At 48.1% G+C, this 288,358-nt stretch overlaps 1 long non-coding RNA gene across 1 annotated transcript; it reads right to left on the bottom strand.

Annotated features, from left to right (window-relative positions):
- Nucleotides 1-84,930: 84,930 nt before the first annotated feature.
- LOC138522708 (uncharacterized) lies at nucleotides 84,931-287,266 on the bottom strand. The gene is made up of 4 exons (XR_011283328.1): nucleotides 287,115-287,266; nucleotides 214,568-214,684; nucleotides 145,613-145,797; nucleotides 84,931-85,147 (listed from the first exon to the last, which is right to left on the bottom strand). It is a non-coding gene; the product is annotated as an uncharacterized lncRNA (long non-coding RNA).
- Between the last annotated feature and the right edge of the window lie 1,092 nt (nucleotides 287,267-288,358).

Here is a 288,358-nt window from a genome sequence, read left to right as displayed (position 1 = left end):
TGAATGACCCCCCCCCCCAAGTATTACACTGGAGCACCACATGAAGGAAATGAATGAGCTCCCCAAATATTTCACTGGGCCACCACATGCAGGAAATGAAAGAGCTCCCCAAGTATTGCAATGGGGCACCACATGCAGGAAATGAATGTGCTCCCGCGTTTTTAACTGCGGCACCACATGCAGGAAACAAATGATCTCCGGGACACCATATGCAGGAAATGAATGAGCTCCCCAAGTATTGCACTGAGCCACCACATGCAGGTAATGAATGAGTTCTCCAAGTTTTTAACTAGGGCATCGCATGCAGGAAATGAATGAGCTCCCCAAGTATTGCATTGCGGCACCACATGCAGGAAATGAATGTGCTCCCCAAGTATTGCACTGGGGCACCACATGCAGGAACTGAATGCGCTCACCTGCAATTGCACTGGTGCACCATATGCAGGAAATGAATGAGGTTCCCAAGTATTGCACTGGGGCACCACATGCAGAAATTAATGAGCTCCCCGATTATTGCACTGGGGCACCATATGCAGGAAATGAATGAGCCCCCCAAGTATTGCACTGGGGCACCACATGCAGGAAATGAATGAGCTCCCCAAGTATTGCACTGGGGCACCACATGCAGGAAATGAATGAGCTCCCCAAGTATTGCACTGGGGCACCGCATGCAGGAAATGAATGAGCTCCCCGATTATTGCACTGGTGCACCATATGCAGGAAATGAATGAGGTTCCCAAGTATTGCACTGGGGCACCATATGCAGGAAATGAATGAGCTCTAGGACACCATATGCAGGAAATGAATAAGCCCCCCAAGTATTGCACTGGGGCACCATATGAAGGAAATGAATGTGCCCACCAAGTATTGCACTGGGGCACCACATGCAGGAAATGAATGAGCTCCCCAAGTATTGCACTGGGGCACCACAAGCAGGAAATGAATGAGCTCCCCGATTATTGCACTGGGGCAACATATGCAGGAAATGAATGAGCGCCCCCAAGTATTGCACTGGGGCACCACATGCAGGAAATGAATGAGCTCCCCAAGTATTGCACTGGGGCACCACATGCAGGAAATGAATGACCCCCTAAGTATTGCATTGGGGCACCACATGCAGGAAATTAATGATCTCTGGGACACAATATGCAGGAAATGAATGCCCCCCCCCAAGTATAGCACTGGGCACCACATGCAGGATGTGAATGAGCTCACCAAGTATTGCACTGGAGCACCATATGCAGGAAATGAATGAGCTCTGGGACACCATATGCAGGAAATGAATGAGCTCCCCAAGTATTGCACTGGGGAACCACATGCAGGAAATGAATGAGGTCACCCAGTATTGCACTGGGGCACCACATGCAGGAAATGAATGAGCTCCCCAAGGATTGCACTGGGGCACCACATGCAGGAAATGAATAAGCTCCCCAAGTATTGCACTGGGGCACCACATGCAGAAAATGAATGAGCTCCCCGATTATTGCACTGCGGTACCACATGCAGGAAATGAATGAGCTCCCCAAGTATTTCACTGGGGCACCACATGCAGGAAATTAATGAGCTTCCCAAGTATTGCACGGGGGCACCACATGCAGGAACTGAATGAGCTCACCTGTTATTGCACTGGTGCACCATATGCAGGAAATGAATGAGCTCCCCAAGTATTGCACTGATGCACCACATGCAGGAAATTAATGTGGTCCCCAAGTATTGCACTGGGGCACCACATGCAGGAAATGAATGAGCTCTGGGACACCATATGAAGGAAATGAATGAGTCCACCAAGTATTGCACTGGGGCACCACATGCAGGAAATGAATGAGCTCCCCAAGTATTGCACTGGGGCACCACATGCAGGAAATGAATGAGCTCCCCAATTATTGCACTGGGGCACCACAAGCAGGAAATGAATGAGCTCCCTGATTATTGCACTGGGGCACCATATGCAGGAAATGAATGCGCGCCCCCAAGTATTGCACTGGGGCACCACATGCAGGAACTGAATGCGCTCACCTGCAATTGCACTGGTGCACCATATGCAGGAAATGAATGAGGTTCCCAAGTATTGCACTGGGGCACCACATGCAGAAATTAATGAGCTCCCCGATTATTGCACTGGGGCACCATATGCAGGAAATGAATGAGCCCCCCAAGTATTGCACTGGGGCACCACATGCAGGAAATGAATGAGCTCCCCAAGTATTGCACTGGGGCACCACATGCAGGAAATGAATGAGCTCCCCAAGTATTGCACTGGGGCACCGCATGCAGGAAATGAATGAGCTCCCCGATTATTGCACTGGTGCACCATATGCAGGAAATGAATGAGGTTCCCAAGTATTGCACTGGGGCACCATATGCAGGAAATGAATGAGCTCTAGGACACCATATGCATGAAATGAATAAGCCCCCCAAGTATTGCACTGGGGCACCATATGAAGGAAATGAATGAGCCCACCAAGTATTGCACTGGGCACCACATGCAGGAAATGAATGAGCTCCCCAAGTATTGCACTGGGGCACCACATGCAGGAAATGAATGAGCTCCCCAAGTATTGCACTGGGGCACCACAAGCAGGAAATGAATGAGCTCCCCGATTATTGCACTGGGGCAACATATGCAGGAAATGAATGAGCACCCCAAGTATTGCACTGGGGCACCACATGCAGGAAATGAATGAGCTCCCCAAGTATTGCACTGGGGCACCACATGCAGGAAATGAATGACCCCCTAAGTATTGCATTGGGGCACCACATGCAGGAAATTAATGATCTCTGGGACACAATATGCAGGAAATGAATGCCCCCCCCAAGTATAGCACTGGGGCACCACATGCAGGATGTGAATGAGCTCACCAAGTATTGCACTGGAGCACCATATGCAGGAAATGAATGAGCTCTGGGACACCATATGCAGGAAATGAATGAGCTCCCCAAGTATTGCACTGGGGAACCACATGCAGGAAATGAATGAGGTCACCCAGTATTGCACTGGGGCACCACATGCAGGAAATGAATGAGCTCCCCAAGGATTGCACTGGGGCACCACATGCAGGAAATGAATAAGCTCCCCAAGTATTGCACTGGGGCACCACATGCAGAAAATGAATGAGCTCCCCGATTATTGCACTGGGGCACCACATGCAGGAAATGAATGAGCTCCCCAAGTATTGCACTGCGGTACCACATGCAGGAAATGAATGAGCTCCCCAAGTATTTCACTGGGGCACCACATGCAGGAAATTAATGAGCTTCCCAAGTATTGCACGGGGGCACCACATGCAGGAACTGAATGAGCTCACCTGTTATTGCACTGGAGCACCATATGCAGGAAATGAATGAGCTCCCCAAGTATTGCACTGATGCACCACATGCAGGAAATTAATGTGGTCCCCAAGTATTGCACTGGGGCACCACATGCAGGAAATGCATGAGCTCTGGGACACCATATGAAGGAAATGAATGAGTCCACCAAGTATTGCACTGGGGCACCACATGCAGGAAATGAATGAGCTCCCCAAGTATTGCACTGGGGCACCACATGCAGGAAATGAATGAGCTCCCCAAGTATTGCACTGGGGCACCACAAGCAGGAAATGAATGAGCTCCCTGATTATTGCACTGGGGCACCATATGCAGGAAATGAATGCGCACCCCCAAGTATTGCACTGGGGCACCACATGCAGGAAATGAATGAGCTCCCCAAGTATTGCACTGGGGCACCACATGCAGGAAATGAATGAGCTCCCCGATTATTGCACTGGGGCACCATATGCAGGAAATGAATGAGCCCCCCAAGTATTTCACTGGGGCAGCACATGCAGGAAATGAATGAGCTCCCCAAGTATTGCACTGGGGCACCACATGCAGAAAATGAATGAGCTCCCCGATTATTGCACTGGGGCACCACAAGCAGGAAATGAATGAGCTCCCTGATTATTGCACTGGGGCACCATATGCAGGAAATGAATGCGCGCCCCCAAGTATTGCACTGGGGCACCACATGCAGGAACTGAATGCGCTCACCTGCAATTGCACTGGTGGACCATATGCAGGAAATGAATGAGGTTCCCAAGTATTGCACTGGGGCACCACATGCAGAAATTAATGAGCTCCCCGATTATTGCACTGGGGCACCATATGCAGGAAATGAATGAGCCCCCCAAGTATTGCACTGGGGCACCACATGCAGGAAATGAATGAGCTCCCCAAGTATTGCACTGGGGCACCACATGCAGGAAATGAATGAGCTCCCCAAGTATTGCACTGGGGCACCGCATGCAGGAAATGAATGAGCTCCCCGATTATTGCACTGGTGCACCATATGCAGGAAATGAATGAGGTTCCCAAGTATTGCACTGGGGCACCATATGCAGGAAATGAATGAGCTCTAGGACACCATATGCAGGAAATGAATAAGCACCCCAAGTATTGCACTGGGGCACCATATGAAGGAAATGAATGAGCCCACCAAGTATTGCACTGGGGCACCACATGCAGGAAATGAATGAGCTCCCCAAGTATTGCACTGGGGCACCACATGCAGGAAATGAATGAGCTCCCCAAGTATTGCACTGGGGCACCACAAGCAGGAAATGAATGAGCTCCCCGATTATTGCACTGGGGCAACATATGCAGGAAATGAATGAGCGCCCCAAGTATTGCACTGGGGCACCACATGCAGGAAATGAATGAGCTCCCCAAGTATTGCACTGGGGCACCACATGCAGGAAATGAATGACCCCCTAAGTATTGCATTGGGGCACCACATGCAGGAAATTAATGATCTCTGGGACACAATATGCAGGAAATGAATGAGCTCCCCAAGTATTGCACTGATGCACCACATGCAGGAAATTAATGTGGTCCCCAAGTATTGCACTGGGGCACCACATGCAGGAAATGAATGAGCTCTGGGACACCATATGAAGGAAATGAATGAGTCCACCAAGTATTGCACTGGGGCACCACATGCAGGAAATGAATGAGCTCCCCAAGTATTGCACTGGGGCACCACATGCAGGAAATGAATGAGCTCCCCAAGTATTGCACTGGGGCACCACAAGCAGGAAATGAATGAGCTCCCTGATTATTGCACTGGGGCACCATATGCAGGAAATGAATGCGCGCCCCCAAGTATTGCACTGGGGCACCACATGCAGGAAATGAATGAGCTCCCCAAGTATTGCACTGGGGCACCACATGCAGGAAATGAATGAGCTCCCCGATTATTGCACTGGGGCACCATATGCAGGAAATGAATGAGCCCCCCAAGTATTTCACTGGGGCAGCACATGCAGGAAATGAATGAGCTCCCCAAGTATTGCACTGGGGCACCACATGCAGAAAATGAATGAGCTCCCCGATTATTGCACTGGGGCATCATATGCAGGAAATGAATGAGCTCCCCAAGTTTTTAACTGGGGCACCACATGCAGGAAATGAATGAGCCCCCCAAGTATTGCATTGGGGCACCACATGCAGGAAATGAATGATCTCTGGGACACAATATGCAGGAAATGAATGACCCCACCCCCAAGTATTGCACTGGAGCACCACATGAAGGAAATGAATGAGTTCCCCAAGTATTGCACTGGGGCACCACATGCAGGAAATGAATGAGCTCCCAAGTTTTTAACTGGGGCACCACATGCAGGAAATGAATGAGCTCCCCAAGTATTGCACTGCAGCACCACATGAAGGAAACAAATGATCTCTGGGACACCATATGCAGGAAATGAATGAGCTCCCCAAGTATTGCACTGGGGCACCACATGCAGGAAATGAATGAGCTCTCCAAGTTTTTAACTGGGGCACCACATGCAGGAAATGAATGAGCTCCCCAAGTATTGCACTACGGCACCATATGCAGGAAATGAATGAGTGCCCCCAAGTATTGCACTGGGGCACCACATGCAGGAAATGAATGAGCTCCCCAAGTATTGCACTTGGCACCACATGCAGGAAATGAATGAGCTCCCCGATTATTGCACTGGGGCACCATATGCAGGAAATTAATGAGCCCCCCAAGTATTGCACTGGGGCAGCACATGTAGGAAATGAATGAGCTCCCCAAGTATTGCACTGGGGCACCACATGCAGAAAATGAATGAGCTCCCCGATTATTGCAGTGGGGCATCATATGCAGGAAATGAATGAGCCCCCCCTCAAGTATTGCACTGGGGCACCACATGCAGGAAATGAATGAGCTCCCCAAATTTTTAACTGGGGCACCACATGCAGGAAATGAATGAGCCCCCCAAGTATTGCATTGGGGCACCACATGCAGGAAATGAATGATCTCTGGGACACAATATGCAGGAAATGAATGACCCCCCCCCCCAAGTATTGCACTGGAGCACCACATGAAGGAAATGAATGAGCTCCCCAAGTATTGAACTGGGGCACCATATGCAGGAAATGAACGAGCTCCCAAGTTTTTAACTGGGGCACCACATGCAGGAAATGAATGAGCTCCCCAAGTATTGCACTGCAGCACCACATGAAGGAAACAAATGATCTCTGGGACACCATATGCAGGAAATGAATGAGCTCCCCAAGTATTGCACTGGGGCACCACATGCAGGAAATTAATGAGCTCTCCAAGTTTTTAACTGGGGCACCACATGCAGGAAATGAATGAGCTCCCCAAGTATTGCACTACGGCACCACATGCACGAAATGAATGAGCCCCCCAAGTATTGCACTGGGGCACCACATGCAGGACAGGAAATGAATGATCGCCCCAAGTATTGCACTGGGGCACCACATGCAGGAAATGAATGAGCTCCCCAAGTATTGCACTGGGGCACCACATGCAGGAAATTAATGAGCTCCCCAAGTATTGCACTGGGGCACCACATGCAGGAAATGAATGAGCCCCCCAAGTATTGCACTGGGGTACCACATGCAGGAAATAAATGATCTCTGGGACACAATATGCAGGAAATGAATGACCCCCCCAAGTATTGCACTGGAGCACCATATGAAGGAAATGAATGAGCTCCCCAAATATTTCACTAGGCCACCACATGCAGGAAATGAATGAGCTCCCAAAGTATTGCACTGGGGCACCACATGCAGGAAATGAATGTGCTCCCAAGTTTCTAACTATGGCACCACATGCAGGAAATTAATGAGCTCCCCAAGTATTGCACCGCGGCACCACATGCAGGAAACAAATGATCTCCGGGACACCATATGCAGGAAATGAATGAGCTCTCCAAGTTTTTAACTGAGGCACTGCATGCAGGAAATGAATGAGCTCCCCAAGTATTGCACTGCGGCACCACATGCAGGAAATGAATGAGCTCCCCAAGTATTGCACTGGGGCACCACATGCAGGAAATGAATGAGCTCTCCAAGTTTTTAACTGAGGCACTGCATGCAGGAAATGAATGAGCTCCCCAAGTATTGCACTGGGGCACCACATGCAGGAAATGAATGAGCTCTCCAAGTTTTTAACTGAGGCACTGCATGCAGGAAATGAATGAGCTCCCCAAGTATTGCACTGCGGCACCACATGCAGGAAATGAATGAGCTCCCCAAGTATTGGACTGGGGCACCACATGCAGGAAATGAATGAGCTCCCCAAGTATTGCACTGGGGCACCACATGCAGGAACTGAATGATTCACCTGCAATTGCACTGGTGTACCATATGCAGGAAATGAATGAGCTCCCCAAGTATTGCACTGAGGCACCACATGCAGGAAATGAATGAGGTTCCCAAGTATTACACTGGGGCACCATGTGCAGGAAATGAATGAGCTCTAGGACACCATATGCAGGAAATGAATGAGCCCCCCAAGTATTGCACTGGGGCACCACATGCAGGAAATGAATGAGCTCCCCGATTATTGCACTGGGGCACCATATGCAGGAAATGAATGAGCCCCCCAAGTATTGCACTGGGGATGCACATGCAGGAAATGAATGAGCTCCCCAAGTATTGCACTGGGGCACCACATGCAGAAAATGAATGAGCTCCCCGATTATTGCACTGGGGCATCATATGCAGGAAATGAATGAGCTCCCCCCAAGTATTGCACTGGGGCACCACATGCAGGAAATGAATGAGCTCCCCAAGTTTTTAACTGGGGCACCACATGCAGGAAATGAATGCGCTCCCCAAGTATTGCACTGCGGTACCACATGCAGGAAATGAATGAGCTCCCCATGTATTTCACTGGGGCACCACATGCAGGAAATTAATGAGCTTCCCAAGTATTGCACGGGGGCAAAACATGCAGGAACTGAATGAGCTCACCTGTTATTGCACTGGTGCACCATATGCAGGAAATGAATGAGCTCCCCAAGTATTGCACTGATGCACCACATGCAGGAAATGAATGTGGTCCCCAAGTATTGCACTGGGGCACCACATGCAGGAAATGAATGAGCTCTAGGACACCATATGAAGGAAATGAATGAGCCCACCAAGTATTGCACTGGGGCACCACATGCAGGAAATGAATGAGCTCCCCAAGTATTGCACTGGGGCACCACATGCAGGAAATGAATGAGCTCCCCAAGTATTGCACTGGGGCACCATATGCAGGAAATGAATGAGCTCCCCGATTATTGCACTGGGGCACCATATGCAGGAAATGAATGAGCGCCCCCAAGTCTTGCACTGGGGCACCACATGCAGGAAATGAATGAGCTCCCCAAGTATTGCACTGCGGTACCACATGCAGGAAATGAATGAGCTCCCCAAGTATTTCACTGGGGCACCACATGCAGGAAATTAATGAGCTTCCCAAGTATTGCACGGGGGCACCACATGCAGGAACTGAATGAGCTCACCTGTTATTGCACTGATGCACCACATGCAGGAAATTAATGTGGTCCCCAAGTATTGCACTGGGGCACCACATGCAGGAAATGAATGAGCTCTGGGACACCATATGAAGGAAATGAATGAGTCCACCAAGTATTGCACTGGGGCACCACATGCAGGAAATGAATGAGCTCCCCAAGTATTGCACTGGGGCACCACATGCAGGAAATGAATGAGCTCCCCAAGTATTGCACTGGGGCACCACAAGCAGGAAATGAATGAGCTCCCTGATTACTGCACTGGGGCACCATATGCAGGAAATGAATGCGCGCCCCCAAGTATTGCACTGGGGCACCACATGCAGGAAATTAATGAGCTCCCCAAGTATTGCACTGGGGCACCACATGCAGGAAATGAATGAGCTCCCCGATTATTGCACTGGGGCACCATATGCAGGAAATGAATGAGCCCCCCAAGTATTTCACTGGGGCAGCACATGCAGGAAATGAATGAGCTCCCCAAGTATTGCACTGGGGCACCACATGCAGAAAATTAATGAGCTCCCCGATTATTGCACTGGGGCATCATATGCAGGAAATGAATGAGCTCCCCAAGTTTTTAACTGGGGCACCACATGCAGGAAATGAATGATCTCTGGGACACAATATGCAGGAAATGAATGACCCCACCCCCAAGTATTGCACTGGAGCACCACATGAAGGAAATGAATGAGCCCCCCAAGTATTGCACTGGGGCACCACATGCAGAAAATGAATGAGCTCCCCGATTATTGCACTGGGGCATCATATGCAGGAAATGAATGTGCCCCCCAAGTATTGCACTGGGGCAACATATGTAGGAAATGAGTGAGCCCCCCAAGTATTGCACTGGGGCACCGCATGCAGGAAATGTATTAGCTCACCCGATTATTGCACTGGGGCACCATATGCAGGAAATTAATGAACCCTCCAAGTATTGCACTGGGGCGCCACATGCAGGAAATGAATGAGCTCCCCGATTATTGCACTGGGGCATCATATGCAGAAAATGAATGAGCCCCCCAAGTATTGCACTGGGGCACCATATGCAGGAAATGAATGTGCCCCCCAAGTATTGCACTGGGGCACCATATGTAGGAAATGAGTGAGCCCCCCAAGTATTACACTGGGGCACCACATGCAGGTAATGAATGATCTCTGGGACACAATATTCAGGAAATGAATGACCCCCCCCCCCAAGTATTACACTGGAGCACCACATGAAGGAAATGAATGAGCTCCCCAAATATTTCACTGGGCCACCACATGCAGGAAATGAAAGAGCTCCCCAAGTATTGCACTGGGGCACCACATGCAGGAAATGAATGTGCTCCCACGTTTTTAACTGCGGCACCACATGCAGGAAACAAATGATCTCCGGGACACCATATGCAGGAAATGAATGAGCTCCCCAAGTATTGCACTGAGCCACCACATGCAGGTAATGAATGAGTTCTCCAAGTTTTTAACTAGGGCATCGCATGCAGGAAATGAATGAGCTCCCCAAGTATTGCATTGCGGCACCACATGCAGGAAATGAATGTGCTCCCCAAGTATTGCACTGGGGCACCACATGCAGGAACTGAATGCGCTCACCTGCAATTGCACTGGTGCACCATATGCAGGAAATGAATGAGGTTCCCAAGTATTGCACTGGGGCACCACATGCAGAAATTAATGAGCTCCCCGATTATTGCACTGGGGCACCATATGCAGGAAATGAATGAGCCCCCCAAGTATTGCACTGGGGCACCACATGCAGGAAATGAATGAGCTCCCCAAGTATTGCACTGGGGCACCACATGCAGGAAATGAATGAGCTCCCCAAGTATTGCACTGGGGCACCGCATGCAGGAAATGAATGAGCTCCCCGATTATTGCACTGGTGCACCATATGCAGGAAATGAATGAGGTTCCCAAGTATTGCACTGGGGCACCATATGCAGGAAATGAATGAGCTCTAGGACACCATATGCAGGAAATGAATAAGCCCCCCAAGTATTGCACTGGGGCACCATATGAAGGAAATGAATGTGCCCACCAAGTATTGCACTGGGGCACCACATGCAGGAAATGAATGAGCTCCCCAAGTATTGCACTGGGGCACCACAAGCAGGAAATGAATGAGCTCCCCGATTATTGCACTGGGGCAACATATGCAGGAAATGAATGAGCGCCCCCAAGTATTGCACTGGGGCACCACATGCAGGAAATGAATGAGCTCCCCAAGTATTGCACTGGGGCACCACATGCAGGAAATGAATGACCCCCTAAGTATTGCATTGGGGCACCACATGCAGGAAATTAATGATCTCTGGGACACAATATGCAGGAAATGAATGCCCCCCCCAAGTATAGCACTGGGCACCACATGCAGGATGTGAATGAGCTCACCAAGTATTGCACTGGAGCACCATATGCAGGAAATGAATGAGCTCTGGGACACCATATGCAGGAAATGAATGAGCTCCCCAAGTATTGCACTGGGGAACCACATGCAGGAAATGAATGAGGTCACCCAGTATTGCACTGGGGCACCACATGCAGGAAATGAATGAGCTCCCCAAGGATTGCACTGGGGCACCACATGCAGGAAATGAATAAGCTCCCCAAGTATTGCACTGGGGCACCACATGCAGAAAATGAATGAGCTCCCCGATTATTGCACTGCGGTACCACATGCAGGAAATGAATGAGCTCCCCAAGTATTTCACTGGGGCACCACATGCAGGAAATTAATGAGCTTCCCAAGTATTGCACGGGGGCACCACATGCAGGAACTGAATGAGCTCACCCGATTATTGCACTGGGGCACCATATGCAGGAAATTAATGAACCCTCCAAGTATTGCACTGGGGCGCCACATGCAGGAAATGAATGAGCTCCCCGATTATTGCACTGGGGCATCATATGCAGAAAATGAATGAGCCCCCCAAGTATTGCACTGGGGCACCATATGCAGGAAATGAATGTGCCCCCCAAGTATTGCACTGGGGCACCATATGTAGGAAATGAGTGAGCCCCCCAAGTATTACACTGGGGCACCACATGCAGGTAATGAATGATCTCTGGGACACAATATTCAGGAAATGAATGACCCCCCCCCCCAAGTATTACACTGGAGCACCACATGAAGGAAATGAATGAGCTCCCCAAATATTTCACTGGGCCACCACATGCAGGAAATGAAAGAGCTCCCCAAGTATTGCACTGGGGCACCACATGCAGGAAATGAATGTGCTCCCACGTTTTTAACTGCGGCACCACATGCAGGAAACAAATGATCTCCGGGACACCATATGCAGGAAATGAATGAACTCCCCAAGTATTGCACTGAGCCACCACATGCAGGTAATGAATGAGTTCTCCAAGTTTTTAACTAGGGCATCGCATGCAGGAAATGAATGAGCTCCCCAAGTATTGCATTGCGGCACCACATGCAGGAAATGAATGTGCTCCCCAAGTATTGCACTGGGGCACCACATGCAGGAACTGAATGCGCTCACCTGCAATTGCACTGGTGCACCATATGCAGGAAATGAATGAGGTTCCCAAGTATTGCACTGGGGCACCACATGCAGAAATTAATGAGCTCCCCGATTATTGCACTGGGGCACCATATGCAGGAAATGAATGAGCCCCCCAAGTATTGCACTGGGGCACCACATGCAGGAAATGAATGAGCTCCCCAAGTATTGCACTGGGGCACCACATGCAGGAAATGAATGAGCTCCCCAAGTATTGCACTGGGGCACCGCATGCAGGAAATGAATGAGCTCCCCGATTATTGCACTGGTGCACCATATGCAGGAAATGAATGAGGTTCCCAAGTATTGCACTGGGGCACCATATGCAGGAAATGAATGAGCTCTAGGACACCATATGCAGGAAATGAATAAGCCCCCCAAGTATTTCACTGGGGCACCATATGAAGGAAATGAATGTGCCCACCAAGTATTGCACTGGGGCACCACATGCAGGAAATGAATGAGCTCCCCAAGTATTGCACTGGGGCACCACAAGCAGGAAATGAATGAGCTCCCCGATTATTGCACTGGGGCAACATATGCAGGAAATGAATGAGCGCCCCCAAGTATTGCACTGGGGCACCACATGCAGGAAATGAATGAGCTCCCCAAGTATTGCACTGGGGCACCACATGCAGGAAATGAATGACCCCCTAAGTATTGCATTGGGGCACCACATGCAGGAAATTAATGATCTCTGGGACACAATATGCAGGAAATGAATGCCCCCCCCAAGTATAGCACTGGGCACCACATGCAGGATGTGAATGAGCTCACCAAGTATTGCACTGGAGCACCATATGCAGGAAATGAATGAGCTCTGGGACACCATATGCAGGAAATGAATGAGCTCCCCAAGTATTGCACTGGGGAACCACATGCAGGAAATGAATGAGCTCCCCAAGGATTGCACTGGGGCACCACATGCAGGAAATGAATAAGCTCCCCAAGTATTGCACTGGGGCACCACATGCAGAAAATGAATGAGCTCCCTGATTATTGCACTGCGGTACCACATGCAGGAAATGAATGAGCTCCCCAAGTATTTCACTGGGGCACCACATGCAGGAAATTAATGAGCTTCCCAAGTATTGCACGGGGGCACCACATGCAGGAACTGAATGAGCTCACCTGTTATTGCACTGGTGCACCATATGCAGGAAATGAATGAGCTCCCCAAGTATTGCACTGATGCACCACATGCAGGAAATTAATGTGGTCCCCAAGTATTGCACTGGGGCACCACATGCAGGAAATGAATGAGCTCTGGGACACCATATGAAGGAAATGAATGAGTCCACCAAGTATTGCACTGGGGCACCACATGCAGGAAATGAATGAGCTCCCCAAGTATTGCACTGGGGCACCACATGCAGGAAATGAATGAGCTCCCCAATTATTGCACTGGGGCACCACAAGCAGGAAATGAATGAGCTCCCTGATTATTGCACTGGGGCACCATATGCAGGAAATGAATGCGCGCCCCCAAGTATTGCACTGGGGCACCACATGCAGGAACTGAATGCGCTCACCTGCAATTGCACTGGTGCACCATATGCAGGAAATGAATGAGGTTCCCAAGTATTGCACTGGGGCACCACATGCAGAAATTAATGAGCTCCCCGATTATTGCACTGGGGCACCATATGCAGGAAATGAATGAGCCCCCCAAGTATTGCACTGGGGCACCACATGCAGGAAATGAATGAGCTCCCCAAGTATTGCACTGGGGCACCACATGCAGGAAATGAATGAGCTCCCCAAGTATTGCACTGGGGCACCGCATGCAGGAAATGAATGAGCTCCCCGATTATTGCACTGGTGCACCATATGCAGGAAATGAATGAGGTTCCCAAGTATTGCACTGGGGCACCATATGCAGGAAATGAATGAGCTCTAGGACACCATATGCAGGAAATGAATAAGCCCCCCAAGTATTGCACTGGGGCACCATATGAAGGAAATGAATGAGCCCACCAAGTATTGCACTGGGCACCACATGCAGGAAATGAATGAGCTCCCCAAGTATTGCACTGGGGCACCACATGCAGGAAATGAATGAGCTCCCCAAGTATTGCACTGGGGCACCACAAGCAGGAAATGAATGAGCTCCCCGATTATTGCACTGGGGCAACATATGCAGGAAATGAATGAGCGCCCCAAGTATTGCACTGGGGCACCACATGCAGGAAATGAATGAGCTCCCCAAGTATTGCACTGGGGCACCACATGCAGGAAATGAATGACCCCCTAAGTATTGCATTGGGGCACCACATGCAGGAAATTAATGATCTCTGGGACACAATATGCAGGAAATGAATGCCCCCCCCAAGTATAGCACTGGGGCACCACATGCAGGATTTGAATGAGCTCACCAAGTATTGCACTGGAGCACCATATGCAGGAAATGAATGAGCTCTGGGACACCATATGCAGGAAATGAATGAGCTCCCCAAGTATTGCACTGGGGAACCACATGCAGGAAATGAATGAGGTCACCCAGTATTGCACTGGGGCACCACATGCAGGAAATGAATGAGCTCCCCAAGGATTGCACTGGGGCACCACATGCAGGAAATGAATAAGCTCCCCAAGTATTGCACTGGGGCACCACATGCAGAAAATGAATGAGCTCCCCGATTATTGCACTGGGGCACCACATGCAGGAAATGAATGAGCTCCCCAAGTATTGCACTGCGGTACCACATGCAGGAAATGAATGAGCTCCCCAAGTATTTCACTGGGGCACCACATGCAGGAAATTAATGAGCTTCCCAAGTATTGCACGGGGGCACCACATGCAGGAACTGAATGAGCTCACCTGTTATTGCACTGGAGCACCATATGCAGGAAATGAATGAGCTCCCCAAGTATTGCACTGATGCACCACATGCAGGAAATTAATGTGGTCCCCAAGTATTGCACTGGGGCACCACATGCAGGAAATGCATGAGCTCTGGGACACCATATGAAGGAAATGAATGAGTCCACCAAGTATTGCACTGGGGCACCACATGCAGGAAATGAATGAGCTCCCCAAGTATTGCACTGGGGCACCACATGCAGGAAATGAATGAGCTCCCCAAGTATTGCACTGGGGCACCACAAGCAGGAAATGAATGAGCTCCCTGATTATTGCACTGGGGCACCATATGCAGGAAATGAATGCGCACCCCCAAGTATTGCACTGGGGCACCACATGCAGGAAATGAATGAGCTCCCCAAGTATTGCACTGGGGCACCACATGCAGGAAATGAATGAGCTCTCCGATTATTGCACTGGGGCACCATATGCAGGAAATGAATGAGCCCCCCAAGTATTTCACTGGGGCAGCACATGCAGGAAATGAATGAGCTCCCCAAGTATTGCACTGGGGCACCACATGCAGAAAATGAATGAGCTCCCCGATTATTGCACTGGGGCACCACAAGCAGGAAATGAATGAGCTCCCTGATTATTGCACTGGGGCACCATATGCAGGAAATGAATGCGCGCCCCCAAGTATTGCACTGGGGCACCACATGCAGGAACTGAATGCGCTCACCTGCAATTGCACTGGTGCACCATATGCAGGAAATGAATGAGGTTCCCAAGTATTGCACTGGGGCACCACATGCAGAAATTAATGAGCTCCCCGATTATTGCACTGGGGCACCATATGCAGGAAATGAATGAGCCCCCCAAGTATTGCACTGGGGCACCACATGCAGGAAATGAATGAGCTCCCCAAGTATTGCACTGGGGCACCACATGCAGGAAATGAATGAGCTCCCCAAGTATTGCACTGGGGCACCGCATGCAGGAAATGAATGAGCTCCCCGATTATTGCACTGGTGCACCATATGCAGGAAATGAATGAGGTTCCCAAGTATTGCACTGGGGCACCATATGCAGGAAATGAATGAGCTCTAGGACACCATATGCAGGAAATGAATAAGCACCCCAAGTATTGCACTGGGGCACCGTATGAAGGAAATGAATGAGCCCACCAAGTATTGCACTGGGGCACCACATGCAGGAAATGAATGAGCTCCCCAAGTATTGCACTGGGGCACCACATGCAGGAAATGAATGAGCTCCCCAAGTATTGCACTGGGGCACCACAAGCAGGAAATGAATGAGCTCCCCGATTATTGCACTGGGGCAACATATGCAGGAAATGAATGAGCGCCCCAAGTATTGCACTGGGGCACCACATGCAGGAAATGAATGAGCTCCCCAAGTATTGCACTGGGGCACCACATGCAGGAAATGAATGACCCCCTAAGTATTGCATTGGGGCACCACATGCAGGAAATTAATGATCTCTGGGACACAATATGCAGGAAATGAATGCCCCCCCCAAGTATAGCACTGGGGCACCACATGCAGGATGTGAATGAGCTCACCAAGTATTGCACTGGAGCACCATATGCAGGAAATGAATGAGCTCTGGGACACCATATGCAGGAAATGAATGAGCTCCCCAAGTATTGCACTGGGGAACCACATGCAGGAAATGAATGAGGTCACCCAGTATTGCACTGGGGCACCACATGCAGGAAATGAATGAGCTCCCCAAGGATTGCACTGGGGCACCACATGCAGGAAATGAATAAGCTCCCCAAGTATTGCACTGGGGCACCACATGCAGAAAATGAATGAGCTCCCCGATTATTGCACTGGGGCACCACATGCAGGAAATGAATGAGCTCCCCAAGTATTGCACTGCGGTACCACATGCAGGAAATGAATGAGCTCCCCAAGTATTTCACTGGGGCACCACATGCAGGAAATTAATGAGCTTCCCAAGTATTGCACGGGGGCACCACATGCAGGAACTGAATGAGCTCACCTGTTATTGCACTGGTGCACCATATGCAGGAAATGAATGAGCTCCCCAAGTATTGCACTGATGCACCACATGCAGGAAATTAATGTGGTCCCCAAGTATTGCACTGGGGCACCACATGCAGGAAATGAATGAGCTCTGGGACACCATATGAAGGAAATGAATGAGTCCACCAAGTATTGCACTGGGGCACCACATGCAGGAAATGAATGAGCTCCCCAAGTATTGCACTGGGGCACCACATGCAGGAAATGAATGAGCTCCCCAAGTATTGCACTGGGGCACCACAAGCAGGAAATGAATGAGCTCCCTGATTATTGCACTGGGGCACCATATGCAGGAAATGAATGCGCGCCCCCAAGTATTGCACTGGGGCACCACATGCAGGAAATGAATGCGCTCCCCAAGTATTGCACTGGGGCACCACATGCAGGAAATGAATGAGCTCCCCGATTATTGCACTGGGGCACCATATGCAGGAAATGAATGAGCCCCCCAAGTATTTCACTGGGGCAGCACATGCAGGAAATGAATGAGCTCCCCAAGTATTGCACTGGGGCACCACATGCAGAAAATGAATGAGCTCCCCGATTATTGCACTGGGGCATCATATGCAGGAAATGAATGAGCTCCCCAAGTTTTTAACTGGGGCACCACATGCAGGAAATGAATGAGCCCCCAAGTATTGCATTGGGGCACCACATGCAGGAAATGAATGATCTCTGGGACACAATATGCAGGAAATGAATGACCCCACCCCCAAGTATTGCACTGGAGCACCACATGAAGGAAATGAATGAGCTCCCCAAGTATTGCACTGGGGCACCACATGCAGGAAATGAATGAGCTCCCAAGTTTTTAACTGGGGCACCACATGCAGGAAATGAATGAGCTCCCCAAGTATTGCACTGCAGCACCACATGAAGGAAACAAATGATCTCTGGGACACCATATGCAGGAAATGAATGAGCTCCCCAAGTATTGCACTGGGGCACCACATGCAGGAAATGAATGAGCTCTCCAAGTTTTTAACTGGGGCACCACATGCAGGAAATGAATGAGCTCCCCAAGTATTGCACTACTGCACCATATGCAGGAAATGAATGAGTGCCCCCAAGTATTGCACTGGGGCACCACATGCAGGAAATGAATGAGCTCCCCAAGTATTGCACTTGGCACCACATGCAGGAAATGAATGAGCTCCCCGATTATTGCACTGGGGCACCATATGCAGGAAATTAATGAGCCCCCCAAGTATTGCACTGGGGCAGCACATGTAGGAAATGAATGAGCTCCCCAAGTATTGCACTGGGGCACCACATGCAGAAAATGAATGAGCTCCCCGATTATTGCAGTGGGGCATCATATGCAGGAAATGAATGAGCCCCCCCTCAAGTATTGCACTGGGGCACCACATGCAGGAAATGAATGAGCTCCCCAAATTTTTAACTGGGGCACCACATGCAGGAAATGAATGAGCCCCCCAAGTATTGCATTGGGGCACCACATGCAGGAAATGAATCATCTCTGGGACACAATATGCAGGAAATGAATGACCCCCCCCCAAGTATTGCACTGGAGCACCACATGAAGGAAATGAATGAGCTCCCCAAGTATTGAACTGGGGCACCATATGCAGGAAATGAACGAGCTCCCAATTTTTTAACTGGGGCACCACATGCAGGAAATGAATGAGCTCCCCAAGTATTGCACTGGGGCACCACATGCAGGAAATTAATGAGCTCTCCAAGTTTTTAACTGGGGCACCACATGCAGGAAATGAATGAGCTCCCCAAGTATTGCACTACGGCACCACATGCACGAAATGAATGAGCCCCCCAAGTATTGCACTGGGGCACCACATGCAGGACAGGAAATGAATGATCGCCCCAAGTATTGCACTGGGGCACCACATGCAGGAAATGAATGAGCTCCCCAAGTATTGCACTGGGGCACCACATGCAGGAAATTAATGAGCTCCCCAAGTATTGCACTGGGGCACCACATGCAGGAAATGAATGAGCCCCCCAAGTATTGCACTGGGGTACCACATGCAGGAAATAACTGATCTCTGGGACACAATATGCAGGAAATGAATGACCCCCCCAAGTATTGCACTGGAGCACCATATGAAGGAAATGAATGAGCTCCCCAAATATTTCACTAGGCCACCACATGCAGGAAATGAATGAGCTCCCAAAGTATTGCACTGGGGCACCACATGCAGGAAATGAATGTGCTCCCAAGTTTCTAACTATGGCACCACATGCAGGAAATTAATGAGCTCCCCAAGTATTGCACCGCGGCATCACATGCAGGAAACAAATGATCTCCGGGACACCATATGCAGGAAATGAATGAGCTCTCCAAGTTTTTAACTGAGGCACTGCATGCAGGAAATGAATGAGCTCCCCAAGTATTGCACTGCGGCACCACATGCAGGAAATGAATGAGCTCCCCAAGTATTGCACTGGGGCACCACATGCAGGAAATGAATGAGCTCTCCAAGTTTTTAACTGAGGCACTGCATGCAGGAAATGAATGAGCTCCCCGATTATTGCACTGGGGCATCATATGCAGGAAATGAATGAGCTCCCCAAGTTTTTAACTGGGGCACCACATGCAGGAAATGAATGATCTCTGGGACACAATATGCAGGAAATGAATGACCCCACCCCCAAGTATTGCACTGGAGCACCACATGAAGGAAATGAATGAGCCCCCCAAGTATTGCACTGGGGCACCACATGCAGAAAATGAATGAGCTCCCCGATTATTGCACTGGGGCATCATATGCAGGAAATGAATGTGCCCCCCAAGTATTGCACTGGGGCAACATATGTAGGAAATGAGTGAGCCCCCCAAGTATTGCACTGGGGCACCGCATGCAGGAAATGTATTAGCTCACCCGATTATTGCACTGGGGCACCATATGCAGGAAATTAATGAACCCTCCAAGTATTGCACTGGGGCGCCACATGCAGGAAATGAATGAGCTCCCCGATTATTGCACTGGGGCATCATATGCAGAAAATGAATGAGCCCCCCAAGTATTGCACTGGGGCACCATATGCAGGAAATGAATGTGCCCCCCAAGTATTGCACTGGGGCACCATATGTAGGAAATGAGTGAGCCCCCCAAGTATTACACTGGGGCACCACATGCAGGTAATGAATGATCTCTGGGACACAATATTCAGGAAATGAATGACCCCCCCCCCCAAGTATTACACTGGAGCACCACATGAAGGAAATGAATGAGCTCCCCAAATATTTCACTGGGCCACCACATGCAGGAAATGAAAGAGCTCCCCAAGTATTGCACTGGGGCACCACATGCAGGAAATGAATGTGCTCCCACGTTTTTAACTGCGGCACCACATGCAGGAAACAAATGATCTCCGGGACACCATATGCAGGAAATGAATGAGCTCCCCAAGTATTGCACTGAGCCACCACATGCAGGTAATGAATGAGTTCTCCAAGTTTTTAACTAGGGCATCGCATGCAGGAAATGAATGAGCTCCCCAAGTATTGCATTGCGGCACCACATGCAGGAAATGAATGTGCTCCCCAAGTATTGCACTGGGGCACCACATGCAGGAACTGAATGCGCTCACCTGCAATTGCACTGGTGCACCATATGCAGGAAATGAATGAGGTTCCCAAGTATTGCACTGGGGCACCACATGCAGAAATTAATGAGCTCCCCGATTATTGCACTGGGGCACCATATGCAGGAAATGAATGAGCCCCCCAAGTATTGCACTGGGGCACCACATGCAGGAAATGAATGAGCTCCCCAAGTATTGCACTGGGGCACCACATGCAGGAAATGAATGAGCTCCCCAAGTATTGCACTGGGGCACCGCATGCAGGAAATGAATGAGCTCCCCGATTATTGCACTGGTGCACCATATGCAGGAAATGAATGAGGTTCCCAAGTATTGCACTGGGGCACCATATGCAGGAAATGAATGAGCTCTAGGACACCATATGCAGGAAATGAATAAGCCCCCCAAGTATTGCACTGGGGCACCATATGAAGGAAATGAATGTGCCCACCAAGTATTGCACTGGGGCACCACATGCAGGAAATGAATGAGCTCCCCAAGTATTGCACTGGGGCACCACAAGCAGGAAATGAATGAGCTCCCCGATTATTGCACTGGGGCAACATATGCAGGAAATGAATGAGCGCCCCCAAGTATTGCACTGGGGCACCACATGCAGGAAATGAATGAGCTCCCCAAGTATTGCACTGGGGCACCACATGCAGGAAATGAATGACCCCCTAAGTATTGCATTGGGGCACCACATGCAGGAAATTAATGATCTCTGGGACACAATATGCAGGAAATGAATGCCCCCCCCAAGTATAGCACTGGGCACCACATGCAGGATGTGAATGAGCTCACCAAGTATTGCACTGGAGCACCATATGCAGGAAATGAATGAGCTCTGGGACACCATATGCAGGAAATGAATGAGCTCCCCAAGTATTGCACTGGGGAACCACATGCAGGAAATGAATGAGGTCACCCAGTATTGCACTGGGGCACCACATGCAGGAAATGAATGAGCTCCCCAAGGATTGCACTGGGGCACCACATGCAGGAAATGAATAAGCTCCCCAAGTATTGCACTGGGGCACCACATGCAGAAAATGAATGAGCTCCCCGATTATTGCACTGCGGTACCACATGCAGGAAATGAATGAGCTCCCCAAGTATTTCACTGGGGCACCACATGCAGGAAATTAATGAGCTTCCCAAGTATTGCACGGGGGCACCACATGCAGGAACTGAATGAGCTCACCCGATTATTGCACTGGGGCACCATATGCAGGAAATTAATGAACCCTCCAAGTATTGCACTGGGGCGCCACATGCAGGAAATGAATGAGCTCCCCGATTATTGCACTGGGGCATCATATGCAGAAAATGAATGAGCCCCCCAAGTATTGCACTGGGGCACCATATGCAGGAAATGAATGTGCCCCCCAAGTATTGCACTGGGGCACCATATGTAGGAAATGAGTGAGCCCCCCAAGTATTACACTGGGGCACCACATGCAGGTAATGAATGATCTCTGGGACACAATATTCAGGAAATGAATGACCCCCCCCCCAAGTATTACACTGGAGCACCACATGAAGGAAATGAATGAGCTCCCCAAATATTTCACTGGGCCACCACATGCAGGAAATGAAAGAGCTCCCCAAGTATTGCACTGGGGCACCACATGCAGGAAATGAATGTGCTCCCACGTTTTTAACTGCGGCACCACATGCAGGAAACAAATGATCTCCGGGACACCATATGCAGGAAATGAATGAACTCCCCAAGTATTGCACTGAGCCACCACATGCAGGTAATGAATGAGTTCTCCAAGTTTTTAACTAGGGCATCGCATGCAGGAAATGAATGAGCTCCCCAAGTATTGCATTGCGGCACCACATGCAGGAAATGAATGTGCTCCCCAAGTATTGCACTGGGGCACCACATGCAGGAACTGAATGCGCTCACCTGCAATTGCACTGGTGCACCATATGCAGGAAATGAATGAGGTTCCCAAGTATTGCACTGGGGCACCACATGCAGAAATTAATGAGCTCCCCGATTATTGCACTGGGGCACCATATGCAGGAAATGAATGAGCCCCCCAAGTATTGCACTGGGGCACCACATGCAGGAAATGAATGAGCTCCCCAAGTATTGCACTGGGGCACCACATGCAGGAAATGAATGAGCTCCCCAAGTATTGCACTGGGGCACCGCATGCAGGAAATGAATGAGCTCCCCGATTATTGCACTGGTGCACCATATGCAGGAAATGAATGAGGTTCCCAAGTATTGCACTGGGGCACCATATGCAGGAAATGAATGAGCTCTAGGACACCATATGCAGGAAATGAATAAGCCCCCCAAGTATTGCACTGGGGCACCATATGAAGGAAATGAATGTGCCCACCAAGTATTGCACTGGGGCACCACATGCAGGAAATGAATGAGCTCCCCAAGTATTGCACTGGGGCAACATATGCAGGAAATGAATGAGCGCCCCAAGTATTGCACTGGGGCACCACATGCAGGAAATGAATGAGCTCCCCAAGTATTGCACTGGGGCACCACATGCAGGAAATGAATGACCCCCTAAGTATTGCATTGGGGCACCACATGCAGGAAATTAATGATCTCTGGGACACAATATGCAGGAAATGAATGCCCCCCCCAAGTATAGCACTGGGCACCACATGCAGGATGTGAATGAGCTCACCAAGTATTGCACTGGAGCACCATATGCAGGAAATGAATGAGCTCTGGGACACCATATGCAGGAAATGAATGAGCTCCCCAAGTATTGCACTGGGGAACCACATGCAGGAAATGAATGAGGTCACCCAGTATTGCACTGGGGCACCACATGCAGGAAATGAATGAGCTCCCCAAGGATTGCACTGGGGCACCACATGCAGGAAATGAATAAGCTCCCCAAGTATTGCACTGGGGCACCACATGCAGAAAATGAATGAGCTCCCTGATTATTGCACTGCGGTACCACATGCAGGAAATGAATGAGCTCCCCAAGTATTTCACTGGGGCACCACATGCAGGAAATTAATGAGCTTCCCAAGTATTGCACGGGGGCACCACATGCAGGAACTGAATGAGCTCACCTGTTATTGCACTGGTGCACCATATGCAGGAAATGAATGAGCTCCCCAAGTATTGCACTGATGCACCACATGCAGGAAATTAATGTGGTCCCCAAGTATTGCACTGGGGCACCACATGCAGGAAATGAATGAGCTCTGGGACACCATATGAAGGAAATGAATGAGTCCACCAAGTATTTCACTGGGGCACCACATGCAGGAAATTAATGAGCTTCCCAAGTATTGCACGGGGGCACCACATGCAGGAACTGAATGAGCTCACCTGTTATTGCACTGGTGCACCATATGCAGGAAATGAATGAGCTCCCCAAGTATTGCACTGATGCACCACATGCAGGAAATTAATGTGGTCCCCAAGTATTGCACTGGGGCACCACATGCAGGAAATGAATGAGCTCCCCAAGTATTGCACTGGGGCACCACATGCAGGAAATGAATGAGCTCCCCAATTATTGCACTGGGGCACCACAAGCAGGAAATGAATGAGCTCCCTGATTATTGCACTGGGGCACCATATGCAGGAAATGAATGCGCGCCCCCAAGTATTGCACTGGGGCACCACATGCAGGAACTGAATGCGCTCACCTGCAATTGCACTGGTGCACCATATGCAGGAAATGAATGAGGTTCCCAAGTATTGCACTGGGGCACCACATGCAGAAATTAATGAGCTCCCCGATTATTGCACTGGGGCACCATATGCAGGAAATGAATGAGCCCCCCAAGTATTGCACTGGGGCACCACATGCAGGAAATGAATGAGCTCCCCAAGTATTTCACTGGGGCACCACATGCAGGAAATTAATGAGCTTCCCAAGTATTGCACGGGGGCACCACATGCAGGAACTGAATGAGCTCACCTGTTATTGCACTGGTGCACCATATGCAGGAAATGAATGAGCTCCCCAAGTATTGCACTGATGCACCACATGCAGGAAATTAATGTGGTCCCCAAGTATTGCACTGGGGCACCACATGCAGGAAATGAATGAGCTCCCCAAGTATTGCACTGGGGCACCACATGCAGGAAATGAATGAGCTCCCCAATTATTGCACTGGGGCACCACAAGCAGGAAATGAATGAGCTCCCTGATTATTGCACTGGGGCACCATATGCAGGAAATGAATGCGCGCCCCCAAGTATTGCACTGGGGCACCACATGCAGGAACTGAATGCGCTCACCTGCAATTGCACTGGTGCACCATATGCAGGAAATGAATGAGGTTCCCAAGTATTGCACTGGGGCACCACATGCAGAAATTAATGAGCTCCCCGATTATTGCACTGGGGCACCATATGCAGGAAATGAATGAGCCCCCCAAGTATTGCACTGGGGCACCACATGCAGGAAATGAATGAGCTCCCCAAGTATTGCACTGGGGCACCACATGCAGGAAATGAATGAGCTCCCCAAGTATTGCACTGGGGCACCGCATGCAGGAAATGAATGAGCTCCCCGATTATTGCACTGGTGCACCATATGCAGGAAATGAATGAGGTTCCCAAGTATTGCACTGGGGCACCATATGCAGGAAATGAATGAGCTCTAGGACACCATATGCAGGAAATGAATAAGCCCCCCAAGTATTGCACTGGGGCACCATATGAAGGAAATGAATGAGCCCACCAAGTATTGCACTGGGCACCACATGCAGGAAATGAATGAGCTCCCCAAGTATTGCACTGGGGCACCACATGCAGGAAATGAATGAGCTCCCCAAGTATTGCACTGGGGCACCACAAGCAGGAAATGAATGAGCTCCCCGATTATTGCACTGGGGCAACATATGCAGGAAATGAATGAGCGCCCCAAGTATTGCACTGGGGCACCACATGCAGGAAATGAATGAGCTCCCCAAGTATTGCACTGGGGCACCACATGCAGGAAATGAATGACCCCCTAAGTATTGCATTGGGGCACCACATGCAGGAAATTAATGATCTCTGGGACACAATATGCAGGAAATGAATGCCCCCCCCAAGTATAGCACTGGGGCACCACATGCAGGATTTGAATGAGCTCACCAAGTATTGCACTGGAGCACCATATGCAGGAAATGAATGAGCTCTGGGACACCATATGCAGGAAATGAATGAGCTCCCCAAGTATTGCACTGGGGAACCACATGCAGGAAATGAATGAGGTCACCCAGTATTGCACTGGGGCACCACATGCAGGAAATGAATGAGCTCCCCAAGGATTGCACTGGGGCACCACATGCAGGAAATGAATAAGCTCCCCAAGTATTGCACTGGGGCACCACATGCAGAAAATGAATGAGCTCCCCGATTATTGCACTGGGGCACCACATGCAGGAAATGAATGAGCTCCCCAAGTATTGCACTGCGGTACCACATGCAGGAAATGAATGAGCTCCCCAAGTATTTCACTGGGGCACCACATGCAGGAAATTAATGAGCTTCCCAAGTATTGCACGGGGGCACCACATGCAGGAACTGAATGAGCTCACCTGTTATTGCACTGGAGCACCATATGCAGGAAATGAATGAGCTCCCCAAGTATTGCACTGATGCACCACATGCAGGAAATTAATGTGGTCCCCAAGTATTGCACTGGGGCACCACATGCAGGAAATGCATGAGCTCTGGGACACCATATGAAGGAAATGAATGAGTCCACCAAGTATTGCACTGGGGCACCACATGCAGGAAATGAATGAGCTCCCCAAGTATTGCACTGGGGCACCACATGCAGGAAATGAATGAGCTCCCCAAGTATTGCACTGGGGCACCACAAGCAGGAAATGAATGAGCTCCCTGATTATTGCACTGGGGCACCATATGCAGGAAATGAATGCGCACCCCCAAGTATTGCACTGGGGCACCACATGCAGGAAATGAATGAGCTCCCCAAGTATTGCACTGGGGCACCACATGCAGGAAATGAATGAGCTCTCCGATTATTGCACTGGGGCACCATATGCAGGAAATGAATGAGCCCCCCAAGTATTTCACTGGGGCAGCACATGCAGGAAATGAATGAGCTCCCCAAGTATTGCACTGGGGCACCACATGCAGAAAATGAATGAGCTCCCCGATTATTGCACTGGGGCACCACAAGCAGGAAATGAATGAGCTCCCTGATTATTGCACTGGGGCACCATATGCAGGAAATGAATGCGCGCCCCCAAGTATTGCACTGGGGCACCACATGCAGGAACTGAATGCGCTCACCTGCAATTGCACTGGTGCACCATATGCAGGAAATGAATGAGGTTCCCAAGTATTGCACTGGGGCACCACATGCAGAAATTAATGAGCTCCCCGATTATTGCACTGGGGCACCATATGCAGGAAATGAATGAGCCCCCCAAGTATTGCACTGGGGCACCACATGCAGGAAATGAATGAGCTCCCCAAGTATTGCACTGGGGCACCACATGCAGGAAATGAATGAGCTCCCCAAGTATTGCACTGGGGCACCGCATGCAGGAAATGAATGAGCTCCCCGATTATTGCACTGGTGCACCATATGCAGGAAATGAATGAGGTTCCCAAGTATTGCACTGGGGCACCATATGCAGGAAATGAATGAGCTCTAGGACACCATATGCAGGAAATGAATAAGCACCCCAAGTATTGCACTGGGGCACCATATGAAGGAAATGAATGAGCCCACCAAGTATTGCACTGGGGCACCACATGCAGGAAATGAATGAGCTCCCCAAGTATTGCACTGGGGCACCACATGCAGGAAATGAATGAGCTCCCCAAGTATTGCACTGGGGCACCACAAGCAGGAAATGAATGAGCTCCCCGATTATTGCACTGGGGCAACATATGCAGGAAATGAATGAGCGCCCCAAGTATTGCACTGGGGCACCACATGCAGGAAATGAATGAGCTCCCCAAGTATTGCACTGGGGCACCACATGCAGGAAATGAATGACCCCCTAAGTATTGCATTGGGGCACCACATGCAGGAAATTAATGATCTCTGGGACACAATATGCAGGAAATGAATGCCCCCCCCAAGTATAGCACTGGGGCACCACATGCAGGATGTGAATGAGCTCACCAAGTATTGCACTGGAGCACCATATGCAGGAAATGAATGAGCTCTGGGACACCATATGCAGGAAATGAATGAGCTCCCCAAGTATTGCACTGGGGAACCACATGCAGGAAATGAATGAGGTCACCCAGTATTGCACTGGGGCACCACATGCAGGAAATGAATGAGCTCCCCAAGGATTGCACTGGGGCACCACATGCAGGAAATGAATAAGCTCCCCAAGTATTGCACTGGGGCACCACATGCAGAAAATGAATGAGCTCCCCGATTATTGCACTGGGGCACCACATGCAGGAAATGAATGAGCTCCCCAAGTATTGCACTGCGGTACCACATGCAGGAAATGAATGAGCTCCCCAAGTATTTCACTGGGGCACCACATGCAGGAAATTAATGAGCTTCCCAAGTATTGCACGGGGGCACCACATGCAGGAACTGAATGAGCTCACCTGTTATTGCACTGGTGCACCATATGCAGGAAATGAATGAGCTCCCCAAGTATTGCACTGATGCACCACATGCAGGAAATTAATGTGGTCCCCAAGTATTGCACTGGGGCACCACATGCAGGAAATGAATGAGCTCTGGGACACCATATGAAGGAAATGAATGAGTCCACCAAGTATTGCACTGGGGCACCACATGCAGGAAATGAATGAGCTCCCCAAGTATTGCACTGGGGCACCACATGCAGGAAATGAATGAGCTCCCCAAGTATTGCACTGGGGCACCACAAGCAGGAAATGAATGAGCTCCCTGATTATTGCACTGGGGCACCATATGCAGGAAATGAATGCGCGCCCCCAAGTATTGCACTGGGGCACCACATGCAGGAAATGAATGCGCTCCCCAAGTATTGCACTGGGGCACCACATGCAGGAAATGAATGAGCTCCCCGATTATTGCACTGGGGCACCATATGCAGGAAATGAATGAGCCCCCCAAGTATTTCACTGGGGCAGCACATGCAGGAAATGAATGAGCTCCCCAAGTATTGCACTGGGGCACCACATGCAGAAAATGAATGAGCTCCCCGATTATTGCACTGGGGCATCATATGCAGGAAATGAATGAGCTCCCCAAGTTTTTAACTGGGGCACCACATGCAGGAAATGAATGAGCCCCCAAGTATTGCATTGGGGCACCACATGCAGGAAATGAATGATCTCTGGGACACAATATGCAGGAAATGAATGACCCCACCCCCAAGTATTGCACTGGAGCACCACATGAAGGAAATGAATGAGCTCCCCAAGTATTGCACTGGGGCACCACATGCAGGAAATGAATGAGCTCCCAAGTTTTTAACTGGGGCACCACATGCAGGAAATGAATGAGCTCCCCAAGTATTGCACTGCAGCACCACATGAAGGAAACAAATGATCTCTGGGACACCATATGCAGGAAATGAATGAGCTCCCCAAGTATTGCACTGGGGCACCACATGCAGGAAATGAATGAGCTCTCCAAGTTTTTAACTGGGGCACCACATGCAGGAAATGAATGAGCTCCCCAAGTATTGCACTACTGCACCATATGCAGGAAATGAATGAGTGCCCCCAAGTATTGCACTGGGGCACCACATGCAGGAAATGAATGAGCTCCCCAAGTATTGCACTTGGCACCACATGCAGGAAATGAATGAGCTCCCCGATTATTGCACTGGGGCACCATATGCAGGAAATTAATGAGCCCCCCAAGTATTGCACTGGGGCAGCACATGTAGGAAATGAATGAGCTCCCCAAGTATTGCACTGGGGCACCACATGCAGAAAATGAATGAGCTCCCCGATTATTGCAGTGGGGCATCATATGCAGGAAATGAATGAGCCCCCCCTCAAGTATTGCACTGGGGCACCACATGCAGGAAATGAATGAGCTCCCCAAATTTTTAACTGGGGCACCACATGCAGGAAATGAATGAGCCCCCCAAGTATTGCATTGGGGCACCACATGCAGGAAATGAATCATCTCTGGGACACAATATGCAGGAAATGAATGACCCCCCCCCAAGTATTGCACTGGAGCACCACATGAAGGAAATGAATGAGCTCCCCAAGTATTGAACTGGGGCACCATATGCAGGAAATGAACGAGCTCCCAAGTTTTTAACTGGGGCACCACATGCAGGAAATGAATGAGCTCCCCAAGTATTGCACTGGGGCACCACATGCAGGAAATTAATGAGCTCTCCAAGTTTTTAACTGGGGCACCACATGCAGGAAATGAATGAGCTCCCCAAGTATTGCACTACGGCACCACATGCACGAAATGAATGAGCCCCCCAAGTATTGCACTGGGGCACCACATGCAGGACAGGAAATGAATGATCGCCCCAAGTATTGCACTGGGGCACCACATGCAGGAAATGAATGAGCTCCCCAAGTATTGCACTGGGGCACCACATGCAGGAAATTAATGAGCTCCCCAAGTATTGCACTGGGGCACCACATGCAGGAAATGAATGAGCCCCCCAAGTATTGCACTGGGGTACCACATGCAGGAAATAAATGATCTCTGGGACACAATATGCAGGAAATGAATGACCCCCCCAAGTATTGCACTGGAGCACCATATGAAGGAAATGAATGAGCTCCCCAAATATTTCACTAGGCCACCACATGCAGGAAATGAATGAGCTCCCAAAGTATTGCACTGGGGCACCACATGCAGGAAATGAATGTGCTCCCAAGTTTCTAACTATGGCACCACATGCAGGAAATTAATGAGCTCCCCAAGTATTGCACCGCGGCATCACATGCAGGAAACAAATGATCTCCGGGACACCATATGCAGGAAATGAATGAGCTCTCCAAGTTTTTAACTGAGGCACTGCATGCAGGAAATGAATGAGCTCCCCAAGTATTGCACTGCGGCACCACATGCAGGAAATGAATGAGCTCCCCAAGTATTGCACTGGGGCACCACATGCAGGAAATGAATGAGCTCTCCAAGTTTTTAACTGAGGCACTGCATGCAGGAAATGAATGAGCTCCCCGATTATTGCACTGGGGCATCATATGCAGGAAATGAATGAGCTCCCCAAGTTTTTAACTGGGGCACCACATGCAGGAAATGAATGATCTCTGGGACACAATATGCAGGAAATGAATGACCCCACCCCCAAGTATTGCACTGGAGCACCACATGAAGGAAATGAATGAGCCCCCCAAGTATTGCACTGGGGCACCACATGCAGAAAATGAATGAGCTCCCCGATTATTGCACTGGGGCATCATATGCAGGAAATGAATGTGCCCCCCAAGTATTGCACTGGGGCAACATATGTAGGAAATGAGTGAGCCCCCCAAGTATTGCACTGGGGCACCGCATGCAGGAAATGTATTAGCTCACCCGATTATTGCACTGGGGCACCATATGCAGGAAATTAATGAACCCTCCAAGTATTGCACTGGGGCGCCACATGCAGGAAATGAATGAGCTCCCCGATTATTGCACTGGGGCATCATATGCAGAAAATGAATGAGCCCTCCAAGTATTGCACTGGGGCACCACATGCAGGAAATGAATGAGCTCCCCAAGTATTGCACTGGGGCACCATATGCAGGAAATGAATGTGCCCCCCAAGTATTGCACTGGGGCACCATATGTAGGAAATGAGTGAGCCCCCCAAGTATTACACTGGGGCACCACATGCAGGTAATGAATGATCTCTGGGACACAATATTCAGGAAATGAATGACCCCCCCCCCAAGTATTACACTGGAGCACCACATGAAGGAAATGAATGAGCTCCCCAAATATTTCACTGGGCCACCACATGCAGGAAATGAAAGAGCTCCCCAAGTATTGCACTGGGGCACCACATGCAGGAAATGAATGTGCTCCCACGTTTTTAACTGCGGCACCACATGCAGGAAACAAATGATCTCCGGGACACCATATGCAGGAAATGAATGAGCTCCCCAAGTATTGCACTGAGCCACCACATGCAGGTAATGAATGAGTTCTCCAAGTTTTTAACTAGGGCATCGCATGCAGGAAATGAATGAGCTCCCCAAGTATTGCATTGCGGCACCACATGCAGGAAATGAATGTGCTCCCCAAGTATTGCACTGGGGCACCACATGCAGGAACTGAATGCGCTCACCTGCAATTGCACTGGTGCACCATATGCAGGAAATGAATGAGGTTCCCAAGTATTGCACTGGGGCACCACATGCAGAAATTAATGAGCTCCCCGATTATTGCACTGGGGCACCATATGCAGGAAATGAATGAGCCCCCCAAGTATTGCACTGGGGCACCACATGCAGGAAATGAATGAGCTCCCCAAGTATTGCACTGGGGCACCACATGCAGGAAATGAATGAGCTCCCCAAGTATTGCACTGGGGCACCGCATGCAGGAAATGAATGAGCTCCCCGATTATTGCACTGGTGCACCATATGCAGGAAATGAATGAGGTTCCCAAGTATTGCACTGGGGCACCATATGCAGGAAATGAATGAGCTCTAGGACACCATATGCAGGAAATGAATAAGCCCCCCAAGTATTGCACTGGGGCACCATATGAAGGAAATGAATGTGCCCACCAAGTATTGCACTGGGGCACCACATGCAGGAAATGAATGAGCTCCCCAAGTATTGCACTGGGGCACCACAAGCAGGAAATGAATGAGCTCCCCGATTATTGCACTGGGGCAACATATGCAGGAAATGAATGAGCGCCCCCAAGTATTGCACTGGGGCACCACATGCAGGAAATGAATGAGCTCCCCAAGTATTGCACTGGGGCACCACATGCAGGAAATGAATGACCCCCTAAGTATTGCATTGGGGCACCACATGCAGGAAATTAATGATCTCTGGGACACAATATGCAGGAAATGAATGCCCCCCCCAAGTATAGCACTGGGCACCACATGCAGGATGTGAATGAGCTCACCAAGTATTGCACTGGAGCACCATATGCAGGAAATGAATGAGCTCTGGGACACCATATGCAGGAAATGAATGAGCTCCCCAAGTATTGCACTGGGGAACCACATGCAGGAAATGAATGAGGTCACCCAGTATTGCACTGGGGCACCACATGCAGGAAATGAATGAGCTCCCCAAGGATTGCACTGGGGCACCACATGCAGGAAATGAATAAGCTCCCCAAGTATTGCACTGGGGCACCACATGCAGAAAATGAATGAGCTCCCCGATTATTGCACTGCGGTACCACATGCAGGAAATGAATGAGCTCCCCAAGTATTTCACTGGGGCACCACATGCAGGAAATTAATGAGCTTCCCAAGTATTGCACGGGGGCACCACATGCAGGAACTGAATGAGCTCACCCGATTATTGCACTGGGGCACCATATGCAGGAAATTAATGAACCCTCCAAGTATTGCACTGGGGCGCCACATGCAGGAAATGAATGAGCTCCCCGATTATTGCACTGGGGCATCATATGCAGAAAATGAATGAGCCCCCCAAGTATTGCACTGGGGCACCATATGCAGGAAATGAATGTGCCCCCCAAGTATTGCACTGGGGCACCATATGTAGGAAATGAGTGAGCCCCCCAAGTATTACACTGGGGCACCACATGCAGGTAATGAATGATCTCTGGGACACAATATTCAGGAAATGAATGACCCCCCCCCCAAGTATTACACTGGAGCACCACATGAAGGAAATGAATGAGCTCCCCAAATATTTCACTGGGCCACCACATGCAGGAAATGAAAGAGCTCCCCAAGTATTGCACTGGGGCACCACATGCAGGAAATGAATGTGCTCCCGCGTTTTTAACTGCGGCACCACATGCAGGAAACAAATGATCTCCGGGACACCATATGCAGGAAATGAATGAACTCCCCAAGTATTGCACTGAGCCACCACATGCAGGTAATGAATGAGTTCTCCAAGTTTTTAACTAGGGCATCGCATGCAGGAAATGAATGAGCTCCCCAAGTATTGCATTGCGGCACCACATGCAGGAAATGAATGTGCTCCCCAAGTATTGCACTGGGGCACCACATGCAGGAACTGAATGCGCTCACCTGCAATTGCACTGGTGCACCATATGCAGGAAATGAATGAGGTTCCCAAGTATTGCACTGGGGCACCACATGCAGAAATTAATGAGCTCCCCGATTATTGCACTGGGGCACCATATGCAGGAAATGAATGAGCCCCCCAAGTATTGCACTGGGGCACCACATGCAGGAAATGAATGAGCTCCCCAAGTATTGCACTGGGGCACCACATGCAGGAAATGAATGAGCTCCCCAAGTATTGCACTGGGGCACCGCATGCAGGAAATGAATGAGCTCCCCGATTATTGCACTGGTGCACCATATGCAGGAAATGAATGAGGTTCCCAAGTATTGCACTGGGGCACCATATGCAGGAAATGAATGAGCTCTAGGACACCATATGCAGGAAATGAATAAGCCCCCCAAGTATTGCACTGGGGCACCATATGAAGGAAATGAATGTGCCCACCAAGTATTGCACTGGGGCACCACATGCAGGAAATGAATGAGCTCCCCAAGTATTGCACTGGGGCACCACAAGCAGGAAATGAATGAGCTCCCCGATTATTGCACTGGGGCAACATATGCAGGAAATGAATGAGCGCCCCCAAGTATTGCACTGGGGCACCACATGCAGGAAATGAATGAGCTCCCCAAGTATTGCACTGGGGCACCACATGCAGGAAATGAATGACCCCCTAAGTATTGCATTGGGGCACCACATGCAGGAAATTAATGATCTCTGGGACACAATATGCAGGAAATGAATGCCCCCCCCAAGTATAGCACTGGGCACCACATGCAGGATGTGAATGAGCTCACCAAGTATTGCACTGGAGCACCATATGCAGGAAATGAATGAGCTCTGGGACACCATATGCAGGAAATGAATGAGCTCCCCAAGTATTGCACTGGGGAACCACATGCAGGAAATGAATGAGGTCACCCAGTATTGCACTGGGGCACCACATGCAGGAAATGAATGAGCTCCCCAAGGATTGCACTGGGGCACCACATGCAGGAAATGAATAAGCTCCCCAAGTATTGCACTGGGGCACCACATGCAGAAAATGAATGAGCTCCCCGATTATTGCACTGCGGTACCACATGCAGGAAATGAATGAGCTCCCCAAGTATTTCACTGGGGCACCACATGCAGGAAATTAATGAGCTTCCCAAGTATTGCACGGGGGCACCACATGCAGGAACTGAATGAGCTCACCTGTTATTGCACTGGTGCACCATATGCAGGAAATGAATGAGCTCCCCAAGTATTGCACTGATGCACCACATGCAGGAAATTAATGTGGTCCCCAAGTATTGCACTGGGGCACCACATGCAGGAAATGAATGAGCTCTGGGACACCATATGAAGGAAATGAATGAGTCCACCAAGTATTGCACTGGGGCACCACATGCAGGAAATGAATGAGCTCCCCAAGTATTGCACTGGGGCACCACATGCAGGAAATGAATGAGCTCCCCAATTATTGCACTGGGGCACCACAAGCAGGAAATGAATGAGCTCCCTGATTATTGCACTGGGGCACCATATGCAGGAAATGAATGCGCGCCCCCAAGTATTGCACTGGGGCACCACATGCAGGAACTGAATGCGCTCACCTGCAATTGCACTGGTGCACCATATGCAGGAAATGAATGAGGTTCCCAAGTATTGCACTGGGGCACCACATGCAGAAATTAATGAGCTCCCCGATTATTGCACTGGGGCACCATATGCAGGAAATGAATGAGCCCCCCAAGTATTGCACTGGGGCACCACATGCAGGAAATGAATGAGCTCCCCAAGTATTGCACTGGGGCACCACATGCAGGAAATGAATGAGCTCCCCAAGTATTGCACTGGGGCACCGCATGCAGGAAATGAATGAGCTCCCCGATTATTGCACTGGTGCACCATATGCAGGAAATGAATGAGGTTCCCAAGTATTGCACTGGGGCACCATATGCAGGAAATGAATGAGCTCTAGGACACCATATGCAGGAAATGAATAAGCCCCCCAAGTATTGCACTGGGGCACCATATGAAGGAAATGAATGAGCCCACCAAGTATTGCACTGGGCACCACATGCAGGAAATGAATGAGCTCCCCAAGTATTGCACTGGGGCACCACATGCAGGAAATGAATGAGCTCCCCAAGTATTGCACTGGGGCACCACAAGCAGGAAATGAATGAGCTCCCCGATTATTGCACTGGGGCAACATATGCAGGAAATGAATGAGCGCCCCAAGTATTGCACTGGGGCACCACATGCAGGAAATGAATGAGCTCCCCAAGTATTGCACTGGGGCACCACATGCAGGAAATGAATGACCCCCTAAGTATTGCATTGGGGCACCACATGCAGGAAATTAATGATCTCTGGGACACAATATGCAGGAAATGAATGCCCCCCCCAAGTATAGCACTGGGGCACCACATGCAGGATGTGAATGAGCTCACCAAGTATTGCACTGGAGCACCATATGCAGGAAATGAATGAGCTCTGGGACACCATATGCAGGAAATGAATGAGCTCCCCAAGTATTGCACTGGGGAACCACATGCAGGAAATGAATGAGGTCACCCAGTATTGCACTGGGGCACCACATGCAGGAAATGAATGAGCTCCCCAAGGATTGCACTGGGGCACCACATGCAGGAAATGAATAAGCTCCCCAAGTATTGCACTGGGGCACCACATGCAGAAAATGAATGAGCTCCCCGATTATTGCACTGGGGCACCACATGCAGGAAATGAATGAGCTCCCCAAGTATTGCACTGCGGTACCACATGCAGGAAATGAATGAGCTCCCCAAGTATTTCACTGGGGCACCACATGCAGGAAATTAATGAGCTCCCCAAGGATTGCACTGGGGCACCACATGCAGGAAATGAATAAGCTCCCCAAGTATTGCACTGGGGCACCACATGCAGAAAATGAATGAGCTCCCCGATTATTGCACTGCGGTACCACATGCAGGAAATGAATGAGCTCCCCAAGTATTTCACTGGGGCACCACATGCAGGAAATTAATGAGCTTCCCAAGTATTGCACGGGGGCACCACATGCAGGAACTGAATGAGCTCACCCGATTATTGCACTGGGGCACCATATGCAGGAAATTAATGAACCCTCCAAGTATTGCACTGGGGCGCCACATGCAGGAAATGAATGAGCTCCCCGATTATTGCACTGGGGCATCATATGCAGAAAATGAATGAGCCCCCCAAGTATTGCACTGGGGCACCATATGCAGGAAATGAATGTGCCCCCCAAGTATTGCACTGGGGCACCATATGTAGGAAATGAGTGAGCCCCCCAAGTATTACACTGGGGCACCACATGCAGGTAATGAATGATCTCTGGGACACAATATTCAGGAAATGAATGACCCCCCCCCCAAGTATTACACTGGAGCACCACATGAAGGAAATGAATGAGCTCCCCAAATATTTCACTGGGCCACCACATGCAGGAAATGAAAGAGCTCCCCAAGTATTGCACTGGGGCACCACATGCAGGAAATGAATGTGCTCCCGCGTTTTTAACTGCGGCACCACATGCAGGAAACAAATGATCTCCGGGACACCATATGCAGGAAATGAATGAACTCCCCAAGTATTGCACTGAGCCACCACATGCAGGTAATGAATGAGTTCTCCAAGTTTTTAACTAGGGCATCGCATGCAGGAAATGAATGAGCTCCCCAAGTATTGCATTGCGGCACCACATGCAGGAAATGAATGTGCTCCCCAAGTATTGCACTGGGGCACCACATGCAGGAACTGAATGCGCTCACCTGCAATTGCACTGGTGCACCATATGCAGGAAATGAATGAGGTTCCCAAGTATTGCACTGGGGCACCACATGCAGAAATTAATGAGCTCCCCGATTATTGCACTGGGGCACCATATGCAGGAAATGAATGAGCCCCCCAAGTATTGCACTGGGGCACCACATGCAGGAAATGAATGAGCTCCCCAAGTATTGCACTGGGGCACCACATGCAGGAAATGAATGAGCTCCCCAAGTATTGCACTGGGGCACCGCATGCAGGAAATGAATGAGCTCCCCGATTATTGCACTGGTGCACCATATGCAGGAAATGAATGAGGTTCCCAAGTATTGCACTGGGGCACCATATGCAGGAAATGAATGAGCTCTAGGACACCATATGCAGGAAATGAATAAGCCCCCCAAGTATTGCACTGGGGCACCATATGAAGGAAATGAATGTGCCCACCAAGTATTGCACTGGGGCACCACATGCAGGAAATGAATGAGCTCCCCAAGTATTGCACTGGGGCACCACAAGCAGGAAATGAATGAGCTCCCCGATTATTGCACTGGGGCAACATATGCAGGAAATGAATGAGCGCCCCCAAGTATTGCACTGGGGCACCACATGCAGGAAATGAATGAGCTCCCCAAGTATTGCACTGGGGCACCACATGCAGGAAATGAATGACCCCCTAAGTATTGCATTGGGGCACCACATGCAGGAAATTAATGATCTCTGGGACACAATATGCAGGAAATGAATGCCCCCCCCAAGTATAGCACTGGGCACCACATGCAGGATGTGAATGAGCTCACCAAGTATTGCACTGGAGCACCATATGCAGGAAATGAATGAGCTCTGGGACACCATATGCAGGAAATGAATGAGCTCCCCAAGTATTGCACTGGGGAACCACATGCAGGAAATGAATGAGGTCACCCAGTATTGCACTGGGGCACCACATGCAGGAAATGAATGAGCTCCCCAAGGATTGCACTGGGGCACCACATGCAGGAAATGAATAAGCTCCCCAAGTATTGCACTGGGGCACCACATGCAGAAAATGAATGAGCTCCCCGATTATTGCACTGCGGTACCACATGCAGGAAATGAATGAGCTCCCCAAGTATTTCACTGGGGCACCACATGCAGGAAATTAATGAGCTTCCCAAGTATTGCACGGGGGCACCACATGCAGGAACTGAATGAGCTCACCTGTTATTGCACTGGTGCACCATATGCAGGAAATGAATGAGCTCCCCAAGTATTGCACTGATGCACCACATGCAGGAAATTAATGTGGTCCCCAAGTATTGCACTGGGGCACCACATGCAGGAAATGAATGAGCTCTGGGACACCATATGAAGGAAATGAATGAGTCCACCAAGTATTGCACTGGGGCACCACATGCAGGAAATGAATGAGCTCCCCAAGTATTGCACTGGGGCACCACATGCAGGAAATGAATGAGCTCCCCAATTATTGCACTGGGGCACCACAAGCAGGAAATGAATGAGCTCCCTGATTATTGCACTGGGGCACCATATGCAGGAAATGAATGCGCGCCCCCAAGTATTGCACTGGGGCACCACATGCAGGAACTGAATGCGCTCACCTGCAATTGCACTGGTGCACCATATGCAGGAAATGAATGAGGTTCCCAAGTATTGCACTGGGGCACCACATGCAGAAATTAATGAGCTCCCCGATTATTGCACTGGGGCACCATATGCAGGAAATGAATGAGCCCCCCAAGTATTGCACTGGGGCACCACATGCAGGAAATGAATGAGCTCCCCAAGTATTGCACTGGGGCACCACATGCAGGAAATGAATGAGCTCCCCAAGTATTGCACTGGGGCACCGCATGCAGGAAATGAATGAGCTCCCCGATTATTGCACTGGTGCACCATATGCAGGAAATGAATGAGGTTCCCAAGTATTGCACTGGGGCACCATATGCAGGAAATGAATGAGCTCTAGGACACCATATGCAGGAAATGAATAAGCCCCCCAAGTATTGCACTGGGGCACCATATGAAGGAAATGAATGAGCCCACCAAGTATTGCACTGGGCACCACATGCAGGAAATGAATGAGCTCCCCAAGTATTGCACTGGGGCACCACATGCAGGAAATGAATGAGCTCCCCAAGTATTGCACTGGGGCACCACAAGCAGGAAATGAATGAGCTCCCCGATTATTGCACTGGGGCAACATATGCAGGAAATGAATGAGCGCCCCAAGTATTGCACTGGGGCACCACATGCAGGAAATGAATGAGCTCCCCAAGTATTGCACTGGGGCACCACATGCAGGAAATGAATGACCCCCTAAGTATTGCATTGGGGCACCACATGCAGGAAATTAATGATCTCTGGGACACAATATGCAGGAAATGAATGCCCCCCCCAAGTATAGCACTGGGGCACCACATGCAGGATGTGAATGAGCTCACCAAGTATTGCACTGGAGCACCATATGCAGGAAATGAATGAGCTCTGGGACACCATATGCAGGAAATGAATGAGCTCCCCAAGTATTGCACTGGGGAACCACATGCAGGAAATGAATGAGGTCACCCAGTATTGCACTGGGGCACCACATGCAGGAAATGAATGAGCTCCCCAAGGATTGCACTGGGGCACCACATGCAGGAAATGAATAAGCTCCCCAAGTATTGCACTGGGGCACCACATGCAGAAAATGAATGAGCTCCCCGATTATTGCACTGGGGCACCACATGCAGGAAATGAATGAGCTCCCCAAGTATTGCACTGCGGTACCACATGCAGGAAATGAATGAGCTCCCCAAGTATTTCACTGGGGCACCACATGCAGGAAATTAATGAGCTTCCCAAGTATTGCACGGGGGCACCACATGCAGGAACTGAATGAGCTCACCTGTTATTGCACTGGTGCACCATATGCAGGAAATGAATGAGCTCCCCAAGTATTGCACTGATGCACCACATGCAGGAAATTAATGTGGTCCCCAAGTATTGCACTGGGGCACCACATGCAGGAAATGAATGAGCTCTGGGACACCATATGAAGGAAATGAATGAGTCCACCAAGTATTGCACTGGGGCACCACATGCAGGAAATGAATGAGCTCCCCAAGTATTGCACTGGGGCACCACATGCAGGAAATGAATGAGCTCCCCAAGTATTGCACTGGGGCACCACAAGCAGGAAATGAATGAGCTCCCTGATTATTGCACTGGGGCACCATATGCAGGAAATGAATGCGCGCCCCCAAGTATTGCACTGGGGCACCACATGCAGGAAATGAATGAGCTCCCCAAGTATTGCACTGGGGCACCATATGCAGGAAATGAATGAGCCCCCCAAGTATTTCACTGGGGCAGCACATGCAGGAAATGAATGAGCTCCCCAAGTATTGCACTGGGGCACCACATGCAGAAAATGAATGAGCTCCCCGATTATTGCACTGGGGCATCATATGCAGGAAATGAATGAGCTCCCCAAGTTTTTAACTGGGGCACCACATGCAGGAAATGAATGAGCCCCCCAAGTATTGCATTGGGGCACCACATGCAGGAAATGAATGATCTCTGGGACACAATATGCAGGAAATGAATGACCCCACCCCCAAGTATTGCACTGGAGCACCACATGAAGGAAATGAATGAGCTCCCCAAGTATTGCACTGGGGCACCACATGCAGGAAATGAATGAGCTCCCAAGTTTTTAACTGGGGCACCACATGCAGGAAATGAATGAGCTCCCCAAGTATTGCACTGCAGCACCACATGAAGGAAACAAATGATCTCTGGGACACCATATGCAGGAAATGAATGAGCTCCCCAAGTATTGCACTGGGGCACCACATGCAGGAAATGAATGAGCTCTCCAAGTTTTTAACTGGGGCACCACATGCAGGAAATGAATGAGCTCCCCAAGTATTGCACTACGGCACCATATGCAGGAAATGAATGAGTGCCCCCAAGTATTGCACTGGGGCACCACATGCAGGAAATGAATGAGCTCCCCAAGTATTGCACTTGGCACCACATGCAGGAAATGAATGAGCTCCCCGATTATTGCACTGGGGCACCATATGCAGGAAATTAATGAGCCCCCCAAGTATTGCACTGGGGCAGCACATGTAGGAAATGAATGAGCTCCCCAAGTATTGCACTGGGGCACCACATGCAGAAAATGAATGAGCTCCCCGATTATTGCAGTGGGGCATCATATGCAGGAAATGAATGAGCCCCCCCTCAAGTATTGCACTGGGGCACCACATGCAGGAAATGAATGAGCTCCCCAAATTTTTAACTGGGGCACCACATGCAGGAAATGAATGAGCCCCCCAAGTATTGCATTGGGGCACCACATGCAGGAAATGAATCATCTCTGGGACACAATATGCAGGAAATGAATGACCCCCCCCCCAAGTATTGCACTGGAGCACCACATGAAGGAAATGAATGAGCTCCCCAAGTATTGAACTGGGGCACCATATGCAGGAAATGAACGAGCTCCCAAGTTTTTAACTGGGGCACCACATGCAGGAAATGAATGAGCTCCCCAAGTATTGCACTGGGGCACCACATGCAGGAAATTAATGAGCTCTCCAAGTTTTTAACTGGGGCACCACATGCAGGAAATGAATGAGCTCCCCAAGTATTGCACTACGGCACCACATGCACGAAATGAATGAGCCCCCCAAGTATTGCACTGGGGCACCACATGCAGGACAGGAAATGAATGATCGCCCCAAGTATTGCACTGGGGCACCACATGCAGGAAATGAATGAGCTCCCCAAGTATTGCACTGGGGCACCACATGCAGGAAATTAATGAGCTCCCCAAGTATTGCACTGGGGCACCACATGCAGGAAATGAATGAGCCCCCCAAGTATTGCACTGGGGTACCACATGCAGGAAATAAATGATCTCTGGGACACAATATGCAGGAAATGAATGACCCCCCCAAGTATTGCACTGGAGCACCATATGAAGGAAATGAATGAGCTCCCCAAATATTTCACTAGGCCACCACATGCAGGAAATGAATGAGCTCCCAAAGTATTGCACTGGGGCACCACATGCAGGAAATGAATGTGCTCCCAAGTTTCTAACTATGGCACCACATGCAGGAAATTAATGAGCTCCCCAAGTATTGCACCGCGGCACCACATGCAGGAAACAAATGATCTCCGGGACACCATATGCAGGAAATGAATGAGCTCTCCAAGTTTTTAACTGAGGCACTGCATGCAGGAAATGAATGAGCTCCCCAAGTATTGCACTGCGGCACCACATGCAGGAAATGAATGAGCTCCCCAAGTATTGCACTGGGGCACCACATGCAGGAAATGAATGAGCTCTCCAAGTTTTTAACTGAGGCACTGCATGCAGGAAATGAATGAGCTCCCCAAGTATTGCACTGGGGCACCACATGCAGGAAATGAATGAGCTCTCCAAGTTTTTAACTGAGGCACTGCATGCAGGAAATGAATGAGCTCCCCAAGTATTGCACTGCGGCACCACATGCAGGAAATGAATGAGCTCCCCAAGTATTGGACTGGGGCACCACATGCAGGAAATGAATGAGCTCCCCAAGTATTGCACTGGGGCACCACATGCAGGAACTGAATGATTCACCTGCAATTGCACTGGTGTACCATATGCAGGAAATGAATGAGCTCCCCAAGTATTGCACTGAGGCACCACATGCAGGAAATGAATGAGGTTCCCAAGTATTACACTGGGGCACCATGTGCAGGAAATGAATGAGCTCTAGGACACCATATGCAGGAAATGAATGAGCCCCCCAAGTATTGCACTGGGGCACCACATGCAGGAAATGAATGAGCTCCCCGATTATTGCACTGGGGCACCATATGCAGGAAATGAATGAGCCCCCCAAGTATTGCACTGGGGATGCACATGCAGGAAATGAATGAGCTCCCCAAGTATTGCACTGGGGCACCACATGCAGAAAATGAATGAGCTCCCCGATTATTGCACTGGGGCATCATATGCAGGAAATGAATGAGCTCCCCCCAAGTATTGCACTGGGGCACCACATGCAGGAAATGAATGAGCTCCCCAAGTTTTTAACTGGGGCACCACATGCAGGAAATGAATGCGCTCCCCAAGTATTGCACTGCGGTACCACATGCAGGAAATGAATGAGCTCCCCATGTATTTCACTGGGGCACCACATGCAGGAAATTAATGAGCTTCCCAAGTATTGCACGGGGGCAAAACATGCAGGAACTGAATGAGCTCACCTGTTATTGCACTGGTGCACCATATGCAGGAAATGAATGAGCTCCCCAAGTATTGCACTGATGCACCACATGCAGGAAATGAATGTGGTCCCCAAGTATTGCACTGGGGCACCACATGCAGGAAATGAATGAGCTCTAGGACACCATATGAAGGAAATGAATGAGCCCACCAAGTATTGCACTGGGGCACCACATGCAGGAAATGAATGAGCTCCCCAAGTATTGCACTGGGGCACCACATGCAGGAAATGAATGAGCTCCCCAAGTATTGCACTGGGGCACCATATGCAGGAAATGAATGAGCTCCCCGATTATTGCACTGGGGCACCATATGCAGGAAATGAATGAGCGCCCCCAAGTCTTGCACTGGGGCACCACATGCAGGAAATGAATGAGCTCCCCAAGTATTGCACTGGGGCACCACGTGCAGGAAATGAATGAACCCCTAAGTATTGCATTGGGGCACCACATGCAGGAAATTAATGATCTCTGGGACACAATATGCAGGAAATGAATGCCCCCCCCAAGTATTGCACTGGGGGACCACATGCAGGATATGAATGAGCTCACCAAGTATTGCACTGGAGCACCATATGCAGGAAATGAATGAGCTCTGGGACCCCATATGCAGGAAATGAATGAGCTCCCCGAGTATTGCACTGGGGAACCACATGCAGGAAATGAATGAGGTCACCCAGTATTGCACTGGGGCACCACATGCAGGAAATGAATGAGCTCCCCAAGGATTGCACTAGGGCACCACATGCAGGAAATAAATGAGCTCCCCGATTATTGCACTGGGGCACCATATGCAGGAAATGAATGAGCCCCCCAAGTATTGCACTGGGGCACCACATGCAGGAAATGAATAAGCTCCCCAAGTATTGCACTGGGGCACCACATGCAGAAAATGAATGAGCTCCCCGATTATTGCACTGGGGCATCATATGCAGGAAATGAATGTGCCCCCCAAGTATTGCACTGGGGCACCATATGTAGGAAATGAGTGAGCCCCCCAAGTATTGCACTGGGGCACCACATGCAGGAAATGTATTAGCTCACCCGATTATTGCACTGGGGCACCATATGCAGGAAATTAATGAACCCTCCAAGTATTGCACTGGGGCGCCACATGCAGGAAATGAATGAGCTCCCCGATTATTGCACTGGGGAATCATATGCAGAAAATGAATGAGCCCCCCAAGTATTGCACTGGGGCACCATATGCAGGAAATGAATGTGCCCCCCAAGTATTGCACTGGGGCACCATATGTAGGAAATGAATGAGCTCCCCAAGTATTACACTGGGGCACCACATGCAGGTAATGAATGATCTCTGGGACACAATATGCAGGAAATGAATGACCCCCCCCCCAAGTATTACACTGGAGCACCACATGAAGGAAATGAATGAGCTCCCCAAATATTTCACTGGGCCACCACATGCAGGAAATGAAAGAGCTCCCCAAGTATTGCACTGGGGCACCACATGCAGGAAATGAATGTGCTCCCAAGTTTTTAACTGCGGCACCACATGCAGGAAATGAAAGAGCTCCCCAAGTATTGCACTGGGGCACCACATGCAGGAAATGAATGTGCTCCCAAGTTTTTAACTGCGGCACCACATGCAGGAAATGAATGAGCTCCTCAAGTATTACACTGGGGCACCATATGCAGGAAACAAATGATCTCCGGGACACCATATGCAGGAAATGAATGAGCTCCCCAAGTATTGCACTGGGCCACCACATGCAGGTAATGAATGAGTTCTCCAAGTTTTTAACTAGGGCACCGCATGCAGGAAATGAATGAGCTCCCCAAGTATTGCATTGCGGCACCACATGCAGGAACTGAATGCGCTCACCTGCAATTGCACTGGTGCACCATATGCAGGAAATGAATGAGGTTCCCAAGTATTGCAATGGGGCACCACATGCAGAAATTAACGAGCTCCCCGATTATTGCACTGGGGCACCATATGCAGGAAATGAATGAGCCCCCCAAGTATTGCACTGGGGCACCACATGCAGGAAATGAATGAGCTCCCCAAGTATTGCACTGGGGCACCACATGCAGGAAATGAATGAGCTCCCCAAGTATTGCACTGGGGCACCGCATGCAGGAAATGAATGAGCTCCCCGATTATTGCACTGGTGCACCATATGCAGGAAATGAATGAGGTTCCCAAGTATTGCACTGGGGCACCATATGCAGGAAATGAATGAGCTCTAGGACACCATATGCAGGAAATGAATAAGCCCTCCAAGTATTGCACTGGGGCACCATATGAAGGAAATGAATAAGCCCACCAAGTATTGCACTGGGGTACCACAAGCAGGAAATGAATGAGCTCCCAAAGTATTGCACTGGGGCACCACATGCAGGATATGAATGAGCTCCCCAAGTATTGCACTGGGGCACCACAAGCAGGAAATGAATGAGCTCCCTGATTATTGCACTGGGGCAACATATGCAGGAAATGAATGAGCGCCCCCAAGTATTGCACTGGGGCACCACATGCAGGAAATGAATGAGCTCCCAAGTATTGCACTGGGGCACCACATGCAGGAAATTAATGACCCCCTAAGTATTGCATTGGGGCACCACATGCAGGAAATTAATGATCTCTGGGACACAATATGCAGGAAATGAATGCCCCCCCCCCAAGTATAGCACTGGGGCACCACATGCAGGATGTGAATGAGCTCACCAAGTATTGCACTGGAGCACCATATGCAGGAAATGAATGAGCTCTGGGACACCATATGCAGGAAATGAATGAGGTCACCCAGTATTGCACTGGGGCACCACATGCAGGAAATGAATGAGCTCCCCAAGGATTGCACTGGGGCACCACATGCAGGAAATGAATAAGCTCCCCAAGTATTGCACTGGGGCACCACATGCAGAAAATGAATGAGCTCCCCGATTATTGCACTGGGGCACCACATGCAGGAAATGAATGAGCTCCCCAAGTATTGCACTGCGGTACCACATGCAGGAAATGAATGAGCTCCCCAAGTATTTCACTGGGGCACCACATGCAGGAAATTAATGAGCTTCCCAAGTATTGCACGGGGGCACCACATGCAGGAACTGAATGAGCTCACCTGTTATTGCACTGGTGCACCATATGCAGGAAATGAATGAGCTCCCCAAGTATTGCACTGATGCACCACATGCAGGAAATTAATGTGGTCCCCAAGTATTGCACTGGGGCACCACATGCAGGAAATGAATGAGCTCTGGGACACCATATGAAGGAAATGAATGAGTCCACCAAGTATTGCACTGGGGCACCACATGCAGGAAATGAATGAGCTCCCCAAGTATTGCACTGGGGCACCACATGCAGGAAATGAATGAGCTCCCCAAGTATTGCACTGGGGCACCACAAGCAGGAAATGAATGAGCTCCCTGATTACTGCACTGGGGCACCATATGCAGGAAATGAATGCGCGCCCCCAAGTATTGCACTGGGGCACCACATGCAGGAAATTAATGAACTCCCCAAGTATTGCACTGGGGCACCACATGCAGGAAATGAATGAGCTCCCCGATTATTGCACTGGGGCACCATATGCAGGAAATGAATGAGCCCCCCAAGTATTTCACTGGGGCAGCACATGCAGGAAATGAATGAGCTCCCCAAGTATTGCACTGGGGCACCACATGCAGAAAATGAATGAGCTCCCCGATTATTGCACTGGGGCATCATATGCAGGAAATGAATGAGCTCCCCAAGTTTTTAACTGGGGCACCACATGCAGGAAATGAATGATCTCTGGGACACAATATGCAGGAAATGAATGTCCCCACCCCCAAGTATTGCACTGGAGCACCACATGAAGGAAATGAATGAGCCCCCCAAGTATTGCACTGGGGCACCACATGCAGAAAATGAATGAGCTCCCCGATTATTGCACTGGGGCATCATATGCAGGAAATGAATGTGCCCCCCAAGTATTGCACTGGGGCAACATATGTAGGAAATGAGTGAGCCCCCCAAGTATTGCACTGGGGCACCGCATGCAGGAAATGTATTAGCTCACCCGATTATTCCACTGGGGCACCATATGCAGGAAATTAATGAACCCTCCAAGTATTGCACTGGGGCGCCACATGCAGGAAATGAATGAGCTCCCCGATTATTGCACTGGGGCATCATATGCAGAAAATGAATGAGCCCCCCAAGTATTGCACTGGGGCACCATATGCAGGAAATGAATGTGCCCCCCAAGTATTGCACTGGGGCACCATATGTAGGAAATGAGTGAGCCCCCCAAGTATTACACTGGGGCACCACATGCAGGTAATGAATGATCTCTGGGACACAATATTCAGGAAATGAATGACCCCCCCCCCAAGTATTACACTGGAGCACCACATGAAGGAAATGAATGAGCTCCCCAAATATTTCACTGGGCCACCACATGCAGGAAATGAAAGAGCTCCCCAAGTATTGCACTGGGGCACCACATGCAGGAAATGAATGTGCTCCCACGTTTTTAACTGCGGCACCACATGCAGGAAACAAATGATCTCCGGGACACCATATGCAGGAAATGAATGAGCTCCCCAAGTATTGCACTGAGCCACCACATGCAGGTAATGAATGAGTTCTCCAAGTTTTTAACTAGGGCACCGCATGCAGGAAATGAATGAGCTCCCCAAGTATTGCATTGCGGCACCACATGCAGGAAATGAATGTGCTCCCCAAGTATTGCACTGGGGCACCACATGCAGGAACTGAATGCGCTCACCTGCAATTGCACTGGTGCACCATATGCAGGAAATGAATGAGGTTCCCAAGTATTGCACTGGGGCACCACATGCAGAAATTAATGAGCTCCCCGATTATTGCACTGGGGCACCATATGCAGGAAATGAATGAGCCCCCCAAGTATTGCACTGGGGCACCACATGCAGGAAATGAATGAGCTCCCCAAGTATTGCACTGGGGCACCACATGCAGGAAATGAATGAGCTCCCCAAGTATTGCACTGGGGCACCGCATGCAGGAAATGAATGAGCTCCCCGATTATTGCACTGGTGCACCATATGCAGGAAATGAATGAGGTTCCCAAGTATTGCACTGGGGCACCATATGCAGGAAATGAATGAGCTCTAGGACACCATATGCAGGAAATGAATAAGCCCCCCAAGTATTGCACTGGGGCACCATATGAAGGAAATGAATGAGCCCACCAAGTATTGCACTGGGCACCACATGCAGGAAATGAATGAGCTCCCCAAGTATTGCACTGGGGCACCACATGCAGGAAATGAATGACCTCCCCAAGTATTGCACTGGGGCACCACAAGCAGGAAATGAATGAGCTCCCCGATTATTGCACTGGGGCAACATATGCAGGAAATGAATGAGCGCCCCAAGTATTGCACTGGGGCACCACATGCAGGAAATGAATGAGCTCCCCAAGTATTGCACTGGGGCACCACATGCAGGAAATGAATGACCCCCTAAGTATTGCATTGGGGCACCACATGCAGGAAATTAATGATCTCTGGGACACAATATGCAGGAAATGAATGCCCCCCCCAAGTATAGCACTGGGGCACCACATGCAGGATGTGAATGAGCTCACCAAGTATTGCACTGGAGCACCATATGCAGGAAATGAATGAGCTCTGGGACACCATATGCAGGAAATGAATGAGCTCCCCAAGTATTGCACTGGGGAACCACATGCAGGAAATGAATGAGGTCACCCAGTATTGCACTGGGGCACCACATGCAGGAAATGAATGAGCTCCCCAAGGATTGCACTGGGGCACCACATGCAGGAAATGAATAAGCTCCCCAAGTATTGCACTGGGGCACCACATGCAGAAAATGAATGAGCTCCCCGATTATTGCACTGGGGCACCACATGCAGGAAATGAATGAGCTCCCCAAGTATTGCACTGCGGTACCACATGCAGGAAATGAATGAGCTCCCCAAGTATTTCACTGGGGCACCACATGCAGGAAATTAATGAGCTTCCCAAGTATTGCACGGGGGCACCACATGCAGGAACTGAATGAGCTCACCTGTTATTGCACTGGAGCACCATATGCAGGAAATGAATGAGCTCCCCAAGTATTGCACTGATGCACCACATGCAGGAAATTAATGTGGTCCCCAAGTATTGCACTGGGGCACCACATGCAGGAAATGCATGAGCTCTGGGACACCATATGAAGGAAATGAATGAGTCCACCAAGTATTGCACTGGGGCACCACATGCAGGAAATGAATGAGCTCCCCAAGTATTGCACTGGGGCACCACATGCAGGAAATGAATGAGCTCCCCAAGTATTGCACTGGGGCACCACAAGCAGGAAATGAATGAGCTCCCTGATTATTGCACTGGGGCACCATATGCAGGAAATGAATGCGCACCCCCAAGTATTGCACTGGGGCACCACATGCAGGAAATGAATGAGCTCCCCAAGTATTGCACTGGGGCACCACATGCAGGAAATGAATGAGCTCTCCGATTATTGCACTGGGGCACCATATGCAGGAAATGAATGAGCCCCCCAAGTATTTCACTGGGGCAGCACATGCAGGAAATGAATGAGCTCCCCAAGTATTGCACTGGGGCACCACATGCAGAAAATGAATGAGCTCCCCGATTATTGCACTGGGGCACCACAAGCAGGAAATGAATGAGCTCCCTGATTATTGCACTGGGGCACCATATGCAGGAAATGAATGCGCGCCCCCAAGTATTGCACTGGGGCACCACATGCAGGAACTGAATGCGCTCACCTGCAATTGCACTGGTGCACCATATGCAGGAAATGAATGAGGTTCCCAAGTATTGCACTGGGGCACCACATGCAGAAATTAATGAGCTCCCCGATTATTGCACTGGGGCACCATATGCAGGAAATGAATGAGCCCCCCAAGTATTGCACTGGGGCACCACATGCAGGAAATGAATGAGCTCCCCAAGTATTGCACTGGGGCACCACATGCAGGAAATGAATGAGCTCCCCAAGTATTGCACTGGGGCACCGCATGCAGGAAATGAATGAGCTCCCCGATTATTGCACTGGTGCACCATATGCAGGAAATGAATGAGGTTCCCAAGTATTGCACTGGGGCACCATATGCAGGAAATGAATGAGCTCTAGGACACCATATGCAGGAAATGAATAAGCACCCCAAGTATTGCACTGGGGCACCATATGAAGGAAATGAATGAGCCCACCAAGTATTGCACTGGGGCACCACATGCAGGAAATGAATGAGCTCCCCAAGTATTGCACTGGGGCACCACATGCAGGAAATGAATGAGCTCCCCAAGTATTGCACTGGGGCACCACAAGCAGGAAATGAATGAGCTCCCCGATTATTGCACTGGGGCAACATATGCAGGAAATGAATGAGCGCCCCAAGTATTGCACTGGGGCACCACATGCAGGAAATGAATGAGCTCCCCAAGTATTGCACTGGGGCACCACATGCAGGAAATGAATGACCCCCTAAGTATTGCATTGGGGCACCACATGCAGGAAATTAATGATCTCTGGGACACAATATGCAGGAAATGAATGCCCCCCCCAAGTATAGCACTGGGGCACCACATGCAGGATGTGAATGAGCTCACCAAGTATTGCACTGGAGCACCATATGCAGGAAATGAATGAGCTCTGGGACACCATATGCAGGAAATGAATGAGCTCCCCAAGTATTGCACTGGGGAACCACATGCAGGAAATGAATGAGGTCACCCAGTATTGCACTGGGGCACCACATGCAGGAAATGAATGAGCTCCCCAAGGATTGCACTGGGGCACCACATGCAGGAAATGAATAAGCTCCCCAAGTATTGCACTGGGGCACCACATGCAGAAAATGAATGAGCTCCCCGATTATTGCACTGGGGCACCACATGCAGGAAATGAATGAGCTCCCCAAGTATTGCACTGCGGTACCACATGCAGGAAATGAATGAGCTCCCCAAGTATTTCACTGGGGCACCACATGCAGGAAATTAATGAGCTTCCCAAGTATTGCACGGGGGCACCACATGCAGGAACTGAATGAGCTCACCTGTTATTGCACTGGTGCACCATATGCAGGAAATGAATGAGCTCCCCAAGTATTGCACTGATGCACCACATGCAGGAAATTAATGTGGTCCCCAAGTATTGCACTGGGGCACCACATGCAGGAAATGAATGAGCTCTGGGACACCATATGAAGGAAATGAATGAGTCCACCAAGTATTGCACTGGGGCACCACATGCAGGAAATGAATGAGCTCCCCAAGTATTGCACTGGGGCACCACATGCAGGAAATGAATGAGCTCCCCAAGTATTGCACTGGGGCACCACAAGCAGGAAATGAATGAGCTCCCTGATTATTGCACTGGGGCACCATATGCAGGAAATGAATGCGCGCCCCCAAGTATTGCACTGGGGCACCACATGCAGGAAATGAATGAGCTCCCCAAGTATTGCACTGGGGCACCACATGCAGGAAATGAATGAGCTCCCCGATTATTGCACTGGGGCACCATATGCAGGAAATGAATGAGCCCCCCAAGTATTTCACTGGGGCAGCACATGCAGGAAATGAATGAGCTCCCCAAGTATTGCACTGGGGCACCACATGCAGAAAATGAATGAGCTCCCCGATTATTGCACTGGGGCATCATATGCAGGAAATGAATGAGCTCCCCAAGTTTTTAACTGGGGCACCACATGCAGGAAATGAATGAGCCCCCCAAGTATTGCATTGGGGCACCACATGCAGGAAATGAATGATCTCTGGGACACAATATGCAGGAAATGAATGACCCCACCCCCAAGTATTGCACTGGAGCACCACATGAAGGAAATGAATGAGCTCCCCAAGTATTGCACTGGGGCACCACATGCAGGAAATGAATGAGCTCCCAAGTTTTTAACTGGGGCACCACATGCAGGAAATGAATGAGCTCCCCAAGTATTGCACTGCAGCACCACATGAAGGAAACAAATGATCTCTGGGACACCATATGCAGGAAATGAATGAGCTCCCCAAGTATTGCACTGGGGCACCACATGCAGGAAATGAATGAGCTCTCCAAGTTTTTAACTGGGGCACCACATGCAGGAAATGAATGAGCTCCCCAAGTATTGCACTACGGCACCATATGCAGGAAATGAATGAGTGCCCCCAAGTATTGCACTGGGGCACCACATGCAGGAAATGAATGAGCTCCCCAAGTATTGCACTTGGCACCACATGCAGGAAATGAATGAGCTCCCCGATTATTGCACTGGGGCACCATATGCAGGAAATTAATGAGCCCCCCAAGTATTGCACTGGGGCAGCACATGTAGGAAATGAATGAGCTCCCCAAGTATTGCACTGGGGCACCACATGCAGAAAATGAATGAGCTCCCCGATTATTGCAGTGGGGCATCATATGCAGGAAATGAATGAGCCCCCCCTCAAGTATTGCACTGGGGCACCACATGCAGGAAATGAATGAGCTCCCCAAATTTTTAACTGGGGCACCACATGCAGGAAATGAATGAGCCCCCCAAGTATTGCATTGGGGCACCACATGCAGGAAATGAATCATCTCTGGGACACAATATGCAGGAAATGAATGACCCCCCCCCCAAGTATTGCACTGGAGCACCACATGAAGGAAATGAATGAGCTCCCCAAGTATTGAACTGGGGCACCATATGCAGGAAATGAACGAGCTCCCAAGTTTTTAACTGGGGCACCACATGCAGGAAATGAATGAGCTCCCCAAGTATTGCACTGGGGCACCACATGCAGGAAATTAATGAGCTCTCCAAGTTTTTAACTGGGGCACCACATGCAGGAAATGAATGAGCTCCCCAAGTATTGCACTACGGCACCACATGCACGAAATGAATGAGCCCCCCAAGTATTGCACTGGGGCACCACATGCAGGACAGGAAATGAATGATCGCCCCAAGTATTGCACTGGGGCACCACATGCAGGAAATGAATGAGCTCCCCAAGTATTGCACTGGGGCACCACATGCAGGAAATTAATGAGCTCCCCAAGTATTGCACTGGGGCACCACATGCAGGAAATGAATGAGCCCCCCAAGTATTGCACTGGGGTACCACATGCAGGAAATAAATGATCTCTGGGACACAATATGCAGGAAATGAATGACCCCCCCAAGTATTGCACTGGAGCACCATATGAAGGAAATGAATGAGCTCCCCAAATATTTCACTAGGCCACCACATGCAGGAAATGAATGAGCTCCCAAAGTATTGCACTGGGGCACCACATGCAGGAAATGAATGTGCTCCCAAGTTTCTAACTATGGCACCACATGCAGGAAATTAATGAGCTCCCCAAGTATTGCACCGCGGCACCACATGCAGGAAACAAATGATCTCCGGGACACCATATGCAGGAAATGAATGAGCTCTCCAAGTTTTTAACTGAGGCACTGCATGCAGGAAATGAATGAGCTCCCCAAGTATTGCACTGCGGCACCACATGCAGGAAATGAATGAGCTCCCCAAGTATTGCACTGGGGCACCACATGCAGGAAATGAATGAGCTCTCCAAGTTTTTAACTGAGGCACTGCATGCAGGAAATGAATGAGCTCCCCAAGTATTGCACTGGGGCACCACATGCAGGAAATGAATGAGCTCTCCAAGTTTTTAACTGAGGCACTGCATGCAGGAAATGAATGAGCTCCCCAAGTATTGCACTGCGGCACCACATGCAGGAAATGAATGAGCTCCCCAAGTATTGGACTGGGGCACCACATGCAGGAAATGAATGAGCTCCCCAAGTATTGCACTGGGGCACCACATGCAGGAACTGAATGATTCACCTGCAATTGCACTGGTGTACCATATGCAGGAAATGAATGAGCTCCCCAAGTATTGCACTGAGGCACCACATGCAGGAAATGAATGAGGTTCCCAAGTATTACACTGGGGCACCATGTGCAGGAAATGAATGAGCTCTAGGACACCATATGCAGGAAATGAATGAGCCCCCCAAGTATTGCACTGGGGCACCACATGCAGGAAATGAATGAGCTCCCCGATTATTGCACTGGGGCACCATATGCAGGAAATGAATGAGCCCCCCAAGTATTGCACTGGGGATGCACATGCAGGAAATGAATGAGCTCCCCAAGTATTGCACTGGGGCACCACATGCAGAAAATGAATGAGCTCCCCGATTATTGCACTGGGGCATCATATGCAGGAAATGAATGAGCTCCCCCCAAGTATTGCACTGGGGCACCACATGCAGGAAATGAATGAGCTCCCCAAGTTTTTAACTGGGGCACCACATGCAGGAAATGAATGCGCTCCCCAAGTATTGCACTGCGGTACCACATGCAGGAAATGAATGAGCTCCCCATGTATTTCACTGGGGCACCACATGCAGGAAATTAATGAGCTTCCCAAGTATTGCACGGGGGCAAAACATGCAGGAACTGAATGAGCTCACCTGTTATTGCACTGGTGCACCATATGCAGGAAATGAATGAGCTCCCCAAGTATTGCACTGATGCACCACATGCAGGAAATGAATGTGGTCCCCAAGTATTGCACTGGGGCACCACATGCAGGAAATGAATGAGCTCTAGGACACCATATGAAGGAAATGAATGAGCCCACCAAGTATTGCACTGGGGCACCACATGCAGGAAATGAATGAGCTCCCCAAGTATTGCACTGGGGCACCACATGCAGGAAATGAATGAGCTCCCCAAGTATTGCACTGGGGCACCATATGCAGGAAATGAATGAGCTCCCCGATTATTGCACTGGGGCACCATATGCAGGAAATGAATGAGCGCCCCCAAGTCTTGCACTGGGGCACCACATGCAGGAAATGAATGAGCTCCCCAAGTATTGCACTGGGGCACCACGTGCAGGAAATGAATGAACCCCTAAGTATTGCATTGGGGCACCACATGCAGGAAATTAATGATCTCTGGGACACAATATGCAGGAAATGAATGCCCCCCCCAAGTATTGCACTGGGGGACCACATGCAGGATATGAATGAGCTCACCAAGTATTGCACTGGAGCACCATATGCAGGAAATGAATGAGCTCTGGGACCCCATATGCAGGAAATGAATGAGCTCCCCGAGTATTGCACTGGGGAACCACATGCAGGAAATGAATGAGGTCACCCAGTATTGCACTGGGGCACCACATGCAGGAAATGAATGAGCTCCCCAAGGATTGCACTAGGGCACCACATGCAGGAAATAAATGAGCTCCCCGATTATTGCACTGGGGCACCATATGCAGGAAATGAATGAGCCCCCCAAGTATTGCACTGGGGCACCACATGCAGGAAATGAATAAGCTCCCCAAGTATTGCACTGGGGCACCACATGCAGAAAATGAATGAGCTCCCCGATTATTGCACTGGGGCATCATATGCAGGAAATGAATGTGCCCCCCAAGTATTGCACTGGGGCACCATATGTAGGAAATGAGTGAGCCCCCCAAGTATTGCACTGGGGCACCACATGCAGGAAATGTATTAGCTCACCCGATTATTGCACTGGGGCACCATATGCAGGAAATTAATGAACCCTCCAAGTATTGCACTGGGGCGCCACATGCAGGAAATGAATGAGCTCCCCGATTATTGCACTGGGGCATCATATGCAGAAAATGAATGAGCCCCCCAAGTATTGCACTGGGGCACCATATGCAGGAAATGAATGTGCCCCCCAAGTATTGCACTGGGGCACCATATGTAGGAAATGAGTGAGCCCCCCAAGTATTACACTGGGGCACCACATGCAGGTAATGAATGATCTCTGGGACACAATATGCAGGAAATGAATGACCCCCCCCCAAGTATTACACTGGAGCACCACATGAAGGAAATGAATGAGCTCCCCAAATATTTCACTGGGCCACCACATGCAGGAAATGAAAGAGCTCCCCAAGTATTGCACTGGGGCACCACATGCAGGAAATGAATGTGCTCCCAAGTTTTTAACTGCGGCACCACATGCAGGAAATGAAAGAGCTCCCCAAGTATTGCACTGGGGCACCACATGCAGGAAATGAATGTGCTCCCAAGTTTTTAACTGCGGCACCACATGCAGGAAATGAATGAGCTCCTCAAGTATTACACTGGGGCACCATATGCAGGAAACAAATGATCTCCGGGACACCATATGCAGGAAATGAATGAGCTCCCCAAGTATTGCACTGGGCCACCACATGCAGGTAATGAATGAGTTCTCCAAGTTTTTAACTAGGGCACCGCATGCAGGAAATGAATGAGCTCCCCAAGTATTGCATTGCGGCACCACATGCAGGAACTGAATGCGCTCACCTGCAATTGCACTGGTGCACCATATGCAGGAAATGAATGAGGTTCCCAAGTATTGCAATGGGGCACCACATGCAGAAATTAACGAGCTCCCCGATTATTGCACTGGGGCACCATATGCAGGAAATGAATGAGCCCCCCAAGTATTGCACTGGGGCACCACATGCAGGAAATGAATGAGCTCCCCAAGTATTGCACTGGGGCACCACATGCAGGAAATGAATGAGCTCCCCAAGTATTGCACTGGGGCACCGCATGCAGGAAATGAATGAGCTCCCCGATTATTGCACTGGTGCACCATATGCAGGAAATGAATGAGGTTCCCAAGTATTGCACTGGGGCACCATATGCAGGAAATGAATGAGCTCTAGGACACCATATGCAGGAAATGAATAAGCCCTCCAAGTATTGCACTGGGGCACCATATGAAGGAAATGAATAAGCCCACCAAGTATTGCACTGGGGTACCACAAGCAGGAAATGAATGAGCTCCCAAAGTATTGCACTGGGGCACCACATGCAGGATATGAATGAGCTCCCCAAGTATTGCACTGGGGCACCACAAGCAGGAAATGAATGAGCTCCCTGATTATTGCACTGGGGCAACATATGCAGGAAATGAATGAGCGCCCCCAAGTATTGCACTGGGGCACCACATGCAGGAAATGAATGAGCTCCCAAGTATTGCACTGGGGCACCACATGCAGGAAATTAATGACCCCCTAAGTATTGCATTGGGGCACCACATGCAGGAAATTAATGATCTCTGGGACACAATATGCAGGAAATGAATGCCCCCCCCCAAGTATAGCACTGGGGCACCACATGCAGGATGTGAATGAGCTCACCAAGTATTGCACTGGAGCACCATATGCAGGAAATGAATGAGCTCTGGGACACCATATGCAGGAAATGAATGAGGTCACCCAGTATTGCACTGGGGCACCACATGCAGGAAATGAATGAGCTCCCCAAGGATTGCACTGGGGCACCACATGCAGGAAATGAATAAGCTCCCCAAGTATTGCACTGGGGCACCACATGCAGAAAATGAATGAGCTCCCCGATTATTGCACTGGGGCACCACATGCAGGAAATGAATGAGCTCCCCAAGTATTGCACTGCGGTACCACATGCAGGAAATGAATGAGCTCCCCAAGTATTTCACTGGGGCACCACATGCAGGAAATTAATGAGCTTCCCAAGTATTGCACGGGGGCACCACATGCAGGAACTGAATGAGCTCACCTGTTATTGCACTGGTGCACCATATGCAGGAAATGAATGAGCTCCCCAAGTATTGCACTGATGCACCACATGCAGGAAATTAATGTGGTCCCCAAGTATTGCACTGGGGCACCACATGCAGGAAATGAATGAGCTCTGGGACACCATATGAAGGAAATGAATGAGTCCACCAAGTATTGCACTGGGGCACCACATGCAGGAAATGAATGAGCTCCCCAAGTATTGCACTGGGGCACCACATGCAGGAAATGAATGAGCTCCCCAAGTATTGCACTGGGGCACCACAAGCAGGAAATGAATGAGCTCCCTGATTACTGCACTGGGGCACCATATGCAGGAAATGAATGCGCGCCCCCAAGTATTGCACTGGGGCACCACATGCAGGAAATTAATGAACTCCCCAAGTATTGCACTGGGGCACCACATGCAGGAAATGAATGAGCTCCCCGATTATTGCACTGGGGCACCATATGCAGGAAATGAATGAGCCCCCCAAGTATTTCACTGGGGCAGCACATGCAGGAAATGAATGAGCTCCCCAAGTATTGCACTGGGGCACCACATGCAGAAAATGAATGAGCTCCCCGATTATTGCACTGGGGCATCATATGCAGGAAATGAATGAGCTCCCCAAGTTTTTAACTGGGGCACCACATGCAGGAAATGAATGATCTCTGGGACACAATATGCAGGAAATGAATGTCCCCACCCCCAAGTATTGCACTGGAGCACCACATGAAGGAAATGAATGAGCCCCCCAAGTATTGCACTGGGGCACCACATGCAGAAAATGAATGAGCTCCCCGATTATTGCACTGGGGCATCATATGCAGGAAATGAATGTGCCCCCCAAGTATTGCACTGGGGCAACATATGTAGGAAATGAGTGAGCCCCCCAAGTATTGCACTGGGGCACCGCATGCAGGAAATGTATTAGCTCACCCGATTATTCCACTGGGGCACCATATGCAGGAAATTAATGAACCCTCCAAGTATTGCACTGGGGCGCCACATGCAGGAAATGAATGAGCTCCCCGATTATTGCACTGGGGCATCATATGCAGAAAATGAATGAGCCCCCCAAGTATTGCACTGGGGCACCATATGCAGGAAATGAATGTGCCCCCCAAGTATTGCACTGGGGCACCATATGTAGGAAATGAGTGAGCCCCCCAAGTATTACACTGGGGCACCACATGCAGGTAATGAATGATCTCTGGGACACAATATTCAGGAAATGAATGACCCCCCCCCAAGTATTACACTGGAGCACCACATGAAGGAAATGAATGAGCTCCCCAAATATTTCACTGGGCCACCACATGCAGGAAATGAAAGAGCTCCCCAAGTATTGCACTGGGGCACCACATGCAGGAAATGAATGTGCTCCCACGTTTTTAACTGCGGCACCACATGCAGGAAACAAATGATCTCCGGGACACCATATGCAGGAAATGAATGAGCTCCCCAAGTATTGCACTGAGCCACCACATGCAGGTAATGAATGAGTTCTCCAAGTTTTTAACTAGGGCACCGCATGCAGGAAATGAATGAGCTCCCCAAGTATTGCATTGCGGCACCACATGCAGGAAATGAATGTGCTCCCCAAGTATTGCACTGGGGCACCACATGCAGGAACTGAATGCGCTCACCTGCAATTGCACTGGTGCACCATATGCAGGAAATGAATGAGGTTCCCAAGTATTGCACTGGGGCACCACATGCAGAAATTAATGAGCTCCCCGATTATTGCACTGGGGCACCATATGCAGGAAATGAATGAGCCCCCCAAGTATTGCACTGGGGCACCACATGCAGGAAATGAATGAGCTCCCCAAGTATTGCACTGGGGCACCACATGCAGGAAATGAATGAGCTCCCCAAGTATTGCACTGGGGCACCGCATGCAGGAAATGAATGAGCTCCCCGATTATTGCACTGGTGCACCATATGCAGGAAATGAATGAGGTTCCCAAGTATTGCACTGGGGCACCATATGCAGGAAATGAATGAGCTCTAGGACACCATATGCAGGAAATGAATAAGCCCCCCAAGTATTGCACTGGGGCACCATATGAAGGAAATGAATGTGCCCACCAAGTATTGCACTGGGGCACCACATGCAGGAAATGAAAGAGCTCCCCAAGTATTGCACTGGGGCACCACAAGCAGGAAATGAATGAGCTCCCCGATTATTGCACTGGGGCAACATATGCAGGAAATGAATGAGCGCCCCCAAGTATTGCACTGGGGCACCACATGCAGGAAATGAATGAGCTCCCCAAGTATTGCACTGGGGCACCACATGCAGGAAATGAATGACCCCCTAAGTATTGCATTGGGGCACCACATGCAGGAAATTAATGATCTCTGGGACACAATATGCAGGAAATGAATGCCCCCCCCAAGTATAGCACTGGGCACCACATGCAGGATGTGAATGAGCTCACCAAGTATTGCACTGGAGCACCATATGCAGGAAATGAATGAGCTCTGGGACACCATATGCAGGAAATGAATGAGCTCCCCAAGTATTGCACTGGGGAACCACATGCAGGAAATGAATGAGGTCACCCAGTATTGCACTGGGGCACCACATGCAGGAAATGAATGAGCTCCCCAAGGATTGCACTGGGGCACCACATGCAGGAAATGAATAAGCTCCCCAAGTATTGCACTGGGGCACCACATGCAGAAAATGAATGAGCTCCCCGATTATTGCACTGCGGTACCACATGCAGGAAATGAATGAGCTCCCCAAGTATTTCACTGGGGCACCACATGCAGGAAATTAATGAGCTTCCCAAGTATTGCACGGGGGCACCACATGCAGGAACTGAATGAGCTCACCTGTTATTGCACTGGTGCACCATATGCAGGAAATGAATGAGCTCCCCAAGTATTGCACTGATGCACCACATGCAGGAAATTAATGTCGTCCCCAAGTATTGCACTGGGGCACCACATGCAGGAAATGAATGAGCTCTGGGACATCATATGAAGGAAATGAATGAGTTCACCAAGTATTGCACTGGGGCACCACATGCAGGAAATGAATGAGCTCCCCAAGTATTGCACTGGGGCACCACATGCAGGAAATGAATGAGCTCCCCAAGTATTGCACTGGGGCACCACAAGCAGGAAATGAATGAGCTCCCTGATTATTGCACTGGGGCACCATATGCAGGAAATGAATGCGCGCCCCCAAGTATTGCACTGGGGCACCACATGCAGGAACTGAATGCGCTCACCTGCAATTGCACTGGTGCACCATATGCAGGAAATGAATGAGGTTCCCAAGTATTGCACTGGGGCACCACATGCAGAAATTAATGAGCTCCCCGATTATTGCACTGGGGCACCATATGCAGGAAATGAATGAGCCCCCCAAGTATTGCACTGGGGCACCACATGCAGGAAATGAATGAGCTCCCCAAGTATTGCACTGGGGCACCACATGCAGGAAATGAATGAGCTCCCCAAGTATTGCACTGGGGCACCGCATGCAGGAAATGAATGAGCTCCCCGATTATTGCACTGGTGCACCATATGCAGGAAATGAATGAGGTTCCCAAGTATTGCACTGGGGCACCATATGCAGGAAATGAATGAGCTCTAGGACACCATATGCAGGAAATGAATAAGCACCCCAAGTATTGCACTGGGGCACCATATGAAGGAAATGAATGAGCCCACCAAGTATTGCACTGGGGCACCACATGCAGGAAATGAATGAGCTCCCCAAGTATTGCACTGGGGCACCACATGCAGGAAATGAATGAGCTCCCCAAGTATTGCACTGGGGCACCACAAGCAGGAAATGAATGAGCTCCCCGATTATTGCACTGGGGCAACATATGCAGGAAATGAATGAGCGCCCCAAGTATTGCACTGGGGCACCACATGCAGGAAATGAATGAGCTCCCCAAGTATTGCACTGGGGCACCACATGCAGGAAATGAATGACCCCCTAAGTATTGCATTGGGGCACCACATGCAGGAAATTAATGATCTCTGGGACACAATATGCAGGAAATGAATGCCCCCCCCCAAGTATAGCACTGGGGCACCACATGCAGGATGTGAATGAGCTCACCAAGTATTGCACTGGAGCACCATATGCAGGAAATGAATGAGCTCTGGGACACCATATGCAGGAAATGAATGAGCTCCCCAAGTATTGCACTGGGGAACCACATGCAGGAAATGAATGAGGTCACCCAGTATTGCACTGGGGCACCACATGCAGGAAATGAATGAGCTCCCCAAGGATTGCACTGGGGCACCACATGCAGGAAATGAATAAGCTCCCCAAGTATTGCACTGGGGCACCACATGCAGAAAATGAATGAGCTCCCCGATTATTGCACTGGGGCACCACATGCAGGAAATGAATGAGCTCCCCAAGTATTGCACTGCGGTACCACATGCAGGAAATGAATGAGCTCCCCAAGTATTTCACTGGGGCACCACATGCAGGAAATTAATGAGCTTCCCAAGTATTGCACGGGGGCACCACATGCAGGAACTGAATGAGCTCACCTGTTATTGCACTGGTGCACCATATGCAGGAAATGAATGAGCTCCCCAAGTATTGCACTGATGCACCACATGCAGGAAATTAATGTGGTCCCCAAGTATTGCACTGGGGCACCACATGCAGGAAATGAATGAGCTCTGGGACACCATATGAAGGAAATGAATGAGTCCACCAAGTATTGCACTGGGGCACCACATGCAGGAAATGAATGAGCTCCCCAAGTATTGCACTGGGGCACCACATGCAGGAAATGAATGAGCTCCCCAAGTATTGCACTGGGGCACCACAAGCAGGAAATGAATGAGCTCCCTGATTATTGCACTGGGGCATCATATGCAGGAAATGAATGCGCGCCCCCAAGTATTGCACTGGGGCACCACATGCAGGAAATGAATGAGCTCCCCAAGTATTGCACTGGGGCACCACATGCAGGAAATTAATGAGCTCCCCGATTATTGCACTGGGGCACCATATGCAGGAAATGAATGAGCCCCCCAAGTATTTCACTGGGGCAGCACATGCAGGAAATGAATGAGCTCCCCAAGTATTGCACTGGGGCACCACATGCAGAAAATGAATGAGCTCCCCGATTATTGCACTGGGGCATCATATGCAGGAAATGAATGAGCTCCCCAAGTTTTTAACTGGGGCACCACATGCAGGAAATGAATGAGCCCCCCAAGTATTGCATTGGGGAACCACATGCAGGAAATGAATGATCTCTGGGACACAATATGCAGGAAATGAATGACCCCACCCCCAAGTATTGCACTGGAGCACCACATGAAGGAAATGAATGAGCTCCCCAAGTATTGCACTGGGGCACCACATGCAGGAAATGAATGAGCTCCCAAGTTTTTAACTGGGGCACCACATGCAGGAAATGAATGAGCTCCCCAAGTATTGCACTGCAGCACCACATGAAGGAAACAAATGATCTCTGGGACACCATATGCAGGAAATGAATGAGCTCCCCAAGTATTGCACTGGGGCACCACATGCAGGAAATGAATGAGCTCTCCAAGTTTTTAACTGGGGCACCACATGCAGGAAATGAATGAGCTCCCCAAGTATTGCACTACGGCACCATATGCAGGAAATGAATGAGTGCCCCCAAGTATTGCACTGGGGCACCACATGCAGGAAATGAATGAGCTCCCCAAGTATTGCACTTGGCACCACATGCAGGAAATGAATGAGCTCCCCGATTATTGCACTGGGGCACCATATGCAGGAAATTAATGAGCCCCCCAAGTATTGCACTGGGGCAGCACATGTAGGAAATGAATGAGCTCCCCAAGTATTGCACTGGGGCACCACATGCAGAAAATGAATGAGCTCCCCGATTATTGCAGTGGGGCATCATATGCAGGAAATGAATGAGCCCCCCCTCAAGTATTGCACTGGGGCACCACATGCAGGAAATGAATGAGCTCCCCAAATTTTTAACTGGGGCACCACATGCAGGAAATGAATGAGCCCCCCAAGTATTGCATTGGGGCACCACATGCAGGAAATGAATGATCTCTGGGACACAATATGCAGGAAATGAATGACCCCCCCCCCAAGTATTGCACTGGAGCACCACATGAAGGAAATGAATGAGCTCCCCAAGTATTGAACTGGGGCACCATATGCAGGAAATGAACGAGCTCCCAAGTTTTTAACTGGGGCACCACATGCAGGAAATGAATGAGCTCCCCAAGTATTGCACTGCAGCACCACATGAAGGAAACAAATGATCTCTGGGACACCATATGCAGGAAATGAATGAGCTCCCCAAGTATTGCACTGGGGCACCACATGCAGGAAATTAATGAGCTCTCCAAGTTTTTAACTGGGGCACCACATGCAGGAAATGAATGAGCTCCCCAAGTATTGCACTACGGCACCACATGCACGAAATGAATGAGCCCCCCAAGTATTGCACTGGGGCACCACATGCAGGACAGGAAATGAATGATCGCCCCAAGTATTGCACTGGGGCACCACATGCAGGAAATGAATGAGCTCCCCAAGTATTGCACTGGGGCACCACATGCAGGAAATTAATGAGCTCCCCAAGTATTGCACTGGGGCACCACATGCAGGAAATGAATGAGCCCCCCAAGTATTGCACTGGGGTACCACATGCAGGAAATAAATGATCTCTGGGACACAATATGCAGGAAATGAATGACCCTCCCCAAATATCGCACAGGAGCACCACATGAAGGAAATGAATGAGCTCCCCAAGTATTGCCCTGGGGCACCACATGCAGGAAATGAATTAGCTCCCAAGTTTTTAACTGGGGCACCACATGCAGGAAATGAATGAGCTCCCCAAGTATTGCACTGGGACACCATATGCAGGAAATGAATGAGCTCCCCAAGAATTGCACTGCGGCACCACATGCAGGAAATGAATGAGCTCCCCAAGTATTTCACTGGGGCACCACATGCAGGAAATGAATTTGCTTCCCAAGTAGTGCACTGGGGCACCACATGCAGGAACTGAATGAGCTCACCTGTTATTGCACTGGTGCACCATATGCAGGAAATGAATGACCTCCCCAAGTATTGCACTGATGCACCACATGCAGGAAATGAATGAGCTCTGGGACACCATATGAAGGAAATGAATGAGCTCTGGGACACCATATGAAGGAAATGAATGAGCCCACCAAGTATTGCACTGGGGCACCACATGCAGGAAATGAATGAGCTCTGGGACACCATATGAAGGAAATGAATGAGCCCACCAAGTATTGCACTGGGGCCCCACATGCAGGAAATGAATGAGCCCACCAAGAATTGCACTGGGGCACCACATGCAGGAAATTAATGAGCTCCCCAAGTATTGCACTGGGGCACCACAAGCAGGAAATGAATAAGCTCCCCGATTATTGCGCTGAGGCTCCGTATGCAGGAAATGAATGAGCCCCCCAAGTATTGCACTGGGGCACCACATGCAGGAAATGAATGAGCTCCCCAATTATTGCACTGGGGCACCACATGCAGGAAATGAATGAGCTCCCCGATTATTGCACTGGGGCACCATATGCAGGAAATGAATGAGCCCCCCAAGTATTGCACTGGGGATGCACATGCAGGAAATGAATGAGCTCCCCAAGTATTGCACTGGGGCACCACATGCAGAAAATGAATGAGCTCCCCGATTATTGCACTGGGGCATCATATGCAGGAAATGAATGAGCTCCCCCCAAGTATTGCACTGGGGCACCACATGCAGGAAATGAATGAGCTCCCCAAGTTTTTAACTGGGGCACCACATGCAGGAAATGAATGCGCTCCCCAAGTATTGCACTGCGGTACCACATGCAGGAAATGAATGAGCTCCCCATGTATTTCACTGGGGCACCACATGCAGGAAATTAATGAGCTTCCCAAGTATTGCACGGGGGCAAAACATGCAGGAACTGAATGAGCTCACCTGTTATTGCACTGGTGCACCATATGCAGGAAATGAATGAGCTCCCCAAGTATTGCACTGATGCACCACATGCAGGAAATGAATGTGGTCCCCAAGTATTGCACTGGGGCACCACATGCAGGAAATGAATGAGCTCTAGGACACCATATGAAGGAAATGAATGAGCCCACCAAGTATTGCACTGGGGCACCACATGCAGGAAATGAATGAGCTCCCCAAGTATTGCACTGGGGCACCACATGCAGGAAATGAATGAGCTCCCCAAGTATTGCACTGGGGCACCATATGCAGGAAATGAATGAGCTCCCCGATTATTGCACTGGGGCACCATATGCAGGAAATGAATGAGCGCCCCCAAGTCTTGCACTGGGGCACCACATGCAGGAAATGAATGAGCTCCCCAAGTATTGCACTGGGGCACCACGTGCAGGAAATGAATGAACCCCTAAGTATTGCATTGGGGCACCACATGCAGGAAATTAATGATCTCTGGGACACAATATGCAGGAAATGAATGCCCCCCCCAAGTATTGCACTGGGGGACCACATGCAGGATATGAATGAGCTCACCAAGTATTGCACTGGAGCACCATATGCAGGAAATGAATGAGCTCTGGGACCCCATATGCAGGAAATGAATGAGCTCCCCGAGTATTGCACTGGGGAACCACATGCAGGAAATGAATGAGGTCACCCAGTATTGCACTGGGGCACCACATGCAGGAAATGAATGAGCTCCCCAAGAATTGCACTAGGGCACCACATGCAGGAAATAAATGAGCTCCCCGATTATTGCACTGGGGCACCATATGCAGGAAATGAATGAGCCCCCCAAGTATTGCACTGGGGCACCACATGCAGGAAATGAATAAGCTCCCCAAGTATTGCACTGGGGCACCACATGCAGAAAATGAATGAGCTCCCCGATTATTGCACTGGGGCATCATATGCAGGAAATGAATGTGCCCCCCAAGTATTGCACTGGGGCACCATATGTAGGAAATGAGTGAGCCCCCCAAGTATTGCACTGGGGCACCACATGCAGGAAATGTATTAGCTCACCCGATTATTGCACTGGGGCACCATATGCAGGAAATTAATGAACCCTCCAAGTATTGCACTGGGGCGCCACATGCAGGAAATGAATGAGCTCCCCGATTATTGCACTGGGGCATCATATGCAGAAAATGAATGAGCTCCCAAGTATTGCACTGGGGCACCATATGCAGGAAATGAATGTGCCCCCCAAGTATTGCACTGGGGCACCATATGTAGGAAATGAGTGAGCCCCCCAAGTATTACACTGGGCACCACATGCAGGTAATGAATGATCTCTGGGACACAATATGCAGGAAATGAATGACCCCCCCCCCAAGTATTACACTGGAGCACCACATGAAGGAAATGAATGAGCTCCCCAAATATTTCACTGGGCCACCACATGCAGGAAATGAAAGAGCTCCCCAAGTATTGCACTGGGGCACCACATGCAGGAAATGAATGTGCTCCCAAGTTTTTAACTGCGGCACCACATGCAGGAAATGAAAGAGCTCCCCAAGTATTGCACTGGGGCACCACATGCAGGAAATGAATGTGCTCCCAAGTTTTTAACTGCGGCACCACATGCAGGAAATGAATGAGCTCCTCAAGTATTACACTGGGGCACCATAAGCAGGAAACAAATGATCTCCGGGACACCATATGCAGGAAATGAATGAGCTCCCCAAGTATTGCACTGGGCCACCACATGCAGGTAATGAATGAGTTCTCCAAGTTTTTAACTAGGGCACCGCATGCAGGAAATGAATGAGCTCCCCAAGTATTGCATTGCGGCACCACATGCAGGAACTGAATGCGCTCACCTGCAATTGCACTGGTGCACCATATGCAGGAAATGAATGAGGTTCCCAAGTATTGCAATGGGGCACCACATGCAGAAATTAACGAGCTCCCCGATTATTGCACTGGGGCACCATATGCAGGAAATGAATGAGCCCCCCAAGTATTGCACTGGGGCACCACATGCAGGAAATGAATGAGCTCCCCAAGTATTGCACTGGGGCACCACATGCAGGAAATGAATGAGCTCCCCAAGTATTGCACTGGGGCACCGCATGCAGGAAATGAATGAGCTCCCCGATTATTGCACTGGTGCACCATATGCAGGAAATGAATGAGGTTCCCAAGTATTGCACTGGGGCACCATATGCAGGAAATGAATGAGCTCTAGGACACCATATGCAGGAAATGAATAAGCCCTCCAAGTATTGCACTGGGGCACCATATGAAGGAAATGAATAAGCCCACCAAGTATTGCACTGGGGTACCACAAGCAGGAAATGAATGAGCTCCCAAAGTATTGCACTGGGGCACCACATGCAGGATATGAATGAGCTCCCCAAGTATTGCACTGGGGCACCACAAGCAGGAAATGAATGAGCTCCCTGATTATTGCACTGGGGCAACATATGCAGGAAATGAATGAGCGCCCCCAAGTATTGCACTGGGGCACCACATGCAGGAAATGAATGAGCTCCCAAGTATTGCACTGGGGCACCACATGCAGGAAATTAATGACCCCCTAAGTATTGCATTGGGGCACCACATGCAGGAAATTAATGATCTCTGGGACACAATATGCAGGAAATGAATGCCCCCCCCCCAAGTATAGCACTGGGGCACCACATGCAGGATGTGAATGAGCTCACCAAGTATTGCACTGGAGCACCATATGCAGGAAATGAATGAGCTCTGGGACACCATATGCAGGAAATGAATGAGGTCACCCAGTATTGCACTGGGGCACCACATGCAGGAAATGAATGAGCTCCCCAAGGATTGCACTGGGGCACCACATGCAGGAAATGAATAAGCTCCCCAAGTATTGCACTGGGGCACCACATGCAGAAAATGAATGAGCTCCCCGATTATTGCACTGGGGCACCACATGCAGGAAATGAATGAGCTCCCCAAGTATTGCACTGCGGTACCACATGCAGGAAATGAATGAGCTCCCCAAGTATTTCACTGGGGCACCACATGCAGGAAATTAATGAGCTTCCCAAGTATTGCACGGGGGCACCACATGCAGGAACTGAATGAGCTCACCTGTTATTGCACTGGTGCACCATATGCAGGAAATGAATGAGCTCCCCAAGTATTGCACTGATGCACCACATGCAGGAAATTAATGTGGTCCCCAAGTATTGCACTGGGGCACCACATGCAGGAAATGAATGAGCTCTGGGACACCATATGAAGGAAATGAATGAGTCCACCAAGTATTGCACTGGGGCACCACATGCAGGAAATGAATGAGCTCCCCAAGTATTGCACTGGGGCACCACATGCAGGAAATGAATGAGCTCCCCAAGTATTGCACTGGGGCACCACAAGCAGGAAATGAATGAGCTCCCTGATTACTGCACTGGGGCACCATATGCAGGAAATGAATGCGCGCCCCCAAGTATTGCACTGGGGCACCACATGCAGGAAATTAATGAACTCCCCAAGTATTGCACTGGGGCACCACATGCAGGAAATGAATGAGCTCCCCGATTATTGCACTGGGGCACCATATGCAGGAAATGAATGAGCCCCCCAAGTATTTCACTGGGGCAGCACATGCAGGAAATGAATGAGCTCCCCAAGTATTGCACTGGGGCACCACATGCAGAAAATGAATGAGCTCCCCGATTATTGCACTGGGGCATCATATGCAGGAAATGAATGAGCTCCCCAAGTTTTTAACTGGGGCACCACATGCAGGAAATGAATGATCTCTGGGACACAATATGCAGGAAATGAATGACCCCACCCCCAAGTATTGCACTGGAGCACCACATGAAGGAAATGAATGAGCCCCCCAAGTATTGCACTGGGGCACCACATGCAGAAAATGAATGAGCTCCCCGATTATTGCACTGGGGCATCATATGCAGGAAATGAATGTGCCCCCCAAGTATTGCACTGGGGCAACATATGTAGGAAATGAGTGAGCCCCCCAAGTATTGCACTGGGGCACCGCATGCAGGAAATGTATTAGCTCACCCGATTATTCCACTGGGGCACCATATGCAGGAAATTAATGAACCCTCCAAGTATTGCACTGGGGCGCCACATGCAGGAAATGAATGAGCTCCCCGATTATTGCACTGGGGCATCATATGCAGAAAATGAATGAGCCCCCCAAGTATTGCACTGGGGCACCATATGCAGGAAATGAATGTGCCCCCCAAGTATTGCACTGGGGCACCATATGTAGGAAATGAGTGAGCCCCCCAAGTATTACACTGGGGCACCACATGCAGGTAATGAATGATCTCTGGGACACAATATTCAGGAAATGAATGACCCCCCCCCAAGTATTACACTGGAGCACCACATGAAGGAAATGAATGAGCTCCCCAAATATTTCACTGGGCCACCACATGCAGGAAATGAAAGAGCTCCCCAAGTATTGCACTGGGGCACCACATGCAGGAAATGAATGTGCTCCCACGTTTTTAACTGCGGCACCACATGCAGGAAACAAATGATCTCCGGGACACCATATGCAGGAAATGAATGAGCTCCCCAAGTATTGCACTGAGCCACCACATGCAGGTAATGAATGAGTTCTCCAAGTTTTTAACTAGGGCACCGCATGCAGGAAATGAATGAGCTCCCCAAGTATTGCATTGCGGCACCACATGCAGGAAATGAATGTGCTCCCCAAGTATTGCACTGGGGCACCACATGCAGGAACTGAATGCGCTCACCTGCAATTGCACTGGTGCACCATATGCAGGAAATGAATGAGGTTCCCAAGTATTGCACTGGGGCACCACATGCAGAAATTAATGAGCTCCCCGATTATTGCACTGGGGCACCATATGCAGGAAATGAATGAGCCCCCCAAGTATTGCACTGGGGCACCACATGCAGGAAATGAATGAGCTCCCCAAGTATTGCACTGGGGCACCACATGCAGGAAATGAATGAGCTCCCCAAGTATTGCACTGGGGCACCGCATGCAGGAAATGAATGAGCTCCCCGATTATTGCACTGGTGCACCATATGCAGGAAATGAATGAGGTTCCCAAGTATTGCACTGGGGCACCATATGCAGGAAATGAATGAGCTCTAGGACACCATATGCAGGAAATGAATAAGCCCCCCAAGTATTGCACTGGGGCACCATATGAAGGAAATGAATGTGCCCACCAAGTATTGCACTGGGGCACCACATGCAGGAAATGAAAGAGCTCCCCAAGTATTGCACTGGGGCACCACAAGCAGGAAATGAATGAGCTCCCCGATTATTGCACTGGGGCAACATATGCAGGAAATGAATGAGCGCCCCCAAGTATTGCACTGGGGCACCACATGCAGGAAATGAATGAGCTCCCCAAGTATTGCACTGGGGCACCACATGCAGGAAATGAATGACCCCCTAAGTATTGCATTGGGGCACCACATGCAGGAAATTAATGATCTCTGGGACACAATATGCAGGAAATGAATGCCCCCCCCAAGTATAGCACTGGGCACCACATGCAGGATGTGAATGAGCTCACCAAGTATTGCACTGGAGCACCATATGCAGGAAATGAATGAGCTCTGGGACACCATATGCAGGAAATGAATGAGCTCCCCAAGTATTGCACTGGGGAACCACATGCAGGAAATGAATGAGGTCACCCAGTATTGCACTGGGGCACCACATGCAGGAAATGAATGAGCTCCCCAAGGATTGCACTGGGGCACCACATGCAGGAAATGAATAAGCTCCCCAAGTATTGCACTGGGGCACCACATGCAGAAAATGAATGAGCTCCCCGATTATTGCACTGCGGTACCACATGCAGGAAATGAATGAGCTCCCCAAGTATTTCACTGGGGCACCACATGCAGGAAATTAATGAGCTTCCCAAGTATTGCACGGGGGCACCACATGCAGGAACTGAATGAGCTCACCTGTTATTGCACTGGTGCACCATATGCAGGAAATGAATGAGCTCCCCAAGTATTGCACTGATGCACCACATGCAGGAAATTAATGTCGTCCCCAAGTATTGCACTGGGGCACCACATGCAGGAAATGAATGAGCTCTGGGACACCATATGAAGGAAATGAATGAGTTCACCAAGTATTGCACTGGGGCACCACATGCAGGAAATGAATGAGCTCCCCAAGTATTGCACTGGGGCACCACATGCAGGAAATGAATGAGCTCCCCAAGTATTGCACTGGGGCACCACAAGCAGGAAATGAATGAGCTCCCTGATTATTGCACTGGGGCACCATATGCAGGAAATGAATGCGCGCCCCCAAGTATTGCACTGGGGCACCACATGCAGGAACTGAATGCGCTCACCTGCAATTGCACTGGTGCACCATATGCAGGAAATGAATGAGGTTCCCAAGTATTGCACTGGGGCACCACATGCAGAAATTAATGAGCTCCCCGATTATTGCACTGGGGCACCATATGCAGGAAATGAATGAGCCCCCCAAGTATTGCACTGGGGCACCACATGCAGGAAATGAATGAGCTCCCCAAGTATTGCACTGGGGCACCACATGCAGGAAATGAATGAGCTCCCCAAGTATTGCACTGGGGCACCGCATGCAGGAAATGAATGAGCTCCCCGATTATTGCACTGGTGCACCATATGCAGGAAATGAATGAGGTTCCCAAGTATTGCACTGAGGCACCATATGCAGGAAATGAATGAGCTCTAGGACACCATATGCAGGAAATGAATAAGCCCCCCAAGTATTGCACTGGGGCACCATATGAAGGAAATGAATGAGCCCACCAAGTATTGCACTGGGCACCACATGCAGGAAATGAATGAGCTCCCCAAGTATTGCACTGGGGCACCACATGCAGGAAATGAATGAGCTCCCCAAGTATTGCACTGGGGCACCACAAGCAGGAAATGAATGAGCTCCCCGATTATTGCACTGGGGCAACATATGCAGGAAATGAATGAGCGCCCCAAGTATTGCACTGGGGCACCACATGCAGGAAATGAATGAGCTCCCCAAGTATTGCACTGGGGCACCACATGCAGGAAATGAATGACCCCCTAAGTATTGCATTGGGGCACCACATGCAGGAAATTAATGATCTCTGGGACACAATATGCAGGAAATGAATGCCCCCCCCATGTATAGCACTGGGGCACCACATGCAGGATGTGAATGAGCTCACCAAGTATTGCACTGGAGCACCATATGCAGGAAATGAATGAGCTCTGGGACACCATATGCAGGAAATGAATGAGCTCCCCAAGTATTGCACTGGGGAACCACATGCAGGAAATGAATGAGGTCACCCAGTATTGCACTGGGGCACCACATGCAGGAAATGAATGAGCTCCCCAAGGATTGCACTGGGGCACCACATGCAGGAAATGAATAAGCTCCCCAAGTATTGCACTGGGGCACCACATGCAGAAAATGAATGAGCTCCCCGATTATTGCACTGGGGCACTACATGCAGGAAATGAATGAGCTCCCCAAGTATTGCACTGCGGTACCACATGCAGGAAATGAATGAGCTCCCCAAGTATTTCACTGGGGCACCACATTCAGGAAATTAATGAGCTTCCCAAGTATTGCACGGGGGCACCACATGCAGGAACTGAATGAGCTCACCTGTTATTGCACTGGAGCACCATATGCAGGAAATGAATGAGCTCCCCAAGTATTGCACTGATGCACCACATGCAGGAAATTAATGTGGTCCCCAAGTATTGCACTGGGGCACCACATGCAGGAAATGCATGAGCTCTGGGACACCATATGAAGGAAATGAATGAGTCCACCAAGTATTGCACTGGGGCACCACATGCAGGAAATGAATGAGCTCCCCAAGTATTGCACTGGGGCACCACATGCAGGAAATGAATGAGCTCCCCAAGTATTGCACTGGGGCACCACAAGCAGGAAATGAATGAGCTCCCTGATTATTGCACTGGGGCACCATATGCAGGAAATGAATGCGCACCCCCAAGTATTGCACTGGGGCACCACATGCAGGAAATGAATGAGCTCCCCAAGTATTGCACTGGGGCACCACATGCAGGAAATGAATGAGCTCCCCGATTATTGCACTGGGGCACCATATGCAGGAAATGAATGAGCCCCCCAAGTATTTCACTGGGGCAGCACATGCAGGAAATGAATGAGCTCCCCAAGTATTGCACTGGGGCACCACATGCAGAAAATGAATGAGCTCCCCGATTATTGCACTGGGGCACCACAAGCAGGAAATGAATGAGCTCCCTGATTATTGCACTGGGGCACCATATGCAGGAAATGAATGCGCGCCCCCAAGTATTGCACTGGGGCACCACATGCAGGAACTGAATGCGCTCACCTGCAATTGCACTGGTGCACCATATGCAGGAAATGAATGAGGTTCCCAAGTATTGCACTGGGGCACCACATGCAGAAATTAATGAGCTCCCCGATTATTGCACTGGGGCACCATATGCAGGAAATGAATGAGCCCCCCAAGTATTGCACTGGGGCACCACATGCAGGAAATGAATGAGCTCCCCAAGTATTGCACTGGGGCACCACATGCAGGAAATGAATGAGCTCCCCAAGTATTGCACTGGGGCACCGCATGCAGGAAATGAATGAGCTCCCCGATTATTGCACTGGTGCACCATATGCAGGAAATGAATGAGGTTCCCAAGTATTGCACTGGGGCACCATATGCAGGAAATGAATGAGCTCTAGGACACCATATGCAGGAAATGAATAAGCACCCCAAGTATTGCACTGGGGCACCATATGAAGGAAATGAATGAGCCCACCAAGTATTGCACTGGGGCACCACATGCAGGAAATGAATGAGCTCCCCAAGTATTGCACTGGGGCACCACATGCAGGAAATGAATGAGCTCCCCAAGTATTGCACTGGGGCACCACAAGCAGGAAATGAATGAGCTCCCCGATTATTGCACTGGGGCAACATATGCAGGAAATGAATGAGCGCCCCAAGTATTGCACTGGGGCACCACATGCAGGAAATGAATGAGCTCCCCAAGTATTGCACTGGGGCACCACATGCAGGAAATGAATGACCCCCTAAGTATTGCATTGGGGCACCACATGCAGGAAATTAATGATCTCTGGGACACAATATGCAGGAAATGAATGCCCCCCCCCCCAAGTATAGCACTGGGGCACCACATGCAGGATGTGAATGAGCTCACCAAGTATTGCACTGGAGCACCATATGCAGGAAATGAATGAGCTCTGGGACACCATATGCAGGAAATGAATGAGCTCCCCAAGTATTGCACTGGGGAACCACATGCAGGAAATGAATGAGGTCACCCAGTATTGCACTGGGGCACCACATGCAGGAAATGAATGAGCTCCCCAAGGATTGCACTGGGGCACCACATGCAGGAAATGAATAAGCTCCCCAAGTATTGCACTGGGGCACCACATGCAGAAAATGAATGAGCTCCCCGATTATTGCACTGGGGCACCACATGCAGGAAATGAATGAGCTCCCCAAGTATTGCACTGCGGTACCACATGCAGGAAATGAATGAGCTCCCCAAGTATTTCACTGGGGCACCACATGCAGGAAATTAATGAGCTTCCCAAGTATTGCACGGGGGCACCACATGCAGGAACTGAATGAGCTCACCTGTTATTGCACTGGTGCACCATATGCAGGAAATGAATGAGCTCCCCAAGTATTGCACTGATGCACCACATGCAGGAAATTAATGTGGTCCCCAAGTATTGCACTGGGGCACCACATGCAGGAAATGAATGAGCTCTGGGACACCATATGAAGGAAATGAATGAGTCCACCAAGTATTGCACTGGGGCACCACATGCAGGAAATGAATGAGCTCCCCAAGTATTGCACTGGGGCACCACATGCAGGAAATGAATGAGCTCCCCAAGTATTGCACTGGGGCACCACAAGCAGGAAATGAATGAGCTCCCTGATTATTGCACTGGGGCACCATATGCAGGAAATGAATGCGCGCCCCCAAGTATTGCACTGGGGCACCACATGCAGGAAATGAATGAGCTCCCCAAGTATTGCACTGGGGCACCACATGCAGGAAATGAATGAGCTCCCCGATTATTGCACTGGGGCACCATATGCAGGAAATGAATGAGCCCCCCAAGTATTTCACTGGGGCAGCACATGCAGGAAATGAATGAGCTCCCCAAGTATTGCACTGGGGCACCACATGCAGAAAATGAATGAGCTCCCCGATTATTGCACTGGGGCATCATATGCAGGAAATGAATGAGCTCCCCAAGTTTTTAACTGGGGCACCACATGCAGGAAATGAATGAGCCCCCCAAGTATTGCATTGGGGAACCACATGCAGGAAATGAATGATCTCTGGGACACAATATGCAGGAAATGAATGACCCCACCCCCAAGTATTGCACTGGAGCACCACATGAAGGAAATGAATGAGCTCCCCAAGTATTGCACTGGGGCACCACATGCAGGAAATGAATGAGCTCCCAAGTTTTTAACTGGGGCACCACATGCAGGAAATGAATGAGCTCCCCAAGTATTGCACTGCAGCACCACATGAAGGAAACAAATGATCTCTGGGACACCATATGCAGGAAATGAATGAGCTCCCCAAGTATTGCACTGGGGCACCACATGCAGGAAATGAATGAGCTCTCCAAGTTTTTAACTGGGGCACCACATGCAGGAAATGAATGAGCTCCCCAAGTATTGCACTACGGCACCATATGCAGGAAATGAATGAGTGCCCCCAAGTATTGCACTGGGGCACCACATGCAGGAAATGAATGAGCTCCCCAAGTATTGCACTTGGCACCACATGCAGGAAATGAATGAGCTCCCCGATTATTGCACTGGGGCACCATATGCAGGAAATTAATGAGCCCCCCAAGTATTGCACTGGGGCAGCACATGTAGGAAATGAATGAGCTCCCCAAGTATTGCACTGGGGCACCACATGCAGAAAATGAATGAGCTCCCCGATTATTGCAGTGGGGCATCATATGCAGGAAATGAATGAGCCCCCCCTCAAGTATTGCACTGGGGCACCACATGCAGGAAATGAATGAGCTCCCCAAATTTTTAACTGGGGCACCACATGCAGGAAATGAATGAGCCCCCCAAGTATTGCATTGGGGCACCACATGCAGGAAATGAATGATCTCTGGGACACAATATGCAGGAAATGAATGACCCCCCCCAAGTATTGCACTGGAGCACCACATGAAGGAAATGAATGAGCTCCCCAAGTATTGAACTGGGGCACCATATGCAGGAAATGAACGAGCTCCCAAGTTTTTAACTGGGGCACCACATGCAGGAAATGAATGAGCTCCCCAAGTATTGCACTGCAGCACCACATGAAGGAAACAAATGATCTCTGGGACACCATATGCAGGAAATGAATGAGCTCCCCAAGTATTGCACTGGGGCACCACATGCAGGAAATTAATGAGCTCTCCAAGTTTTTAACTGGGGCACCACATGCAGGAAATGAATGAGCTCCCCAAGTATTGCACTACGGCACCACATGCACGAAATGAATGAGCCCCCCAAGTATTGCACTGGGGCACCACATGCAGGACAGGAAATGAATGATCGCCCCAAGTATTGCACTGGGGCACCACATGCAGGAAATGAATGAGCTCCCCAAGTATTGCACTGGGGAACCACATGCAGGAAATTAATGAGCTCCCCAAGTATTGCACTGGGGCACCACATGCAGGAAATGAATGAGCCCCCCAAGTATTGCACTGGGGTACCACATGCAGGAAATAAATGATCTCTGGGACACAATATGCAGGAAATGAATGACCCTCCCCAAATATCGCACAGGAGCACCACATGAAGGAAATGAATGAGCTCCCCAAGTATTGCCCTGGGGCACCACATGCAGGAAATGAATGAGCTCCCAAGTTTTTAACTGGGGCACCACATGCAGGAAATGAATGAGCTCCCCAAGTATTGCACTGGGACACCATATGCAGGAAATGAATGAGCTCCCCAAGTATTGCACTGCGGCACCACATGCAGGAAATGAATGAGCTCCCCAAGTATTTCACTGGGGCACCACATGCAGGAAATGAATTTGCTTCCCAAGTAGTGCACTGGGGCACCACATGCAGGAACTGAATGAGCTCTGGGACACCATATGAAGGAAATGAATGAGCTCTGGGACACCATATGAAGGAAATGAATGAGCCCACCAAGTATTGCACTGGGGCACCACATGCAGGAAATGAATGAGCTCTGGGACACCATATGAAGGAAATGAATGAGCTCTGGGACACCATATGAAGGAAATGAATGAGCCCACCAAGTATTGCACTGGGGCACCACATGCAGGAAATGAATGAGCTCTGGGACACCATATGAAGGAAATGAATGAGCCCACCAAGTATTGCACTGGGGCCCCACATGCAGGAAATGAATGACCTCCCCAAGTATTGCACTGATGCACCACATGCAGGAAATGAATGAGCTCTGGGACACCATATGAAGGAAATGAATGAGCTCTGGGACACCATATGAAGGAAATGAATGAGCCCACCAAGTATTGCACTGGGGCACCACATGCAGGAAATGAATGAGCTCTGGGACACCATATGAAGGAAATGAATGAGCCCACCAAGTATTGCACTGGGGCCCCACATGCAGGAAATGAATGAGCCCACCAAGTATTGCACTGGGGCACCACATGCAGGAAATTAATGAGCTCCCCAAGTATTGCACTGGGGCACCACAAGCAGGAAATGAATAAGCTCCCCGATTATTGCGCTGAGGCTCCGTATGAAGGAAATGAATGAGCCCCCCAAGTATTGCACTGGGGCACCACATGCAGGAAATGAATGAGCTCCCCAATTATTGCACTGGGGCACCACATGCAGGAAATGAATGACCCCCCCAAGTATTGCACTGGGGCACCACATGCAGGAAATTAATGTGCTTGCTGAGAAATGTTGCCTCCCCAACATTTCAGGTTCCGGGCATTAACACAGGTCTCATTGCATGGATTCCGAGACTCTGTTCCGGGCATTAACACAGGTCTCATTGCATGGATTCTGAGACTCTGTTCCGGGCATTAACACAGATCTCATTGCATGGATTCTGAGACTCGGTTATTACTGGTGGACGATCATATGGTAGTGAAAGACCCCAGCAGGTGCCCACTATGAGCCTCTGACTTTCTGAGATGCTGCTCCATCATAAATCCTTTAGAATTGTTTTGCCTGCTTTCCCCCTCCCACTTCCTGGTCCTCCTCTGCCTTCCCGCCTCCCTGCCCGCCCACCCCCCCCTCTGATTGGCTGACTAGCAGCCTCCCTCTGGCCTACTCGGCGGCTGCTCCCCCCTCTCGCTTCTTGGTTCATCCGAGCGTGGGAGAGCAGTCGCCGGTAGCCTGAGGGATCAGATGGCTTAGGGAAGCCCTGCCTGGCCCTGCGGGCCCCGTGAGTGTAATTTTGCCAAAAAGTGTTTATTTTGTCTCGCGCTCTGAGCGCGTTGTTGTGCCTGCTTTCCCCCCTCCCACTTCCTGGTCCTCCTCTGCCTTCCCGCCTCCCTGCCCGTCCACACCCCCCTTCCCCTTCCTATTCCCCTCCTCCCTCTGCCTATATTCACCCCCCTTTCTGGGCAGCCCTCTGCCCGGCAGCCACCCTCGGCTAAGAGCCCCTTAGGCAAAGGGCGGCTCCTACGGTTGCGGCTCCCTGTGTGTCTGCAGGTGTCCGCAGGGGACGCCAGGCGCCTGTACTTCTATCTCCTCCTTCTCCCGGCCCACCCCTTCTATTCCTGGTCACTTCATTCACATGGTGTCTTCACCTCACTGTGCCCCACAGTTGCGGTAACTAGACTTTTTCTCCCCTCGCAAGATTCTCAAACTTAGGTGACCTCTGTACCTAATACGCACTCCCTGCTCTGGAATGTTGTAAACTAGGGTTTTTTTCTCCCCTCGCAGGATTCTCAAACTTAGGTGACCTCTGTACCTAATACGCACTCACTGCTCTGGAATATTGTTAACTAGGGTTTTTCTCCCCTCGCAGGATTCTGAAACTTAGGTGAGCTCTGTACCTAATACGCACTCACCGTTCTGAAATGTGGTAAACTTGGGCTTGCCACTCACTTCCTGCCTGTGTGCTCTGTGTGCTCTCGTATCGTCTGTCTCCCCACCCCCACTCCCTCCTACTCCATGGTGCTCTCTATCTCGCCTATCTTCTCTAACTGCTTCTCTATTGACTATCCTGCTCTCCTCACTAAATCTGGTAGGAAAAAGTTTAAAAAGGACATCCTGGTCTCCAACCCAGGCCTCCCTATCGCTGACACCTACACTAGTGCCTGCTCCAAGGAAACTCTCACTGACATCCTCTTTTTCGTACCTTCGCCTGTCCTATGGACCCTTCATATGGTCTCTGTGCTGCCTCCTTTCTCCTCTTCTCCCATTAATGGTGGCACCCGCTGGGATGTCCTCTCGGCCTCCTTCCACTCCTCTAAGGCCATCATTAATGTCTACACTAATGGGACCATCTTGGTCCAAGGCCCTCATCTCTTTGATAGACGCTTCCCACGCCTCATCAACTTCCTTTCCTCTCCTGCTGTCCCTCCTCCTCTGTCCTCGGCTACCTTGCCTTTACCCTCCCTCCCTGCCCCCTCTCATGCTACTTCTTCACCTCCCTCTTCTACACCTTCGCAGGGCGTACCTCTGATCTGTACCCCTCCCCGGAAGTCCTTCAAGGATGGCAACCTTCTCCACATTGCCACTCTTAACTCTCGCTCTGCAATCAAGCATTCTTCTGATATCTGTCACCTTCTTGAGGAAATGGACCTTGACGTCCTCGGTCTCACTGAGACATGGTTCACGGCCAGCTCTGTCACCAGCCTTGACACACTCCTACCTGACGTTTACAAGATCCTCTCCGTGCCCAGGCCCAACCGTGCAGGTGGGGGTGTGGCCCTTATCTTCCCTGAGTGGATTCCTACCTCTGTCACTCCTACGCAGACCTACTCCTCTTTTGAATGCCTTGTCTGCCGTCTCTCTCTCTCTCTCTCCTAGCCATTCCCTTACCATGGCTACTGTCTATAGGCCACCTGGTCAAATCTCCTCCTTCCTCTCTGAGTGGGCTGACCTCTCCTCCTCACTCCTGTCCTCAACCACTCAACTCCTCTTTCTTGGTGACTTCAACATCCACTTGGATGCCCCCTGTCCCCCCACAGGACTTTTTTGTGACCTCTGCAACTCTCTCTCACTCTCTATTCTCCCGTCTGGGCCTACTCATTCTGCAGGGCACACTCTTGATGCTCTGATCTCTTCTGACCTTCCCCTCTCCGTCCCTCTCTCCACTCCTCTCTCCTGGAGTGATCACTTTCTCCTATCCTCCCACCTCACCCTCCCTACCCCACAGGCAAAGCCACCCTCACCACTGCCACCCACCTTCTCGGTCATCCGACCCATGAAGCGCGTGTCAGTTGAGGCTTTCGCAGCCACCTTCTCACCTCCCCTCCCCCTTCGGCTGACTCCCACCCTGACACAGCCCTCTCCATGCTCCACTCTGCTATATCTGATACTCTTGATATCCTTGCCCCTGTCATGAGAATCCGCCTGAAGCCCAAAGCCAAATGTAACTCCTGGTATGACTTGGATCTCGTCACCCTAAAACGCAAGTGCAGGGTGGCAGAGAGGAAATGGTGTGCTTCATGTTCATCCTCTGACAAACTGGCCTGCCGCCTGCTCCAAAGGCAATACCGTCTCTCCGTTCTCACCAAGAAGAGAGCCCTTATCCAAGCCCGCATCTCTGCGGCATCTAACAACTCGGCCGAACTCTTTAAAATCTGCAAGGAGCTTGCCAACTCTGCTGCAGTCTCTACCTCTCCTGTCCCCTCCCAGGCCCTCTGCACTGCACTCGCCTCTCACTTCATCTCTAAAACTCAGGACATCCTATCCTCACTCTCCTCCTACCACCTCCCTCCCTCTCTGCCCGGCTCTTCCTCTGGCCCTTCTGCAGCCACCCCTCCTCCCTCCTTATCTGCCTTTCCCCTTTTTTCTGCTGAGGAGGTTTCCAGAAAAGTCCGATCTTTGAAAGTCTCGTCTAAACAGGTTCACCCCTGTTCCTCCAAAACTATCAAGGACCACATTGACTCCCTGGCTCCTGCCCTGGCTGACTTTTGCAACCACTCCTTCGCCTCTGGAGTCTTCCCATCCCCCCTTAAGAACTCCCTTGTGCACCCTCTTCTTAAGAAACCCTCTTCTGACCCCTCCTGCCCTGCTAACTATCGCCCAATCTCCATCACTCCCTTCCTGGGCAAGCTCCTGGAGAAACTGGCCATCTCCCAGCTTAACCTCCATGCTGAATCTGTTGGCAGTCTTCATGACCATCAATCTGGCTTCAGAGCTGCCAGAAGCACGGAAACTGCTCTCCTGAACATCCGTGAGGACCTGCTCTTGAACCTCGACTCCAACACTCTGTGTGTTCTCATTCTGCTCGAACTCTCTTCTGCCTTTGACACTGTCAACCATGCCATCCTGCTCAACCGTCTCTGTGATAACCTGGGTATCACTGGTCAGGCTCTGGCGTGGCTGACCTCTTTCCTCTCCAATAGACCCTCCCAGGACCAACTCGGGTCCTTCCTCTCTGACATCTTTTTCTCCACCTGTGGTGTCCCCCAGGGATCTAATCTCTCCCCCTGGCTGTTCGACCAGTATCTGGCACTCCTTGCCCACCGCATCGCCGCTCTCTGCCCCAACTTTCAGTGCTATGCGGACGATACCCAGCTCATTTTCAGGCTACCCTTGGCCTCCTCCTCTCCCTCCCTCATCTCTGACTGTCTGTCTGCTATCCAGGAATGGTGTGCCGCCAATGACCTCTGCCTTAATGCCAGTAAGACTGAGATTCTGCTCATCAGCACACCCACTCCCTCCTTCCCTGCAGCTCTCTGGCCGGCCTCTCTTGGCCCTCTTCCTGCTCCCACATGCAAGGCAAAAAACCTTGGGGTTATCTTTGACTCCACACTCTCCTTCTCTCCTCATATATCTGACGTCTCTAAGAAGTCACACTACCAGCTGCAGCTCCTCAGAGGTATTCTTCCCTTCCTCTCCTTCCCCCAGAAGCTCGCTGTCTCCCGAGCCCTGGTTCTCTCAAAGCTGGACTACTGTAACAGCCTCTATCTTAATCTGCCTGCCTCCACACTCCGCCCTCTGCAACACAACCAGAACAGAACTGCGAGACTTGTCCTTGGCCTCAAGCCCAGGGACTGTATCTCTCCAGGACTGAAATCTCTACACTGGCTCCCAGTGGCTGTGAGGATATAGTTCAAAACCCTCTGCATTGTCCACAAGGCCTTCTGGGGCCTGGGGCCTAAATACCTTCAACTCTCTCTTCCTAAATATCTTCCTTCCCGAGCCCTTCGCTCATCCGTCTCCAACTCCCTCAGGGTCAGCCGCTTCTCGAAGCAACGAGCTGGGGGTAAGTCTCTCTCCGCGGCAGGGCCTCCCTCGGGAACAGCCTTCCTGCCCCCCTGAAACTTGAGGAGAACCATCTCCGGTTCCGGAAGCACCTCAAGACCTTCCTCTTTGCTTCTGCTTTCTCTCTCTCTCTCCCCTGCTAATTCTTTGCTGAAACTGCACTGAATTGCAACTGGGCCACTCTCACCGACCTCGGTCCTGGGCCCAGCCACTCTCCCCTTGCACTGCCTCCCTGGCAACCCCTGCACTGCGAGACTGTCTCTGTATCCCTACAGCCCCCCCCTTCCCAGCACTTGTCTGCACTTACCTTGCACTTGCCACCAGCTGGCCCTTTTATTTATTATTCTACTTACCTTGTACTGCACTTCCCCCCTCCCCTTCCCCATGCACCTCTCCCTTACCCCTACCCCTGCACTTGCGCGATCTGAATGTCACCTGGCCTAGTAGGATCGTTGTCTGTCTTCCCCTTGTTCCCCCCTCCCTGCCTCGTCGCGCCTTGAAACACTTGTGTATAGGCGCGTTACAAATGCCATATCATATCATATCATATCAGAATATGGGAATGCTGGCGGCCATGTTACACAATGCGTCTGCAGAGGGCCTTAACAATTGTTGCAAGCCCTAATGTTTTTCTCCAAACCTTTTGCATCACTGCTCAGTGTATCCCAGAGCCAAGACTGCACCAGCCCAAAGTCAACGTGTTTCCTTTAGTTTTTTTACCTGTATTTGTGATGTAACCATATAGTAATGGCATTGCACCCTGGGTGGGGGGCTATAATAGGTGTTATCGTCATCCTGTTATGCGCCCACAGCGTTGCCACAGGCCCTTAACTTGGGTGCGGGGTGACAACAGGCATAGCCCCCCCCACTCCCTCTGTATAATAACACATCATAGGAAGTCGGGCTTCCCACAGCTATTGTCGGCATTAAAATGAATCACACCAGTGAGAGTGCAGGGAGGTCTTTATTGTGTAATGTTCCAGGGAGTTGACGTCAAGATGCAGTCTTATTCCTTTAACGAGAGCATGCGGGAGTCAATTAGCCAATGGCAGCGTGAGAGTAATCCTGCATTCCTTTGAAAGCACCAATCAGGGAGTGGGGGAGGGTCCATCTTAATTTAGAGGCCAGTACTTGGCACTGTGAAGCAGGAAAGCCGGAATCTCTGTGGTTAGAGAGAAGGAACAAAGGATAATTTTAGAACATTCTAGATGCTAAGAATAGAATCAGCATAGTTCTGGGTGAATAGAGAATGGGAAACAGGGGTTCAGTTTAGTGTGGGATGAGGATTTCACAGTTCAAAAGGTAGGATGGAGACGTGGCCACAGCCCGCAAATTACAAACCATGACGTGTTACACACAGCTGGAGGAAAAAGGCTGCTTCTGACCCCCCTCAGCCGCTACATGCACCGCTGCACACATTACATTTTCATGCCGGCGCCGATGCTGGGATCTGCATGCAATTCTGCCTGCATACACCAGGGGGCACCCGTAGGCATGCATGGTAATGCAGTCGCGCATGCTCCAACATGGCCGGTGGCAAGGACTGCAAGTGTAAGCTGTCCCCTGCGGGCTATTTATGCATTAAGGACTGTGTTTGTCAGACAATTCAGTGAGCATGACAACATAGGATAAACTATTGGCAAACATTCACCAATTCGCAAGAACCATCAAAAACCGGTCAGGACTGGGATGTTGCCTGTGAGACGATACCACCTGCCATGTGTAACTTTACTTTCTTGTCCGTTGTGTGTGTCCACCAGAAGGTTCTAGATTCCTGAACCTGAGGCACTCCTGAAATCTAGAGGCACAGATCTTTCTCTCAGAGCCACACACACCATGAAAGGACTTTGTAGAGGTTTAGTTTAGTGAACCCAGTGACACTGAGGAATTAGCTCAGAGTTTCTTATTTATTTATTGGCCATTTGTTAGACGCTTATACAATTAGCAACAACTGTTTCAAAGTGCCCACAGGGCAAAAGGGTGGGGAGGGGGGAAGGTAGACACGAATTAGAACAAGATAGATAATTGAATTAATAGTACAAACAAATAATGAGAATAACAGGGAGGGGAGATGAACCCACTAGGCCTTGTGAGTGTTCAGAACATGCAAGTGCAGAGGCATAGCTCTCAACTCACCCGCTTTTGGCGGGTGTCACCCGCCTTGCAAAGGGCTGACTCACCCGCCAAGCCTCCTGCACGCCCATTCATTCCAATGGGCGTCTCACCCGCCAAAAACAAAATCGGGTGATTTCACCCGCCTTTGCGAGGCGAATGGTTGAGAGCTATGGCAGAGGGGAGGGGTGGGTAAGGGATAGGTGCTGTGGTGCTCATGGAGAAGTGCTCGGGGTGAAGTGCTTAAGAAGAGAAGAGCGAAAGTGCAACCTCCTGTGGGAGTAAGTGCAGTATATAGACAGCGGCTGGGATGAGAGATGTGGGGGATCAGGTCCCTGTGGATACATAAGCGCCCTGCACATCAGTCACGCTACTGTATGATTAGCAGAGAAGAGAGGAGGAGAAGGAAGAGGTAAAGAGACAGGGCCTGAGGCTTTTATGGAGCTTAAGTAGGTCCTGCTCAAGTTGCAGAGGGAGGCTATTCCACAGAAAGGAACCCGCCGAGGAAAGTGATTGACCATAAGCTCTCTGTTTAGGAAACCGCTTCACACGCAGGGAGTTGGTGCCAGGGGAACGTAGTGGTCTGGAAGTGGAGTATTTGATCAGGAAGCGTTGAATATAGAGTGGTCCCCGGCACCAGATATCCTTGTGGATGATACAGAGGGATCTGAATTTAATCCGTGCTGAGGCCGGGAGCCTGTGAAGGCTTTGTAGGGCAGGAGAGATGCAGTTCCTCGGCTTCAGACCAAGGATAAGTCTCACTGCCATATTCTGGGTTGTTGGAGGGGTTGCGGGGTGGTCAAAGGAAGACTAAGGAAGAGGCTATTGCAATAGTCTAGCCTGGAGAATACCAGAGCAAGGGTAACATTGAGTCTCTGGGGGACGGTGAATAAGACTAGAGTTCCTTTGAGAAGAAAGAGCTGAAGGTGGGACTTTTTGATGATGTCCTGAATATGAGGGATGAAGGAAAGGGAGGAATCGAAGATGACTGGCATCAGAGGATGGGGGTGGCATGGAGGAAGGCCAGAGTGCAAGGGACCCAATAGGTAGAATCTCGGTTTTGCTGGCATTCAGGCAGAGGTCATTAGCAGTGCGCTAGGCCTGGATGGCTGAGAGGCAGTCAGGGATGAAGGAAGGTGCAAGGGCTTCATTAGGAAGTTTGAAGAAGAGTTGTGTGTCATCAGCGTAGCACTGGAAGTGGGGGATAATGAGGAAATGAGGCAGTCCAGCAGAGAAAGATATATGTTAAAGAGCATGGGTGAAAGAATGGAGCCCCGGGGGACGCCACAGGTGGAGGTGGTGGTAGGGGAGGAGAAAGAGCCCAGAATGATTTTGGAGGAACGGTCAGCAAGGAAGCAGGTAAGGCACTCCAGTGCCCGCTCCGAGATGCCAAGGGTATCATGGAGCCTTTTTATGAGGATGGAATGGTTCACTGTGTCAAATGCAGAAGAGAGATCAAGGAGGATGAGGACAGCACAGGAGTTGGAATCCAGGGATGTGAGCAGTTCTTCACAGGTGTTCAGAAGAGCAGTTTCTATTCCTCTGGATGCTCGCAATCCAGATTGGGATTTTGTTCCAGATGAATACATGTTTGTTTATGTACTACAGAAGAAAAATAGCCATTTTAATCAAACATGTTTTCTGAACTATTAAGCCATCTTTTCTACATTAGACAAACCAGTAAATTATAAGCACTTTATTTTACAAGGGATAAAAACAGAACTAACAGAAAAGCTGTCAAGACATTCTTAAATTGGTTGATTTTGGAAATTATTATTCTATCATCTGCATGTTTTACAAAACATCACATGGCAGGTGCTTCAATTATTGTGCGCAAGGGGTTAACTACCCTTGCTGTGGCTGCAGCATGACCAGCTGCCATTCGCTTCAATTAATGTTAGCATGGGGTTAACTACCCTTGCTGTGGCTCCAACATCACCAGCTGCCATGCGCTTCAATTTTTGTTAGCCAGGGGTTAACTATCCTTTCTGTGGCTGCAAAATGACCAGCTGCCATGCACATCAATTAATGTTAGCCAGGAGTTAACTACCCTTGCTGTGCCTGCAACATGACCAGCTGCCATGCGCTTCAATTATTGTTAGCCAGGGGTTAACTACCCTTGCTGTGGCTGCAGCATGACCAGCTGCCATGCGCTTCAATTAATGTTAGCCTGGGGTTAACTACCCTTGCTGTGGCTGCAACATCACCAGCTGCCATGCGCTTCAATTATTGTTAGCCAGGGGTTAACTATCCTTTCTGTGGCTGCAAAATGACCAGCTGCCATGCACATCAATTAATGTTAGCCAGGGGTTAACTACCCTTGTAGTGCCTGCAACATGACCAGCTGCCATGTGTTTCAATTATTGTTAGCCAGGGGTTAACTACCCTTGCTGTGGCTGCAACATCACCAGCTGCCATGCGCTTCAATTTTTGTTAGCCAGGGACTAACTACCCTTGCTGTGTCTGCAACATCACCAGCTGCTATGCGCTTCAATTATTGTTAGCCAACGGTTAACTACCCTTGCTGTGCATGCAACATGACCAGATGCCATGCGCTTCAATGATTATTAGCCAGGGGTTAACTACCCTTGCTGTGGCTGCAACATCACCAGCTGCCATGCGCTTCAATTATTGTTAGCCCGGGCTTAACTACCCTGGCTGTGGCTGCAACATCACCAGCTGCCATGCGCTTCAATTATTGTTAGCCAGGGGTTAACTACCTTTGCTGTCGCTGCAATATGACCAGTGGCCATGCGCTTCAATTATTGTTAACCAGGGGTTAACTACCCTTGCTGTGGCTGGAACATCACCATCTGCCATGCTCTTCAATTATTGTTAACCAGGGGTTAACTACCCTTGCTGTGGCTGCAACATGACCAGCTGCCATGCGCTTCAATTATTGTTAGCCAGGGGTTAACTACCCTTGCTGTGTCTGCAACATCACCAGCTGCCATGCACTTCAATTATTGTTAGCGAGGGGTTAACTACCCTTGCTGTGGCTGCAACATGACCAGCTGCCATGCGCTTCAAATATTGTTAGGCCGGGGTAAACTACCCTTGCTGTGGCTACAACATTACCAGCTGCCTTGCACTTCAATTATTTTTACCCTGGGGTTAACTACCCTTGCTGTGGCTGCAACATCACCAGCTGTCATGCGCTTCAATTATTGTTAGCAAGGAGTTAACTCTCCTTGCTGTGGCTGCAACATCACCAGCTGACATGCGCTCCAATTATTGTTAGCCAGGATATTAACTACCCTTGCCGTGGCTGCAACATGACCAGCTGCCATGCGCTTCAATTATTGTTAGTCAGGGGTTAAGTACCCTTGCTGTGCCTGCAACATCACCAGCTGCCATGCGCTTCAATTATTGTTAGCCAGGGGTTAAACATCCTTTCTGTGGCTGCAACATGACCAGCTGCCATGCACATCAATTAATGTTAGCCAGGAGTTAACTACCCTTGCTGTGCCTGCAACATGACCAGCTGCCATGCGCTTCAATTATTGTTAGCCAGGAGTTAACTACCCTTGCTGTGGCTGCAACATAATCAGCTGCCATGCGCTTCAATTATTGTTAGCCAGGGCTTAACTACCCTGGCTGTGGCTGCAACATCACCAGCTGCCATGCGCTTCAATTATTGTTAGCCAGGGGTTAACTACCTTTGCTGTGGCTGCAATATGACCAGTGGCCATGTGCTTCAATTATTGTTAACCAGGGGTTAACTACCCTTGCTGTGGCTGGAACATCACCATCTGCCATGCTCTTCAATTATTGTTAGCCAGGGGTTAACTACCCTTGCTGTGGCTGCAACATGACCAGCTGCCATGCGCTTCAATTATTGTTAGCCAGGGGTTAACTACCCTTGCTGTGTCTGTAACATCACCAGCTGCCATGTGCTTCAATTATTGTTAGCCAGGGGTTAACTACCCTTGCTGGGGCTGCAACATGACCAGCTGCCATGCGCTTCAAATATTCTTAGGCAGGGGTAAACTGCACTTGCTGTGGCTACAACATTACCAGCTGCCATGCACTTCAATTATTTTTACCCAGGGGTTAACTACCCTTGCTGTGGATGCAACATCACCAGCTGCCATGCGCTTCAATTATTGTTAGCAAGGAGTTAACTATCCTTGCAGTGGCTGCAACATCACCAGCTGACATGCTCTTCAAATATTGTTAGCCAGGATATTAACTACCCTTGCCGTGGCTGCAACATGACCAGCTGGCATGCGCTTCAATTATTGTTAGCCAACAGTTAACTACCCTTGCTGTGCATGCAACATGACCAGCTGCCATGCTCTTCAATGATTGTTAGCCAGGGGTTAACTTGCTGTGGCTGCAACATCACCAGCTGCCATGCGCTTCAATTATTGTTAGCCAGGGCTTAACTACCCTGGCTGTGGCTGCAACACCACCAGCTGCCATGCGCTTCAATTATTGTTAGCCAGGGGTTAACTACCTTTGCTGTCGCTGCAATATGACCAGAGGCCATGCGCTTCATTTATTGTTAACCAGGGGTTAACTACCCTTGCTGTGGCTGGAACATCACCATCTGCCATGCTCTTCAATTATTGTTAGCCCGGGGTTAACTACCCTTGCTGTGGCTGCAACATGACCAGCTGTCATGCGCTTAAATTATTGTTAGCCAGGGGTTAACTACCCTTGCTGTGTCTGTAACATCACCAGCTGCCATGCGCTTCAATTATTGTTAGCCAGGGGTTAACTACCCTTGCTGTGGCTGCAACCTGACCAGCTGCCATGCGCTTCAAATATTGTTAGGCAGGGGTAAACTACCCTTGCTGTGGCTACAACATTACCAGCTGCCATGCACTTCAATTATTTTTACCCAGGGGTTAATTACCCTTGCTGTGGCTGCAACATCACCAGCTGCCATGCGCTTCAATTATTGTTAGCAAGGAGTTAACTATCCTTGCTGTGGCTGCAACATCACCAGCTGACATCCGCTCCAATTATTGTCAGCCAGGATATTAACTACCCTTGCCGTGGCTGCAACATGACCAGCTGCCATGCGCTTCAATTATTGTTAGTCAGGGGTTAAGTACCCTTGCCGTGCCTGCAACATCACCAGCTGCCATGCGCTTCAATTATTGTTAGCCAGGGGTTAACTATCCTTTCTGTGGCTGCAAAATGACCAGCTGCCATGCGGTTCAATTAATGTTAGCCTGAGGTTAACTACCCTTGCTGTGGCTGCAACATGACTAGCTGCCATGCGCTTCAATTATTGTTAGCCAGGGTTTAACTACCCTTCTGTGGGTGCAACATGACCAGCTGACATGCACATCAATTAATGTTAGCCAGGGGTTAACTACCCTTACAGTGCCTGCAACATGACCAGCTGCCATGCGCTTAAATTAATGTTAGCCAGGGGTTAACTACCCCTGCTGTGGCTGCAACATCACCAGCTGCCATGTGCTTCAATTATTGTTAGCCAGGGCTTAACTACCATGGCTGTTGCTGCAACTTCACCAGCTGCCATGCGCTTCAATTATTGTTAGCCAGGGGTTAAACATCCTTTCTGTGGCTGCAAAATGACCAGCTGCCATGCACATCAATTCATGTTAGCCAGGGGTTAACCATCCTTTCTGTGGCTGCAAAATGACCAGCTGCCATGCACATCAATTAATGTTAGCCAGGAGTTAACTACCCTTGCTGTTCCTGCAACATGACCAGCTGCCATGCGCTTCAATTATTGTTAGCCATGGGTTAACTACCCTTGCTGTGGCTGCAGCATGACCAGCTGCCATGCGCTTCAATTAATGTTAGCCTGGGGTTAACTACCCTTGCTGTGGCTGCAACATGACCAGCTGCCATGCGCTTCAATTATTGTTAGCCAGGGGTTAACTACCCTTTCTGTGGCTGCAACATGACCAGCTGACATGCACATCAATTAATGTTAGCCAGGGGTTAACTACCCTTGTGGTGCCTGCAACATGACCATCTGCCATGCGCTTCAATTATTGTTAGCCAGGGCTTAACTACCCTGGCTGTGGCTGCAACATCACCAGCTGCCATGCGCTTCAATTATTGTTAGCCAGGGCTTAACTACCCTGGCTGTGGCTGCAACATCACCAGCTGCCATGCGCTTCAATTATTGTTAGCCAGGGGTTAACTACCCTCGCTGTGGCTGAAACATGACCAGCTGCCATGCGCTTCAATTATTGTTAGCCAGGGGTTAACTACCCTCGCTGTGGCTACAACATCACCAGCTGCCATGCGCTTCAATTATTGTTAGCCAGGGGTTAACTACCCTTGCTGTGTCTGCAACATCACCAGCTGCCATGCGCTTCAATTATTGTTAGCCAGGGATTAACTACCCTTGCTGTGGCTGCAACATGACCAGCTGCCATACGCTTCAAATATTGTTAGTCAGGGGTAAACTACCCTTGCTGTGGCTTCAACATTACCAGCTGCCATGCGCTTCAATTATTGTTACCCAGGGGTTAACTACCCTTGCTGTGGCTGCAACATCACCAGCTGCCATGCGCTTCGATTATTGTTAGCGAGGGGTTAACTATCCTTGCTGTGGCTACAACATCACCAGCTGACATGTGCTCCAATTATTGTTAGCCAGGATTTAACTACCCTTGCCGTGGCTGCAACATGACCAGCTGCCATGCGCTTCAATTATTGTTAGTCAGGGGTTAAGTACCCTTGCCGTGCCTGCAACATGACCAGCTTCTACGCGCTTCAATTATTGTTAGCCAGGGGTTAACTACCCTTGCTGAGGCTGCAACATGACCAGCTGCCACGCGCTTCAATTATTGTTAGCCAGGGTTTAACTACCCTTGCTGTGCCTGCAACATGACCAGCTGCCATGCGCCCAATTATTGTTAGCCAGGGGTTACCTACCCTTGCTGCGGCTGCAACATTGCCACCTGCCAGGCGCTTCTGCAGGGGGAACAGGGAGATACAGGCAAGCATAGAGGGCAAATGCAAGACAGAACGACTGGTTTCTGTTCTGCATCTACTTCGAAGTGCCTCTCCCTCAAAAAGGAACACACATTGGCAATGCTTATAGTGTTGGCATTTAATGCTGTTCTTTACATTTTGCATTTAATGACACCATGGTGGAGAGTTCACTGCTTGAAAGGGGGATCTGGGTGCAAAGGAATGAAAAGGGGAATAGAGCAAGGGAGGAAGCCATTGAGAGAGGGTGTCATGGATGATGAGCAAGAGGAAACATGAGCGAGAAAGGGCATGAGGGAGAGGGTAAGAATTTAAGCGAGAGTGAGAGGAAGGATGATAGGGAGAGGGGGTAAGATGGGTGGGGGAATAAGGGGTCTAGGGTAGGTGGTGGGGTAAAGAGAGAGGTGGTAGGGTTCCATAGAGAAATAGGGGTAGAACGGGTAGCAGTAAAGAGAAGGATTAGGATGGGTAGGGATAGAGAGGGTATAGGGTGGGTGGATGGGATGGACAGAGGGTGGTGGGGTGGGTCTGGTGGGGGTAGAAAGGGTGACAGTAGGCTGGGTGGGAGTAGAGAGAGTTGGCAGGGTGGGTGCGGGTAGAGAGAATTGGTATGGTTGGTGCCATGGGAGATTTGGGTACATGGGTGGGTGGGGATAGAGAGTGTTAGGTAAGGTGGGTAGGTGAGGTAGAGCGAGAGGGGTAGGCTGAGTGAGGTGGTAGGGTGGGTGAGGGTAGAGAGATGTGGGGTTGGGTGGGTGGGGTGGGGTTAGCAAGAGTGGGAGTAGGGTGGATGGGGTTAGAAAAAGTGGGTGTAGCATGGATGGGTTGGGATAGAATGAGCAGGGGTAGGGTAGGTGGGTAGGAGCAGAAATAGTGGGGTTAGGGTTAGTGGGTAAGGATAGTGAGAGTGATATGATAAGATATGATATGATAGTTTATTTATATAGCGCCTATACACAATGTGTTTCAAAGCACTTCAAGGCAAGGGAGGGAACAAGGGAAAATACAATGACATTCTTACAGGCCATGAATGGTAAGGATGTGAAATGAACTATCGTACTCGGCCTGACAACATTTCAGATAGTGCAAGAGCTAAGACATAGATAAGAAAGGGAGGGGGAGAGTGGGAAGGCAATGAAAACAGACAGGCGACAGGGGTGCAGAAAGGTAGGGGAGGAACAAAACAAGCGACTATCATACTAGGCCTGACGACATTTCAGATAGTGCTGGAGGGTGGGCTGGGGAGGAAAAACCAGTAAGGGAGGGGGAGGAGACAGACGAGGTTGCTATCATACTAGGTCCAGGGACAATTCGGATAGAGTAAGTGCATAGAAGAAAGTACGGGGAGGAGATAGGAAAAGGGAGAAGGGAAAGAAGGAGAAAACAGGGAGTTAGCAGTCAAAAGATTGGAGAAGCAAGAGGGGAGAGTGAATACAATTGCAGAAGTCAGCAGTAACACATAATGTTGCAAGCCAGGATACAAAATGAAGATGGGAACAGCATGATTCAGGGCCACCATGAGTACAAGATGCAAAGGAAGTTCAGCATGAGAGTTGAGAAAGGGTGACGCACCATGAATGAATGAAGTCCATAAAAGTCAAATCCAGCATTGGTCACAAGACGGTGATGGTGAAACCAGAATTTATCAGGACAGACTCATGCAGAAGTAGGCTTGAGGGGGATGAGGGGGGCAGGGTAGTGGGGGGATGGTGGGTGAGTGGGGTAGAGTGGGTGGGTGGGGGTAGAGAAAGTGGGTGTGGAGTGGAATAGAGAAAGTGGGGGTCGGGACGGTGTGGGTAGAGAGAGTGGTAGTAGGGTGGGTGGAGGTAGAGAGAGAGTGTGGGTAGGGTGGGTGAGGGTAGAGAGAGTGGCAATAGGCTGGGTGGGGGTAGGGAGCATAGGGGTAAGCTGAGTGGGGGTAGAGAGAGTGGGGGTTGGGTGGGACTAGAGAGAGTGGCGGGAGTCTGGGTGGGGTAGTGAGAATAGGGGTAAGCTATGTGGGTTTAAAGAGAGTGGTTGTTGGGTGGCTCTAGAGATAGTCGGGGTAGAGTGGCCTAGGCTAGAGAGTGAAGGTAGGGTGGGTGGGAGCAGAATGGGTGGTTGGGGTAGAGAGTGGGTTGTATGGTGGGGTAGAGTGGGTGGGGGTATGGAGAGTTGGGTTGGGCTTAGGGTGGGTAGGATAGGGTTGGTGGGTTGGAGAGAGTGTGGACGGGATGGGTAGGGCTAGAAAGAGCATTGGTAGGGTAGGTGGGGTAGAGAGAACAGGGTCAGGTTGGGGTAAAGTGAGTGGGGTAGAGTGGGTGGGTGAGGGTAGAGAGGGTGGGGATTGGGTTGTGGGGTAGAGAGGGAGAGGATTGGGTTGGTCGGGATAGAGATGGAGGGGGTAAGGTGAGAAGTAGGGTAGGGTTGTGAGTTGGTGGGTTAGAGAGAGTGGGGGTGGGGGATGGTAGTTGGTTGTGAGCAAAATACATGAAGAACAAAGAAACCTTGGGCGGATTTATGAAAAGTAGCCACAATAGCCCAAGAAAAAACCAACCAGCACATATAATGTGGGTGGGATTGATAGGGGGGGTAGAGAGAGTGGGCATGTGGTTGGAGTGTTTAGAGATTAGCCAAAGGTTACATTAAGAATAACATTAAGAATAACACACACAGACCGTTGAAATCAGCATAGAAATATGTTTTTAAATCGCCATGACAACAGTGTAATAAACTGTAAGCTTCCTGTTTCATTTCCTTCGATTTGTGAAAATGCAATAGCTCAATTTTAGAGACTTTATTTGTCCCAAGAGAGAAACAAGGCGGCGCTTGGCCTGTCCCCACACACAGGACCTCTGTACCTTTTAAGGGTGCCTCCAGAACAGTTGGTCACCGCTAAGGTGAACCGATTTAGGCAGCAGACTCCCGAAGTTTCTATTAAAAATAGTCCTATTTCTTTACTCTCGCCTGCCTCTTATAAGTATAACCCCGATGCATCCTATGGGAACCTTAAATGCTCCCGATTTCTATTGTGAAATGTCTCTCTCAGAGGCTCCAGTGTGTTTGCATGTCTGCTCAGGTGACCCAGACAGTGGACTGTCCCTGGGCTGGACACAAGAAGAATTTGAGTACCAATATGAAGGGAGTGTGGTGCTGCCCCTTTAGGGTCAGCACGCAGCGGAGGGACGCTGCACTCCGCAGCGTGCCTTTAAATAAAGGGGGCGTGCCCTAACAGTCAGTGCGACCGGGGAGCCCAAACCGAACAGACGTCGCCAGTATGAGTCTGTGGCAGGTGGGGGCTCACGGGATATCGCGGGTGCTCAGGGTGCCCCACAATAGTAGCGACGAGACCGGAGTTACGCCCGGGCCCGGCTGGTGCATGAGAAATGCATTTTTCATATCGAACGAGGTATGGAATCATCTCGTTCTATGCCGCGGAGAGGATGTGGACCATGTGGCTGGTGGCCATTTTGTTGATGAGGCCTATGTTGATTGTGGCGCTCCGGAGGGGCTCCTACAGGCCATCCAGGTCTAATTCTTGAACATACTGATAGCGGGCAGCTGTTTCTGCACACACAGTGCATCAGATATTGGAAATTTTGATTTTTGATGTGTACTTCGTCGAGTTGAGGTGAGGTGCTGGGGGAGACCTGCTGTTTCTTTGTTGGTCCCTGGGGCCTCCCTGGCTCAGTTTTTGGACACTTCCTGCCTTTGCATATGGCCTCTACTACCTCACAGTGACTGGCTGATGAAGACTGGAGCATGGTCGTGTGGCCTATGCTACATTCTGGACTGGTGTGATAAATTTGAAGATCAAGAAGGCCTGCACAATTCTTCCTACTTGTGAAGCAGACTGTCTGGGTGAGTTGCGGCCCCATTATTCTCCAAGGTGGGGTGCTCCTGCGCTTAACCCATGAATGATCAGGCTGATCAAGCTGGGGCCCAGCCGGCGGCCCAGCCACTGCCCCAGATCCCGCTCCCACCTGTGATCCAGCCTCTGCCCCTACCTGTGCCTCAAGTTATGGCCCAGATGAGAACTGTAGGGGCACTAAAGCCAATCCCTGAGTTTGACGTGTCTGGCCCCCCGTCCTGCCTGGGGCCAAGGTGGAAGCGAGAGATTGATCACCTCGAAATGTACTTCAGGGCCACCATGGAGAACAACAAGGACAGCAAATTGGCAACCCTATTGTGCTCTGTGAGGCCTGCGGTGCATGAAACCTTTGACTCTCTCCAACCGACAGATGCCTCCAATGGTGCAGTGAAGACAGCTCTTCATGACTACTTCCTTCCTTTGACAAATGCAGACTATCAACGTTTTGTGATGCTTTCCACCCATCAAAAAGAGGATGAAACTCTTGACCACTTCTATGGCCATCTCAGGCGGCTGTCAGTGGTGTGTGTCAGGGACAATCCTGATTCAATGGTCAGGAATCTGCTGATCCAAGGTTGCTGATCGGGGAAACTATGCAGACTGGTGCTGCGGGAGTCTGGGATCACCTTGCCACGTATCCTCGAACTGGGTCACTGCCAAGAAGTGCCTGAGGTACGTACATCCAGGATGGAAGCAGGCGGAAAAGGTCTGTGCCGTGGGCCGTGGTGGCAGAGGTACCAGGAGACCAGCAGGTAATTTTAGTGACAGGGGCGAAAGCCAGGGGAGGCGCGCCTGAAGTGTGTGTATGACCTGCCCCACCCTGCTGATTGTCCAGCGGTGGGGAAAGCTTGTGGTAGATGTGGCGTAGCTGACCACTATGCCCGGGTGTGTAGGGCATCCCTACAGGTGATGGTGCCGCAAGGTCCTGTTTGGTCTGGCTACTTTCGCCAATCACGCCCGCCCAACGTCGCCCAAGTCGATCAGGGTGATGAGGTGCACAACTGGACGAGGAGGAGGAAGAGGAAGAGGAGAAAATAATTTTCTTTGTTTTCAGCGTCGATGCCCTCAAATCAAAGAACAGATGGCAACCGCGGTGCATTGTTGCAGTCAACTAATCATCTGTCCCAGTACTGGTGGACACAGGGGCCTTAGTCAACATGATGGCCAGGGAATACTACAATGCCATGGAGTGCCCCCCGAAGCTTGCTGCCCCCAGGGCCCGCATCTTCACGTTTGGGGGATCCGAGCCAATTCCACTAGACAGTGTTTATGTAGCAGAGGTGGGGCATGGTGGTTCAAAAAGAAGGGCCCTCTTCTATGTAACACCTGTCAGCACCAACACGCTGTTGAGCTGTGCTGCGGCGGAAGCCCTGGGGATTGTGAGTTTCACGTACTCAGTGTACGTGGAAGACATTCAAACTTTATTGGAAAAGTACCCCAGTTTATTCCAAGTGATTGGACAGATGTCAGGCGATCCGGTGAGGCTGCATATTGATGACTCGGTGCAGCCCGTCGCTCTCAAACACCACCAGGTGTCTTTACACTTACGGGAGTTAGTGGACAAAGAACTGGACAATCTTGTCAATCTTGACATTATCGAGAAGGTTGAAGGCCCGACACTGTGGGTGTCCCCCATTGTTGTTGCACACAAACTAAAGCAACCAGACTCGGTGCGGATCTGTGTTGACATGCGGCTCCCCAACAAGGCAATCCAGAGAGAGCGGTATCTAACACCGACCATAGATGAAATCAACACCGAGCTGCAGGGGGCCTTATTCTTTTCAAAATTGGACCATAGGGCCGGTTACCACCAGGTCGTGTTACACCCCGAATTCCGCTACATTACGACGTTCACCACTCACAGAGGGTTCTATCGGTACAAGAGACTATGTTTTGGGGTGTCGTCTGCAGCAGAGGTATTTCAAAATATCATCTGTGGTGCTTTGGCGGACCTTGACGGTGTCTTGAACATAAGTGGCAATATCCTTGTGCTTTCTAAATCAGAGGCGGAACATCTGCACAAGCTCCCCAAGACTTTTGAACAGCTTCAGTCCCTGTGTCTGACGCTCCACCGGGAGAAATGTGAATTTCCGAAACCTGCCATTGAGTTTTTCAGATTGATATTCAAGACGGGAGGTGTGTCCCCCAACCCCTGAAAAGTCAAAGACATAAAGGACACTTGCCCACCAGAGAATGTCTCGGAGGTACGGAGCTTTCTGGCATGGTGACCTACTGTGGCCGCTTTATAAAGAACTTAGCCTCTCGGTGAGAGCTCCTGCGTGCCCTCACAAAGAAAGAGACTGCGTGGCAGTGGGGACCGCTCGAACAGGCGGCTTGTGAGGACATCAAGAACACCCTCACGGCCATTGACACCATGGCATTCTTTGATCCTGCTCTCCAGTCAGAAATCGTAGTGGATGCCAGCCCATTTGTCCTGGGGGCTGTATTGACACAGGTCGGAGCCGACTCCAGTGTCAGGCCGGTGACGTTTGCCAGCAAGGCGCTGTCTGAGACCAAGCAGCGCTACTCCCAAATTGAGCGAGAGGCCCTGGCCGTTCTGTGGGGGTGCAGGCACTTCCGTCTGTACATTCTGGGCAGACCAGTGACAGTTGTGACCGACCACAAGTCTCTGCTGCCCATCTTGGCAGGGTCGTCCTCGAAACCACTGGTGAGGATCGAAAGGAGGATGCTGGCAACACTTGAATACGGGGTATTGCTGATCTATAGGCCGGGCAGTAACAATGCGGCTGTCTACCTGTCTCGCCATCCTAGAGGTGACCCAGAGAGCAGGGTGGATGCCTGTGCAGAGGAAGCGAAGGATCATGTTCGGTTGGTAGTGGAGGCGGCAAACCCAAACGCTTTGCCGTTGGAAGAGCTGGAGGCTGCGGCGGCCCCATTATGAATGTTTTCGCATTCTGAAATCAATGATGCAACAGGGGTCCTGGAAGATGGTGCTGGACTCTCTGGCGATGCGAACACAGGATGCGAAGATGGCGCTTGAGCAGTTGCGGAAGGTGAGGGATGACCTGTCATTCTCTGGGTCCGGCCTCCTACTGAGAAGAGACCAGATCGTGGTCCCTCAGGCAAAGGTCCAAGAGGTCATCGGGTTGGCCCACCAAGGTCATCAAGGGGTTGCCAAGACCAAAGCCAGTTTGCGTCTTAAGGTGTGGTTCCCTGAGCTGGAGAAATGTGTGGAGGAGTTTGTGGCCTTGTGCGTGTGGTGACAGGCCATGCCCCGAGGTATGCGACCATGGGAGGTGGTGCATACCGACTTTGGCTCCACAACGCAGGGCACCCATTTCCTGGTGGTGGTAGATGAGTGGTCGAGAAACCCGGAGGTTTTCTAGACCTCATTGGAAATGTAAGTATACTCACATGCCCTGAGAACCTGTTTAAACCTTTTCCTTCCTTTAACTTTTCCTTTCTGCATCCTCAGACTATGAAAAGTGTACTATTGAAAATATTAATGCCATTACTGTCCTTGTGAATAAAGTCACCTCCGAGTGTAGGATGTGTGTAAAAAGCATCTCTAATGAGTATCCACTAAGCTTATGCGGGTTCTGGAAAAGTATTTTGAAGTATATTTGATTGTTACATATATTGCCTTTTTTAAAGAATGTTTATTTAAAAACTGATGTTACCTAAATAAATATTTATTTATAACTGAAACCTTGAGTGTAAGTGTTACCTGGCTACTTGTATTTGTGAATTACATTGCTACAGCTCTACAGCTCACATTTACCCCCCTTGAGACGGGCCTGGCTGCTCAGTCACATTATCAACCTGTGTAGTACAGACCTATACCAAAAGGTGTTGTGTCGTTTCACACAGTGTTACTACATCAGTTCTTGTTACTGATGTAGTAACACTGAGTCGGTGGCCTTCGAGTATGTGGTGGTGACCATGGAAAAGATCTTTGTGGCTCATGGACTCCCCAAGACTTTGTGTTCGGACAATGGAGCGCCATTTCAGGGCGAGCGGTTCGTGGCCCTGATGGAAGACTATGGGGTTCAGCACAGGAAGGTCACTCGCTCTGGCACAGGGCAAACGGGGAGGCGGAGGACTGATGCAAACCCTAAACAAAGTATTCTGCATAGGACAGGGGCAGGGCCGATGCCTGGAAAGGGCACTGTACCAGTTCCTGCACGTCTACCAACTACCCCCACACATCCACGAGAGTGGCCCCAGCGGAAGCCCCATTCAAGCGATACCCGAGAGGATTGATACCAGAGGTCAGGGAAAAGGAGCCGGCAGTCGTTGATGACCAGCAGGTGGAGCATGAACGCAGGCTGAGTACTGAACAAGAGAATCACAGGATAGGGCTCAGACCCCAGCAACTTGTGCCTGGTGATGACGTGCTTATCAGAAACAGGAACCCACATGGGAAGTTATCCCTGATGTACGAACATGAGCCATTGGACGAAGTAGCTGTGAAAGGGTCCAGGGTGACGGCCTCGGATGTCAAGGCATCAGTCACTAGAAATGTGAGCTTCTTCAAAAGACTGGGGGAACCGCGGGCAGAGGTGCCCCCGGTCATGGACATCATGGAGGTTCCAGACGAGGGCGGGGGTGCAGCCCCCCTCCTTCGCTCTCCTGTCGGTGTGACGGCCGCTAAGGGAAAGCCGCTCCAGGAGATGAGCAGGATGCACCCCCTGAGGACAGGGCGAGGGAAACCTGTCTGCCTCAGTGACTGTGTTGGAACAGTGATTCCTGGTGACCGCGGTGGGGTGTGGTAGTGATAATGGGACCCAGGTGATTGTGATTAAAGGGGTCCAGGTTGGGTTCTGAGTTTCTGTGATAGTTATGTTTTAAGAGTGTGATGTTTATATTGTTTATTGTTTGTCCTCATGGAAAAGGAGGAGTGTGATGCTGCCCCTTTAAGGGCTTCAGCACGTGGTGGAGTGACGTTGGATTCGGCCGCGTGCCTTTAAATAAAAGGGGCATGCACTAGCGGTCAGTGCGACCAGGGAGCCCGAACCGAACAGACGTCTGCAGGGGATGTTTCGGGCCTGACTGCAGCCTTAAGGGAGCCTTTCCTGGTGGCGTGTGCGCCATAGTTTCCCTTTCCAGTGTGGGGAGCACACAAAACAGACCACTCATGCGCTGGGACTCTTTCCACTGCTTTACACTTGAGTTCTACTGAAAGCCCACCGAGGATGAACTGCCTTGGGGAAAGAAATGACAGACTGAAGCCAGTCCCTACTTCCTGCTATGTACCTGCAGGACATCTTCCTGTGAGCCCCACCGACTTCCAGAAGAATAGAAACAAGAGACTTAAGCTATACTTCTCAACTCACACGCATTTGGCTCGTGTCACCCACCCTGAAAACAGCTCTCTCACCCGCCATGCTCCTTAACCGTCCTTATAAATGAATGGGCTTTCACCAGCCAAAAGGAACATCTGGTGTTTTCACCCGGAATGGGGTTAAAACGTTAAAAATGTTCAGAGCTATGTCAAGCCCGAGCCTCAACGACACTGCAGGGTCCAACGAGTCAAAAGGAATACAAAATAGCAGGAAAGAGGCAGTCGACTGCTATTTATTTATTTATTTTGGAATGTGCATAGCACGCTAAACCCATTGGCATCAATGCGCAGCTTAAACAGAAATGGCAATAAATGCAGGCCGTTACTTGAGTAGGTAGTGCGAGGAGAGGTTCTAAAAAGACAAGAGATCTCTAAGTGAGACATAGGAGGTTCCAGAAAAGTCAGGCGGTTTTTTGAGAAGATTGCGTAGGCGGTCATGAAGCTGTACGTGAAGAGCCAGGTTTTCAATCGTTTACGGAAAGCCCAGTAAGATTGTTCCGTTCTCAGTGCTGGGGGCAAAGAGTTCCACAGTTTAGCTGCTATGATTGGGAAGATCCATGCACCGGCTCTTCCCCTCCCCTCTGTTTCTATCTCTGCTCTTGGTCTCTCTCTCGCTTTACCACTACTCTTTGTTTGTCTCTCTCCCGCTCATTTCGCTCACTCTCTGCCTCTCTCTCTCTCTCTCTCTCTCTTTCTCTATCTCTCTCTCTCTCTCTCTCTCTGTCACGTTGTCCCTGTCTATTTTTCTCTCCTCTCAGTTTCTCCCTCTCTCTCTCCTCTTGCTCTCCCCCTCTCGATTTCTCTCTGTCTCTACTCTATTTCACTCTGCCTCTCGTTGTCTTACCCTATATCTCTCTGTCTCCTCCTTCCTCTCACTCTTTTTCCTCCTCTCATTCCCTCCCTCTCACTTGCTTTTTCACCCTTTCTCCCTGTACCTAGTCTCTTCTCTCACAGTGTCTGGGATGTATGCCTGAGCAGGCTTTCATGATTTTCTCTGGGGCTCTAGTTCTTCCTGTTTGACTCGCTCTTCCAGAGTGCAGTCCTCTCCGTGCATCTCTTTCTCTCTCTCTCTCTCTCTCTCTCTCTCTCTCTCTCTCTCTCTCTCTCTCTCTCTCTCTCTCTCTCTCTTTCTCTCTCTTTCTCTCTCTTTCTCTCTCTCTCTCTCTCTTTCTCTCTCTCTCAGGGTCTATGGGGGTCATTACAACCCTGGCAGTAGGGGGTTAACGGGACAGGTAGAGCTTATTATGAGGGCCGCTCGCAGGACCCGCTAAGGACGCTGGGCGTCATTAGCAGGTCGCACGAGCGGTCCTGCATGCTAAGAACGGGCCATCATTAGCGGGCCCGTTGTTAGCATGCTCCCCATTCCCATCGAGCCCTATGGGGGATTCAATGGGAATGTGGATGCACAGGGTCTGGGTTCCCTGAATGGGGAAATACCGGGCCCTCCAAGGTCGGAATGGCCCGGTATTATTCCATTCAGCAAACCTGCACCTGGTACCCGGTATGGGGGTAGTCATGCCACAAATAGCTGCATGGCTACCTCCATACTCGGAATGACTCCCTATGTCTCCTTCTGGGCTTATTATCTCCCAGGGCTGGCTCTCACCGACGTTCTGTCTCGCCCTCAGTCCTCCCTATGAGGAAAGGGTGTCCTTTTCACCATATGGGTGTAAAGGTGCCTTGGTCCCTGGACCCTCTGACGATTCTGGGGTGTCGTGCCCTCACCAGGTTCTGGGTTCATACCTCTATCAGGTGCATCTGAATTCCTGCTTCATTTCTCCATTACTGGGGAGACAGGACCACTTATATACTGCCATGGGCTGGGGTGCTCAGGCAGTCCAGTGCAGTGATCTGATTTTGCAAGTGACACATTGGGGTTCATGTTAGGGAGAATTCTCATTTCTGTGCTAATTGCCTTCAACCTTCGAGACCCCCAGCTCTGTTGCTGGACTTTAGGACTTTTTAAATGTTAACCCTGGAGGGAGGGCACCCTTTTTCTCACTCTCTCATGTGTTTTGACCTGATTTGGATTATGTGTTTCCTATGTTTTTGGAGTCTGGCAAACTACGTAGGCATCTACTTTTTGTATGGTAACACACAGCACCTTGAGTGCAGTGTCTCAGAGAAATCCTTGAGATGTATCTTGCAGTTTAAATACCTTTGCTCGTGTGAACTACTGTTCCCAAGAATAGTAAAGTGAAATTGACTTTACTTACCCGTTTCCCTTTGTAGGTCCAGCACACACCATTTTATGTGTAGTGCGGGGGGGGTTATCTAGTAGCCCTTATCCTGCATTCTCATGTAACCGTTTTTATGCTACCCTCCCTACTTTTAATAGCTGGTGGAAGTGGTTTAATTTTCCTACCATTGTCCTTTTCTACCGCAGGCTGAACCCTCAGCTGCAGTACAGCACCCATTGTGAGGTTTTGCTCGGCCCCTCTAACCGATAAAGAATGTATCACGCGGGAGCCGGAGCCGAGGTAACCTGCTTTATTAACAACACGGCAGTAACTGCAGGAACTCCTGCAACCCCCTCCCTCAACCCGCGTCACTTCCCTGGCCGCCCAGGGAAAAGGATCGCAACGGCAGTCCACTCACTCAGCGATGTGGGTATTCTGTAGAACCCGTGGGGGACAACCTGACATCTCCCCCCTTTTTAACAATCAGAGTCCTTACCTCTTCTCACTCCATCTCCTCTATGAGTCTGTGAGGTTTTATACGGCTTCTCTGTGGTCTGCCTGAGTTTCTCGGCGTCCGCCCCCTCTCTTCATGTTGCATGGGGTTATCTTCGCTCTCTGAGGCCTCGCTATCTCCTGGATAGGGGGCGTCCCGACTTCTGTCGTCGTCACTGTCCTCGACTCTATCTGGAGCATTCTGTAGGTGTGGCGTCCAGGGCTTGAAGTGCGATATGTTCCGAGTCACTGAGGATTGATCAGTTCTTTTTGCCGTGACCATTGTTCCGCTTCTCTGCGTGACTGTCAGAGGTTCTTTTGTGAACGTTGCATTCTCCTTTCTTTGCTTTGGCTGTTGTATCCACACTTGGTCCCCTGGTTCGATATTCGACTCTTGTGCTCTCCTTTTGTGATCAGTTGTCTCTTTCATCCTGACCTTTGTTGCGTCATCTTTGGCTCGGGCCTCCTGTTCTAGCAGTGTGGCTTCTCCAGAGCGAGCGTCTTCTGGTAGCCTTGTTTGGATTGGCCTTCTGAGCATTAGGTCAGCCGGGCATATTCCCGTCATGCTGTGTGGTGTGTGCCGATAGTCTCGGAGGAATTGACAGAGTGCTTGTTTATTGAGTATGGCTGCTATTTGCAGTGTTCTTTTAATGTTGGCCATGAATCTTTCGACCATTCTATTCTCCTGAGGCCATCTCTGTGATATTCTTCGGTGTTGGAACCCCATGTATTTTGAGAATTTCTCGAAGTCCTGACTCATGAAGGGCACTCCATTGTCCGACTTCATGATTTTGGGTATTCCATAGGTGGATAATATGCGGTCTAGTGCTGGGATGACGCTGGAGGTAGCGGTGCTGTCGATGATTTGAGCCTCTGGAAACCTTGAGTGTTCGTCTATTAGTACCAGCACGTAGGAGCCATTTCTCAGTGGTCCAAAGAAATCTACTGCTACTTCCTCCCACATGTGACCTGGTAGAGGAGACATGTGTAGTGGGTTTGGATGTGGGGGTGGTGCTACTTGGGCACATGTCGGCCAGTTGCCCACTATGTCTTCCACCATTGCATCCAACCTGAGGAACCACACTTTTTGCCTTAGTAGCCGCTTCGTGGTGACCACCTCTCTATGACTTTCATGCACTAGTTGTATTGTCCTGGTTCGTAGCGATTTCGGGAGAAGTACTTTGCAGCCTTTTAGGACATGTTCATCAACAATCGACAGCACATCTTTCGGCGGTCCACCCACTGAACGATGTGGGTAGTCTGTAGAACCCATGGGGGACGGCCTGACACCCATTGGTGACCATTTTGTGAAAATGGCCCTGGTCTTCTTTTTTTGCCATTTTCTGTTTGTGAGGTCTTCCTTGGGTTTTACTATGTGCTCCAAGCCAGGTTTGAGCCCTTTGTTAATTTTGCCTTTGTTGGGCTTCAGTCCTGAAACCTGTCACTGGCTCCAGTGTGTGTGGAAGGGCAGGAGGCGAGGGAGTTTCCTGAAACTCCCCTTTCCTTTGTCTCTAGGAATGCCTGAATGCACACAGTCCTGATTGACTGGCTGGCTGTCCTTTCAGGACAGCCACACTGCTGTTTGAGTGACAGCCTATGCTGTGCATGAATGGGGGAAATCTTCTTAAAAGGTGAGAGTTTTGGGACTAGAGGCAAAGTCGAACACTGGGAAGAACACCCGACGAAGAAACTGTGAACCAAGCTTGCTGCATCCTCCTGGACCTTTGAATTGCCCGGTGTAGCCTTGCTGCTGTGCTGAAACTCCTTTTTCTGAGCGATAGAAGAAGCTCTGGAAGGGTCGACTTCTTCCCTTGTGTTAGTGGGACCAACTAACCCAGAGACAAACTCCACTGGACCACCTTCCAAGACTGGCTGTACTTCTTTGCTGCTGCAAGAACCGAGTGCCAAGGGTCGAGAAATCAACATCTGCAATCCGGCTAGAAGCTCCAGGAGTTTTCTAAGGACCCTCCAGAAGCAGGACGACCAGAGCTCGAGAACCCACACCAGAGTGCAGGACTCAAGGAGTGAAAGAAGCCCAACCGGTATCCAATATCCGCGGTGGTGCTGCTTACTGGGCGCTGAAATCGTGAAGTGCCACTGATCCGAAAAGAGCCCATAGCTGCTGCCGACTTCCAAATTGCTGCAGCAGTCGTCCTCCAGATGTCATCCCTCTTATCCCCACAAATTAGGCTCAGGAACCCAGGATCTGCATCGCCGCAAATGGACAGAATCCAGCTGGACCACACTTCTTCAAACCAGAGGTACTGTTCAGACTTGGGGTACTTACCTCAGTGTCTTTAGATTTTCTCTTCTCAGTTGAGACTTGCAGTAGCTACTTTTGTTTGAGTTGATTTCAGCTCTACACTCCACAAGTGTAACAGCTTGTGACCCTACAGTGATTTCCTACGCAACTCTCTAAGTGTGCAAGACTTTTAATAGCTAAGAAGTGCCTCAGCTCCATGGATTGTGCTCCAATTGACGTTAGCTGCCCTGGCTCCCTGCAGACTCTTCTAGTCCATTGACTTTGATATGTTCTGTCCCTCAGAGGTGATAACTTGTTTTAAACTGTTATTGCTGGGAAAGGTTTTGTCTAGGCCTCATTGGAAATGTAAGTATACTCACATGCCCTGAGAACCTGTTTAAACTTTTCCTTTCTGCATCCTCAGACTATGAAAAGTGTACTATTGAAAATATTAATGCCATTACTGTCCTTGTGAATAAAGTCACCTCCGAGTGTAGGATGTGTGTAAAAAGCATCTCTAATGAGTATCCACTAAGCTTATGCGGGATCTGGAAAAGTATTTTGAAGTATATTTGATTGGTACATATATTGCCTTTTTTAAAGAATGTTTATTTAAAAACTGATGTTACCTAAATAAATATTTATTTATAACTGAAACCTTGAGTGTGTTACCTGGCTACTTGTATTTGTGAATTGCATTGCTACAGCTCTACAGCTCACATTTACCCCCCTTGAGACGGGCCTGGCTGCTCAGTCACATTATCAACCTGTGTAGTACAGACCTATAACAAAAGGTGTTGTGTATTTTCACACAGTGTTACTACATCAGTTCTTGTTACTACAACAGTTCACAACAACAATGAGAGGACTTTAAAATTAAGGTGGCCATTTTGTATCCTTCTCATGTGCATTTAGAGTTGTTTTGGTGAGCTGGCTGTTTCCCTCTCTCCGTGGTTTGCTGTCTTCATTGCAGGTGAAGGGGTTGACATTTGGGGTATTTTAAATCTCTGCAGCCTACCCACTTTCCTCTTTGCTTGGACTTTGCGTTTCCAATGTGGTTTTAGGGCCAACTCAGGCTTGTGTGTACCTAAGCTCTGCTGCTGAGGCGTGTGGCACGAGGCACTGGTACAGTCATGGAGGGAGTCATGGCTGGGTACTGCAGTTCTTGGCAGAGGATCCTTCCTGCCACGTGATGGGGTCTTGGCCAATCCTATGTGTGTCTGAATTTTCCAGGAATGGTCTTAGTGTCCAACCTTCCTATTCCACTTTCACAACCCTGCTATAAATACTGGAAAGCCTTACATCCTCGTGCCAAAGGGTTCTAAAGCTAATTCAATAGCATACACTTCCCATGCTCCCAGCAGCCTCACTTCCGGCCCTGCATGTTTGACTCCCTCTGTACCGCATCCGCTCCTCTCCGCAGGTTATAGATGGACGGCCTACATAAGAGAGTTGTAAATAGCTCCACATAACATCATAAATTCTCTTCTATGAAAAGTGTATGATAACTGAAGTGTGTAGCGCTGTAGTCTCTCATACCATTTTACAGCGCTATATTAATCATAGGGCATTAGCTTTCTTTGCCGAGCTCCAAGGGCAGGCAGCCTGATTCATAGTCCTCTTGGACAGATCCATTATTTAGGGGCTGTGGTGGAAAAGGACGTTCTTTATTAGTGCAGGAGTAAGGGGCAATTTCAGCACAGGGTCGGGGGGGGTTATTTTAGTCACCCCCATAAACATGTGTCTCTCAGACCCTCAGGAGATGAATCGTGAACACTTGGAAAACAGCCGAATTTCTTATAAAGTTGTCAGCAAAGTACACAATGTGCACACCTTTTAAGCCCCCCAAAAATGTACATCAATGTTTCCTGTGCAGTGCAACATTGACATGGGATTGCTCAGCACTCCTGCTCAGACCATCAAGTAGTCTTGTGGGAAAGTGTCTCGACTGTCAACCTAGTGACCACGGTTCAAATCCTGACCCCACACTTTTTCTCCTCCTGACCCATTCCCCATTTGTTCCTAACCTAACCTAGGCCTAGATGTCCAGGTGCAAGACGATTTAGGGGTTTATGCAAAGCACTTGGGAGCCCCCATGATTGAACTTTCCTCCACAGTGTGCCACCGTCATCCCGTAGATAGTATATTTTGGTGAAATGACTTCTACTCTGCAGTAGTACAAGTGTGAACCCTGGCTAAAGCACCTACTAAGCCCCCACACCTCTACAAGCCAACAGGGATCCCAATCACAAAGGAGAAACTGGCACAGATAAGAGATAACCCGCCTTTGACTTTGGTGCTGACGTGGGTCGACGGAAGTCCATACTCTCAGAAGGGATGTGAATGTGATCCAGTAGCGACCCAAACAGCAATAGTACAAGAGTGTCCAAGATAAAGGAAGTCTAGTCAAGGTTCTATGAAAACATACAACTTTATTAAACTTGTATTAAACACAACAGTGTGCAATAAAATATTAAAAACACTATCAAAACCCTTCCCTGGAGGGAGGAGACAGAGACATGCGGGATATCAAGATGTAAGCACTCGGGATACACAGCAGGGAAGGACAAAAAGTGCAATAGACTTCCACAATGTTATGGATATGCTTCTTGGTGACTAAAGGCACAAAAGGGGCTTAAAAGGCCACTAGGCTCCCAACAAAGCTACCCTGAGGGCTGGATTTTCCAACAGTTCCTTATTCAGTTGTTGGAGGTTTGACGGCATCAAACCAGGCTTTCAGCAGTTGTACTTGCGGGTCGAACCGTGGTGGGAGGCAGTGAGTCGTGTTGATCCCAGTCGGGTTTGAGTGGGTCCCCCATGTGGTCCAAGGCAGCGCTGAGCGAAGTAGGTCAAATGGATCAACAAGACCGGTTTGACGAGTAAGCATGATTCAAGAAAAGGAATGAATGAAGAAACCTTGTTTGGGTCAATGAGTGACGCGATGGTTCAACAGTTTGAACCAAGCGTTGATGAAAAGTCCTGGTGGTTTGAAGTCATCTGCATGGGGGGCAGTGCTGGGCAATTTGGTGTTGAGTCAGTTCAATGATACAAGCACATTGGTTCGAACATAGAGTGAGTGCCAAACAGTGCACCAACGGTTCCAATTGGTTTGAAGGCTTCGAACGTGGTTTGAAGATGGCTCAAAGTGGTTTGGAAGAGAAAAAGAGATCCTGTCAGTTCTGGCTCTCAAGATGCTGTGAGTCCTAATGAAGGGTCTCAGGGACAGGATATGGTACTACCAACATGAGGGAGGCTGGAAAACACCAACCGGTGTCCTGGGTGCCAGTGTAGCTGGCAGAAAGGCAAACCTTGTTCCAGCGACAGTTCACCTCCAAGAACCATGTGAATGATTAGCGAGTAATGCTTGCCGCTTTCTTGGAACCATCAATCTTCACTTCACTGGTGGATGGCTGTGGAGAGGATTAAGGAGTAATGATTGCCTCTGCCTTGAACTCTCAATCTTCACTTCACTGGAGGATGGCTTTGGAGAGGATTACGGAGTAATGATTGCCTCTGACTTGGAACCTTCAATCTTCACTTCACTGGTGGATGGCTGTGGAGAGGATTATGGAGTAATGAGTCCCTCTGATTTGGAACTCTCAATCTTCACTTCACTGGTGGATGGCTTTGGAGAGGATTACGGAGAAATGATTGCCTCTGACTTGGAACTGTCAATCTTCACTTCACTGGTGGATGGCTGTGGAGAGGATTATGGAGTAATGTTTGCGTCTGCCTTGGAACTCTCAATCTTCACTTCACTGGAGGATGGCTTTGGAGAGGATTACGGAGTAATGATTGCCTCTGACTTGGAACTCTCAATCTTCACTTCACTGGAGGATGGCTTTGGAGAGGATTACGGAGTAATGATTGCCTCTGATTTGGAACTCTCAATCATCACTTCACTGGAGGATGGCTTTGGAGAGGATTACGGAGTAATGATTGCCTCTGATTTGGAACTCTCAATCTTCACTTCACTGGAGGATGGCTTTAGAGAGGATTACAGGATAATGTTTGCCTCTGTCTTGGAACCCTCAGTCTTCACTTCATTGGAGGATGGCTTTGGAGAGGATTACAGGGTAATGCTTGCCTCTGCCTTGGAACCCTCAATCTTCACTTCACTGGTAGATGGCTTTGGAGAGGATTACGGGGTAATGCTTGTCTCTACCTTGGAACCTTCCATTATCACTTCACTGGAGGATGACTATGAAGAGGATTAGGGAGTAATGCGTGCCTCTGCCTTGGAACACTCAATCTACACTTCACTGGAGGATGGCTTTGGAGCGGAGTATGGGGTAATGCTGCCCTCTGCCTTAGAACTGTCAGTCTTCAATTTACTAGAGGATGACTGTGGAAAAGATCACGGGGTAATGCTTGCATCTGCCTTGGAACCCTCAATCTTCACTTCACTGGTAGATGGCTTTGAAGAGGATTACGGGGTAATGCTGTCCTCTGCCTTGGAATTGTCAATCTTCACTTTACTGGAGGATGGCTGTGGAGAGGATTACAGGGTAATGCTTGCCTCTGCCTTGGAACCCTCAATCTTCACTTCACTGGAGGATGGCTTTGGAGGGGATTGTGGAGTAATGCTTGCCTCTGCCTTGGAACTCTCAATCTTCAATTCTCTGGTGGGTGACCTGGAGAGGATTATGCAGTTATGCTTGCCTCTGCCTGGAACCCCCAATCTTCATTTCTCTGGATGATGGCTTTGGTGAGGATTACGGTGTAATGCTTGCCTCTGTCTAGGAACCCTCAATCTTCACTTCACTGGAGGATGGCTTTGAAGAGGATTACGGGGTAACGCTTGCCTCTGCCTTGGAACTGTCTATCTTCACTTTACTGGAGGATGGCTGTGGAGAGGATTACGGAGTAATGTTTGCCTCTGTCTTGGAACCATCAATCTTCGCTTCACTGGTGGATGGCTGTGGAGAGGATTATGGAGTAATGTTTGCCTCTGTCTTGGAACCCTCAATCTTCACTTCACTGCTGGATGGCTTAGGAGAGGATTATGGAGTAATGTTTGCCGCTGCCTTGGAACTCTCAGTCTTCACTTCACTGGTAGATGGCTTTGGAGAGGATTACGGAGTAATGCGTGCCTCTGTCTTGGAACCCACAGTCTTCACTTCACTGGTGGATGGCTTTGGAGAGGATTACGAAGTAATGATTGCCTCTGCCTTGGAACTCTCAATCTTCACTTCACTGGTAGATGGCTTTGGAGATGATTACGGGGTAATGTTTGCCTTTGTCTTGGAACCCTCAGTCTTCACTTCACTGGTGGATGGCTTTGGAGAGGATTACGGAGTAATGATTGCCTCTGCCTTGGAACTCTCAATCTTCACTTCACTGGTAGATGGCTTTGGAGAGGATTACGGAGTAATGATTGCCTCTGACTTGGAAATCTCAATCTTCACTTCACTGGAGGATGGCTTTAGAGAGGATTACGGGGTAATGTTTGCCTCTGTCTTGGAACCCTCAGTCTTCACTTCATTGGAGGATGGCTTTGGAGAGGATTACGGGGTAATGCTTGCCTCTGACTTGGAACTCTCAATCTTCACTTCACTGGAGGATGGCTTTGAAGAGGATTACGGGGTAACGCTTGCCTCTGCCTTGGAACTGTCTATCTACACTTTACTGGAGGATGGCTGTGGAGAGGATTACGGATTCATGTTTGCCTCTGTCTTGGAACCCTCAATCTTCGCTTCACTGGTGAATGGCTGTGGAGAGGATTATGGAGTAATGTTTGCCCTTGTCTTGGAACCCTCAATCTTCACTTCAATGGTGGATGGCTTAGGAGAGGATTACGGAGTAATGCTTGCATCTGTCTTGGAACCCTTAGTCTTCACTTCACTGGTGGATGGCTTTGGAGAGGATTACGGAGTAATGATTGCCTCTGCCTTGGAACTCTCAATCTTCACTTTACTGGTAGATGGCTTTGGAGAGGATTACGGAGTAATGATTGCCTCTGACTTGGAACTCTCAATCTTCACTTCACTGGAGGATGGCTTTAGAGAGGATTACGGGGTAATGTTTGCCTCTGTCTTGGAACCCTCAGTCTTCACTTCATTGGAGGATGGCTGTGGAGAGGATTACGGGGTAATGCTTGCCTTTACCTTGGAACCCTCAATCTTCACTTCACTGGTAGATGGCTGTGGAGAGGATTACGGGGTAATGCTTGCCTCTGCCTTGGAACCCTCAATCTTCACTTCACTCGAGGATGGCTTTGGAGAGGATTACAGAGTAATGTGTGCCTCTGTCTAGGAACCCTTAATCTTTACTTCACCCGAGAATGGCTTTGGAGAGGATTGCGGAGTAATGCTTGCCTCTGTCTTGGAACCCTCAATTTTCACTTCTCTGATGGATGACTTTGGTGAGGATTATGGATTAATGCTTACGTCCGTCATGGAGCCCTCAATCTTCCCTTCACTGGTGGATGGCTTTCGTGAGGATTACGGAGTAATGCTTGCCTCTGCCTTCGAATCCTCAATCTTCACTTCACTGTAGTATGGCTTTGGAGAGGATTGTGGAGTAATGCTTGCCTCAGTCTTGGAATCCTCAATCTTCACTTCACTTGAAGATGGCTTTGGAGAGGATAACGGAGTAAAGCTTGCCTCTGCCTTGAACCGTCAATCTTCACTTCACTTGAAGATGGCTTTGGAGAGGATTGTGGAGTAATGCTTGCCTCTGCCTTGAACCGTCAATCTTCACTTCACTGGTGGATGGTCGTGGAGAGGATAACGGAATAATGCTTGCCTCTGCCTTGAAACCCTGAATCTTCAATTCTATGGTGGATGGTTTTGGAGAGGATAATGCAGTCATGGTTGGATCTGCCTTGGAACCCTCAATCTTCACTTCACTTAAGGATGGCTTTGGACAGGATTACGGAGTAATGCTTGCCTCTGCCTTGGAACCGTCAATCTTCACTTCACTGGTGGATGGCCGTGGAGAGGATAACTGAATATTGCTTGCCTCTGCCTTGGACCCCAGAATCTTCAATTCTCTGGTGGATGGTTTTGGAGAGGATTATACAGTTATGGGTGCGTCTGCCTTGAAACCGTCAGTCGTCACTTCTCTGGTGGATGGTTTCAGAAAGGATTACAGAGTAATGCTTGCCTCTGCCTAGGAACCCTCAATCTTCACTTCATTGGAGGATGGCTTTGGTGGGGATTGTGGAGTTATGCTTGTCTCTGTCTTGGAACACTTCATTTTCAATTGACTGGAGGATGGCTTTGGAGAGGATTACAAAGTAATGCTTGCCTGTACCTTGGAACCCTCAATCTTCAATTCTCTGGTGGATGGATTTGAAGAGTATTACGGGGTAATGCTTGCCTCTGTATTGGAACTGTCAATCTTCACTTTACTGAAGGATGGCTGTGGAGAGGATTACGGGGTAATGCTTGCCTGTGCCTTGGAACTGTCAATCTTCACTTTACTGGAGGATGACTATGAAGAGGATTAGGGAGTAATGCATGCCTCTGCCTTGGAACCCTAAATCTACACTTCACTAGAGGATGGTTTTGGAGCAGATTACGGGGTAATGCTGTCTTCTTCCTTGGAACTGTCAATCGTCACTTTACTGGAGGATGGCTGTGGAGAAGATTACGGGGTACGGCTTGCCTCTGCCTTAGAACCCTCAATCTTCACTTCACTGATGGATGAGTTTGGCGATGATTATGGATTAATGCTTACCTCCATATTCAAACTCTCAAACTTCACTTCACTGGAGGATGGCATTGGAGAGGATTACGGAATAATGCTTGCCTTTGCCTTGGAACCCTCAATCTTCCCTTCACTGGAGGATGGCCTTGGTGAGGATTACGGAGTAATGCTTGCCTCTGCCTTGGAATCCTCAATCTTCGCTTCACTGGTGGATGGCTGTGGAGAGGATTATGGAGTAATGTTTGCCTCTGTCTTGGAACCCTCAATCTTCACTTCACTGGTGGATGGCTTAGAAGAGGATTACGGAGTAATGTTTGCCGCTGCCTTGGAACTCTCAATCTTCACTTCACTGGTAGATGGCTTTGGAGAGGATTACGGAGTAATGCTTGCCTCTGTCTTGGAACCCTCAGTCTTCACTTCACTGGTGGATGGCTTTGGAGAGGATTACGGAGTAATGATTGCCTCTGCCTTGGAACTCTCAATCTTCACTTCACTGGAGGATGGCTTTAGAGAGGATTACGGAATAATGCTTGCCTTTGCCTTGGAACCCTCAATCTTCCCTTCACTGGAGGATGGCCTTGGTGAGGATTACGGAGTAATGCTTGCCTCTGCCTTGGAATCCTCAATCTTCGCTTCACTGGTGGATGGCTGTGTAGAGGATTATGGAGTAATGTTTGCCTCTGTCTTGGAACCCTCAATCTTCACTTCACTGGTGGATGGCTTAGAAGAGGATTACGGAGTAATGTTTGCCGCTGCCTTGGAACTCTCAATCTTCACTTCACTGGTAGATGGCTTTGGAGAGGATTACGGAGTAATGCTTGCCTCTGTCTTGGAATCCTCAGTCTTCACTTCACTGGTGGATGGCTTTGGAGAGGATTACGGAGTAATGATTGCCTCTGCCTTGGAACTCTCAATCTTCACTTCACTGGAGGATGGCTTTAGAGAGGATTACGGGGTAATGTTTGCCTCTGTCTTGGCACCCTCAGTCTTCACTTCACTGGAGGATGACTATGAAGAGGATTAGGGAGTAATGCGTGCCTCTGCCTTGGAACCCTCAATCTACACCTCACTGGAGGATTGCTTTGGAGCAGATTAAGGGGGAATGCTGCCCTCTGCCTTGGAACTGTCAATCTTCACTTTACTGGAGGATGGCTGTGGAGAAGATTACGGGGTAAGGCTTGCCTCTGCCTTGGAACCCTCAATCTTCACTTCACTGGAGGATGGCTTTGGAGAAGATTATGCAGTTATGCTTGCCTCTGTCTTGGAACCCTCAATCTTCACTTCACTGGAGGATGGCTTTGTAGAGGATTACGGGGTAATGCTGTCCTCTGCCTTGGAAGTGTCAATCTTCACTTTACAGGAGGATGGCTGTGGAGAGGATTACGGGGTAATGCTTGCCTCTGCCTTGGAACCCTCAATCTTCACTTCACTGGAGGATGGCTTTGGAGAGGATTACAGAGTAATGTGTGCCTCTGTCTAGGAACCCTTAATCTTCACTTCACCCGAGGATGGCTTTGGAGAGGATTGCGGAGTAATGCTTGCCTCTGTCTTGGAACCCTCAATTTTCACTTCTCTGATGGATGACTTTGGTGAGGATTATGGATTAATGCTTACGTCCGTCATGGAGCCCTCAATCTTCACTTCACTGTAGTATGGCTTTGGAGAGGATTGTGGAGTAATGCTTGCCTCAGTCTTGGAATCCTCAATCTTCACTTCAGTGGAGGATGGCTTTGGAGAGGATTTTGGAGTAATGTTTGCCTCTGTCTTGGAACCCTCAATCTTCACTTCACTTGAAGATGGCTTTGGAGAGGATAACGGAGTAAAGCTTGCCTCTGCCTTGCACCGTCAATCTTCACTTCACTGGTGGATGGTCGTGAAGAGGATAACGGAATAATGCTTGCCTCTGCCTTGAAACTCTGAATCTTCAATTCTCTGATGGATGGTTTTGGAGAGGATTATGCAGTCATGGTTGGATCTGCCTTGGAACCCTCAATCTTCACTTCACTTGAGGATGGCTTTGGAGAGGATTACAGAGTAATGCTTGCCTCTGCCTTGGAACCGTCAATCTTCACTTCACTGGTGGATGGCAGTGGAGAGGATAACTGAATATTGCTTGCCTCTGCCTTGGAGCCCAGAATCTTCAATTCTCTGGTGGATGGTTTCGGAGAGGATTATGCAGTTATGGTTGCGTCTGCCTTGAACCCCTCAGTCTTCACTTCTCTGGTGGATGGTTTCAGAAAGGATTACAGAGTAATGCTTGCCTCTGCCTAGGAACCCTCAATTTTCACTTCATTGGAGGATGGCTTTGGCGGGGATTGTGGAGTTATGCTTGTCTCTGTCTTGGAACCCTTCATTTTCAATTGACTGGAGGATGGCTTTGGAGAGGATTACAGAGTAATGCTTGCCTGTACCTTGGAACCCTCAATCTTCAATTCTCTGGTGGATGGCTTTGGATAGGATTATGCAGATATGCGTGCCTCTGCCTTGGAACCATCAATCTTCACTTTACTGAAGGATGGCTGTGGAGAGGATTACGGGGTAATGCTTGCCTCTGTATTGGAACTGTCAATCTTCACTTTACTAGGGGATGGCCGTGGAGAGGATTATGGGGTAATGCTTGTCTCTGCCTTGGAACCCTCAATCATCACTTCACTGGAGGATGACTATGAAGAGGATTAGGGAGTAATGCATGCCTCTGCCTTGGAACCCTAAATCTACACTTCACTGGAGGATGGTTTTGGAGCAGATTACGGGGTAATGCTGTCCTCTTCCTTGGAACTGTCAATCGTCACTTTACTGGAGGATGGCTGTGGAGAAGATTACGGGGTACGGCTTGCCTCTGCCTTAGAACCCTCAATCTTCACTTCACTGATGGATGAGTTTGGCAAGGATGATGAATTAATGCTTACCTCCTTATTCAAACCCTCAAACTTCACTTCACTGGAGGATGGCGTTGGAGAGGATTACGGAATAATTCTTGCCTTTGCCTTGGAACCCTCAATCTTCACTTCACTGGAAGATGGCTTTGGTGAGGATTACAGAGTAATGCTTTCCTCTGCCTTGGAATCCTCAATCTTCACTTCACTGTAGTATGGCTTTGGAGAGGATTGTGGAGTAATGCTTGCCTCAGTCTTGGAATCCTCAATCTTCACTTAAATGGAGGATGGCTTTGGAGAGGATTGTGGAGTAATGCTTGCCTCTGTCTTGGAACCCTCAATCGTCACTTCACTTGAGGATGGCTTTGGAGAGGATTATGGAGTAAAGCTTGCCTCTGCCTTCGAACCGTCAATCTTCACTTCACTGGTGGATGGCCGTGGAGAGGATAACGGAATAATGCTTGCCTCTGCCTTGGAACCCTGAATCTTCACTTCTCTGGTGGATGGTTTCGCAGAGGATTACGGAGTAATGCTTGCCTCTGCCTTGGAACCCTCAATCTTCACTTCACTGGAGGTTGACTTTGGCGAGGATTACAGAGTAATGCTTGCCTCTGCCTAGGAACCCTTAATCTACACTTCACTGGAGGATGAATTGGAGCGGATTACGGGGTAAGGCTGTCCTCTGCCTTGGAACTGTCAATCTTCACTTTACTGGGGGATGGCTGTGGAGAGGATTACGGGGTAATGCTTGTCTCTGCCTTGGAACCCTGAATCATCACTTCACTGCAGGATGTCTACGAAGAGGATTAGGGAGTAATGCATTCCTCTGCCTTGGAACCCTCAATCTATACTTCACTGGAGGATGGTTTTGGAGCGGATTACGGGGTAATGCTGTCCTCTGCCTTGGAACTGTCAATCGTCACTTTACTGGAGGATGGCTGTGGAGAAGATTACGTGGTACGGCTTGCCTCTGCCTTGGAACCCTCAATATTCACTTCATTGATGGATGACTTTGGCGAGGATTATGGATTAATGCTTACCTCCATATTCAAACCCTCAAACTTCACTTCACTGGAGGATGGTTTTGGAGAGGATTACGGAATAATGCTTGCCTTTGCCTTGCAACCCTCAATCTTCACTTCACTCGAGGATGGCTTTGGTGTGGATTACGGAGTAATGCTTGCCTCTGCCTTGGAATCCTCAATCTTCACTTCACTGTAGTATGGCTTTGGAGAGGATTGTGGAGTAATGCTTGCCTCAGTCTTGGAATCCTCAATCATCACTTCAATGGAGGATGGCTTTAGAGAGGATTGTGGAGTAATGCTTGCCTCTGTCTTGGAACCCTCAATCGTCACTTCACTTGAGGATGGCTTTGGAGAGGATTACGGAGTAAAGCTTGCCTCTGCCTTCGAACCGTCAATCTTCACTTCACTGGTAGATGGCCGTGGAGAGGATAACGGAATAATGCTTGCCTCTGCCTTGCAACCCTGAATCTTCACTTCTCTGGTGGATAGTTTTGCAGAGGATTACGGAGTAATGCTTGCCTCTGCCTTGGAACTGTCAATCTTCACTTTACTGGGGTATGGCTGTGGAGAGGATTATGTGGTAATGCTTGTCTCTGCCTTGGAACCCTCAATCATCACTTCACTGGAGGATGACTTTGGCGAGGATTACGGAGTAATGCTTGCATCTGCCTTGGAACCCTCAATCTTCACTTCTCTGGTAGATGGCTTTGGCGGGATTGTGGAGTAATACTTGCCTCTGTCTTGGAACCCTTAATTTTCAATTCACTGGAGGATGGCTTTGGGGAGGATTACAGGCTAATGCTTGCCTCTGCCTTGGAACCCTCTATCTGCAGTGCTCTGGTGGATGGCTTTGGAGAGGATTAGGGAGTAATGCATTCCTCTGCCTTGGAACCCTCAATCTATACTTCACTGGAGGATGGTTTTGGAGCGGATTACGGGGTAATGCTGTCCTCTGCCTTGGAACTGTCAATCGTCACTTTACTGGAGGATGGCTGTGGAGAAGATTACGGGGTACGGCTTGCCTCTGCCTTGGAACCCTCAATATTCACTTCAATGGTGGATGGCCGTGTAGAGGATAACGGAATGATGCTTGCCTCTGCCTTGCAACCCTGAATCTTCACTTCTCTGGTGGATAGTTTTGCAGAGGATTACGGAGTAATGCTTGCCTCTGCCTTGGAACCCTCTATCTGCAGTGCTCTGGTGGATGGCTTTGGAGAGGATTACGGAGTAAAGCTTGCCTCTGCCTTCGAACCGTCAATCTTCACTTCACTGGTGGATGGCCGTGGAGAGGATAACGGAATAATGCTTGCCTCTGCCTTGCAACCCTGAATCTTCACTTCTCTGGTGGATAGTTTTGCAGAGGATTACGGAGTAATGCTTGCCTCTGCCTTGGAACTGTCAATCTTCACTTTACTGGGGTATGGCTGTGGAGAGGATTATGTGGTAATGCTTGTCTCTGCCTTGGAACCCTCAATCATCACTTCACTGGAGGATGACTTTGGCGAGGATTACGGAGTAATGCTTGCATCTGCCTTGGAACCCTCAATCTTCACTTCTCTGGTAGATGGCTTTGGCGGGATTGTGGAGTAATGCTTGCCTCTGTCTTGGAACACTTAATTTTCAATTCACTGGAGGATGGCTTTGGGGAGGATTACAGGCTAATGCTTGCCTCTGCCTTGGAACCCTCTATCTGCAGTGCTCTGGTGGATGGCTTTGGAGCAGATTACGGAGTAATGCTGTCCTCTGCCTTGGAACTGTCAATCGTCACTTTACTGGAGGATGGCTGTGGAGAAGATGACGGGTTAAGGCTTGCCTCTGCCTTGGAACCTTCAATCTTCACTTTACTGGAGGATGGCTTTGGAGAGGATTATGCAGTTATGCTTGCCTCTGCCTTGGAACCCTCAATCTTCACTTCACTGGAGGATGGCTTTGGAGAGGATTATGCAGTTATGCTTGCCTCTGTCTTGGAACCCTTAATCCTTCTTCACTGGAGGATGGCCTTGAAGAGGATTACGGGGTAATGCTTGCCTCTGCCTTGGAACTGTCAATCTTCACTTTACTGGAGGGTGGCTGTGGAGAGGATTACAGGGTAATGCTTACCTCTGCCTTGGAATCCTCAATCATCACTTCACTGGAGGATTACTATGAAGAGGATTAGGGAGTAATGCGTGCCTATGCATTGGAACCCTCAATCTTCACTTCACTGGAGGATGGCTTTGTAGAGGATTACGGGGTAATGCTGTCCTCTGCCTTGAAACTGTCAATCTTCACTTTACTGGAGGATGGCTGTGGAGAGGATTACAGGGTAATGCTTCCCTCTGCCCTGGGTCCCATAATCTTCACTTCACTGGAGGATGGCTTTGAAAGGGATTGTGGTGTAATGCTTGCCTGTGCCTTGGAACTCTCAATCTTCATTTCTCTGGAGGATGGCTTTGGAGAGGATTACAGAGTAATCCGTGCCTCTGTCTAGGAACCCTCAATCTTCACTTCACAGGTGGATGGCTTTGGAGAGGATTGCGTAGTAATGCCTGTCTCTGTCACGGAACCCTCCATTTTTACATCTCTGATGGATGACTTTGGCGGGGATTATGGATTTATGCTTACCTCTGTCTTTGAACCCTCAATCTTCACTTCACGGGAGGATGGCTTAGCAGAGGATTACGGAGTAATGCTTGCCTCTGCCTTGGAACCCTCAATCTTCACTTCACTGGAGTATGGCTTTGGAGAGGATTGTGGAGTAATGCTTGCCTCAGTCTTGGAATCCTCAATCTTCACTTCACTGGAGGATGGCTTTGGATAGTATTGCGGAGTAATGCTTGCCTCTGTCTTGGAACCCTCAATCTTCACTTCACTTGAGGATGGCTTTGGAGAGAATTACGGTGTAAAGCTTGCCTCTGCCTAGGAACTGACAATCTTCACTTCACTGGTGGATGGCCGTGGAGAGGATAACGGAATAATGCTTGCCTCTGGTTTGGAACCCTGAATCTTCAATTCTCTGATGGATGATTTTGGAGGGGATTATGCAGTTATGGTTGCGTCTGCCTTGGAACCCTCAATCTTTACTTCACTGGAGGTTGACTTTGGCGAGGATTACGGAGTAATGCTTGCATCTGCCTTGGAACCCTCAAACTTCACTTCCCTGATAGATGGCTTCAGATAGGATTACAGAGTAATGCTTGCCTATGCCTTGGAACCCTCAATCTTCACTTCATTGGAGGATGGCTTTGGCGGGATTGTGGAGTAATGCTTGCCTCTGTCTTGGAACCCTTAATTTTCAATTCACTGGAGGATGGCTTTGGAGAGGATTACAGGCTAATGCTTGCCTCTGCCTTGGAACCCTCTATCTGCAGTTCTCTGGTGGATGGCTTTGGCAAGGATTACGGAGTAATGCTTGCCTCGGTCTAGGAACCCTCAATCTTCACTAATCTGGTGGATGGCTTTGGAGGCGATTGCGGAGTTATGCTTGCCTCTTTCTTGGAACACTCAATCTTCAAATCTCTGATGGATGACTTTGGTGAGGATTATGGGGTAATGCTTACCTCTGTCTTGGAACCCTCAATCTTCACTTCACTGGAGGATGGCTTTGGAGAGGATTACAGAGTAATCCTTGCCTCTGCTTGGAACCCTCAATCTTCACTTCACTGGAGGATGGCTTTGGTGAGGATTACGGAGTAATGCTTGCCTCTGCCTTCCTTGGAATCCTCAATCTTCACTTCACTGGCGTACGGTTTTGGAGAGGATTGTGGAATAATGCTTGCCTCAGTCTTGGAATCCTCAATCTTCACTTCAGAGGAGCATGGCTTTGGAGAGGATAGTGGAGTAATGCTTGCCTCTGTCTTGGAACCCTCAATCGTCACTTCACTTGAGGATGGCTTTGGAGAGGATTATGGAGTAAAGCTTGCCTCTGCCTTGGAACCGTCAATCTTCACTTCACTGATGGATGGCCCTGGAGAGGATAATGGAATAATGCTTGCCTCTGCCTTGGAACCCTAAATCTTCAATTCTCTGGTGGATGGTTTTGGAGAGGATTATGCAGTTATGGTTGCGTCTGCCTTGGAACCCTCAATCTTCACTTCTCAGGTGGATGGTTTCGCAGAGGATTACGGAGTAATGCTTGCCTCTGCCTTGGAACCCTCAATCTTCACTTCACTGGAGGTTGATTTTGGCGAGGATTACGGAGTAATGCTTGCCTCTGCCTAGGAACCCTCAATCTACACTTCACTGGAGCATAACTTTGGAGTGGATTACGGGGTAATGCTGTCCTCTGCCTTGGAACTGTCAATCTTCACTTTACTGGGGGATGGCTGTGGAGAGGATTACGGGGTAATGCTTGACTCTGCCTTGGAACCCTCAAACATCACTTCACTGGAGGATGACTATGAAGAGGATTAGAGAGTAATGCGTGCTTCTGCTTTGGAACCTTCAATCTACACTTCACTGGAGGATGGCTTTGGAGCAGATTACGGGGTAATGCTGTCCTTTGCCTTGGAACTGTCAATCTTCACTTTACTGAAGGATGACTGTGGAGAAGATTACCGGGTAAGGCTTGCCTCTGCCTTGGAACCCTCAATCTTCACTTCACTGGAGAATGGATTTGAAGAGCATTACAGGGTAACGCTTGCCTCTGCCTTGGAACAGTCAATCTTCACTTTACTGGGGGATGGCTGTGGAGAGCATTATGGTGTAATGCTTGTCTCTGCCTTGGAACCCTCAATCTTCACTTTACTGGTGGATGGCTTTGGAGAGTTTAACGGAGTAATGGGTGCCTCTGCCTTGGAACCCTCAATCTTCACTTCAATGGAGGATGGCTTTGGAGAGGATTATGCAGTTATGCTTGCCTCTGTCTTGGAACCCTTAATCTTCACTTCCCTGGATGATGGCTTTGAAGAGAATTACGGGGTAATGCTTGCCTCTGCCTTGGAACTGTCAATCTTCACTTTACTGGAAGGTGGCTGTGGAGAGGATTACAGGGTAATGCTTACCTCTGCCTTGGAATCCTCAATCAACACTTCTTTGGAGGATGGCTTTGAAAGGGATTGTGGTGTAATGATTGCCTCTGCCTTGGAACTCTCAATCTTCATTTCTCTGGAGGATGGCTTTGGAGAGGATTACAGAGTAATCCTTGCCTCTGCTTGGAACCCTCAATCTTCACTTCACTGGAGGATGGCTTTGGTGAGGATTACGGAGTAATGCTTGCCTCTGCCTTGGAATCCTCAATCTTCACTTCACTGGAGTACGGTTTTGGAGAGGATTGTGGAATAATGCTTGTCTCAGTCTTGGAATCCTCAATCTTCATTTCAGAGGAGGGTGGCTTTGGAGAAAATTGTGGAGTAATGCTTGCCTCTGTCTTGGAACACTCAATCGTCACATCACTTGAGGATGGCTTTGGAGAGGATTACGGGGTAAAGCTTGTCTCTGCCTTGTAACCGTCAATCTTCACTTCACTGATGGATGGCCCTGGAGAGGATAACGGAATAATGCTCCCCTCTGCCTTGGAACCCTGAATCTTCAATTCTCTGGTGGATGGTTTTGGAGAGGATTATGCAGTTATGGTTGCGTCTGCCTTGGAACCCTCAATCTCCACTTCTCTGGTGGATGGTTTAGCAGAGAATTACGGAGTAATGCTTGCCTCTGCCTTGGAACCCTCAATCTTCACTTCACTGGAGGTTGACTTTGGCGAGGATTACGGAGTAATGCTTGCCTCTGCCTAGGTCCCCTCAATCTACACTTCACTGGAGGATGACTTTGGAGTGGATTACGGGGTAATGCTGTCCTCTGCCTCGGAACTGTCAATCTTCACTTTACTGGGGGATGGCTGTGGAGAGGATTACGGGGTAATGCCTGACTCTGCCTTGGAACCCTCCATCATCACTTCACTAGAGGATGACTATGAAGAGGATTAGAGAGTAATGTGTGCCTCTGCCTTGGAACCTTCAATCTACACTTCACTGGAGGATGGCTTTCGAGCAGATTACGGGGTAATGCTGTCCTCTGCCTTGGAACTGTCAATGTTCACTTTACTGAAGGATGACTGTGGAGAAGATTATGGGGTAAGGCTTGCCTCTGCCTTGGAACCCTCAATCTTCAGTTCACTGGAGAATGGCTTTGAAGAGGATTACAGGGTAATGCATGCCTCTGCCTTGGAACTGTCAATCTTCACTTTACTGGAGGATGGCTGTGGAGAGGATTACAGGGTAATGCTTACCTCTGCCTTGGAATCCTCAATCATCACTTCACTGGAGGATGGCTTTGAAAGGGATTGTGGTGTAATGCTTGCCTCTGACTTGGAACTCTCAATCTTCATTTCTCTGGAGGATGGCTTTGGAGAGGATTACAGAGTAATGCGTGCCTCTGTCTAGGAACCCTCAATATTCACTTCTCTGTAGGATGGCTTTGTAGAGGATTACGGGGTAATGCTGTCCTCTGCCTTGGAATCCTCAATCTTCACTTCACTGGTGTATGGCTTTGGAGAGGATTGTGGAGTAATGCTTGCCTCAGTCTTGGAATCCTCAATCTTCAATTCACTGGAGGATGGCTTTGGAGAGGATTGCGGAGTAATGCTTGCCTCTGTCTTGGAACCATCAATCTTCACTTCACTTGAGGATGGCTTTGGAGAGAATTACAGAGTAAAGCTTGCCTCTGCCTAGGAACTGTCAATCTTCACTTCACTGGTGGATGGCCGTGGAGAGGATAACGGAATAATGCTTGCCTCTGCCTTGGAACCCTGAATCTTCAATTCTCTGGTGGATGATTTTGGAGAGGATTATGCGTCTTCCTTTGAACCGTCAATCTTCACTTCTCTGGTGGGTGGTTTCGCAGAGCATTACGGAGTAATGCTTTTCTCTGCCTTGGAACCCTCAATATTAACTTCTCTGGTGGATGGCTTAGGAGAGGATTACAGGCTAATGCTTGCCTCTGCCTTGGAACCCTCTATCTGCAGTTCTCTGGTGGGTGGCTTTGGAGAGGATTATGCAGTTATGCTTGCCTCGGTCTAGGAACCCTCAATCTTCACTAATCTGGTGGATGGCTTTGGAGACGATTGCGGAGTAATGCTTGCCTCTTTCTTGGAACCCTCAATCTTCAAATCTCTGATGGATGACTTTGGTGAGGATTATGGGGTAATGCTTACCTCTGTCTTGGAACCCTCGATCTTCACTTCACTGGAGGATGGCTTTGGAGAGGATTACAGAGTAATCCTTGCCTCTGCTTGGAACCCTCAATCTTCACTTCACTGGAGGATGGCTTTGAGAGGATTGTGGAGTAAAGCTTGCCTCTGCCTTGAAACCGTCAATCTTCACTTCACTGATGGATGGCCCTGGAGAGGATAACGGAATAATGCTCCCCTCTGCCTTGGAACCCTGAATCTTCAATTCTCTGGTGGATGGTTTTGGAGAGGATTATGCAGTTATGGTTGCGTCTGCCTTGGAACCCTCAATCTTCACTTCTCTGGTGGATGGTTTCGCAGAGGATTACGGAGTAATGCTTGCCTCTGCCTTGGAACCCTCAATCTACAGTTCACTGGAGGATGACTTTGGCGAGGATTACGGAGTAATGCTGTCCTTTGCCTTGGAACTGTCAATCTTCACTTTACTGAAGGATGACTGTGGAGAAGATTACGGGGTAAGGCTTGCCTCTGCTTTGGAACCCTCAATCATCACTTCACTGGTGGGTGGCTTTGAAGAGGATTACAGGGTATTGCCTCTACCTTGGAACTGTCAATCTTCACTTTGCTGGGGGATGGTTGTGGAGAGCATTATGGGGTAATGCTTGTCTCTGCCTTGGAACCCTCAATCATCACTTCACTGGATGATGACTATGAAGAGGATTAGGGAGTAATGCGTGCCTCTGCCTTGGAACCCTCAATCTAGACTTCTCTGGAGGATGGCTTTGGAGTGGATTAGGGGGTAATGCTGTCCTCTGCCTTGGAACTGTCAATCGTCACTTTACTGGAGGATGGCTGTGGAGAAGATTACGGGGTAAGGCTTGCCTCTGCCTTGCAACCCTCAATCTTCACTTTACTGGTGGATGGCTTTGAAGAGGATTACGGAGTAATGGGTGCCTCTGCCTTGGAACCCTCAATCTTCACTTCACTGGAGGATGGCTTTGGAGAGGATTATGCAGTTATGCTTGCCTCTGTCTTGGAACCCTCAATCTTCACTTCACTGGTGGATGGCTTTGTAGAGGATTACGGGGTAATACTGTCCTCTGCCTTGGAACTGTCTATCTTCACTTTACTGGTGGATGGCTTTGGAGAGGATTACTGAGTAATGTGTGCCTCTGTCTAGGAACCCTCAATCTTCACTTCACAGGTGGATGGCTTTGGAGAGGATTGCGTAGTAATGCTTACCTCCGTCTTGGAACCCTCAATCTTCACTTCACTGGAGGATGGCTTAGGAGAGGTTTACGGAGTAATGCTTTCCTCTGCCTTGGAACCCTCAATCTTCACTTCACTGGAGGATGGCTTTGGTGAGGATTACGGACTAATGTTTGCCTCTGCCTTGGAATCCTCAATCTTCACTTCACTGGAGGATGGCTTTGGAGAGAATTTTGGAGTAATGGTTGCCTCTGTCTTGGAACCCTTAATCTCCACTTCACTTGAGGATGGCCGTGGAGAGGATAACAGAATAATGCTTGCCTCTGCCTTGGAACCCTGAATATTTGATTCCCTGGTGCATGGTTTTGGAGAGGTTTATGCAGTTAAGGTTGCATCTGCCTTGGAACCCTCAATCTTCACTTCTCGGGTGGGTGCTTCAGAGAGGAATGCAGAGTAATGCTTGCCTCTGCCTTGGAACCCTCAATCTTCATTAATCTGATGGATGGCTTTGAAGACGATTGCGGACTAATGCTTGCCTCTTTCTTGGAACCTTCAATCTTCAAATCTCTGATGGATGACTTTGGTGAGGATTATGTGGTAATACTTACCTCTGTCTTTGAACCCTCAATCTTCACTTCACTGGAGGATGGCTTTGGAGAGGATTACAGAGTAATCCTAGCCTCTGCTTGGAACCCTCAATCTTCACTTCACTGGAGGATGGCTTTGGTGAGGATCACGGAGTAATCCTTGCCTCTGCTTGGAACCGTAAATCTTCACTTCACTGGTGGATGGCTGTGGAGAGGATAATGGAATAATGCTTGTGTATGTCTTGGAACCCTCAAACTTCACTTCCCTGGAGGATGGCTTTGGAGAGGATTACGGAGTAATCCTTGCCTCTGCTTGGAACCCTCAATCTTCACTTCACTGGAGGATGGCTTTGGTGACGATTACGGAGTAATGCTTGCCTTTGCCTTGGAATCCTCAATCTTCACTTCACTGGAGGATGGCTTTGGAGAGGATTCTGGAGTAATACTTTCCTCTGTCTTGGAACCCTAAATCTTCACTTCACTGGATATTGGCTTTGGAGAGGATTACGGAGTAAAGCTTGCCTCTGCCTTGGAACCCTCAATCTTCACTTCTCGGGTGGATGGCTTCAGAGAGGAATGCAGAGTAATGCTTGCCTCTGCCTTGGAACCCTCAATCTTCATTAATCTGATGGATGGCTTTGGAGACGATTGCGGACTAATGCTTGCCTCTTTCTTGGAACCTTCAATCTTCAAATCTCTGATGGATGACTTTGGTAAGGATTATGGGGTAATACTTACCTTTGTCTTTGAACCCTCAATCTTCACTTCACTGGAGGATGGCTTTGGAGAGGATTACAGAGTAATCCTAGCCTCTGCTTGGAACCCTCAATCTTCACTTCACTGGAGGATGGCTTTGGTGAGGATCACGGAGTAATCCTTGCCTCTGCTTGGAACCGTAAATCTTCACTTCACTGGTGGATGGCTGTGGAGAGGATAATGGAATAATGCTTGTGTCTGTCTTGGAACCCTCAAACTTCACTTCCCTGGAGGATGGCTTTGGAGAGGATTACGGAGTAATCCTTGCCTCTGCTTGGAACCCTCAATCTTCACTTCACTGGAGGATGGCTTTGGTGACGATTACGGAGTAATGCTTGCCTTTGCCTTGGAATCCTCAATCTTCACTTCACTGGAGGATGGCTTTGGAGAGGATTCTGGAGTAATACTTTCCTCTGTCTTGGAACCCTAAATCTTCACTTCACTGGATATTGGCTTTGGAGAGGATTACGGAGTAAAGCTTGCCTCTGCCTTGGAACCGTCAATTTTCACTTCACTGGTGGATGGCTTTGGAGAGGATTATGCAGTTATGCTTGCCTCTGCCTTGGAACTCTCAATCTTTTTTTTTTAAACATATTTTTATTGAGAGGGTAGGTCAGCAGCAAGACACAACATTAACATATCAAAACATAGCTTAATTATTTTACAGCCTTCAAGTTAAGGGAGGTGGGAAAGAGGAAGACATCACAGTTTTCGGACATGAGAGCAACCAGTACAAGAGTAGTAGACATTGCAAATCAAGGCGAGGACCCGGGTGTTGCATCGAGGTCTGAGTCCAGGTCGCACAGGTAAAAGCGTAACAATGACCAGATATCTTTAGGGCGACATGGTGACGGAACCGACAGTACAAATAGTTCCTCATCGTCCTTTATCATACAAAGGTCTTTTATGAAAGTGGCTATGGTTGGGGCGGTGGAGGACTTCCAACATTTAAGAATACAGCGTTTGGCAATAATGCAAGAGATGTTAAATAATCGCCTTGTGGTTTCCTTTACCTTGCCTATATCGCCCAACAAGTATTTCAGGGGGGAGAGTCGCCGGAATGGCCGTGATGTCTTCAAGGAGCCTCGCGACTTCCTTCCAGAACTCCACAATCAACGGACATGACCAGTACATATGATAAGGCCCCGCATTGGGGGCGTCACATTTGGGGCAGGCACCTGTGCAATTTTCCACAAATTTAGCTAATCTGGCAGGGGAATAGTGTAATTGGTTTAAAACTTTGAACTGAATCAGCCGGAGCCCAGCATTCATGGACACTGATCGAGTAAGTTGACAATACCGGGCCCAGCGGACCTCATCTATCTGAGTGCCTACGTCTCGCTCCCAGACTTCTCTCATCGTGTTGCGTGTTGGGGAATGGGTCTGCACCAATGAATATAGCATAGAGACCCCCTTGCCGTGACCGTCCATAGACACTATTGACCTAATGCATGCATGGGACTGAGGTTCCTGCGGAAATGTCGGCCACTTCGCCGAGAAAGCAGCCCTCATCCTGTAGTATTGAAGGCGTTTAAGCTGGCCCCTCCCCACTGCTTCAATAAAGCCTGTGAGGTCACAGAACTCACCATCTGGGAACATGTCGCGTAGCGTGAAAAGCATGTTAGGGTCCCAGGATTGCTGGAGGGCTCAATCAAATGTGGGGGAAATGCTGGAGAAATCCCATAGGGGGATTCCAGCCCTAGCCTCTTGTAAATTCTGGCCCAAGCATGAGTGGTCGTGTATACCGGATCGAACGGGCATATGTCCTCAAAGCTTGGGTTAAGAAGGACTGAGCGTATGTTGTTTGGGCGAACAGAGTGCTTTTCAATAAATATATGGGGGGCAGTGTCCTCTGGGTCGAACCAATGCTTTGAAAATTGAGCTTGCGCGCATAAATAATAAAGCTTGAAGTCTGGTGCCGCGATGCCTCCCTACACGAAAGGCTCAACCATCTTTTCCCAACCCATCCTGGCAGTCTTCCATTCCAGATAAACGAGGAGGCGAGTGATTTAAGTTTCGAGAAGAAGGGTTTACCAGGCCAAAGTGGGATGTTATTGAAGTAATATAGGAGCTTGGGGAGGACCACCATTTTGAGTAGCGCAACTCTGCCATACAGGGATAGTGGAAGGCTAGCCCACATCTGAAATTTGGTCGAAAGGGTTGACAATAGTTCCCCATGATTGTGCGTATATAGCATGGTTTTATCTCTGGCGACCATTATCCCTAGGTAGCGTACCTTGGTGGGGGCAGGTCTAAATCCCTCTATTTCAGCTAGGTCTCCCGTGCCCTCAGTAAGGGGAAATATTTCTGACTCCGGTACATTAATTCTATATCCCGAGTATTCTGAGAATTCATGTATGTCCGCCATGATGTGTTGCACATTTTCTTTGGGGTCACAGACATATAGTAAAGTGTCGTCCATGTAAAGTGATATTATCTGAGGGGGGCCGGTCATCCTAAGACCTTTGTGTGAGTGGTTCTGGCATATGAATTCCGCCATTGGTTCAATGGTCAGAGCGAAAAGGAACTCTCAATCTTCACTTCTCTGGTGGATAGCTTTGGAGAGGATTATGGAGTAATGCTTGCCTCTGCCTTGGAACCTTCAATCTTCACTTCACTGGAGGATTACTTTGGCGAGGATTACGGAGTAATTCTTGTCTCTGCCTTGGAACTCTCAATCTTCACTTCATTGGAGGATGGCTTTGGAGAGGATTGTGGTGTAATGCTTGCCTCAGTCTTGGAATCCTCAATCTTCACTTCATTGGAGGATGGCTTTGGAGAGGATTATGGAGTAATGGTTGCTTCTGCCTTGGAATCCTCAATCTTCACTTCTCTGGTGGATGGCTTTGGAGAGGATTACGGAGTAATGGTTGCCTCTGCCTTGGAACCCTCAATCTTCACTTCACTGGAGGATGGCTTTGGAGAGGATTGTGGAGTAATGCTTGCCTCTGTCTTGGAATCGTCAATCTTTACTTCACTGGTGGATGGCAGTGGAGAGGATAACGGAGTCATGCTTGCCTCTGCCTTGGAATCATCAATCTTTACTTCACTGGTGGATGGCAGTGGAGAGGATAACGGAGCAATGCTTACCTCTGCCTTAGAACCCTCAATCTTCACTTTGCTGGTGGATGGCTGGGGAGCGGATTGCTCTCACAAAAGATGTCTAGATAAATGCTTCCTAGAGGCCTGTATGGTCCATAAGTGAGTCAAAGAAGGGATGGGAGACCTCTTTTATAGGCAAAAGTCCACGGAGGATTGGACAAATCAATACTTTATTAAGGGTTCTAATCCATGTCATTGTGACAGGTAGTCCTTGTCTTCTTGCATCATACCCAAAGTGCTTTGTGCTAAATGAAGTGGATAACACAGAAAGGAACGAGAGGTACAGAGAGAAACAAGACCGTGGAATCCGTCCACATCTGTCCTGATCTCCCTCTGACTACACTAACTCCACAACCCTTTCTCAGACCCATAGCATCAAAGGTCCCTTAGGATGCAGCACCCTGTTGTGAGGATAGTTATTTGGTTTAGGGTATGCCCTTTGATTCCTTTGTCCGAGAAATACTCCAGCTGAAGGGCTGTCCTTGCTGGAGAGAGGTGTTACGTGAACTCACAAAGGAGCGAAGAAGAGGCAAAGTCTTTCAGCCTCTTTTCCTGCTGGTTGAGAAGAGACAGGCTGTCTGATTATAATACACACAACCCTTTCACAGCTGACCTGGACCCACAGTGTTGATATGTGTGTGTGACTCAAATCATATGTGGCTTTAATAATTATGTGACTTACCAGTCAACATACTCCAAAATCAGGCATGACTTAGTTTTGAAGAATAAACTACCACCAGGATGATAATTCATAGAAATTATGCCATTTTGGAAGGGAGGTGGAGATATAAATGTAGCCTCTGTGCTGCTGTAAATTAGCCGTCACAGCAGATGTCAGAAGGACACCTCTGACCTCTGACCTGCTCTGTGCCACTGGAGAGCAGGGGTTGCAGATCTGGAGACTGATGCAGCAGAGCACATGTGTCAATATGCTTTTAGCATGGCGATTAATGAATGGGGAGATTGGTTAGTGACCGCCCTTTCTGACATGGAGTTACCAATCTTAATTTTAAAAAATCAAAAAAGCTCGGGCTTGCACACCTTTCCAGATGGAATGGGCTCACAGTCATATATGGGCTATGGGCTTTTCAATAAGAGGTCTGATGTATGCAGGTTTCAGCTTCCGCTGTGGATGGAGTCATTGAGGAGGGAAAGGGAGATTTCATGATGGGCTTGAAAAGATTGGGGGCATTTATTCTTAGGACATCCTGATGGGTTGCATGAGCAAATGGTAGCTTGTAGGTCCCCTGTAGACAGACGGTGGTAAGGAGAGGTTTTAGGAGCTGTCAGTGCACTCTTGCAAGTGGAGTGTGGGCGAGGGAGTCCTTCATTGTTGAGGAGATTGTGTATGTCAATTACCTTTTGGTCATAGAGCTCTTGTGCAGAGATAAGGGTTGCATTGCAGGCTGTCAGATATTTTAATTCTTGGATAATATTCTAATTAATTATTAGGGTATTTATTGAGCGCAGACTTGGTTTTGGGAAGGAATCGAGCTCTTTGCAAATCACAGGTGGAAGGACACGGGGATGGAAGCAGAGGTACGAGGAGGCAGGGAGCTTAGAGCAGGGAGCGGGGGCCGGGCAATTTTGCAGCAAGTGATCTAAAAGCAACCTGGTGAAATAACATGGGGAGTAGATCACCCAGTCTCAGGTAGGGTGGGGAGTGGACGGTATGTGGACCTACATGTTAGGGAGGAGCCATTCATTGAAGAGGAGTGTCTTCAGCTCCATCCTGAAACGTACAAGCAAGGGGGCTAGTCTGGTGTTGACGCAGAGGGGGCTTCAGAGTCTGGGGGTGCACACAGAGAAGGCCTTTCTTCGGGTTCTTTCCTTTCCTTCCCTTTGCACATGTCCTTACTTCTGGTGGATTGTAGGCCTCTGGGGATGCTGAGTTTCTCAGTAAGGTCGTCTGGGGGCTCTCGGGCGACAGCCTTGTAGATGACGCAGCAGGATTTGTAAAAGATATCTGCTTGCGGGGGAAGCCAGTGCAGTTCAATAAGGGCTGGGTGATGTGGTCGAACCTCTGAATCCTTTGATAAGATGTGATGAAGCATGCAGGACACATCTCAGGGGTGCCATGGTATCATTGGAAGGCCTTCCAAAACAGCGTTGCCACCCTCCAGGTGGGAGAGGACCAAGGTTTGCACAGCACATCTGAAATTAACTCCTGGGACGACGGGCGTGATTGTCAGCAGGAGAGAATGTGTGAACCAAGTTGTTTGTGTCTTCCTTGATATGTGCTATTTGAAGGAAAGGTTTCTGTTGATGTTAAACCAAGAGACTTGGTGCAGGTTTTCAGCTGGGGATTGAAGACCTCAAGGTGCATAGCATGATCTGGAGGAATCTATTTGGATGAACGGGTGGGCATTAGCAAGGCTGTGCATTTACCTTTTGCTGTGGTGTGCAGAATCAATGTGTTTTTGGAGTAGAGCTGTAGTGTGCAGAATCAATGTGTTTTTGGAGTAGAGCTGCAGTGTGCAGAATCAATGTGTTTTTGGAGTAGAGCTGCAGTGTGCAGAATCAATGTGTTTTTGGAGTAGAGCCGTGGTTTGCAGAATCAATATATATGGAGTAGAGCTGTGTGGTGTGCAGAATCAGTGTTTGAAGTAGAGCTGTGGTGTGCAGGTTCAATGTGTTTGTAGTAGAGCTGTGGTGTGCAGAATCAATGTGTTTGAGTAGAGCTGCGGTCTGCAGAATCAATGTGTGTTTGGAGTAGAGCTGCAGTCTGCAGAATCAATGTGTTCTTAGAGTAGAGCCGTAGTGTGCAGAATCATTGTATTTGGAGTAGAGCTGTGTGGTGTGCAGAATCAGTGTGTTTGGAGTAGAGCTGTGGTGTGCAGGTTCAATGTGTTTGTAGTAGAGCTGTGTTGTGCAGAATCAATGTATTTGGAGTAGAGCCGTGGTGTGCACAATCAATGTGGTTGGAGTAGAGCTGTGATGTGCAGAATCAATGTGTTTGTAGTAGAGCTGTGGTGTGCAGAATCATTGTGTTTGGAGTAGAGCCGTGGTGTGCTGAATCAATGTGTTTGGAGTAGAGTTGTGGTGTGCAGAATCAATGTGTTTGGAGTAGAGCTCTGGTGTGCAGAATCAATGTGTTTGGAGTAGAGCCGTGGTGTGTTTGGAGTAGAGCTGTGGTGTGCAGACTAAATGTGTTTGGAGTAGAGCTGTGGTGTGCAGAATCAATGTGTTTGGAGTAGAGCTGTGGTGTCAGAATCAATGTGTTTGGAGTAGAGCTATGGTGTGCAGAATCCATGTGTTTGGAGTAGAGTTGTGGTGTACACAATCAATCTGTTTGGAGTAGAACAGTGGTGTGCAGAATCAATGTATTTGGAGTAGAGCCGTGGTGTACTGAATCAATGTGTTTGGAATAGAGCTGTAGTGTGCAGAATCAATGTGTTTTTAGTAGAGCCGTGGTGTGCAGAATCAATGTGTTTGGAGTAGAGCCGTGGTGTGTCTGGAGTAGAGCCATGGTGTGCTGAATCAATGTGTTTGGAATAGAGCTGTAGTGTGCAGAATCAATGTGTTTGGAGTAGAGCCATGGTGTGCTGAATCAATGTGTTTGGAATAGAGCTGTAGTGTGCAGAATCAATGTGTTTGGAGTAGAGCCGTGGTGTGCAGAATCAATGTGTTTGGAGTAGAGCCGTGGTGTGTCTGGAGTAGAGCCGTGGTGTGCAGGATAAATGTGTTTGGAGTAGAGCCGTGGTGTGCAGAATCAATGTGTTTGGAGTAGAGCAGTGGTGTGCAGAATCAATGTGTTTGGAGTAGAGCCGTGGTGTGCAGAATCAATGTGTTTGGAGTAGAGCCATTTGCTTTCTTGACTTTGTCTATTTCAGCTCTGTAAAGGCGTACTTGTTGATGGAGGGCACATTTAAAACTATGTAGATTGTTTCTTCTCAAGATGTTCTCCAGTTTTTTTTATTTTCAATTTGGAAGTATTTTAATCTGGGGTGCCCCATTTATCTTGTTTCTTTGTTTGAGGGTTTTTGAAAGGTTTCTTAGGGACAATTTGGTAGAATGCAGAAATAATCGAGTTGTGAATGGGGGGGGAGTTGCTTCTTATATCATCTCTGGGATGACAGATGTGGTTGCTTCTATTTTTTTCTAGAACGTACTGTTCATGGTCAGTGGTTCTTTTCAAGATTCTGCAAGGGCATCTCAGTGAACATTGGGCAAGGGACAGATAAGTGGTCTACTCCGGCGAGGTGGGTGGGGGGAGGTTGACATGCGGTCTCTTCATTTCTGGAGCTCCGCTAATAACATGGTTGACCATTTTAACCACTCAGTGTTCAAGAGTAGTATGACTGGGTGCTTCTTCTCTACACTCCTTTGCCCTCTTCTAAACTGTGGTACTAGGAGACACCCCCAAGAGACTCTCAAGGTATGAGGTATGGCTGCAGCAGGACTCATTGCTGAGGGCCTTCACCGCGGGCCAGGTCCACGGCCAGCAGTGGCCTCGAAGCCCATGAAGGACCAGGGATTGATGTATTGCCTTTCTATGGCTTGAGTTTAAAAAAATCCTCCTTTCTAAAAACACCTCTTTCCTTCCCATGTCTCTAACAGGCCTGTTCCTACAGCACCAGCCAGCTGCCACTGGGAGAGCCCCGAAGAGGCCGGGGCGACCCAACCCTCTTTGTGAACTGGAAGGGATGGGGGTCATTCTCATGGTTAAGGGCCTGTGTATTTCAATGATGTTCCCAAGAACCCAGAGTCTTTTGCTCATGGCAGCTTGCTATGGTCACACACTCTCTTTCCTGAACCTTAGGGTTCGGTTAGCTCTTTAGGGGTTGCCTGTTTCCCTTCATCATTCAATCTCAGCGATCCTGTATCAGGTGCCCACCGCGCGGGGGCTGCTGGGATAGAGCTAAGTCTTAATTACAGCTCCATCCTCCCACCAGCCGTAGAAGCGCCCACCTGCATTTCACATGCAGCCCTATGCTGCCCCCTAGCGGAGGCTCATAGAATGAGAAGAGTTCTAGGTACTGAATGACCGGCCTCAGTCTTGAACCCCTCGGTTTCCAATGTGTGTTTTATTTTGAGGGTTGTACATACATTTCTTCCGGAAGTGCAGTTCAAAGGACAGGGGTACATATAAAGATGAATCCCCCCATTCTGGGTGCCTTTGCATAGATGTCGTGAGCCAGCCGCTGAAGGGCCAAGGCCTGTGCACATAGAATGGGGGTATTTACTACTGGGGGGGCACAGAGTATTAGGGCACATTTAGGCAATGGCCAGTATTTGCATGAATACGATGGATGCATGTACATTAATGCCACATCTGCTTGAGTGGAGGGCCGTAACGGTGTATGAACGCCCCTTCACCGGTCAGCAGGTGGAGCTTGGACTTGAACAGTTTCTCTGGGGACTGTGGTGGGGGGGCAGTGAGAAGGAGTGGACGCAGGATGGGTGGGTGGGTGTAAGGTCAGCTAGCTTGCTCAGAGTTGACGGCCGCCGTGCCTTGAGAGTTGATCGAGGCGCTGTCTGCAAGGTAGCTGTTACGTTCCGCCCTGCGTCCCGCTGCGCGGTGACGCAGGACGTCCTAATAAAAGCCCCGCCCCCGCGTTCGGGAGGCAGTTCCGGGGCAGACCCAACATCAGCGTGGGAGTGCATTCATTCCAGCTCCCGCTGGAGCTGCGCCACAGGCCGCGCGGCCTAATCGATCAACTCCAGCCCCCGCGCGTAGGCCGCGGGCCCGCGAACTTAACAATGGCGACGAGGAGAGACGAATCTCACGAAAGGCTCGGTGCTCGGAGAGCACAATAACGCCACACAGCCATCGGCTAAATTTTTGGACACCCGGTGGGGGTGCCATCACACACGTAACCCCCCCACCCAAAAAAAAAAAAAAAAAAAAAAAAAATTTTTTTTTTTTGCCTACCTCATCCATTCATGCTCTCTGCCACCAAGTCCATTTTTCTTCACTCCAGAAACGAGAAAACCAGGTGGCATCGAACATCCAACACAAGGGAGCAGCATCACGGCGTGTAGGGAATGCCAGGCCCTGAGTCGTAACACGGTGCCTGGATACGGCGGCACCTCCAAGGTAGGCCCAACGTCGCTGCATGGGTGGCCGTCAGAGACAACTACGACAACACGGATCAGGTCCACGCCAACATGGCGGCCGGCGCATCCACGCCTGGGCCCTCCACGCCGTCCAGAATTGCAGCAAACCTGTCCATGACGCCACCTCCACCTCTAACACAAGGCACTTCGTCGACACTGGTCCAGCCGTTTGACCCTTTCACGGATCCGTCGTCATGCGGACCCAGATGGCAGCTGTGGATCCAGAAGTTCGAGATGGCGATGGAGTGCAAAGAAATCACTGCGCCCAGGAAACTGAAGGCACACCTTCTACTCAGCGTGGGTGATGAGGTACTGCGCATTTTCAATTCCCTCAACGTTGATGATGGCCAGGATGGGTACCGAAGCGCGAAAGACGCCCTCACCGATCACTTCCTCCCTCAACTAAACCCAGACTATGAGACATTTCTCTTCTGCACCACCTTACAGGCAGCGGAGGAAACCCTTGATGCATACCACACCCGCCTGAGAAAGTTAGCCATGTCCTGTGAATTCACGAACGTGGAGAAGGAAATCAGGAGGCAGATCATCAACGGGATTCATTCGGAAAAATTGAGGCGCCTGATACTTAGTGAGAAGGGTATTCCCCTACAGCGGATACTTGAACTAGGACGTCAGAGGGAACTAGCACACACCAGAGCGGCCAACATGGAGGCCACACTACACAGGCTGCAACCTGCTCTAAATACGGCTATGGTGGCCCGCGTCACCAACAAACAACCCTCGAGAGATGACAACAGTGGTGGATACGGCCAAAACAGGTGGCAACCGCGCGTTCCGGGACCCACAGAGTGTGGCTGGTGTGGTGGCCCACGACATGGCCGTCGCAACTGTCCTGCTCAAGGCACCACATGTGGAGCATGTGGCCGGAAGGACCATTACGCGAAGGTATGCCGATCGACGGACACCCCCATACAGCCCCCGCAGAACCAGCCGGAGAAGGCCGCGACTAAGAAAAAGAAGCAAGCCAGTGCCAGAAGGGTCGCAGTGGCCAGCTCTTCCACGGAGGATAAAGGGGATGATATCTCGGCGATGCTGCAGGCCCCCTCCAAGGACACAGACAGGAAAGGAAGGAAGGTATACATGGTGTCTGCACTATGCCAAGACCGAGGACCTCGCAGAAAAGCCGCCCGAAGGCGCAAATGCATGGTATCCATCCAAAACCAGTGCATTCTGATGACCATCGACACAGGCGCTTCGGTGAACGTCATGCCTGAAAGCATTTTCCTGACCCTAAGTCCTACACCAGAGCTGAAAAGCACCGACACCCTGTTATATGCATACGGCTGTCGAAAGCCCCTGCCGGTCATTGGCAGGTTCCGCACCACGCTGGGACACGGGAAAAACAGACTATGGTCCAAAGTCTATGTGGTGAAGGCAGGTGTTGAGAGCCTCCTGAGCGGGGACGCAGCGGAGGATTTGGGTGTGGTCCAATTCATCTGCCATGTCAACGATGAAAAGGAAGTGGAGCAGATGCTGAACCAGTACCCTGACTTGCAAGAAGGCATAGGCTGTCTGAAAGGCAAAACCATCAAGCTTCATATTGATGAGACAGTGCAGCCGAAAGCCGTCCGGCACCGGAGAACGCCTTTCCACATGAGAGAACAAGTGGAGCAGGAACTCAAGGCCCTAGAAGAGGCAGGTATCATTGAGGAAGTCACAGGGCCCACACCCTGGGTCTCTCCCATGGTGGTAACACGGAAGCCCAAGCAGCCTGGAAAGGTACGGATCTGCATAGACATGCGCCTCCCCAACACCGCCATCAAAAGGGAACACCACATAACCCCAACAATCGACGAGATTGTGGCTGACCTCACAGGGTCGAGTATATTTTCAAAGATTGATCTAAAGGCGGGGTATCACCAACTCAGACTCCACAGAGACTCTCGATACATAACAACGTTCTCTACACATTTGGGGCTACGGAGATACAAACGCCTGAGTTTTGGAATATCGTCTGCCGCGGAGGTGTTCCAGCAAACCATCCAGGAGGTCATCAGGGGCATCCCCGGTGTCCTCAACGTGAGCGATGATATTCTGATTCACGCCCCCGACAAAGAAACACACGTCAAGAGGCTTCACGCCCTACTGGGCCGACTACAAGAGGTTGGGCTCACAATACACCGGGAAAAGTGCGAGTTCCTCAAATCCGAGATCACTTTTTTTGGCTACAAGTTTGGCAGCACAGGCATCTCACCTGACCCGCAGAAGGTCGCAGACATCCAGGCGGCAAGCCCACCGATGACCCCCACGGAAGTGCGCAGTTTCTTAGGCATGGCCACCTACTGCGGGAGGTTCATCCGAAACCTGGCCACGCTATCTGAGCCGCTGCGGGAACTCACGAAGGCCAACGTCAAGTGGGAATGGGGGCCAACATGCCAGGACGCGTTCGAGAGCATCAAGGACTCCCTCTCAGCTGACACCAAGATGGCCTACTACAACACTGAACTGCCCACAGAGCTATTCGTAGATGCCAGCCCCGTAGGGCTCGGAGCCATCTTAATGCAAGTCACGAGAGAAGGGGAGAAGAGACCGATTGCGTATGCGTCGAGAGCCCTCACAGAGACCGAACAAAGGTACTCACACATCGAAAAGGAGGCCATTGCCGTGCTGTGGGGGTGCCGACACTTTCACCTCTACCTTTATGGGCGTCACTTCACGACAATCACGGACCACAAGCCCCTGCTACCAATCTTCATGGGAACATCGGCACACCCTCCGGCCCGAATCACCAAGTGGTTACTGCACCTCCAGCAATATGACTTTAATCTCGTCTATCAACCAGGCAGCGGAAACCCAGCGGACTATCTCTCCAGGCATCCGCGAGAGGCCACTCAACAAGAGATCCAAGTGGCGGCAGAGACAGAGGAACACATATGCCAAGTAGTGCGCGCAATGAGACCCAAGGCGGTGAGCATCGAGGAGATCGAGGCGGAAACGCACCAGGACCCGTGTTGTGACTTAGTGAAAAATGCCATCCTTTCCGGTGATTGGAAGACTTTCATGAGACACACACACAACAGAACAGCGGAAGCAAAAGGGTTTCTGTCCGGCATATTCACAGTGCGGCAAGACTTGTCAGTCACGGAAGGTGGACTGTTACTACGGGGAAACCGCATCGTGATACCTCTCAAACTACAGGACAGGATAGTGGCCCTAGCACATGAAGGACACCAAGGACTGGTGAGGACGAAAGCCCGCATTCGGCACCGAGTATGGTTTCCCCAGATCGAGGAGCGGGTCGAGACACTCGTTGCCACGTGCCTACCCTGTCAGATCACGGGGGCCCCGCCAGACCCGGAACCCATCATATCAGCAGAACGGGGCCGCTCTCGCTGGGAGGCCATCAGCATTGACTTCTGCAAGCTCCGAGAAGGCCTCCACCTGTTGGTGGCCGTCGATGATCACTCTCGATACCCGGAAGTCGAGGTAGTTGAGTCCACAGCAGCGGAAGTGGTCATTCCGGCACTAGAGAAAATGTTCGCGACTCACGGACTACCTATCTCAATCAAAAGCGACAATGGGCCGCCGTTTACAGGGGAGGATTTCAAAAAGTATCTACAGGAACTCAATGTGAAGTATCATCACATCACTCCAAGACACCCCCAGGCAAACGGGGATGTAGAGCGATTTATGAGGACTATCAATAAAGTGCTCAGAGTATCTAAGGCTAACGCCAGCCCCTGGAAGGTTGACCTTTTCCGATTCCTCCGAAATTACCGGGTCACGCCTCACAGCACAACCGGCATTCCGCCTGCGGACCTCATGTTCGGCACCGTCATCAGATCCTCAATCCCGCATCACCCAAGCAGAACCCCGGACACGGTGAACGAGGAACGCACAGAGAGAAGGAGAAGGGATGCCAACGAACACATGAGTGGCAAGCGGAGAGCGAGGCCGTCCCATCATCAAGTGGGTGACCAGGTCATCATGCTACGAAACCCCTCCAAGTCTAAACTGGACACCAGGTACGAGGAACTTCCATGGACCGTCAGCAACCGGCATGGAACCATGGTAACGGTGACACGGGGAAGCCGCCAAGTGACGAGGAATGCGTCATGGTTCAAGGCCGTACCACGTACACTGTGGACCGACAAGGAGGGCCATTGGGAAGGCGAGGACACTCCTCCCAGTGAAGAAGAGCCGGAGGCCATCCCTGAGGACAACGGAGCGAGGGATGGAGACTGGGAGCCGGTGGATGAACCCGGCCTCGAGGGCCCGAACCGCGAAGATGGAACAGAGCCGGAAGCAAGGGGGGGTGAACCCCGCGAAGGACGATACAGACTGAGAACAACAACAAGACCGCCAGCTAAGCTAAGTGACTATGTGTGGTAGCTGGTACACTGGTGCCATGAACCCTAATGGCAGGGCGGCTGAGTGTTGAAGACGGACAGTTGTGGTTGGACCTCGCAGTTGTTTGGCAGTTATAGTTATGTGTTTTGTTTTGTTTTATAATAAAGGAGGAATGTTACGTTCCGCCCTGCGTCCCGCTGCGCGGTGACGCAGGGCGTCCTAATAAAAGCCCCGCCCCCGCGTTCGGGAGGCAGTTCCGGGGCAGACCCAACATCAGCGTGGGAGTGCATTCATTCCAGCTCCCGCTGGAGCTGCGCCACAGGCCGCGCGGCCTAATCGATCAACTCCAGCCCCCGTGCGTAGGCCGCGGGCCCGCGAACTTAACAGTAGCGAGGGGCTGGAGAGGGCTCGATCTGGCATTGGTAGCCCCGTTGTTAGGCAGAATCATATGCAGTACCCTTTGGGCACACTACACACAATTAAGACTACAAGTGTAAGCACAATCTCACCTTTGGTACAAGCCTGTACTACACAGTCATGTGGTAGCAGTGGCTGAGCAGCCAGGCTTATCTCAAGAGGGATGTGAGCAGTACAAGATGTTACACAAAGGACTTGTAATCACAGTAGTTCAAGCAAACACTTACTCAAGGTTCCTTGGTAAAGGAATATACATTTATTTACACATTTATTTAGAAAACATTCCACTAGTAAGAAGCAGCTCAATATCACACTATAATACACTACAGTACTAAACCAATACATTTCTGAACAAGTTAGGCTCCCCTGAAGTGGGAGCAAAATGGCACTTCAGTAACTTTCAAAAGGGAGTAAAAAGACAAAGGTTATAAGAATCAAAGCACAATTACTTTCATAGGCAGGGCAAATAGTTTCAGTTCACTACAAGAGGCAATTCAATTCAATAGGCCTGTGCCAAAGTCAATGGCTCAGTGTCTTGTATAGGATAGCATAGTTCCGGTAGTAAACAGTTAAGTCTTTGCCAATGTTCTTAGAAGTACTTTGCCAGAAAAGGAGTTAAATGTCGGATTAGGAGCGAACAAAAAAAGTTGGGAAAGTTTCACAAACTTTCACTGTGACGGAAAGGATTTCTACACCGCGTTTGCACAGTACCTTATGGGTGACGAAAAGATGTAGCTGAGGCAGTTGTTCCTGGCAGTTCTTGCAGATCTCGCTGTTCCTGAGCTTTATTCGTGGGGACAAGAAGGAGGACGTCGGGAGGTTCCTGCACTGCCGTCAGTTTTAAGGTGTGAGTGCCTTAAAGTTCACAGACTGGTATCCTTCTCACTCGCTATCCGTTTTTCAACAGCACTCTGATGAAAATTCAACCAGTATGGAGACGGTGTCCAGATGGCTTACAAGTTGGTTGTTCCTACCAGCTCAAGGGATGAAGTCGTCCTTGAAGGGGCTTCTCTGTTGAGGGAGTTTCAGGCAATTCGGACCTGCAGCAGGCCTTCACCGGGCAAACCAATGGTCCAGGAGTTGCAGCAGTTGTCTTCCTTCAACTCGTCTTCGGTTCTTTCGTTCCAGTGGTCGACTCTGCCTTGCAAGTCCCAGAGTCCTGCTTTTAAACAGTTTTCTCCCATTCATTCCAGCCTAGCTGCCACTCACCCAGCAGGGTAGCTGTCCTTGCCGGACAGTCAGCCAGCCAATCACGCCAGAGTGCATTCAGGTCTCCTAGAAGACTAAGCACAGGGAGTTTCTGGCACCTCCCTCACATCATGTCCACTCTAGACACTCAGGCGCCAGAGGAGGTTTTAGCACTGAAGCCCGCCAAAGGGTATCGAACAAAGCGACCAAACCTGGCTTAGCATGCAGAGTTAAACACAAGAAGGACCTTTCCTAAAAGAAACAGCCAAAAAAGATGACCAGAGTCTGTTTTTACAGAGGGGTCTTGGGCGCCATATTGAAAAACATGGCTGACCCGATTCTTAGCTACCGGTGTTCGCGGTGGGGAAAAATCATGGTAGTTTGTTCTAAAACCACTGCCACCAGCCATTTCAAGAGGAAAGGGTAAAATGTGACTGTTATATCAGTGTTTAGACAAAGGGGATGCTAGGCAACCCCTCCAGCACTCTATAGGAAGATAGTGTGTGCTGGGTCTAAAAATTTAAAAAGACTAGTAAAGCCAATTTAAGTTTACATGCACTGGGAGACGGTAGTCAGTCACAGAGAAGGTATTTACACCTTGGGAATTCAGAAAGACACCCCACTGAACATATCCACAGAATACAAAAGTAGAACACACGTCAAAATACATGAAAGAGTGGGAAAAATGTCTCACACTATTTCCAGGTAAAAATTAAAATCCTAGACATCCAGCAAAGCTGCTCTGGGTCTCAAAAGGTAAGGGAAATTAGCACATTCTTGAGAATTCTCCCTAACACCTGTGCATGCCGGTGCTGCTGCCAGGCGGGAGGGCATGCATGTCGATGATAGGACATGCGTCTGGCAAACATGACCACTGTCTTGAGGGGAGCCGTAGAGGGGAGGGGCCAGGAGAAGGTTAGAAGAGTAGCCAAGGGGGCGGGTGATTATGATGTTGCCAGTGTGGTGAGGGAGGTTGGGTGGCGTAATCCTGGTTCTCAGGGTAATCCTGGCAGCAGTTGCAGGGGCAGCCATGAAGGGGTTTATTGTAGGTTTGGGGTCGAAGACAACCCCAGACGTGTGTGCTTTTGGTGATGGAGTGATGAGGAAAGGGGATAGTGGGTTGGAACAAGTTTCTTCTCGGAGAACATTAACACCAGGCAGAGTAGCGCCATCCTTTGGCGGGCCTGGGAAAGGCACCTGGTGATGTGTTCAGAGATGCCAGCTGGGAAGGTGCCCGTGCATAGAGAGGGATGAGAGCAAGTGCCAGGAACAAGCTCACTGATAGCCTGGGCTTCAAGGGGAGCTCAGGGACGTCATTTCAGCGAAATGCCCGGGGTAGCGGAATTGACATCACATGACCCTTGACCTCTGATGACATCACTAGGAGTGATGACATTTGACCCCACCACGAAGTGGCATCACAGGAAGCGAGGGAACACAACCTTTCACCGCTCGACAAAACAGGAAGTGACATAACATAGCATTGTTTCTAAGTACACTCGTACAATATGGTTACGATATCACTATAATGTGATATACATTTCAAACAAGAATGGACCGCCATATGTATCATTAGGATCAGTGTGTATAGGCCCATATCACCAAATTGCTGTGAATGCAAGCAGACGTCCAAGGCCAAACGATAATGATGTGTTATTATATAGAACTTACGCCTAAGCGCTTCATATAGAACAAATATACATACTATAACACCCAACCTGTGTTGGTGCTCATTTATCAACTTCAGCAGGAAGAAAGGCTGAGTTGACCTTGCTGGGAGTCGAACATACAACCTGCAGATCAAACACACATTGCTGCAGCCAGCACTCAACTCACTGAGCTATTTTACCGGCTATAGCTATCAGAAAACCAGCCACTCCAGAAACAAAGAGCCACATGCTGCTGGGCACAGACCATGAGCTCAATCTAAAAAAATAAAAATAAAAAATATTATTTAAAAAAAACAAATCTTTTTAGGGATAGCAAGGGAGAGCACGTTGCCAACCCTGGTGACCCCCTAAATGACATCCATGGGGAGCTGTGAGCGCAGAGAGGAAGAGTCGGGGGGTAGGGGCAACGTTTTCAGTTCCTCTCTGCTCGTGCTCTTTGGAATGCCTACTACCCGTCTCCCTATCTCACAGGCGTGTTGCATGGTCACCCTGCCCAATTCCTGCCCTCACGCACATACAGCGAGATGACTCGGCCAGTAAACCCCCCCCCCCACCCTTACCTGGGAAGTCTGGCTCTGGGCTGCAAGACGCCACTGCTGTCACGGGAGACGTGGCGGGGCGGGGGCGGGGGCGACGGGCCTCCCATGTTTGTTGCACAGGTCTGTTTTGCAGCACATGACTCGCTGGTTCCTTCCGGTGCTGGCGACACAGGTCGAGGCGCAGCCCTTGGAGATGTATAGAATGGCTTGAAGTTAAGAAGAGAAAGACTGCGGTTAGAAGTGAAGTGCATTAGTATTTCCAGCTCATCACACACATTGCAGTAGCACTTTAAATAAATAAATTTATTAATAATGTGTTACAGTTTATATTTAAACTTTACACATACTGATAAATATACAAATTCATCATATTGCATATTACATATTAAAAGAGAATATAAAAAATATAAAGAAGAAAAAAAAAAGAAAAATATTATTAAACTCAAACATAATTTGGACTTTTTACACTTACAATTTTTCAAATCATTCAAACTTAGTAGCAATTGCATATGATTCGAGTAATAAGACACGTATAACAGTGACCGTAGGCCACTTCCATAGTCATAATCATCAGCCTGCTGTTTAACTAATTCATATAGATATCTTCAAGGTTCTTTCAATTTCTGACCATACTCTAAAGGTGGCAATCTGCAGCTGAATACTCTGAGTGTTCATGAGGCGTTGCCAGAAGGCAGGGTCCCTGATGTACTCCGCATCATGTACAAAATTGCTAAAATTTACTAAATAAGAGTCCATCATATTTACACATCTAGAGAGAACATGCTGAGCAGTTTCTTGACATCCTTTATTCTTACAAAGTCTGCAGTATCTTTCTGCAGAGATTAAACCATTATATTTGCTTTTGTTGGTTCGCAGCGGTAGATTATCAACCCTCAATAGGAGTAGGAATCGTCTAAGCCTACTAGAGGGGCAGAGAGATAAGTATGGCTGCATTTGTTTAAAGTAGCACTTTCCTCCACGCCCCTGGTGATAAGTGAGGGGCCAGAGGAACTTTGGGAATATTTCCTGGAGAAGGATGCACAGTCCTATACATTATGTGGCAAATGCCTGCACGTAAGCACATCTAACACACTACTGGGGCATGTGTCCGGGCACATAACCTGGGCATGTGTCCATTATTACACCAATGTACATCACCCTTGCTCATTCCTCTCAGCCCCTTTCTTCTCCCCACCAGTGAGGTGCAGAATGAGACTTGTCTTCTTTTTGGCATAAAAGGCCGCAGATTTATTTTCACACATAATAGAAAACACAGCAAACAATTGTGAAAAAAGTTCCAAAGGTGCTGCGACTGCTCCGTGTCCAAAACTTGCTTCCCTCTGTTCCCAACAAAGTCCACAGTAGGCCCAACTCTCCCAACCCTTCGTGCCTGAGACCAGCCTGTCCCTGCAGGTGTTCCTGGGCTGGGGGAGCGCCGTGTATTCGGGGGAAGCTGAGCCCTCATTGCAACCACCAGGTGCCCCGCCGCTTAGACTCCCAAGAGGCGCTGAGTTGTTTATAACATGCTTAACGCCCACACGTTTCTCCGGGCAGACCCGGTGCTTGAACCTGAGCTGCTTCCTGTCATCTTGCTCTCCAAGCGAGATGTAATAATTCAGCATTTATATAGCGCTGCAACCCTCAGCTTTCTGATAGCTCATCTTCCGGCGCAACAGCCCTGCTCGAGCCTGACCTGCTGTCTTTAAGGTCATACATCACCCAAGGCCATACTAACCCCATCGCAGGGCACCCACTACGTGCCTCTACCCCAAACCTGGTGAAAGATCTATTCTGGCCAAGCAAGCAGGTTACTGCCCCTTAAACTGTCATGCAGGTGATGGCACTTGCGAGCACCTTCCGCCCGCGTACACCTTCTAGTTCTACTTCCATCCATGCTGCAACCCGTCCGTTGCCCCTCTTGATACCAAATGGAACATGGTGCCTTTTTACCAGATAGAAATTGAGCTGAATCCATGGATCTCATAAATCGGTGATGATCCCCCCAGCCACGGACCAGACAATACTGTACCAGGTGAAAACCCGACATTTTACTAAAACTTGTGGCTCACCACAACCGTCCGATTCCCCAAGATGGATTTATAAAAACCTCTTTCCAACTTGGGTTAGCACGCATTTGGTGGCGCATTTTTCTCGAGAACCAAACCGCACGTTCCACTTAAAAATTACCCGCTGCAGTAACTGTGTAACCGTGAGCTTGACAGCAACACACTGGGGGTCCCCCATGGTCGTGCCTTTAGCAACCGACGTCGACTTTATTTCGGAGAAAGGGCAGGACTTGCCTCTTCTGTCACAAGTGGAAGAGTTGTCCGTAAGAAAGTGTTTTATCTCACAGGCCAAGGTCAGCGCGGTACTTTAGACTCGTACTTGGAAAGGACAAAATGCCAGGCCAGCTTTTTCTTACTAAAAAGTCTCTTTGAAACTAGAAATAGGTTATTTACTTCACCATGTGGCCATTTGCATAACCTATACAGCAGAGAACTTGGAGAAAGACTAGAAAAAAATGCATGACATGCATCAGACACTGCACAAGACCCTCCTGGGTCCCTCTTTTTTTTTTTTAAAGATTGAGTGGCCCGGTGTACCTCCTGGTACCGTCACCCACGTGGTTCTTTCTCCCCGTTCCCTTTTCGCTTCCAATTCCTCCCCTCCCTCCTCTCGCCTCCCAGACTACCCCCTCACCTCGATTGGCTCACTCTACAACATTAAGGCCATCTACCCAGGGCGGCCCTCTACCTGGCAGCCCCTGCAGCCAAGGGCCCCAAGGCCAAGGGCCGCTCCAACAGAGGCGGCTCCACAAAGTGTCTGCAGGTGTCCGCAGGGGAAGCCAGTGAAACTAGGAGTCGACAGACACCAACAAAAACTGTGAGTGTGGCATGGGTGGGGTGTAGAGCAATTACTCTATTCCAGAAAACCCCCGCCACTCTACCTTACCTTTCCATAGCATAGACTGCCATAGACTTACATAATGCATACTTAGAAAGACTTGCAACCACTGCAAATGGACTGTAAATGTTGCCCTGCACTACATACCAACTTACTTACCAATGTCTGCTAGTACCACATCTGGAGGGAACTGTGTAGATTGGCCTGCATCGCATCTAGATGGGATCAAGATTGTTGGCATGCACTACACTTACAGAGAATTGCACACATGGATGGAATCCTCAACCTGGCTTGCGTCGCACCGAGATAGAACTGTGAATGCTAGCATGTGCCACATGCAGACATAATTCCTAACTTTGGCCTGTGCCGTATCTAGACAGGATTGTGAATATTAGCATGTGCCACACTCAGACATAATTCCCAACTTTGGCCTGTGCCGTATCTAGACAGGATTATGAATGTTAGCATGTGTCACTTAAAGTTGAGAACATTAGCCTGCGCCGTATCTAGACGGGATTGTGAATGTTAGCATGTGCCACACCTGGACGGAATTATGAAGATTGCCAAGCACTACACTTAAAAGGAATTGAGGATGTTGGCATGTCCCGCAATTTGATAGAATTATGAACATTGGCCTGTGTGGTATCTGGATGGTATTGTTAGAGTTGGTGAGTGCCACACTCAGACTGAATTGTGTAGGTCAGCACGTGCCACACTTAGATAGAACTGAATGTTTGCATGTTAAATGTCACATAACCCACTAACCACTATAAACTCTAACTCTCTGCATACTTAAAAAAACTCACACAACCATCTCTCGCACAGCCAGCTGCACGCACTTCACCACACTGCAACAACACATAAGCCGCACCAACAGCACACGTGGACTGACACCGATCCATGGATGTCATTTAGGGGGTCACCAGGGTTGGCAACGTGCTCTCTCTTGCTATCCCTAAAAAGATTTATTTTTTTTAAATAATATTTTTTATTTTTATTTTTTTAGATTGAGCTCATGGATCGCACCAAAGCTCAGCACCCGGTGTCTACCGAGTTGAAGCTGCCAACAGTACACCACTCCTCCCACTATCCTACGCCCTCTTCACCTTACTAACCCATCCCACCTTCTCATTTACAGATCCTCCAGAGCGCCTGGGGACCAATTCCGTTGGTGACTGTGCGCTATATAAGTACCGTTAACATAACATAACAGTGTAAGTCATAATGGAAGGGGGATAACCTTAACTACATATCCCACAATGCACTGCTTGGAAACTGGCCAAATAGAAGGGCTAATGCGCTGTTGCGACCTGGAGCGATGCTCGCAGCTTCATCAGGCGATCGCCAGCCATCACTGGCTCCTTAGAGCATGACTGATATCAGAAGCCCTGCTCCACCGCCCCAGAAAGGACCTTCATATCAGCGGGAGTTAATTAATGGCCTTGGAGGTTGGTTTGGGGGCTTGCACATGGAGACTCTGTCACACTGCTCTGGCTTAAACGGACACACTTAAGTGCATCGCAGGCATGCGGTCGTACTCAGCAGTACAACCAGCCGCCTTTCCTTTCCTAACGTGGGGACATTTTGCAACGGCCCCTCATGTGGCAACCCCGACCGATCGGGTCCATGGCGGTGGCACTCCCTACCTCATTGTACTTGCTGGTGGAGGAAATGACCACGGCGCATAGACCTCGCAGCAAATGCCGGTGCCCCGCGCCGACCCCCCAACTCCAAAACTCCCACAACTCATGTCCGGTGGAGGAAATTCCCGCGGCCTCCAGGACTCGAGGTGCCACCCATCAACTCCACACCCTACCTTAGATAATCCTGTGTTAGGGAGAATTCTCTGTAAGGCTAATTTACCAAACCTAGTGAGTCCCCCAGCAGCTTTGCTGGATTTATTGGGGTTTATTTTTCTCTCCTGCTAAGAGTGAGGCTCTTTTTACTCCCACTCTTAGACATGATTTGAGGTGTTTCTTTAACTTTCCATGTGTTTTATGGGCTATGGGGTCTTTTACTACATAGGGTCTCATGTGTTTTTTTATGTGGGTTACACAGCACCCTCCGTGCCCTAACCCCGGGGTGTCGTAGGACCCCCCAACATAGACTCCATACTCTGGGACTGACTACTGTCTCCCAGGCATGTAAAGTCACAATTGGCTTTGCTAGTCCCAAATTATGAACAGAAACCAGTACAAACCATCATATTGTGGATGTACTGGTCGGGGCAATTCGATTGCCCCGGGGTCCGTTGTTCGAGGGGGCACTTCTCCGTCCCCCCTGATCGCGTTTTGGCTGGTGGCAGTGGATACTACTTTTTATATTCGACCGCGAATATATCTCTATGGGATTTTCCCATTGTTCGAGGCTACCAACTTTAATTATTTAATTCTTATAGCCTCGAACATACCGCCAGATTATTTATTTAATATTAATTCACCGGTTGGTATTTTCTGCCATAACTCAATTCTAAAATGGCGTTTGTGTTCGCTTCTGTGACGCCAACCCAAGTCGAGCCCTTTGTTCCACTTTTTGGCGGGCTTCTCCACAGAAGCCTTCAAAAGTGGTGACACTCTGTCTGGGTACCACAGGGGGTGTGGGAGGGGGTTTAGGCACCCTGGACTGGGTTACCTTGGTAACTCAAGTCGCACTCTTGTGTGATTGGCCCAAGTGGTGAGCCGGCCGGCTCACCACTTAGCATGTTTGATTGACAGCTAGGCTGAGTGAATGGGGGTGTGCTGCATAAAAGCAGGGCTTTGGAGACTGGAACTTGAGAAGTCGCCACTGGACATAAACAATCCGAGGAGGGAGAAGCTGAGCCGACCTGCAACAACGACACCACCGGTGGAGCCCTGCTGAACCGTCTCACCACTTTTCCCAACGACAGAGGAGATCTCCAGCCCAGAGAGGTGGGGATAACCAGTCTACCTTCTTTTCGCCTTCCTGGAGCATCTCGTGGCTGGCTTGCCCGTGCCAAGCACCCCGGCAACCGGAATACCACGGTTTACCACTACCGCAAAGAGAAGGGTAGTACCTTTTAACCGGAGGACTCCGCGACTGGTTTCTTCCCTGGCAGTGCAACGACCTTCATCTTTCCTCCACGGCGATACCTCTTCTTTCTCTGGACGAAACACTGACTTGGACCTGCTGCCAGGAACAACTGCCCCCGCTGGAGCTTCCTTCACACTTAAGGTACTGTGTCCCGCCTGGCTTCCCTTGCGACAGATCGTTCGGGGTGACAGTAAAGCCTCGACTTTGTAACCTGGGCTAGCCTGGGACAACCTAGCTAACTTTTCCTGTCTTGAATTTCATCCTTTTTGTGCGAACTATCTACAAGACTCTTTGGGCATAACCCCACTGTGTGAACCTGGACACCTTCTGCTTGCTCTCTCCAAGAGTGGGCCTTGTAATTGACTTCCTTGCTCTCCAGTAGAACTCTGCCTATCCTGCCTTACTGTGGTTCTTTCAAAAGTAATTGAAACTTGTGTGCTTCCTTAACTCTGCCTTTTTCCCTCCCTTTCTTTATAACTTATTAGAGTGCCATCTTATGTTAAGCGCTCACCTCTGTCTGAAAATAAGTGGTGTTTCTCACTAAGACTTGTCTAATAAGTGAATAGGGTTGTATATATATGATAGTGACTGTGTGCTGAATTTACTTACCTCTTTTTGCTAGTGTAATTTACAAGTGTGTCTTTAAATAAATAATTATATACTTTTACACCAAAGCTCTGGTCAGTGTTTGCTTGTGCTACTTTGTCCCTGTACCTATTGTGTATACTCTACATACTGCCTAACTCTTCTTGAGGGAAGTCTGACTGCTCAGCCACAGCTACCAAGTGAATCTGTGTGGTACAGACTGCTACCAAGTGGGTTTACTGCCAAACACCTGTAGTCTTAAATCTTTTGCAGTGGTCCCTAAGGGAACTGCACAGGTTTCTGACTAACAACCTGAAGAATTCCCAAATAGACGCCCTGCTCTTTCCGCCTCATAAGCGACCGGACTCCTTCCTGGGCTGGAATTTCTGCAACTACTCCCACTGGACCGCTTCCTTCACCATACACAACCCGAAACAGGAGCAGGAAACTAACGGCACTGGTGAACCAGGAGCAGGAAACTAACGGCACTGGTGAACCAGGACAGGAAACTAACGGTACTGGCACTCCAAACGAAAATTCCTTCATGTCTTCGGGGGCCGTCCTTTCGGCTGCAGGCTGTAGTCTGTGTAGCCTGCACCCGCCACTTATATGGGGCTTGCCCCACCCCTTTCTTTTGTTGCCCTTTCGCAGGCTTTCTCTGCGCTTTTGGCGTGTTTTGGCTTATCCCTCCTCCTTATTCAGGAAGGAGGGAGGAGGAGGAACCTGCCCCAGTTATCGCAGTGCCTCCTCCATCTTGTTCTGTCTTTTCCATCGTCACCTTCACAGTCACTGGCTCCAGCTGCAGCAGCACCCGCTTCCGGCTGCAGCAGTGCCTGCTTCTGGCTGCAGCAGTGCCCACTTCTGGCTGCAGCTGCAGCAGCTTCCTGCTACGGGGACACGTGTCAGGGCACACAGTCACCGGCTCCAGCTGCAGCAGCGCCCTCTTCTGGCTGCAGCTGCAGCAGCTTCCTGCTACGGGGACACGTGTCAGGGAACACAGTCACCGGCTCCAGCTGCAGCAGCGCCCGCTTCCGGCTGCAGCAGCTTCCTGCTACTGGGACACGTGTCAGTGCACACAGTCACCGGCTCCAGCTGCAGCAGCGCCCCCTTCCGGCTGCAGCTGCAGCAGCTTCCTGCTACTGGGCCACGTGTCAGGGCACACAGTCCCCAGCTGCAGCAGCGCCCGCTTCCGGCTTCAGCTTCAGCTGCAGCAGCTTCCTGCTACTGGGACACGTGTCAGGGCACAAAGTCCCCGGCTCCAGCTGCAGCAGCACACGCATCCGGCTGCAGCTGTAGCCGGTTACGGCTGCAGTGCAGCAGCTTCCTGCTACTGGGCCACGTGTCAGGGCACACAGTCCCCGGCTCCACGTGCAGCAGTGCCCGCTTCCGGCTGCAGATGCAGCAGCTTCCTGCTACTGGGCCACGTGTCAGGGCACACAGTCCCCAACTCCAGCTGCAGCAGCGCCCGCTTCCGGCTGCAGCTACAGCATGTTCCTGCTACTGGGCCACGTGTCAGGGCACACAGTCCCCCAGCTCCAGCTGCAGCAGCGCCCGCTTCCGGCTGCAGCTACAGCAGCTTCCTGCTACTGGGACACGTGTCAGGGCACACAGTCACCGGCTCCAGCTGCAGCAGCGCCCTCTTCCGGCTGCAGCTGCAGCAGCTTCCTGCTACTGGGCCACGTGTCAGGGCACACAGTCCCCGGCTCCACGTGCAGCAGTGCCCGCTTCCGGCTGCAGCTACAGCATGTTCCTGCTACTGGGATACGTGTCAGGGCACACAGTCCCCAGCTGCAGCAGCGCCCGCTTCCGGCTTCAGCTTCAGCTGCAGCAGCTTCCTGCTACTGGGACACGTGTCAGGGCACAAAGTCCCCGGCTCCAGCTGCAGCAGCACCCGCATCCGGCTGCACCTGCAGCAGCTTCCTGCTACTGGGCCACGTGTCAGGGCACACAGTACTCGGCTCCATGTGCAGCAGTGCCGGCTTCTGGCTGCAGCTGCAGCAGCTTCCTGCTACTGGGCCACGTGTCAGGGCACACAGTCCCCGGCTCCACGTGCAGCAGTGCCCGCTTCCGGCTGCAGCTGCAGCAGCTTCCTGCTACTGGGCCACGTGTCAGGGCACATAATCCCCAGCTCCAGCTGCAGCAGCGCCCGCTTCCGGCTGCAGCTACAGCATGTTCCTGCTACTGGGCCACGTGTCAGGGCACACAGTCCCCCAGCTCCAGCTGCAGCAGCGCCCGCTTCCGGCTGCAGCTACAGCAGCTTCCTGCTACTGGGACACGTGTCAGGGCACACAGTCCCCGGCTCCAGCTGCAGCAGCGCCCTGCTTTCAGTGCTCACTTTGTCATGGACACATGTTCTGGATCGGAGAGTCCATGGGATGTACAGATGGTGGGGGAGAGGGGACTTTTCCATACCACACTTAAAAAACCTCAAGCACTGGCAAAGCCATTTGTTTGGCGTTTGCACTTGTTTATGGTATATTACAATCTTAGGCAAGAGTGCAGAAAACACTTGGGTCAGGCATAAGCACCAGTCTGTGCGATACAGCCTCTCCTGCCACAAGGACCTCTCAAGGCAGGACGCCTGACCGCATAGAAATAAAGGTACAGACTCAAGCGGCCGGTACAGACAAACGAACAAGGGCCTTCCCACACAACGATGTGGGCGAGCGCATGGCCCCATCTTCAAGACATGACATCGCCCCCGTTTTTAAAATGTCAGTTCCCCAGCTGGCTTACCCCATTTCTTCGATCAGTCTCTGTTGCTTGATGCGACATTTCTGTGGCGCAGTGAGCAATTGTGGTCATCAGGAGCCTTCACCTCTCCCCTGCTGGCTTCTTCCTCTGACTGCTCAGCATCCCCTTGGTAAGGGTCATCTGAGGAACGGTCCTCGTGGCTGCTGCTCGCCATCCCCTTGGTAAGAGTCATCTGAGGAACGGTCCTCGTGGCTGCTGCTCGCCGTCCCCTTGGTAAGAGTCATCTGAGAAACGGTCCTCTTGGCTGCTGCTCGTCGTCCCCTTGGTAAGAGTCATCTGAGAAACGGTCCTCTTGGCTGCTGCTCACCGGTTCCCTTGCTGTGAGGGGTGGTCCTGTGACTTTCTTGAAGTGTAAAGAGTTTCGCGTTACGGACTGTTGATGGTTTCCGTTGGCCGTTATCATGGTGCCCTTTTTGCTGGTTACCACCAGCCATTCGGGTGCAAACATGGGGTCCTCTTTGCTTACTTTTGATTGCTGAACTAGGACGTGATCTCCCAGTTCTATTTCACACTCTTTTGCCCTTCGACGGGTGTCTGCTTTATCTTTTATTTTATTTTTTTCTGCATGGTCTTGGGTCCTGGCCTGTTGTTCCTCAGGTATTGCAGGCTCATGCTTGTCAATTTCCGGAAGTCGTGTTCTTTTTGTCCTGCAGAACATGAGGTCTGACGGGCACACACCCGTGGTGCCTTGTGGCATGTGCCGATACTCACTCAGGAGCTGGTATAGTGCTTGTTCAAAAGTCTTATTGACAATGTTGGCAATTTGTAGTATTCTTTTGATGTTAGCCATGAACCTCTCCATGATGCTGTTGGCTTGAGGCCATTGTCGGTTATCTTCCTGTGTTGGAACCCATGTAGCCTGCAAAGTTTTCAAAGTCATGGCTGGTGAAAGGTGGACCATTGTCTGATATTATGATCTGTGGTATTCCATACTTTGACAGCATGCAGTCCAATGCGGGGATGTCACAAGTGGAAGCCGTTGATTCGATGAGCTAGACATCTGGGAAACGTGAATATTCATTGATTAGTATGAGGACATATGCGCCGTTTTGCAGTGGTCTGAAGAAGTCTATGGCCAGTTCTTCCCAAACGCTTTCTGGGAGCTGGGACATCTGCAGTGGGTTGGGATGAGAGGGCGGAGCGACCAGGGCGCAGATGGCGCATTTGCCTAATATTTCTTCCACAATGGCGTCCAATTTGGGGAACCATACTTTCTATTTTAGGAGGTGTTTTGTGGCTACTACGCCCTGATGGCCTTCGTGCGCGACCATGACCGTCTTTTCCCTCAGCGATTCTGAATGATAACTTTGCAGCCTTTATGATGATGTAGTTGTCTATGATTGTGAGCTCGTCCAGTACCAGCTCCATGCATTGTACGTCAATCATTATGGGCTTGGGTTCGTTTCTGGCTTAATTCCTGAGTTTGCCGGGTCCCATTGTGATTCTCTTGCTAGCGTGGTCCAGTCAACGGGCAAAGGCTGTAGGTGGTGGGTGATGTATTTGTAGTTAATGTATGCATCTGCGATGGAGGGGCGGGACAGGTAGGCAGCTGGGTTAATTTCTTTGCCTGGACGATGTGAAATGGTGAACTTGTAGTCTTGTAATCTTAGTCCCTATTGTGCTATCCTCTGTGGCACTCATGCTTTTGGGTCTCCGTAGATTGTCAAGAGGGCTTGGTGGTCGGTGATAATGGTGAATTCCTTTGCGTACAGTAAGAGATGAAAGTACTCACAGGCCCACAACATGGCCAGGCTCTCCTTCCTCACCTATGAGTTTGCTTGTTCCATTGTTGTGAGGCTCCTGCTTGCATAGGCTACAATGAAAATGTTGGCTCGGTCCGAGGAGTCTCATTGCGTGAGAATTGTGCCCAGGACCACGGGGCTGGCATCAACGATGACTTCAGTCTGTCTCTCAGCGTTGAAGTAGACCATGTATTCTGCCTTGGAGATATTGGGCCTCATTCTGAGTATGGCGGTAAGGGATAGCGGCCACCGGTAACGAGACCGGTGGCGGTGATCCCTTACCGCCATACTCCGAGTTCCCTTTGCGCCCTCACCCTTAATGCCTGCTTTGAGCAGGTGTTAAAGTCGAGGGTGCAAAGGGGCCTCCAAGCCAATAACGGTGACCGTAATGAACGGTCACCGTTATTTGCATCTTCCCCATTCCCATTGAGCCCTATGGGGGCTCATTTGGGAATGGGGAAGGGCAAATGGTGAATGGGGAATTACCGCCCCGCCAACCTTGGAATGGGGCGGTAATTCCGCCATCCACCAAGGCGCTGCCGGTCCGGGTACGGCGTCAACCAAGGCGTTAATAGCGCCATTGTTTAGCGCCGTACTCGGAATGAGGCCCATTGTTTCTTATGGTCTTGAAGGCTTACTGGCAGTCTGCCGACCATTCGAATGGTTGGTCTTTCCGAAGAGGATTGCTGACTGTGGCGTAATTCTGGAGGTATTTTGAGATGTAGCTCGCGAGGCCAAGGAATGAGCGTAATTCTGAGATCTTCTGAGGTGGCAGTGCTGTGTTTAATGCTGCCACCTTCTCTGGGTGGAGCCGCATACCTTTCTCCGAGAACATATGGCCAAACAACCTGAGTGATCCTTTGCTGAACTCAGATTTGTTCTTATTAAGAATGAGAACTGCTTTTTTGAGAGCCGCGTTGTGTTCCTCTTTTGACTTGCCAAGCACCAGGATATCGTCGGAAAAGTGGAGGCAATTGGGGACATGGCGGATGACTGTGTGATTCTCCTCGTGAAAGATTTCTGCGGTGGACGAGATACCGAAACTGAGCCTCTTGTATTGGAAGAGACCCATGTGGGTGACGAAGGTTGTGATGTATCTAGATTCAGGGGTGATCTCGTGCTGGTGATAGCCTTTTGTGAGGTCCAGTTTGGAGAAATATTTTGCACCATGTAGCAAATGGATCATGTCAGTGATCCTGGGTACTTGACGCTGTTCCCGCTCAATTGCCTTATTAGCTCTCCTCATGTCCATTCACAGTCTTTTGGAGCCATCTGCCAATTTCTTTGGGACCGGGACTATGAGTGATACCCAAGGGGTGGGTCCTGTCACATGTTCAATGACGTGCTGTATTCAGAAGTGTGCCTATCTCTTCTTCGACTTGTCACTGTATATTGATGGTTATGCCCCTGTAGTGTTGGGCCACTGGCTTGACGTCTTGGTTGATGTGTAGTTAAATTTTCAGTTTTTCAGTTTTCCCAAGCCTTTGAACAGGTGCGGGAAGGCCTCTCTGATGTCTTCTGGCCATGTAAAGTACTTGTGGGCCATCCGTTGATATAATATGTGTACAAAGCCGATTTCCACTGCCATTCTGAAGCTAAGGATTCATCCGCTGTTTACTTAGATTTTGAGGATGTGTGTCGGTATCTTTGATGTGTGGGCCTTGTGGGTGCAGGTGGCAGTGACTACTCCTTTGCACGGAAGTGGGGTGGTAGATCCGTATGGGAAGATGTCAGTGGTGGATCTCTCGAGTTTTGGAGCCCTGGAGAGTGCATTGTAAGCATCTTCGCTGATTATATTGACTGTCGCCCCCGTGCCGATCAGGAACTCAAGGGTGTGCCATTGACGTCAAGCATGACGACTGGGCTGTGTTGCGTCGCTGTGTTGTTATTCAATGCCCATACATATAACGTTTTTGCATTGGTCATCACCGGATGAGGGTGAATCACTGCTGGATGGTGATCTCATCTCTATGTACCGGACATACTGTCTGTGATCGTTTTGTCTGGAGCCTTCGAGTGTTCTCTGCTCTTCTCGGGCATGTGCTCTGTGCAGGCACATAACATTAGTAAAACACATGGTGAAAAGACTGAGGTTCAATGTGGGGCATGGACGTCTTTTGTGTGTATCACTAATACTACGTTACATCAAATACTAACTTGCAGACATGTATGGCACTTGTAGGAGTATGTTGAGCGTGTATAAGAGTTTATGGTGAGATGATCAGTGAGTGTGGGTAGGTGAGCTATAGTGGATGGTTGTGTGGGACTCAGGAGTGATCTACGGTGGGTGAAGATACTGTTGGTGTGGGCAGGAAGCATAGGTGCTGGCATAGTAGGGGTAGGGTGGGTGTAGGCAGGGATGGGGTAAGGTGGGTGAGGAAGGTGTGGGGTGAGGGGTTTGGTATGCTTGGATTAAGATTGATGTAGACAGAGGTGGGGCAGGGAGAGTGTAGACAGGTGTGGGAAACAGTTGTTTAACGTGACATAGAATGGGAGTAGTCAGGAGGGGTATAGGGTTGGGTAGGCAGGCATAGGATAGAGTTGGGCAGGGGTAGGATTGTTGCTGGGTGTGAGGTAGGATGGGAGTAGGCATGTGTGGGGGTAGGGTAGGTGTAGTCAGTAGTGGTATAGGGTTGGGTAGGCAGGCATAGGATAGAGTTGGATAGGATTGCTGGGTGTGAGGTAGGATGGGATAGGCATGTGTGTGATAGGGTGGGGATGGGCAGGCATATAGTATAGTGGGTGTAGTGAAGAGTGGTATAGGGTTCGGTAGGCAGCCATAGAGTAGAGTTGGGTAGGGTTAAAATAGCTGGGTGTGAGGTAGGATGGGGTAGGTATGTGTAGTCTAGGGTGGGAATGGGCAGGCATAATAGGATGGGTGTAGTCTGGTGTGGTATAGGGTTAGGTAGGCAATCATATGGCAGAGGTGGGTAGGTTTAGTATAGCTTGGTGTGAGGTAGGAGGCGGTAGTCATGTGTGGGGTAGGTTGGGGAGGGGCAGGCATATAGTGGGTGAGGGTAGTTAAGAGTGGTATGGGGTTGGGTAGGCAATTATAAGGTAGAGTTGGGTAGGGATAGGATAGCTGGGTGTGAGGTGGGATGGGGTAGGCATTTTGGGGTAGGGTGGGTGCATCCAGGAGTGGTATAGCAGTGGTAGGGTTAAGATAGCTGGGCATGAGGTAGGATGAGGTAGACATGTGTGAGGTAGCTTTGGGATGGGCAGGTCAGGGACGTAATTTCACAAAAATGCCAGGGGTAGAGGAAGTGACATCACACAACCCATGACCTCTGATGACATCACAGGAAGTAAAGTAATTTGACATCACACCCCAAAGTGACATCACAGGAAGCGATGGAACAAGACCTTTCACCCCTTGACAAAACAGGAAGTGTCCTCCCATAGCATTGTTCCTAATTATACTACAAAAAATATGGTTATGATATCAGTATAATGTGATGTACATTTCATAAAAGAATGGATCACCATATGTATAATTAATATCAGTGTGTACAGGCTCATATTACCAAATTACTGCGAATGCAAGCAGACGTTCAAGGCCAAATGATAATGATGTGTTATTATATAGCACCTACGATTAAGCACTTTATATAGAACAGCTATAGATACAATATAACCTGTGTTGGTACTCATTTGTCGATCTCAGAAGGATGAAAGGCTGAGTTTAAGAACAGACTAAATCAGGGACTTATCCCTGAAGTGTGCCTGAAATAAACCATGAATGACTCTACTAATTATTGTATAGAATTCCATAAAGACTAATTATTTGTAATTCCTATTCTTTCTGATTTAGGGTCACTGCACAAAGTGCTGTACTTTTTTTAAGGGACCTGAACAAGAAACACAGCCACTCCAGAAACAAAGAGCTTCCATGAAAAAACATTTTATTTTTTTTAAGGGTAGCAGGGGAGACCGCAGGGTTAGCAAGGCAGACCTCAGGTGTTGCAGCTGCGACCCTTAAATGATGTCCCTGGGGCAGGTGCATAGGAGGGTGGGAGTAGACAGGCATGTGTTAGGTTGGGAGTGGAAATAGGTGGTTTAGAAAAAAGTTGGGTGCACATGGGGCTGGGTTATGTGTGGAGGCATGGGGTAGAGTGGGCGAGGGGTGGGGTGTAAACAGGATAGGGGTAGGGTGAGTTGGCAGGTATGCGGTAGGGTGGCACTTGGCATGTCCGGGATGGGTTGGGGCTAAAGAAAATGGCATGTAGGTTTTGTATATTTACTTTCAAGAGTCACAATAAAACATAATTTGTGAAAAAGTAATGTTGTTTTACATTGCATTTCAAAGGCATGTTTCATACATGACGTGAGCAAAATGTGACATTCTACAAAAATATAAAAGCTTTTTGGAGTGTCACATAAAAATAATGGAGATTGTTTACAACTATTTTGTGTGACATACTGTAATTGTCTTAAAAAAGAAATACATGTGGGTAGCTAACTGGTGTTTTGTGTGTGGTTACAGGACAAAAAGGCCCTGAATACAGTTCTTGTCACAAAACATAGGGTCTATCAATGGCTACTGGAATAAACCCCTTATAAATAGCAACTAATGCCTGAGTGGGGCTTGCTGTGCCCTTTCTGTTAGCCTGTTGGGGTGGGAGGCCCTATCTCTGGGCCTCATAGGGGGAGGCGACAGAAGGACCCCACCATAGACAGACAGGAAGTAGAGCAACATCTATCTGCACACAGCCCATCATGCCCGCCAGGAAGCCCGCATTACGGGGTATGAAGTGACCTTGGGACTGGAGACCAGGCAGCCCATGCCTAGCACCCCTCCAGCCCCCGGAATGCAGGAGGGTGGCTGCTATAAACAGAATCAAAGTGCATTTTAGGAAGATAAGGATGAACACCAATTCAATAACTTGTCTGTGATAGTAAATGAAGCCTGCAACCAGTGCGATTCTAGCGCGCGCTGGGCTTGGTGCACAATTCATTTGTTACTAAGAGTAAAATGTCTGCAAACTACGAGCCATATACACTCCTTTGGACTGTTTCATCATTCAAGTTCGGGGGGTGTCCTGTATTTGACCTCAAGGATGAAAGCAAGACCGACCCAGGGGGAGAAGACTAGAAAAGAACAGAGCTTGGCACCTAGAGGTGGACCGGGCTGGGCAGCAAGCAAAGGAAGGATCCCCCAGCGTCTTAACTAGAATGAAAGCACTTGCTTCCTAAGAAACGTCCTGATTGGCACAACCATTGTAAAAACATACTGGCTGTTGGGTGTCCTGACCCACGTTTGAGCTATCATGCTACAACATTTGGTGCTGTGGGTTTAGGAAATCCAAGATGGCCGAAAAAGCCCACATGTGCGCCAGAATCCACGAAAACCGCGCAGCTTGTGCGCACACCAAAATGGTCGCCTGACTTGCCACCCCAGGTGCGGGTGTGCTGGGTCAGAAGAGCCATGAGTGAAATGGGGTGCCAAAGAGAAGAACAGCAGTGCCTGTTCGCTAGAAAGCACTTTAAAAATCACCTTTTGTTTCTCTGAATGCCAGCTCAAAATGCCTATTTTCAAACATTGCAACACATCCAAAAATCTCACTGAACACCAGCGGACATCTGGCAGAATGAAGTATGTGTGCATCCTAAATCTGGGAAGATGAAGAGCCCAAAACAATGTTTATAACAAGACTGGCTGAGCTGTGGATTTCAGCAGTTTAAGTAAATATGGACTGAAAGACACTAAAAATCTAAATGTTTAAAAGAAATGAGTGACCTATTTCTGAGTGTCACATAGGTTGCAATTGTTTAAATGTCATAGTTTTAAACTTAGAATCAGCATTCTAGCTGTAGAAATGTTTAGTTTTATTTGAATGCAGAAAACTGGGGAACAAAAAGTGACATTTTATCTGAAACCTCGCTTGAGAAACTGAATTCTGCCTGACATCTACCTCCATCAGGAGTGAAATTTGAGTCACAGCTGTGTTCCCAGGCCTATCTGCCTTTTGCTGGCCACACTAAGGATATGCCATCTCTCTGATAATTGAATTAAGGGGAGCCCCACAGAATACAGGAGCTCTGAACAATGCCCTTTCCTGACTCAGGCAAATGTTTTATTGGCGGGAGTCGTAAATGGAGCTTCCTCCTGGAAGGACAGGGGAGGGGCACTGCCTGTGAGAGCAAGCTGGCTTGGCAGAACTGGAAAAACCAGAAATTCAACCTTGTGGTGGGGGGAAACCACACCCCTTTGGGGCCAGAACATAACTCTAAAAAGATGGATCATTCATAGAGCGGACATGTGAAAATTTTATAAATGATACCATAATTCTTGTGATTTTTCTGCCCACATTTTAAGACTTGTAAGGACCCGGTGTTATGTTCAGGGGGGTTTTAGCAGTTAAGAGGGTATTACTCAAAATGTATGCATGTGAAAAATCTGACACTTCATCAATTAATGTCCATACTCCTTGCGCACATGTGTGTAAATTTGGGTTAATGTCCGACATTGCGAAATCAGTTAAAAAGTGAAATATGTGCCATTTCTGAATGCAAGCCCCCAGGAAGAGCAGAGCTTGAACAGGGGATACCTCCTGTGATATGTGAGGGGTGCATGTAATTTTAAACAAATGTGTACCTGTGCAAATATGTTTTTTTTATCAAATATAGATTGTGTGCAATTTGACAGGGGAGTATCCTCTCTGCAAGCCATAAAATGACATCGCTCTGACTCACAGTTCCTTCCCCAATCATGGGAGATGGGAGAATTGGGCCAATGGCAAGTGTAGAGGGGTAGGGTCTAGTGATGCTGCACACACACCCATTTTCAAAACACATAAAAGCAGACAGACAGGACAGATAGGGACCTTCAAATGCATTTGCAGCTGGAAGCTCTGCCGGGAAAATCCATACTTTACCTCCATCAACCTTCAGAGAGCTAACATAGAGACTTCAATCTATCCACCTTCAGAGAGACCCAGACCAGACCGCTGTTAGCAGAACCAGAGGGCTGAACCGGAGTCCAGTCCAAAACCTGACCAGATCCGTGGCGAGGCCCATCTAATTCAAGAATATAGTGTGAGTACCTAGCAAGACTGTGCAGAACCAATCTCTTAGTTAAAATAATATAATTCAAGCTATTTTAATCTAAGTAGAACTGCCTCCTAACTGTCACCTGTCATTTTCTAGTTGCTAGCTGTCACTTGTCTTTTTGAACTTTAAAATTTCAAATCTGAAAAACGACCTTCACAAAATCGCTCATATCTCCGCGACCGTTTGTCTTAGAGACTTGCAGTAACTAGGCTGTCCTAGGACCCCAAAACGATAGTGATAATCCTTGTAGTTCCTCTGTAAACGCGCCCGGCGCACCCGCGAATTTTACCACGATTTGCAAATTTCTTCACGTGTAAAAATCTGCTGCTGCTTGCCTTCCATTTGCCAGAAATTCGTTTAACCTGCTAATCATCCCTGAATCATTGCAAGAGTGAGCCTGGACTAATATTAACTAGATACCACTCACCCTGAACCTCTAGGGGGAATTAAAAGCATTTTAGCATATTTTTCACTTCATTGCCAGCACATGTAAAAGCATTTTGGGCCTGTGTTTAAAACTCTGATCTGTAATCTAAGCTTGCTGGGGTGAACTGAATTACATTTGATTGCATTTCTGAGAACTGTGTGCCTTCCTTCCATTTCCTTGCATTGCATAAAGGGGGGAGGGGATTGCCAGAGAAAAGTGATTACATTGTTTTTGTTGAACGCATATTGAGTATTTTCTGTACTGCATTTTCATTCCACCTTGCATCCAGTTGAAACCATAAAAGTATTGTTGCTATCTTATCCATCCTATAACCACTCATCATTGATTATAAAGAAGTGTGCTAGTGCCAGACTATCCATTATTGATTACTGCTCAGATTCAGTGTGATATTCAATTATTAAATTATTATAAAGTGTGATATATATATATCTATTGTTTAAATTATCAAATAAACCTTTTAACTTGCAAAACAGAACTACTTCTTGGCTCAGTGGGGTCAGGAGCATTCCAAGAGAGGGGTGTTATATCGGGGTAGTCATCCAGAACGCATGAACTGGACATAAAGATATATCAATAAGGGTTTCCATTCAGTATCCCAGACTAGGCATTGACTTAGCTGTAGTGTTGAATTGAATCCTCTTACAAATTGGGGGCTCGTGCCGGACGTTTGGGTTAGATCTACCATTTGTGCAGATTAATACAGCGTGCCAGCTGACCAGATACACATATCCGGTCGGATCACCACGCTGTGTTACGCTGTAAAGCACTCCTCAAAGGAACGTTCTTAGGAAAAGGTCTGTTTTGCAAAAATAAAATACAAACTTCTGTAAGTCAGGACAGAGACCAATCTTTAGAATGACGACCTTAGTAGACATGAAAATAGCCAGAGAGCACTTCTTACATAAGTTATTTGTGAGAGGGGAGTGGACTCACCAGGACCGCATGGTCTGGTTGCAGGCCATCACGCAACAGGTCACTGAAACAGGGTCAGATATATGGGGAGATCAGGGTCCCCTACATGTGGCCCTGAGTAAACTATACATGGCTCCTAAAGCTAAGGATGAACAAGACAAGATGGTTAGGATAGCGGCATACCTGTACCTATATATGGGAGACATGCAGGATAAATGTACGGAAAGCCAAGATCTGGCGAACAAGCGACAGATGGCGTTACAGAAGGCCCAATCTGATCTGGACTCTTCTGAGCAGAGGCTGCAGAGGAGCCAGGAGTCAGAAAATGACAGCAGACAGTATATCATTAAAATAAAAGAGGACATGGATATACTGCAACAGGAAAAGACAGACCAGGATGCCAGAATTCTGGCTTTGCAGAAGGAACGCCAAGACAGTTTGGACTCCCTACTGCAGAGCCAGAAAAAGCTGGAGCAACAGATCAATTTCAACAGGGCATGCACAGAGCAGGTAGCCACCCTGCAAATCCAACTAGACAGAGAGAAAGAGGAGAGCAATAAACTGATCCTGAAAGACCTGGATACCCAGGCAGAGTTTGATCAGGAGCGCCAGAAAGCTGGTGCCTTCCAAAGGCAAAGGGACGACCTAGCGTCACAAATTCAAGCTCTTGGTCAGGAAAGGGACACCTTAGGCCAGGAAGTCTGCCACTTAAGAAGAAAAATGGAAGAAAATCACCTGGTCCACCAGGGACTAGGTGACCTCCAAAAAGAACACCAGGACTTTCTAGAGCACACCAGGAGGGTGGAGGATGCTCTGGCAAGAAAGGAACAGGCCAATAGGGACACAGCTCAGGAGGTAACCCTCCTGCTGCAAAGACTGGCCCAGTGCTCCAGGACCAATCAGGAAACACAGAGAGAGAATGAGGCTCTCTGCCAGCACAATGATAGGCTCCAGCAACAGGTAGCGATGCAGGAGAGACTGATAGAGTCTAGTAAGGCCTTAACTGAGGAACTGAAGGCACAAATGCAGGCTCTTGCATTGCAACAGGGAGCAGGGGCGGATAGAGATGAGGTTCGCTGGGAAAGGGAAGCTCCCGAGCATAACCTCAGGAGCCCTAGTACCAGAGGCCCTCATACCTCTCAGTCCCTGGACTCTGCCACCCCCATGTTCCCTGGCGCACATGAGCACCGGGCCACAGGGATGGCAGACTACTATCCAGACAAAAGTATGGGGCTCATAGGCCAGTACCACCCAGGTATGGAGGGGCGGGCATCCGGGTATGGGCACCCAAGCACAGTGCAATTTAGTGGGGAACCCCAGGAGAGTAGGCCCATTAAGGGCATTCTGAAAACCTCTGCCCAGTTAGGTCAGTGGGGGGGGTACCCAGCAAATCCTGGCCGCAAGGAGGGATCTGAAGACTCCTCTGAGCACCACAGGAAACAGGAGACCAGGTCCCCACATTCTGCCAGCCATTCCCAGGCTCGCAGAATCCGGGAAAACCTGGAAGATCTGACGGGAACCTCTGGGAGCAGTGACTCTGAGTCAGAAGATGAATGGACCAGGGTTACCCGAACCAAAAGGGCTAGTAAGGCAAAAAGGGCCTTGCTTAAGGACCCATTGAAGCAAATAAAGGCAATAAGGAGTGTCATCACGCCTTATCACAAGAACGCCAAGTACTCTGTTTGGGAACACTTGGAGCTCTATGAGCAAATGATGGAGACTTTTCATTTGAAGGACAGCCAAAGCTGTATCCAATATGTAAAGTGGACATTCTCCCCAGAGTACTCCAGTTTCTTTGCAGGGCTGGAGGACCAAAATCATTCCAGGTGGTCCACCTATAGGGCGGCCATATTAAAACATTTTTCTGTTCACAGAAATCCCCAAGAGGCTCGCAAGGCAGCCTACAATTTGCAGTGTGGGGAGGATCAGGCCCCACAAGAGTTTTTGCAAGAACTGAAACGTGCTTTTGCGCAGACCACCAGAAGGGTGCGCACAGACAGTAGAGAATTCATTAATACATTTTTTCATGCCTTGCCCAAATACATAATGACCCAGCTCGTGAGGGATTTTCACGAGAAAAGATCTTTAGACTGGGTCATTGAACAGGCTACCCGGATCTATGAGGTGCAGAAGCCAATAGAAAATAAAAATAATGCGCCCAAAAACCCCAAAGTCAACAACACCCCTGCTGCTGCCAAGGTGGCAGAGGTAAAGGTCACCCCCGTTTTAGAGTTGGAGATGGGGGGGCCTAAAAACCTACCTGCACCTAATAATGCTAGGCCCAGAAGGTCCTCGGGCCAGTCACAGACAGGGAGCCAGCCCCACAAATGGGGTCCCTCGCTCTCCTGATTATGTAAGTCCCCGTTACAAGGGAAATCGACCCATCCTGGGTTATGTGTGGACTCCTCCAGCCCAAGGGGGGGGATCCAGCCAAGCACCTAACCCAGGGAACTTCCCTCCTAACTTCCCGCCGGAGGGCAGAAATTCTCCAAATCCCGGGCAGAACTTTTTCCCCAGGTATCCACCCAACTTCCAACCCCAAAATCATCCATCCTTCTTTCCCCAATTCCCTGAGCCCAGACAACCTAATCCGGGAGAGGGGAGGCCAAGGGTGGAGGGGTACCCAAATCTTCCCAACCAGGGGTACTACCAAAGAAGGGATAGCTACCCTTCCCGGGATCAGCCCAGGGGAGAAAACAGGGCCCCGTATCAGCCTGAGCGGGTTTCCCAGTTAGAGCGCCAGGTTCAAAACATGGCGCGGGATCTGGGTCACATACTGAGGGCTCAGCAGAACCCTCAGATCGGCATGCCGGCGCAGAACGCACCCAACTCTGGACCTGGTGCTCCAGAACAATGACGGGGGCAGCTGTCAGAATGTACCAAAGTGTTAACTGAAAAGGATACAATACTCAAAAGGATACAGGAGGTAGGGTCTTCCGGATCCCTGTTCACACGATTTGATAGTTGTGAAGTCAATTGAAGACCTTCCAAATGATACAACCCTCTGGCTGATAAAACAGGCAGAGCGATGGATCACTGGAAAGGGCGTGGGTAAGGTATAGAAAGCCAGCCTAGAACAAATTAAAGTATCATGAATAACTGCTCCAACCTGAGTATGATGAATTAGATAATGACAGGAATGTTCACACTGACCTTTAGTTTAGGGTAGAAGAATCCAGAAGTCTCTTGATGAAAATGAATGTAGAACAAACGACAAGGAAGGGAAAATTAGTAAGGGAGACTTATCCCGAACGGAACGAGGCGCACGCTAGATACGGGTTGAATTCACCACAGGATAGCGTCCAAAAGTTCAGTTCAATGTCACCTTCCAATAATCCTTGAAAAGCTTTCTTCCCACGGAAAGTAATTTCTATATATAGGAATCAATCCTTCTGTTAATCTCACAGATGCAGGAGTTAGAAATAGCGCTCTTTTTAAGGAAAAACAAAGTACACGCGGTTATAAACAGCCGCGAAGAAATTAACGTGTGCGTGTGGATTACACGCGGGCAGGATTCACGCTGTCTGGGCCAGCCGTGTTTGAAGACAACGTGCGCGTGTGGATTTTACACGCGGGCAGGATTCACGCAGTCTGGGCCAGCCGCGTGAGAAGACAACGTGCGCGTGTGGATTTTACACGCGGGCAGGATTCACGCAGTCTGGGCCAGCCGCGTTTGAAGACAACGTGCGCGTGTGGATTTTACACGCGGGCAGGATTTACGCAGTCTTGGCAGCCGCGCTTGAAGACAGAGTGCGCGTGTGGATTTTACACGCGGGCAGGATTCACGCAGTCTGGGCCAGCCGCACTTGAAGACAGAGTGCGCGTGTGGAATTTACACGCGGGCAGGAATTTTACACGCGGGCAGGATTCACGCAGTCTGGGCCAGCCGCGTGTGAAGACAACGTGCGTGTGTGGATTTTACACGCGGGCAGGATTCACGCAGTCTGGGCCAGCCGCACTTGAAGACAGAGTGCGCGTGTGGAATTTACACGCGGGCAGGATTCCCGCAGTCCGGACCAGCCACGCTTGAAGACAGAGAACGCGTGTGAGTTATCACGCGAAGGAATAGCTCCAGGAATCAGCGTGCGGCGGAACACACGCTATAGAAGGTCCGAAAGTAGCCAGGATGCAGATCAGAGGTTCAGCTACACAACGCCAATAGATTCGATCAGAAGCAGCGAGTGAAGTTTCTACGCTGTTTAAATACGTAATACCGTAGTTCACGTGACGAAGCAAAAGTCACGTGGAGTTAGCGACGTGAAAAGTACAAACGTCGTTTTCCCGGTAACGTATCGAATAACCTCCATTTGGAATAGAACGGTCTAGCTGTTCTACGAGCGTAGCGTCCAGCATGCATGACAGTGCCATCCCCCAAAGGGGCAACCTCTCCCCTTCTTGTGTGAAAACGCTTCAACAAAGCAGGAGCATGGATATTAGAAAGAGGTTCCCAGGACCTATCTTCGGGACCATAGCCCTTCCAATCCACCAGATAATATGGTCTACCAGAACGTAGTTTCATATCCAGTATGTCTTGTACCTCGTATTCATCTGAACCCCGCACAGAAACAGCAACAGGCCGTACAGGCAGTTTAGTAGCTTCAGAAAATGGCTTAACGAGTGACACGTGGAATACAGGATGCACTCGCCATCGTTGTGGCAAAGCCAGACGTACAGCAGCAGGATTAAGTACTTGGAGCACTACATACGGACCAGGTGCGGGTGCTCTATGAGCATCGGCATAGAACTTGTCACGTCGTTTAGCCTGCTCCAATTGCTGCTTCACTTTTCTCTGTAATCTCTTCAGATCACGGAAAGTACGGCCTGCGGCAGGCGTGTCCAAGGATAGACCGGAATCCAGAGGTATAGATCGGGGGTGTTGTCCATAGAGAGCATAGAACGGTGAAGTGCCTATGGCACTATGATAAGAGTTGTTATAGGCGAATTCAGCCGCCGGCAGTACCGTGAGCCAATCCGATTGGTATTGCAAACACAGACACCGCAGATATTGTTCCATAGTGCAATTGACCCTTTCAGTCTGTCCGTCAGTTTGAGGATGATAAGCACTGGACATTCTATCATCAATCAGTAATGCAGATGTTAAAGCTCTCCAAAAGCGAGATGCAAACTGAGAGCCCCTGTCTGTAATGATTATTGATGGTAGACCAAAGAAACGAAATATATGTTGGATGAATAGTTCAGCCAGAACAGCAGCAGTTGGTAAACCAATACAGGGAATAAAAAGAGCCAATTTAGTGAAATAATCCACTACGACCCATATGGTATCATATCCCTGATTTGGGGGGAGTTCTACCACAAAGTCCATAGATATCATGTCCCATGGTTTGTTAGGGACTGATAGGGACTGGAGTAAGCCCATTGGTTTACCAGGAGTATTTTTGCATTGGATGCATACAGAACAAGAAGATACGTAGTCTATAACATCTTTTGCCATGGACGGCCACCAGCACCACCTTTTGAGCAACTCCAGTGTTTTCTTCTGTCCAGGATGGGCTGCAATCAAGGAATCATGATTCCATTTGAGGGCTTTATTCCGCATGGAAGGTGTTGGTAGATAAAGCACTCCTTGTGTAAATGGTAAACCGTTATGTACGTCCAGTTTCATATCCTGGACAACTTGTGGATGGATTTTTACCCACTCTTGTACTTCGGTTTTTAAGGATGGTTGAACCGAACAACTACATATTACATGATCTGCCAACAGCTGAATCTGTACTTGTTTTTCTTCCTGCGCCTCTTCACTCATACGGGACAAAGCGTCCGACTTAACATGTTCTCGGGCAGGACGATAGGTGACCTGGAAATCATACTGGGCAAAAAAGACATGCCATCTGGCCTGACGGGCCGTAAGGCATTTCATGGATTTGAATGCTTGGAGATTTCTATGGTCAGAGTACACCAACACCTGATGTTTGGCCCCAAGAAGATGATGACGCCATTCTCGGAAAGCATCCTTGATAGCCAGTAGTTACCGCTCAGTGACGGTGTAGTTTCGTTCATATGAGGTAAGTTTGCGAGAGAAGAAAGCCACTGGGTGTTCCTCCTTGGTTTCTGTGCAAACTTGTGAGAGTACTGCACCAATAGCGACCCTGGATGCATCCGCTTCAACGATAAACTGGCGATCTGGATCCAGATGTTGAAGCACGGGTGCAGTGGTAAATGCTTCTTTCAGCTTTTCGAATGCTGCTTGGGCATGCTGGTTCCAACAGAAAGGAACTTTAGAACTAGTTAAAGCCGTCAAAGGAGCTACTGTTCTGGAAAAGGAATGAATAAATCTGCGATAGAAATTTGCAAAGCCTAAGAAAGACTGTAGTGACTTGACATTATGCGGAATCGGCCAATTCAAGACGGCCTTCACCTTGGAATGACTCATTCGAGCACCTAGATTGGTAATGTCGTAACCAAGGAATTCCACTTCCTGTGAATGAAAGACGCATTTTTCGGCTTTCACATAAAGAAGGTTCTCCCTGAGTCTTTGTAGGACTGCAGAAACATGTTTGACGTGTTCCGATAAAGATGATGAGTAGATCAGAATGTCATCCAGATAGATAACCACAAATTGGTCCATTATGTCTCTGAATATATCATTCATGAAGAATTGAAATGTGGCGGGAGCATTGCACAGACCAAAAGGCATCACCAAATACTCGTAAAGACCATACCGTGTCTTAAAAGCGGTCTTCCATTCGTCGCCTTCACGAATGCGAACCAAATTGTATGCACCTCGCAAGTCCAATTTGGTGAAATAACTGGAAGTGCCTAATTGATCCAATAGAACGTTTATCAGCGGTAAGGGGTATTGGTTTTTGATGGTGATATCATTAAGTGCCCTGTAATCGATGCAAGGCCTGAGATCTCCCTCTTTCTTAGGAACAAAGAATAGAGGAGATGCAGCAGGTGATTGTGAAGGCCGTATAAAGCCCATGGCTAGCGCTTTATCAATGTATTCCTTTAACACAACATCTTCTTTAGGTGTTAGCGAATAAACACGGCCTGTAGGAATTTTGGCACCAGGAATCAATTCGATAGGACAGTCGTACTGTCGATGGGGCGGTAATTGTTCTGCCTGGCCTTTATCAAAGACATCAGCATAATCAGCGTATTCGCATGGTATGGTATTGTCGCATTGATGTACTACACTGATAGTAGAATCCTCCACCATAGAGGCCAATGGGCCTCATTACGACCCTGGCGGAAATGGAAAAATGATGGCGGAAATGCAATACCGCCATCGAACACCGCTCGTTGCGATTATGACCCGTCACCGTAAAGTACGATGCCATTAGCGACACCGCAGTGAACGACAACGCTAACTGCACCAAGTACGCGCACGCGCGCCTTGCAAAACCGGAATCACCGCCATGGCGCAACGGTACGCGAATTCTGACCCTAGCGGACATGTACTGAACGCCATCAAGCACGTCGTAAAGTACCATTCCGCCATGGCGAGAAATACGGCATCGTGAACCAACCGTAAATGGCCCACTGAGTGCCTGTACTCCACTCCCTGGCCACATTGCACAACTCCTGGCAGGCGCAATGTACTCACACTATGCAACCAGTGAAATCCACAATTCACCCATGCATGCCAACGTAGAAATGCATGCAGGGGCTCAAAGCGCCCCGTGAGTGGGCATCCATGTACGGCACGTCACCATAGCCGTACTGATGCAGCACAGGCATGTGAAGGTACAATACATCAAAATGAAAATCAAGAACACATGACACAAAACAACAGTAGTCCCCCATCGCTTGCCACCAGCGCAAGGCAACATCCAAAACAGCATCCTGAGGGGGATTGCACCAGCCCTGTACTCTTGCCAGTAAACAAACCAACCATCAGCAGAAGCATGTACCACACAAGTTGGCAGAGTGACTGAGCAGCCAGGCTCATCCCAAGAGGGGCCGATGGGAGCTGCAGGGCACAGATGGCATGAATACAGAAGCTATTCCAATGGACATGACCCCAGTCCCCCTCCAACAAACGCACGCAAACACAGGCACCTGTGACCAGCCACATTCTGAACATCCCATCATTCCACCAATCGACCTGGCTGACAGGCACCAGTCGGCCAAAAGCCAATCCCCCGCCCCTGAACAGCACATCATGTAAACAGTCACAATGGCAGCCCCTATCCGTGACCATACTGTGCTACGTAGGCAAACGCGGCCAGTACTGTACCACACAACTCAACTCAGAAGGCGGAACACAATGCAGATCATCTCGCAATACATACCGCCACAAATCGAAAATCGCCACATCACCTGCAAAGAATAACGCAACACGACAAATATCGGAATACAATTTAAATGCACATCCAAATGACAAAGGCCCCACAGCAATTTGCAAAATAACACCAAAACATCCATCATCACCGAGGGCTGCATCTGCAATAAATGACCAGCTTCCACTTGTGTGACGCCCTGTACCATCATGGCACACAGGGCCTACATCAACGTTCCAAAAGGCAACATGGAAGCGGCAAGAACCGCAGGTCCGTCCCATGAGGCAGGCACTAGTCGAGCTGAAAGGCCGAAATGTTGCACCTAGCCACCAGTACAGCGTAAGGGCATGTGGCCCATTGGCGATCGTCCCATAAGATCGTAATGGTGCTCCACTGATTCACCCGAAGCTGCAGGTGTCGAGAGTAAAACCCATCTGGAGGAGTGGCGTAGAGATGGCATCTGCAATAGGGCAGGAGATACCTGTCACCCAAATGAAACACAAATTAACCGATTGCATTACGGGACTCATGATGCATTACAATCTTCATTCAACACACCAAATCCACACCCATATGCATGCTAGCCCACTCCAAAGGAATATACACACCCCTAAATCAGTATCGATTCATAACGAAATCAATCGAGGTAAATACACCATTGGCAACGTCGGTTACTGTGCATGCGTCCGTCAAGATAGAACCCATGACATGGGATTAGTAACGTGCCTAGACACAAGTGTATGAAGGCGCGTCGAGACAGGGAGGATCCGACAAGGGCAGATAGACGTAAGTCCCACTATGGCAGCCTTGCATCACATAGCGCAGGGGAAGGGGAGTGATTCAAAAAACCCATGTACATGGCAGACCCTAAATGGAATCATCTGTCCATGCATCCATTCATCATTCCCTCATCCCGCAATGAAAACGCATGAATATTCACTCACATAATATGTGAAACTTCCATCGCGTCTGTGCGTAATGCAGTCTGCAAAAACCACTGTGCTCCTGGCCGGATCTGTAGTGTTGTGAAGCAAGATGGATTTGGGAACGTCCTGCCTTATCGTCCACTACGCTATTGCGCATCCCATTCAATTCATATCATTCATTGCTTGCTCGTTATGGGCCATGTCCCAAGGACATTCTACAATAGAACGTTACATTTCCAGCCAGACCTGTGGGCGTATCCTCGCCGCTACTTCAAAACCAAAAATGCTGGCCTTCGAATTCCTCACTTGCAACATTACGTCGAAAAGGCTTCTGTGAACGCTTGCATTCACAATTACATCAATGTAGTGCGGCTGTGTGTCATAATGCTAACTGGCTGCAATCACAAATGGGACGCCACGCCCGTCGGTGAAGTACGTTACTGTGCTGCATGAGGGTCGGCCATCGATCGAGCCCTACATACCACTGACTCTTCACAGGTATGTAAGCGGCTGCAATTATAGCATGTGTAACAATGGGAGCATAGCATGAAAATCAGTCAAAGTACATCACACTGCCATCGGGATTTGATACATGATTCCAATCCCAAGATGCCATGCGGCCAAATGCAGCCTTACGTGCGGGACGTGCTCGGCCAGAAGGGATTGCATCTGCCACAGATTCATTCAATCAGCACAGGTGGAGGCCATACAGGCCGACAGCACATATATAGCAGACCCAAACCCCTCCCACAACCACTCCCACTCCAAAATGCTACCGGCAGGACTAGCGATGTTGGGCCTGGGGGACCAGATAGCACTGCAAGTGCTACAACTACAAGAAGACGACGAACAACAACAGGTACAACAACCGGGCGCACAGGGGAGACGGAGGAGAAGGAGGAGGAGGAGGGCAAGGCAGGGTCAGCAAGGCCCACAAGCACTGCCACTACCACCACGCAGGCGGCCCGCAATCCCACGCCTCCGAGCTGATCCGTTCAACCTCACTGCTGAGCAGATCCACACCCTCTACCGTTTGGACCGGGACACCATAATCGCCATTGTGGACATGACACATGCTGACCTCGTGAGCATGATAGAGAGCCCAACCGCCATCCCACCCCTACTGAAGGTGGTGTCTGTACTCCACTTCCTGGCCACAGGCACCTACCAGCACACAGTGGGACAGTTGCATGGCATTTCACAGCCACTGTTCTCACGGACACTCTTCCAAGTGCACGATGCCCTCCTGAAGCACGCCGACGACCACATCACACTACCACGCACGTACCAGGAGATTACCAACGCAAAAGTGGGATTCCATGCACTTGGCGGCATCCCGGGTTGCATTGGTGCCATCGACTGCACCCATGTTGAATTGGTTGTCCCACATGCCATGGAGGTCCAGTACCGCAACCGGAAACAATTTCATTCAATCAATGTGCAAATGGTGTGTGACTCCAACAAGATCTTTACGCATTGTTGTGCCAGATTTCCAGGATCTACCCATGATTCTATGGTCCTGAGGAACACAAGAATACCACGCTACATGGAGCGACACGCAGGGCACAGATCCTGGCTACTCGGTGAGTCTCATTCCATGCATGACATCGTGGCCCATTTGATGTGTCAATGACCTTGCAGGAGGGGGGGGGGGGGCTACTTAGCACTATCATTCCACTGACACCCTTTATTCGTCTCATACAGGTGATGCCGGGTATCCACTGAAGAGATGGCTCCTTACACCAATCCGGAACCCACAGAACGAGCATGAGGAGGACTACAACCATGCCCACTCACGTACCCGTGTGGTCATTGAACAGGCATTCGGCCTACTGAAGGCTCGTTTCCGCAGCCTCAGCAGGTCTGGCGGGGCACTCATGTACAGCCATGAGAAGGTTTCTAAGATGGTCATGGCATGTGTCATGCTGCACAACATGTGCATACGTAGGAATGTGCCCATGCCCCCTGACGCTGTACTGCATGCACCTGAAGATGATGATGATGATGAGGGTGGGGATGTGGAGGCACCTCAAGGAGTCCATGAGGCACAGGATGCACGTGCAATCCGACAGAGCATCATAGATGCATGCTTCTAGCAACCACGCATGGTGCCTATTACACGGAAAGGGGACCTGTGGCACTGTGTGTGTGTAGTACAGGCACATTGTGGACTGTACGCCTATGAAGGCCTCGTACGCAAATATCAATGTCCACACATGTCATTGGATGATAAAGAGGTGCTGTATTGTTAATGTGATTTGATTTATACACCCTATGGACCCGCCACCCAGTGAAGCCCAACACACCCCCTCCACCCTACTACCTCCCCCCCCAACACCAGTGTCCAAATATGCATGCTGTCCGTGGGTAGACGCTATTGCAAGCCCCCTCTACGGGTATCAGGGGCACCCCTGCCCGTGGAGCGCAGGTTCCTGCCAGATCTGCGTTGGGGGCTGCCCTGGACGGAACTTGCCACGGATGATGTCTCTGCCTGCTCGCGTCCATGCATGTCTCTGAGGGTTTGTGAGAGCTCCGAGAGCACACGGCGCACAGCAGCAAGTTCAGCACAAACGTCTTTGGACGTCGCATGCAGTTCCCCCCTCAGGCTCTCGGTGCTTTTCTCCATTTGTGCTCTCAGGCTCTCGGTGCTTTTCTCCATTTGTGCTCTCAGGCTCTCGGTGCTTCTCTCCATTTCTACCCTGAGGCTCTCACTACTTTTCTCTATTTGTGCCCTGAGTGTCTCGGTGGATGTTTCCATGGCTGCCCTGGAACCCCCGCATTCATTTGCATGGTCCTTGAGTAGCGTGGACACTTCCTGCTGTTGCTCGATCAGCAGGTCGAGGGACTGTTGCCTCTGCTGGGCCATGGACATTTGCGGTGGTGTGACAGGGGGGCTGCTCAACACATGTTGCCTTGGCACAGGACTTGTGGGGGTTGGCCAGTCGTCGTCTTCAGGGTGCCCCTGCGTGGTTTCGTCATGGTGTAGGGGATGGAACATGCAGGGGGATTGGGAAAGGTCATGGATGGTACCTACGTCGCCAGCACTGTTTTCCGTGTCGGAGCATGCTGGCATGACAGCTGTGTCACCTATGGTGCTGCTACCACCAGAGGCAGTGCCATCAGATACGTTCTTTGGGGGGACCTGTGGTGCTGGGGTTGTGGACTTGCTGGCTGCTGGGGTGCCTGTTGCAGTCCCCTCCAGTGTGCTGCCACTTGATTCCTGCTGCTGCCGTGTCTTGATCCTTGCACCTGAGGTGGAGGCTCTTGGGACGTTGGTCCTGGCCCTCTTTGCAGGCGTGCTGGTAGGGGTGTCCTGCAGCTCGTCGTTGGTATCGGACCCTGTGGTGGAGTAAAGAGGGGCGAGCGTTAGTTATGGGTCTGTCGGATTTGGAATGGCAACGTATCAAATGCATTGGGGTGGTACATGAGGCTGATTTGGGACTGGGCCTTGGAGGTGGTCTCATTTTCGTGTGGATTGAGGATGCATTCATTTGGCTGCCTGCAGTTAGGGGGTGCATGCTGCACATGTAGGGGTTGTTTATGGCATCTTGATTGATTTGTTTATTCATTCTGACTTTTAGAGGGCGCTGTCAGGGCAAAGTATGTATTGCACTATGGGGTCACATGGTACTGCACATGTTCGTGTTTTGTGGATTTCGCATTGTTTCTCTTGGCCAACCTACCTGATTCTCCGGATGTCGGCACTCCTTTCTCCATCCCTCCGACTCCCTCTATGCTCTCCATTCCTATGGTGGAGGCGCAGATATCCTCCCAGGGGGTCAACTTGATGGGCGACTCTGAACCCCCCCCGGTAGCTGTGGCGATGTTCCTGTTCGCAGAAAGTATGCTGCGTACGCGGATCCGCAGGTCGTCCCACCGCTTGCGACATTGCTGTGGCGTGCGGGGTGTTGTCCCCACCGCACTTACGCGCTGTGCCACCAGGGCCCATATGGCCTTCTTGTTGGCAAGGGCCGTCCTGGTCATTTGACTGGAGAAGACGACGGCGGCATTTTCCTGGAGGGTCTCGGTGAGCACGGTCAGTTCCTCTCGGGAGAAGTGGACCTGCCGCTTGCGATCACACGCTTTCTTGGCTACCTTTCCCATATTTATTTTTTTAACTGGGGTTGCTAACGGGTTGGGATGTGTGTCAGGGTCGGATTTTTAATGGTTGTGTTGGGATTCGGATTTTATAGTTGTGCGGCGTGCTGTTTCCCGTTCCGGCCACATGCTTTTACTTCCGTTTCCGTATATTTACGGTGCCCGTAATTTGCGGTGCCCGCTCGTTACGGTGACCGCTCATTACGGTGACCGCTAAGATGGGTGGCGGTATTGCACCTGGTGCAGCGTACGGCGGCGGTAAGGGCCGTTTTGGGGTCATTTCCGCCATCGCAGCCTTTCGGATTCCGCCATGGCGTAATGCTCGTGCCCGATGGGTCGTAATTAGCCGCACTTTGCTCCTTCGTGCAATGGCGGAAACGCTATTTACGCTGTTGCGGTCCGGTCAGTCACTTTCCGCCAGGGTCGTAATGAGGCCCAATATGTGTTGTTTATTTGACACCTCCTGACTGGTAAAGCAATGTTCATTGCAATGAACCGAAGGATATTGGAGCGATCCCGAAACCCAGTCAACAGCAGGATTGTGAAGGGTTAACCATGCAAGACCAAGTATGATTTCGTACTGTGGAGCAGCAATAACATCGAAGGTGATTTCTTCTGAATGATTATTCGATAATGTCATCTGAACAGGTACCGTCTCCTGGGTTACCATACCAGAAGTCAAAACAGATCCGTCCACGGTGTTCACCGTTTCAGGTCTTTTTTTGTTTACAAGGGGTAAGGAACAGGTCTTGGCATAAGTGATGTCTATGTAATTGTTGGTGGCTCCAGAATCAACCATGGCCTTGGAAACCGCTTCTCGCTCATCACAACGTAACGTCACCTGAACTATTACAGGTGCATGTTTAGGAATGGTACTGGAGTCCGATGAAACACTCGACATAGGGACTCCTGCTATTGTCGAGTTTTGGCGTTTCCCGAACGCTTGATGGGTTTTTTAGGACATGTCGCCAATAAATGCTCGGAAGAACCACAGTACATACATAAGTGGTTCTTTCTTCAGTTCTCCCGTTCTGCATTGGACAATCGGCCTCTCACGGCGCCAATCTGCATGGGTTCAGGGTCGTTAGAGGTGACTGCTGGTGTCTCTGAACGCCCCGAGACCGGCATAAAGGGCTTTTTCTCTCCCTTTCGAGCATTCCTTCGGGCGTCGATTTGTAGAACCAAATCGAGCAACTCTGGAAAACCCGTAGGAACCACAGGAACTGTAGATAATGCATCTTTCAGTTCTTCAGAAAGACCCTTGTAGAAAACAGCCGTTTTCTTGCTGTCAGGCCATTGGGTCTCCGCCGTCAGTTGATTGAACCGGGCAACGTAAGACATAAGGGGTTGGTTGCCTTGTTGTAGGTTAAGCAACTCTAAAGCTGTGGCTTGGGTAGAATAACGCATGTCAAAGACTTTACTCATAGCAGTCAAGAGATCGTCACAATCGTACAACAAAGGGCTATTTGTTTCCAACAAAGGGTTAGCCCAAGCAGCAGCTGTGCCCCCTAAATGGGAAAGCACGAAGGCTGCTTTTGTGGTTAGATCAGGAAAAGATGTAGGACGGCAAAGAAAATGGAGTCGGCACTGATTTACAAAGGTTCTATAGGTTTTGGGATCACCCGTGAACCGTTCCGGAGGGGCCAAGGGAAACTGAGTGGGCATAACCACGTTAATAGTTTCCTGTGGGGGTGCCGTAGTCCCAGATCCCGATGCCGTAGCCATTGGCACCCGTGCTCCCTGAGGACTACCATGCAGGGCGTCTTGCATAACGTCCATACGGTGCCGTAACATGTCCTGTGCTGTAACCATTTCGGTTCTCAAATCGCTGATCAACTGTGTCAAAACAGCTAAAGGATCCGTACCCTCCATGGCTTCTGATTCTGTCAGAATGTACCAAAGTGTTAACTGAAAAGGATACAATACTCAAAAGGATACAGGAGGTAGGGTCTTCCGGATCCCTGTTCACACGATTTGATAGTTGTGAAGTAAATTGAAGACCTTCCAAATGATACAACCCTCTGGCTGATAAAACAGGCAGAGCGATGGATCACTGGAAAGGGCGTGGGTAAGGTATAGAAAGCCAGCCTAGAACAAATTAAAGTATCATGAATAACTGCTCCAACCTGAGTATGATGAATTAGATAATGACAGGAATGTTCACACTGACCTTTAGTTTAGGGTAGAAGAATCCAGAAGTCTCTTGATGAAAATGAATGTAGAACAAACGACAAGGAAGGGAAAATTAGTAAGGGAGACTTATCCCGAACGGAACGAGGCTCACGCTAGATACGGGTTGAATTCACCACAGGATAGCGTCCAAAAGTTCAGTTCAATGTCACCTTCCAATAATCCTTGAAAAGCTTCCTTCCCACGGAAAGTAATGTCTATATATAGGAATCAATCCTTCTGTTAATCTCACAGATGCAGGAGTTAGAAATAGCGCTCTTTTTAAGGAAAAACAAAGTACACGCGGTTATAAACAGCCGCGAAGAAATTAACGTGTGCGTGTGGATTACACGCGGGCAGGATTCACGCAGTCTGGGCCAGCCGCGTTTGAAGACAACGTGCGCGTGTGGATTTTACACGCGGGCAGGATTCACGCAGTCTGGGCCAGCCGCGTGAGAAGACAACGTGCGCGTGTGGATTTTACACGTGGGCAGGATTCACGCAGTCTGGGCCAGCCGCGTTTGAAGACAACGTGCGCGTGTGGATTTTACACGCGGGCAGGATTTACGCAGTCTTGGCAGCCGCGCTTGAAGACAGAGTGCGCGTGTGGATTTTACACGCGGGCAGGATTCACGCAGTCTGGGCCAGCCGCACTTGAAGACAGAGTGCGCGTGTGGAATTTACACGCGGGCAGGAATTTTACACGCGGGCTGGATTCACGCAGTCTGGGCCAGCCGCGTGTGAAGACAACGTGCGCATGTGGATTTTACACGCGGGCAGGATTCACGCAGTCTGGGCCAGCCGCACTTGAAGACAGAGTGCGCGTGTGGAATTTACACGCGGGCAGGATTCCCGCAGTCCGGACCAGCCACGCTTGAAGACAGAGAACGCGTGTGAGTTATCACGCGAAGGAATAGCTCCAGGAATCAGCGTGCGGCGGAACACACGCTATAGAAGGTCCAAAAGTAGCCAGGATGCAGATCAGAGGTTCAGCTACACAACGCCAATAGATTCGATCAGAAGCAGCGAGTGAAGTTTCTACGCTGTTTAAATACGTAATACCGTAGTTCACGTGACAAAGCAAAAGTCACGTGGAGTTAGCGACGTGAAAAGTACAAACGTCGTTTTCCCGGTAACGTATCGAATAACCTCCATTTGGAATAGAACGGTCTAGCTGTTCTACGAGCGTAGCGTCCAGCATGCATGACAGCAGCACCCCGATAACTCACCGGTTCCCAGGGAGGAGGCACAAGGGGAAGGGGGGTGTAAAGCCTTGGAGGAAGCTTCCTTCCTCACTTGTAAACAGCCCCTGGAAACCCAGGAACCGGAAACAAAATCTCTTGCCCCTGAAAGTCTGCCTCCTAAGGAGCAGAGGGGGGGTAGGAGAAACAAAAGACCCAAACAGACACAGTTTGAGGAGGAGGTACAGATCTTCCAATTTGAGGGAGAGGGATCCTCAGAGGATCCTGGGAAAAGGATCTTCTCCTTCAGAGAGGGGGGAACTCCTCCCAAAGAAAAATGGGTCCCTAGGGATGCAAATCCAGACTGGGGAGATGTGGAGACTGAGCTACCGCCGCCCACCATCTCATTCCAGAACCAACCACAAGAAAATCCCCTGGTTCAAACCCATCCTGGTGACTGCCTCCAAAAAGGGGGGGGGTGGCCCAGAACCGGAGCCAGGGGAACCCACAATGGCTCTGATCTCCAGTTGCCAACTTTTTCTTTCAGATTCCCAAGGCTCTCCACAGAATTCTGCCCAAATCTCTTCGCTAGCAATGTCCAAAACTAGAAAGTTAGCCCACCAGTTGTCCAAAAATGTGCATTATCTGTGCCCCCTTGAGGAGACGGAGGGAAGATACTATGCCCCGGTACAAGTACAGGGGCAGGGTACAATTTTGGCACTGGTGGACACTGGATCTCAAGCTACCCTTCTGTCCAGAAGGGCCTTTGACAAACTGAATGCAGGAAGGGGAGAGAATTACCAAATTCCTCTCACCTCTCTTCCTGGACAACTGCAGAACTTTGACGGGAAGGAAATTCCCGTTGAGGGGACTGCAGACTTGGACATTAAGATCGGGCGACACAAGTTGAAACACCCGGTCATAGTTGTGACTCCAGAGGGCACCCCTTGTTTACTAGGGAATTACCTCCTGAGAAGGTTGTCACCCCTAATAGATTGTGTAAACAAGGTCCTCTGGACCCAGACTAGCCGACCAATAAAATTATAACAGAGTGTCAACCATGTTAGTTTAAACGGCACCTGCCACATGGTTGAACAAAAATCTGACCAAGTAGAATTTCACTTCCAGAATAGCCAAATTCCAGACGTGACAGTAATAGCAGTAGGACAACAGACTGGTGATGGGGGGTCCTCTCTATTTCTGAAAATCAACCTTCCTTCCAGTTTAAGGTGGTATTCCACACTGGAAGGAAACACCCTGAAATTCTTTACCAATCCACAATCAGAAACTCCCACTCCTATAGTCCAGAAAGATGTGAAATCAGCTCAGAGCCTGGCTGATATTCAGCAAAGTGGAGAGCAGTTGTTCATCCCTGTCCAAGTAAATGATGGAAGGACTCTGTTCTCGCGAAGCCATGTTCCGCCAACTCCCAAAAGATCCAGCCATTCCCACATTCAAACTGATAGACAAATGGGAAATGGACCTGGAAGCACCTAATTCCAAACATCTCCTGCCAAGCAGGTGTATGCTCAAAATCTCCATTGGCAACAAGAGCATAGTCCATAATTGTTGGGTCGTGCGAGACGTCACTGCCGCCTTTTACTTAGGCAGTGACATTCTCAATCGCTTTGCCATTAGTTTGGACCTAATAAACTTAAAGCGTGGTCCCGATTAGCGGATAATCCCATGGGCTTTGATGATCCAGAAAAAGCATTTAGGTCAGCTCAATTGCTACCTTATGCAGTTGAAATTCAGATTAAAGAGGAAGTCACCATCCCAGAAAGGACCCAACAATTCTCCCTGGAAGTGAAAGCTAAAAGAGGACAACATTTGAAAAACCCTGATGCTTACATACATCTAAATGCTTCTCTCCAACTGCAAGGGTTGGGGGTAAACCCAACTCCATTAGTCAACATAGAACATGACACCATTCCAATAGAGGTGGATAGCAGCGACTTAAAGAGTATTACTCTAGCCGCAGGCACCATTATTGGAATGGCGGTTGATGACCGACATTTTTCCATAGATTTAGGTAATGAACTGTTAGGGCCAATCCCCAAGGACTGCTTTGACAGTGACAGTGATGACAATACAACACCAGACAGGATTTTTACCCGGCATGGGGGGAACTTCCTGGTGTACACTTCTTGCCCTTATGGTAAGGAAGATGTGACTTGTGACTTCAGGAGGGATGAGGTGATTTTCCAGGTCCATGAGGGCTGCCTTTCCCACCTGAATTCTCCAGTCCAAATCAGCACTCTGACCAGGGACTTCTCCACCCAGCTGGAGGAGGCCGCTGAGATAGCCAAACCAGAAGTCTTTCCAGGCTTCAGGCAGATGGTGGAAGAGAGAGTCAACCTAGCTGATGCCTGTGTGACTCTGGAACAAAAGCAAAAGTTGAAACAAGTTTTCTTGGATTTCCAAGATCTCTTTGCGGTAGACTCATATGACTGTGGTCGCACTGACATCCACACAACAACAATCCCCACGGACCCTGGCATGACTCCTGTGTTTGTGAAGCAATATCGCTTGCCTCTCGCATCAATGGAGTCCCTTACTGAAATAATTAAGAACCTTGAGTCCCGGGGAATAATCCGTCCCATCCACCGCACCTTCAATAATCCGGTGCTGGGAATATTGAAGCCAAACGGCCAGTGGAGACTCTGCGCTGACCTTAGGGAGCTCAAAAAACGGGTCCATACTTCCCGATGGCCTCTTCCCTACATTGACCAAGGGCTGGCCCAGATCCAGGGGTCACAGGTATTCACTGCAATAGACCTGACCAATGGATACTGGACCGTGCCGGTCAGTAGGGAGGACCAATACAAACTGGCTTTTACCTTTGGGGGCCAGCAGTATACATGGACCCGGACTCCCTTCGGATACCTTAACTCCGGTAATGAGTTCAACATTTTTCTACACAAGGCCATGCCTGACTTGGGTGCAAGGGGTAACTTGGCTTATGTAGATGATGTCCTCATCAAAAGTTCATCTGTGGAGGAACACATAGCGGAGATCCGTTATGTTCTGACGCAGTTGAGGGCCGCCGGAGCAAAACTTTCCTTTCAGAAAGCACAGTGGTGTAGAACCCGTGTTAATTTCTTGGGGCATGAGATTACTCCGCAGGGTCTCTGTCCCCAGGAAAAGAAAGTGGAAGCACTTCAGAAATTGAAAGACCCCACAACTCTGCGGGAACTAAGGAGCCTCCTTGGACTGACTAATTACAGCAGAAATTTCATTGAGGGCTACGCAGAGATCACCAGACCCCTGATTCATCTCCTGAAGGGGGGGGTCAAGTGGGAATGGGGTCCAGAACAAGCCGAGGCAGTAAAACAACTCAAAAGAAGCCTCTCACAAGCGCCTTGCCTGGCTTACCCTGTCAGAAACAAGGAGTTCTTCCTGGAGACGGGGTTCTCTAATACGTGCTTGACGGCAGTATTATACCAAAAGCATGACAAGGTCAATAAAGTAATCTCCTATGCGAGCAAAACTTTATCCTCTGTGGAGGAAAAATTCAACGATTGTGAGAAGGCACTCCTGGCGACGGTGTGGGCATTGAAGAATTACCGCCCGTTTATCCATGTGGAACACATCATAGTGGAGACTCCACACCAGCCTCTGCAATATCTCCAAAGTGACAGAATCCGGGCCGGAAATGTGAGTAATTCCCGAATTACTTCCTGGATTCTGTCAATGCAAGGCTTTCCTGTGGAGGTCAGATATGGCCAAAACAAGAAGAGTCCACTCGCGCAAGGTCTGGCTGACTTGCATGATTGTGCCAGAGAAAACTGTCTCGAGGGCGAAAGTCTAAAAATCAAGGACAACACGGAGGCATACCTTAATTTCCCACACAAAGTCTTTGAAGAAGACAAGTGTGAGGGAATGCCCACTGTTTATGTGGATGGATGCTCTTACCATGTTGACAACAACGGGGAGAAAGAACTGGTGGCTGGCGTAGGGAATGCATGGGTGAAGGAGTTCCCAGAACCCTCCGCTGGATACAAAATTGGTCCCCGAAGTAGTCAGGTGGCAGAATTGATGGCTGTGCATCAGGCCATCCTCACTGCTGTCCAGCATCAACTCCACGAACTGGTCATAATCACAGATTCGGATTATGTACGGAACGGGTTCGTGGAGCACCTGGTTAATTGGAAAACCAGAGGCATGTTATGTGCTAACAACAAACCCTTGAAACATGGGAAGTTGATCCAAAACATTGATGATCTGGTCACCTCGAATGAGATGACCATCTATTGGAAAAAGATCAAGGGTCATTCCAAAGTAGAGGGACCAGACAAAACTGGAAATGACTTAGCTGATCAGCTGGCCAAAACCGGGGCCATCCAAGGGGATCTAATTGAGATTGAGTCCCTGTTGGGGGAAATCCAGGTCACTGCTATCACTAGGTCCCAGACAAATGCTCACAATGATCTTTCAATTGCACAATGGAGTAAGGAGACCCCTGATGCTGATTTAATTACAGCTCAGAAGGGGGATCCAATAATTGGTAAATTTTACCAGCACCTTGAGGACCCTGAGAACTTTCCCCTGACGGATACCGATTACACTGGGAAAGAGGACCTAAGAGTGTTGATGAAATGTCCAAAAATGTTCCGAATCCAAGACGGTTTGCTGGTAAGGAAATCCAAAGCTGGCCACGATCAGTGGGTGGTTCCTACCTCATTCCGAAGCCTGATGTTAAGTCGCGCCCATGATGCGGCCACCGCCGGTCATAGGGGGTTTCACACCACATTGGAAATCTTAAGAGAGGTTGCATACTGGCCACACATGGGGCAGGACCTCGACCAATACTTGAAGGGGTGTCTTGTGTGTGCACAATTTCAGCCATCATCCCTCACGCACCGTGCGCCTCTCCAAAAGAGGGGGATGACACTGCCATGGTCAGATTTACAAATCGACTTTGTAGGTCCCGTGATTCGCTCTGCTAGGGGGAATAAGTACATGTTGACTGTGACATGCTTGTTTACCAAGTGGGTGGAATGTCTCCCAGCCCCAAATTGCAAGGCAGAAACTGCAGCTGCCTTGATGATTAACCACATCTTTTCCCATTTTGGTCTACCTCAAAGGATTGAGTCAGACAGAGGTAGCCACTTCACCAGTGAAGTAATGACAAAGATGTGGAAGATACTGGGGGTCTAAAGGAAGTTGCATATTGCTTACAGGCCAGCTTCTTCTGGGGCAGTAGAGAGATATAACTGAACCATTGTGAGCATATTAAAGAAGTTTGTGGCAGATTCTGGGCCAAGTTGGGATATCCGATTGCCTCTGGTCCTAATGGCCATCAGATCTACCCCTTCATCTGCAACCAAAATGTCACCATTTGAGTTGATGACTGGGCGCAAGATGGTGCTTCCTCAGCATTTGCTCTACAGGACCCAAGAGCAGACACTGATAAATGCCTCCACTACTCATGAGTATGTGGAGAATTTAAGGAAACACCTTCAACACGCTTTTGCTTATGCTCAGCGGAATCTAGAAAGATCAGCTGATAGCATGAAGACCCACTATGACCTGAAGACTTCCAGGAAGGAATATCAGGTGGGGGACCGGGTCTATCTATACAATTTCCAAAGGAACCAGGCCAAACAGCGAACATTTTTGCCTACATGGAAGGGACCCTTTGAGATTATAGACAAAATCTCCCCTGTGGCCTACAAAATCCACATCCCCAAAGGTCCTTTGGCAGCGGGGGAAGACAAGTGGGTCCACATAAACCAGTTGAAATGTTGCCATCCCAGGCACACTCTGCAACAACTGGAGGAATCCTCTGGAATCCTAGCGGGTACTGTCTCAGACTAATTCAGTTCCAACCATAAAACATACGACATCTAGTCTCTAAAATATTGTGATTTGCATTAAACTGTCTCTTAGTTATACTGTTTTTTTTTCAAAATAAGAATGTAATGTTTCGTTATGATGAAATGCATATGCTGCCCCACTATCTCAACAGTGGTGGAAAAACGTCTATGAGTAGGTATTGCCGCTCTTCCTTTGTCGTCCTAGGAGAAAGAAAAGCTGGAGACGGGCCAAGGAGGACGATCCGGAGACCGGGAGCAGAGACGCAAGGGGCCCAGCGTACCGCCCAATATTCCCATCAGGACCGGCGAGGAGAACCGATCGATCAGTACCGGATGGAGGAAAAGATGCTGAACTGTGCCTTTTGCAGAATTGGAAGAAGATTATGTGGACATACCAGTGCGTGGGTCAAAACCCTTGTGCACCCGACTCCCCATCGACTCAAATTCAAAGGGCAGTCACGTGGGGGGATGTGTTGGGTGTCCTGACCCACGTTTGAGCTATCATGCTACAACATTTGGTGCTGTGGGCTTAGGAAATCCAAGATGGCCGAAAAAGCCCACATGTGCGCCAGAATCCACGAAAACCGCACAGCTTGTGCGCACACCAAAATGGTCGCCTGACTTGCCACCCCAGGTGCGGGTGTGCTGGGTCAGAAGAGCCATGAGTGAAATGGGGTGCCAAAGAGAAGAACAGCAGTGCCTGTTCGCTAGAAAGCACTTTAAAAATCACCTTTTGTTTCTCTGAATGCCAGCTCAAAATGCCTATTTTCAAACATTGCAACACATCCAAAAATCTCACTGAACACCAGCGGACATCTGGCAGAATGAAGTGTGTGTGCATACTAAATCTGGGAAGATGAAGAGCCCAAAACAATGTTTATAACAAGACTGGCTGAGCTGTGGATTTCAGCAGTTTAAGTAAATGTGGACTGAAAGACACTAAAAATCTAAATGTTTAAAAGAAATGAGTGACCTATTTCTGAGTGTCACATAGGTTGCAATTGTTTAAATGTCATAGTTTTAAACTTAGAATCAGCATTCTAGCTGCATATGTAGAAATGTTTAGTTTTATTTGAATGCAGAAAACTGGGGAACAAAAAGTGACATTTTATCTGAAACCTGGCTTGAGAAACTGAATTCTGCCTGACATCTACCCCCATCAGGAGTGAAATTTGAGTCAAAGCTGTGTTCCCAGGCCTATCTGCCTTTTGCTGGCCACACTAAGGATATGACATCTCTCTGATAATTGAATTAAGGGGAGCCCCACAGAATACAGGAGCTCTGAACAAAGTCCTGTCCTGACTCAGGCAAATGTTTTATTGGCGGGAGTCGTAAATGGAGCTTCCTCCTGGAAGGACAGGGGAGGGGCACTGCCTGTGAGAGTAAGCTGGCTTGGCAGAACTGGAAAAACCAGAAATTCAACCTTGTGCTGGGGGGAAACCACACCCCTTTGGGGCCAGAACATAACTCTAAAAAGATGGATCATTCATAGAGCGGACATGTGAAAATTTTATAAATGATACCATAATTATTGTGATTTTTCTGCCCACATTTTAAGACGTGTTAGGACCCGGTGGTATGTTCAGGGGGGTTTTAGCAGTTAAGAGGGTATTACTCAAAATGTATGCATGTGAAAAATCTGACACTTCATCAATTAATGTCCATACTCCTTGCGCACATGTGTGTAAATTTGGGTTAATGTCTGACATTGCGAAATCAGTTAAAAAGTGAAATATGTGCCATTTCTGAATGCAAGCCCCCAGGAAGAGCAGAGTTTGAACAGGGGATACCTCCTGTGATATGTGAGGGGTGCATGTAATTTTAAACAAATGTGTACCTGTGCAAATATGTTTTTTTTTATCAAATATAGATTGTGTGCAATTTGACAGGGGAGTATCCTCTCTGCAAGCCATAAAATGACATCGCTCTGACTCACAGTTCCTTCCCCAATCATGGGAGAGGGGAGAATTGGGCCAATGGCAAGTGTAAAGGGGTAGGGTCTAGTGATGCTGCACACACACCCATTTTCAAAACACATAAAAGCAGGCAGACAGGACAGATAGGGACCTTCAAATCCATTTGCAGCTGGAAGCTCTGCCGGTAAAATCCATACTTTACCTCCATCAACCATCAGAGAGCTAACATAGAGACTTCAATCTATCCACCTTCAGAGAGACCCAGACCAGACCGCTGTTAGCAGAACCAGAGGGCTGAACCGGAGTCCAGTCCAAAACCTGACCAGATCCGTGGCGAGGCCCATCTAATTCAAAAATATAGTGTGAGTACCTAGCAAGACTGTGCAGAACCAATCTCTTAGTTAAAATAATATAATTCAAGCTATTTTAATCTAAGTAGAACTGCCTCCTAACTGTCACCTGTCATTTTCTAGTTGCTAGCTGTCACTTGTCTTTTTGAACTTTAAAATTTAAAATCTGAAAAACGACCTTCACAAAATCGCTCATATCTCCGCGACCGTTTGTCTTAGAGACTTGCAGTAACTTTCATCTGGAAGCTGAGATCCTAGGCTGTCCTAGGACCCCAAAACGATAGTGATAGTCCTTGTAGTTCCTCTGTAATCGCGCCCGGCGCACCCGCAAATTTTACCACGATTTGCAAATTTCTTCACGTGTAAAAATCTGCTGCTGCTTGCCTTCCATTTGCCAGAAATTCGTTTAACCTGCTAATCATCCCTGAATCATTGCAAGAGTTAGCCTGGACTAATATTAACTAGATACCACTCACCCTGAACCTCTAGGGGGAATTAAAAGCATTTTAGCATATTTTTCACTTCATTGCCAGCACATGTAAAAGCATTTTGGGCCTGTGTTTAAAACTCTGATCTGTAATCTAAGCTTGCTGGGGTGAACTGAATTACATTTGATTGCATTTCTGAGAACTGTGTGCCTTCCTTCCATTTCCTTGCATTGCATAAAGGGGGGAGGGGATTGCCAGAGAAAAGTGATTACATTGTTTTTGTTGAACGCATATTGAGTATTTTCTGTACTGCATTTTCATTCCACCTTGCATCCAGTTGAAACCATAAAAGTATTGTTGCTATCTTATCCATCCTATAACCACTCATCATTGATTATAAAGAAGTGTGCTAGTGCCAGACTATCCATTATTGATTACTGCTCAGATTCAGTGTGATATTCAATTATTAAATTATTATAAAGTGTGATATATATATCTATTGTTTAAATTATCAAATAAACCTTTTAACTTGCAAAACAGAACTACTTCTTGGCTCAGTGGGGTCAGGCGGATTCCAAGAGAGGGGTGTTATATCGGGGTAGTCATCCAGAACGCATGAACTGGACATAAAGATATATCAATAAGGGTTTCCATTCAGTATCCCAGACTAGGCATTGACTTAGCTGTAGTGTTGAATTGAATCCTCTTACATGGCGGTGCACGTGGCGAAAGGACATAGCAATCAACAAATTGTGCTCTATCTAATCCATTGCAATTGCTATTATGGCAACTAGATAACCCCATCACCCTTTATTCAGTTTTCTTTTAGTAAAGCTTTTCCACAAAGGTGGCGTTGGTGTCAGCAAATGCACCAAAACCAAAAAACATGGCGTGGGTAGCAGAAATAGCAACAGCCTCTTTGAGGCCATACCTTTGGCTTCTTTTCATTCTTTATTTTATTTTTCATGTCGGAAACAACCATTAGCTGTTTACATTTAATAAGAATGTCGAGATAAATCAAACATGGCATAACTAGTGCATGAAGATTGATCTGGAATAAGGTTCACATCGTTTTATCATCATGTGTGTAGACAGACAGAGACATATCCATATATATAAAATGCTTAGTTATGTTTCCGTACTCAGCTGATGCAAATCTTCAGTTTTACTTAATGTTCAGAAAACAGCTAAAAACATTGTTGTTCGATAAACACGGACAATCTGACATTGTGGTAACCTCCCTGGACCGAACCCTACTGGACCTTCTTGCTCATGTTCTTATGTTCTGTGTAATGTTCTGTCTGTTTTACTCTAAGTTGTGCCAGCGCCGTGATACTTAAGGGTGTGGGCCTCCGCTTCTCTCAGCGACCCATTACTTATGATATTTCATCATTTTCTCCCAATACAAAGGGAGCAGCATACCATTATATTCCAATGGAGTCGACCGCTCAATTTTGTTCGGCCCTACTCACTCGTAACCTCTTTAATCAATTCAGGCACAAATCCAGAAGTGCCTTAATGTTCATTCCCCACTGCTTTCCTGTTTCTATCCCCTCTCCCCACTCGTCCCTCTTCACACCCACACCTCATTTCACCACAGAACTATAATTCACACACTCTCACACCAACCATGCACACATTATTGTCATCCCTCAAAATTATATATATATATATATATATATTTATGAAAAACAACAAAGCTGGACCCCTCCTCGGTATTTAGCACCACAACGAAAACACCAAAAAATCTATTATTCAGCCTCAGGCCCTCTTTATATCAAGCAGAGTGACCCCCTGTATCTGCCCTTATTCCTCTTTTCTCCTTAGTTCTGCAGTGCTGCCTTCTCCCCCAATCAGAGAGGATCCCGTTACTCTCTTATGATCCTTTTACCTCATATATATACCATTACATCAATCCATATAAAAAAATACATATATAATGCCACATGGATTTTCCAGTCCACATCCACCTCACCATCAAAACACACACTCCTCAACACTCCCACGCCCCTTCTCCTTATTGTTTTGTCCCGCAAATGTGCACTTACATCTATGTGCTCTCCTGAGTTCCTCTGTCAGAGGGTCCCATCAACGGCCTGCACAATCTGGAAGCAGCACCCCGCTCCAAAGTGCAGGCAGGAATTCAGGCAACACTGCTCCTATAAATGTCTCCAACTTGTGCATAGCGATCTGGTCACTGCAGGGGGTTGTGGCCCCTACGCATATGCAGCCAGGAATCCTCCGTCGCTGCAGAGCGTCTGGGATCACATTTGGGTCACCAACTTTGTAAGGCAAGACCTCCAGACAAACAGACAATAAAACACTTCTCTAGGGCAAAAAGGCTGGGTGAACCGCTTTGAAAAGAAAACAAGATTTATTTTGCATATGAAAGTGAAAGTATCAGAAGGTCCTATAGCACCAAACTAGCACAGAGCTCTCCGTTTGTTCAAAGAAAATGCATATTTTTGAGGAAAGAAATCATCACTCTTGACGTGAACAGTATACAGTGTTATCCCACCACCCTCATTGTCTACCACCTATATACATACTACCAGTCCCCAATAATCCCTTGACAAATTGGGCACATCCTAATCTACCCATACCCTTTTACACATGGCCCCACTAGCCCGTCCTCTGGGTTGCCAGCTACTGGATTGGCGAGTTTACCTGGAATGTTACCTGCCCTGCCAACCGAGTCACATGGTGTGCACTGGGTTATTCGCATGTGTTTAGTGGACAAATTTGAGGTCAAATTGGCCCATTGAAATAACAATATGCTACTCCTGATACCAAAAAGGGAGGCACCCCAGCAATGCCTTCCCAGCACTAGACTAGATTTGTTGGCATCACTTTGTGCTCCTCGTATCACAAATCATGGGATGTTCTGGTCCTCGCCCCTCACTTATCAGTCACCCACTCACTGTACACAATACACCTCCCTGCTTCCTTGAGAACCACATTAATCATCCTATTTATTATGAATGTATGTACTCTATTCCCCATCCGCCTGGTAGTTCAAATAATAGGGCCATTTCTGGGGGTGGGGCGGCAGAGTCCTAAATCTAACCCTACATGTTGGCAGCTTGAGACCTTATCCTTGGGGAAGTCTGCAGCCCTACCCTCGTTCTGATGTTCACATTCAAATCTTGGCCCGCCAAGGGCCTGCATCTGGATACAATTAAATGGTTATCTATTCGTCATGAGTGCCAGTATTCTTAGCTTCACTACTGGGGCTTGGGAAGGGGAAATAATTCAGAATCTTCATTATGCCCCACTACGGCCCTCATAGCAAGAAATACTGAATGCTAGGCCGCACTTCCAATATAGAAATACTGAATGCTAGGCCGCACTTCCAATATAGAAATACTGAATGCTAGGCCTCACTTCCAATATAGAAATACTGAATGCTAGGCCTCACTTCCAATATAGAAATACTGAATGCTAGGCCGCACTTCCAATATAGAAATACTGAATGCTAGGCCTCACTTCCAATATAGAAATAATGAATGCTAGGCCGCACTTCCAATATAGAAATACTGAATGCCAGGCCGCACTTCCAATATAGAAATACTGAATGCTAGGCCGCACTTCCAATATAGAAATACTGAATGCCAGGCCTCACTTCCAATATAGAAATACTGAACGCTAGGCCGCCCTTCCAATATAGAAATACTGAATGCTAGGCCGCACTTCCAATATAGAAATACTGAATGCTAGGCCTCATTTCCAATATAGAAATACTGAATGCTAGGCCGCCCTCCAATATAGAAATACTGAATGCTAGGCCTCACTTCCAATATAGAAATACTGAATGCTAGGCCGCACTTCCAATATGGAAATACTGAATTCTAGGCCGCCCTTCCAATATAGAAATACTGAATGCTAGGCCTCACTTCCAATATAGAAATACTGAATGCTAGGCCGCACTTCCAATATGGAAATACTGAATGCTAGGCCGCCCTTCCAATATAGAAATACTGAATGCTAGGCCTCACTTCCAATATAGAAATACTGAATGCTAGGCCTCACTTCCAATATAGAAATACTGAATGCTAGGCCGCACTTCCAATTTAGAAATACTGAATGCTAGGCCGCCCTTCCAATATAGAAATACTAAATGCTAGGCCTCACTTCCAATTTAGAAATACTGAATGCTAGGCCGCCCTTCCAATATAGAAATACTGAATGCTAGGCCGCACTTCCAATATAGAAATACTGAATGCTAGGCCTCACTTCCAATTTAGAAATACTGAATGCTAGGCCGCCCTTCCAATATAGAAATACTGAATGCTAGGCCGCACTTCCAATATAGAAATACTGAATGCTAGGCCGCACTTCCAATATAGAAATACTGAATGCTAGGCCGCACTTCCAATATAGAAATACTGAATGCTAGGCCTCACTTCCAATTTAGAAATACTGAATGCTAGGCCGCCCTTCCAATATAGAAATACTGAATGCTAGGCCTCACTTCCAATTTAGAAATACTGAATGCTAGGCCGCCCTTCCAATATAGAAATACTGAATGCTAGGCCGCACTTCCAATATAGAAATACTGAATGCTAGGCCTCACTTCCAATTTAGAAATACTGAATGCTAGGCCGCACTTCCAATATAGAAATACTGAATGCTAGGCCGCACTTCCAATATAGAAATACTGAATGCTAGGCCGCACTTCCAATATAGAAATACTGAATGCTAGGCCGCACTTCCAATATAGAAATACTGAATGCTAGGCCTCCCTTCCAATTTAGAAATACTGAATGCTAGGCCGCACTTCCAATATAGAAATACTGAATGCTAGGGTGCACTTCCAATATAGAAATACTGAATGCTAGGCCTCCCTTCCAATTTAGAAATACTGAATGCTAGGCCGCACTTCCAATATAGAAATACTGAATGCTAGGGTGCACTTCCAATATAGAAATACTGAATGCTAGGCCTCCCTTCCAATTTAGAAATACTGAATGCTAGGCCGCACTTCCAATATAGAAATACTGAATGCTAGGCCGCCCTTCCAAAATAGAAATACTGAATGCTAGGCCGCACTTCCAATATAGAAATACTGAATGCTAGGCCGCACTTCCAATATAGAAATACTGAATGCTAGGCCGCCCTTCCAATATAGAAATACTGAATGCTAGGCCACACTTCCAATATAGAAATACTGAATGCTAGGCCGCCCTTCCAATATAGAAATACTGAATGCTAGGCCACACTTTCAATATAGAAATACTGAATGCTAGGCCGCCCTTCCAAAATAGAAATACTGAATGCTAGGCCGCACTTCCAATATAGAAATACTGAATGCTAGGCCTCCCTTCCAATTTAGAAATACTGAATGCTAGGCCGCACTTCCAATATAGAAATACTGAATGCTAGGGTGCACTTCCAATATAGAAATACTGAATGCTAGGCCTCCCTTCCAATTTAGAAATACTGAATGCTAGGCCGCACTTCCAATATAGAAATACTGAATGCTAGGCCGCCCTTCCAAAATAGAAATACTGAATGCTAGGCCGCACTTCCAATATAGAAATACTGAATGCTAGGCCGCACTTCCAATATAGAAATACTGAATGCTAGGCCGCCCTTCCAATATAGAAATACTGAATGCTAGGCCACACTTCCAATATAGAAATACTGAATGCTAGGCCGCACTTCCAATATAGAAATACTGAATGCTAGGCCGCACTTCCAATATAGAAATACTGAATGCTAGGCCGCCCTTCCAATATAGAAATACTGAATGCTAGGCCACACTTCCAATTTAGAAATACTGAATGCTAGGCCGCACTTCCAATATAGAAATACTGAATGCTAGGGTGCACTTCCAATATAGAAATACTGAATGCTAGGCCGCACTTCCAATATAGAAATACTGAATGCTAGGCCTCCCTTCCAATTTAGAAATACTGAATGCTAGGCCGCACTTCCAATATAGAAATACTGAATGCTAGGCCGCCCTTCCAAAATAGAAATACTGAATGCTAGGCCGCACTTCCAATATAGAAATACTGAATGCTAGGCCGCACTTCCAATATAGAAATACTGAATGCTAGGCCGCCCTTCCAATATAGAAATACTGAATGCTAGGACGCACTTCCAATATAGAAATACTGAATGCTAGGCCTCACTTCCAATATAGAAATACTGAATGCTAGGCCTCACTTCCAATATAGAAATAATGAATGCTAGGCCGCACTTCCAATATAGAAATACTGCATGCTAGGCCGCACTTCCAATATAGAAATACTGAATGCTAGGCCGCACTTCCAATATAGAAATACTGAATGCTAGGCCGCCCTTCCAATATAGAAATACTGAATGCTAGGACGCACTTCCAATATAGAAATACTGAATGCTAGGCCTCACTTCCAATATAGAAATACTGAATGCTAGGCCGCCCTTCCAATATAGAAATACTGAATGCTAGGCCGCCCTTCCAATATAGAAATACTGAATGCTAGGCCTCACTTCCAATATAGAAATACTGAATGCTAGGCCGCACTTCCAATATAGAAATACTGAATGCTAGGCCGCCCTTCCAATATAGAAATACTGAATGCTAGGCCGCACTTCCAATATAGAAATACTGAATGCTAGGCCGCACTTCCAATATAGAAATACTGAATGCTAGGCCGCCCTTCCAATATAGAAATACTGAATGCTAGGACGCACTTCCAATATAGAAATACTGAATGCTAGGCCTCACTTCCAATATAGAAATACTGAATGCTAGGCCGCCCTTCCAATATAGAAATACTGAATGCTAGGCCGCACTTCCAATATAGAAATACTGAATGCTAGGCCGCACTTCCAATATAGAAATACTGAATGCTAGGCCGCCCTTCCAATATGGGATGCTTCAGTATTTCTCTTATTCCGGCCTCGTGTCCACACTACCATTGTCACATCGTCTCACATTACACTTTAACTATCATTTCACTACCGCTACACAACACCACACGTGCCCTCTACCTAGCTCTACCTGCTCCTCTATAACTACCTTACAGGTACATTTGTTGCCTTCTCCATATTTTCATATACAAACGTATCATGTGGTCAGCTCCCAAGTGCAATTTCTGCATGCCTGCTGCAGGTCACCTTTACTCGTCCGCTGATGGATTTTCCTTAGTCTGAATCGTTTGGCCATGCCTGAACTCTGCACGTGCATCTCAACAAGTGCAGGGAAGAAAAGAGTCCAAGGAGTGTTGGCAGTGAAGTTTGAGGTTGCCCGATTCCTGGAATGCATGGCATGGAAGCCTCGGGTAGAAGATATGAGAATTTCTTAAAGATAAGGTGTATATCAACAGAAGTGACCTCGGCCTGCACACACTTTCTGCTTGCTGCTTTCTCTCAGCAGCAAGCTCACAATGTCCCTTCTATAGTCTCTCTTAACAGGTGCACAGTGTTTCTTGGGGATGGGTTGGGGGGGAGAGGCAAAAGGACTGCTTCTGGCTGCACACTCCACAGAAGTGGCATGGGCTTGGGAGCGTGCGTTCCTGAATGACCGTGCAGTTGCCCGGCTTTTTGTGCCCTGATCTACATTTCATGAACTTGACTTCTTCATTTCTGTGCCATCGTGCATTTCAAAATGATGCAAATGTGTGCAAAACTGCAAACACTGGATGCATAAATAGTGAGGAAATATTACTAACTATACATCCGGTGCTGAATGAAAACGAACACATATGCTCATGTGACTTTTGTCTGACCCTGTCCTGAACGTCACAGGTCGCACTTTAAATTCTACCTTACTCTTGAGGGACCTCAATAAAATAAGAAAGTGATTACACACGAATCTCCTTTCTGTGCTCGCTTCACAAGGGAACATGACCTACTCTTCCACTCTCATGCGAACGACATCCAACTCTACTTATGCGTCAAAACCTATTAAAACCTTGCACCAAGCCAGAGGCGTTGCTAGAGGGGGGCTAAGGGGGCTATAGCCCCTGGTCTTTTGGTTGTAGCCCCGGATAGAATCTCAGGAGCTACAACCAAAAGGCTAGCTAGCCCCCAGTCCCAACAGTTCCGACATTAGCGTAGCCCCGGGTCTTTTCCAGACCTAGCAACACCCTTGCACCAAGCAGTGCAAAGGAACATGTTGCCATTGACTCCCTGAAGGCAATGCACTGTCAGGAATTCACCGCTATTCATTCCTTGAAACCCACCCGGCGCAGGTGAAAATCCACCACTTGTCTTGAAACTGCCTTTTATCCAAATCATCAACGTACTGAAGACGATGGCATATAACAGGCAACATATTGGACTCGGACAGGAGCTGAACTCTCACCTTAATGTAGGTGAGCTCTCTGTCTTTAGTTATCTGCCATTGTAGGGAGTCTTGACTCATGACTGGCAATGAGTGGAAGGCGCGAATTCAGAGACACTTGACTCTGACGGAAAAGATACTGGACACACAAGTGGATTCTAAGGGTTTGGTCTCCAGTTTGGAGGTGGTGCGGGTGGTGGTGAAAGTGGAGGGCACTGGGGGGGGGGCTCAAAAGGAGATGGGAAGGAGATATGGGAAGGGAGTTGGACGACAAGTTGTGTACAAGTCTGCGTAAGGGGGTGCATAAGACTTCCATAGCATGCCAGTTTATATTGCATAGTATCCAATTGTTGCAAAGATGGCAGTATGAACTGGATGATCAGTATTATTTGTTTCGGGAGGATAGCTCAGGGGCAACGTGCCCGCCTTGGAAGCAAGACGACGCGGAGCAACACAGGTTTCATCCCCGGGTCCGCGCTTAGAAACCTCTGGGTATTAAGCACGTTAGGAATAACCAATTATATCATATCATATGATCCAGTGAGGTTATCTAAAATGTTCTCAGGAGTGAGTCCACTGTGCTGGAGTTCTTACAGACACAGAGAATTAGTGGCTTTAGTGGTGGTCTTGCATCAAGGTTCAGGGTTTCTGGAAGGAGGTCCTAGGCTGGATTAGGGGCTTTGATGGGATACAGTGCGCACTAGGCCCTATTCTCGTGTTATTAGGACTTGAGGAACGGGAGCAAGGGTGGTGGGCGGAAGCAAGGGTGGTGGGCTTTGTCCCATATGGCCCACTTCATTGGCTGGCTACCAGAGCTTGCCTGCCCATAGCGTGGAGGAAAGAAGTCTTGCCTCGGAAAGAGATTAGGTCGCTAAGGTGAAGGAGATATATGAAATAGAAAGCATTATGGTGCATGGTACGCGGGAGGATAGCACAGGAGGCAACGTGCTCGTCTTGGAAGCAAAACAACGTGGAGCAACACAGGTTCGAACCCCGGGTCCGCGCCTAGAAAACCTCTGGGTATTAAGTGGAGAAGTTGGCCTTTCTACAGAAATATGGGGCAAAGACAGTTGATGGATCCCTGGCGTGACTCTTGGGGGATGGATTCAATGAGGGAAATGCTCAGCCGACGGAGGCATCACCTGCATCTGACATGGGTAGAGGGTCATATTGTACATGTGTGCATACTGTCTTTAATAAAAGGATAGTTGCCTCCTTTTCCAAGAGTTTGACGTGTGGAGGTGATGGGGTGAAAGTGTTTAATTTGGTATGAGTTTGTTACATTTTATTGTGCTGAAAAAACTAAATAAAAATAGAATGCAAAAATACGCAAAAAAATGTAGTTATTGAAAATAAAAAATAAAAAATGATATTGTACTTTATATCAAGCTCCGGCATACGGGACCGGTTTTGAAACGGTGCTGCTCACCCTGTCTTATTCCCAAGAGAGTACCTTGCCCCTGGACTATGTTCCCATAAGATACATGCGTAGTCTGGCTTTCCGTGTACCACTGAACCCGCAGGCCCTTTAAGAGAGGTGGCGCTCTAGGGGATGGATGGGGATGCAGATCTTATTCTTACACCAATTATAAGACCGACTCAGGAAGTTGGCAAAACAGAAATGTTTTTAATTGCAATTGTCTAAAACAGGGAGTACAAAGAGCGTTAAGGGACTACCCACAGCATTTGAGTCTCCATGTATTTCATGAAAAGCATTACTTTTATAACATAAATTCATCATACATGATGTCAAACTAAGTGGCAAAATAAGGAAACCTACTTAGGGTCGGGATTGGCTTAAGGGGAACATCTAAGTATACTTTCTGTATAGGGTATAGGGTATGGGATCGTGATTGTGTCTCTAAGGTCAGGTGGACAGCTATGACCACCCCTAGTACAAGTCATCTTTGCTGTCATGAAGTACACGTCGTTTCATTGGCTTTCAAACTATAGTGCTCTTTGCTATGAGGCCCTCTATAATTTATTGGCACACTTGTACCGTTCTGGAATATTCTATTCGCTAGCAGCATGCAAGCTGGTGTCCCAGATGCTGGAGGGTTGGACTTAACCAACCATACCTCCCCACCCAATTATCCCAATATCCTTCAACACTCCTGCTGTCTGCCATTCAATTAGTCTTTGAACTCGGCCTTGCAAGTATCACTGCGCCTGAGAATAGAAGGGAGTATGAGCATGGTCTTATCTTGACGTCTCGACGTAGCTTGCCCAAAGTCTATTTTCATCATGACCATGTGACAGAAGACCGTGTTTTGAGCTCTTTCTTAGTATTTACCACTATTAAATGAATAAAACCTGGCGCTTCTAGTGTTTTTCCATTACACATCAACAGAAGCTTGTCTCGCTTCTCATGTTCATTGTATCTTCTTGAATAGATAACCATTTTCTTGGCTGCCCCAACCCTGGACACCGGGCCAGACAACCTTTCTCGAATCTTCCCTCATTGTCAGCTGTTTTCTTTAACAATGCCACACTTTCAGCCCTTCTGTGCATGGGGTCCTAGTTTGCTAAAATGCGTTGTGTAACATCCAGATACTATACACATATATATAATACGTATAGCCAGCATTCATGATTACTTAGTCTACTTGCGTTTCAGCATCTGTACGTTTATGAAATGGCTTGCATTTTCTTCAGTGCTTGCCGCACGTGCAATCTTCATTCCGCACCTGAAATGTTGCTAAATTCTTTACTTCGACATCAGCTTCTATTTATCTGCTCCATGTGATGTCACCATGTTAGGCTGAAACCTGTGCAGGTCCCTTAGGGACCACTGCAAAAAGTTTAAGACTACAGGAGTTAGCAGTAAACCCAATTGGTAGCAGTCTGCACCACCCAGATTTACCTGGTAGCTGTGGCTGAGCAGTCAGACTTCTCTCAAGAAGATTTAGGCAGTATACAGAGGATACACAATAGGGCTAAAAATACAGTAAAACAAGCAAACACTGACCAGAGCTTTGGCGTAAAAGATATATAATTATTTATTTAAAAACACATCTATAAAAACACACTGGCACTAATATCAAGCAAGTTCAAAAAACACAGTCACTCAAGTATATACACTCCCTTAAGAGAATATTAGACAAGTCTTAAGTAAAGCACAACTTATTTTCAGACAGCGGTGAGCGCTTAACGCAGATGGCACTCTAATAATTCGGTTAAAAGGGAGAGAAAGGCAGAGCATAAATTGAAACAGATCCCAACACTTTCAAAAGAACAAAGCAAGAGAGGAAGGCAGAATAAAACTGTGAAGTTAGAGTTCCAGAAAGCCGGATCCACTTTTAGAGGATCAGAACGAAATGTGTGCAAGGTCACACGGTTGAAAAAGTGCACAAGAGTCTCGAAAAGGTTCAGAAAGGAGTTGGACCAAAAGAAAGGGACCAGTTAGATGGTCAAGAGACCAGGCCAGTCTAGAAGGTTAAGGATTTACTGTCACCTTGTAGCAATCTATAGAAAGGGAGGCCAGGCAGACACAGTACCTTGAAATGGTGAGAACACTCCAGCGGGGGCAGCTGTTCCTGGCAGTGGTTGCAAGTCGGTGCTTCGTCCGGCAGAAGAGAAGATCTCGTCAGGGAGGAAAGCAGGAGGTCGTGGTGCTGCCAGGGAAGAAACCAGCCGCAGAGTTTCTCGATTCAAAGGAGCGGTCCTTTAATTCGCGGTTCAGTGGTAAGTGGCTATCCGGTTGCCAGAGTGCTTGGCACGGGCAATTCGACCACTAGACGTCCTGGTAGGCGAAAAGGAAAGCGAACTGGTTGTCCCCACCAGCTCAAGGGGAAGAGACTCTCCGGCAAGAAGATCTCCTCTGTCATCGGGAAGTGGTGAGACGGTTCAGCAGGGCTCCACCGGTGGTGTCGTCGTTGCAGGTCAGCTCAGCGTCTCCCTCTTTGGATTTTCAGGTCCTGTGGCGACTTCTGAAGTTCCAGTCTCAAAAGGCCTGCTTTTATGCAAGAAAACCCCATTCATGCAGCCTAGCTGTCAATCAAACATGCTAAGTGATGAGCCGGCCAGCTCACCACTTGGGCCAATCTCACAAGAGTGCGACTTGAGTTGCCAAGGCAACTCAGTCCAGGGTGCCTAAACCCCCTCCCACACCCTCTGTGGTACCCAGACAGAGTGGCACCACTTTTGGAGGCTTCTGTGGAGAAGCCCGCCAAAAAGTGGAACAAAGGGCTAGACTTGGGTTGGAGTCACAGAAGAGAACACAAACACAATTTTAGAATCTAGTTCTGGCAAAAAATACCAACCGGTGAATTAATATTAAATAAATAACCCGGCGGTATGTTCGAGGCTATAGGAATTAAATAATTAAATTTGTTAGCCTCGAACAATGGGAAAATCCCATAGGGATATATTTGCGGTCAAATATAAAAAGTAGTATCCACTGCCACCAGCCAAAACTCGATCAGGGGGGGCGGAGACGTGCCCCCTCCAATAACAGACCCCGGGGCAATCGAATTGCCCCGACCAGTACGTCCACAATATGATGGTTTGTACCGGTTTCTGTTAATAATTTGGGACTAGTAAAGCCAATGGTGACTTTACATGCCCTGGGAGACAGTAGTCAGCCCCAGGGTATGGAGACTATGGTGGGGGGCCACTATGACACCCTGTGTCACTGCACTGAGGGTGCTGTGTAACACATATAGTAAAACACATGACACCCTATGGAGTAAACGACCCCATCGCCCATAAAACACATTAACAGTCAAAGGAACCCCTCAAATCTTGTCCAAGAGTGTGAGGAAAAGAGTCTCACTCTTGGCAGGAGAAAAAAACAAACTCCAGAAATCCAGCAAAGCTGCTGGGGGACTCACTAGGTTAGGAAATTCAGCCTAAACAGAGAATTCTCCCTAACACACCAGTCCTCTCTTTCACACACCTTCACACTTCTTTCAGAACCTCCTTTAAACGACTGTCATTTCTCCGCTGGTACATCATATAGGGTTTTGTCAATGGATACCTTGTTTCGAGGACCCTTCGCAGTATAGGGACCATTATTGGTGTCGTGCATGTCACATTTTCCCATTTACAAAATATAGGCAATGTGGGGGCGGGACTTCCGGTAGAGGCACTTGGCTCCTCCTCGACATCACACATCCAGTTTATTGTATTAACTACTATATCATGGATAGGTGAAAAGCGCTGACTTGGCTGCAGGCTTTGTGTGGCACTATACAAAGTTCTAAAAAGCAGTACCGTTATGGTTGGAGTGATCTGTAACTCACACACATATAAATAAAGCGCGGACACAGGAGGGTGATTTCCAAATCCAACTTTGATCTTGTGCAGAACTACTTAACCCAACCCTGCAAACCTACCTCCTCCTCTTGCGTCCCTCCTTCCCCATAGCGAAGAGGGCTGCCTGACTAAATAAAGACGACGTAACATCTTTTCCGCTTTTAGCAACTCACTCCATTTATACCATTTCCTCTATTAAGCTCTGTGGTTTTATCCGAGTGAGAGGAGGCCTTGGCTCTCATGACTGTTCCATCGTTGTCTGCCATCATTGCACCTTTTTTGCTTTCTTCTGTTAGTGCTTTTGGATGAAAAGGGTCCTCTGTTTCCTTTTCTGAGATTGCCTTACCACTAGTTTGTCTCCTACTTGGATTTCAGACTGCTTCACCTTCTTCCTCTGATCCACATGCTCTTTCCTCTTGCTTTTAGCAATTGCATCTTTTTCTCACATTTGCAGTTCCTCTATATATTGACCATCATCCAAACTCACAATGGGCAAATGAGTCTTGAAACTGGGATAGGTTTGAAAGGGAAAAACAAATGTGCTTGTGGGTACAGGTTGAGTGCTGGATGGGATTGCAGCAAATATGCACGAGGAGGGTCAGCAAGAACTGGAAAACATGGGTTGCAAATATGTCCTGTGTTTTTCTTTTTTTTAAAGTGTAAAATGTAAGTACATAACACAGTGATACAATATACAATATTGGTGCCTGGGCAATGGGCCTGGCTGGAGCAAGTAGAAATGTGTACTGTGTAGGGAAGGCATAGTATCAAACAGTAAGACAGACACAAGTGATCACAGTTCAAGGGTGTTTATTGAACTTCAATCAGGTTTGAAAAATGCCTATCTCATCCTAAATCTAAATAGGGCAGTAAGCTTCGACCATCAAATAATAATAACACAGTCCTAGTGTAGTTCGTCAAAATAAAAGGGGCCTATACTAATAAAACTATTGTCAATCCCTACTTCTCAAAACAAATATGGGAAACAGTGTTATGCAAAAGAAAAGTGTTCAAGAAATGATATGTCAGGATATTCAAGCCGTTGGCTTCACTTCCCCACGTTTGCAGCATGAGACAAGGTGGCACGCTCGAGTTTAGCACACTGTCTCTCTTCTCTAGCAGAGGGTGCAGTTCAAAACTTCTGTGCCAAAGTCCCTTTGCCATTCAAAGTCTCTTATTTCAGAGGGCCTGATGCAACACAACAAGTATTAAAGTTCCTTTGTTCATAGTAGTTCACATGTACCAATTCTCGGGTGATTTACTGTCCACCGCAGGTCCCCATCTGCTGGGCTCAGGCCCACTTTATCTACTTTTCCAAACTTTCTTTACTTCATCAAAAACGAAGACTTTCAACTGGGCACAGGATTTTGCTCAACCCCTCGCAGGACGATTTTGATTAACAATTACTAGATATAACACTTTTGCCACTATTCAGCTGGATACCTTACAAAGACCTGTGATTGAGTTCCCATGGGTGCCGGACCACTCTGTCAAAGGTATTGTATCTTGCTTTTGAAGTTCAATCCCTCATCAGCAGTTCAACTTTACTTGTGTTTCTTATCACATGCGTTTTAACAATGTTCGTTCCAGCACTTGCCATACAATGTTGCTGCTTGCAACTTTGGCTTCAACACAGACCGGTCTTGTATCAGTCTCCCCAACTCACCAGCTTTGTTGATTTCACTGATGCTGCTTTGTTCTTGCAGACAAGGACGGTACCACTGCGGCTGCTGCTTCTCCTCACCTTGATTATTGGCGCGGGAGGGCCACGGGTATCTCTGACACACAATGCAGGATGTTTCATCCTGGTTTCCTGGTCCTATGCTTTATTTTCTAGAGATTTCTGGAAAGTAACGGTTCCTTGTTGAAAAGATCAAGGGAACTTCCCTTCATTCCATCCCCTTCTGTTTTGCCGACTTTCTCCTCTCGTTAAACTGCCATCTCGAAACTGCTGTTTCCATGTGTGCTTTGCCTTGCTCTGAGTGCGCTCTCATGCTCCACCTCTTATCCGTGAGGGGAAGCTCAATGGAAGTCAGGTGTGTGTGATGATCAGTAATTGTCGGACCTCGCCTGACTATTGTATTGGGACACGTCAGATATACTGCTGGGGTGTTAGTCTGTTTTCTTTCATAGCGGGCTGTCCAGGTGAAAGGGATTGTTTTGTAAAAGGGTGGGGGTAGCGTTCATAAATATCCTACAGGGTAGGATGGGGTAAAGGTGTTACAGGGAAGGGGATACAGCATCTCACCATCCTGTGTCCTGCTCCCACTCCCCGGAGACCCCTCATCCAGGTGATGTTCCCGCACTTGTCTACCCACAGGAACTGGATCCAAAAGCGATGACCCTGTTCTGGCCACCTGAATGACAGATCTCCGGGAACTAGTGGGTGAGACACCTTCTGGTTTCTCACAACTGTAATTTGCTTATTGGGGCATGCAGCATGGCCGAAGTGGTAGGTTTGAGGAATTATTAATAACTTGTAGTGATGTAACATCATTAAACATGTTCACCTATAAAACAAAACTATTAAATTGACCGAAAAAATGTTGTTAAAGGGATGTTATTGTTAAGATGCATCCCACCCTTGGGACTCCTCTTCTCCAGTAATTATCCAGTGATGTCCCACCTTGGCATACCTTGACATTTGCATCCTGGGTTCTCATGAACACTTGCACATCCATACTCCCCCTTGTATTCATGCACATCTCACACTGCACAATGCATATGTGCCTTTATAGGAGCATTGTGTACAGTTTTTTTGTATAAGTATGGGAAATGCAGATGCAAAAGATTTGTAGAGATTGTTAAGTGGCACTTGGTGTGAGGAAACTTAATATGGTCATAGGGTTATATGTACAGTTTTTGGAAGTGATTGGTGGATGGATGTGTGACTTTTGACTGTTTGAAAGCAGGCATTGAGGAATATCATTTTCTGCTGAACAAGAAAATTTCAAACTCAAAATGTACCCTTCTACACCTATTCTTACTCATTATCCAGTAACACTCTAGCACACAGCACGTACTTGAAAGTATATTAGCAAAACTGCTATTTATCATAAAAATGGTCACCACCACCACCAGCATGAGGACCTTCACAATGACTTCTGAAGACAATGAAGAGGACCACAAAGATGAGGTAGAGGAAGTGCCTTCCTCTAGCACCAAGAGAGACTCATGGGTGTGGCAGAACTAAGAGTGTGTTTGGCGATTTTGCACAGTGGCATACTGACTGTCACAAAGACTTTTATTTGTCTTGTGCAGTAACTCGCTAACCCCAAGAAGGAGCGAAGATCTGACACCTCGGCAGGCATCGGCGTGTCATTTAACGGGTCTGGTCTCATGCCCTGGTCTGAGAATTTGTGGCATGTCTCTTTGTTGCGCGTGAGATGTGCATCCGCCAGCACCATGCACACCCGGTGAAGTCTGCTATCATGTCGTTCAATCGGTGGGTCAAAAACTAACATGTCATCACTGTAATTAATGCAATTTGGTATGTGGCAGATAACCTTGTGAATATCTTCTTGTAAGGTCTCTGCTGCCTAGGAGACGCCAAAACGGAGGTGTTTGTATCTGTATAGGCCCTGGTGCGTTATGAATGTTGAGATGTAATCTGATTACTCGGCAAATTCCATCGGATGGTAACACTTGTTTAAATCCAAATAAAAAAAAGACAGTTGCTCCTGTAAAGAAGGTGCTGATTCGGTGCCAGAAAAGGGGGCGCGCCTAACAATTGTGAGAATGAGGGGGATGGGCTGGTAGACCTTCTATTCTTGTGAGGATACAAGGGGGGGCTTCAAGGAGCTGTATCCTGCCCCAAGAACAGGCATGGAAGGGAACATGCGGGCACACTTTGTAAAAAACACACTATGGACCAAGGAAGCAGCTGCCCAAATGCGAGAAAGGCGAAGCGGCCAGTAAGCGCTCTCCATGGGGGCACAGCAGGTAGGCTTCACCTCGTAGGCTCACCATTTTGATCACATGGCCTGTGCACCAAGGGCTGAGGGAGGGCGGAAGCTGAAATCAGGCATCTTGTCTCCAATAGACCGCAGTCGCTGGAAACAGCACCAAGTGATATAATCAAGGCTGGTGAGCCAGTCCCAAGGCTACTTGTGGGAGCTGGGGAAATCGACCTAATCCAGAGAGGTACGCGCATGGCACCATGGCGGTTTCAAATCGCCACTTGGCCAGCAGGAATGGAAATGAGGAGGTGGAATGGAGGTGCACTCCAAGAAGAGCCGATCAGACAGTAAGATTTTGTGTACCTGGAAAGAAACAAGTCCACAGAGTGTCCACAACAGTGTTTGTGAAGTTACTATCTTGCAGGTGCCGTGTGAATGCCCTCCTTCCCACTAGTTCTGGGTGTCTCGTGTTCCTTCGTTTCTGGTGCTGACCAATGGCAGATGAATAAAGACCTGGAGGTCAGCACAATTATGGTATTACTAATCAAAAAGTGTTTGCGGGGTGGAACGAGAAGCAATGTGGCACCACACGGGGAGGAGATGGGGTAGGTCTGTTTGCTCCAATCATGTCTAACTAATTAACTAATGTCTGTCTAGCTATAGGGATGTGACATAGTTTAACCTGTATGCTTCTTGAGAACCGAGAACACAAAGTCTGAAGTGCAACTGTTTCTAATTGTACAAACATTCTATTAGCAGTATTAAACTACTGTCTGTGTGAGCCAGTTTGTCAGCTCTCATTGATCAGTTCTGTTCTACTGTGCGTTTGATTTGTGCTCGCACGGCTGTAATAAACAACGTTACTTCTTGTAAAGACTGGAGGGGGGTTTGTACTTCTGCTCTCTATATGGTAGAGGAGAGGCATAGAGAACCCCAGCCAAGATTCTCTATTACGGTAGCAATGGACGAGCAATCAAGAAGGTGATGCAGGCTGATTCTTAAGTACAGAGTAGTCCCCAAGACCCCACAAAGGAATGTCCACTCCCTGTATTAATTAAAACACTGTCTTTATATAATTAATAATCAAGGTTATGTACACTATCACAATAACTCACTTTGTGCTCAGAAAATCAACATGGTAAATATATTCAGTTCTAAAGTGGTACTACAATTATTATCAGATCTCATTAAAGTGCATCAATTATACTATTGGTCAAATGTCACACAGATTACTTAATAAAGGCAACCAACAATAGACATATTTTTCATTATTATTGTATGTATAATTGTCTATTGTATCTCTTTGTTACACTGATTTCTTCTGTTAATATTTAATAAATTGGTTGAACCCATCCCATAAAAAAAAAAAATAGAACAATTGGCAGAATACTGGAACTTACCACTAGGCACAGTTCTGTGTGGACATCCACCCACCTGGGCAACCTGTAAAATAAAGAGATATAACAAGCCCAGTCCATATTTTTGTTCTACAAGTCTTATTTCCTTCTATAATGTTTCTACCCCCCCCTGATGTACCTGGTAGAGCAGAGATCTTCAAAGAGGCATCGATGGATCCTTCTTGAGTGACTCCCTTTAAAGCAGGAGCCAAGGATCGCCAAGAGGAATTGAAGAAGGTGAACTTGGTGTCGACAGCATCAATGAAAAGTTTGAGGATGCCGAGACCACGGCGTCGATCCAGGTGGTGCTCGTCGACGACGTCCTGCGAGGATGAGGTGTGCGCTGGCACCTCGGCGTTGGATAGTTCAGGACCCCAAAGAGTTTCTGAAGAACTGTGGCCCGACAAGGGCGTTGAGTCGTCAAAGTCTTTGTGGTCTTTCTCCTCGGCAAGTCGGCGTCCTCGACTTTCTCCGGCGGGATAAAGCGGTCGACGGTGCAGACAAGGGAGTCCTTCGATTCAACAGTCTTAGGCAAAGGAGCGGGCAGCTCCAGTCGTCAGTGGCACGGCGTCAAGCAGTCCCCTCTTCTTGGCAACACAGCTTGGACTGGCCTCCAGCGGTTACGGTGATACTTCAAACCCTGATTGACGGCAATGGACTTCAACGGCGTTGATGTCCGGGTGCTTCACTTCATTCTCCTCAGCGGTCCTCGTCTCTGGTCGGCAGCCTTTCTAGGGTCTGACTTCCAGGAAGCTTCAGCGAAGGTTGGTGGTGCTCGATGGTCCCTCGGAGCACGGGAAGAGGGGACCTAGCCAGGTCCTCTCTCGGATCAGTCCTCAATGAACACAACAGCTTTCGGATCGGGTTGAAGCAAATGCAGCAGCAGTTCTTCTTCTTCTAGCAGTGCGTCGAGGATCAGCAGTTGCAGTTACTCTTCAAGTGTTGACTCAGCTTCTGAAAAAATCTCCAGTAGTGAGAGGTCCCCAGATATACTATTCTGTCTCTCATCCACACTGCTGGGTCACACTCAGAAGCCATCATATCATACAGAAGGGCATTCATGCAGTCAGTCAGCCAATCAGGTGTATAGTGCATTCAGGCCATACTCCTCCCTCTCAGACACTCACAACAAGGAATGTGTATTGGGACAAGTACCCAGCCATTCAACACTACACACTGCTTTCATACCAGTTTTGGGCAGGGCTGTCTCAGTATTTGTCTCTCATACCAGAAACCAGACACCCACAACAAGAAGTGCATATTGGTCACACACTCCATTCACCCAGGTCCCACCCACAAGGTGTACCCACAACATACAGTCACTGGGAAGGCTCCAGCCAGTCTGGCCTGGACTTCCCAACAACACCATATGTGGAACTTCCACCCAACAGCCAGTCACTGGGAAGGGACAGAGCCAGGGCTTCCCAGGCCACAGGGGCCATCTTGTCTCCTATCAGGAACCAACTGATTCCAATGGCAGGGCCTGGGTATCCCAAAATGGAGGATAATCAGACCACCTGTCAAATTCAGCATGGAACTGCCACCAGCCCCTACCCTGCTCTGTGGGCCACACACAGGTGCTAAAAAAACATACACTAGGGACACAGGAAGAGCTGCACTGCCAGGAGTCCCACATGGACTCCTCAGCAGAAAATAATACAGAACACAAATGAAAAAGCACTACAGGACAAGGACAAGGAGGCCTGTACCTCCAATGCATTTACAGCATCATACTTCTTGCCCGATATGCACTCCTATTTGTATTACACAGGTGATAACTTACTCATTGTGAGCCCTAGAGGACCCCTAATACACTCCATTCAAAAATATGGAATATATCTGGGATTCGTGGTGCTTAATGGCGTTTACATTGGATTGCTTGATTTGGCCGTTTTATATCAATAAACAGGTACATTGATTTATCCATGCGATTCTTCAGGACAGGTGCAATGGGGTGCAATCAGGGACACCCACAGAGAAGGACCCGTGACTGCTTCAATAACATCTTGATCCAGCAGTTTGCGTCGTCCTGCCTCAGCTTGATGTTGTGTGTTGATGGGTATGCCCCTATGGTGGTGAGCTATTGGCTCCACAGAGTAATCAATGTGCAATCATATCTCACCATTATACAGCTTTCCCAACCCCTGAAATAGTGAAGGGAACATTTGCCCTCTGTTCTCATGTGTGGTTGTATAGCTGTGGCCCATCAGCCTTTAACGGATGTGTACTAATCCCATGTCTAAAGCAGTTTTAAAACTAAGAATGCATCCACCCTTGTAGTTGGATGCTTGCTGAGTGTGACTTGTATGAACATGTGGCTTCGAAATGTGCCCATGCAAGGTAGACAAGTATGGGACCCATGTGGGTATGTGTCCACCTCACATGGTCACAAATGGGGTGTGCCATGTATTTTGTCATATACTTTCCCCCTAATGGTATTAGCCATTGCTCCGTGTCAAAGAAGAATTCTGTGGGGACGTTGTCCACCTGAGGAAGGATGGTGGGACATTGACAAAGACCGATCCCCATGACCATCTTCCTGTAACGAACTAGACTCACTCTCTGATGGTGACCGAACCACCAGATACCCGATTTTGTGTCTTAGTCACCTGCGATTTTTTTAGTTGAGGGGACCGATTGTCACATCCTGTGTGGTATCTTTTTCTCTCTGAATGGCGGTGTTTGTGCTTTGTCACGTCCGTTGAACACCTAGGGCTGTCATTCCTAAAATGCGGTTGTGGGGCCAGAGGTGCCTCTGTGTGTGTGGAGTATTTTGCGTAGCAACAGACTGTCCTGCAATAATTTTATCCTTCGCAGGCCATGTAAGATTGACCTATAGTTGGGCAGGGACCCTCATGCGGGAAGTCACACCCACATCTGCAACAGAATTTGTCTGGGTGTTTCATCTGGGGTGCCTCGGGTGTCTTGGAGGTAATTATGTTAATGACATATGGCTCCTACGAACTGGGTTGTAATTTTAATCTGTTCCACTTGTAACTCAATTGCAGCTCAGTTTGCGCCATTGTCAACATTTCGGGAACTCACATCCCGCTATTATCTATTATGTATTGCACTGCCCCTTACCTTTCCCCCTGCACTTTTCCCCTTTCCGCCTCCCTGGAACTTGAGCGATCTCATTGTCAAGTGGCTTAGTAAGATCGCTATCGTTGTCTTCCCTCTGTTCCCTCTCCCTTGCCTCATTGCGTCTTGAAACGCTTGTGCATAGACACGTTATAAATGCTATATCATAACATATCCTATCTGTGATCTTAAAGCTTCATCTTTCGAGTAGCAATGGGATTCACAAAATGATCCATCATTTTGCCCTTTGCCGAACAGTGGTATGAAAGATGTGTCTCTCATAATCCACATTTGTGGGTGATGCAAAATTTTCAGATAGACCCGCTTTCAAATCATCAAGAGTGGATGTGGTGTCACCTGGGAGTACAAATAGTATGTCTTGAACTGATGACCCTACCGCCAACGTCAGAGGCTCTTATTCCAATGATCATCTAATGGACCAAGGGCATCAATGTAGACATTGAAATCCCTTATCCATTTCACCCATCCTGCACCCTAATTGCTGGTAGCAGATAAATGAAACTCAGTAGACTGTTGCGGCGATAGTGAGTCAACTCTCGACTGAGGAACTATCCTAGGAGGCGATGTCGGTACTGTGGACTGAATGTATAGTCTACCTCAGACATGGTATCTCGTGGTATCCATCTACACTTTACTCATGGGAATAACAGTACCTCTTTTAAATGTTCTAGGCTTGAAATGCCTCTCACGTTTTTTTTTTCATGCTGCACCACCTCTGCCACATGGAGGCTGCATCTGTAATTACAGATGTTTTCTGACCAATGCTGGCATGGATCTGCACTGTGCGCCTGACATTCAAGCATCGATTTTAGTGAAACACACTGCTCAGCTCATAAGGGAACCAATGTTCACTCCCCTCGGCACTCGGGGGACAACTAGGTGTCTCTGTGTCTCAGCACTGACGGACGACTCATCAGCATTCTTCTTGTCAATTGAAATCCCCACAGCACATGCAGGGCGACCATGCCTGCTTGGTGAAAGGCCTGCTTGCCATGTCATTGTTTCTTCATGCAGGGATTTTAGCCCCTTACGTGGGCCACATCATTCTTCATCACCAATGTCAAGGTTGTCGCAGTCTAGAACTCGCACACGCATATATCAATAAAGCGTGGACACGGGAGGGCGATTTCCAGTTCCAACTTCTCATTCAGAATGTAGCTAATTAACTCCACCTCGCAATATCGCCTCTTGCGTCTCACTCGCAGTCACTGCTTAAACATAACGATGAGGACTGCCTCACTAAATAAAGACATTACAACTAACTAACGAAATAATTAAAGCACCCAGCAAAGGGGCAACTACAGACATCAAATGGCACGTTGTACAGTGCATCTTTGCAAAGCAGGGTTATTTTGAAAATTACACACAAATACTTTAAGAGATTTGCCACTAGTCAAGTACAGAGATAACTGCCCCAGATACACCTCAACAAGAGCAACAGAGATGCTTATACTATGCTACACATGTTAGAGCCCAAAGAAAGCATGACTAAGCATGAAACACATGAGCTACATGGTTTGAGGCACAACTTTGCAAAATAATATCTAAATGAACGCATTACACACATAAGTAGGGTTGCCATGAGTGTGAACATTCTGTCTTCCACTGTTGGTGTTTTCACTCTGCCTCAGACAGGTGTCAATCAGGGCTGACAAACCAGGTAAATCATGACCGCAGGGTCTTCAGCTGTGTTGGCAGGATGGTAAGATGCTGGCTCAGAGGAACTGACAGGATTTGAAAGTGCAAGGTGGCGCCACACCAGGGGCAAGAAATAAGCAGGCCTTGCCAAGAGCTAGGTGACGAGCAGGGTATAGTAGGAAGCAAAGGGTCAGAGAGGAGGTGCGGTAAAGCTGGACTATCCAGGAGAAAGGAATTCTGAATACCGCCACACAGAAAATTTGCATGGTGAGGAACGACTTGACTAGGGAGATGTATGCACCGGTCTGACTCATCTACTGGTAAAGAAACCAGTTTTAGTTGCTGGTCATTAGGCCTAATGCACTGGGAATAAGATAAGGGGAACAAGCGGAGCAGCGCACCACCAGGATGAGGGAAGTACCTGTTGGACTGAGTGGGACCAGGAATTCCTAATAGAGATATTGCAAGGCCTAGAGGATGTTGGCAGTGGACCAGGGTCTTCGATATGATGCTGGGAGACCACTGTGGAGTGGCTGATGGGTGGCCTGAGTGGCCATCTTGCTTCCCACCCTGGGGATGAAACCCAGGACAGCTTGACCACCCGGTACAGCATGCAAGGGCCATAGTGAGAGGGCTGCTACATGCGACAGGCCTTGCTTTTTAGGTGCTTGAGATCTTGGACAAGCAGACTCTCTTCTACTTCCTGAATATGTTGAGAGAAGGTCATCAACATCCCGTCTCTTGAAGGTGTAGTGTCAGAGATCAGTGACCGGCTTAGCAACAGAAGACACATTCATCACCATCATCATGAGAAGCAGAAAGGGGGATCTTACTGATTGCAGCCTTGATGTGGGTCACACAGTGATGCTCATTGGGTTTGCAGGTGGTGACATTTTGACACTTTAGATGTGACGTCGAATTCACGCATTGTGTGCAGTCCAGAGAATTTGCTGTTGAAAGGAAAGAAAGAGATCAAGTCAGAAAGAGCTGCATGTGTGCTCCAAAGTCCCACTCCTCCACAAGCATGTTTCTACGCCTGCATCATAAGGACCTATTGACATGTAAGCAGCCGTGTGCTCAGCTCTGTTTTCATTGGGTGAAGTATTAATCAACAGTTCATCAATATGAGGTCATATGAGGTGGCCGGCTCTCCCACAAACTGGCCATGCCCCTTCTTCATCATGCATTCACATAGGAGCGGCCATGCTGATTCCTTAAGCTCCTTTGACCTTCAGCGGAATTGCATATATGACTGTGGCTACTGCATGTGTATAGTGTAATGGGGGTCCACCCAAGACTATAGATCAATAGCTCCCAACCCCATGAAAGGACGTGCCCCTATTCTTTGCCTCTGTTTGCTTCAGCAATTGCTAAGAGCTACCCTGTCAGCACTGCGCCTACACACAAGGTCTACTCAGTGTGGCCTGGGTTTCGCATTTACATCATCAGGACCACGCTCTCGCCGCCCAACCATGCTGTTTCCTGGCTACCATGCACAATGGCAGCATTTTCCCCTCTTCTGCATTGTGGTTACTGGGCATGAGGGTGAAGCCAGAGCTGCCATATATGACATCTATGCACCGAATGCAAAAAACAGTCATGCAAGTTACTTGCGCCCAATTGTTACACTTCAGACTTTCCCGCCGGCATCCTTGCAGAGTACAACTTCTTTACAGGCTCCTCTATGGTCCAGGTACAAGCTACCATGGCGTCTGTACAAACGTCGACGCACTCCAGGTCACCTGACACGCCTTGTACGTGGAAGACGTACAGCAAGCCACGCCCCTCTTACGACTATAAAACCACCGTCTTCCAAGGGGCTTGTTGCTGCTAATTAGCGTTACCAGCTACACGCGGTTTCGTCCATTTCCTCTTCGTGTCTCCCTACACGAATCCTTATCTGAACTCCTGGTTTTGACCTTTTGCCTGAATTTTGGATTGCTTCACCTCCTCCCTTGTTCTTGTTGTGATCGTCTGGTTGTTGGACTCGGAACGCTACTGGATACGGCTCTCTTCTTTGTCTTGCGGTTCTTCCCTGGTTGCCGCTCTGCACATCAATTTTGCTGTTTACATCCGGATCATCTCGACAGCTACTCAACTATACTCGTGTACTCAGGTACATATCTCTTGTCTTCCACGGACATTGTTTTCTGTTGGATTCTGGGACATTGAGTGACTTTCCTGTGAGATTTCTCTTCAGTACATATGAACGCTTTCCTGAACTGCACCAACCCGACCCTAGTGCGTCCCTCGTGCTGTTCGGGGTTACTTACCTATACTAACTTCCCTGTTTGTTATTTTCTCCTGTCGTTCTCTTCAGAATCCTGAACTCCTCTTACAATCCTGGACTCCTCTTACTCCATTTATCTTTACTCAGGTCAGTTGTTATCAATTCTATAGCTAAAGTGGGAAACGATACTGATTTAGATTTATTCCACTCATTCGTGTTATTCTTTGTAGATTATCCCGGGGAAACGCAATTCCACTCCAATATCCATATAGGTAGTTGTCCAATCATTTTTAACTGTTCTAATCACTTGTTTAACATCAACACATCAACACTGTCTAATATCTTGGTATTCTTTTGCAGCATTGGTATTGGCGGTGTGTGTTCTCCCCGCTCTTTTATTCAATTGACATCTCTGTCTGTTCCAATAGAAACAGCAAAGAGGTACATTGTGGAAAAGAGCCCCTCTTTGAGGAAGCCCGAGTCTTGTACTCAGGGGAGCTGGGATGGAAGGCTGAATTCGGAATTCTATACTACCAACATCTCCAAGGTCGTGTTCTCCGCATCTTCGACCTATTCGGAGTGGTGAGTAACACCAATACGAGTGCATGTACAGCACTACATTTGGTAGGGACATTCTTGAGCACCCAGATCTGCCTCACATCAGATAAGCACGAGGCACACTGACAAATACTAATTAATTCGGCCTAGTGCACACGTGGGTCCACTTTACATGCATGTTAAGAATCCTTAACTATTTCAATGGCTGGTTCTTGCACTAAGCACAAACCTGCTTGCCTTTCATTTTGCCTTGGTCCTTGCCTTCAAATTTGTTGTCTACATTTTAAGGAAAGTTTCCACAGGGATTAAAAATTCAAACATACAGAATACAATTCACCATCCAGTGCCCTGCTAGAAGGTCGGGGATGGGCCTGATCGGTGATACCCAGGTTATCATGGAGAGAGTTGAGCAGTGTGGCATGGTTGACTGTGTCAAAGGCAGAAGAGAGATCGAGTAAAATGAGGACAGAGGGGAGATTAGAATGAGTTGAGCTGGTAAATTCCTCTTCCGATTGAGTCCCATATGACTCCATGGGATTGCCTGGCTCACCGGCACCGTTAGTAACAGTGCTGGTGATTCAAGCATTTACTTGCTGGTAGAGTCTGACCTGCCGGGAGATCGGTGGGCCCTACTGGCAAAAGTGAGTTGTAACAGTACGGAAAAAAGCCAGAGCCGGAATTAACAGCATTGTTTCCGGGATAATGTTCAGACCAGCACACTTATAATGAGGCCCTCACAAATGTTTGGAAGCAGACATCCACATTCTGTTTCTGTGAAGAATGAACACAAATATGAGTTGCCAAAATGTATGGTAATATGAGAGAGACAAGTAGTTGCAAAGAAAAAATAATAGAATTGCTTGGGGGCAGGGAGGAGTGTCAATTCAGTGACATAACAGAGTGTGCCATATTTTTTGCGAAGGGACTATATCATTGTTGAAAATAAAAATGTTGTTTTGAGGTAGGCGGGCTGGAGTGGCTCATACTGAGTGGTACATCATTAGGACACGTGACCAACATGAAGTTGTGAAGAATCGTGCATTGAATTGCTTGGAGACAAGTGATATGATATGATAAGCCATTTATAACGCACCTGTACACAAGTGTTTCTAGGTGGGGGACTACATTCAGTGGTTAAACTGAGAGTATCAACGTGTTGCTACAGATGAGAGCAAATACTAGTTGCTCAGCTTTCTGACCACCAGACAAAACACCGCAGTGAATGGAAACATGGTGTGAACTGTTTGGAGGCAGTTAGGAGAGAATATTCAGAAGTTATTATTGAATGCACCTCTGTTTGTGATGAGATGAAATAGAAGTTGCAAAGAAGCATTGTTATAATTGTTTGGCAGGAGGCAAGTGAATTCAGTGGAATTCCTGGGTGGGCCAACTTGTTTTGATGGAGAGGGACACATACTCGTTTCCAAGAGATCTGTGATGATGAGACAATATTGTAGTTGTGAAGAAAGAAATCCTAGAAAGATATTCATTCAGTGGGTCACTTCTTTTTGTAGAGAGACAAAGTATTTAGTGAGACACATTCTTAGAATTGTTTAAAGGCAGGCAGGAGAATGCGATCAAAGCTTTAACTGAGAGCACCGTATTTTTGTTTCAAGAAGAAATAGTTGTTGCTCAGAAAAAAACATATCATTGTTTGGAACCAAGAGAGTTCAATACGTTCAGTGGTTTTACTCAATATGCCAATCATTTATGAAACAAAAGTCAAAGAAACAAGTTACCAGGATTTGTGCTTATGAGATACAATAGTAGTTATGAAAAGAGCTGTGTGGTATTGTTTGGAGGCAAGCCGTATTCATGATTTTCAGTGGCTATAACTGACTGCACACATGTGCCATCTTCTAGTGTTGCTGGATGCTGGTGCCAAGGGGTGTTGAAAGCCTAGTGACATACACACACACGAGACTGCTTCTCAGCTGGAGGAGAACTATCCATCTTGAATGGCAACATGTCTGAAACGCCTGTCTTTGCTGGGAATACTACGAGGCATTCATGCGGCCGCAGGGAATTTCACATCAGCCAGAAGAGCTGCTGTGTGCACCGGGAGGGCCTGAATTGCGCATTGTAAAATGAAGATACCAACGTCACCTTCAGCCGCATCTACTGCACAAGGGATACCAGTATGTGCTTGGGAATTACAGTCGGGGCAGAAGGGGAAGGGTCAGTATCTGGAGTAGGGGCAGCCACGGGCTAAATGGCATAGTCTGATGCGCCAGGAGACACATTACAGAGTGTAAAGGAGAATGATGAGCCAGGAGACACAGCACACAGCCTGCAGGAGTATGAGAAGCCAGGAGAATCAGCACACAGTGTAGAGGTGCATGGTGAGTCAGCAGACACAGCACAGAGTGTAAAGGAGAATGATAAGCAAGTACACACAGCCTGCAGGGGTATGAGAAGCCAGGAGAAACAGCACAGAGTGTAAAGAAGAATGACAAGCAAAGACACACAGCCTGCAGGAGTATGAGAAGCCAGGAGAATCAGCACAGAATGTAAAGGAGAATGACAAGCAAGGACACACAGCCTGCAGGAGGATGAGAAGCCAGGAGAAACAGCACATAGTGTAAAGAAGAATGACAAGCAAGGACACACAGCCTGCAGGGGGATGAGAAGCCAGGAGAAACAGCACAGAATGTAAAGGAGAATGACAAGCAAGGACACACATCCTGCAGGAGGATGAGAAGCCAGGAGAAACAGCACATAGTGTAAAGAAGAATGACAAGCAAAGACACACAGCCTGCAGGAGGATGAGAAGCCAGGAGAAACAGCACAGAGTGTAAAGAAGAATGACAAGCAAAGACACACAGCCTGCAGGAGGATGAGAAGCCAGGAGAAACAGCACAGAATGTAAAGGAGAATGACAAGCAAGGACACACAGCCTGCAGGAGTATGAGAAGCCAGGAGAAACAGCACAGAGTGTAAAGAAGAATGACAAGCAAAGACACACAGCCTACAGGAGGATGAGAAGCCAGGAGAAACAGCACAGAGTGTAAAGAAGAATGACACGCAACGACACACAGCCTGCATGAGGATGAGAAGCCAGGAGAATCAGCACACAGTGTAGAGGTGCATGGTGAGTCAGCAGACACAGCACAGAATGTAAAGGAGAATGATAAGCAAGTACACACAGCCTGCAGGGGTATGAGAAGTCAGGAGAAACAGCACAGAGTGTAAAGAAGAATGACAAGCAAAGGCACACAGTCTGCAGGAGTATGAGAAGCCAGGAGAATCAGCACACAATATAGAGGTGTATGGTGAGTCAGCAGACACAGCACAGAGTGTAAAGGATAATGATAAGCAAGAACACACAGCCTGCAGGGGTATGAGAAGCCAGGAGAAACAGCACAGAATGTAATGGAGAATGACAAGCAAGGACACACAGCCTACAGGAGGATGAGAAGCCAGGAGAAACAGCACAGAGTGTAAAGAAGAATGACAAGCAAAGACACACAGCCTGCATGAGGAGGAGAAGCCAGGAGAATCAGCACACAGTGTAGAGGTGCATGGTGAGTTAGCAGACACAGCACAGAATGTAAAGGAGAATGATAAGCAAGTACACACAGCCTGCAGGGGTATGAGAAGTCAGGAGAAACAGCACAGAGTGTAAAGAAGAATGACAAGCAAAGACACACAGCCTGCAGGAGTATGAGAAGCCAGGAGAATCAGCACACAGTGTAGAGGTGCATGGTGAGTCAGCAGACACAGCACAGAGCGTAAAGGAGAATGATAAGCAAGTACACACAGCCTGCAGGGGTATGAGAAGCCAGGAGAAACAGCACAGAGGCGAAGAAGAATGACAAGCAAGGACACACAGACTGCAGGAGGATGAGAAGCCAGGAGAAACAGCACAGAGTGTAAAGAATAATGACAAGCAAGGACACACAGCCTGCAGGAGGATGAGAAGCCAGGAGAAACAGCACAGAATGTAAAGGAGAATGACAAGCAAGGACACACAGCCTGCAGGAGGATGAGAAGCCAGGAGAAACAGCACAGAGTGTAAAGAAGAATGACAAGCAAAGACACACAGCCTACAGGAGGATGAGAAGCCAGGAGAAACAGCACAGATTGTAAAGAAGAATGACACGCAACGACACAAAGCCTGCATGAGGATGAGAAGCCAGGAGAATCAGCACACAGTGTAGAGGTGCATGGTGAGTCAGCAGACACAGCACAGAATGTAAAGGAGAATGATAAGCAAGTACACACAGCTTGCAGGGGTATGAGAAGCCAGGAGAAACAGCACAGAGTGTAAAGAAGAATGACAAGCAAAGACACACAGTCTGCAGGAGTATGAGAAGCCAGGAGAATCAGCACACAGTGTAGAGGTGCATGGTGAGTCAGCAGACACAGCACAGAGTGTAAAGGATAATGATAAGCAAGAACACACAGCCTGCAGGGGTATGAGAAGCCAGGAGAAACAGCACAGAATGTAAAGGAGAATGACAAGCAAGGACACACAGCCTACAGGAGGATGAGAAGCCAGGAGAAACAGCACAGAGTTTAAAGAAGAATGACAAGCAAAGACACACAGCCTACAGGAGGATGAGAAGCCAGGAGAAACAGCACAGAATGTAAAGGAGAATGACAAGCAAGGACACACAGCCTGCAGGAGGATGAGAAGCCAGGAGAAACAGCACAGAGTGTAAAGAAGAATGACAAGCAAAGACACACAGCCTACAGGAGGATGAGAAGCCAGGAGAAACAGCACAGAGTGTAAAGAAGAATGACAAGCAAAGACACACAGCCTGCAGGAGTATGAGAAGCCAGGAGAATCAGCACACAGTGTAGAGGTGCATGGTGAGTCAGCAGACACAGCACAGAGTGTAAAGGAGAATGATAAGCAAGTACACACAGCCTGCAGGGGTATGAGAAGCCAGGAGAAACAGCACAGAGGGCGAAGAAGAATGACAAGCAAGGACACACAGCCTGCAGGAGGATGAGAAGCCAGGAGAAACAGCACAGAGTGTAAAGAATAATGACAAGCAAGGACACACAGCCTGCAGGAGGATGAGAAGCCAGGAGAAACAGCACAGAATGTAAAGGAGAATGACAAGCAAGAACACACAGCCTGCAGGAGGATGAGAAGCCAGGAGAAACAGCACAGAGTGTAAAGAAGAATGACAAGCAAAGACACACAGCCTACGGGAGGATGAGAAGCCAGGAGAAACAGCACAGAGTGTAAAGAAGAATGACACGCAACGACACACAGCCTGCATGAGGATGAGAAGCCAGGAGAATCAGCACACAGTGTAGAGGTGCATGGTGAGTCAGCAGACACAGCACAGAATGTAAAGGAGAATGATAATCAAGTACACACAGCCTGCAGGGGTATGAGGAGCCAAGAGAAACAGCACAGAGTGTAAAGAAGAATGACAAGCAAAGACACACAGTCTGCAGGAGTATGAGAAGCCAGGAGAATCAGCACACAGTGTAGAGGTGCATGGTGAGTCAGCAGACACAGCACAAAGTGTAAAGGATAATGATAAGCAAGAACACACAGCCTGCAGGGGTATGAGAAGCCAGGAGAAACAGCACAGAATGTAAAGGAGAATGACAAGCAAGGACACACAGCCTACAGGAGGATGAGAAGCCAGGAGAAACAGCACAGAGTGTAAAGAAGAATGACAAGCAAAGACACACATCCTACAGGAGGATGAGAAGCCAGGAGAAACAGCACAGAATGTAAAGGAGAATGACAAGCAATGACACACAGCCTGCAGGAGGATGAGAAGCCAGGAGAAACAGCACAGAGTGTAAAGAAGAATGACAAGCAAAGACACACAGCCTACAGGAGGATGAGAAGCCAGGAGAAACAGCACAGAGTGTAAAGAAGAATGACAAGCAAAGACACACAGCCTGCATGAGGATGAGAAGCCAGGAGAATCAGCACACAGTGTAGAGTTGCATGGTGAGTCAGCAGACACAGCACAGAATGTAAAGGAGAATGATAAGCAAGTACACACAGCCTGCAGGGGTATGAGAAGCCAGGAGAAACAGCACAGAGTGTAAAGAAGAATGACAAGCAAAGACACACAGCCTGCAGGAGTATGAGAAGCCAGGAGAATCAGCACAGAATGTAAAGGAGAATGACAAGCAAGGACACACAGCCTGCAGGAGGATGAGAAGCCAGGAGAAACAGCACATAGTGTAAAGAAGAATGACAAGCAAGGACACACAGCCTGCAGGGGGATGAGAAGCCAGGAGAAACAGCACAGAATGTAAAGGAGAATGACAAGCAAGGACACACAGCCTGCAGGAGGATGAGAAGCCAGGAGAAACAGCACATAGTGTAAAGAAGAATGACAAGCAAAGACACACAGCCTGCAGGAGGATGAGAAGCCAGGAGAAACAGCACAGAGTGTAAAGAAGAATGACAAGCAAAGACACACAGCCTGCAGGAGGATGAGAAGCCAGGAGAAACAGCATAGAGTGTAAAGAAGAATGACAAGCAAGGACACACAGCCTGCATAAGGATGAGAAGCCAGGAGAAACAGCACAGAGTGTAAATGAGAATGATAAGCAATGACATACAACACAGAGCCTGCAGGAGTATGAGAAGCCAGGGGAAACAGCACATAGTGTAAAGAAGAATGACAAGCAAAGACACACAGCCTACAGGAGGATGACAAGCCAGGAGAAACAGCAAAGAGTGTAAAGAAGAATGACAAGCAAAGACACACAGCCTGCATGAGGATGAGAAGCCAGGAGAATCAGCACACATCATAGAGGAGCATGGTGAGTCAGCAGACACAGCACATAGTGCAAAGGTGAACGATGAGCAGGGACACAGAACACACAGCCTGCATGAGGATGAGAAGCCAGGAGAAACAGCACAGAGTGTAAAGGAGAATGATAAGCAAGGACACACAGCCTGCATAAGGATGAGAAGCCAGGAGAAACAGCACAGAGTGTAAATGAGAATGATAAGCAATGACATACAACACAGAGCCTGCAGGAGTATGAGAAGCCAGGGGAAACAGCACAGAATGTAAAGGAGAATGATAAGCAAAGACACACAGCCTGTATGAGGATGAGAAGCCAGGAGAAACAGCACAGAGTGTAAAGAAGAATGACAAGCAAAGACACACAGCCTGCAGGAGTATGAGAAGCCCGGAGAATCAGCACACAGTTTAGAGGTGCATGGTGAGTCAGCAGACACAGCACAGAATGTAAAGGAGAATGATAAGCAAGTACACACAGCCTGCAGGGGTATGAGAAGCCAGGAGAAACAGCACAGAGTGTAAAGAAGAATGACAAGCAAAGACACACAGCCTGCAGGAGTATGAGAAGCCAGGAGAATCAGCAGACAGTGTAGGGGGGCATGGTGAGTCAGCAGACACAGCACAGAATGTAAAGGAGAATGATAAGCAAGTACACACAGCCTGCAGGGGTATGAGAAGCCAGGAGAAACAGCACAGAGTGTAAAGAATAATGACAAGCAAGGACACACAGCCTGCAGGGGGATGAGAAGCCAGGAGAAACAGCACAGAATGTAAAGGAGAATGACAAGCGAGGACACACAGCCTGCAGGAGGATGAGAAGCCAGGAGAAACAGCACAGAGTGTAAAGAAGAATGACAAGCAAAGACACACAGCCTGCAGGAGGATGAGAAGCCAGGAGAAACAGCACACAGTTTAGAGGTGCATGGTGAGTCAGCAGACACAGCACAGAATGTAAAGGAGAATGATAAGCAAGTACACACAGCCTGCAGGTGTATGAGAAGCCAGGAGAAACAGCACAGAGTGTAAAGAAGAATGACAAGCAAAGACACACAGCCTGCAGGAGTATGAGAAGCCAGGAGAATCAGCACACAGTGTAGGGGGGCATGGTGAGTCAGCAGACACAGCACAGAATGTAAAGGAGAATGATAAGCAAAGACACACAGCCTGTATGAGGATGAGAAGCCAGGAGAAACAGCACAGAGTGTAAAGAAGAATGACAAGCAAAGACACACAGCCTGCAGGAGTATGAGAAGCCCGGAGAATCAGCACACAGTTTAGAGGTGCATGGTGAGTCAGCAGACACAGCACAGAATGTAAAGGAGAATGATAAGCAAGTACACACAGCCTGCAGGGGTATGAGAAGCCAGGAGAAACAGCACAGAGTGTAAAGAAGAATGACAAGCAAAGACACACAGCCTGCAGGAGTATGAGAAGCCAGGAGAATCAGCACACAGTGTAGGGGGGCATGGTGAGTCAGCAGACACAGCACAGAATGTAAAGGAGAATGATAAGCAAGTACACACAGCCTGCAGGGGTATGAGAAGCCAGGAGAAACAGCACAGAGTGTAAAGAAGAATGACAAGCAAGGACACACAGCCTGCAGGGGGATGAGAAGCCAGGAGAAACAGCACAGAATGTAAAGGAGAATGACAAGCGAGGACACACAGCCTGCAGGAGGATGAGAAGCCAGGAGAAACAGCACAGAGTGTAAAGAAGAATGACAAGCAAAGACACACAGCCTGCAGGAGGATGAGAAGCCAGGAGAAACAGCACAGAGTGTAAAGAACAATGACAAGCAAAGACACACAGCCTGCAGGAGGATGAGAAGCCAGGAGAATCAGCCACATCATAGAGGAGCATGGTGAGTCAGCAGACACAGCACAGAGTGCAAAGGTGAACGATGAGCAGGGACACAGAACACACAGCCTGCACGAGGATGAGAAGCCAGGAGAAACAGCACAGAGTGTAAAGGAGAATGATAAGCAAGGACACACAGCCTGCATAAGGATGAGAAGCCAGGAGAAACAGCACAGAGTGTAAATGAGAATGATAAGCAATGACATACAACACAGAGCCTGCAGGAGTATGAGAAGCCAGGGGAAACAGCACAGAATGTAAAGGAGAATGATAAGCAAGGACACACAGCCTGCAGGAGGATGAGAAGCCAGGAGAAACAGCACAGAATGTAGAGGAGAATGATAAGCAAAGACACACAGCCTGTATGAGGATGAGAAGCCAGGAGAAACAGCACAGAGTGTAAAGAAGAATGACAAGCAAGGACACACAGCCTGCAGGGGGATGAGAAGCCAGGAGAAACAGCACAGAGTGTAAAGGAGAATGATAAGCAAGGACACACAGCCTGCAGGAGGATGGGAAGCCATGAGAATGAACACACAGCATAGAGGAGCATGGTGAGTCAGCAGACACAGCACAGAGTGCAAAGGTGAATGATGAGCAGGGACACAGAACACGCAGCATGCAGGGGGATTAGAAGCCAGGAGAATCAGCATACAGAGTAGGGGATCATGGTGAGTCAGCAGACGCAGCACAAAGTGTGAAGGAAAATGATGAGCAAGGACACTAAACACCAGCCAGCAAGAGGATGAGAAGCTATGAGAATCAGCACAGAGTGTAGACAAGCATGGTGAGTCAACAGACACCGCACAGAGTGCAAAGGTGAATGAATAGTGAGGGCACAGAACACACAGTCTGCAGGAGTATGAGAAGCTAGGAGAATCAGCACATAGTGTAGAAGAGCATGGTGAATCAGCAGATACAGCACAGATTGTAAAGGAGAATGATGAGCAAGGACACACAGCACACAGTATGCAGGAGGATGAGAAGCATGCAGGGAAGCCTGCTGGCGGACAGAAAAGTATGATGGTCCGATCTAGAGCACCCTAAGTATAGGACACCAGTGAATCACCGCCATATGTGAGCAGGTTAAGATCGCTACCAACGAAGAGACGGTCAGGGACAATTGTCCATGCCATGAATGGGCAGATGTTGGAAGCTGACTGCGGGTTAGGGATTATGCAGTTTCCCTTATTGTAAAAAGGGGGAACAAGACCACAGTATATTGCATGGCCGCAGATGGATAAGGATAATTTAAGGGACAAGCTCCCGAGTTTGAAAAAAAGACAGGAAGAAGCAAACTGGCTATAGGGGACATTAAGGGTCTCTTGCCAGCTATTGTCATGAGAGAGCATATGGAGGAGAGCAGGCTATTCAAGTGTGACAGCACAAAACACAGTGCATGACGAAGCATAGTTTAATAATTGCACAGCAGATGTTTGGAGGGCTATCAGGGTGCAGTATCCTGACACATATAGATATGGGTGCAATCATGACATGTAAGATGAAGGAAGATGAAGACCCTATTGCTTACATTCAGGACATCCAAGAGTGTTGGCAATTTGAAACACGCAAGCTGCGGGAAAAAAACATGGCATTATTTTACCATATTTTATGTCAGGGGTTGCCTCAGCAAGTACAGAGGCAAATGAAGAAACAAGTGGGAATGGAAGCGAAGCTGTGGGCTGAAATACAGTCAGAGGCATTGCTAGGGGGACCTGTGGGGGCTATAGCCCCGGGTCCTTAGGTTGTAGCCCCAGATAAAATCTCAGGGACTACAACCAAAAGGGTAGCTAGCCCCAAAACCCAAAAGGTCCCGACTTTAGCTTAGCCCCTAATCTTTTCCAGACCTAGCAACACCCCTTAATACGGTTGATGATAGTGCATCACTGCCGGCTATTGCAGGAGAAAAACAAGAAGAAAGATGAGGCAAGGAAAATTGAGGAAGCCAAATTGGTTTAGAAAAAATTATCAAAATTTGCCATGATGAGGCAGTATTGACAAGCGAAGAAGGGTTGGGAATGCAGCAAGCAGTGGGTGCATCGCCGGTGAATAATCATCGCCTGATGGACTGAGGAGGGAATGGGTTCTGTTAGGCGGAAACCTGTGCAGTTCCCTCTGGGACCACTGCAAAAGATTTAGGACTACAGGTGTTTGGCAGTAAACCCACTTGGTAGCAGTCAGTACCACACAGATTCACTTGGTAGCTGTGGCTGAGCAGTCAGACTTCCCTCAAGAAGAGTTAGGCAGTATGTGGAGTATACAAAATAGGGCAATCTACACAGTAGAACAAGCAAACACGGAACAAGGCTTCGGTGTAAAGATATAAAGGTATTTATTTATAACAACACATCTATAGAAAACACCCTGGCACTAATACGGTACACAACTTCAATCACAATTACTATAACGAAGAAAAAGATCAATCCCCCTAACAATAGTTCGACAAGTCTAGGTTCACCGGCATCACTTATTTGCAGACAGAGGTGTATGCTTTAACCTAGATGGCACTCTAGTATTCGTTAGGACGGGAGAGAAAAATAAGGCAGGTTATGAAATCAACTCGGTACCAATACTTTACGGACAAATGCAAGGCAAGTAAGGCAGGGTCTACTGCAGATCACAAAGTTCAGAGGCCAGGCCCACTTGGAGAGAGGCAAGGCGATATGTCCCAAAAAGTGTCTCAGTGGAAATGTGCTTCGAGTCTTTATCGCAAATTGTTATGGAAAGATTGGACCAGTTCAGAACAACACGTCAAAGAAAGCTTGGAGGCGACCCAATGCAAAGGCGAGGATTAAGACACCTCACTCTATCCGGCAGAAAGGGAAGCCAGGCGGACACGGTACATTGTTTGTGGAGAGACAGCTCAGGCAGGGGCAATTGTTCCTGGTGGTGGATGCACGTCGGGTCTTTGCCAAGAGTAGAGATGATCTCGTCGTCGAAGAAAAGTGAAGTCCGGTGCACCACCAGGGAGGAGACCAGCCGCGGAGTGCTCCGTCACAAGGCACCACCTTTTGGTTGCGGTACAGGGGTAGTGGCTATCCGGTTGCCGAGGTGCTCTGCACGGGCAATTCGACCACTGCGTCCTGGAGCGAAGAAAAAGCAAAGGGGACTGGTTGTTCCCACCAGTCAGGGGAAGAGACTCTCCAGCAGGGAGATCTCCTCTGTCGTCGGGAAGTGGTGAGTCGGTTCCGCAGGGCTCCACCGGAAGTGTCGTCGTTGCAGGTCGGCTCAGCTTTACCCTCGTCGGATTCCTAGGTCCTGTGGCGACTTCTGAAGATCCAGTCCCAAAAGCCCTGCTTTTATGAAGAAAACCCCCATTCATTCAGCCTAGCTGTCAATCAAAACACGCTAAGTCGTGAGCGGGGTGGCTCACCACTTGGGCCAATCACACCAGAGTGCGACTGGAGTTGGCAAGGCAACTCAGTCCAGGGTGCCTAAACCCCCTCCCACACCCCTGTGGGTACCCAGACAGAATGGCACCACTTTGGAGGGTCTCTGTACAGAAGCCCGCCAAAAGTGGAACAAAGGGCTCAACCTTTGGTTTAGGAGTCACAGAGACAAACACAGACGCCATTTTAAAAACCGAGTTTTGGCAGAAAATACCATTCGATAGACTTATTTAAGATAAGTAAACCGGTGGTATGTTAGAGATTAACGAGGAAAAGTATCAATCTCCAACAATGGGAAGAATCCCATAGGGTTATATTCGGGGTCGAACATAACAAGTAGTTTCCACTGCCACCAGCCAAAACTCGAATAACAGACCCAGGAGTAATCGAATTACCCCTAAAGGTACGTCCACAATAGGATGGTTTGTACTAGTTTTGTTAGTAAATTTAGGTCTAGTAAAGCCAATGGTGACTTTACATGCCCGGGGAGACAGTAGTCAGATCCCGGGTATGGAGTCTATGATGAGGGTCCGCTCAGACGCCCCAGTGCTACAGCACGGAGGGTGCGTTGTAACACACATAGTAAAACATATGAGACCCTATGGAGTAAAAGACTCCATAGCCCATAGAACACATTGACATTCAAAGGAATTACACACATTCATGTCCAAGGGCGGGAGAAAAAGAGTCTCATTCTTGGCAGGATGGAAAAAACAAACTCCAGAAATCCAGCAAAGCTGCTGGGGGACTCACTAGGTTAGGAAATTCAGCCTAAACAGAGAATTCTCCCTAACAGGTTCCTGCCACGAGGCAGAGGTATGAGCTATAGAGGAAGGGGTGGATTCCAAAACAATCAACGTGGGTTTCAAAATGCACAGAATGACAATCAGAATGCCAAAGAGGATTCAACCAAGGGGGACTAGTCAGGCGGCCTCCCGCTATATGTTGGATTTGTGGGATGACAGGGAACATTGCACACATATGTGGGAGCCAAGGGAGTATACAGAATGTCCAATTCTCAAGGGGGGGGACAACTTATCCCCCACCATACAAAACACAAACCAGAGAAAGGTTTGCCCAAGATCAGACAGTGTACCAGACACAAGAGCCGCAAATGCAACAGACACAGCAACCAGAGCAAGTGCAAATGAATCCACTGCAAGGGCAGTCACAACACATCCCCATGCAGACACAACAGTGCAAACACAGGACAATTACTGACACCTAGAATAGGAGGTGCCACTGTCGTAGGAGGAAATCCTTTCACAGGTACGGGGGTGAGCATGTACCCACAATAGGACAGCCCACAGGGTGACTTGATGTGTTCAGTACTATAAGTGACACCAGACCCCCAAGAGTAACCAAGGTTTGATGTGCCGATAGGAGGGAAATCATTTTCTTTTCTAATAGACACTGGGGCTGCTCATTCATGTATAAGAGATGGAAAATATACAATATCGGGAATTGCCATGAATGCTCAAGGGTTCTCTGGAGCTACGAGTCGAGTACCTTTTACTGATGAGTTACCAGTCTCTATAGGAGAGTGTGACATGTCTGATCCATTGTTGTATTCATGAAAAACAACAGTTAACATTTGGGAAAGAGATTTGATGACAAAACCTAACATGACGATTTCATATACTGACGAGGGAATAGTGTGTTCCACTCCCGGAATACACTACTTAAATGTGGGCGAATTGATAGTGGCATTAACAGGGCAAATGACTCTGTGAGGCGTCCCACTAGAGCCAGAGGAGTGTGCATTCTACTAACATGGCTACCTGGCTTAATGGGGAAGACTGTGTGGGTACCTGATGAATTCTTGTTCAGCCCACCGATACCTATGGATGAAGACGGGGGACAGACTATCCCTCTAGAGTTAGAAGGAGCCATAGTACAAAGGGAAATGATGATGCTCCAAGGAACAGATGATTAGGGTAGACCATGGAGGACAGTAGTAGCTCTCTAGGAAGGGCACAGATTGACTGACATTACTGATGTTGAGATGTTTAAAGATGATCCAACAGACGATTAAGTGGCGTTCTTTTTGAGCGTTACATACAGGATATGAATAGAGAAGATGGAAATCCCTCTGCGAATGGCAGTAATGCGGCAGTGTCCAGCATTTTTTGAAGAGGACCTGGAGAATGTGCCCAGGGTCCTATCAACTATAAGCCCTTATGATGTAAGATTAATAAAGGGAATAGGTGAAGTTAAAATAATGCTGAAGCCAGGAGAAATTTTACCTCGAGCAAGACAGTACCCCATGTCTCGAGAGGCTGATGAGGCTATATTCGAGACCATTTCAGCAATGATGACACAAGGTATTCTGGTGCCATCAGAATCATTGTGCAACACCACAGTGTATCCTATTAAGAAATCAAAGGGAGTGTTGTTGAGATTCATACAAGACATGAGACCGATTAACCTGATTGTAGATGCAGAGTTTGCTCTAGTTCCTAACCCACCAACGATACTATATAGTATCCCAGTGGAAGCACGATATTTCACAGTGATCGATTTGGAAAATGCGTTTTCTCAATCCCGTTGCATAAGAACTCACAAGACTTGACTTCATTTACATTTTGCCAAACTTGTCTGAAACACACTAAGCTGCCTCAAGGGTACTGTGACTCTCCATCAATCTTTAACAGGGTCCTCCAGATGGACCTAGGCAATGTTGATTTCAAAAGTTCACTGGTACAATATGTAGATGACATTTTAATTTGTAGCACTACAGAAGATGAGTGCAGGCTGGACTCGATTCAGTTTATGAGTATCTCAGCAGACAAAGGATATAAGATAGATAAGGAGAAGCTAGATATTGTAAAGAAGGGGTCTTATACATAGGACAGTTGATTTCACATGAGGGAATAAAGGTGATACCTGAAAGAGCTAAGGCGATTATGAAAACTGCAAAACTGCTCACTTTAAAACAGATGCAACAATTTTTGGGACTATGCAATCATGTTAGAGCCTGGGTGTTTGACCACAGTTTGTACATATGACCCCTTTTGAAGGCTTTGAAGAAAACACAGCTGAACAAAGTTGAAATAGGATGTAGTGAAGAGATGGAGGAAAGGTTTGAGGAATTGAAGAAAGCGATTTGTACAGCCCCTGTTTTAGGAATTTCAATTATGCTGAGGAATTGTATTTGTTTTCGCACACAAATGGGACAGTCATGACAGCAGTGCTTACACAGAGGACTACATTGGGGTACAAGCCTCCAGCCTATTACAGTGAGATTATAGATCCAGTTATGAAAGGACACTTCCCTTGTGAGCAGTCATTGGCAGCCCCTACATTCATAAGTGAGAAATCGCCAAGTATTGTCATGGGCTGCTCCATGACTCTTTTCACAGAACATGCTTAGTTTGCCATTTTAGAGAAACCCAGAGGTACGTTGACAACTCAGAGAGTCTCAGCCTACGAAGTAATGATTTGTACCCAAACAATCAAAATTGTCAGATGTAAAATAGTGAACCCTGCCACATTCATAGCTGAGCCAGTAACAGAAGGAGATGATGTGCATGACTGTGCAAACTATGTTGAATTTTATGATGATATACCCTGTGTGAAAGAAAATCTTTGCAAGGAGGGGAGATTCTGTTTATTAATGGGTCTTCAAAAATTGATCAGAGCCTGGCATCTCACTTCTCAGCTCAGGACAGCCCACAGGGAAGAGCAGAATTGGTAGCGCTCATTGTCACGCTCGAGAAACACGAAGGGCAGGAAGTGACGGTGTACTGTGGCTCTGCCTACGTGGCATCAACTGTACAAGCAGGATTACCATGCTGGAAAAGGAGGGGCTACCCCAAGCAAACGGCACTCCAGCGCAGCACGCATCCTTATTGGACAGGATTATTAAGGCACTACAACTCCCAGTACCCATAGCAGTTATGAAATGTGCCACTCACACTTGGCTGAAAGGTTTGCGTATTCCCCAGATATCTCAGGTTTAACACTCTGAATGTCAAAAAGAAAGTAGTCACAGTTATGGTAATGCAAGAAGGGTTTAATCATTTGCCAAAGACCCAATTAATGGAGATTTAAGTCAGTGCACTGCAGGAAGAGGAAGAGTTATGGAAACAAAGGGGGTGTTCTGTATCCCCCAAAGAAACATTATGGCAACAGGACACCACTGGAAAGCTGGTGATGCCACTAGCATTGTTAAAAGGAGTGTTTGAACAGCTACATTATCCCGCGCATGTAACTAGGGAAAGTCTTGCTGCAGTGATTGCGGAAGACTAGTTAATTCCAAATTTGTCAAGGGTTTACTGCTGGGCATACACTGAGAATGATTAGCGGAGTAATACCTCGACCGATGGTCCTCTTCAGCATTTACATGTTGATTATGTTGATATGCTGCAGGTATGTAATGGATACAGGTATCTGATAATAATGGTGTGCACCTTCTCTAGGTGGATCGAGGCAGGTCCGTGTACACACCCTGATGCCACTTGCACAGTGAAGTTTTTAGTACGTGAAGTCTTTCCAAGGGGGGAGTGCGTTAAGTGCTGGGATCCGATAATGGGACACATTTTTTTAATGAAGTGTTCAACCAGATAGGACTATTATTCAGTATTAAACAGTTTTCTTCTGCTTATCACCTGTAAGCAAACAGGATATGTGAGAGACTCAATCGCCTCCTTAAAGAAAGGATTGCCAAAATCAAGCTACCTTTGAAGAAGAGATGGCTATTTTGCCTGCCCTTAGCTTTATATGCCCTAAGGAATCAGCCTGGTTCAGACAATCACCTCACCCCACTTGAACTAGTGACGGGGAGTTGAATGAGAACGCCTCTTACACCTCCACCGAGGAGTAGAAGTGATGCCCAGAGTACAGCAAAACTGTTAGGTCATGAGCTGCACAATTATTTGACATGTAGGACCTCTAGCATCTCTCTCATTTCAGATCAACTCAAGCATCAGAGGGGTCGGTCTCAGAACACAGATGGAAACAATCCAGCAACCGATTCTCCTGAACTTGTATCGGCACCTAAATTGTTTGTTGGTGACACCGTTCTGATTAAAAATGTAACCCGAAATTGGCATGAGCCACGTTTCAATGCCCCTTTATCATTGAAAATATAACCCCCTTAGCAGTAAAAGTCCAAGGCATGCAAGCTTGCCTTCACTTGAACGACGTGTATTTGTACAACGGCAAGACTACCCCTTTTCCTCCTATTACCGCTCCAGAAGCAAGACAAGAAGAAGAATTTCAGCGTGTGCAGACTCGCTCGATGACGAAGAAGGATGACAAACCAACCAGCTGATAAAAAAGATTCTGCATTTGGACGATGACTCATTCAGACACTCCTTATAGATATAGTTGGAGTGCAGACCCTTGCTGAGTCACAGAAATCTTGAAAAAATTAACTTTATTAATCACATGGATATGTCAAAGTTATGCCTAAATGAGAGTTCCTAGTTAAGAATTGGAAACGAGAGCAATGTCCAGACTCCTTTTTGACTGAGTTTCTATTTGGTTAGATCGATGGTCCTGACCAACGGGGCAGTACACAGGCTTATATTTGCTGTTTTTTATTTATCCTTCAAGCTTATCCTGCTCTTGTCAGAAGAGACATTGATGTTTGCACTTTTTTACAGGATCCTAAGAATGGCCCTGTAATCAGGAGACTACTCATACCAATAATAGAGGAGATATTGCAATTGGAAGAATGAAAGCATTTTTTTATTATATTAGAAATGAGGAATGATGAGGCGAACACGACTTTAGGGAATGAACAACCACGGCCAGTACCAGGATGGCCAGAGAGGTGGATGTCAATGGTCTTATGCATAGTGTATGCATAGACAATTTCTCTTTTTGTCTTTCTGTTAATCCTGGTTCACACTCTCTATTTCGTTGGTCCAAAAAAGGGAGATGTCCCTTTGGTCCTCCCCACTACGAGAACTACGTCTGATGTGTTTATTTCCACTGAGGCAGAGGCCTCTATTATCCCCCCACTAGGAGAACTGATTTTGACTTGCTTCATGAGTATCACACAGCTTTTACATTTGGGATACACAAGAGAGTTGCAGAGGAAGATAATGAAGAGATAAACATGGATCTAGATAATGCAGCAAGCTTGGGTATTGTCATGCCTGCCAGGTCCTCCTCTGCTCATGCTCAGCACCCTACACGTACAGCCCAGAGATCAACCAGACCATTTTATACTCGGTGGCGACTCTGGGAGAAGCTTCCTGGCAAACGCCTTCATTCCCGCTAATTCCTTGTCAGACTTCCTTACCTTCTGCCTTTTGCGAACGGACGGACATTACATATCACGTATACCGCGCATACCATTTACCAATACCAATTTGCATGCATTCCACAGATATGCATGAGTATCACATGACTGGACGTCATCGCGCTACTCACACGCCCTCAGCAGCTGACTCGCGCTACTCACACATTCTCATCAGCTGACTCGTATTTAAACGGAAGCCTCCCGCGAATCGGCGCTTCTGATCGTTGTTCTTTGATCTTCGTTCCAGAGCTCGGTATTCTACCTTGCTTCTAAGCAGTTTCCAAACTGCTCTTTCCTTTGCTACCAGCCGGACCCGCGCTGCTATTTACGGCAGTTTCCTGAACTGCTCTTTCCTTTACTGCCAGCCGGACCGCGCTGCTATACACGGCAGTTTCTAGACTGCTTTTCCTTTGCTATCAGCCGGACCCGCGTTGCTAGTCTCGGCAAAAACTCCAGCTATCCTGACGCCGCGCTCCTCTGGCTCCTTGCAGCAACACCCAGCGGTTCATACCGCTATCTTCAGATGGTTATTCTATTCTCCACGTCTGGATTTCGGATACTCCAATTCCTCCTTTTCCTTATCCTGTTATGCTGTACCCACAGGGGGGTGATTCATAGGTGAGAACTGAGTCCTGTTCCTTCCCATCTCAAACCTCCCTTAAAGGGCTCTGCCAGTCCCATCCTATCCTGGACCTTCCTGTTCTAGGATTACCTTTTCCATCCGGACCTCCATCCAATTCAATCTACTTTTTCCACAAGGATAGTGCACTGAACTTTATGGACGCTATCCGGTGTGCACCAACCCGTCACTAGTGCGGCACTCGTTCCGTTCGGGTTAGTTACCTTACTAACTTCCCTTTTTCCCTTCGTTGGTTTTTATTTTCGGATTGTATTCCTGGAACTCAGTCTTCAGTCCACACAAACTGCAGGTTAGTGTATCCTTAATCTAACCCATACATAGTAATTAGATCATGTGACTAGTGACTAAAACTCCTTATCCTTTATCCAGCAGACTGGTGGTATCCGTCCCATATCTGGCCCTTTCCACTAATTACTCTCTCAGGCTGTTTTTTGTTCATCAATAGTCTGGAAGTGGCATTGGTTGGAAGGTTTTCAATCATCAAACTCGTCTCCTTAGAAGTCACCCGGAATAGTCAATTGCGAGAAGCCCTCCGGGAACTCAACTTGTATCCTTTTTTGTACACCTGAGTATCCTTTTTGGTGTTCTGCTAGTGTTCTTAAATCTGTGATTGTAACAGGTATAAACAAGTGGTATCAGCACATGAAAAAGGTGGGAGAGAGACCATCTAAGTAGGGTTGCTACGTGTGTTCCCTGATACCTTATGCGTTGGGAACCTCTAAAATATTCATAGCCTCAAAAGTATGAGTGAAGAAAGCCCATTGCCTGACACATATCACACTTTGCCTGACAAGAGGACACAATCTATGGTGTGGATGAATAAAGCGACATCTCAAGGAGAAGATTTAAAGACAAGAGAGAAGCCAGAAATAAAGCATCAAATAATAAAATATGAAAAGCCTGGAATGAATGGAGCAGGAATCAAGATTGAAGCAAACAAGATTCTGCAATGCAATGCAAAGATAAGAATAGGAAGGACATACGAGAATGTTTGGAAATAGGTCAACTACAAATCAAAGGTACAGTGCTTACTCACAAAGGATGGGCTGATGGACTGGTTGTGTGCAAAGCAACAGCATTAACCGGACAGTGGGAAGCAATTGTTGCAAATGCAGAAAATAAATGCAAATATCAATAACCTAAGATTGCAAGATTGTTGAAGTGGGTTGACGATAAAGGAGGACCACTGTAGATACTACCCCATGAAGGATGCGTCCTTCAGTTTCAGAAAACATGGTACGAGCAAAGTTGCAGAGTATTGCCATTGTGGCTGAATTTTTGATGTACCAGGCATGAAGGATAGGATAGCCGTCCAGATGGATCATTGTTAGGCTTGTGGGTCCAGAGCCTACATGAAGCTTCCCAAGCACTGGGGAGAGACGTGTTCCTTAGTCCTCATCCATGTTCCAGCATTAGTGATTCCTCAGAGCGACCTGAATATTGGTAAAATTCCAAAAGCAGATGCCCATTTAAGAAGAAGAAGATCGCTCGAAATTCTCAAACAAACAATTAGGGAGAATTATTTCTCAGCAAAATCAATAGAAGCCTTTGACGCTATACCAATGAGCACAGGTTGTTCAGAAAGACTGTCTCAATATTCATGGTAATCTTTAAGCCTGGGATCCAGACAATGACCAACGCCAAATGATTACAGATTACCAGATGGGAACTTCTGCAGACCATCAACACCACAATAAAGGGATTCAATGCTATTAGGGAAGAATTGACGGCCATAAGATTAATGACCCTGCAGAACAGATATGTCCTTGACATATTCACAGCAATGGATGGATGATTTTGCGCCAAAATCAGGCCCTCATGTTGCACATTTGTACCTTCTTTCAATGACGAGAATGGGACCTTGACAGAGAACATAACATTGCTGACAAACCTGCACAAGATGGAAGACGAGACAGAAGTTATCACAGATGACAGATGGTTCACGTCCATTTTCTCAGCGGATCCACAGCGGATGCAAACATCTTCAAGTTTCTTAGAGCAGTATTAATGATGGTGACGTTTGGGTTCTGTGTGATCAGGATAATTACACAGTGCAAAAAGACAGCGAAGAAGGCAGTAGGAATGAAGATCATGATCGATGACGAATCAGGGTTAAGACCCGAGGAGTTGACAGATGAAGATATCAGAAAATACATAGAGGCCAGCATCGTAGCACCAGAGGGAACCCAGTTCCTGTACCCAAAGAATCACAAGAAGTACGTGGGACGATGGGTCTATTGTAATCCGAATGGACAGCGCAGCTACATGACCCAGAGTGTGAATGAACATGTAAAATGAGCAGGATCCCTGAAGGGAGTAATGACGATTTGGACCCCCAAGAAGCATTTCTTCAAGAGAAGAAATCAAAGTGTGGAGATTAATGAAGGTGTGGTAGATGAATCAAACAGAGGGTGGAGTGTAGAGGAGCAGCCGTCTGCCCCTGCAGGAAGTCCCACCCCCCCTACTACCTGTATACTGGCAGCCTGAAATTGTGCCATGCTTGACACCAGCATTTGTGAATATTCCACGTCGAATCTTTGAGAAAAGGTATACACTAAGAAAACCCTATCAGCCGTATTACAGAAGACATGACAATCTCTTGGAGGAGATCCTTGAAGGAATATGAAACAGAGAGAAAGAGAAGTTGGTGACGTAACAAAAAACGAGCGTGACACACCGAGAAGACTGGCTGAAGAAGAGAATTTATGGACCTTATAGAAACTGATGATTTCTCCTGTCCCCCTCCCTAGCTCAGTCATAACTGTAACACTGCACATGCACTAGGAGACATTCTGTCAGGCCTAGTATGCTAGTTTTACTGTAATATCATTTGGAAACATCAAGGCCTAATAATGATTAATGTACTCCCTTGTTCCCTTCCCACTTTGAAGCGCTTTGAAGCAGTCCACCTGTGTATAAGCGCTGTATAAATGAACAAATACAAATTCAATTACAATGTATGGCACAAAGTCTACCAATGTCATACCCACCACCTTCACAGTCAGATGAGCATATAAGAACATGTCTTAGCCCACCACAAACAATCCAAAGTATGACATGTTTTCAACAAGATCAATGCTTGGCTCCTCCTCCAAAATCTCCTTGCCACCATAAGTGCGCAAATCCTCACGGCTCCTTCTGCAATCAGCTGACATGAGGTCCACCACTTCGAGGCACAGCACCATCCCATTCACTTCCTCCCTTTCGGAAACACCATGCCTGATCCCAGCCCCAACCACTGCCCAACGCATGGCCACGGCAAGATTACAGAGTTGCCCAGTTTATGGGACCACAACTCCCAACTGCCCCCGAGTGCGCGCATGTGCACTCAACATCACACCCACTCCTCGCCTCCACATCCACTGTGTCCCTGCATAAACCTCTATCATGCCTTCTGCTCACAAATCCCTAATTACCCTATTGCTACCCTCTGCCCTACCTTCAAACCCCCACACTCCTTGAAAAAACACCACTGAAGTGCTACATAATCCAGGGCATAACACATACAAACCCTTCACAACGCATCATTCACGCGCTCTCACGGCCCATCTGCTCACTCCCTAAGCTCTACTCTCACCACCCAGCATAGTACACATGCCACCCCCATCAGCTTTGCTGCATTACTTGCAGATACTTCCCACCCTCAGACTAAACACACCCCACCTCCTACCTCCCCCATCAGTCTCCATGCTAGAAACACAAGACTGAGATAGTGCACTTTTCATTGCACACTCATCAAGCCTCCCAACTGCTCACGCATACCTGCAAGTAACACCAGCCTCAACCCGGTTACCACTCCCCACTATGAGGCTATACTCTCAGCCACCCACACCCCACCACCTGGCTCCACCACATCATGTATTGGCCTTGCCCGTGCATACTGACTCTGCTCCAGAATGTACCCTCTTCCCCCAAAAATCATTTACCTATCTGGCCTTCTGCTGCTAAAAGCCGCCTCCCACATCACTCCCTCACACCTCGATAGACCTCCCACCCATTATACCCCTTCCACAGTCCCTCTCTCCTCCCACAACCATCACCTGCACTCTCGTTAATGCCTGCTCCATCCACGCCCATGCACCCGACATCCACGACCTCCTAATTGATCAAAATCATGACATATTAGCTATAACTGAAACCTGGCTACACGATGCTGCTGGCCCCATCCTCTCCCTCGCAGTACCTACTGGTTACTCCATCCTTCGAGCCGATCGTCAAGATAGCCTAGGAGGTGGTGTCATCATCATTCACAAACCCACACTTCCCTTCAGAACCTCACTTTTACAAAAACCACCAGGCTATGAAATCCTTCTTGTTAAGTTTGAATCCTCCTCCCAAACCACCATCAACCTGCTTCTACTCTACCGCCAACCCTCCAATAGAGCAACCCCAGAATCCGACATCCCCCTCCTCATCACTCCCCTCCTTAAACCCAACACCAAACTGATTCTCCTAGGAGACTCTACTTAGGCTTCAATGAACCCTCCGACCACAAGGCATCCACCCTCAGAGCCACCCTTGAAGAGATGAACCTCTCCCAATTAGTCCTCTCTCCTACCCATGAAAAAGGACTTAACTGGATTCTCCCATGTAACATTCCACTCCAAGTCTCCACCCCTCTCCCACTTCCCTGGTCAGATCACTTTTTGATCCCTTTCACCTTCACCATCTCCACCAATAACGCCCCCACTATTAGCGAACCCCTTGGCATTACCGCCAGACACGTGCAAGCTCACAGTCGAGCTCCTAGCCCCCTCCCTCCTTGCCTCTCTCAATCCACCTCCTGACAATGCCACACCAGAAGCCATTCTCGCATCCTACGACTCTACACACTTAAAACACTGGACAAACATGCTCCCCTGAAAACCACCTCCCGCAAAAAATATAATACACAAAATTGGTTCTCGGATGACTTAGCCTCCCTCCAGAAAAAGAACCGAGCCCTTGAACACCTCTGGAGGAAAAACCACTCTCCCACAAACAAAGCAGCATTCCAATGAATCCGCCATCATTCATACCAAAGCGAACATCTTTAACACCAGAATTTCTAATACTAGCTCCAACACTAAAGAACTCTTCAGAATCCTTAGAGAGGTTGAATCCCCAGCACTTCCCTATGACCCATTCTCTAAAAATAAAGCATGGTGCACACTCATCCAATCCTCCCTTGACACCAAAATACAGACAATACGGGACAAAGCTATCCAAAAGAAAACTTCCTACCACCACCGCCATCCTATCCCCTGTCCAGCACCCTCACTTCTGAAACCCCAACCCCCAATTTCACTTCTCTTCTGTCTCCCCTTTTGAAGTCTGTACCACCATCCAACACCTGAAAGCCTCGACCTGTGTTGGCGACACCTGCCAAGCACATATTGTCAAAATGTGTGCCGAACCGCTGGCCCCCATTATAGCCACCTTCATAAATGCATCATTCAAGGCCAATTCGATTCCTTCTGCCATTAAAGAAGCATGGGTCACGCCCCCCCTGAAAAATAACACTCCAGACCCCAACATCCCCACTATTTATCACCCCATCACCACTGTTCCGTACCTCCTGAAAATCCTGGACCGCACAGCATATTTGCAATTGCAATCACACCTCGAAAGCCACAACTTACTAGGCATCTGCCAGTCTGGATTTAGATCATGACACAGCACTGAAACCGCCCTCCTTGACCTCAAGATCCAGCTTGACCACATGAGGGACAATGGTGAGTTTGTCATCCTTCTACTTTTAGACCTCTCTGCAGCCTTCGACATAGTCTTCACGATATCCTCTTTAAACACCTCACCACCACTTTCCACCTCGCTCCAGAAGCCACCCATTGAATCCAGTTCCTTTTTTACGGCAGAACCACCAGGGTCTTTGCAGGCTCTGGATCAGCTGACCCAATACTTGTGTCTTACCGTGTGCCTCAGGGCTCTCCCCTACCCTCTATAACATGTACAACAAACCACTCTTTGACATCTCAACAGTATCAACATCCCTTACACCAACTTTGCTGATGACACACAGGTCCTCCTCAAACTCTCCAGCAACCACAACACCGCCTCCACGCTCATCAATCATGTCTTCAGCATCATGCACTCCTGGATGGCCACCCACCATGTCTGCCTGAATGATGGAAAAACAGAACTCCTTATCATATGATCCCCACATCGCCTCAAACTTCTCACCCTTGCCTTCTCCTCCTTTTGCATAGATGGCAACACCATCCACGTCTCCAACCATGTAAACACGATAGGCGTTTACGTGGACGCATAACTAAATATGCAAAAACACATCAAAGCCCTCGCCATTTCTATAGCCTATTCTACAAAACAAATAAATCTTACCAGGAAATTCCTCACTTCCGATAACTCTCTCACTCTAGCCAGAGCCATCATAGGCAGCATATTAGACTACTGCAAAGCCATTTTTGCAGGGACCGCCACCAAGAATCTTAACAAACTCCAGTTGCTGCAAACCAACGCCCTCAGAGCAGAACTCGCTTTTTGAGAGTTGGGCAGGCTAACATATGTATCTGTCATTAGATGAATTTGTAAATAATTGTGCCCTGAATCGTCACTGTCATTTGTCACAAAGCCACACAGGTGAGGGGTTCTTTGTACATTGGTGTGGGGTGAAGCGCAGGGAGTGCATTCACAGTCAGTGCCCGACAGCACACTCTTTTCAGTGTGCCCTATGTTGCTTGTTTTTGTTACAGTTACATATAGTTGACCCCTAGTGTCTCCCTGGATACTGAAAGAGAAGCGCATGGTTACTATGGCAACCTAGTGTTTATAGTCGTTAAGTCTTTGCCGTCCGATCCCACTTGAGTAGATGACATTGCAGGGAACGTCCTTACTGTGAGTTAAGCTCATAGCTTGGGTGACGTTGGCGCGTTGCCTTTTAGAACTCTAACACACAAGCATGCCCCTCACATGTTATCTATGAAAACAGCCCAGGTCTGGGGGAGCTGCGACCACGGAGCCGAGTAGATATTTGATGTAGCCCTGGGACTGAGGGGCTCTAATATACTCATATTTACAATATTATACGATTGGACTCTGCGTGGGTCCATATCGTTATTGCTACATATATTTGAACGGCTTAAATCTTAACGCGTAACAGTTATAATGTAGCGCATGCTAAATAGGGCTTACTTTAATACAAAAGAATTTGCACTGGTAATCTCTATTTGGCAACTATTGACTATCTAGATTGTATGATGAGTTGGCAAATAATATTGGCTGAACAGTGCCACTCATAGGACCTCATTCTGAGGTGGGCGCAAAGGGATACCAGGCACCGTTAAGGACATCGGTGCCGGTAATCCCTTTTTGCGCCCTATTCCGAGGTCCCTTAGCGGGTCCCGCAATGGGTGCCTGGTTTTACCAGGCGCCCTTAGCGGGAGCCGCTAAGGGACCAGAGACCTAATAACGGTACCGCAAATTGCGGCACTGTTATTAGCTACTTCCCCATTCCCATTGAGCCCTGTGAGCCCCCAGGGTCGGAATGGACCGGTAAGTCCCCATTGAACCAGGTCAGGCCCGGACCCGGTATGGGAGGTAGTCATGGTGCAAATAGCGCCATGACTACCTCCATACTCGGAATGAGGCCCATAGTGTCATTCATGTGTTGTTTATATCGTCTTATTTCAGTTACCATACGGTGAGAGCCAAGAACTGTTGTCATATTGACAGACCCAAGACAAAAACAAGTGTGGGGGTGATGGAAAGTCACTGGAGGTCAGTCCCTTTTAGACACACTTGGTTAAATGAGGATGAGATTTAAAATTCACAAAACATTAAAATGATATATCATTATGCATTATAGGCTCATAGATGAATATGAACTGGTGCCTCAGAGCAGAACATTGCACCTTATAAACCCTGTTGATGGATGGAAAATACGAAACGCATCGGCTACTTGTTTAATTGTGGAATTAATTTCACAATTTAAATTGACTTGAACAGAGAACCAGTGAAAGTCATTTTTGAGTTGGTGTTGTATGTAAATAAATTTGTACAAGGACTCAGTCAGACTTTGCTAAGTTTTTTTTTTGTATGAAACATTTAAATTGGAATGCAATTTGGTTTGTGAAGTTGAACCCTATTTTTTGATATTACATTAAACACATTTTATGTGATAAAGTTGCTGCACTTGAGTGTTGAACCTGATCCTTCTCTAAAGTTGTTTGATTTATGTCATATATTACACTGAACACTTATATCGGCATATACCATCACATGAAGGAGGTCATTTCACCCCAATAGAGTGCACAGGGGTTACCTGTTGGTGACAACAGGTTAGGTTGGTATATGTTTAATTTGGTCTCCACGGGCCAGGAGATGATACTCCTATGCACCAGAAGTATCACAATGTTTTGTTGTTAACATTAAAAATGTCAAAACAAGTGATTTATTAATAAGGACCTATATTAGTGCCCCTCTACGTATGCTTGTGTTGTTTTTCCTCTAGCTTGAAGCGCTCCAACCACATCTCCCACATCAGACGGGAGGCTCACTGGCTTCCCATCAAAGCCTGCATTGAGTTCAAACTCCTTGCCATCACCCATCGCTGCATGCACAACACTGCCCCCAATATCTTACCAACCATATCACTGAGAAACACAGCATGCGCAATCTCCACTGCTCCACCACTTCCGCCTTCTGCATTCCCAGATTCACCAGACAAAGTGCTGGGGCTCCTGTTTCACTAGCATCGCTCCCAGACTCTGCAACGCCCTGCCTCGGCACATCCAAGACGAACCTGCTTACATTCTCTTCCGTAAGAAAACAAAAACCCTACTCTTCAACAAATGTATGTTTTGTACTGCCTTACTGTGGAAATCTGGGTTCAGGTAGAATGACTCTGACATCATGGTATGGATGAGTGACTTCTTTATTATGTTTCCAAGCATAACATCCAGTTTCTAGAGTCATATTAATCAGATAGTAGATTCCAGTTCACATAGGCAAGCACCGGCATCCTCTCTCTCAGGCTTACATCTTCAACTCCCCTCCAGAGAACACCAGTCATACACAAACATTCCATCCAGTAACATTCCAATGTCACTCATAGCACTCACTCCAGATTCCACTAGGATGCAGGAGAAGACAGATCCTTACACTTACCTGCTATGCACCTGATTCTTGACCTCTGACACAATGTGACCACCTTTTTGCTATGATACCGGTTGCTTAATGTTCTCCTAACCATGTACTTTAGAGCCGTTATACCTCCGGGTCTGGGCGCTACCAATAATACAATAATTAAGTTATATGAATAAACATGTTTCGCATACCGCATGCCGTGGAAGCATGCACAGGACAGGAATGAACACACAATACCGCGGCTGCAGCTTTCCCACCAGCAGCCAATTACCAAACCACCTCTATCTCTTATTGTCACATCAGCAGAAAACGCCAGCTGTCTTCTGGATGCCGAGCACAAGTTCCTCACCTGCATTGATGTTACTCCTTTGTGACAGGATAGTGTGATGGATGCATTTGAGCATGGGTAAGATATTGCAAGACATTTGGCACTGAGCTTTCTCACCTATAAACTAGCAATAAAGTTTCCTGGTGTCTTTTTAAATAATCGGATGCCGAGCAGCTCGAGGAAGGCAGCAATCGTTCCAGTATATAAGAAAGGTGATTGGGACCTCCCTTGTAACTATAGGCCCATCTCTTTGATGGATTCACTGGCACAACTGTATTCCAGGGTGATTCTGCACCATTGGAGGGTTGGGTGGGCAGTGCAGGTATGTTATCTCATGTGCAGGCGGGGTCCAGAGCAGGGGTTTCCATGCTGGATCAGGCGATGAGGCTAGACCTCATCTGCCGGAAATATGTGTGCCTCTATTTGGCGTTTGTCGACCCAGAATCGGCCTTTGACACAGTGCAGCAGGCGTCTTTGTGGTCCATTCTGGAGGAGATGGGCATCCCCTCTTATCTGGGTAATGGCATAAAATCTTTATACTCTGGCAACTCCGCATGGATACAGTGGGGGCTGCTGGGAGAGCTCTCCCCCCAGTACCTATTGGCATCAGAAGTAGGCAGTGCTGTGTTGCGGTCCCGTTGTTATTTCTATCATCCATTAAAAGTATAGTGGCTGCATTTTTAGAAGCTGCTAGGGATGCCCCAAGTCAGGCTAATATAAAATGGAGCCCTTTGTTGTTCGCGGATGATGCAGTTTTACTGTCAAAAATGCTGGTTGGTCTGCAGAACCAGCTGGATATTTTTAATAAATTGTGTGATGCAAAAGGCCTCCGAATTAACTTTGCTAAAACTAAAATCCTGCGGTGTGCTTGCTCTGAGGAAAAGACCTGAGCAGAGGCAAACTTTTATTTAAACAACCAACTGTTGGGTTCTGTGGATTCTTACACATACTTGGGATTGATCTTTTTGAACAATTTGAAATGGCAAAACCAGGGAGAGAAGAGCTCGCTATCGCATCTGCGCCAGTGTGGGCTTATTAGGAATCTAGTAAAGCGCCTAGATGGTGAGGTTCTTACAGTACCCCTCAAGATCTACCAGGCTCAGACAATCCCGGGGGTAAATTATGGGGCCGAGTTGTGGGGTGCAAATGATTGTACCTCTATTCGGTACAATAGATTTCTGAAATCTTTGCTTGGTTTACCCTTGAGTGCCCCGTCAACGTCGGTGGTATGTGAATTTGGTCTTATAGAGATCCAATATGCTATTCTGGAACAGCCCGTGTTATACTGGCAGCGGATCTGGAATAATAATGTTCTATACCCGTTGAGGGAACCTTTGGAGGAGTTGCTATCATTACCAGGCGTCAGAAAGCTGTCTTGGTTTAGGCATGGAAGAATTATGCTTTTAAACATTGGGTTAGGGGATTTATGGGGTGACCCCACAAGCTTAGGAAGAGGCTATAAAGTTATGGTCAAGAACATATACAGAGCATGGGCGTGCAGTAGGATGATTGACAATTGCCTGTCGGGGGAGAAACGCTAGGGCTTATTCACAGCTCAAGGTTATCTGGGGCCAGAGGCATATTTGGACCTTCAAATGTCTGTGTAATAAAAAGAGCTGGTTTGCAAAGGTCCGATTGGGCACACTCCCATTGGTTTACTTGTCGGCAAGGTGGAAAAATGTGTCTCGCTCCACAAACCTATGTCATTTTTGTTGCAAAGGGCGAGAAGATGAGGCGCACCTCTGTTTTCTGTCAGGCACATTGCCGGGCAAGGGGGCGTAGGCTCATCCCAGTCTGCTAATATTGTCTGCCTTTTGAGTTTTAAAAGGTATTTTTATAAGAGAATGCCAGTGTCTCGATAGGTTTTGACCCACCTCTGTACTTGAGAAGGTTGTTGGCCAAGGACTTTTTTATTCACTCTTTTGAGATGTTTGATGTTTATGATTACAGTTCTTTTATTGTGTATTGTGTACGTTTTATGCCAGTCATGCCGAAATAAAAGAATCGATTGATTGATTGATTGATAATGTTTCCTGTAGACCTCTCGTCATATTCCTCTGTTGGAAACCCTGGTTCATTAGTGAATTCCCACTGGGAAATTCTCAAGCTATTGCACCTTTTAAACAAGGCTACACATCAGTTGTATGCCAAAATCGTTTGCAATGAGAGGGCACTTGACCAATCCAAGGGCTAGAAAGTCCACTTCATTCTCCCATTGACCAGTGGACAGAGCAATGCGTTCATGGCTATGACCACAGACTCTGTGGACTCCGCTTCTCCTTCCAGCTAAGGGGGGTCCCAATGCTGAGTTAATCCCAGATCGCAGCAAGTACGTGTGGTTCGGCAGCTGGCCACTTTGTGTATGCACGGATTTAAAGGCCGTGGTCACAGGTGAATTAACATCGTTCGTGCTGGCTCAGTGGCTAAGCCTATGACCCCTACAGCTGGGCTTTGTTGCTACAAAGAATAGATCTAATACCTTCACCTAGACTTCATCGCCATGGCCAGATGATCTGCTCCAGCTCCTGCAAGAAATTACCAAGCACAACTTAGCTCACAAAATTGCCACCTGCTGGAATTCTACTCTGCATATGCAGGACTAGCTACAGTGCCCGAGGGCAATGTTTGCACATATTGCTTTTTCTAATTGGGCAAATTGTTCACATTGCCCATGACTCTCAAAACAATTTTAGTCCTGATGTATCTTTCATACACGCCATACACGAAATTCTGTTTCCTGTTTCCTGTTTCCTGTTTCCTGTCTCCTGTCTCCTGTCTCCTGTTTCCTGTTTCATCACTAGGCAGCTCCTTACCATTCTACAAAGTCAGGAGCATCCGCACTGTAATGGCTGCCATGGCCACAGGGGTATAATGAAGGTATTCCCATTGCTTTGGTGAAGGTGTGCTTCCATGGAGTTAAATGTCTACTCAGTGCGGGGAATAAGGTTTAATCCTTGTGTGTGCCTCGCCAACAGGGCCAACGTCTGTGTGCCATTCTGCTTGCAAACCCCTGTTTGATGAATGGGGGGTGTTGTGAGGGAATGAGGACAGAGCCCCTCAAAGTGAAAGGGCTCAGGACTATGGGAGGGGAGCGGATGACGGGAGGAAAGGGAGGGGCAAGGGAAGAGAGGGCAGGTGTGTATGGAGAGAATACATGGAAGGCTGAAAAGAAAGGGACTCCCATGTAGAGTATCTGCGACATGTATGCAGCGCCTCCCTGAGGGTCCAACAACTGGCGATGAGGATGGGCCCCCGTGAGGGTCCAAGAGGGATTTGCGAGCAGAATGGCAGCCAATTCCCAGTTTTACATGCAAATAATTCCATGAATCAGTGCTCTCGGTAGATTGTTCATTTTCCACCTACAGTATTTCTTCGGTATTTATTTATTTATTTGAAAGGTTTGGATGTTCCACTGGAATTGTAACACTCTGACTTGCGGGTACGGGCGAAACGCTGCTGTAAACGAGTGCCAGTGAACGCGTGCAGTGTTTATTTCTCACCTCCTTTTTCCAGTGCCTTTTGAATGCACAGGGCATAGTCGTAGGGACGGTGGTACATTGTGTAACATATGAAACGCCCTTCACACTTGGCAGTAATCAGGCCCTATTTGAATGGTGCACACGTGTTGCAGGAAATCACATAAGGTGTCAAGCACCCTATAGGAGGATAGTATGTCTGTCCGAGTGGTGGTCCATTAACTCACATACACCAACACCATCAAAATGCATAGCAAACTGTGGCACCCATTCCAATACAAGATGTTTATTGCATTTTATATTTAGGAGTGGCGGTGTGGATTTGGAGTGTTGCCTGGAGATAGGGGGGTGGACGTGTAAGAGTATGGAGATGGTGTGGAGTGCCGGGGTGTATTGTTGGTGTGCTGGCATGGAGAGGAGTGGTAGAATGGCGTGGTATAGAGGTGTGGTGCTGTGAAATGTTGTGAAGTAGTGGTGATGTTGAGTCCTGATGCGCAGTAGGGTGTGAAGTGGCGATGGCGAGTGGTGGTGTTGTGGTGTAGGCATGTGGAGTTTTGATGGTGGTGTAGAGTTGTGGTGTTGTGTGTAATGGTGGTCTGGAGTGGGGTTTTGTCATGCAGAGTGGTGTTTTGGAGTAATGTAATGTAATGTGTGTGTTGAGTGGAGATGTGGGATTGGTGTGTAAAGTGGGGAGCAGGATGGGCAAGGGTTGAAGAGGTTTGATGGTGGTGTGGGGTGGTGGTGTGGTGTGAAGTGGGAGTGTGGTGATGCAGACATGTTGAGTTCTAGAGCAGTATTGTGGTAGTGTGGAGTGATGGATTGGTGTGGGATGTGGTGATTGGGGTGTAGAAGTTAGGAGGCGTAGGGATAGAGAGGTCTGGAGGTCTAGACATCTATTGATGGTGTAGCTGTTATTTGTGTGTACAGTGGTGGTGGTCTGGAGTAATGGGGCTCTGGTGTGGAGAGGTGGCAGATTGGAGTGTGAATGACCAAAACACGTGTCTGGGGTTGGTGTTGGTACTCTTGTTCAGAGGAGAATTGCTTAGCATTTTGGTGCTGCACTGCTCTAGGGCAGCACAAAGACTGATATGTTTGAAATATTTCTCCTCTGTGAAAGATAGTGAGATAAAGACTCTGGGTAAGACTCTCATAACCGGGACTAATATCCGGAAGAAGTACTCCCAGGATCCTCCTTGTTTTTTGCATAGATATGCTCTGCCCAGGGATTCATTCTTGTGATTTAGAGTGACCATTACTGGCTTAGATATGCTCTGGCCGCAGCTTCATTCATGTGATGTACAGTAACCATTACTGGCATAGATATGATCTGGCCACAGCTTCATTCATGTGATGTACAGGGACTATTGCAGGCATAGATATGCACTGGCCACAGCTTCATTCTTGTGATTTATAGTGACCATTACTACCATATATATTCTCTGGACACAGCCTCATTCATGTGATTTACTGTGACCATTACTGGCATAGATATGCTCTGGCCACAGCCTCATTCATGTGATTTACAGTGACCATTACTGGCATAGATATGCTCTGGCCACAGCTTCATTCATGTGATTTGCATTGCCTATTACTGGCATAGATATCCTCTGTCCACAGCTTCATTCTTGCAATTTATAGTGACCATAACTAGCTTAAAATATGCTGCGGCCGCAGCTGCATTCATGTGATTTATAGTGACCATAACTAGCATAAAATATGCTCCGGCCACAGCTGCATTCATGTGATTTATAGTAACCATTACTGGCATAGATATGCTCTGGCCACAGCTTTATTCAAGTGATTTACAAAGACATTACAGGCATAGATATGCTCCGGCTGCAGCTTTATTCAATTGAGGTAAAGTGACCATTACAGGCATAGATAAGCAACGGCCCCTGCTTCATTCAAGTGATTAACAGTCGTCATTATTACCATAGATGTGCCCCGGCAGCAGCTTTAGTCATGTGATTTACAGTGACCATTACAGGCATAGATATGCTCCGGCCACAGCTCCATTCATGTGATTTACAGTGACCATTACTGGCGTACATATGCTCCTACTGCAGCTTTATTCAAGTGATTTACATGACTATTACAGGCATAGATATGCTCTGGCCGCAGCTTCATTCATGTGATTTATAGTGACCATAACTAGCATAAAATATGTTCCAGCCGCAGAGGAATTCATGTGATTTATAGTGACCATAACTAGCATAAAATATGCTCCGGCCACAGTTGCATTCATGTGATTTATAGTAACCATTACTGGCATAGATATGCTCCGGCCACTGCTTCATTCAAGTGATTAACAGTGACTATTATTACCATAGATATGCTCTGCAAGCAGCTTTAGTCATGTGATTTAGAGTGACCATTAATGGCATAGATATGCTCTGGCGACAGCTTCATTCATGTGATTTACAGTGACCATTACTGGCATAGATATGCTCTGACCACAGCTTCATTCATGTGATTTACAGTGACCATTACTGGCGTACATATGCTCCCACTGCACCTTTATTCAAGTGATTTACATGTCCATTAGAGGCATAGATATGCTCTGGCCACAGCTTTATTCAAGTGATTTACAGAGACATTACAGGCATAGATATGCTCCGGCTGCAGCTTTATTCAGTTGAGGTACAGTGACCATTACTGGCCTAGATAAGCACCGGCCACTGCTTCATTCAAGTGATTAACAGTGACCATTATTATAATAGATATGCCCCGGCATTAGCTTTAGTCATGTGCTTTACAGTGACCATTACTGGAATAGATATGCTCCGGCCACCGCTCCATTCATGTGATTTACAGTGACCATTCCAGGTGTACATATGCTCCCACTGCAGCTTTATTCAAGTGTTTTACATGACTATTACAGGCATAGATATGCTCTGGCTGCAGCTTCATTCATGTGATTTATAGTGACCATAACTAGCATAAAATATGTTCCAGCCGCAGAGGAATTCATGTGATTTATAGTGACCATAACTAGCATAAAATATGCTCCGGCCACAGTTGCATTCATGAGATTTATAGTAACCATTACTGGCATAAATATGCTCCGCCCACAGCTTAATTCATGTGATTTACAGTGACCATTACTAGCATAGATATGCTCCGGCCACTGCTTCATTCAAGTGATTAACAGTGACTATTATTACCATAGATATGCTCTGCAAGCAGCTTTAGTCATGTGATTTAGAGTGACCATTACTGGCATAGATATGCTCTGACCACAGCTTCATTCATGTGATTTACAGTGACCATTACTGGCGTACATATGCTCCCACTGCACCTTTATTCAAGTGATTTACATGTCCATTAGAGGCATAGATATGCTCCAGCCACAGCTTTATTAATCTCGTATATGGTAACCATCACTGTCATGGATGTGCTCTGGTCACTGCTTCATTCATGTGATTTTCAGTGACCATAACTGGCATAGATATACTCCAGTCACTGCTTCATTCAAGCGATTTACATTGACCATTACAGGCATAGATATGCTCTGGCCGCAGCTTTATTCAAGTGATTTACAGTGACCATTACTGCATAGATATGCTCCGGCCACAGCTTTATTCAAGTTATTTACAGTGACTATTGCAGGCATAGATATGCACTGGCCACAGCTTCATGCATGTGATTTATAGTGACCCCTAATACCAAAGATATGCTCTGGCCACAGCATCATTCATCAGATTTACAGTGAATATTACTGGCATAGATATGCTCCGACCACAGCTTCATTCTTCTGATTTACAGTGAAAACTACTGGCGTACATATCCTCTGGCCACAGCTTCATCCTTGTGATTTACAGTGACCATTACTGGCATAGATATGCTCCGGCCACATTTCTATTATTGTTATTTACAGGGACCATTACTGGCAGAAATATGCTCCGTCTGCAGCTTTATTCAAGTGATTTACAGTGACCATTACAGGCATAGACATACACTGGCCACAGCTTGATTCATGTGATTTATAGTGACCATTACTACCATAGATATGCTTTGCCCACAGTTTTATTCATGTGATTTATAGTGACCATTACTACCATAGATATGCTATGGCCACTGCTTCATTCAAGTGATTTACAGAGACCATAACTATCATAGCTATGCTCCGGCAGCAGCTTTATTCATGTGATTTATAGTATGTGTTACTGGCATAGATATGCTCTGGCCACATCTTAATTCTTGTGATTTAAAGTGACTATTACTGGCATAGCTATCCTCTGGCAACAGCTTCATTCATGTGATTTACAGTGACCATTACTGGCATAGATATGATCTGGTCGGAATTTTATTCATGGTATTTACAGTGACCATTACTGGCATAGATATGCTCCGGCCACTGCTTCTTTCAAGTGATTTACAGTGACAGTCACTACCATAGATATGCTCTGACAGCAGCTTTATTCATGTGATTTATAGTAAGTGTTACTGGCATAGATATGCTCTGGCCACATGTTAATTCTTGTGATTTACAGTGACTATTATTGGCATAGCTATCCTCTGGCAACAGCTTCATTCATGTGATTTACAGTGACCATTACTGACATAGATATGTTTTGGCCGGAATTTTATTCATGTTATTTAAAGGGATCATTAATGGCATAGATATGCTCTGGCCACAGCTTCATTCATGTGATTTACAGTGACCATTACTGGCATAGATATGCTCTGGCCGCAGCTTTGTTCATGTGATTTATAGAGACCATTACTCGCATAGATATGCTCCGGCCACAGCTTCATTCATGTGATTTACAGTGACCATTACTGGCATAGATATGCACTGTCCACTGCTTAATTCAAGTGATTAACAGTGACCATTATTACCATTGATATGCCCCGGCAGCAGCTTTAGTCAGGTGATTTACAGTGACCATTACTGGCATAGATATGCTCCAGCCAGAGATTCTTTCATGTGATTAACAGTGACCATTACTGGCATACATATGCTCCCACTGCAGTTTTATTCCAGTGATTTACATGACCATTACAGGCATAGATATGCGCTGGCCGCAGCTTTATTCAAGTAATTTACAGTGAGCATTACTGGCATAAATATGCTCCGGCCACAGCTTTATTCAAGTGATTTACAGTGACCATTACTGGCATAGATATGTTCTGGCTGCAGCTATGTTCATGTGATTTATAGTGACCATAACTAGCATGAAATATGCTCCGGCCGCAGCTGCATTCATGTGATTTATAGTAACCATTACTGGCATAGATATGCCCCGGCAGCAGCTTTAGTCATGTGATTTACAGTGACCATTACTGGCATAGATATGCTCCGGCCACAGCATCATTCATGTGGTTTACAGTGACCATTACTGGCGTACATATGCTCCCACTGCAGTTTTATTCAAGTGATTTACATGACCATTACAGGCATAGATATGCACTGGCCACAGCTTCATTCATGTGATTTATAGTGACCATTACTAGCATAGATATGCTCTGGCCACAGCATCATTCATCTGATTTACAGTGACCATTACTGTCATGCTCTGGTCACTGCTTCATTCATGTGATTTTCAGTGACCATAACTGGCATAGATATTCTCCGGCAGCAGCTTCATTCATCTCATATATAGCAACCATTACTGTCATAGATATGCTCTGGTCACAGCTTCATCCTTGTGATTTACAGTGACCATTACTGGCATAGATATGCTCCGGCCACATTTCTATTATTGCAATTTACAGGGACCATTACTGGCAGAAATATGCTCCGTCCGCAGGTTTATTCAAGTGACTTACATTGACCATTACAGGCATAGACATACACTGGCCACAGCTTGATTCATGTGATTTATAGTGACCATTACTACCATAGATATGCTCTGCCCACAGTTTTATTCATGTGATTTATAGTGACCATTACTACCATAGATATGCTATGGCCACTGCTTCATTCAAGTGATTTACAGAGACCATAACTACCATAGATATGCTCCAGCAGCAGCTTCATTCATCTGATATATATTAACCATTACTATCATAGATATGCTCCAGTCACTGCTTCATTCAAGCGATTTACAGTGACCATTAATACCAGAGATATGATCCAGCAGCAGCTTTATTCAAGTGATTTACAGTGATCATTACTGGCATAGACATACACTGGCCACAGCTTCATTCATGTGATTTATAGTGACCCCTACTACCATAGATATGCTCTGGCCACAGCATAATTAGTCTGATTTACAGTGACCACTACTGGCATAGATATGACCCGGCCACTGCTTCATTCAAGTGATTAACAATGACCATTACTGGCATAGATATGCTTTGGCCACAGTTTCATTCATGTGATGTACAGTGGTCATTACTGGCAAAGATATGTTCTGGCCACAGCTACTGTCATGTGATTTACAGTGACTATTGCAGGCATAGATATGCACTGGCCACAGCTTCATTCTTGTGATTTATAGTGACCATTACTACCATATATATTCTCTGGACACAGCTTTATTCATGTGATTTATAGTGACCATTACTACCATAGATATGCTCTGGCCACACCATCATTCGTCTTATTTACAGTGACCATTGCTGGCATAGGTATGCTATGGCCACAGCTCCATTCATGTGATTTACTGTGACCTTTACTGGCATAGATATCCTCTGGCCAAAGCTTCATTCTTGTGATTTACAGTGACCATTACTGTCATAAATACTGGTCACTCCTTCAATCATGTGATTTTCAGTGACCATAACTGGCGTAGATATGCTCCAGTTACTGCTTCATTCAAGCGATTTACAGTGACCATTACTACCAGAGATATGATCCGGTGCAGGCTTTATTCATGTGATTTACAGTGTTACATACCATTGACCATGGCATAGATATGCTCCGGCCGCAGCTATATTCAAGTTATTTACAGTGACTATTGCAGGCATAGATATACACTGGCAACAGCTTCAGTAATGTGATTTATAGTTACCCCTATTACCATTGATATGCTCTGGCCACAGCATCATTCGTCTGATTTACAGTGACCATTACTGGCATAAATATGCTCTGGCCACAGCTTCATTCATGTGATTTACAGTGACCATTACTGGCATAGATATGCTCCGACCACAGCTTCATTATTTTGATTTGCAGTGACCATTACTGGCGTAGATATCCTCGGGCCACAGCTTCATTCTTGTGATTTGCTGTGACCATATTAGCATAGATGTGCTCCGGCTGCAGTTTTATTCATGTTATTTACAGGGACCATTATTGGCAGAAATATGCTACGGCCGAAGCTTTATTCAAGTGATTTTCAGTGACCATTACAGGCATAGACATACACTGGCCACAGCTTGATTCATGTGATTTATAGTGACCATTACTACCATAGATATGCTCTGGCCACAGCATCATTCGTCTGATTTACAGTGACCATTACTGGCATAGATATGCTCCGGCCATTGCTTCATTCAAGTGATTTAAAGTGACCATAACTACCATAGATATACTCCGGCAGCAGCTTTATTCATGTGATTTATAGTAAGCCTTACTGGCATGGATATGCTCTGGCCACATCTTAATTCTTGTGATTTACAGTGACTATTACTGGCATAGATATGCTCCGGCCGAATTATTTACATGTTATTTACAGGGACCAATACAGGCATAGATATGCTGCGGCCATGCTTCATTCATTTGATTTATAGTGACAATTACTTGCATAGAAATGCTCCTGGCCAAGCTTCATTCAAGTGATTTACAGTGACCATCACTACCATAGATATGCTCCGGCCACAGCAACATTCGTCTGATTTACAGTAGCCATTACTTGCATTGATATGCTTCGGCCACAGCATCATTTGTCTGATTTACAGTAGCCATTACTTGCATTGATATGCTTCGGCCACAGCATCATTTGTCTGATTTACAGTGACCATTACTTGCATAGATATGCTCAGGCCATGCTTCATTCATGTGATTTACAGTGACCATTACTTGCATAGATATGCTCAGGCCATGCTTCATTCATGTGATTTACAGTGACCATTACTTGCATAGATATGCTCTGGCCACAGCATCAAACGTCAGATTTACAGTGACCATTAATGGGATAAATATGCTCTGGCCACAGCTTCATTCATGTGATTTACAGTGACCATTACTACTATAGATATGCTCTAGCCACAGCTTCATTCATGTGATTTACAGTGACCATTACTGGCATAGATATGCTCTGGCCGCAGCTTCGTTCATGTGATTTATAGTGATCATTACTCGCATAGATATGCTCCGGCCACAGCTTCATTCATGTGATTTACAGTGACCATTACTGGCATAGATATTCACTGTCCACTGCTTAATTCAAGTGATTAACAGTGACCATTATTACCATTGATATGCCCCGGCAGCAGCTTTAGTCATGTGATTTACAGTGACCATTACTGGCATAGATATGCTCCGGCCCCAGATTCATTCATGTGATTAACAGTGACCATTACTGGCGTACATATGCTCCCACTGCAGTTTTATTCAAGTGATTTACATGACCATTACAGGCATAGATATGCTCTGGCCGCAGCTTTATTCAAGTGATTTACAGTGACCATTACTGGCATATATATGCTCCGGCCACAGCTTTATTCAAGTGATTTACAGTGAACATTACTGGCATAGATATGTTCTGGCTGTAGCTTTGTTCATGTGATTTATAGTGACCATAACTAGCATGAAAAATGCTCCGGCCGCAGCTGCATTCATGTGATTTATAGTAACCATTACTGGCATAGATATGCCCCGGCAGCAGCTTTAGTCATGTGATTTACAGTGACCATTACTGGCATAGATATGCTCCGGCCACAGCATCATTCATGTGATTTACAGTGACCATTACTGGCGTACATATGCTCCCACTGCAGTTTTATTCAAGTGATTTACATGACCATTACAGGCATAGATATGCACTGGCCACAGATTCATTCATGTGATTTATAGTGACCATTATTGCATAGATATGCTCTGGCCACAGCATCATTCATCTGATTTACAGTGACCATTACTGTCATGCTCTGGTCACTGCTTCATTCATGTGATTTTCAGTGACCATAACTGGCATAGATATTCTCCGGCAGCAGCTTCATTCATCTCATATATAGCAACCATTACTGTCATAGATATGCTCTGGTCACTGCTTCAATCATGTGATTTTCAGTGACCATAACTGGCATAGATATGCTCCAGTCACTGCTTCATACAAGCAATTTATAGTTATCATTAATACTAGAGATATGATCTGGCAGCAGCTTTATTCATGTGATTTACAGTGACCATTACTGGCATAGATATGCTCCGGCCCCAGATTCATTCATGTGATTAACAGTGACCATTACTGGCGTACATATGCTCCCACTGCAGTTTTATTCAAGTGATTTACATGACCATTACAGGCATAGATATGCTCTGGCCGCAGCTTTATTCAAGTGATTTACAGTGACCATTACTGGCATATATATGCTCCGGCCACAGCTTTATTCAAGTGATTTACAGTGAACATTACTGGCATAGATATGCTCTTGCTGTAGCTTTGTTCATGTGATTTATAGTGACCATAACTAGCATGAAATATGCTCCGGCCGCAGCTGCATTCATGTGATTTATAGTAACCATTACTGGCATAGATATGCCCCTGCAGCAGCTTTAGTCATGTGATTTACAGTGACCATTACTGGCATAGATATGCTCCGGCCACAGCATCATTCATGTGATTTACAGTGACCATTACTGGCGTACATATGCTCCCACTGCAGTTTTATTCAAGTGATTTACATGACCATTACAGGCATAGATATGCACTGGCCACAGATTCATTCATGTGATTTATAGTGACCATTATTGCATAGATATGCTCTGGCCACTGCATCATTCATCTGATTTACAGTGACCATTACTGTCATGCTCTGGTCACTGCTTCATTCATGTGATTTTCAGTGACCATAACTGGCATAGATATTCTCTGGCAGCAGCTTCATTCATCTCATATATAGCAACCATTACTGTCATAGATATGCTCTGGTCACTGCTTCAATCATGTGATTTTCAGTGACCATAACTGGCATAGATATGCTCCAGTCACTGCTTCATACAAGCAATTTATAGTTATCATTAATACTAGAGATATGATCTGGCAGCAGCTTTATTCATGTGATTTACAGTGACCATTACTGGCATAGATAAGCTCTGGCCACAGCTTTATTCAAGTGATTTACAGTGATCATTACTGGCACAGATAGGCTCTGGCCACAGCTTTGTTCAAGTGATTTACAGTGACCATTACATGCATAGAAATGCACTGGCCACAGCTTAATTCAAGTGATTTATAGTGACCCTTACTACCATAGATATACTCTGGCCACAGCATAATTAGTCTTATTTACAGTTCCCATTAATGACATAGATATGCTCCGGCCACTGCTTCATTCAAGTGATTAACAATGACCATTACTGGCATAGATATGCTTCGGCCACAGTTTCATTCATGTTATGTACAGTGGTCATTACTGGCAAAGATATGTTCTGGCCACAGCTACAGTCATGTGATTTACAGTGTCCAATACTGGCATACATATGCTCAGGCCACTGCTTCATTCAAGTGATTAACAGTGACCATTACTAGCATAGATATGTATTGGCCACAGTTTCATTCATGTGATGCACCATGGTCATTACTGGCATAGATATGTTCTGTCCACAGCTACAGTCATGTGATTTACAGTGACTATTGCAGGCATAGATATGCCCTGGCCATGGCTTCATTCTTGTGATTTATAGTGACCATTACTACCATATACGCTCTGGACACAGCTTTATTCATGTTATTTATAGTGACCATTACTACCATACATATACTCTGGCCACAGCACCATTCGTCTTATTTACAGTGACCATTGCTGACATAGATATGCTCTGGCCACTGCTTCATTCAAGTGATTAACAGTGACCATTATTACCACAGATATGCTCTGGCAGCAGCTTTAGTCATGTGATTTGCAGTGACCATTACTGCAATAGATATCTTCTGGCCACAGCTTCATTCTTGTGATTCACAGTGACCATTACTGGAATAGATATGCTCCGGCTGCAGTTTTATTCAAGTGATTTACAGTGACCATTACAGGCATAGATATACACTGGCCACAGCTTCATTCACGTCATTTATAGTGACCATTACTACCATAGATATGCTCTGAACACAGCTTTATTCATGTGATTTATAGTGACCATTACTACCATAGATATGCTCTGGCAACAGCATCAATTATCTGATTTACAGTGACCATTACTGGAGAACACATGCTGCAACTGCAGCTTTATTCAAGTGATTTACATGACAATTAGAGGCAAAGATATGCTCCGACCGCAGCTTTATTCATCTGATATAGTAACCATTACTGTCATGGATATGCTCTGGTCACTACTTCAATCATGTGATTTTCAGTGACCATAACTGGCATAGATATGCTCCAGTCACTGCTTCATTCAAGCGATTTACAGTGACCATAACTACCAGAGATATGATCTGGCAGCAGCTTTATTCATGTGATTTACAGTGACCGTTACTGGCATACATATGCACTGACCACAGCTTCATTCATGTGATTTATAGTGACCCCTACTACCATAGATATGCTCTGGCCACAGCATCATTCATCTGATTTACAGTGACCATTACTGGCATAGATATGCTCCAACCACAGCTTCATTCTTTTGATTTACAGTTACCATTATTGGCCTAGATATCCACTGGCCACAGCTTAATTCTTGTGATTTACAGTGACCATTACTGCCATAGATATGCTCCTTCTGCAGTTTTATTCATGTTATTTACAGGGGCCATTACTGGCAGAAATATGCTCCGGCCGCAGCTTTATTCAAGTGATTTACAGTGACCATTACAGGCATAGACATACATTGGCTGCAGTTTAACTCATGTGATTTATTGTGACCATTACTACCATAGATATGCTCTGGCCACAGTTTTATTCATGTGATTTATAGTGACCATTACTACCATAGATATGCTCTGGCCACAGCATCATTCGTCTGATTTACAGTGACCGTTACAGGCAGAGATATGCTCCGCCCACTGCTTCATTCAAGTGATTTACAGTGACTATCACTACCATAGATATGCTCTGGCAGCAGCTTTATTTATGTGATTTATAGTAAGCGTTATTGCAATAGATATGCTCTGGCCACATCTTAATTCTTGTGATTTACAGTTACTATTACTGGCATAGCTATCCTCTGGCAAAAGCTTCATTCATGTCATTTACAGAGACCATTACTGGCATAGATATGCTCCGGCCGGAATTTTATTCATGTTATTTACAGTGACCATTACTAGTATAGATATTTGTATTTGTATTTATTTATTTGTATTGCGCAGCCTGCCCACGGGCATCAGGGCGCATGTTTAGAAAGGTTACAAGTGAGTGTTACAGCAGGCAGTTAGAGGTTACATTTATATAAGCATATATATAGTTATGCACAAACATACATAATTATGAACAACATTTACAAGGGTAATAAGCAAATCAGTTATATACACGGTAGCCAGGAAGGTGCAAACTGTGATACATAGGTCAGTCAGCCATGGCGTCTTGCTCGTGGAGCCAGTGTTTTACTTTACTTTTGAAGGAATGGAGGGTGGGGACATTCCTGAGTTCATTGGGTAAGGAATTCCAAATCTTCGCTGCAAGGACTGGGAAGCTCGAGCCTCTGGCACTTTGAAGCTTGAAACTAGGGATGATGAGAGTGTGCGCTTGTGCAGATCTTAGTGGTTTGGAAGCTGTGTGTTGGGCAAAGCGCGTAGATAGGTAAGCCGGGGCAGCGTTATTCTGTGCTTTGTGACAAAGAACAAGTGTTTTGAGGGCGATACGCCGTGCAATGGGAAGCCAGTGTAGGTTGCATCTGATGGAGGAGATGTGGGCACGCCTGGCTGTGTTGAGAGCGGCCCTGATGGCGTTATTCTGGGTTACCTGTAGTTTATCTATGTTTCTTTGGCTAGTTCCGAGGTAAAGGGCATTGCAGTAGTCGATTTTGGATAGGATGAGGGTTCTGGCGAGAATAAGGCAGTTGCCAGTTGTTAAAAAGGGACGGCAGGCTGTGATCAATTTACACGTATACGCGGATGCTGAGACAACTGAGTTGGTTTGTCTGTTGAGTGAGAGGGTGGAATCTAGGTAAATACCGAGAGTTTTGGTGACATTAGTAACCTTGATAATGTTGCCATCAATGTTAAAGGCCTCATATTTACTGTCGAGTTTTGCGAGTTTGGGCTGGGAACCTAGGATGAGTAACTCTGTTTTCTCATCATTTAGGCAGAGCCCGTGGTGGGCCATCCACGCTTGGATGGCAGAGTAGACTGCATTAAGCGCTTTGGTGTCCGTTACATAATCCCCAGTGATAGGGATGAGTATCTGGGTGTCGTCCGCATAATTAGTGTAGGAGACACCCAGATAGTCAAGAATATCAAAGAGAGGTTTTTTAAATACGTTGTATAGCGTAGGTGATACGCATGAGCCTTGAGGGACTCCGCAGGGGACGTGCACTGGGTCAGCAGCAGCGAGGGGTGAGAAGACCCTCATGGACCTATTTGCAAGGAATGAGCTGATCCATGATGTAGCTGCATCAGAGAAGTGGGCGGCAAGTTTGAGGTGCTGGCAAAGGATTTGGTGATCGACCAAGTCGAAGGCCGCAGAGAGATCCAGAAGGAGTAGGAGCGCTAGTTTGCCCTTGTCTTTCGTGTCCTCAATTTGAGTTTTTAGATCTATCAGGGCTGTCTCAGTACCGTGTCTCGGGCGAAAGCCCGATTGTCTGAGCCCTAATAGGTTGTTGGTGTCAAGGTAATCCTGGATTTGCAGATATGCAGCCCGGTCCAAGATTTTGAGGAGGTAGGGCACTGTGGTGATGGGCCTATAGTTGGTGGGATTGGTAGGGTCTAGGTTAGGTTTTTTGATCAAAGGGATTACCCAAGCATCCTTGAGGTTGTTAGGTACTATTCCAGATTTAAAGGAGGAGTTAATGAAGGAGGTGATAAAGGGGGCAAGGTCATGTGCTGCTTCCTTCACGACTGGAGCAGGGCAGGCATCACCTTGGCAATTGGATGGTTTTAATTTCATAATGATATTTTCCACTTCCTTAGTAGTGAGGGGTGAGAAGCTGAAAAGTTTGAGTGGGTGTTTAGGTGATGGGATATCGTAGGATTGGGGATTACCTGTGAGCCTATGAGATAGGACTTTTTGGCATTGATTTTAGCTTAGAGTGTCGTGATTTTGTTTAGTAAAGCTTTCTGTATGTTAGAGCACCATTCAAAGTCAGGGGTACACTTGTCAAGAGGAGCAACTGGGGACTCTAATTCCTTGAGGATTTTAAATAGTTCCTTAGTGTTGGACTGAGCCTGGATGATCCTGTTGTTGTACACTTCTTTTCTAGCCGCTAATATGGCTTCCTTGTACGTGAGGGTGATAGATAGGAGGTTAATTGTGTTTACTGGTGAAGGAGAGTATCTCCAGAGAGACTCCGCTTTGCGTTTCTCTTTGCGCAGTTCTCGTAGGTGTGGGGTGAACCATGAGTTAAGGTGGTTGCGTAGTTTTTCTTTGCGCTGTTTGATTGGGGCAATGGAGTCAAGGGCTTTTAACATAACTCGGTTGTAAGTGTCCACAAGGACAGTGGGGTCGGAGCATGTGGAAGAAACTGAGTTCAATAAAGGGAGGATGAGTGGGAGTAATTTCCCAGCAGTGATGTCCTTCTTGTTACGAGTAAAGGTTGGTGGCGCGGAGCAGGGTTTGTCTAAAGGTTGGCCGGAGTTGATAGAGAATGTTATTTTATGATGGTCGGACCATGCACATGGTAACACTGAGATTATGTTTAATGCGCAATTCATGTCAGAAACCCAGTCTAGTGTGCGACCCTTAATATGAGTGGGTTCATTGACATGTTGCGTGAGGCCAAAATCAGAGAGGACGCTAGCTAAGTCACAGGCTTTGGTGTCATTTGTATCCAGGTAGCCCAGATTAAGGTCACCCAGTATAATGATTTGGGACTTAGGCTTGGTACAGGCTGCTAGAATGGCCGAGATGTCCTCTATGAATGTGGACGTGGGACCAGGTGGCCGGTATATGAGGTGCACTGTGGCGGTGTGGTTAGGTGATAATGGGAGTTTAATTGAGAGAAGTTCTGCGGAGGGTAGCTGATAGGTGTTCGCAGCTCTCAAATTAAGGGAGCTCTTGAATATAAATGCTAATCCGCCCCCCTTGGTTTGTTCAGTGTTCCTGTCGCATCTTATGATAGAGTAGTTCTTGGGGATGGCAAGGGTCAATGCAGGACCAGAGGCAGCGTGTAACCAAGTTTCAGTGATTACCAGAAAGTCAAGGTTTTCGGTCACAATGAAGTCTGCAATGTCTAGCGCGTGAGCGGGGACAGAGCGGGCATTGATGAGCGCGCCTTTGAGTTTGGCTTGGGAATTGGGTGTTTTAGCTAGTGGGGCCTCTGTTGTTAAAGGAGTTGCTGGGGTAGTGGTATTGTTCTTGATGGAGTTAGCAGAATTGTCCCTGTTGTCTGTGTTCAAGTGATAGGACCAATGGTGACACCTGGTTGCTAATCTTAAGTTCCGGACTGAGGTGGCCCAAGGTTTGCTGCGTAGCCTTGGGGTTGAGCAGCTAAGTAGGCCTGGGGATGAAGGTGCATCTATGGTAGGTTTAGACCTGTTGGTGTCAGACAAGAGTGAGGGGTAACCAAGAGAGGTAATGTGAAGCCGTGATGTGGAATGTGTTTTTAAGGGGTGATGTAGGCGCGAGCCAAGTTTCGCGTTCCTGATGCGTGTGTGGCACGGTTGGATAGGAATGGGTTTGGCCGCGAAGTGTTGTAGCCACAGGGCTGGGTCATTAAGATATGGGTTTGTAGAGGTGGTGGTCGCCAGATTATGTTGTGGAGCCATCGTGGGACCAGAATGCGCGGTGTTTAAGGCCAAAATGAAGTACAGGGTAGTGTACAAAAGGTGAGGGACACAGTGTGGCAGTGGCGGATAGACCGACTTAGATGTAGGAGGGTCTGTTAGAGGGCAATGTGGGTAGGTGTTAGGTGTACTATGCATTGTTAGATATAGTGAAGTTTAATATGCCATAAGGGTCAACACAATTACAATGAAGTCTGGAAGCGACCATGAAGCACAACCCAATGACAATAAGGTCTGAAGGCGACCATAAGGCTCAACTCAATAGCATTGGGGTCTGAAGGCGACCATAAGGCACAACTCAATAGCATTGGGGTCTGAAAGCGACCATAAGGCTCCACTCAATAGCATTGGGGTCTAAAGGCGACCATAAGGCACAACTCAATAGCATTGGGGTCTGAAGGCGACCATAAGGCTCAACTCAATAGCATTGGGGTCTGAAGGCGACCATAAGGCTCAACTCAATAGCATTGGGGTCTGAAGGCGATCATAAGGCTCAACTCAATAGCATTGTGGTCTGAAGGCGACCATAAGGCACAACTCAATAGCATTGGGGTCTGAAGGCGACCATAAGGCTCAACTCAATAGCATTGGGGTCTGAAGGCAACCATAAGGCACAACTCAATAGCATTGGGGTCTGAAGGCGACCATAAGGCTCAACTCAATAGCATTGGGGTCTGAAGGCGACCATAAGGCACAACTCAATAGCATTGGAGTCTGAAGGCGACCATAAGGCTCAACTCAATAGCATTGGGGTCTGAAGGCGACCATAAGGCACAACTCAATAGCAATGGGGTCTGAAGGCGACCATAAGGCTCAACTCAATAGCATTGGGGTCTGAAGGTGACCATAAGGCACAACTCAATAGCATTGGGGTCTGAAGGCGACCATAAGGCACAACCACTGTTATACAGACAGACAATAGCGAGCTGTACTGGTGTACATTACCAGCAGTTTACTAGAAGTTTGGAGTACTTTGGTGTGACCAGGCCGGTTCATCGAATCATCCCGTATCACAATTCACGATTTCTTGCAGATCCTTGTACAGGGTTCCTAAGTCCCTTTGCGAGCGGAGGAGCGTACGCGGGCAGCATGGCGGCTCCTAAGCGCCTGTGGCGCTCTGTCAGCTCAGTCAGCTGATGGCCTTCTTTCCTTGGCCTTACTTCGTTGGCCGGCGATGCCTGCTGGCGATTGGGGGTGGAAATGAGTGTTGGCGGGCAGCCAATCGGCAGGGCTGAGGGTCAGGCGCACCAAGGGACAGAGTCAGGCAGCAGTGTGTTTCAGGGCAGCGGCCATCTTAATGTGGTAAGCCTCGAGGTAGGTTCGCCACTGCTTCATTCAAGTAATTTACAATGAACATCACTACCATAGATATGCTCCGGCAGCAGCTTTATTCGTGTGATTTATAGTGAGCGTTACTGGCATAAATATGCTCTGGCCACATCTTAATTCTTGTGATTTATAGTGACTATTACTGGCATAGCTATGCTCCGGCCGGAATTTTATTCATGTTATTTACAGGGACCATTACTGGCATAGATATGCTCCAGCCAAATTATTTTCATGTTATTTACAGGGACCATTACAGGCATGGATATGCTGTGGCCACAGCATCATTTGTCTGATTTACAGTGACCATTACTGTCATGAATATGCTCTGGCCACAGCTTCATTCATGTGATTTACAGTGACCATTACTACCATAGATATGCTCTAGCCACAGCTTCATTCGTGTGATTTACAGTGACCATTACTGGCATAGATATGATCAGGCAATAGCTTCATTCATGTAATTTACAGTGACCATTACTGGTATGGATATACACCGGCCACTGCTTAATTCAAGTGATTAACAGTGACCATTATTACCATAGATATGCCCCGGCAGCAGCTTTAGCCATTTGATTTTAAGTGACCATTACTGGCATAGATATTCTCCGGCCACAGCTTCATTCATGTGATTTACAGTGACCATTACTGGCGTACATATGCTCCCACTGCAGCTTTATTCAAGTGATTTACATGACCTTTACAGCCGGCCACAGCTTTATTCAAGTGATTTACAGTGACCCTTACAAGCAGAGAAATGCACTGGCCACAGCTTCATTCATGTGATTTATAGTGACCACTACTAGCATATATATGCTCTGGCCACAGTATCATTCATCTGATTTACAGTGACCATTACTGTCATAGATGTGCTCTGGTCACTGCTTCAATCATGTGGTTTTCAGTGACCATAACTGGCATAGATATGCTCCAGTCACTGCTTCATTCAAGCGATTTACAGTGACCATTAATACCAGAGATATGATCCAGCAGCAGCTTTATTCAAGTGATTTACAGTGATCATTACTGGCATAGACATACACTGGCCACAGCTTCATTCATGTGATTTATAGTGACCCCTACTACCATAGATATGCTCTGGCCACAGCATAATTAGTCTGATTTACAGTGACCACTACTGGCATAAATATGACCCAGCCACTGCTTCTTTCAAGTGATTAACAATGACCATTACTGGCATAGATATGCTTTGGCCACAGTTTCATTCATGTGATGTACAGTGGTCATTACTGGCAAAGATATGTTCTGGCCACAGCTACTGTCATGTGATTTACAGTGACTATTGCAGGCATAGATATGCACTGGCCACAGCTTCATTCTTGTGATTTATAGTGACCATTACTACCATATATATTCTCTGGACACAGCTTTATTCATGTGATTTATAGTGACCATTACTACCATAGATATGCTCTGGCCACTCCATCTATCGTCTTATTTACAGTGACCATTACTGGCATAGATATGCTCTGGCCACAGCTCCATTCATGTGATTTACAGTGACCATTACTGTCACAGATATGCTCTGGTCACTGCTTCAATCATGTGATTTTCAGTGACCATAACTGGCATAGATATGCTCCAGTTACTGCTTCATTCAAGCGATTTACAGTGACCATTACTACCAGAGATATGATCCGGTGCAGGCTTTATTCATGTGATTTACAGTGACCATTACTGGCACAGATATGCTCCAGCCGCAGCTTTATTCAAGTGATTTACAGTGGCCATTACTGGCATAGATATGCTCTGGCCACTGCTTCATTCAAGTGATTAAGAGTGACCATTACTGGCATGGATATGCTCCGGCCGCAGCTATATTCAAGTTATTTACAGTGACTATTGCAGGCATGGGTATACACTGGCCACAGCTTCAGTAATGTGATTTATTGTGACCCCTACTACCATTGATATGCTCTGGCCACAGCATCATTCATCTGATTTACAGTGACCATTACTGGCATAGATATGCTCCAGCTGCAGTTTTATTCATGTTATTTACAGGGACCATTACTGGCAGAAATATGCTATGGCCGAAGCTTTATTCAAGTGATTTACAGTGACCATTCCAGGCATAGACATACACTGGCCATAGCTTAATTCATGTGATTTATAGTGACCATTACTACCATAGATATGCTCCAGCCGCAGCTTTATTCAAGTGATTTACAGTGGCCATTACTGGCATAGATATGTTCCGGCAACTGCTTCTACTGGCATAGCTATGCTCTGGTCGCAGCTTCATTCAAGTTATTTACAGTGACATTTGCAGGCATAGATATGCACTGGCCACAGCTTCATTAATGTGATTTATAGTGACCCCTACTACCATAGATATGCTCTGGCTACAGCATTATTCGTCTGATTTACAGGGACCATTACTGGCATAGATATGCTCCGACCACAGTTTCATTCATTTGATTTACAGTGACTATTACTGGCGTAAATATCCTCGGGCCACAGCTTCATTCTTCTAAGTTACAGTGACCATTACTGGCATAGATATGCTCCGGCTGCAGTTTTATTAATGTTATTTACAGGGATCATTACTGGCAGAAATATGCTCCGGCCAAAACTTTATTCAAGTGATTTACAGTGACCATTACAGGCATAGACATACACTGGCCACAGCTTAATTCATGTGATTTATAGTGCCCATTACTACCATAGATATGCTCTGGCCTCAGTTTTATTCATATGATTTATTGTGACCATTACTACCATAGATATGCTCTGGCCACAGCATCATTCGTCTGATTTACAGTGACCATTACTGGCATAGATATGCTCCGGCCATGCTTCATTCATGTGATTTATAGTGACAATTACTTGCATAGATATGCTCCTGGCCAAGCTTCATTCATGTGATTTACAGTGACCATCACTACCTTAGATATGCTCCGGCCACAGCTTTATTCATGTGATTTACAGTGACCCTTAATGGTATGATATGATAAGATATGATATGGCATTTATAACACACCTATACACAAGTCTTTCAATGAGCAATAGGCAATGGGGGGAAGAGAGCTAGGACATAAAACAATGATCTTACTAGGCCTAGTCACATTCAGATCGTGCAAGTATGGGGGAACGGGGAGGGGAGATGTTCTGGGGGGGGAGTCGGAGGTAGGACAAGTGCAGGGAAAAGGAACTGGAAACCACAAGTAGTGCAGCCAACGAGTGGCAAGTGCAGTTGCTCGGAAGTGCAGACAACAAGTGTCTAGTAAGTGCAGAAGAGGGGACTTTAGGGTTACAGATACAGACCACTAGTGCAGGGGGTGCCTAAGGCAGTGCAGATTTGCAGCTGAACAGTCTGGGACATATACAAATGTAGTTCAATTGACCTTGAGCATTGGACTTTAAAAAAAGTAATGACGACCAGAAATATAACATGAGATTAAATGTTCCATTCAATATGTTGGCAATGTATAAATGGTGCTCACCTTTTAAACCAAGCAATCTGTAGTGAAATATTCCCATGTAAACAAAATCCCAATCCAAGACAAGTGCGTGTTGTCCTGTGGGTAAGCATCTGCCCTGGAACATGACAACCTGGGTAAAATCCTGGTAGCCAAATACTTTAGCAAGTTGGCCAACCTCAAAATAACACAAGGGATTGAAGCCGCCCTCTGAAAAAAATGTACACTGTCCACCCACATGTATCCTTTAATTGTGCTCTGAAAAGCAGCCACAATTAGGGAAAGAAACCTGTACTAATCTCCTGGATTGCAACCTCTATTGCCACATGCCGGCCAAAAAGTCTTGACTCACTTGCCTTCTCATCAGTTCCGCTCCTCACCCATGTCTGACTTTCAACAATTATCTGCTTTATGAGGGGGCGCTGTTGCGCATGTCTGAGATGGCCGCCTAGGTGGAGAGCTCCGGCTCATTAGAAATCCTTGCATTAAGTACATCCTTCCAGCTCCAAGTTGGTTGACGAATATTCACAGATTACTACGGCGGAAGGTCTGAGGCAGAGATCCTGAAAAAACGGAGCACGTATGCCCCGAGACAACAGAGATATCCGCGTGGAAAGCTGCAGCGACTGAAGGGTTGCAACGCGGCCGCCCGAGGGCTCCACGCAACATCTACGTGAGCCTGGAGCTTGCAACTGCGGGGCGGCCGAGTGGGGTGGGGCGGCCCAACAACACCCTGGCGTGGCTGAAAGGCGGCAAGGCACTGCTCCGCTGCCCTCCGCCTGAGAGGAGACACGGATACGGATCTCCCCACACCAGATCAAGAGAGTAAGATCCGATCGAGTGACTGGAGACGCACCTACGACGATAACACGCACCCCCTCGAGGCCCGATCCCCCCCGCAGCAGAAGTCCAGCTGAGGTACCGCTGGTGAAGTAAGTGGATCGCCGGGGGGGAGGAGTGCGCTGGGTGCCCTGAAACACCACCCGATTCTTACACGGGGAATGATAAGGCTGGGGGGCCGACATCCCTCCGATAGCAGTGAACCTGAGCATCAGACAGAGTGGGGATACACGCAACAGCATGGCCGGAGCTGCCCCGTGATAAAGACTGCTCACCGCCACGACATTGTAAAGGCGAGGGGTACGCTGCGGGATATGATACGGCTGGGGGGCTGATAGACATTCGAAAGCGACACACCTGGGCCCCTGTGTACGCGGGGATAAACGCAACAACGAGGCCGGTGTTGCCCAGAGATAAAGGCAGCTCGCCGCCATAGATCTGAGGAGGTGAGGGGTACATTGAAGGTTAACGGATAAAGTGTATGCCCTCTGGATTCAACCAACACCCACTTGAGGGCAATGGGAATTGAATTGTAGCAACCCGCGAAACAGGGGAATACGCCCAAGGCGAGGCAGGACTCGACTCCTCATCTGCACCACAGTGCACCCTGAACTGTGAGACAATTCTGAGGCTGCAGCACCACTTTCCCTTATGCCTATTGTACTCCTCTGCTGAACACCAGGACATCCGGCGTATGGTGTCGGGAGCCCGGAGTCACAATTTGGAAAAGGGACACGGCTGGCAGACTGGCAACTGTGTGAGAATACAGCTCCTGGACCCCAGTGAGAGTGGAGAGAAGTCAGACGACAGGACCTGGGCGGCCCGGGTGCAGAGGCAACTGACCTCCACAGCAATAAAGGGGTGGAGGATACCACAAAGCAAGTGCATGAATGACACACCCCTCGGCCCCAATCAGTTTTAACACGAAGACACGAGAGTTCAATAATAACTGTCTCGGGGTAAGGAGTGTACACCTGGGACGAGACAAGACTCAATCCCCCATCTGTGTTGCAATACACCCCGAGCAGGAGACAGGGCAGAGGCTGCAAATCCACCATCCCTTATAACTGCTGAAATCCGATATTGGTCACCAGGGCACCCGTCACATATACGTGGGAGAACACAATCCACCCTAAAGTGGTGGCTGTACCTAATGGGCCGCACTGAGAAGATGGTTGTAGAGGGAAAAAAAACTGGCCCAATGGACTCCTTTGCCAGCTCCCAGCCGCAGGCGACAACAGAAGGGGCGGCACAAACATCCGAAAGCCAAGACACAGACCCCTTAGATCGCCTGGCAACGATTGTGCAGAATGGGTTCCTGGCTGTCAACATCAAGTTGGATGACATAGTGGTGACGATTGGTTCCCTGAAAGCACAAGTGGAAAAGGAAAGCGCGTGCATTACGGAAGCAGAGAACAGGATAAGCTCAAATGAAGATGTAATCTCACAGCATGGCCGTGACATAGCCCTACTCCAAACCGAACTGCGCAAAACCCAGAACAAGTGTGAGGATCTTAAATCTAGGTCTCGCAGAAATAACATTCGCATAGTCGGGGTTTCGGAGAAGTTTGGCAAAGGCCCCATGGAAAGGCAAGTGGAGGAACTGCTAAAGTCTGTGTTGGGGGCAGATTCCCTTTCGGACCACTTCCTTGTCGAAAGAGCCCACCCCGCATCATCATAGCACGGCTCCTAAACTATAGGGATAGGGACACAATACTCCGGATATCCAGAGAAAAAGGAACGCTGCAACACGAGGAAAACAGAATTCGCATTTATCTGGATTTCTCTGTAAACATACAATCACAGCGTAGGTCTTATGAGATGGTTAAAAAACAACTACGGCTCCGTAGTGTTCCCTATGCTCTAATTCTCCCTGCGAAAATGAGAATCCAGCACGGAGGGAGGGCCCATTTCTTTGAGAACCCTGCTGAAGCCATGGCATATGTGGAAGCCTCCATTCCGTTGCGCCCCAGGGATCGAAAAGGGGATCAAAATGCAAAACCTAATCTCGGCGAAGACGGAAGAGATCCGGCAGACGGATGAAGCTACTCCATCCCCGCAATGGTACTATGTTTTTTTCTAAAAGTCAGTACAATTGGACTGGATCAAACTCCGTTGTTTACTGAGGCTTGGGGCCTCCTATGTGGGTGGACAGGTGGCAACATTAGCTGCCCCTCTGGAAAGGTCCATTAACTCAGTAGAAAAGCCCACTGGGCAAGTTATGAGTGTTAATTGGCAGCATCGTCAAGTTGGGAGAGATGATGCGGGTGGGGGGCCAGGATGGGAGGTAACAGTTAGCTATGTTGAGCTACGGATGAAAGGGGGAGGGGGAGTTGCTTTGTTTTTGAGCTTGGTTTGAAGGTTAAGTGGTCTCGCAGTTGCGGTTGCTGCTCCCGCCATGTGAATACTGGAGTCGGTTGATGGTATGACAGGTGTCATTACGCATGGGAATGGTTTCACAGGGGGCTGAGAATACGGCTGCTGTCCTGGAATGGAAGGGGATTAAACAACCCGATGAAGGCCAGGAAGGTTAGCAATTATGTTTCTAGACATTGCTCTCAGATCGTGATGCTACAAGAAACTCATGCAATGGGTGCAGTAAATGTGAATATAATGCCCAAATGGGGGAAGACACGATATTATACAAACTATTTGTCCCAGTCCAGGGGGGTCATGATTCTCATACATCCCTCGCTGGGGTTCCAGGCAGCAGGACACAAAGTGGACACGATGGGCAGATACGTCCTGGTATGGGGGAAATAGCTGGGAAGCAGATTACATTGGTGAATACATATGGCCCCAACATCGATGATCCAGACTTTTCCTTAAACATATATGAAACCCTCAATAAGCTAGACGCTTCTTCCATAATATGGGGGGGGACTCCAACATGGCCCTGGATCCGGTGATGATCCAGTGCGAAAATGAGGACGCCAACCAGAATGGCGCTGACACTGGGGCAACTACTTCCACAAATGGCACTGATAGATGCATGGCGCACAATACACCCAGATGCTAGACGTTACACCTACTACTCATCCGTCCACGATAGTGAATCACAAATAGACTATTTCTTTGTATCGCAGGGCCTATCAGAGACCCTACACAGCTGCGAAATCCTGCCCCGTACACTGTCTGACCACTCCCCTGTTATACTGGAGCTTCGGATGAGAGATGCTCCCAGGCCTGCTAGGAGATGGAGAATGCCAGGTGGGATACTTGGTGACCCAGGTGTAGTGGAGTCCCTACATGAGGAAATAACAGAGTTTTTCACTAACAACATTGGGACGGTGGCACAGGTCTCCACGGTATGGGAAGCCTTCAAGGTCTGGGCTAGGGGGGCAATTATCTCGAAATCCACTGGCCTCCTGAAAGGAGTGAGGAGGGAGTTGGAAGGGGTAGAGAATGCCTTAAACAGCCTTGAGAAAACTTATAGCCACACGCATGATAAGGCCATTCTGGCCGAGATTCATAAACATATTCAAAAATTCAACGATCTGGCTGCTACAGAAGTAAAATATATAGCAGCCCCTGCCAGAGCACGTAGATATGGTGAGGGCAATAAGGCGGGTAGAACATTGGCTAACCTGATTACACATGAGGGGCAGCCGCATCCAATCACTAGCACACTAGATGCAACTGGCGAGGTGAAGACAAGCGAGGAGGGTATAAATGGGGAATTTGCCAAATGTTATCAAGCACTGTACTCAAATAGATATAGGAAAACGACCACTGAGATTAAGATGTACTTGGCGTCACTCCCACAACTCCCACTCGAGAATAAAATGGCTCTAGACCAACCGATCACTGCGGAAGAAGTGAGTGAGGCGATTATGGGGCTAGCGTCAGGCAAAGCACTCGGCTCCGATTGGATAGGGGCTGAATTCTACAAGGAGTTCCGCACAGAACTAATTCCCGTAATGTTGTAGACTTGGGAGGAAGCCCTAGAGGGAGGCATACTGCCCCCAACAATGAGGGAAGCCATTATTACATTGCTGCCCAAGCCCTGACGCCCACCTAGTGACATGTCATCATACAGGCCCTTATCGATTATCAATGTTGATGCTAAGATATTTGCTAAGGTGCTGGCGAACCGAATGTTACCCTTGGTCTCCCCATTGGTTCACCCTGATCAGAATGGTTTTATTCCCCTGAGATCCACCGCGCTGAACCTACGTAGACTATTTAGAATAATGGCACAGATTGACCCAGGCAGGAGCGCAGCTGCTGTGGCCCTTGACGCCGAAAAGGCGTTTGATTCTGTGTCATGGGTTTACCGCTTCACAGTGCTGGAAACATTTGGGGTGGGACCTGCTTTCATTAGATTTGTGCGGCTGCTCTACACCGCTCCAGGGGCCAGAGTATGCACAAACAGAACCATCTCCAAGCTGTTCCAATTAGGCAGGGGCACGCGGCAGGGATGTCCCTTCTCGCCCATCTTGTTTGCCTTAACTATTGAGCCAATGGCAGCAGCTGTCCGGCTAAGACAAGGGGACAAGGGAATAAACATGAAAGGTTCTATCACTTTATGCGGATGATACGCTTCTATACGTCCGCCAGCCAGAGAAAAACAGAGCGCCCATTATGACAGATATACATGAGTTTGCGGACTACTCGGGATACGTCATTAACGGAAATATTCCCGCTCACACCTTCCACTAAATGCCCTGCGAATACCTGCAGCCTTAAATGGTCGGACCAACACATTAGATATCTCGGGGTGTTAGTATCTAGAACCAGGCAAACCCTCTATGCGGACAAACACGAGAAGGCACTGCAAACATTGAGCACTAAGTTACAGATTTGGGGACACCTCCCCATATCCCTATACGGCAGGATAGCCCTACTCAAGATGATAGCCCTCCCCAAGCTACTATATTTTTTTGTAAATATACCCATATGGCCAGGCAGAGACTTCTTTTCTAGACTGCGGTCGTTGGTAGTAACCTTTATATGGAATGGGTAGACGGCTAGAATTGGGTGGGAGAAACTGACAGAGCCCTATAACACCGGGGGTTTAGCGGCCCTAGACTTTGAGCTCTACTATCTGGTCGCCCAGGCACAGTTTGCAAAGTACTGGTACGAGGAATCTGGGGAAACGCCACACACTTGGGTGGAAGCACAAACTATATCCCCAGCAGACATTAAGTCAGTCTATTTAATTCACAGCACAAAGACACGTGTGAGTATGACCCGGTCAGCTGCACGGTGAGGGCTTGGGGTGCATTATTTAAGCGACTGAAGCTGGAGACACCATATAACCCAGAGGTCCCCTTGTGGAACTTTCCGGGTATCCCCCCACATCCGATGCAAGTATTCAGGAGGGCTGGGACCCTCACATGGAAATGAAGGTGGGCAATATGTTTATAGAGGGTAAATTTGCAACTAAGGAAGACTTCACGAGAGCGATGGGGGGTGGGCCATTCAAAATACTACAATACTACAGAGTAAGGGCCACATTTCAGAAAAGATGGCCAATGTTCCCAGACAAACCCCCCCAACACCACTGCACACAACTCGACCCAGGCGGACTTCGCGGTGCTAAATGCACCGCGAAGCATGGCGGAAAGCCGCCGATAGCGCCATGGGGGTTGGCGGATTTACCGCCCCATTCCGACCTCGGCGGAGCGGTAAATCCCCAATCCCCATTCTGCCCTTCCCCATTCCCATTTTCGCCCCATAGGGTATAATGGGAGTGGGGAAGGAGTTAATTACGCCACCGTAAAATACGGTGGCGTAATTAACAACGAGGTCCCGTAGCGCCATGGTTTACTCCGGCTGGTAAAACCAGGCGGAGAAAACCTCCATGGCGCTACGGGAACTCGTAGTATGGCGGAGAGGTACGCCATGCACTACGCTGGCGTAATACCCTCTCCGCCAGGGTCCTAATGAGGCCCATTACCATGAATGCTGGGCTGGGTATCTCTATATTAAATACAGTGGTACAGACCCACACCCCCTCGGTGAACCGGGTCAAAGACAAATGGGAGATAGACCTGCAAAAGCCCATCCCGGAAGACAAATGGAGCAGATACTATGCACTCGCGAAAAAGGTTTCATTAAATGCGGGACTACGCTTGATACCATTTAAACTCCTAAATAGACTACACTACACTCCAGCTAAAATGGCAAAATTCGTGGAGGAGCACGGGAGGGAGTGCCCTAGTGTGGGGCCCAATACGTCGGCTTCTTTCACATGTACTGGGAGTGCCCTGCTCTTCTGAGATTCTGGGGAGAGGTGGCCGAAATGTTGACTGAAATCACACAGATACCCCCACAGCTAACCCCCCAAAAATACTTATTCTGAGACATTGGCAAGTGCTCGGAGAAAACTAGGAGGCTATTCAATGTTGCATGCGCTGTGGCGAAGAAATGTATCCTACAAACCTGGAAGATGCCTATGCCACCAAACATGACCACTTTCCTCCGCGAACGTACATATATCAATGAATATAAGGAACAATGGGCCTCATTAAGACCCAGGCGGTAAGTTACCGCCTGGGTCGTACACTTACCACCATGGTGTAAACTACATTTACACCATGGTGGATGGCGGATTTACCGCCCCATTCCAAGGTGAGTGGGGCGGTAAATCCCCATTCCCATTTTGGGATAATGGCATAATGGGAGTGAGGAAGGTGCTAATTACACCACCGTAAATTACGGTGGCGTAATTAGCACCATGGTCCCTTAGCGCCATGGATTTTAACGCCTGCAAAAAGCAGGCGTTAAAATCACCATGGCGCTAAGGGACCTTGTAATCAGGTGTTAAGGGTCGGCGCCGTTTACGGCGCGTTAACCCCTTAACGCCTGACTCGTAATGAGGCCCAATATGTTTTGACTCTGCCGGGGGCAAGCGGACCCAAAGACCTATGGGGCCCCTTCCGTGTGTATCTGTGTGAATTGCTCTCAGGTGATGAAACGTCCATATAACGTTAAATGTAAATGCCTTATCTGTTTGTCGACTTGTGTGTATTGAGGGGATGAGATTGCTGTAACTGTTGAAACCACCGTTGAACAATAAAAAGAGTTTTAAAAAAAAACAATAATCTGCTTTATAAAGAAAACTTGAAAAGTAGTCATACCATGGTAGGGTAAATGTATAAATCCTTATCACCCTATCTTAGTCAAAAAGCGTACAATTGTGGCATTATTCCCGCCATCTTGACTGGGAGACTATCTTTCCAAAATTGCCTTTAGTTTAGTTTAGTTTAGTTCATTATTTACATAGCGCCGAAAAAAACCTTTTGGTTTTGAAAGGAGTATAAAAAAATGTAATACGTGAAAGGGTTACCTGTTTGTGTTTCAGTGTTTGACAAATGCAGGGTCCATCTATGTTGTGATGAAAATATTGCATTCTAACAAAAATAAATGCTTTTTGGTGTTAAATATGAACATCTTAAAATAACGTAGTTTGTTTAGAACTTTTCTGTGTGATATTGGCCTGGAAGAGGGTGTAGATTTGGGCAACTAACTTGTGCATGCTGTGTGCTTTCAGAATGTAAGGTCCATCTACATTCTTCACACGGAAATGTTACGAGCGCCTTGTCCAAAACATTGGTCCCTTAAATGAACCATCATTTACACATTGATTCTAATTTAAAACTCTCCTTGAAGAAAGACAGTGCTAAGCAGCAATTAAGGGGCCTGTAGCTTCGGATGGGCTGCTGGGCGTGGGAGCTCTAGAGATCCACAGGAGGTTGGGAGGTGACAGTGGCACTGTGGCCTCATGCGGGCCTCATACATGGAAGCCGCACATGGCTTTCCTTTTAAAGCCATCAGGAAGCTGCCACTTTTCAGCTCTCCTCCGGACAGATACACATACACAGAGGGTCAGTGGGCACAAACAGAGGCACTTCAAAGTCCATGTTAAACCATTTCTTTTAAGTACAAATATTTGTCAGTGGTCAAGGGATATTTTGAGGAACTTTAGCCAATTTTAAGACGTGAATCGGCAACCACAAAAATGGTTCAAATGTGTCTACAATTCCTCAAAATAGTTCTGACCGCTGATGAATACAAATATCTTTTTTTACAAAGTAAACGATGTAAGATTGAATGTGCAGTGTTTTTGAATAAGGTTGGGGACAGGAGGGGAAGCAACGGGAGAAGGCAAACAGGCATACATGGGAAGTAGGGCCCTTTTCCTATCGTCTGCCAAGCCCCCTCTCCAGCCAACCCTTCATCCCGCAAACATACTCCCATACTTGCTCACACTAAGGCACCACTGGGATAGGGGAAACAGTCTTTTTCCGTTTAAAACTATGAGGCACTTTTTCTTCCTGGGGGTGTTTTTTCGATGTTTATCGGATTTCACTGAAAACAGGAAAGCCTATCTATATTACAGGCCAGGCTCCCACCTTTTATCAATAGTGTCCCCATTTACGAGCCTCCCCAAACTTTAGCTGTTAATGTGGGGCATGCCTCCAGCACCACTAATTGTGCCCTTTGCACCTCATGACTGATTTGAAGCACCCAATGGTTTGTCCCAAGAACCTGCTCTCCCCAACACCAATGTCCCTCTCCGACCCAGGCATTCTGGTGTATTCTCCGTGCTTAAAAAGTGTCCACTTCCTCGGGCCAATCACCCCCAAAGCAATCCCAAAAGACACTGCTTGGCCATTTCTAATGCTCTGAGATCCTGTTGGCATAATCTTTATCTTGCCTGGTGCCCCTTGTTCTCGCTCTCTAATCTCCCTGCTGGCCTTGTCACTCGTGTGACCCTGGGATCCTTTTTATTAAACATGTTGCATGGTGTCTGGTCATGCCTTTCGGAACCTATTAACTGTGTCTTCACTGGAATATTACAATTGTTGAAGCAGCATCTCTTTCATGTCCTTTCTGTTTTCAGATAAAACATAGTTGAATCCGCTTTGATGCTTTGATGCTTCGTGGATTGGTAGGAGGTTCGGAGCTTTAAGCAAACATAGCATGTTTGTGTGGCAAGAGAAGAAGGTACATAAACTGCTTTACGTGTTAATATGGTTGAAGTCAAAGTGTGTGAGCAACTTAATGAGGAGGAAAGCAGTGTGCTGCCAAAGTGTGTGAGCAACTAAAAGAGGAGGAAATTTGTCTGCTGCCAAAGTGTGTGAGCGACTTAATAAGGAGGAAAGCAGTCTGCTGCCAAATAGTGTGAGCAACTTATTTAGGAAGAAAACAGTCTGCTACCAATGGGTGTGAGCGGCTTAATGAGGAGGAAAGCAGTCTGCTGCCAAAGTGTGTGAGCGACTTAATGAGGAGGAAAGCAGCCTGCTGCCAAAGTGTGTGAGCGACTTAATGAGGAGGAAAGGAGCCTGCTGCCAAAGTGTGTGAGCAACTTAATGAGGAGGAAAGCAGTCTGCTGCCAAAGTGTGTGAGTGACTTAATGAGGAGGAAAGTATCCTGCTGCCAAAGTGTGTGAGCGACTTAATGAGGAGGAATGGAGCCTGCTGCCAAGGTGTGTGAGCGATTTAATGAGGAGGAAAGGAGCCTGCTTCCAAAGAGTGTGAGCGACTTAATGAGGATGAAAGCAGTCTGCTGCAAAAGTGTGTGAGCGACTTAATAAGGAGGAATGCAGCCTGCTGCCAAAGTGTGTGAGTGACTTAATGAGGAGGAAAGCAGTGTGCTGCAAATGTGCGTGAGCGAGTTCATGAGGAGGAAAGCAGTCTGCTGCCAAGGTGTGTGAGTGACTTAATGAGGAGGAAAGCAATGTGCTGCCAAAGTGTGTGAGCAACTTAATGAGGAGGAAATTAGTCTGCTGCCAAAGTGTGTGAGCGACTTAATGAGGAGGAAAGCAGCCTGCTGCCAAAGTGTGTGAGCGACTTAATGAGGAGGAAAGCAGTCTGCTGCCAAGATGTGTGAGCGACTTAATGAAGAGGGGAAAGCAGTCTGCTGCCAATGTGTGTGAGCGACTTAAGGAGAGGGAAAGCAGTCTGCTGCCAAGGTATGTGAGCGACTTAATGAGGAGGAAAGCAGTCTGCTGCCACGGTGTGTGAGTGACTTAATGAGGAGGAAAGCAGTCTGCTGCCAAGGTATGGGAGCGACTTAATGAGGAGGAAAGCAGTCTGTGCCAAGGTGTGTGAGCGACTTAATGAGGACAAAAGAAGCCTGCTGCCAAAGTGTGTGAGCGATTTAATGAGGAGGAAAGGAGCCTGCTGCCAAAGTGTGTGAGCGACTTAATGAGGAGGAAAGCACCCTGCTGCCAAAGTGCGTGAGCGATTTAATGAGGAGGAAAACAGTCTGCTGCCAAAGTGTGTGAGCAACTTAATAAGGAGGAAAGCTGTCTGCTGCCAATGTGTGTGAGCGACTTCATGAGGAGGAAAGCAGTCAGCTGCCAATGTGTGTGAGCGACTTAATGAGGAGGAAAGCAGTCTGCTGCCAAGGTGTGGGGGTGACTTAATGAGTGTGAAAGCAGTCAGCTGCCAATGTATGTGAGCGAATTAATGAGGAGGAAAGGAGCCCGCTGCCAAAGTGTGTGAGCGACTTAATGAGGAGGAAAGCAGTCTGCTGCCAAAGTGTGTGAGCGACTTAATGAGGAGGAAAGCAGTCTGCTGCCAAAGTGTGTGAGCGACTTAATGAGGAGGAAAGGAGCTTGCTGCAAAAGTGTGTGAGCGACTTAATGAGGAGGAAAGCAAACTGCTGCCAAAGTGTGTTAGCGACTTAATGAGGAGGAAAGCTGTCTGCTGCCAATGTGTGTGAGCGACTTCATGAGGAGGAAAGCAGTCAGCTGCCAATGTGTGTGAGCGACTTAATGAGGAGGAAAGCAGTCTGCTGCCAAGGTGTGGGAGTGACTTAATGAGTGTGAAAGCAGTCTGCTGCCAAGGTGTGTGAGCGACTTAATGAGGAGGAAAGCAGCCTGCTGCCAATGTGTGTGAGCAACTTAATCAGGAGGAAAGCAGTGTGCTGCCAAAATGTGTGAGCGAATTAAGGAGGAGGAAAGCAGCCTTCTGCCAAAGTGTGTGAGTGACTTAATGAGAAGGAAAGCAGTCTGCTACCACTGTGTGTGACCAACTTAATGAGGAGGAAAGCTGTCTGCTGCCAATGTGTGTGAGCGACTTAATGAGGGGGAAAGCAGTCTGCTGCCACGGTGTGTGAGCAACTTAATTAGAAAGAAAGCAGTCTGCTGCCAAGGTGTGTGAGCAACTTAATGAGGAGGAAAGCAGTCTTCTGCCAAGGTGTGTGAGCAACTTAATTAGAAAGAAAGCAGTCTGCTGCCAAGGTGTGTGAGCAACTTAATGAGGAGGAAAGCAGTCTGCTGCCAAGGTATGAGAGCGACTTAATGAGGAGGAAAGCAGTCTGCTGCCAAGGTGTGTTAGCGACTTAATGAAGAGGGGAAAGCCGGCTGCTGCCAATGTGTGTGAGCGACTTAATGAGGGGGAAAGCAGTCTGCTGCCAAGGTGTGTGAGCAACTTAATGAGGAGGAAAGCAGTATGCTGCCAAGGTGTGTGAGCAACTTAATGAGGAGGAAAGCAGTATGCTGCCAAGGTATGTGAGCGACTTAATGAGGAGGAAAGCAGTCTGTTGCCAAGGTGTGTGAGCGACTTAATGATGAGGAAAGTAGCCTGCTGCCAATGTGTGTGAGTGACTTAATGAGGAGGGTAAAGCAGTCTGCTGCCAAAGTGTTTGAGCAACTTAATCAGGAGGAAAGAAGCCTGCTGCCGAATTGTGTGAGCGACTTAATGAGGAGCAATGCAGCCTGCTGCCAAAGTGTGTGAGCGACTTAAATGAGGAGGAAAGGAGCCTGCTGCCAAAGTGTATGAGTCACTTAAATGGGGAGGAAAGCAGCCTGCTGCCAATGTGTGTGAGCAACTTAATGAGGAGGGAAGCAGTTTGCAGCCAGAGTGTTCGAGCGACTTAATGAGGAGGAAAGCAGCCTGCTGCCAAAGTGTGTGAGCGACTTAAATGAGAAGGAAAGGAGCCTGCTGTCAAAGTGTGTGAGTGACTTAAATGAGGAGGAAAGCACCCTGCTGCCAAAGTGTGTGTGCGACTTAATGAGGAGGAAAGGAGCCTGCTGCCAAAGTGTGTGTGCGACTTAATGAGGAAGAAAGGAGCCTGCTGACAAAGTGTGTGAGCGACTTAATGAGGAGGAAAGCAGTCTGCTGCCAAAGTGTGTGAGCGACTTAATGAGGAGGAAAGCAGTCTGCTGCCAAAGTGTGTGAGCGACTTAATGAGGAGGAAAGGAGCTTGCTGCAAAAGTGTGTGAGCGACCTAATGAGGAGGAAAGCAGCCTGCTGCCAAAGTGTGTTAGCGATTTAATTAGGAGGAAAGCTGTCTGCTGCCAAAGTGTGTGAGAGACTTAATGAGGAGGAAAGCAGTCTGCTGCCAAGGTGTGTGAGCAACTTAATGAGGAGGAAAGCAGTCTGCTGCCAATGTGTGTGAGCGACTTAATGAGGGGGAAAGCAGTCTGATGCCAAGGTATGTGAGCGACTTAATGAGGAGGGGAAAGCAGTCTGCTGCCAAAGTGTGTGAGCAACTTAATGAGGAGGAAAGAAGCCTGCTGCCAAAGTGTGTGAGCGACTTAATGAGGAGCAAAGCAGCCTGCTGTCAAAGTGTGTGAGCGACTTAAATGAGGAGGAAAGGAGCCTGCTGCCAAAGTGTGTGAGGAGGGAAGCAGTCTGCTGCCAAAGTGTGTGAGCAACTTAATGAGGAGGAAAGCAGTCTGCTGCCAATGTGTGTGAGCGACTTAATGAGAAGGAAAACAGTCTGCTGTCAAAGTGTGTGAGGTACTTAATGACTGCTGTAGGAAGAGGTTCTGACCAGTGGGAAGGGCCGACAGGCAGGGATCATGAGGCATATCTGCAGTGGGAGAGGGTAGTACCTTGATGCTCTTGTTGCTTCATCTACACAGAGTTGGTCATGAAGAGTCGAGAGCATTCCCCTCTGGAGGCAAGGAGCCAACCGAGCTGGGGTTGGCTCTCAACTCTGCCAATGCCTTTTAGTACCAGCCTTTTATTTCATTATTTAAAGAAAGAAAAAAGCTTTGGTGCTTTTGATCTCACACCTTCAAGCAATTCAAATATAAGACAGAAGGAGAAGAGGAGTTTGAGAAGCAGAGGAGGCTTAAGGAGTGGAGGCGGTTGAGCAAAGCAAGGAACTGGAGAAGAGACGAGCAGAGGAGGCTTAAGAAGAAGAGGCGGCTTGTGGAGTGGAGGATGTTGAGTGAAGCAAGGAGCTGGAGAAGAGACGAGCAGAGGCGTATGGAGAATCAGAGGAGGCTTGAGGAGTGGAGGATATTGAGTGAAGCAAGGGCGCTGGGGAAGATAGAGCAGAGAACATAGATAATAGAAAAAAATGAATGGGGTAGTGGGTGAGGAGAAGAGCTAAAGTGTTTGAGAAGATGGAAACAGGATTTGGAGGTTGTGGTATCAATTCGGTGTGAGACCTACCTCCCTCGAGTACGAGTGACATCAATTCATTGTGTGAGCCCTGTTAGGCAGAATCATATGTAGTAACCTTTGGGAACACCACACACAATTAAGACTATAAATGACGGTACAGACTCACCTTTGGTACAAACCTGTACTACACAGTATAATGGTAGCGATGGCTGAGCCGCCAGACTTATCTCAAGAGTAAAGTGAGCAGTATCAATAGTTACACAAAGGACAGCAATTACTATGGTTCAAACAAACACTGACTCAAGGTTTTTGAGTAAAACAATATGCATTTATTTACACATCAGTTGTAAAACAATTCACTAAAGTAAAGCAATAGAAAAATCATACTACACACCACCCAATAGATTCTGGACAAGTTAAGCTCAAAATGAAGTGTGAGCAAAATGGCACTCCAGCAATTTAAAAGGGAGGAAAGACAAGGTTAGACAAAAATTGAGCAGCATCAACAAGTAAGTAAGCAGGGCAATCTAGAAAAGGCAACTACGGTGAGGAAATCAAATCAAGAGGCCTGAGCCAAGGTAAATGGACCAGAGTCTTTGCAGAGGATCACACAGTTCAGAGTAGTTTGTGGTTAAGTCTTTGCCAAGAGTTCGGAATGAAGTTGGTCAGAAGAAAAGTTACTTTAAAGAATAGAAAAGCACAAGGCCTCGGATTGGCGAAAGATTTCAAACAATTTCACCATGGTCGGACAGAACGAACAACCGGGTTAGAACAGTAACTTAAATGAAGAAGAAGGCTGTAGCTGAGGCAGACGTTCCTGGCAGGTCCTGCAGGCTCACGGTTCCTGAAGCGACTGTCGGACTGACTCAAAGTAGAAAGACTAGAAGTCCTGCACTGCCCAGGGAAGAAACCAGCAGCAGAGCAAAGAAACAAATAAAAGGTGTGCTCCTTAAAACCCAGGCAGGGTCCGGTCCTCCTGGCTATCCGGTTCACTCTAGCTGTGTACAGCACACACGACCAGAGGAGGGAGGCCTGGCTTGTAGTTTGACGAACTGGTTGGTCCCACCAGCTCAAGGGGAGAAGATTCCTTGCAGATCTTCCCTGTCGTCGAAGTTTGGAGATTCGAGCCCACAGCAGGGCTTCATCGGGAGGTTCAGTCATGGTAGAGGTCCTCTTCTGTCAGCTTCTCTTCGGTTCTCTCGATCCAATGGTGACTCTGCCTTCTCAGTCCCAGAGAGCTGCATTTTATGCAGTTTTCCCACATTCACACAGCCTCGCTGTCAATCACACAGCAGAGTGGCTGTCCTGGCGAGACAGTCACCACAACCAATCATACAGAGGGCGACATGGGTCTCCAAGGAGACTCTGTGCAGGGAGTCTCAAACCCTTCCCTCACATCCTGTCCCCCTCAGACATTCAGGCGCCTAAGGAGGGCTTCTGTGCAGAAGCCCGCCAAAGGAGGGCGAACAAAGGAACCAAGCCTGGTTTGGCGCGCAGAGTAAAACACGAGAAAGACCTTTACAAAAAGAAACGGCAAATAAACCCAGCCGGAACCAAATAAAAGTAAATGGGGACAGCGGGTTTAAGTTCAAGGCTACTAACTTAGCCTAAAACAGTACCAAGGCTATTTAAATACACCACAGTAGGAAAAATAGGGCAGATACCACTGCCACCAGCCAAATCTTAAAAAAGGGGAAGGAAATAATGTTCCATGAGAAACAGACAAAAGGGATAACGATTAACCCTTTCCAGAACTCTATGTAAGATAGTTTGTACTGGGTCTGTGAATTTAAAAAGACTAATAAAGTCAATGGCAACTTTACATGTTCTGGGAGACAGTAGTCAATCCCAGAAAATGGAGTTTGAAGTGGGAAGTTTGAAAAAGACAACCCTGTGTCACTGCACTGAGGGTGCTGTGTAACACACAGTAAAAGGGTTATGTCTATGAAGTAGGTGATGCTCCACAGTCTATGAACACAAAAATGTTAAACACACACAGCAAAACACATGCAAGAGTGGGAAAAAAGGCTCACCCTCAGGTGAAAAGAAAATCCTAGAAATCTAGCAAAGTACGAGTGACATCAATTCAATGTTTGAGACCTGCCTCCCTTGAGTATGAGTGACATCAATTCAATCTGTGAGACCTACCGCTCTCGAGTACGAGTGACATCAATTACATTTGTGAGACCTACCCCCATCGAGTACGTGTGACATCAATTCAATGTGTGCGATCTACCTCCCTCGTGTACAAGTGACATCAATTCAATGTGTGCGACCTACCTACCTCGAGTACGAGTGACATCAATTCAATGTGTGAGACCAAGTCAAAAGTCTGGTCTCCGTTACCGGATATTATATCACAGATATTTTAGAAGTTGGGGGTCCCTGAAGACACTCTTTAGTGGAAAGGATCTTCAACTGGTGGGGTGGGAAACGCAAGGTTCCAGTTCTTTTAAAAGTAGGACGATGAGGGAGGGTATGCTCAATAATTATGAGATAATCTTCCTGCAAGAAACTTGGCTGACTCCCTGCTTCAAGGTGGATGGATTTTAAATACTGGAGCAATTAGCCACCCATCACAGAGGAGGCTTGAGGAGGTTGAGTGAAGCAAGGACTGGAGAAGGGACTAGCAGAGGCGGTTGGAGAAGCAGAGCAGGCTTGAGGAGTGCAGGAGGTTGAGTGAAGCAAGGAGCTGGAGAAGAGACAAGCAGAGGTGGCTGTAGAAGCAGAGGAGGCTTGAGGATTGGAGGAGGTTGAGTGAAGCAAGGAGCTGGAGAAGAGACGAGCAGAGGAGGTTGGAGAAGCAGAGGAGGATTGAGGAGTGGAGGAGGTTGAGTGAAGCAAGGAGCTGGAGAAAAGACGAGCATAGGAGGTTGGAGAAGCAGAGGAGGATTGAGGAGTGGGAGAGGTTGAGTGAAGCAAGGAGCTGGAGAAGATAGAGCAAAGAACGTGGATAATAGAAAAAGATTAATGGAGTAGTGGGTGAGGAGAAGAGCTAAAGTGTTTGAGAAGTTGGAAACAGGATTTGAGGTGGTGGTGAAAAGAGAGCCAAGGATTTGTAGGAGAAGACAAGTACTGAGGAAGAGGAGAATCAAGGATTGGAAAGCTGGGAGAGCAGAGAGTGAAAGAAGCAGAAGAGAGTGAAGGCAAAGGTGACACTCATGGGAATGTGTCAAGGGATTGAGGAGGTGTTTGAGGAGCCAGTGTAGAGTCGGGTTGTTGAATCAGATGCAGAGAGCGATTCACCGTGCTGGGCACGCATCGGCGGGTCAATCAGAAACACCGAACATCTATAGATCAACCACAATCTTACCTCTACTCACCTTCATCACAATACTTAATGAAGGTACACTAGACTACTGTGGAAAGGGGTTGGATGAGCCTTTTCTTTACAAAATGATTTGAAAGTAGTAATGGAAATACTTTGGTAAAACTGTTTACTGTTAAATTATACCTGGTACGCAGATAATATCTGTAACAATACACTTTCATGTGCCCGCAAAAGTCCCCTAACCCCCTCTCCTCGCCTGTCATCAACTCACTGAGTTCAGATTATGGAGGTCATATGGAGGTCATGGTCATTAATCTGCAATCTGTGACTCTTCAGATGGTTAAGACTACACCCACCAGCTTCAGTCATCAGCCAATGGTGAGCTGTCATGTGAGTCATAGTCCAACAGTTGCTGCAGGTGCTCAGACTGGTCCAAAGGCTGTTGGCGAGACCCTGGCAGGGATCATCCATATTTCTCATAGGGGCATTGAGAAATGGACGCCCTCATAAGAAGAAGTACACCAACTTGGTGTTTGGTCTCTCTGAAAGGTTTTAAAGAGTGAAAGCAGGCGATGAGAAGACAGAGGTTGGCTCACAACAAGACACGATGCAGGGAAAGACTTACTTGTCCCGAGCAGCAGGGTAGCAGCCAGGAGGGCAGCCAGCGGAGCCAAACAGGCTGCCTGCATTTCTTCAGTCTAGTGGAGTCACAGAAATGCAGTGAGGTCTTTGTGAGGTGACGTTTTATATCAATGCATTGTGGTCACAAGCCAAGCGGCAGAGACTCACACAAGTAAACGAGAGAGGTTTCCTCACAATATTATGCAATGCTCTGGAAGAGAATTGTCATTGAGTTGCGTGTGTACTCTTTGCCCGCTGCAGGAGGCGGGCACGGGGCGCAACAAGTCCCAGACAGACAGTAACAGCTGGACCCTGGTGAAGGATTTAGGGGGCAGTAGGTGGTTTCATGTGAACATGTGGTCACTTGAGTTATGATCGAATATATACACCTAATGGCTTTCCAAACAGAGGGCCGCGCAGCACCTTTGATGAGAGCCTGTGTCCCGCTATATGTACATAGCAATACTTATAGATGGTGTGCCAGTATACACAATCAAAGACATTCCTTTTACCAAAATGTGTTGATTCCAGACGCTAATTTACGACAAGAACAAACTTCCATTTTCTCTGGAAGGCGAACGTGAAGCCGCATAAGGCAGCCGCCACCGTGGTGTGGATGTGTAGGGTGCACTTTGCATCCGTCTGCACCAGAGGGAAAAGTGCCTGAGCTTTAAGGAACGATGGAAGAGGCCTCGGCTCCACCTCAGAGCTGCTCCACTGACTCTTCTCTGTTCTCCATTCTGTACTGTCGGTCATAGGTCATGGTAACCCTCCTCTTGCCTTGCTCGAGTCTTCCCCTTACTGCATGCTCCAGTAGCCACTGACTACCAACCAACACCCAACACCCGCCTCACACTGGGCATACTGGGGACCAACTATTACATCATCTCTTTTAATTAAATGATATATTTATTTTTTGGAAAGTCCGCCAACAGGTTATTCGCCACGCAGTGAGGACCTCAATTGCGAAGTAACTATTCTGTATTTGCAAAAGTCGACTCTCCAACCCTGTAGTTTACATTTTCATTGTGTGCCATTTCTGAACAGTAGAAACTTTGGGCAGTTTTGCCAATCTGCTTGCCCACGTGCCGATATCTCTGATCCCTCGCTGTCACATTGCCATCCTGCCTGAGCGCCCCACTGTCACATTGCCATCCCGCCTGAGCGCCCCACTGTCACATTTCCACCCCACCTGAGCACCCCACTTTACATTGTCATCCCGCCTGAGTGCCCCACTGTTACATTGCC

The sequence above is a fragment of the Ambystoma mexicanum genome, chromosome 1q (assembly GCF_040938575.1).
Source record: "Ambystoma mexicanum isolate Mex_15411 chromosome 1q, UKY_AmexF1_1, whole genome shotgun sequence".
Lineage (NCBI taxonomy): Eukaryota > Metazoa > Chordata > Amphibia > Caudata > Ambystomatidae > Ambystoma > Ambystoma mexicanum.
This window is presented reverse-complemented; position numbering and strand designations above follow the sequence as displayed.